We start from the raw sequence: 266,262 nt of genomic DNA, 5'->3' as shown, positions 1-266,262 counted from the left end.
TTTACGCTCGTTGAAGAACATATCAAGACTGTTTCAAGGACAGCTTTTTTCCATCTACGTAACATTGCAAAAATCAGAAACTTTCTGTCCAAAAATGACGCAGAAAAATTAATCCATGCTTTTGTTACTTCTAGGCTGGACTACTGCAATGCTCTACTTTCCGGCTACCCGGATAAAGCACTAAATAAACTTCAGTTAGTGCTAAATACGGCTGCTAGAATCCTGACTAGAACCAAAAATTTGATCATATTACTCCAGTGCTAGCCTCCCTACACTGGCTTCCTGTTAAGGCAAGGGCTGATTTCAAGGTTTTACTGCTAACCTACAAAGCATTATATGGGCTTGCTCCTACCTATCTTTCCGATTTGGTCCTGCCGTACATACCTACACGTACGCTACGGTCACAAGACGCAGGCCTCCTAATTGTCCCTAGAATTTCTAAGCAAACGGCTGGAGGTAGGGCTTTCTCCTATAGAGCTCCATTTTTATGGAATGGTCTGCCTACCAATGTGAGAGACGCAGACTCAGTCTCAACCTTTAAGTCTTTACTGAAGACTTATCTCTTCAGTAGGTCCTATGATTAAGTATAGTCTGGCCCAGGAGTGTGAAGGTGAACGGAAAGGCTGGAGCAACGAACCGCCCTTGCTGTCTCTGCCTTGCCGGTTCCCCTCTTTCCACTGGGATTCTCTGCCTCTAACCCTTTTACAGGGGCTGAGTCACTGGCTTACTGGTGTTCTTCCATGCCGTCCATGGGAGGGGTGCGTCACTTGAGTGGGTTGAGTCACTGACGTGGTCTTCCTGTCTGGGTTGGCGCCCCCCTTGGGTTGTGCCATGGCGGAGATCGTTGTAGGCTATACTCGGCCTTGTCTTAGGACGGTAAGTTGGTGGTTGGAGACATCCCTCTAGTGGTGTGGGGGCTGTGCTTTGGCAAAGTGGGTGGGGTTATATCCTGCCTGTTTGGCCCTGTCCGGGGGTATCATCGGATGGGGCCACAGTGTCTTCTGATCCCTCCTGTCTCAGCCTCCAGTATTTATGCTGCAGTAGTTTATGTGTCGGGGGGGCTAGGGTCAGTCTGTTACATCTGGAGTATTTCTCTTGTCTTATCCGGTGTCCTGTGTGAATTTAAATATGCTCTCTCTAATTCTCTCTTTCTCTCTTTCTGTCTTTCTCTCGGAGGACCTGAGCCCTAGGACCATGCCTCAGGACTACCTGGTATGATGACTCCTTGCTGTCCCCAGTCCACCTGGCCGTGCTGCTGCTCCAGTTTCAACTGTTCTGCCTGCGGCTATGGAACCCTGACCTGTTCACCGGACGTGCTTGTTGCACCCTCGACAACTACTATGATTATTATTATTTGACCATGCTGGTCATTTATGAACATTTTAATATTTTAACATCTTGACCATGTTCTGTTATAATATCCACCCTGCACAGCCAGAAGAGGACTGGCCACCCCTCATAGCCTGGTTCCTCTCTAGGTTTCTTCCTAGGTTTTGGCCTTTCTAGGGAGTTTTTCCTAGGGAGTTTTTCCTAGCCACCGTGCTTCTTTCACATGCTTTGCTTGCTGTTTGGGGTTTTAGGCTGGGTTTCTGTACAGCACTTTGAGATATCAGCTGATGTACGAAGGGCTATATAAAAATAAATTTGATTTGATTTGTTTACACTACGCTGCACTGGGGTCGGAATGCAATCATGGTTACATTAAGACACTGTGGATTCTGCGCTAGATATGGGTCAGAAAACAAACCTCAATGCAGGGTGGGATATGCCACTGTACTCCAAATGTTACCGTTATCGACACTGCTCCATCGAGAAGATGGAAATACTGCTAGTTTTCCCAGAAAACTGCCCTTTTCGTGCTCATGCTAGCTAGCAGTAGCCACAGCAGCCTTTGTTGACACTGTCATTCCAAAATGGCTGAGGTGGCAACTGCTAGCTAGCATGAGGACAAAAAGGGCAGTTTTCCATGGGATAACTAGCAGTACTTCAATCTTCTCGATGGGCGCAGTGTGGATAGGTAAAATTTGGAGTACAAGTGGCATATCCCATCCCTGCATTGAGGTACGTTTTCAGACCTATATCTCGCGCTGGCTCCACAGTGTCTTGATGTAACCATGATTGCTTTCTGATCCCAGTGCAGCTCAGTGTAAACAAGCGTATTGGTAGTGAGCATACATCTATACATCTACATTATTAAAATAAACCAAAGTATTTTTCTGTGGTGGCCTATAGAGGAAAAACTGGTATTATATACACACACACACACACACGCACGCACACACACACACACACACACACACACACACACACACACACACACACACATAATCAACTTTAACTGGTTTGTCTTGATTCATATTTTCAAGCACAGATACACTTCCGTGTGAGAGGAATTTCCCATCCAGATCCAACTTGATCTCCCTGGGACATCTTTATTGGCTTTGTTGATCTATATCATCATGATATAACCAATAACATTTACCATCATCACCACAAACACTGATACAGTGAGGGAAAAAAGTATTTGATCCCCTACTGATTTTGTACGTTTGCCCACTGACAAAGAAATGAGCAGTCTATAATTTTAATGGTAGGTTTATTTGAACAGTGAGAGACAGAATAACAACAAACAAATCCTGAAAAACGCATGTCAAAAATGTTGATTGATTTGCATTTTATTGAGGGAAATAAGTATTTGACCCCCTCTCAATCAGAAAGATTTCTGGCTCCCAGGTGTCTTTTATACAGGTAACGAGCTGAGATTAGGAGCATACTCTTAAAGGGAGTGCTCCTAACTGCAGCTTGTTACCTGTATAAAAGACACCTGTCCACAGAAGCAATCAATCAATCAGATTCCAAACTCTCCACCATGGCCAAGACCAAAGAGCTCTCCAAGGATGTCAGGGACAAGATTGTAGACCTACACAAGGCTGGAATGGGCTACAAGACCATCGCCAAGCAGCTTGGTGAGAAGGTGACAACAGTTGGTGCGATTATTCGCAAATGGAAGAAACACAAAAGAACTGTCAATCTCCCTCGGCCTGGGGCTCCATGCAAGATCTCACCTCGTGGAGTTGCAATGATCATGAGAACGGTGAGGAATCAGCCCAGAACTACACGGGAGGATCTTGTCAATGATCTCAAGGACAACTTCACCGCATCAAAGGGACGATGGACGGGGCCATGTACCATCAAATCTTGCGTGAGAACCTCCTTCCCTCAGCCAGGGCATTGAAAATGGGTCGTGGATGGGTATTCCAGCATGACAATGACCCAAAACACACAGCCAAGGCAACAAAGGAGTGGCTCAAGAAGAAGCACATTAAGGTCCTGGAGTGGCCTAGCCAGTCTCCAGACCTTAATCCCATAGAAAATCTGTGGAGGGAGCTGAAGGTTCGAGTTGCCAAACGTCAGCCTCGAAACCTTAATGACTTGGAGAAGATCTGCAAAGAGGAGTGGGACAAAATCCCTCCTGAGATGTGTGCAAACCTGGTGGCCAACTACAAGAAACGTCTGACCTTGTCACGGGCTGGCTCGGAGAAACAGGAGAGGTAGAGTCAGGCGCAGGAGACAGAGAGTTCTTGACCACACTTCTTTATTCAAGAAAAAACTGGAGGTGGTCGCCAAAAATATATAGGGACGCAGCCCTTAAATTATTCTGCGGTGGTGTACACAATGAAATCAACCACAGGCAGAGGAAAACCAACATACGTTCCTATAGCACATGAACCGGACAGGAAACACAATCACGCACAAACACAGACAATCTACGCTAAACTAAATAACCCCCCCCCTACTAATGACTAACCCAAAACAGGTGCGTGCCTACCTAGACCTAACCAACAGAAAGTGAAACAAAAAGGGATCGATGGTAGCTAGTAGGCCGGCGACGACGACCGCCGAGCTCCGCCCAGCCGAGGAGGGGCGCCACCATCCGTCGGTGTCGTGACAGTACTCCCCCCCTGACGCGCGGCTCCCGCAGCGCGCCGACGCCGGCCTCGAGGACGCCCCGGAGGGCGAGGCGCAGGGCGATCCGGATGGAGGCTGTGGAACTCCCGGATGAGCGCTGGGTCCAGTATGTCCTCCACCGGTACCCAGCACCTCTCCTCCGGACCGTACCCCTCCCAGTCCACGAGGTACTGCAGGCCCCTCGCCCGGCGTCTGGAGTCCAAGATGGACCGGACTGTGTACGCCGGGGGCCCCCCGATGTCCAGGGGGGTCGGAGGGACCTCCCGTACCTCATTTTCCTGCAGCGGACCAGCTACCACCGGCCTGAGGAGAGACACATGAAACGAGGGGTTAATACGATAATAAGAAGGAAGTTGTAATCTGTAACACACCTCGTTTATTCTCCTCAGGACTTTAAATGGCCCCACAAACCGCGGACCCAGCTTCCGGCAGGGCAGGAGGAGGGGCAGGTTCCGGGTCGAGAGCCAGACTCTCTCCCCTGGGGTGAACACGGGGGCCTCGCTGCGGTGCCGGTCAGCGCTCGCTTTTTGTCGCTCCCTGGCTCGTTCCAGGGATTCCTGCACAGCGTCCCAGGTCTCCCTTGAGCGCTGAACCCATTCCTCCACCGCAGGGGCCTCCGTCTGGCTCTGATGCCATGGCCCCAGGACCGGCTGATAACCCAACACACATTGGAATGGTGACATGTTGGTGGAGGAGTGGCGCAAAGAGTTCTGAGCCATTTCGGCCCATGGCACGAACCTTGCCCACTCCCCTGGCCGGTCCTGGCAGTAGGACCGCAGAAACCTGCCCACCTCCTGGTTTACCCTTTCTACCTGCCCATTACTTTCGGGGTGAAACCCCGAGGTCAAACTGACCGAAACCCCAGTCGCTCCATAAACGCCCGCCACACTCGGGACGTGAACTGGGGGCCTCGATCTGAGACGATATCCTCGGGCACCCCGTAGTGCCGGAAGACGTGGGTGAATAAGGCTTCCGCGGTCTGCAGGGCCGTAGGAAGACCGGGTAACGGAAGCAGACGGCAGGACTTAGAGAACCGGTCCACAACGACCAAGATCGTAGTGTTGCCCTGAGACGGCGGGAGATCGGTCAGGAAATCCACCGCCAGGTGGGACCATGGTCGTTGTGGAACCGGGAGGGGCTGTAATTTCCCTCTAGGCAGGTGCCTGGGAGCCTTACTCTGAGCGCACACCGAACAGGAGGAGACATAGTGCCTCACGTCCCTCACCAAGGTGGGCCACCAGTATTTCCCACTAAGGCCACACACTGTCCGCTCAACCCCTGGGTGACCCGAGGAGGGAAGCGTGTGAGCCCACCAAATCAGACGATCGCGAACACCGAGCGGAACGTACTTACGACCCACTGGACACTGCGGAGGAGTAGGCTCCGTCCGTAACGCCCGCTCGATGTCCGCGTCCACCTCCCAGACCACCGGTGCCACCAGGCAGGAGGCTGGAAGTATGGGCGTGGGATCGGTGGACCGTTCCTCGGCGTCATGGAGATGAGACAGTGCGTCGGCCTTAGTGTTCCGGGAACCTGGGATATACGAGATGCTAAACTGAAATCTCGTAAAGAACATCGCCCACCTGGCTTGACGCGGGTTCAGTCTCCTCGCCGCCCGGATGTACTCCAGATTGCGGTGGTCAGTACAGATGAGAAAAGGGTGACGCGCCCCCTCAAGCCAATGTCTCCACACCTTCAGGGCTCTGACCACAGCCAACAGCTCCCTGTCCCCCACATCATAGTTACACTCCGCCGGACTCAACTTCCTAGAGAAGAAGGCGCAGGGGCGGAGCTTGGGGGGGTGCCCGAGCGCTGGGACAGCACGGCTCCTACCCCAGCCTCGGACGCGTCCACCTCCACTATGAAGGGCAAAGAGGGGTCCGGGTGCGCCAGCACCGGAGCGTTGGTGAACAAAACCTTCAGACGACTAAAGGCCCTGTCCGCCTCCGCGGACCACCGCAACCGCACCGGGCCCCCCTTCATCAGTGAGGTAATGGGAGCCGCCACCTGCCCAAAGCCCCGGATAAACCTCCGGTAGTAATTGGCAAATCCCAAAAACCGCTGCACCTCCTTCACCGTGGTGGGAGTCGGCCAATTACGCACGGCTGAGATGCGGTCACATTCCATCACTACCCCTGATGAGGAAATGCGATACCCCAAGAAAGAGACGGCTGGTTTGGAAAACTCACATTTCTCAGCCTTGACGTATAGGTCATGCTCCACCAGTCGCCCAAGCACTTTACGCACCAGAGACACATGCTCGGCGCGTGTAGCGGAGTAGACCAGAATGTCATCGATGTACACCACTACACCCTGACCGAGCAGGTCCCGGAGAATCTCGTCCACAAAGGATTGGAAGACTGCGGGAGCATTCTTTAACCCATACGGCATGACGAGGTACTCATAATGGCCAGATGTGGTACTAAATGCAGTTTTCCACTCGTCCCCTCCTCGGATACGCACCAGATTATATGTACTCCTGAGATCCAATTTCGTGAAGAAGCGCGCCCCGTGAAATGACTCCATCGCCGAGGCGATGAGAGGTAGTGGGTAACTGAAACCCACTGTGATGGCATTTAGACCTCTATAGTCAATGCACGGGCGCAGACCTCCCTCCTTCTTCTTCACAAAAAAGAAGCTTGAGGAGACGGGTGAGTTAGATGGCCGAATGTATCCCTGCCTCAAAGACTCAGTGACGTATGTTTCCATAGCCGCTGTTTCCTCCTGAGACAGGGGATAAACGTGACTACGAGGAAGTGCAGCGCCCACCTGGAGGTTTATCGCACAGTCTCCTCGTCGATGGGGTGGTAATTGGGTCTCCTTCGTTTTACTGAAGGCGATAGCCAAATCGGCATACTCTGAGGGAATGTGCACGGTGGAGACTTGGTCTGGACTCTCCACCGTAGTCGCACCGATGGAAACTCCTATGCACCTGCCCGAGCACTCATTTGACCACCCCTTAAGAGCCCTCTGTCCCCACGAAATCTTAGGGTTGTGAGTGGCTAGCCAGGGAATCCCTAGAACCACTGGAAACGCTGGGGAATCAATGAGGAAAAGACTAATCCGCTCCTCATGACCCCCCCGCATTACCATGACCAGTGGCACAGTGACCTCCCTGATCAGCCCTGACCCTAGCGGTCGACTATCTAGGGCGTGCACGGGGAAGGGTTGGTCCAACTGGACCAGGGGAATCCCTAACTTAGCCGCGACCCCACGGTCCATAAAACTCCCCGCCGCGCTTGAATCGACTAGCGCCTTAAACCGGGAGTGAGGGGAGAAACAAGGAAAAGACACTGACACATACATGTGACGGACAGGGGGCTCTGGGTGAGGCTGGTGCTGACTCACCTGAGGTGTCAAAGGAGCGCTCTGCCTGCCTTCTGGACTCCCAGGTGAGTCTCTCCAGCACCGGTCCACAGTGTGCCCTCTGCGACCACATGAGGTGCAGGAGCGAACTCCCCCTCCGGTCTTCCTGGCTGCTGCCCCCCCTATCTCCATAGGCGTGGGAGCAGGAGGGCTGGAGGGTGGAATGAGCAGGGCCCGGGTCGGACGTCCGCGGGCGGCCAGCAGATTGTCCAGTCGGATGGACAGATCCACCAGTTGGTCCAGTGTGTTGGTCGTGTCCCGACAGGCTAATTCCCGGCGGACGTCCTCCCTCAAACTACAACGGTAGTGATCTATAAGGGCCCTCTCATTCCACCCTGCTCCCGCGGCCAGGGTCCGGAACTCGAGAGCAAAATCCTGCGCGCTCCTCGTCTCCTGCCTCAGGTGAAACAGCCGCTCACCCGCCGCTCTCCCCTCCGGGGGATGATCGAATACTGCCCGAAAGCGGCGGGTGAACTCTGGGTAGTTGTCCCTGGCTGAGTCCGGACTGTCCCACACGGCGTTTGCCCATTCCAGGGCCTTACCCGTGAGACAGGAGACGAGGACGCTGACGCTCTCCTCCCCCGAGGGAGAGGGACGAACGGTCGCCAGGTATAACTCCAACTGGAGTAAGAAGCCCTTACACCCAGCGGCCGTCCCATCGTACTCCCTGGGGGGAGCGAGTTTCACCCCACTGGTACTGGGTGCTGATGGGGGCGCAGGCTGTTGACCTGCCGCGTTCAGGGGGCCGAGAGCGCTTCGGTCCCAGCTCTCCATGCTCGCCAACACCTGATCCATGGCGTTCCCCAGACGGTGGAGCAGGGTGGAGTGTTGGTCAACTCTTTCCTCCATGGACAGGGTTGGCGCTGAAGCTCCTGCTGACTCCATAAAGTTTTTGGTGCGTGATTTCTGTCACGGGCTGGCTCGGAAAAACAGGAGAGGTAGAGTCAGGCGCAGGAGACAGAGAGTTCTTGACCACACTTCTTTATTCAAGAAAAAACTGAGGTGGTCGCCAAAAATATATAGGGACGCAGCCCTTAAATTATTCTGCGGTGGTGTACACAATGAAATCAACCACAGGCAGAGGAAAACCAACATACGTTCCTATAGCACATGAACCGGACAGGAAACACAATCACGCACAAACACAGACAATGTACGCTAAACTAAATAACCCCCCCCCTACTAATGACTAACCCAAAACAGGTGCGTGCCTACCTAGACCTAACCAACAGAAAGTGAAACAAAAAGGGATCGATGGTAGCTAGTAGGCCGGCGACGACGACCGCCGAGCTCCGCCCGGCCGAGGAGGGGCGCCACCATCCATCGGTGTCGTGACAGACCTCTGTGATTGCCAACAAGGGTTTTGCCACCAAGTACTAAGTCATGATTTGCAGAGGGGTCAAATACTTATTTCCCTCATTAAAATGCAAATCAATTTATAACATTTTTGACATGCGTTTTTCTGGATTTTTTTGTTGTTATTCTGCCTCTCACTGTTCAAATAAACCTAACATTAAAATTATAGACTGATCATTTCTTTGTCAGTGGGCAAACGTACAAAATCAGCAGGGGATAAAATACTTTTTTCCCTCACTGTATAGCAAAAACATTTATCATCATCACCACAAACACTGATATAACAATAACATTTATCATCATCACCACAAACACTGATATAACAATAACATTTATCATCATCACCACAAACACTGATATAACAATAACATTTATCATCATCACCACAAACACTGATATAACAATAACATTTATCATCATCACCACAAACACTGATATAACAATAACATTTATCATCATCACCACAAACACTGATATAACAATAACATTTATCATCATCACCACAAACACTGATATAACAATAACATTTATCATCATCACCACAAACACTGATATAACAATAACATTTACCATCATCACCACAAACACTGATATAACAATAACATTTATCATCATCACCACAAACACTGATATAACAATAACATTTACCATCATCACCACAAACACTGATATAACAATAACATTTATCATCATCACCACAAACACTGATATAACAATAACATTTATCATCATCACCACAAACACTGATATAACAATAACATTTATCATCATCACCACAAACACTGATATAACAATAACATTTACCATCATCGTCAATAACATTTACCATCATCACCACAAACACTGATATAACAATAACATTTATCATCATCACCACAAACACTGATATAACAATAACATTTATCGTCATCGTCATTAACATTTACCATGATCACCAATAACATACACACACACCCAGGAACACACACACACACACACACACACTTTATAGCACATAAAACTAGGGGTTCAGGTGTCCGGACACAACAGCCGCTGGGCGTTGTCAATTTAACCATGGATCAGTGTGTTACTGTATTCAAAGGGCAACTGTACACACACACACACACACACACACACACACACACACACACACACACACACACACACACACACACACACACACACACACACACACACACAGACACACACACACACACACACACACACACCTGTAGAGCAATAATATGCCTCAGGCCTTTATAACTAGAGATGATACACACCCTCGTTCTTTCACAACATAATCCTGTTCCCGGTGAAACACAGTAGCTTATTGGTTGACCTGCGTCTCAGGTATCGGTACACCTTCACAGAGACAGACGGAGGAAGGAATCCCAACGCTAACACACCTACCGACCTGACTGACTGACACGGCTAAAACCTTAATCAGGTAAGCTTTGATTTTTACCTTCATTATAAAAGCCTTGCATATAAAAACGAGTTGGAGTGGAGACAGTGTGGAGGTTGACATAATGACTGCTTACAGGTTACATACCCTGTTATTAGACTGAGACTGAAATCAGAGGTTTTTGACTGGGTGTGTAAGTCGTTTTGTTTGTTGTTTGTGTACAGGTGAATGGTGTCGCGTTTAGCTACCAAACAACATGCAGTTATGGAGTAGGGAGATTAAAGTTATTTCATTTTTTATCACAATTTACTTCTATTTTGTTCTTAACAGATCAACCCTCTTGTTTATTGTTTGTTGTGAACAGTTCTTTCTTACTAAATCACTTCATCAGCACAGTCAACCAGAATCACAATGCAGGTCTCTCACCTTTCACATGGTGGTGAAGTCATTTTTTAAATAAAAATAGTTTCGCTAAGTTTTTATGAACATTTTTTAAATATAGTATTTTATTATTGACAGTAAGCCAGCATTTCTATTGTGTTGAGTTGGCATTAAGTATTTTTTATCAAATTGTTTACATCAAATCAAATTTATTTATATAGCCCTTCTTACATCAGCTGATATCTCAAAGTGCTGTACAGAAACCCAGCCTAAAACCCCAAACAGCAAGCAATGCAGGTGTAGAAGCACGGTGGCTAGGAAAAACTCCCTAGAAAGGAAAAAACCTAGGAAGAAACCTAGAGAGGAACCAGGCTATGAGGGGTGGCCAGTGCTCTTCTGGCTGTGCCGGGTGGAGATTATAACAGCACATGGCCAAGATGTTCAAATGTTCATAAATGACCAGCATGGTCAAATAATATTAATCATAGTAGTTGTCGAGGGTGCAACAAGTCAGTAACACAAGAGTAAGTGTCAGTTGGCTTTTTCATAGCCGATCTTTGAGAGTATCTCTACCGCTCCTGCTGTCTCTAGAGAGTTGAAAACAGCAGGTCTGGGACAGGTAGCACGTCCGGTGAACAGGTCAGGGTTCCATAGCCGCAGGCAGAACAGTTGGAACTGGAGCAGCAGCACGGCCAGGTGAACTGGGGACAGCAAGGTGTCATCAAGCCAGGTAGTCCTGAGGCATAGTCCTAGGGCTCAGGTCCTCCGAGAGAGAGAAAGAAAGAAAGAGAAAAAGAGAGAATTAGAGAGAGCATATTTAAATTCCCACAGGACACCGGAAAAGACAAGAGAAATACTCCAGATGTGACAGACTGACCCTAGCAGGTAGGATATAACCCCACCCACTTTGCCAAAACACAGCCTCCACACCACTGGAGGGATATCTCCAACCACCAACATACCATCCCGGGACAAGGTCGAGTATAGCCCACAAAGATCTCCGCCACGGCACAGCCCAAGGGGGGGCGCCAACCCAGACAGGAAGACCACGTCAGTGACTCAACCCACTCAAGTGACGCACCCCTCCCAGGGACGGCATGGAAGAACAGGAGTTAGAGCCCTGTCTATGTTCGTAGATAAGATGAGAGCACCCCTCCAGCTAGGATGGAGTCCGTCACTCCTCAACAGGCCAGGCTTGGTCCTGTTTGTGGGTGAGTCCCAGAAAGAGGGCCAATTATCTACAAATTCTATCTTTTGGGAGGGGCAGAAAACAGTTTTCAACCAGCGATTGAGTTGTGAGACTCTGCTGTAGAGCTCATCACTCCCCCTAACTGGGAGGGGGCCAGAGACATTTGTTCATTTGTTCGTAGATAAGGGAAACAACTCACTGCATATATATGTATATATATGTGTATAACATTTAAAAAAGGGTCCTGAAATGCTCTGGGCTTACATCAGTTTTGTAACAGGTCTGTTACCAGTCAGTAGTATTGTGTTGTTGAGTAGGTCTGTTATTACAGTCTATGTTACCAGTCAGTAGTATTGTGTTGTTGAGTAGGTCTGTTATTACAGTCTTTGTTACTAGTCAGTAGTATTGTGTTGTTGAGTAGGTCTGTTATTACAGTCTATGTTACCAGTCAGTAGTATTGTGTTGTTGAGTAGGTCTGTTATTACAGTCTATGTTACCAGTCAGTAGTATTGTGTTGTTGAGTAGGTCTGTTATTACAGTCTATGTTACCAGTCAGTAGTATTGTGTTGGTGAGTAGGTCTGTTATAACAGTCTATGTTACCAGTCAGTAGTATTGTGTTGTTGAGTAGGTCTGTTATTACGGTCTATGTTACCAGTCAGTAGTATTGTGTTGTTGAGTAGGTCTGTTATTACGGTCTATGTTACCAGTCAGTAGTATTGTGTTGTTGAGTAGGTCTGTTATAACAGTCTATGTTACATCAGCAGTATTGTGTTGGTGAGTAGGTCTGTTTCTCTGGTAACAGGTTACATCCCAGGTGGGAGTTCTATGGTTCTACCTCTGAGAATAGCATGAGGCTCGTTAGTTCGTCAGGTAGAATACTATTGTTTGGTCGGCCCTAAGAACAACCTGTATATCCACATCCGGCACACAACTAATGTAATATCTCTGAGCAGGCACTGATGGTTAAATCCAATACTGTTTACTGACGGTTAAATCCACTACTGTTTACTGATGGTTAAATCCACTACTGTTCACTGATGGTTAAATCCACTACTGTTTACTGATGGTTAAATCCACTACTGTTTACTGATGGTTAAATCCACTACTGTTTACTGATGGTTAAATCCACTACTGTTTACTGATGGTTAAATCCAATACTCTTTACTGATGGTTAAATCCACTACTGTTTACTGATGGTTAAATCCACTACTGTTTACTGATGGTTAAATCCACTACTGTTTACTGATGGTTAAATCCAATACTGTTTACAGATGGTTAAATCAACTACTGTTTACTGATGGTTAAATCCAATACTCTTCACTGATGGTTAAATCCACTATTGTTTACTGATGGTTAAATCCACTACTGTTCACTGATGGTTAAATCCAATACTGTTTACTGATGGTTAAATCCAATACTGTTTACAGATGGTGAAATCAACTACTGTTTACTGATGGTTAAATCCACTACTGTTCACTGATGGTTAAATCCACTACTGTTTACTGATGGTTAAATCCAATACTGTTTACAGATGGTGAAATCAACTACTGTTTACTGATGGTTAAATCCACTACTGTTCACTGATGGTTAAATCCACTACTGTTCACTGATGGTTAAATCCACTACTGTTTACTGATGGTTACATCCACTACTGTTTACTGATGGTTAAATCCACACTGTTCACTGATGGTTAAATCCACTACTGTTTACTGATGGTTAAATCCACTACTGTTCACTGATGGTTAAATCCACTACTGTTTACAGATGGTGAAATCAACTACTGTTTACTGATGGTTAAATCCACTACTGTTTACTGATGGTTAAATCCACTACTGTTCACTGATGGTTAAATCCACTACTGTTTACAGATGGTGAAATCAACTACTGTTTACTGATGGTTAAATACACTACTGTTTACTGATGTTTAAATCCACTACTGTTTACTGATGGTTAAATCCACTACTGTTCACTGATGGTTAAATCCACTACTGTTTACTGATGGTTAAATCCACTACTGTTCACTGATGGTTAAATCCACTACTGTTTACAGATGGTGAAATCAACTACTGTTTACTGATGGTTAAATCCACTACTGTTTACTGATGGTTAAATCCACTACTGTTCACTGATGGTTAAAACCACTACTGTTTACTGATGGTTAAATCCACTACTGTTTACTGATGGTTAAATCCACTACTGTTTACTGATGGTTAAATCCACTACTGTTTACTGATGGTTAAATCCACTACTGTTCACTGATGGTTAAATCCAATACTCTTCACTGATGGTTAAATCCACTATTGTTTACTGATGGTTAAATCCACTACTGTTCACTGATGGTTAAATCCACTACTGTTTACTGATGGTTAAATCCACTACTGTTCACTGATGGTTAAATCCACTACTGTTCACTGATGGTTAAATCCACTACTGTTCACTGTTGGTTAAATCCAATACTGTTTACAGATGGTGAAATCAACTACTGTTTACTGATGGTTAAATCCACTACTGTTTACTGATGGTTAAATCCACTACTGTTCACTGATGGTTAAATCCACTACTGTTCACTGATGGTTAAATCCACTACTGTTTACTGATGGTTAAATCCACTACTGTTTACTGATGGTTAAATCCACACTGTTCACTGATGGTTAAATCCACTACTGTTTACTGATGGTTAAATCCACTACTGTTCACTGATGGTTAAATCCACTACTGTTTACAGATGGTGAAATCAACTACTGTTTACTGATGGTTAAATCCACTACTGTTTACTGATGGTTAAATCCACTACTGTTTACTGATGGTTAAATCCACTACTGTTCACTGATGGTTAAATCCACTACTGTTTACTGATGGTTAAATCCACTACTGTTTACTGATGGTTAAATCCACTACTGTTTACTGATGGTTAAATCCACTACTGTTCACTGATGGTTAAATCCACTACTGTTTACAGATGGTGAAATCAACTACTGTTTACTGATGGTTAAATCCACTACTGTTTACTGATGGTTAAATCCACTACTGTTTACTGATGGTTAAATCCACTACTGTTCACTGATGGTTAAATCCAATACTGTTCACTGATGGTTAAATCCAATACTGTTTACAGATGGTGAAATCAACTACTGTTTACTGATGGTGAAATCAACTACTGTTTACTGATGGTTAAATCCACTACTGTTTACTGATGGTTAAATCCACTACTGTTCACTGATGGTTAAATCCAATACTGTTCACTGATGGTTAAATCCAATACTGTTTACAGATGGTGAAATCAACTACGGTTTACTGATGGTTAAATCCACTACTGTTTACTGATGGTTAAATCCACTACTGTTTACTGATGGTTAAATCCACTACTGTTCACTGATGGTTAAATCCAATACTGTTCACTGATGGTTAAATCCAATACTGTTTACAGATGGTGAAATCAACTACTGTTTACTGATGGTTAAATCCACTACTGTTCACTGATGGTTAAATCCACTACTGTTTACTGATGGTTAAATCCACTACTGTTTACTGATGGTTAAATCCACTACTGTTCACTGATGGTTAAATCCAATACTGTTCACTGATGGTTAAATCCAATACTGTTTACAGATGGTGAAATCAACTACTGTTTACTGATGGTTAAATCCACTACTGTTTACTGATGGTTAAATCCACTACTGTTTACTGATGGTTAAATCCACTACTGTTCACTGATGGTTAAATCCAATACTGTTCACTGATGGTTAAATCCACTACTGTTTACAGATGGTGAAATCAACTACTGTTTACTGATGGTTAAATCCACTACTGTTCACTGATGGTTAAATCCACTACTGTTTACTGATGGTTAAATCCACTACTGTTTACTGATGGTTAAATCCACTACTGTTCACTGATGGTTAAATCCAATACTGTTCACTGATGGTTAAATCCAATACTGTTTACAGATGGTGAAATCAACTACTGTTTACTGATGGTTAAATCCACTACTGTTTACTGATGGTTAAATCCACTACTGTTTACTGATGGTTAAATCCACTACTGTTCACTGATGGTTAAATCCAATATGTTCATGATGGTTAAATCCAACACTGTTTACAGATGGTGAAATCAACTACTGTTTACTGATGGTTAAATCCACTACTGTTCAATGATGGTTAAATCCACTACTGTTTACTGAAACCCCACCTCTTTAAGGATTACCTAGGATAGGATAAAGTAATCCTTCTAACCCCCCCCCCCCTTAAAATATTTAGATGCACTATTGTAAAGTGGTTGTTCCACTGGATATCATAAGGTGAATGCACCATTTTGTAAGTCGCTCTGGATAAGAGCGTCTGCTAAATGACTTAAATGTAAATGTAAATGTAATGGTTAATCCAATACTGTTTACTGATGGTTAAATCCAATACTGTTTACTGATGGTTAAATCCACCATCTCTGATTGAATTTTGTGTACAAGAAACTATATCTTGTAGATTTTTATCCTGAATTGATCAATTTGATCAAAATGAGGAGGAATAGTGTGTTGGAATAGTGTGTTGGCTGATAGTGGTCTTAGTATTGGACTTAGGATTGGTCTTAGTATTGGACTTAGGAGTGGACTTAGGAGTGGTCTTAGGAGAGGACTTAGGAGTGGTCTTAGTAGTGGACCTAGGAGTGTACTTAGGAGTGGACTTAGGAGTGGACTTAGTAGTGAACTTAGGAGTGGACTTAGGAGTGGTCTTAGGAGAGGACTTAGGAGTGGTACTTAGGAGTGGACTTAGGAGTGGACTTAGGAGTGGTCTTAGGAGTGGACTTAGGAGTGGACTTAGGAGTGGTCTTAGGAGTGGACTTAGGAGTGGACTTAGTAGTGAACTTAGGCCAAACACTTCTAGAAGGTGTATTTGATAATGGACAAACACAACTGTATGTTTAAAACCTGTTTGGGATAGGGGGCAGTATTTTCACATCCGGATGAAAAGCATGCCCAAAGTAAACTGCCTGCTACTCAGGCCCAGAAGCTAAGATATGCATATAATTGGTCGATTTAGATAGAAAACACTCTAAAGTTTCTAGAACTGTTAAAATAATGTCTGTGAGTATAATAGAACTTATTTGGTAGGCGAAACCCCGAGGACAAACCTGCCAGGGATTTTGTTGTTGTTGAGTTCACTGTGTTTTCAATAAGTTTTCTATGAGAAACTAGATTTCTGAGGCACCTGGTTGTAGTTCCTATGGCTTCCAATAGATGTCAACAGTCTTTAGAAATTGGTTGATGTTTTTCTTTTGAGTAATGAAGAAGTAGGGCTGTTCAGAATGAGTGTGAAGCCAAGTGGACTCTTTTGTTTGGGGCGCACGACCTGTAGCTCGCTCCACTTTGATTTTATCCTCTATTGAACACAGTTTATTCCGTCTTAAATTTTATCGATTATTTACGTTTAAGGATACCTAAAGTTGGATTAGGAAAGTAATTTGAAATGTTTGGACCAAGTTTACAGGTAACTTATTAGATACTTTGTAGTCATGTTGGGCGGGTTGGAACCAGTGTTTTTCTGAATCAAACGTGCCAAATAAATGGACATTTTGGGGATATAACGAAGGAATTTATCGAACAAAAGGACCATTTGTGATGTTTATGGGACATTTTGGAGTACCAACAGAAGAAGATCTTCAAAGGTAAGGCATGAATTATATCGTTATTTCTGACTTTCGTGTCGCACTTCCCTGGTTGAAAATGATTTGTTATGCATTTGTATGATGAGGCGCTGTCCTCAGATAATCACATGGTTTGCTTTCACCGTAAAGCCTTTTGGAAATCTGACACGGTGGCTGGATTAACAAGAAGTTAAGATTTATTTTGGTGTATTGCACTTGTGATTTTATGAAAGTTAAATATTTCTAATAATATTTTTGAATTTTGCACTCTGCGATTTCACCGGATGTTGTGGAAACGTTCCGCTAGCGGAAACCCCAGCCGTAACAGGTTTTAACTGAAGAGCTGATACAAAGAGACTCTACAGCCAAACAAAGGAACAGATTGAGCAGCATCATACATAGCTGACACGCACATTATACAATAGGTCATAGACCTTACACACAACAGGTGACTCATTAAGTTGTTGTGTGTGTGTGTGTGTGTGTGTGTGTGTGTGTTGCTCCCAGTGAGTGGGAGAGAGCATAGGGGAAGGGGTCAAACTAGAAAAAGTAGATGTGTAACTTCACCTACACAGTTTGTGTCCATCTCTGGCTGGACAGTGGATGTCCTGTGTGCGTGTGTGTCTCTGTGTGTGTGTGTGTCTCTGTGTGTGTGTGTGTCTCTGTGTCTGTGTGTGTGTCTCTGTGTGTGTGTGTCTCTGTGTGTGTGTGTCTCTGTGTGTGTCTCTCTGCGTGCGTGTGTGTGTGTGTGTGTGTGTCTCTGTGTGTGTGTCTCTGTGTGTGTGTCTCTGTGTGTGTGTGTGTGTGTGTGTGTGTGTGTGTGTGTGTCTCTGTGTGTGTGTGTGTGTGTGTGTGTGTGTGTGTGTGTGTGTGTGTGTGTGTGTGTGTGTGTGTGTGTGTGTGTGTGTGTGTGTGTGGCTGGATAAGATGTAGTTATTTTAGCTTGATCTTTCTACCATTGTTTGACAGACAGACCACGTCATGTGATTGATCTGCTGTCGGAAAGACACCATCCTTATCCTTTTGTGTTTTAATCTTTCTGTGTGCGTGTGTGTTCGTGTAGGCGTTAGGTGGAAACTAGCAGCATTCTTCTCAGTGAAGCCCTGCACCTCACTACCCGGCTACCACCTGGTACTCTACCCTTAACCTTAGAGACTATCACTACCTGGCTACCACCTGGTACTCTACCCTTCACCTTAGAGACTATCACTACCTGGCTACCACCTGGTACTCTACCCTTCACCTTAGAGACTATCACTACCTGGCTACCACCTGGTACTCTACCCTGCACCTTAGAGACTATCACTACCCAGCTACCACCTGGTACTCTACCCTGCACCATTGAGACTATCACTACCCAGCTACCACCTGGTACTCTACCCTTCACCTTAGAGACTATCACTACCCAGCTACCACCTGGTACTCTACCCTGCACCTTAGAGACTATCACTACCCAGCTACCACCTGGTACTCTACCCTGCACCTTAGAGACTATCACTAACCAGCTACCACCTGGTACTCTACCCTTCACCTTAGAGACTATCACTACCCAGCTACCACCTGGTACTCTACCCTTCACCTTAGAGACTATCACTACCCGGCTACCACCTGGTACTCTACCCTGCACCTTAGAGACTATCACTACCCAGCTACCACCTGGTACTCTACCCTTCACCTTAGAGACTATCACTACCCAGCTACCACCTGGTACTCTACCCTTCACCTTAGAGACTATCACTACCCGGCTACCACCTGGTACTCTACCCTTCACCTTAGAGCCTACACTACCCAGCTACCACCTGGTACTCTACCCTGCACCTTAGAGACTATCACTACCTGGCTACCACCTGGTACTCTACCCTGCACCTTAGAGACTATCACTACCCAGCTACCACCTGGTACTCTACCCTGCACCTTAGGGACTATCACTACCCAGCTACCACCTGGTACTCTACCCTTCACCTTAGAGCCTACACTACCCGGCTACCACCTGGTACTCTACCCTTCACCTTAGAGACTATCACTACCCAGCTACCACAGGGAACTCTATCATATATAACTACTGCTGTACATACTGTATTCTCGATATAGCTCACACTATATAACTACTTCTGTACATACTGTATTCTGGACATAGGTCATCCTATATAACTACTGCTGTACATACTGTATTCTCGATATAGCTCATCCTATATAACTACTTCTGTACATACTGTATTCTGGACATAGGTCATCCTATATAACTACTGCTGTACATACTGTATTCTCGACATAGCTCATCATATATAACTACTGCTGTACATCTCCTACTTGTATATTGTCCATACTGTCTATGCAGACCACGTATTTATATTCCGGGCTCTGATATGGCTTGTTCTGATCTTTCTTAATTCAAATATTTTTTTTTGCTTTGTTGTGTATTAGTATTGTACTGCTAAATATTTACTGCACTGCTGGAGCTAGAAACACAATCATTTACTGCACTGCTGAAGCTAGAAAACACAATCATTTACTGCACTGCTGAAGCTAGAAACACAATCATTTACTGCACTGTTGGAGCTAGAAACACAATCATTTACTGCACTGCTGGAGCTAGAAACACAATCATTTACTGCACTGCTGGAGCTAGAAACACAATCATTTACTGCACTGCTGGAGCTAGAAACACAGTCATTTACTGCACTGCTGAAGCTAGAAACACAATAATTTACTGCACTGCTGAAGCTAGAAACACAAGCATTTCACTGTTACCTGCTTTAACATCTGATAATAAACATAGACTTGATTTGAGCCTGTTTGTGGTAGATTGCATGTAAAGCAGTGTGGATGATGTTGACCTGACACACCTTGATGCTTCTCCTGACCACACGATGACAATGACATGCCGGTAGCTCTCTAATATAGTCACCGCATATTCCATTCATCACAATCAGCAAGTTATTGGTTGGAAAGAAAATGGGAGAGCTGCCTTGTCCGAACTACACAAGGCCTCTAGCAGCTGGAGTGTGATTATCTCGGGCCCTCCAACTTCTCCATATCTGTCTCCCTGTTTCATCCACTCTGTACCTTTCTGTCCATATCTGTCTCCCTGTTTCATCCACTCTGTATCTTTCTGTCCATATCTGTCTCCCTGTTTCATCCACTCTGTATCTTTCTGTCCATATCTGTTTCCTTCATTCATTCACTCTGTATCTCTCTGTCCATATATGTCTCCCTGTTTCATCCACTCTGTATCTCTCTGTCCATATCTGTCTCCCTGTTTCATCCACTCTGTATCTCTCTGTCCATATCTGTCTCCCTGTTTCATCCACTCTGTATCTCTCTGTCCATATCTGTCTCCCTGTTTCATCCACTCTGTATCTCTCTGTCCATATATGTCTCCCTGTTTCATCCACTCTGTATCTCTCTGTCCATATCTGTCTCCCTGTTTCATCCACTCTGTATCTCTCTGTCCATATATGTCTCCCTGTTTCATCCACTCTGTATCTTTATGTCCATATGTCTCCCTGTTTCATTCACTCTGTATCTCTCTGTCCATATCTGTTTCCTTCATTCATTCACTCTGTATCTCTCTGTCCATATCTGTCTCCCTGTTTCATTCACTCTGTATCTTTCTGTCCATATATGTCTCCCTGTTTCATCCACTCTGTATCTTTATGTCCATATCTGTCTCCCTGTTTCATTCACTCTGTATCTCTCTGTCCATATCTGTCTCCCTGTTTCATCCACTCTGTATCTCTCTGTCCATATCTGTCTCCCTGTTTCATTCACTCTGTATCTTTATGTCCATATATGTCTCCCTGTTTCATTCACTCTGTATCTCTCTGTCCATATCTGACTCCCTGTTTCATTCACTCTGTATCTTTCTGTCCATATCTGTCTCCCTGTTTCATTCACTCTGTATCTCTCTGTCCATATCTGTTTCCTTCATTCATTCACTCTGTATCTTTATGTCCATATATGTCCCCCTGTTTCATCTACTCTGTATCTTTATGTCCATATATGTCTCCCTGTTTCATTCACTCTGTATCTCTCTGTCCATATCTGTCTCCCTGTTTCATCCACTCTGTATCTCTCTGTCCATATCTGTCTCCCTGTTTCATTCACTCTGTATCTTTCTGTCCATATCTGTTTCCTTCATTCATTCACTCTGTATCTTTATGTCCATATATGTCCCCCTGTTTCATCTACTCTGTATCTTTATGTCCATATATGTCTCCCTGTTTCATCCACTCTGTATCTTTTATGTCCATATCTCTCCCTGTTTCATCCACTCTGTATCTTTCTGTCCATATCTGTCTCCCTGTTTCATTCACTCTGTATCTCTCTGTCCATATCTGTCTCCCTGTTTCATTCACTCTGTATCTCTCTGTCCATATCTGTCTCCCTGTTTCATTCACTCTGTATCTCTCTGTCCATATCTGTCTCCTTCATTCATTCACTCTGTATCTCTCTGTCCATATCTGCCTCCCTGGTTCATTCACTCTTGTCTGCATCAGGCTCTGGGGAGAAGTTTCCCCCATGGTACAGATCCAGTATCAGCTTCCCCTCCCCCAATCCTTACCTTAACCATTTGTGGGGAACAATGTTAAACTGACCCAAGATCAGCATCTAGGGACAACGTCACCCTTCTCCCTAAGTTGTGAAAAAGGCCTGCATAACCTGTTATCTTCTGTTCCATGAACTATATCCCCAGAGACCAGTTGACTCTATTATAGTAACCTGTTATAATGATAGTAACCTGTTATTGTCATAGGCGTCGTAAGGATTGGACCAAGGCACAGCGGGTAAAGTGCTCATCTTCTTAATTTATTTAAAGAAAACACTTAAACAAAATAAACAAGCGACGAAAAACAGTTCCATAAGGCTCCCAGGCGATACAGAAAATAACCACCCACAAAACACAAGTGAAACAAACACAACTAAATATGGCCTCCAATTAGAGACAACGACAACCAGCTGCCTCTAATTGGAGGTCATTGCCAAAAACCCAACATAGAAATAGAAAACTAGATTTAAACATAGAAATAGAAAACATAGAACCTAAACCAAAAACACCAAAACACATAAAACAGACACCCCCTGCCACATCCTGACCAAACTACAATGACAAATAACCCCTTTTACTGGTCAGGACGTGGCAGTTATTGTGATAATAACTTGTTATCTTCTGTTCCTAGATCAGTGATATCTGTTTCCAGTTGACTCTATTATAGTAACCTGTTATAATAATAGTAACCTGTTATAGTGATAATAACCTGTTATAGTGATAGTAACCTGTTATAATGATAGTAACCTGTTATAATGATAGTAACCTGTTATAATGATAGTAACCTGTTATAGTGATAGTAACCTGTTATCTTCTGCTCTTAGATCAGTGATATCTGTTTCCAGTTGACTCTACTATAGTAACCTGTTATAATGATAGTAACCTGTTATAATGATAGTAACCTGTTATAGTGATAGTAACCTGTTATCTTCTGCTCCTAGATCAGTGATATCTCTTTCCAGTTGACTCTACTATAGTAACCTGTTATAATGATAGTAACCTGTTATAGTGATAATAACCTGTTATCTTCTGTTCCTAGATCAGTGATATCTGTTTCCAGTTGACCCCATGACAGTCATTGTCTCGTCATCATGAGATCACACCACCTCTTCCTCCTGATCTACCTCACAGCTCTCTGCTGCTACAGGGGTAAGTACAGTAGAGTACATTAGAGTGCAGCATAATACAGTAGACAGTGGAATACAGTAGAGAACAGTAGAGGAAAATAGAACACAGTAGAGTACAGTATATTACAGTACAGTAGAATACAGTAGACAGTAGAATACAGTATTGTAGAATAATACAGTAGAATACAGACAGTAGAATACAATAGAATAAAGTAGACAGCAGAGTACAGTATAATACAGCAGAGTACAGTAAAATACAGTAGACACTAGAGTACAGCAGAGTACAGTAAAATACAGTAGAATACAGTAGACAGTAGAATACAGTAGAGTGTAGTATAATACAGTATAATACAGACAGTAGAATACAGTATAATACAGCAGAGTACAGTATAATACAGTAGACAGTAGACTACAGCAGAGTACAGTAAAATACAGTAGAGTACAGTAGACAGCAGAGTAAAGTATGATACAGCAGAGTACAGTATAATACAGTAGACAGTAGAGTACAGGAGAGTACAGTATAATACAGTATAATACAGTAGACAGTAGAGTATAGAATAGTACAGTATAATACAGTAGAGTACAGTATAATACAGTAGAGTACAGTATAATACCGTAGAGTACAGTATAATACCGTAGAGTACAGTATAATACCGTAGAGTACAGTAGACAGTAGAGTACAGTATATTACAGTATAATACAGTACGGTACAGTAGAATACAGTAGACAGTAGAGTACAGTATAATACAGTAGACAGCAGAGTACAGTATAATGCAGTATAATGTAGTAGACAGTAGAGTACAGTATAGTAGAGTACAGTAGAATACAGTATAGTATAGTTCAGTAGACACTACAGTATAGTAAAGTACTGTATAGTACAGTAGACAGTAAATTATAGTATAGTACAGTAGACAGTACTGTATAGTAGAGTACAGTAGAGTACAGTAGAATACAGTATAGTATAGTTCAGTAGACAGTATAGTATAGTATAGTATAGTATAGTACAGTAAACAGTACAGTAGAGTAGAGAGCAGGTCCACTGTACTCAAGGGCATGGTTAGCTTAACTGCTGCAAGTGTAAGTAAATGACATTTTAATGGATGCTGTTGCTTTTTATTACATAGAAAACCTGGATATTAGTATTGACATTTGTACATGTATTCCCCATGTAGTAGCAGAGAGAGAGAGAGAGAGATTAACAGTACAATTCATTAACAGTACTGTCAAATGAATTGGAATAATTCAAGTTTTTATTCTTTCCCCACAACTAATCACTTTCTTTTCAGTTAAAAGAAATTAAATAAACACATTCAATTATTAAACCAAGAAATGATGTCATTGTCTTCCCACAGGAACATCAGATGCACAACGGTAAGTCATTGTCATCTGAGCCACATTCCAGTCCAGAATGAGGCCTATAACAAAAACAATATCACATTTACATGTCAAACTAAACCCATGTATTACACATGTACATGTATTACACATGTACATGTCAAACTAAACCCATGTATTACACATGTACATGTCAAACTAAACCCATGTATTCCACATTTATACATTTACATGTCAAACTAAACCCATGTATTACACATGTACATGTCAAACTAAACCCATGTATTACACATGTACATGTCAAACTAAACCCATGTATTACACAGTTATACATTTAAATGTCAAACTAAACCCATGTATTACACATGTACATGTCAAACTAAACCCATGTATTACACAGTTATACATTTAAATGTCAAACTAAACCCATGTATTACACATGTACATGTCAAACTAAACCCATGTATTACACATTTACACATTTACATGTCAAACTTAACAATCACATCAGCTAAAGATTCTTTGAGGATTCTTTGGCGTAACTTTAGAACTCTAGAAGGTTCTCTGTGTCCTCATGATTCTTCTTCTATAGTCAGGCAGCTGAAATATGTAAAGAATTTTTCAGATGTTTTCTTTTGTCTCTTAATGCTTCACCTCCCCTGCTGATGGAAACTTAAAGAAATGAGACCTGCCGTACGCAAGAACTGTGTACTCAGGTGAGTGCTAGCATTCAACCTCTCCCTCACCCTCCACCCCCCCCCCTCTCTCTCTGTCTGCCCCACACCTCTCTTTCTCCCTCCCTCCCTCTCTCTCTTTCCCTTTCTCCATCTCTCTCTCTTTCCCTTCTCCATCTGTTTCCCTTCTCCACCCCTCTCTCTCTCTTTCTGTCTGTCCTCCTTCTCTCTCTTTCTGTCTGTCCTCCTTCTCTCTCTTTCTGTCTGTCCCCCCCACCTCTCTCTCTTTCTGTCTGTCCCCCCACCTCTCTCTCTTTCTGTCTGTCCCCCCACCTCTCTCTCTTTCTGTCTGTCCCCCCCACCTCTCTCTCTTTCTGTCTGTCCCCCCCACTCTCTCTCTCTTTCTGTCTGTCCTCCTTCTCTCTCTGTCTGTCCCCCCCACCTCTCTCTCTCTCTCTCTCTCTCTCTCTCTCTACCCCCCACCTCACTCTCTCTCTCTCTCTCTCTCTTTCTCTTCTCCATTTGTCTGTCTGTCTGTCTCTCTCTCTCTCCCTCCACTCCCCCTCTCTCTCTCTCTCTCTCTCCCTCCCTCCCTCCCTCTCTCTTTCCTTCCCTCCACCCCTCTCTCTCTGTCAATCCCCCACCTCTCTATCTCTCCCTTCCTCTCTCTCTTTCCCTCCCTCCATCCCTCTGTCTCTCTCTCATAAAAACATGTCTAACAAGGTAAAAGGTCAGAGTGATTCAGTTGAATCTAAACAGGTTTGACATGTTTGATATTTATGTAAGTCTCAGTAGCTGTACATCGACACGTGTGTCGTTCTTTGAACGTGTAATTTCTCCATTGATACCCATTGTGTGGACAGAGGGTCAAACATCTCTCTCGTGTTAGTCTCTGAGGAAACGATATGTCCCGAATAGGACCCTATTCCCTATTTAGTGCACTACTGGTCAATTTACATAACATGTTTATAAAGTTCAACCAATAGTAATCCAGCATCAGATGAATCAGGTGTGTTAGTGCTGGGCTGGAACAAAAGCCTGCCCTGACATCCTGTGGCCCTCAGGGACGACCAACAATCTAACTGGTGCAGATATAGTAGGATGTAGCAGGAAACTACCAACAATCTAACTGGTGCAGATATAGTAGGATGTAGCAGGAAACTACCAACAATCTAACTGGTGCAGATATAGTAGGATGTAGCAGGAAACTACCAACAATCTAACTGGTGCAGATATAGTAGGATGTAGCAGGAAACTACCAACAATCTAACTGGTGCAGATATAGTAGGATGTAGCAGGAAGTCATGATGTATCTGTTATTGTCCATCCCCAGGCTGGTGATCCTACCTCTAACTTCCTCCAGTGTGTGGGTCTGCCAGCTACAGACACAGGGAGAGACCACCTGCAGAACCTGAAGGACACCATCGATGCTGCCCTGGATGTCTACTCCTTCATGGTAGCTTGATACATCCCCAGACCTGGATTCAAATACTATCTGAAGCGTTTCAAATGTACCGAAGAAATATAGAAAACGTAACATGCAACATTGATTTTACTGCATTACAGTTCACATAAGGAAATAAGTCAATTGAAATAAATGCATTAGGCCCTAATCCATGGATTTCACATGACCTGGCAGGGGTGTAGATATGGTTGGGCCTGGGAGGGCATAGGCCCACCCACTGGGGAGCCAGACCCAGCCAATCAGAATGAGTTTTCTCTAAAACAACGTTAGAATGTGGGTTATGATAGAGAAGTTAACATGCTATTCTCTAGCAACAGTTCTGGTGGGCATTCCTGCAGTCAGCATACCAATTGCACGCTCCCTCATTTACATTTACATTTAAGTCATTTAGCAGACGCTCTTATCCAGAGCGACTTACAAATTGAACGCACCTTATTTGATGGAATGTTGGCACGGATCGAGAACTACAGACCTGATCTGAACATTCCGTCAGAGGAATGTTTTCGGTGCCATTTCTCAGCAACAGACATAATGGAAGTGCCAGATGGGAAGAAGTGCAGAGTGATGTGAAGGCTACAGTGAGGGAAAAAAGTATTTGATCCCCTGCTGATTTTGTACGTTTGCCCACTGACAAAGAAATGATCAGTCTATAATTTGAATAGTAGGTTTATTTGAACAGCGAGAGCTGGGTATCAATGTAACAACAAAAAAATCCAGAAAAACTCATGTCAAAAATGTTATAAAATGATTAGCATTTTTTTTAAATAATGGACGTTTTCAAAAAATAATAACTTAGAAATCCCGATGTGGCCCTCAAGCCAAAATGATTGCCAATCTCTGGTCTAACCCCCTCTCCAGAGATCCAGTCTATCCCAGACCCCAGTGTTAGGACTATAGCTGGGTATCAGTGTAACCCTAACCCATGTCTCCCCCTCTCCAGAGATCCAGTCTATCCCAGACCCCAGTGTTAGGACTAGAGCTGGGTATCAGTGTAACCCTAACCCCTGTCTCCCTCTCTCCAGAGATCCAGTCCATCCCAGACCCCAGTGTTAGGACTAGAGCTGGGTATCAGTGTAACCCTAACCCCTGTCTCCCCCTCTCCAGAGATCCAGTCCATCCCAGACCCCAGTGTTAGGACTAGAGCTGGGTATCAATGTAACCCTAACCCCTGTCTCCCCCTCTCCAGAGATCTAGTCTATCCCAGACCCCAGTGTTAGGACTAGAGCTGGGTATCAGTGTAACCCTAACCCCTGTCTCCCCCTCTCCAGAGATCTAGTCTATCCCAGACCCCAGTGTTAGGACTAGAGCTGGGTATCAGTGTAACCCTAACCCCTGTCTCCCCCTCTTCAGAGATCTAGTCTATCCCAGACCCCAGTGTTAGGACTAGAGCTGGGTATCAGTGTAACCCTAACCCCTGTCTCCCCCTCTCCAGAGATCCAGTCTATCCCAGACCCCAGTGTTAGGACTAGAGCTGGGTATCAGTGTAACCCTAACCCATGTCTCCCCCTCTCCAGAGATCCAGTCTATCCCAGACCCCAGTGTTAGGACTAGAGCTGGGTATCAGTGTGAACCCAGAGGCAGAAGCCTACCAAGATGAGGACCTGATAAAAGTGTGGATGGAGGTGAAGCTGAAACCACTCCTCTCCAGCATCTCCAGAGGGTTCCTAACCTGCCTCAGCAACAAGAACTTCAGCTGCAACACCTACCAGACCATGTACTGACATTACTATATATAATATAATATCACCTACCAGACCATGTACTGACATTACTATATATAATATAATGTCACCTACCAGACCATGTTATAACATTACTATATATAATATAATATCACCTACCAGACCATGTACTGACATTACTATATATAATATAATATCACCTACCAGACCATGTACTGACATTACTATATATGATATAATGTCACCTACCAGACCATGTTATAACATTACTATATATAATATAATATCACCTCCCAGACCATGTTATAACATTACTATATACAATATAATATCACCTACCAGACCATGTACTGACATTACTATATATAATATAATATCACCTACCAGACCATGTTATAACATTACTTTATATAATATAATATCACCTACCAGACCATGTTACAACATTACTATACATAATATAATATCACCTACCAGACCATGTTATAACATTACTATATATAATATAATATCACCTACCAGACCATGTACTGACATTACTATATATAATATAATATCACCTACCAGACCATGTTATAACATTACTATATATAATATAATATCACCTACCAGACCATGTACTACATATATATTGTATAATATCACCTACCAGACCATGTTATAACATTACTATATATAATATAATATCACCTACCAGACCATGTACTGACATTACTATATATGATATAATGTCACCTACCAGACCATGTTATAACATTACTATATATAATATAATATCACCTCCCAGACCATGTTATAACATTACTATATACAATATAATATCACCTACCAGACCATGTACTGACATTACTATATATAATATAATATCACCTACCAGACCATGTTATAACATTACTATATATAATATAATATCACCTACCAGACCATGTACTGACATTACTATATATAATATAATATCACCTACCAGACCATGTTATAACATTACTATATATAATATAATATCACCTACCAGACCATGTTATAACATTACTATATATAATATAATATCACCTACCAGACCATGTACGTATTAACATTACTATATATAATATAATATCACCTACCAGACCATGTTATAATATCACCTACCAGACCATGTTTTAACATTACTATATATAATATAATATCACCTACCAGACCATGTTATAATATCACCTACCAGACCATGTACTGACATTACTATATGTAATATAATTTCACCTACCAGACCATGTACTAACATTACTATATATAATATAATATCACCTACCAGACCATGTACTGACATTACTATATATAATATCACCTACCAGACCATGTTACAACATTACTATATAAAATATAATATCACCTACCAGACCATGTACTGACATTACTATATATAATATAATATCACCTACCAGACCATGTTATAACATTACTATATATAATATAATGTCACCTACCAGACCATGTTATAACATTACTATATACAATATAATATCACCTACCAGACCATGTACTAACATTACTATATATAATATAATATCACCTACCAGACCATGTTATAACATTACTATATATAATATAATATCACCTACCAGACCATGTACTGACATTACTATATATGATATAATGTCACCTACCAGACCATGTTATAACATTACTTTATATAATATAATATCACCTACCAGACCATGTTATAACATTACTATATATAATATAATATCACCTACCAGACCATGTTATAACATTACTATATATAATATAATTTCACCTACCAGACCATGTACTAACATTACTATATATAATATAATATCACCTACCAGACCATGTACTGACATTACTATATATAATATAATATCACCTACCAGACCATGTACTGACATTACTATATATAATATAATATCACCTACCAGACCATGTACTGACATTACTATATATAATATAATATCACCTACCAGACCATGTTATAACATTACTATATATAATATAATATCACCTACCAGACCATGTACTGACATTACTATATTTAATATAATATCACCTACCAGACCATGTACTGACATTACTATATATAATATAATGTCACCTACCAGACCATGTTATAACATTACTATATTTAATATAATATCACCTACCAGACCATGTACTGACATTACTATATATAATATAATATCACCTACCAGACCATGTACTGACATTACTATATATAATATAATATCACCTACCAGACCATGTTATAACATTACTATATATAATATAATGTCACCTACCAGACCATGTTATAACATTACTATATATAATATAATATCACCTACCAGACCATGTATTACAGTAGTGAGGAAACCCTACATGTTGTAGTAGACAACTCAGCCTTTCTCTTCCTTTATCTGATGTCTTCCTAAACTAAAACTATATAATCCTAATCCTTATAAAATCGTTCAATATGTACTATATACTAGTTATAAAGGACTGGACACACGCAGAGGGAATCCCCTCTCTACACAGTCTACTGAGACACCTGCTGCTGACTGCATGTCATGACAATCTCAACATTCTCTATTTCTCTCTCTCTCTCTCCCTGGCTCCCATCCCCCTTCTTTCCTTCCTTCCCTCCATCCCCCTTCTTTCCTTCCTTCCTTCCTTCCTTCCTTCCTTCCTTCCTTCCTTCCTTCCTTCCTTCCTTCCTTCCTTCCTTCCTTCCTTCCTTCCTTCCTTCCTTCCTTCCTTCCTTCCTTCCTTCCTTCCTTCCTTCCTTCCTTCCTCTCCCTCTCTGACTCTCTCAACCTCTCCCTCTATCCATCCTTCTCTCTCTCTCTCTCTCTCTCTCTCTCTCTCTCTCTCTCTCTCTCCCTCTCACTCCATTCTTCTCCATCCCCTATTCTCTCTGTCTCCAGGGTGGAGGAGTTGAGTGATCATTTCTCAGAGATGGATCCGGTCAGACAGAGGTGGATCTATATGTTCTTCATGTACCCTTTCCTGTCTGGGGAGAGAGCAGGTACAACTTAACACCTTTATAACATGACATAACTACCAGTGACACCTCATTCTATGTCTCCTCCCTCCCTCATCATCATACTAAGAGCCCTATGTCTTACAAAGTCTCTCTATGTCTTACAAAGTCTCTCTTTATCCTCTCTCTCTCTCTCTCTCTCTATCCTCTCTCTCTATCCTCCTCTCTATCCTCCACTCTCTCTCTCTCTCTCTCTCTCTGTCTCCGTTCTCCCCTACCCTCCCATCTCTTCTCTCTCTTTAATTTTTTTTAACATGGTTCAATCAAGTAACACTGTTAGCAATCATAGCAATGAAGTAAAACCAAAAAGGAGAATCCAAAAAGACAGCGAACCAAGACCACTGAAACATACTGGTGGTCTCTCTCTGTCTCTCACTGAAACATACTGGTGGTCTCTCTCTGTCTCTCACTGAAACACACTGGTGGTCCCTCTCTTTCTCTCTCTCACTGAAACATACTGATGGTCTCTCTCTCTCTCACTGAAACATACTGGTGGTCTCTCTGTCTCACTGAAACATACTGGTGGTCTCTCTCTCTCTGTCTCTCTCTCTCTCTCTCTCTCTCTCTCTCTCTCACTGAAACATACTGGTGGTCTCTCTCTTTCTCTCACTGAAACATACTGGTGGTCTCTCTCTGTCTCTCACTGAAACATACTGGTGGTCTCTCTCTCTCTGTCTCTCTCTCTCTCTCTCTCTCTCTCACTGAAACATACTGGTGGTCTCTCTCTCTCTCTCTCTCTCTCTCTCTCTCTCTCTCTCTCTCTCACACTGAAACATACTGGTGGTCTCTATCTCTGTCTCTCTCTCACTGAAACATACTGATGGTCTCTCTCTCTCTGTCTCTCTCTCTCACTGAAACATACTGGTGGTCTCTCTGTCTCTCTCTCTGTCTCTCTCTCTCACTGAAGCATACTGGTGGTCTCTCTCTCTCTGTCTCTCTCTCTCTCTCACTGAAACATACTGATGGTCTCTCTCTCTGTCTCCCTCTAACTGAAACATACTGGTGGTCTCTCTCTGTATCTCTCTCACTGAAACATACTGGTTCTCTCTCTCTCTCTCTCTCTCAAACTGAAACATACTGGTTCTCTCTCTCTCTCTCTCTCAAACTGAAACATACTGGTCTCTCTCTCTCTCTCTCTCTCTCAAACTGAAACATACTGGTTCTCTCTCTCTCTCTCTCAAACTGAAACATACTGGTTCTCTCTCTCTCTCTCTCTCTCTCTCTCTCTCTCAAACTGAAACATACTGGTTCTCTCTCTCTCTCTCAAACTGAAACATACTGGTTCTCTCTCTCTCTCTCTCAAACTGAAACATACTGGTTCTCTCTCTCTCTCTCTCAAACTGAAACATACTGGTCTCTCTCTCTCTCTCTCTCTCTCTCTCTCTCTCTCAAACTGAAACATACTGGTTCTCTCTCTCTCTCTCTCTCTCTCTCTCAAACTGAAACATACTGGTTCTCTCTCTCTCTCTCTCTCTCTCTCTCTCTCTCTCTCTCAAACTGAAACATACTGGTTCTCTCTCTCTCTCTCTCTCTCAAACTGAAACATACTGGTTTCTCTCTCTCTCTCTCTCTCAAACTGAAACATACTGGTTCTCTCTCTCTCTCTCTCTCTCAAACTGAAACATACTGGTTCTCTCTCTCTCTCTCTCTCTCTCAAACTGAAACATACTGGTTCTCTCTCTCTCTCTCTCTCTCTCAAACTGAAACATACTGGTTCTCTCTCTCTCTCTCTCTCAAACTGAAACATACTGGTTCTCTCTCTCTCTCTCTCTCAAACTGAAACATACTGGTTCTCTCTCCTCTCTCTCTCTCACTGAAACATACTGGTAGTCTCTCTCTCTCTCTCACTGAAACATACTGGTGGTCTCTCTCTCTCTCTCTCACTGAAACATACTGGTTTTCTCTCTCTCTCTCACTGAAACATACTGGTGGTCTCTCTCTCTCTCTCTAACTGAAACATACTGATGGTCTCTCTCTCTGTCTCTGTCTCTCTCTAACTGAAACATACTGGTGGTCTCTCTCTGTCTCTCTAACTGAAACATACTGGTGGTCTATCTCTGTCTCTCCATAGCTGGAGGTGCTACACCTGTTAACTCTGGAGCAGAAGGCAGAGTTGTTGTTGCATCCGGAGGTGGAGGGACTGGAGAATGGAACCCTGAGTCTGGTGTTCCACACCCTGATGACAGAAGTCCACCCCCCCATGGAGAACTCCACCTGGACCACACCAGGGTACCCCAACCCCATCTACCCCCCATCCTACACCCCAGCATACCCACCCAGACCCACGTCGGACGAACAATACTCACCCCAACCCCCCTCACCCCAGGAGAGCCTTCGAGAGGTAGGCCTTATGTCCCAAATGGCACCTTATTCCCTACATAGGCCTATAGGGCTCTGGTCAACAGTAGTGTTCTACATAGGGAATAGGATGCCATTCTGGTCTACAGTAGTGCACTATATAGGGAATAGGGTGCCATTTGAGATGCAACCCTCCCAGAGTAGAGCATTAATAAACCATAATCAAACAGAAGTGATATGTCAGTAGGTAGAGGAAATGATAATTGTCTGATTCTGTCCAATCCCAGGTGGTGAACGGGTTCATGGGGGTCTTCAGGCCTTTCGGAAGCTTCGTCAGGGAGTTTGTGTCGCTCACGCACAAAGTAACCACACATACACACACACACATACACACACACACATTTTCTATCTAGGATAGAACAGGAACTACTTACAATCTACCTTCTATTGAGGCCCTGTCTTTACCATTCCTCACTGCCTTCTATTGAGGCCCTGTCTTTACCATTCCTCACTGCCTTCTATTGAGGCCCTGTCTTAACATTCCTCACTGCCTACTATTGAGGCCCTGTCTTTACCATTTGAGGCCCTGTCTTTACCATTCCTCACTGCCTTCTATTGAGGCCCTGTCTTTACCATTCCTCACTACCTTCTATTGAGGCCCCGTCTTTACCATTTGAGGCCCTGTCTTTACCATTCCTCACTGCAATCTATTGAGGCCCTGTCTTTACCATTCCTCACTACCTTCTATTGAGGCCCTGACTTTACCATTCCTCACTACCTTCTATTTTATTTTATTTGTATTTCACCTTTATTTAACCAGGTAGGCTAGTTGAGAACAAGCTCTCATTTGCAACTGCGACCTGGCCAAGATAAAGCGTAGCAATTCGACACATACAACAACACAGAGTTACACATGGAATAAACAAAACATACAGTCAATAATACAGTAGAACGAAAGAAAACAAAAAGTCTATATACAGTGAGTGCAAATTAGGTAAGTTAAGGCAACCTGTTGAGGACAGACGTTCCGCTAGCGGAACGCCTCACCAATATCCAATGGTAGCGCGTGGCGCGAAATACGAAAAACCTTAAAAATGCTATAAATTCAATTTCTCAAACATATGACTATTTTACACCATTTGAAAGTTAAGACTCTCGTTAATCCAACCACATTGTCCGATTTCAAAAAGGCTTTACAGCGAAAGCAAAATATTAGATTATGTCAGGAGAGTACCCAGCCAGAAATAATCACACAGCCATTTTCAAAGCAAGCATAAATGTCACAAAAACCAAAACCACAGCTAAATGCAGCACTAACCTTTGATGATCTTCATCAGATGACACTCCTAGGACATTATGTTATACAATACATGCATGTTTTGTTCAATCAAGTTCATATTTATATCAAAAAACAGCTTTTTACATTAGCATGTGATGTTCAGAACTAGCATACCCACCGAAAACTTCCGGTGAATTTACTAAATTACTCAGCATAAACGTTCACAAAATACATAACAATTATTTTAAGAATTATAGATACAGAACTCCTTTATGCAATCGCGGTGTCAGATTTTAAAATAGCTTTTCGGCAAAAGCACATTTTGCAATATTCTGAGTACATAGCTCGGCCATCACGGCTAGCTATTCAGACACTCGCCAACGTCGAGGCTCAGTAAACTCAGAATTACTATTACAAAAATTGGATAACCTTTGCTGTTCTTCGTCAGAATGCACTCCCAGGACTTCTACTTCAACAACAAATGTTGTTTTGGTTCAAAATAATCCATAGTTATATTCAAATAGCTCCGTTTTGTTCGTGCGTTCAGGTCAATATCCGAAGGGTGACGAGCGAGCGCATTTCGTGACAAAGAAATTCAAAATATTCCATTACCGTACTTAGAAGCATGTCAAACGCTGTTTAAAATCAATTTTGATGCTATTTTTCTCGTAAAATAGCGATAATATTCCAACCAGGCAACGTTGTATTCATTCAAAGGCAGAAAGAAAAAAATGGCCACGTCTCGTGCCTGCGCATCTCCTGTCTCTGAGCCACTAGGCTGACCACTCACAAACAGAGCTCCTGAACCTATCCCAGAGACAGCAGACACCCCATTCCACTTTCTGGCGGCTTTAGAGAGCCAATGGAAGCCCTAGAAAATGTCACGTTACAGCAGAGATGCTGTATTTTCGATAGAGATGCAACAGAAGGCCAACAAATTGTCAGACAGGGCACTTCCTGTATGGAATCTTCTCAGGTTTTGGCCTGTCATATGAGTTCTGTTATACTCACAGACACCATTCAAACAGTTTTAGAAACTTTAGAGTGTTTTCTATCCAAATCTACTAATTATATGCATATTCTAGTTTCTGGGCAGGAGTAGTAACCAGATTAAATCGGGTACGTTTTTTATCCGGCCGTGAAAATACTGCCCCCTATCCCAAAGAAGTTTTAAGGCAATAAATAGGCCATGGTGGCGAAGTAATTACAATATAGCAATTAAACACTGGAATGGTAGATGTGCAGAAGATGAATGTGCAAGTAAAGATACTGGGGTGCAAAGGAGCAAGATAAATAAATAAATAAATACAGTATGGGGATGAGGTAGGTAGATAGATGGGCTGTTTACAGATGGGCTATGTACAGGTGCAGTGATCTGTGAGCTGCTCTGACAGCTGGTGCTTAAAGCTAGTGAGTCTCCAGCTTCAGAGATTTTTGCAGTTCGTTCCAGTCATTGGCAGCAGAGAACTGGAAGGAAAGATGACCAAAGGAGGAATTGGCTTTCGGGGTGATCAGTGAGATTTACCTGCTGGAGCGCGTGCTACGAGTGGGTGCTGCTATGGTGACCAGTGAGCTGAGATAAGGCGGGGCTTTACCTAGCAGAGACTTGTAGATAACCTGTAGCCAGTGGGTTTGCCGACGAGTATGAAGCGAGGGCCAACCAACGAGAGCGTACAGGTCGCAATGGTGGGTAGTGTATGGGGCTTTGGTGACAAAACGGATGGCACTGTGATAGACTGCATCCAGTTTGTTGAGTAGAGTGTTGGAGGCTATTTTATAGATGACATCACCGAAGTCGAGGATCGGTAGGATGGTCAGTTTTAGAAGGATGTGTTTGGCAGCATTAGTGAAGGATGCTTTGTTGCGATATAGGAAGCTGATTCTAGATTTAATTTTGGATTGGAGATGCTTAATGTGAGTCTGGAAGAAGAGTTTACAGTCTAACCAGACACCCAGGTATTTGTAGTTGTCCGCGTATTCTAAGTCAGAGCCGTCCAGAGTAGTGATGCTGGACGGGCAAGCAGGTGCGGGCAGTGATCGATTGAATAGCATGCATTTAGATTTACCTGCGTTTAAGAGCAGTTGGAGGCCACGGAAGGAGAGTTGTATGGCATTGAAGCTCGTCTGGAGGTTAGTTAACACAGTGTCCAAAGAGGGGCCAGAAGTATACAGAATGGTGTCGTCTGCGTAGAGGTGGATCAGAGAATCACCAGCAGCAAGAGCACATTCATTGATGTATACAGAGAAGAGTCGGCCCGAGAATTGAACCCTGTGGCACACCCATAGAGATTGACAGAGGTCCGGACAACAGGCCCTCCGATTTGACACACTGAACTCTATCAGAGAAGTAGTTGGTAAACCAGGTGAGGCAATCATTTGAGAAACCAAGGCTGTCGAGTCTGCCAGTAAGAATTTGGTGATTGACAGAGTCGAAAGCCTTGGCCAGGTCGATGAATTCAGCCAGCTGCACAGTAATGTCTCTTATCGATGGCGGTTATGATGTCGTTTAGGACCTTGAGCGTGGCTAAGGTGCACCCATGACCAGCTCTGAAACCAGATTGCATAGCGGCGAAGGTACGGTGGGATTCAAAATGGTCGGTAATCTGTTTGTTAACTTGGCTTTTGAAGACCTTAGACAGACAGGGTAGGATAGATATACGTCTGTAGCAGTTTGGGTCTAGAGTGTCACCCCCTTTGAAGAGGGGGATGACCGCGGCAGCTTTCCAATCTTTGACGATACGAAAGAGAGGTTGAACAGGCTAGTAATAGGGGATGCAAAAATTTTGGCAAATCATTTTAGAAAGAGAGGGTCCAGATTGTCTAGCCTGATTTGTATGGGTCCAGATTTTGCAGCTCTTTCAGAACATCAGCTATCTGGATTTGGGTGAAGGAGAAATGGTGGGGGCTTTGGCGGGTTGCTGTGGAGGGTGCCGGGCAGTTGACCGGGGTAGGGTTAGCCAGGTGTAAAGCATGGCCAGCCGTAGATAAATGCTTATTGAAATTCTCAATTATAGTGGATTTATCGGTGGTAACAGTGTTTCCTAGCCTCAGGGCAGTGGGCAGCTGGGAGGAGGTGCTCTTATTCTCCATGGACTTTACAGTGTCCCAGAACTTTTTTGAGTTAGTACTACAGGATGCAAATTTCTGTTTGAAAAAGCTACCCTTAGCTTTTCTAACTGCCTGTGTATATTTGTTCCTAACTTCCCTGAAAAGTTGCATATCACGGGGGCTATTCGATGCTAATTGTAACATTTGTCGTAGTGGAGAGAAGACCAATACGCAGCGGGAATGTGGATGCTCATCTTTTAATTACTTTAGAATAAAGCATACACAGGAAAACGATAAACATGAACGACTAGAACAGTGTGGCAGGCCAAACAAAGCAGTGCTCACAAACAACTACCCACAACCCCAAAGAAAAACACACAGCTGTTTATAGGACTCCCAATCAGAGGCAACTAGAAACACCTGCCTCCAATTGAGAGTCCAGCAACCTAACCTACACATAACACAAAACCTCTGCCACGTCCTGACCAAAACTAATACAATTACTCCCTCTGCTGGTCAGGACGTGACACTAATGCAGAACGCCACAGGATGTTTTTGTGCTGGTCAAGGGCAGACAGGTCTGGAGTGAACCAAGGACTATATCTATTCCTAGTTCAAATTTTTTTGAGTGGGGCATGCTTATTTAAGATGGTGAGGAAGGCACTTTTAAAGAATAGCCAGGCATCATCTACTGACGGGATGAGGTCAATGTCATTCCAGGATAACCCGGCCAGGTCGATTAGAAAGGCCTGCTCGCAGAAGTGTTTTAGGGAGCGTTTGACAGTGATGAGGCGTGGTCGTTTGGTCGCAGACCCATTACGGATGCAGGCAATGAGGCAGTGATCGCTGAGATCTTGATTGAAAACAGTAGAGGTGTATTTGGAGGGCGAGTTAGTTAGGATGACAGGGTGCCCGTGTTTACGGATTTGGGGTTGTACCTGGTAGGTTCATTGATAATTTGTGTGAGATTGAGGGCATCAAGCTTAGATAGGATGGCCAGGGTGTTAAGCATGTCCCAGTTTAGGTCACCTAGTAGCACGAGCTCAGTAGATAGATGGGGGCAATCAATTCACATATGGTATCGAGGGCACAGCTGGGGGCAGCTATTGAGGTCCTGTCTTTACCATTCCTCACTACCTTCTATTGAGGTCCTGTCTCTCTCTAACCATGTCTGTCACTAACCATGTCTGTCTCTAACCCTGTCTGTCACTAACCCTGTCTGTCTCTAACCCTGTCTGTCTCTAAACCTGTCTCTCTAAACCTGTCTCTCTCTAACCCTGTCTGTCTCACCTGTCTCTCTCTAACCCTCTCTCCAAACCCTGTCTGTCTCTAAACCTGTCTCTCTCTAACCCAGTCTCTAAACCTGTCTGTCTCACCTGTCTCTCTCTAACCCTGTCTCTCACCTGTCTGTCTCTAACCCTGTCTCTAAACCCTGTCTGTCTCTGACCCTGTCTGTCTCTAACCCTGTCTCTCTCTAACCCTGTCTCTCTCTAACCCTGTCAGTCTCACTTGTCTCTCTCTAACCCTGTCTGTCTCTAACCCTGTCTGTCTCTGACCCTGTCTGTCTCACCTGTCTCTCTCTAACCCTGTCTCTCTCTGACCCTGCCTGTCTCTGACCCTGTCTGTCTCACCTGTCTCTCTCTGACCCTACCTGTCTCTGACCCTGTCTGACTCACCTGTCTCTCTCAAACCCTTTCTATCTCTAACCCTGTCTGTCTCAACTGTCTCTCTTGAATCCTGTCTCTAAACCCTGTCGCTCTCCAAACCCTGTCTGTCTCTAAACCCTGTCTGTCTCACCTGTCTGTCTCTAACCCTGTCTGTCTCACCTGTCTCTCTTGAACCCTGTCTCTAAACCCTATCTCTCTCTAACCCTGTCTCTCTCTCTGACCCTGTCTGTCTCACCTGTCTCTCTCAAACCCTTTCTATCTCTACCCTGTCTGTCTCGAACCCTGTCTCTCTCTAAACCCTGTCTCTCTTGAACCCTGTGTCTAAACCCTGTCTCTCTCTAACCCTGTCTGTCTCTAAACCCTGTCTGTCTCTAAACCCTGTCTCACCTGTCTCTCTCTATCCCTGTCTGTCTCTAAACCCTGTCTGTTGCACCTGTCTGTCTCACCTGTCCCTCAGCCCCTCCACAGATAAACCTGTCTCTCTCTCTAACCCCATCTGTCTTCCCCCTCCACAGAAGCCCCTGTCTGAGATCAGGAGCACCACTCTAACTCAGGTTGTGTTGAACTGGACTCTGGCCGAGCTGGCCGGGAACTACAGGTCCCAGGAAGACGAGCCAGAAGACTGGATGGAAGACATATTGGACGTAGAGGACTGGTATGACCATGTAGTGGTGCCTGTTCTCCGCCGTGTCCTGCCCCACGACCAGACGCACATACCTGGCAGCCTCAAGGCCGTTTTCCACAAAGTGTTGTGAGTAAAATGTTCACTAAATATACAGACAAATACAACACTAGAGATAGAAACATATGTAGTCGCAAACATAGAGCCAAAAGACAAGCATAATAGTAGGTACTAAATCTGGCCCTCATATCATCACGGTCACCTAATCATCCCAAGTTTACAATTGGTTCATTCATCCCCCTCCTCTCCCCTGTAACCGTTCCACAGTGTCACGGCTGTTCGAAGGAGCGGACCAAAATGCAGCATGTTCGTAGTTCCACATATTTATTAAACGCGAAACTGAATGCAATACATAAATAACTTGAAAACACAAAAACAACAAACCGTGACGCAGAGAGGAAAACACACTTCTCAAAAGATAATAACCCACAAAACAGGAAGAGAAAAACCCCTACTTAAATATGATCTCTAATCAGAGCCAATGAGGATCAGCTGCCTCCAATTAGAGATCAACCCCAAACAATCCCAACATAGAAATAGAAAAACTAGAACTTAAACATAGAAATAGAAAACATAGAACCAAAAACACCCCCTGTCACGCCCTGCCCTACTCTACTATAGAAAATTACATCTTACTAGGGTCAGAATGTGACAGTACCCCCCCCCCCAAAGGTGCAGACTCTGAATGCAAACAAAAACCCAACAAAACAACCACAAAACACAAAGGGAGAATAGGGTGGGTTGGGTGACTAATGTCTATGGCGGCGGCTCTGGTTCCGGGCGTAGTACCCCCACCGCCCACTGATCCCCCCGCTTCTGTATGTCCGGAGGAACCAGACCATGGATCATCGCCGGAGGCTTCGGACCACCAACCGCCGCTGAAGACTCTGGGCTGCAGATCGCCGCTGAAGGCTCTTGGCTGCAGACCGCCGCTGAAGGCTCTTGGCTGCAGACCGCCGCTTAAGGCTCTGGGTTGCAGACCGCCGTTTAAGGCTCTGGGTTGCAGACCGCCGCTTAAGGCTCTGGGTTGCAGACCGCCGCTTAAGGCTCTGGGTTGCAGACCACCGCTGAGGGCTCTGGGTTGCAGACCACCGCTGAGGGCTCTGGGCTGAGGAGCGTCGCTGGAGGCTCCTGACTGGGGAGCGTCACTGGAGGCTCCGGGCTGAGGAGCGTCGCTGGAGGCTCCGGGCTGAGGAGCGTCGCTGGGGGCTCCGGGCTGAGGAGCGTCGCTGGAGGCTCCGGGCTGAGGAGCGTCGCTGGAGGCTCCGGACTAGGGATGCGCACTGGAGGTCCGATGTGTGGGACTGGCATAGGTGGCGCCAGACTGGTAACACGCACCTCAGGTCGACTGCGGGGAGCAGGCACAGGACATACTGGGCTATGGAGGCGCACTGGAGGGAGAGTGCGAGGAGCAGGAATTGGTCTCACCGGACTGGGGAGACGCACTAAGGACCGAGTGCTCACAGCAGGCACTGGCTGTACCGGGTTATGGCTGCGCACTGGAGGAATAGTGCGAGGAGCAGGATCGGTCTCACCGGACTGGGGAGATGCACTAAGGGCCGAGTGCTCACAGCAGGCACTGGCTGTACCGGGTTATGGATGCGCACTGAAAGGAGAGTGCGAGGAGCAGGCACAGAACGTACTGGACTATGGAGGCGCACTGGAGGGAGAGTGCGAGGAGCAGGCACAGGACGTACTGGGCCGCGGATGCGCACTGGAGGTCTGGAGCGTATGGCTTGCACAACCCGCCCTGGCTGGATGCTCAACTCAGCTCGACAACTGCAGGGTGCGGGCACAGATCGCACCGGCCTGTGAATGCGCCCTGACGACACAGTGCGCATCACCGCACAACACGGTGCCTGCCCCGTCATTTGCTCCTCACAGTAAGCACGGAGAGTTGGCTCAGGTCTCCACCCTGACTCTGCCAAACTTCCCATGTGCCCCCCCAAATGTTTTGGGGGGGAATGCCAATCGTGCTTCCTTCGTTGCCTTGCCTGTTGATCTCGTCGCTGTACTTCCCTCGCTGCTTCCACCTGTTCCCATGGGAGGCGATCCATACCGGCCTGGATTTCCTCCCACGTCTAGGATCCTTTCCCCTCCAGTATGTCCTCCCAAGTCCATTTCTCCTGCTGCTCCATTCCACGCTGCTTGGTCCTTTTATGGTGGGTTATTCTGTCACGGCTGTTCGAAGGAGCAGACCAAAATGCAGCGTGTTCGTAGTTCCACATATTTATTAAACGTGAAACTGAATGCAATACATAAATAACTTGAAAACACGAAAACAACAAACCGTGACACAGAGAGGAAGACACACTACTCAAAAGATAATAACCCACAAAACAGGAAGAGAAAAACCCCTACTTAAATATGATCTCTAATATGAGGCAATGAGGATCAGCTGCCTCCAATTAGAGATCAACCCCAAACAATCCCAACATAGAAATAGAAAAACTAGAACTTAAACATAGAAATAGAAAACAGAACCAAAAACACCCCCTGTCACGCCCTGCCCTACTCTACTATAGAAAATTACATCTTATTAGGGTCAGAACGTGACCCACAGGTTGTTGCTGTAAATGAGAATGTGTTCTCAGTCAACTTACCTCGTAAAATAAGGGTTAATTAAATAACATTTAATTAAGTAAAAAAATACTGTTAAACATGCTGACAGATGTAGTTAGTACCAAGCATAGTACCATACTCCCAGATGTAGTTAGTACCAAACATGTCCAACATAGTTCCATACTCCCAGATGTAGCTAGTACCAAACATGTCCAACATAGTACCACACTCCCAGATGTAGCTAGTAACAAACATAGTTCCATACTCCCAGATGTACCTAGTACCAAACATACTTCCATACTCCCAGATGTAGCTAGTACCAAACATAGGTCCATACTCCCAGATGTACCTAGTACCAAACATACTTCCATACTCCCAGATGTAGCTAGTACCAAACATAGGTCCATACTCCCAGATGTAGCTAGTACCAAACATGTCCAGCATAGTACCATACTCCCAGATGTAGCTAGTACCAAACATGTCCAACATAGTTCCATACTCCCAGATGTAGATAGTACCAAACATGTCAAACATAGTACCATATTCCCAGATGTAACTAGTACCAAACATAGTACCATACTCCCAGATGTAGTTAGTACCAAACATAGTACCATACCTCCAGATGTACCTAGTACCAAGCATAGTTCCATACTCCAAGATGTAGCTAGCACCAAACATAGTACCATACTCCCAGATGTAGCTAGTACCAAACATGTCAAACATAGTACCACACTCCCAGATGTAGCTAGTACCAAACATGTCCAACATAGTACCATACTCCCAGATGTAGTTAGTACCAAACATAGTACCATACTCCCCGATGTAGTTAGTACCAAACATGTCCAACATAGTACCATACTGACAGATGTAGCTAGTACCAGACATAGTACCATACTCCCAGATGTAGTTAGTACTAAACATAGTACCATACTCCCAGATGTAGTTAGTACCAAACATGTCCAACATAGTACCATACTCCCAGATGTAGCTAGTACCAAACATAGTACCATACTCCCAGATTTAGTTAGTACCAAACATGTCCAACATAGTACCATACTCCGAGATGTAGCTACTACCAAACATCGTACCATACTCCCAGATTTAGTTAGTACCATATTCCCAGATGTAGTTAGTACCAAACATAGTACCATACTCCCAGATGTAGCTAGTACCAAACATGTCCAACATAGTACCATACTCCCAGATGTAGCTAGTAAAAAACATAGTACCATACTCCCAGATTTAGTTAGTACCAAACATGTCCAATATAGTACCATACTTCCAGATGTAGCTAGTACCAAACATAGTACCATACTCCCAGATGTAGCTAGTACCAAACATAGTACCATACTCCCAGATGTAGCTAGTACCAAACATGTCAAACATAGTACCATACTCCCAGATGTAGCTAGTACCAAACATGTCATTCATAGTACCATACTCCCAGATGTAGCTAGTACCAAACATGTCCAACATAGTACCATACTCCCAGATGTAGTTAGTACCAAACATAGTACCATACTCCCAGATGTAGCTAGTACCAAACATGTCCAACATAGTACCATACTCCCAGATGTAGCTAGCACCAAACATGTCCAATATAGTACCATACTTCCAGATGTAGCTAGTACCAAACATAGTACCATACTCCCAGATGTAGCTAGTACCAAACATGTCGAACATAGTACCATACTCCCAGATGTAGTTAGTACCAAACATAGTACCATACTCCCAGATGTAGCTAGTACCAAACATAGTTCCATACTCCCAGATGTAGCTAGCACCAAACATGTCCAATATAGTACCATACTTCCAGATGTAGCTAGTACCAAACATAGTACCATACTCCCAGATGTAGCTAGTACCAAACATGTCGAACATAGTACCATACTCCCAGATGTAGTTAGTACCAAACATAGTACCATACTCCCAGATGTAGTTAGTACCAAACATAGTACCATACTCCCAGATGTAGTTAGTACCAAACATAGTACCATACTCCCAGATGTAGTTAGTACCAAACATAGTACCATACTCCCAGATGTAGCTAGTACCAAACTTGTCCAACATAGTACCATACTCCCCGATGTAGCTAGTACCAAACATAGTACCATACTCCCAGATGTAGCTAGTACCAAACATGTCCAACATAGTACCATACTCCCAGATGTAGTTAGTACCAAACATAGTACCATACTCCCAGATGTAGCTAGTACCAAACATGTCCAACATAGTACCATACTCCCAGATGTAGCTAGTACCAAACTTGTCCAACATAGTACCATACTCCCCGATGTAGCTAGTACCAAACATAGTACCATACTCCCAGATGTAGCTAGTACCAAACATAGTACCATAGCTGATGCAAGAAAGTCACTGATCATGATATTTACTGACCGTTACCAACGATCTGTGTTGTGTTCTATGTTAACTGTCTCTACTATGTCTCTGTATCTATCTCTGTCTCCGTAGCTACCTGAACTCAGATATGGACAGCATGGACAATGACACTATGCCCCTTGACGTATGTAGCATCACCCTAGAGGAGAGATCATGTGGGGTGAGTAGCTACAGCCATCTATATCATGACACTATGCCCCTTGACGTATGTAGCATCACCCTAGAGGAGAGGTCATCTATATCATGACACTATGCCCCTTGACGTATGTAGCATCACCCTAGAGGAGAGGTCATCTATATCATGACACTATGCCCCTTGACGTATGTAGCATCACCCTAGAGGAGAGGTCATGTGGGGTGAGTAGCTACAGCCATCTATAGTTCACATCAGTTGCTTTCCAGGCCGCGTTGCATTGCATCTTTTTTTATGTAATTTTTTTATTTAACCTTTATTTAACTAGGCAAATCAGTTAAGAACAAATTCTTATTTACAATGACGGCCTACTTCGGCCAAACCCGGACGACGCTGGGCCAATTGTGCACCGCCCTATTGGACTCCCGACCACGGCGGGATGTGATTTGCTTGCATCAACCTATGGTTGTGTGCCGTGTCATCAACAGAGCAGTTGGACATCGCATGACTATATCATATGATGGGGTTAGCTGATACATTAAACACCTATCCAGGCGTTGTGAGATCTGGCATGGGTCTGAAATGTAATCATTGTAAATAAGAATTTGTTCTTAACTGACTTGCCTAGTTAAATAAAAAGAAAGGAATAAAAATCATGCTGGAACACGGCATGGAGATAGCTGCTATGGAGATAGCTGCTATGGAGATAGCTGTTATATTAGTTCAACGGCCTGTGTTTTATACCGAGGATTCGGTAGACCTCTGACTGATATAGATAGAATTAGAGGAGTACAGAGACACCTACTGGTGACTGCATGTCATGACAACCTCTCAACATCTCGTTCTCGCGTGATCTCTTTCAGTTAAATTCAAAACAACAATTCAATTCAATATACTTTGTTGACGTGGAAAAGTGAAAAACACTTACATTGTCAAAGTGATTTTTTTTTTTTGGACCTGCACTGTTGGAGCTCGGAGTATAAGAATTTCACTGTACCCTGCGATTACATCTGCTACCCTGTCTATGTGACTAATAAACTCATCTAATCATCAATCTAATCTATCAACGATGGTCAAATAAGACATTAATAATGGAATAATAAGGATAACGTTAATAGCGGTAATAATATTAACAGCAATTACAACAAAAATAGTTATGAGAACAATATAATCTTTCCATCTGTCCCTCTCTCTTGCTCTAGTTGACCAATGCTGTGGAGAAAGTGGCGCGCGTCCTGCACTGTGTTGCCCGTAGCAACTTGACGATGTCCGAGGAGACTATTATGCGTCTGGTCGTGGAGCTGACGGGGCGGCTCAACTCATTGGTCCAGAAGTTCTCCACCGCGGTAAGCCTCAACCAATCATTAGGGGACTTATTTGGACATTAGATCATATTTGAGGTCTTAAAAATTTGGACAGAATGTTAAGTGTGGAATTAATTATAACTTAAATGGTCATTTACCATAATATGTACACTATAGAGTTATGCTGCTGATCTCACAAAATGAATTAGACAATGTTTAAGATTTTACCTTCCCCATACAGAACTTCAGTGAGGTGGCGCTCCACTTCCAGGAGGTGTTTGGCCAGGCAGACTCCAAGGCTCTGACCCAGGAGAATCTCAACGACCCAGACTTCATCAGGCTCTGGTTCCAGATCAAACTGAAGCCCCTGCTTCCCTCCGTCCCTCCCAGCCTTCTCTCCTGCCTCAGCACCAAGAACTTCACCTGCCCCGTCTACCAAGCCCTGTGAGTAACACTAAACCTAGCCTAACCTAACACTAATACATCTACCAAGCCTTGTGAGTATGAACACTAAACCTAACCTAACACTAATACATCTACCAAGCCTTGTGAATAACACTAAACCTAACATAACCTAACACTAATACATCTACCAAGCCTTGTGAATAACACTGAACCAACCTAACCTAACCTAACACTAATACATCTACCAAGCCTTGTGAGTAACACTAAATCTAGCCTAACCTAACACTAATACATCTACCAAGCCTTGTGAGTATGAACACTAAACCTAACCTAACACTAATACATCTACCAAGCCTTGTGAGTAACACTAAACCTAACATAACCTAACACTAATACATCTACCAAGCCTTGTGAATAACACTAAACCTAGCCTAACCTAACACTAATACATCTACCAAGCCTTGTGAGTATGAACACTAAACCTAACCTAACACTAATACATCTACCAAGCCTTGTGAGTAACACTAAACCTAACCTAACCTAACACTAATACATCTACCAAGCCTTGTGAATAACACTAAATCTAGCCTAACCTAACACTAATACATCTACCAAGCCTTGTGAGTAACACTGAACCTAACCTAACCTAACACTAATACATCTACCAAGCCTTGTGAGTAACACTGAACCTAACCTAACCTAACCTAACACTAATACATCTACCAAGCCCTGTGAGTAACACTGAACCTAACCTAACCTAACACTAATACATCTACCAAGCCTTGTGAGTAACACTAAACCTAACCTAACCTAACACTAATACATCTACCAAGCCTTGTGAATAACACTAAACCTAGCCTAACCTAACACTAATACATCTACCAAGCCTTGTGAGTATGAACACTAAACCTAACCTAACACTAATACATCTACCAAGCCTTGTGAGTAACACTAAACCTAACCTAACCTAACACTAATACATCTACCAAGCCTTGTGAATAACACTGAACCTAACCTAACCTAACACTAATACATCTACCAAGCCTTGTGAGTAACACTGAACCTAACCTAACCTAACCTAACACTAATACATCTACCAAGCCTTGTGAGTAACACTAAACCTAACCTAACCTAACACTAATACATCTACCAAGCCTTGTGAGTAACACTGAACCTAACCTAACCTAACACTAATACATCTACCAAGCCTTGTGAGTAACACTGAACCTAACCTAACCTAACACTAATACATCTACCAAGCCCTGTGAGTAACACTAAACCTAACCTAACCTAACACTAATACATCTACCAAGCCTTGTGAGTATGAACACTAAACCTAACCTAACACTAATACATCTACCAAGCCTTGTGAGTATGAACACTAAACATAACCTAACACTAATACATATAGCAAGCCCTGTGAGTAACACTAAACCTAACCTAACCTAACACTAATAATAATATATTTATGGTTCCACAGTGTGGGGGAGCTGAGTGAACAAATTAAGCTGATGGACCAGGAGGACGAGCAGATGTATGAAATGCACGGTCACATGATCTACAAACAATTCCTGTTGCCCTTCCTGTTGAATCACAACTCCTCAGGTAAGAGTTCTGATTGATCAGTTCTCCAGGCAAAACCGTTTATTTTTTACTACTCTAATTACGTTGGTAAGCAGTTTATAATAGCAATAATTCACCTCGGGGGTTTGTGGTATATGGCTAATATACTCTTTCCTCTGGTCTAAAAAATATCCCAATGCCCCAGGGCAGTGTTTGGGGACATTGCCCTGTGTAGGGAGCCGTCTTTCGGATGGGATGTTAAAGCGGAGTCCTGACTTTCTGTGGCCACTAAAATATCCCACGGCACTTATTGTAAGAGTAGGGGTATTAACCCCGGTGTCCTGGCTAAATTCCCAATCTGGCTCTCATACCATCATGGCCACCTACTCATCCCCAGCTTCCAATTGGTTCATTCATCCCCCCTTCCTCTCCCCTGTAACTATTCCCCAGGTTGTTGCTGTAAATCTGAATGTGTTCTCAGTCACCTTTACCTGGTAAAATAAGGGTTAGATAAAAAATTAAGTATAAACCCTTTCAGTTTGTTTACCAACACATAGAAGTAATAGAAGAAAAAATGTACTACTTCAAAATGGAGATGGCCTCAATGGCGCTGCCCGTGCGCTCATAGATACAACGTTGCGATCTCTATACAACTCTATGGTGGCAAGCTTCAGACTCTTGTCATGTGATCTTCAGCAGTCGCAGTCCCACTGCATATTGATTATTACTATTAAATGAAAGAGAAATCATTATAACCCGAAAATGGCCTCTGATATACTGATATCCCTTCACTGTTTCAATCCTCAGACCCACAGTGCATCTCTTCAGCCAGTAGCAGTGCAGACTGGCTGATCAAGAACTTTGGTGGATTCTCTGCATTCGCTCCTCTGAGGGATTTCTATGATCTAAATGGTAATTTCTCTGCTGTAAGTATGAGAGTCATGTACGTTTCAATGTCGTTTGACTGCACCACCATGTTTATACTGTATATACACTACCGGTCAGAATTTTGGACACACCTACTCATTCAAGGGTTTTTCTTTATTTTAAAAATGTTCTACATTGTAGAATAATAGTGAAGAAATCAAAACTATGAAATAACACATATGGAATCATGTAGTTACCATGAAAAGTGTTAAACAAATCAAAATATATTTTATATAGCCACCCTTTGCCTTGATGACATGACAGCTTTGCACACTCTTGGCATTCTCTCAACCAGCTTCACCTGGAATGCTTTTCCAACAGTCTTGAAGAAGTTCCCACATAGGCTGAGCACTTGTTGGCTGCTTTTCCTTCACTATGCGGCCCATGATTATACAGTACATAGATATTTTGATTATTATGTATTCAGTGATTATATTGAGTCATCATATCAGCAATTGTTATGTTTCTAACATTTAATAGAGAAACTGAATCTAATGTTTAATAACCTTCTTGTCTCTCTCCTTCCAGTTGTCAGCCCTGGAGGTTCTCTCTCCAAAGCAGACTGCAGAGCTGGTGGTGTTGCCTCTTCCTGGTCTTCCAGGGAAAGCTGTCATCATCAACACAGTGTTTGACTACCTGACTGAGTCACCAAAGGAGAGGAAACTCCCTGACTTCCTGTACCACCTCATAAGGCTGTCTGCGGAGGTAACACAGCTCTACTGGTCAACAATGAGCTAGCCTAACAATGCGACCCAACATTTTGAGGCAGGATACGACAACCTGAAAAACACCTTTTCACCATTATAAATAAACTCTTTCATAATGTTTTGTTTCAGATAACAATGCCCTGCAAATCGTACAAAATCATGTAAGTTAGACTACATGGGAGAACTGAAGCTCTGGCTCTTTGAAACACAAGCAATGTTGAACCTCTGTTCTGTGAAATGCAGTGGTTTATTATGTTAACTTCCTCGTTGTGTCTGTCTCAGCTTTGAGCGTCTGTACCAGGCCGTATCGTCTGTACCTCCAGAGATGGAGCCAGTCGTCTGGGCCAACATAGACAACCTGATGCAGACCGCTCCAGAAGGTCAGTCACACTTATAATCTTTTCATCAAGCCTTCATGTTGTTTATGGTCTAAATAAATCCTCACACATATTTCCCATCATACCCTGTTGTTTACCACATGTGTTTGTTTGTTTGGTCAGGTTGTGGATTGGTTGAACAGGTAAGCAGAAAATATATTGAATACATTGAAATACGTTAGGAAAAGATTAATATTGTAATTTCAAAACATCCCAATTGTAATTTAATAACTGTTTAATTTTCAGTGCCCATCAACACCATTTAATTGTAAGTTTTATTTGCATATATTTACATATCTGTATTTAACAGTGCTATCGGGTAATAAGATACAGATATACTGTACATTTGTCTGAAACAAATAAATTACAAGAAACATACTCATCTCTTTCATCTGTGACCATCAACAGATACCAGAGTCTGTGCTGGAGTCAACAGGTATGGATACATCACATTACATTTATGCTAGGTGCTGTTGTTCTAGTGCTAACGTGCTAATGCTTAGCTAACATTATAGCTAGTCGGCTACTGTACATACTAGGGTTTCATATTTTCCGGTATTTTACAAATGTTCCATCCTGAGAATAAATCACTTTTCTCCCGGGGGACCCAGTATTTCCTGCCAAAACCGGAAGTGTCATTCAAAAGCATTATAAAGCGTATAAATATGTCCGGATTTTTATTAGATCTTTGATCACAATGAAAATATAAACTTGATGCTACCTGAGCCTTATATTTATTAAATGCATTTTATGAGCCCTACATTAACGACATTTAATGAGCCCCAAAAAGTCAAAATGATTGTGCCATTATCCAATATATAGCCTGTATGATATAGACTACTTCAAATTACGCACGACAGAAAAACAGAAAAGCCCATAGATGTAGCTAGCTATATGCTCTGTTGGCTAAATAAATGAAACTTGCTCCAGTAGGCTTTTTGAGTGTGAACTGTATTACTGTACTGTATTGTATTATATGGACTGGAATTACATCGTTCAAACCATGATAAAGCAGAAGGCAACATGCGATTCTGGTGCAAGTTACAAGTATAGACTAGTGAATTTTATTTTAATTTTGAAATATAATCGGGCCTATTTGTATAATCAGTAGGCTGACACATAAACACCTTTTGTAATATTTCCCTTCATGTTATTAGCCTACCTCCTCTTTCTCTCTCTATTGTTGCTTCATTCCTTCCTCACTTTCAACAGTTAAATGAAATAAGTTTTGTTGTCCTTATCGTCATCATTCTAATGACATTCTTGGAATAATATAGGACTAGAATTAGATGCAGAAGGCTTTCACTTCTCTTCACGAAGATTGAATGGTTATGGCTCTGAATTAATCTGCTCTAGCCTACCGCCATTGCGCGTTCCTCTTCTTTCAAACTACCTGTGAGTTCAATTGTCTGCTCAATTTAACGTTCAGCAAACAAGAGGCTTGCGTCCCTCTTAGAATAGTCTATTGGTATAAGAAACGGCAAGAAGACTCCAAGAGTTTTTTAAGGAGAGGCCGGCGAGGCACAGGTGCTTGCGTATTGAGCAAGAGACAGAGGCTATAAATTAGAAGCTTATTATGCATAACTCATCATTAGTTATCTAAATAAGGCTAATACTGCATTATATTTATTACCTGAAAGAGGTAGGGTAGGACATCTATATATTGGGCGATATATCAATCTAGACAGGATGATCTATTTTGGATGCGCGCAATTTGAATGGAGTCGATGGAGAGAGAGAGATACTGCGAGAGAGTGGTTGCGCGTGCACTGATTTAAAGCGAAGATATTCGAGTGATAGGCAGTTTTAAACTCTGCAGCCACAAACCAAAAAAATCTTTACAATTAAAAAACAAGGTGACCCTGAAAGCCAGATAGAGATGGGTAAATTAGATACTTATTCAGTCTTTATATTACTGTAGCATAGGCTGCGCCTCAGCAAATGTAGGCCTACCTGTCACATGAAAAAAAGTTACCATGATGAGATGATAGATCTAGATTGTGAATGCATTGTGAACTGCTGCTCCACCCTGAGACGGGCCGTCTGTCCCCACCCTGAGACGGGCCGTCTGTCCCCACCCAGAGACGGGCCGTCTGTCCCCACCCCGAGACGGGCCGTCTGTCCCCACCCGAGACGGGCCGTCTGTCCCCACCCCGAGACGGGCCGTCTGTCCCCACCCCGAGACGGGCCGTCTGTCCCCACCCCGAGACGGGCCGTCTGTCCCCACCCAGAGACGGGCCGTCTGTCCCCACCCGAGACGGGCCTCTGTGAGACGGGCCGTCTGTCATGTCCCCACCCCCGAGACGGGCCGTCTGTCCCCACCCTGAGCGGGCGGCTGTCCCCACCCTGAGATGGGAGACGGGCCGTCTGTCCCCACCCTGAGATGGACCGTCTGTCCCCACCCTGAGTGTTGATGATTCATCATGCAGAGGCCGTAGAGAAGCCCGATTTAGACATCACATATAATTTAACAGTTCCATTTCACGCCATGCTGTTCATAAACTGTAAATTATTTATTATAATTTACCGGTTTCTCGCAGTTATTTATCCCTGGAAAATGGAGGGGTTTTGTGCGGTAAATCTCTGTAACTGGGTTCCCGCCATTCAACCCTAGTACATACCTCTGCTAATTCTGTCTTTTCAATTCTCCACAGCTATCCACTACAACACCACCTGCACATGGGGAATATGACAGAAGTTCTATGCAATTTCAGCTTGGAACAGTATGCTTGTTCACAGGTAATTAGTTGCTTCTAAAGTAAAAACGAATATTTCATCTTGGACCAATAGATATCATTGTGCTGATCTGGTTTGTTAAGTAATTAATAATGTGAGGAGTATGCCTGTGCATCGGTGAGATTCTTTCACTATGGCCGTGATTCTAATGTATGAGAGACAAAGAGATACTGTAGAGATACCAAGGTAGAGAAAACTTCTACATGTACTCATTCATTGACTCCACAACATCTGTTCTTCTCTCTCAAAGCTGAAAGACTTCACTGCAGAACACCTGGTGTCTCTTCTGAAATGTAAACTGCCTGGCAACTCCTCTCACTCTAAAGAGACCTGGAAGGTTCTCCTCACCAAACTGACCTCTGTCTTAGACCAAGCTCTGGACATGTTCTCCAATATGGTGAGAATATACAGTAGATCAACGTTCCTTAAATGTGTGGGGTGCGTTCAGCAGGACGCAACGTTTTGGAAGGTTCACATAGGAATATGCTATGTAGGAATCACGGCGGTTATATTCATGGTTTTCTATCTGCAACGTTCGAGAGCGTTGTGCAACTGAACGTGGCCCTGTTGTTCTGTTATTGAATGACCGATCTCTTCCTCCCCAGTCCAAACCTGTCATTGGCCCAGCAGTATCCCAGGTGCTAGATGTGATTGGAGAGATCCGGGTCAACAGACTGACTGAGGATCAGCTGAGAGACAGTGATGTCATCAGGAAGTGGTTCTCTGGGCGTCTGAGACTGTTCCTGCCGTCTGCATCAGGAGGGTTTCTGCACTGCCTCAGCACCAAGAACCTCAGCTGTGACACGTATCAACAGATGTATGTATGGTTAAAGGGATACTTTGGGAAACCATTTAACTACTTCTCCAGAGTCAGATGAACTCTTGGATACCATCTTTATGTCTCTGCGTGCAGTTTGAAGGAAGTTGCTGACTACTGCTAAGGCAATTGCTAACTAGCATTAGCGTCAATGACTGGAAGTTTATGCAGATACCTATAGACTTCCAGTCATGGCGGTAACTATAGTTAGCATTGGCTGGCGAAACTACGTCTAACTTCTTTCATACCGGACACAGAGACATAAAAATGGTGCCCACAAGTTCATCTGACTCTGGGGAAGTAGATACAGGGTCTCATTGCCAAAATCCTAAAGTATCCCTTAATAGATTGATATTAATGCATAACATGTAGCCCCTACCTGCAGTCAAATGACCAAATAGCACTCTATTGGACTCATTTGGTGAGAGAAAGAAAAGAATGCAAAAAATGCAGTGTTTTTTCTGTCAAAATGTTTCATTACATTTCAGATTTCTGTGATTAATATAAACTGTAATATTGGGATGAAACATCAAAATGTAAAACATTTCAACTCTATATCTGACATAGTACTTTTTTTAAAAGTCCATAACCGTGTTTGAGGCGAATACTTCTGTTTTAAAGAAGATTTCTTTAAGACCACCAAGAAACACTCTGTGACCCTGACTTAGCCCACTGCAGTAAAGGGTTTAATGTGATTCATATCGAGCTGATAGTATGTTCTCTTTCCTTTCTCACAGACTGAGGGAGTTCAGCAATCAATTTGACCAAATGGACCAGATGAGACAAGGGCTAGTGGTCAAATACTTCATCCAGCCCTTCCTGACCAAAAACTCCTCAGGTTTGGAAGATAGCAACTAGGGTAAAAGCAGCAAACTGTTCCTCAACTTCATTTAATCTTTGGCCTTAACCAATTGGTCTCCTGCCTCCAGACTCTGGCTGTGTGTCCAGCTCTAACAGCAGTGTGGACTGGCTGCAGAAGAACTTGGGGCCATTCTCAGTTCTTGTGTCCCTCAGGGACCTGCTAGAATTCAACACAGACTTCTCTCCTGTACGTCTCATTTTCTGCCGACTACGCCACAATGATTATACATAAATATTTGTCCTCATCAAGTATTGATAACTTTCTTGTCTCCCCTCTTCCAGTTGTCAGCCCTGGAGGTTCTCTCTCCAAAGCAGACAGCAGAGCTGGTGGTGTTGCCTCTTCCTGGTCTTCCAGGGAAAGCTGTCATCATCAACACAGTGTTTGACTACCTGTCTATGTCACCAAAGGAGAGGAAACTCCCTGAGTTCCTGTACTACCTCATCAGGCTCTCTGAAGAGGTAACACTTTGTACATTAGTAAACAAAAGTTCTAACTTATACCTCAACTGATATTGATGCTTTATCTTGTTGTTATATTGATGAAGCCCTTTGATGTCCTTTTCAGATGATGCTACCATGCGATAGCTTTAAGACCATGTAAGTGGATTCAACAGAAGTCTAACAATGAAGAGATCATTTATCTTAATGATCTTGTAAAACCACAAATCACTACTACACTTTGACATATCTGTTGTCTGTGTCTGTCTCAGCTTTGAGCGTCTGTACCAGGCCTTACCGTCTGTACCTCAAGAGATGGAACCAGTCATTCAGGCCATTATAGACAACCTGATGCAGACCGCTCCAGAAGGTCAGTCATCCTTCATTAACCACGCTGACTATTTTAACATGAATACGATTATTAAAATAATATATCAATTGACTTTTTTTCAATGCATTTTCTAACTTTTGATGACAGATTGCTTGCCGATGAATATGAAGGTGAGGCTGAATCTCTTTTTTATTATTATATCTTTCATTGACTACTGCAATGAAGTAATGTAACTATTGTAATTGACTACTGTAATGAAGTAATGTAACTACTGTAATTGACTATTGTAATGAAGTAATGTAACTACTGTAATTGACTACTGTAATGAAGTAATGTAACTACTGTAATTGACCACTGTAATGAAAGGCCCATTATTATTGATACCTTTGTAATATAATACCTCATGTCTTTTTCAGTGTCCAATAACACCAGCGAACGGTAAGTGTTTTCTCTGACAGCAACAACAGATTTGATACCTACTGTACCGTATATATTGCTGCATGAGATTCTAAAACTAAACATGTATTTCTCTTTTTCTGCAGATAGCAGAGTCTGTGAAGGAAATGCCAGGTAACAAGTTTATCACCTGTATCTAAGATCTACCTGGTCTTAATCCATTTAGTAGCCTCTTATGGTTAATGTAAAATGTAAAATGTAAAATGTAAAAAATGTTATCAGTGATATGACCGTTTGTTCTATTTGATACTTCTACAGTGATTCACTACAAAGTTATTTGGCGACATCAAATACAGCGAACGTGCCGTGTAACTTTTCCCTGGAGGAGTATGCCTGTGCATTGGTGAGATATTTCCACTATGGCCGTGATTCTAGTGTATGAGAGACAAAGAGATACTGTAGAGATACCAAGGTAGAGAAAAACCTCTACATGTATTCATTCATTGACTCCATATCATCTGTTCTTCTCTCTCAAAGCTGACAGACTTCACTGCAGAACACCTGGTGTCTCTTCTGAAATGTAAACTGCCTGGCAACTCCTCTCACTCTAAAAAGACCTGGAAGGTTATCCTCACCAAACTGACCTCTGTCTTAGACCAAGCTCTGGACATGTTCTCCAATATGGTGAGAATATAAATCAACTTTCCTTAACTCTGGTGATCAAGGGCAAGGTTGCAGTGTGTTGTTCTTTTTCTGAATGACCAATCACATCTCTTGCTCCCCAGTCCAAACCTGTGATTGGCCCAGCAGTATCCCAGGCACTGGATGTGATTGGAGAGATCCGGGTTAACAGGCTGACTGAGGATCAGCTGAGAGACAGTGATGTCATCAGGAAGTGGTTCTCTGGGCGTCTGAGACTGTTCCTGCCGTTTGCATCAGGAGGGTTTCTGCACTGCCTCAGCACCAAGAACCTCAGCTGTGATACGTATCAACAGATGTATGTTTTATAACCGCCTCGTAACACTAGGTCCTCATAATTTAGGTCCTCATAAGCTATACAACATTTGACAGTGGTATATCAAAGAATATTTTATATACCATGTCGTCTTGAAAATACCCCTCGAGAGGGGACTCTGTTTGTCCCAGCAATTAGTAGCGGATATTGGTGCGTTCAGCTGACTGAGAGGAATCCAATACAATTTCCTGGATATTTCTATTTCAAACACAAGGGAATAAATCATGGGTTGGGGTCATGGGTTAACCCACCGTTAAGGACGTCGCACCCAGAGGGTTAAGCCTGTAGAAACGATGCGTTTTCTCAATGATATTTACTGCCCTAACACATCATACGTTTTAAGATAGTAAAGAAATGGACCATCAAGCATTTTCATTATTTATTTAAGAACATCTAGGGGTATCTGAAACACATGTCAAATAAGTATTTGATGAAACATTAGAAGTGTGCCTTACTGCCATTACCTCAGTGGAAGCACTAAATATCACATATGATATGTCAAAATGGGTAATGCCAAATTTCAGTCAGAAGGAAGTGTGGTTTAAAGTGTTGGAAATGCAGCAGAAATATATTGCAAAGGTCAGGAAAACATCAGGGAAGATCTTTAGGCAATAAATGTGCATGAACTTCTGTGTAGAAGAAGAGGTCATTATTGCTTTCAATTCATTTTCTCCTGTCAATCTGAGCAGATTCAGGCGCAGTCGTCCTCTTCCCTTCTATCGATGTCCTGCTCAAACCGTTCAAACGCTAGAGCGACATTACTAGGAAGATGCTCCCGGTAGAGGTCCCGCGTGGACCTCGTAGCTAGAGGCTTAATGATTTATATTTCCTTTCTCACAGACTGAGGGAGTTCAGCAATCAATTTGACCAAATGGACCAGATGAGACAAGAGCTGGTGGTCAAATACTTCATCCAGCCCTTCCTGACCAAAAACTCCTCAGGTTTGGAAGATAGCAACTAGAGTAAAAGCAGCAATCTGTTCCTCAACTTCATTTAATGTTTGGCCTTAACCAATTGGTCTCCTCCTTCCAGACTCTGGCTGTGTGTCCAACTCTAACAGCAGTGTGGACTGGCTGCAGAAGAACTTGGGGCGGTTTTCAGTCCTGCTGTCCCTCCACGACCTGTTGAAACTCAACACAGACTTCTCTCCGGTACGTCTCACTTTCTGCCGACTACGCCACTTTGTTTATACATACATATATTTTATTAATGACACAATAAATGGGTTGTAAAGCATTGTAGTTAAGTCTGTACATCAGTAATGTTTTCGTACATCAGTTCACCCAGGTTAAAATGTCAATTTTTGATGTTGGAGGAGGCGTTTTGAACATTACAATCTCTCTCTTTCCACCTGTCTCCTTCCAGTTGTCAGCCCTGGAGGTTCTCTCTCCAAAGCAGACTGCAGAGCTGGTGGTGTTGCCTCTTCCTGGTCTTCCAGGGAAAGATGTCATCATCAACACAGTGTTTGACTACCTGTCTAAGTCACCAAAGGAGAGGAGACTCCCTGAGTTCTTGTACCACCTCTCCAGGCTGTCTGTGGTGGTAATGATCCCAAAGATTATTAGTTAACAAACTTGAAATGTTGTCTTTGAGTTAACTGAAAAAAACATTGTAGTCTTGCCTCAATATGGCGATGTTAACATCTATCCTCTCCCCAGACTCCAGTCGGCTGCCCGGTCTACCAGACCATGTAAGTCAAACTTTAGACAATAGGTTGATTAGGCGATCCATGATATGCGGATCTAGTGATTACATAAATCTTCTCTATATTCATGTAAAAAGATTAAAGAGACCAATCTTTTAAAAAGCATTGTCTTTGTATTGGCTTTCCACAGTTTTGTCAGGCTGTACCAAGCCATGTCAGCATTACCTCAAGAGATGGAGCCAATCATCTGGGCCAGTGTTTATGACCTCACAGAATCTGCACCAATGGGTGAGTCAGGTGCACTGTCTTTTTCTCGAATCAGATTCCAGATATAATATGTTTTATTTTTTTACTCAATTTAATCTCTATGTATTTTGTTTTCATGTGAACAGATTGTGCTCTGGTGCCAGTTAACCAACAGGTAAGTCAGTTCATGTCTCATTAAAATGTTTCAAGATTGTTCTTTATGCTTCTTATATTACCCTGAACTTAGAATAGGGGGAATGGACAACCATGTGACTCGTCTAAGAGACTTTCCTTAATGATTATTTTGTGTCTCTTGTTTTCCAGTGTCCAGTGTCATCGCACAATGGTAAATTTAGTTTAGTAAACAACAAATTGATACTGTACCCTACCCCAATCTTTATCCCAGAACTGCACATTTAATCCAATATCAAACGCTCTGTATTCTTTTTTTTTAAATCTCTCTCAGCAACAAGAGTCTGTGCAAGTGTTGACAGGTACAGTAAGACGTTATTCAGACCAGACTAGGGTTGCAAAATTCTTGTAACTGTCCCAAAATTCATATATATATATATATTCTATTCCTGGTTGGAAACTTTCAAGAATAAGGAGGAAATAATCAAGTTATCTGGAATCTTCCAAAACTGGGCATTTTGGGAAACTCCCCAGAAGTTTGCAAACCTAGTCCATCCAAGTGATTGAAACAAACTGATCCTGATTGTGAGAGTTGGTTGTGAGTTTGACACTGATACTTCTGTCTTACCTGTGTTATAGTTCATCTCTACAACAGCTCTTGGACTCTGGGATCTCAACGGGACGTCTATGTGACTTCAGCATCAAACAATACGCCTGCTCACAGGTATGGGTTTAAATGTCTTCAGACAATCATGTTTGTTACTTATAGATTACTGGGTTTGTGCTTATAGCCTACGGCTTTCTGTATTTACGAGTCACAGAAAAAAACTCAACTTAACATTTCAATTAATTATAATCATTCACTGGTGGTTAATGTTAAGTACAATGGAAAGTGGCTTGTTTGGTCAAGCAGTTACAGCCGCTGACCACGGCCCCCATGTGTCATGTATGTCAGAGTCGGCGTGGATTCTAATCTGACCCACTGCCCTTTGACTCATCCCCTCCCCCATCTCCCCTGTCTTTCAAAAACGATTCTACCTCTTCATTAAAGCAAAAAACATAGGAAAAGAGTGGGACTGCAACTGCCGCACTGCTTAAAAATGTACCAAAAATGTGCAACTGAAGTAGTAATAGTGGCTAAAATACTTCTCTTTCCTTCAGCTGAAAGACCTCACAGCTGAGAACCTGGTCACACTGCTGAAATGTAAACTATCAGAGAACAACACATACTCCAAAGAGACCTGGAAGCTGTTCTTCACTAAAGCTTCTGCAGTTCTGGATCAGGCTCTTGTACTTCTCTCCAACCAGGTACGTCTGTTTCTGAAAAAATTGTGGCTAGCCAAAGAGTTTCCAAATAGAGTTGGAAACGTTTAGGTAAGGATGTGGTGTGTGGGGTCAGAGAAATAATTGAATTACAGAATTTGTTTACATGAACACATTCATTTTCCATTTTAAATGAGTATCTGCAGCTGATGGGATGACTTCTCTAAGCTGAGTGACCGTATGGTGTGTACACCTGAGAGAGCCGTAGGGCAGACTGAGCATCTACCATCCCACTATCAGATTAGGGGTGGTGGCAATTTATGCTTTTTGGCTCACACTTTTTATCTGGCATCACCCACTGATTAACTCTGGGGCGGCAGGTAGCCTAGTTGTTAAAGCGTTGGGCCAGTAACCAAAAGGTTGCTGAATCAAATCCTCGAGCTGACAAGGTAAAAATCTGTCGTTCTGCCCCTGAACAAGACTTTTAACCCATTGTTCCCCGGTAGGCTGTCATGGTAAATAAGAAATTGTTCTTAATTGACTTGCCTAGTTAAATAACGGTTACATTTAAAATTGTACCAAATACACTGACTGTTTAAAGCAAAACTACCAACACTATTATGGTGAACCTGAAGAATATAAATCAAATCTGAATGATTGAAACCCCCAATCCGGTAGGCTACACAACTCAAGTAAAACACAGTTGTCTACAATGGATTTGGTCACAATGACCCAGCAAATTACATTTGTTGACACTCAACCAGTAAAGCCTATGATTGGACATGGCAAAAGCCATTTTACAAACATCTGAATTCTGAAAGTCCCGTGTAGATGTATCTGTTAGAACAGGGATAGTTGGATAGGCTTCTGAACTGAAGGAGAGTACGCAGTTCAGTCACAACAGATAAGAGGTATTTTCAGAATAAAGCAATATGAATAAAACACATTAGTGAACCAGTGATTTGTAACTTTCTAATCGGTTTTCTGACCGATGCATGTATAATTTGGATCGGTTTGGGCTCCCGCGGACCGATACACTAGTATCGTAAACATTTGAACAGGGAACCGACAGTGCACCGTTATGGGTGAATCGTTACATCTCTATTAGCCATAGAATAAAGTATGCTAAATCCAAGATTAACCAACGCCTTTTAATATAGGAGTAGCATACAAAGACTCCATCTTGGAAATTCTAACCAATCACATCTCTTCCTCCCCAGTCCAAGCCTGTGATTGGCCCAGCAGTATCCCAGGCGCTGGATGTGATTGGAGAGATCCGGGTCAACAGACTGACTGAGGATCAGCTGAGAGACAGTGACGTCATCAGGAAGTGGTTCTCTGGGCGTCTGAGACTGTTCCTGCCGTCTGCATCAGGAGGGTTTCTGCACTGCCTCAGCACCAAGAACCTCAGCTGTGACTCTTACCAAGCTGTGTAAGTGGTTACTATTTGGGTTTAGGACCTTTCTTAGTGTGTCAGGTTGTCATAAAGTAGCCATTGGTTCCTCACAAAGTTAGATCCTTGTAACATAGGTATTAGGTCCTCGTAATGTAGGTATTAGGTCCTCATAAGGTAGGTATTAGGTCCTCATAATGTAGGTATTAGGTCCTCATAATGTAGGTATTAGGTCCTCATAATGTAGGTATTAGGTCCTCATAATGTAGGTATTAGGTCCTCATAATGTTATGTCCCTTAAATGTTAGTGTGTGTATAAGTTATAAGGAACTTATACACATTACTCACGTATCACTTTCAGGGTGAAGGAGTTTGGAGCCCAGTTTGATCACATGACCCTAGAGCAGCAGCAGCTGGTTCTGAAGGAGCTGGTCGTCCCCTTCCTGTCTCGATCCACAACAGGTAATCATCAGCTGATTGGATGTTTGTTTTTGATCAGCTGTCACAACGTTTTTTTCATGAGTTTGTTTATTTTCTTTTTATTTAACTAGGCAAGTCAGTGAAGAACAAATTGTTATTTACAATGATGGGCTACCAAAAGGCAAAAGGACTCCTGCAGGGATGGGGGCCTGAGATTAAAAATAACAAATAAATACAATATAAATATAGGACAAAACACTCATCACAACAACAGAGACAACACAGTGGGTCTTGCGACGGGTATACAATGATGACCAGTTTACAGAGGAGTATAGAGTGCAGTGCTGTGTCCTATAAGGAGCATAGTTGGCAAATCTGATGGCCGAATGGTAAAGAACATCTAGCCGCTCAAGTGCACCCTTACCTAACGATCTATAAATTATGTCTCCGTAATCTAGCATGGGTAGGATGGTCATCTGAATCAGGGTTAGTTTGGCAGCTGGGGTGAAAGAGGAGCGATTACAATAGAGTAAACCAGATTTAACTTTAGCCTGCAGCTTTGATATGCGCTGAGAGAAGGACAGTGCACCGTCTAGCCATACTCCCAAGTACTTGTATGAGGTGACTACGTCAAGCTCTAAACCCTCAGAGGTAGTAATAACACCTTTGGGAAGAGGGGCATTCTTCTTGCCAAACCACATGACCTTTGTTTTGGAGGTGTTCAGAACAAGGTTAAGGGTAGAGAAAGCTTGTTGGACACTAAGAAAGTTTTGTTCTAGAGCATTTAACACAAAATCTTGGGAGGGGCCAGCTGAGTATAAGACTGTATCATCTGTATATAAATGGATGAGAGAGCTTCCTACTGCCTGAGCTAAGTAGTTGATGTAAATTGAGAAGAGCGTGGGGCCTAGGATCGAGCCTTGGGGTACTCCCTTGGTAACAGGCAGTGACTGAGACAGCAGATGTTCTGACTTTATACACTGCACTCTTTGAGAGAGGTAGTTAGCAAACCAGGCCAAAGACCCCCTCAGAGACACCAATACTCCTTAGCCGGCCCACAAGAATGGAATGGTCTACCGTATCAAAAGCTTTTGCCTAGTCAATAAAAATAGCAGCACAATATTGTTTACAATCAAGGGCATTGGTGACATCATTGAGGACCTTTAAGGTTGCAGTGACACTTCCATAACCTGAGCGAAAACCAGATTGCATACCAGAGAGAATACTATAGACATCAAGAAAGTCAGTCAGTTGATTATTGACAAGTTTTTCCAACACTTTTGATAAACAAGGGAAAATAGAAATAGGCCTATAACAGTTAGAATCAGCTTGATCTCCCCCTTTAAATAAAGGATGAACTGTAGCTGCCTTCCAAGCAATGGGAACCTCCCCAGAAAGGAGAGATAAGCATGGCGATGATAGGGGCAGCAACCTTAAAGAAAAAAGGGTCTAAACCATCTGACCCAGATGTTTTTTGGGGTCAAGTTTAAGGATCTCCTTTAGCACCTCGGACTCAGTCTTTGGCCTGGTTTGCCTGTAGAGAGAAACTTTGTAGCCGGGCAGGGGAAAAAGATGGAGAAGCATCGGGGATAGTCACATTAGAAGGGGTGGGAGATGAGGAACTTTTGGATGGGCAAGGAGGCATGGCTGAGTCAAATATGAATCCTGACTTAATTAAGAGGTGATTAAAGAACTCAACCATTTGCTTCTTGTCAGTAACAACCACATCAACATTAAGGGACATGGGCAGCTGTGATGAGGAGGGTTTATTCTCCAGGTCTTTAACCTTTTTCCAGAACTTCTTGGGGGTTAGACCCACAGAGAGAGAACTGCTCCTTAAAGTAACTAACTTTGGCCTTCCGGATAGCCTGAGTGCACTTATTTCTCATTTGCCTGAACGAGAGCCAGTCAGCCTGAGTATGCGTGTGCTTAGCCTTTCGCCAAATGCAATTCTTGAGGTGGAGTAACTCTGCAAGATCACGGTCGAACCAGGGGCTGAACCCGTTTTTAATTATAATTTTCTGTATGGTGACGTGTTTGTTAACAATACCACTGGAAATATAAAAAAAGAAGGTCCAAGCCTCTTCGACAGAGGGGATCAAGCTAATTCTATATATTTTTTTTCACCTTTATTTAACCAGGTAAGCTAGTTGAGAACAAGTTCTCATTTACAACTGCAACCTGGCCAAAATAAAGCAAAGCAGTGCGACAGAAACAACAACACAGAGTTACACATGGAATAAACAAGCGTACAGTCAATAACCCAATTGAAAAAAAGAAAGAAAGTCTATATACAGTGTTTGCAAATGGCATGAGGAGGTATGGCAATAAATAGGCCATAGTAGCAAAGTAATTACAATTTAGCAGATTAACACCGGAGTGATAGATGAGCAGATGATGGTGTATAAGTAGTGATACTGGTGTGCAAAAGAGCAGCAAGGTAAATACAAACAATATGGGGATGAGGTAGGTAGATTGGGTGGGCTATTTACAGATGGACTATGTACAGCTGCAGCGATCGGTTAGCTGCTCAGATAGCTGATGTTTGAAGTTAGTGAGGGAAATGTATACCATTTTACAGAGGCCAGTTCATGAAGGAAGGCTTGCTCATTAAAGTTTTTTAGCAAGCGTCTATGACAAATCAGGATAGGTCGTTTCACTGAGCAGCCATTACGAACAGGCTGTAAAACAGTGATCACTAAGGTCATTGCAGAAGACACCAGACTGTTACCTAGCAGGATTATTTGTGAGGATAACATCGAGGAGAGTAGCCTTTTTTGGGTGTTTGGAGTCATACCTTGTGGGATTGGTAATAATCTGAGAAATATTTAGGGAGTCCCATTGCTTTAGGACTTTAGGTCACCTAGCAGGACAAATTCAGACTTAGTGTAAGGGGCCAGGAGAGAGCTGAGGGCAGGTAGGGTACAGGCCGACGCTGATGGAGGACGATAGCACCCAGCAACAGTCAACAAATTGCTATTTGAAAGTTTAATTTTTAAACCAGCAAATCAAATTGTTTGGGGACAGACTTGATGGAGACGACCGAGCAGTGAAGTTGATCCTTGGTAAAGATTGCCACTCCCCCACCTTTGGAAGATCTGTCTTGCCGAAAAAGGTTACAACCAGAAAGGTTAACATCAGTATTCAAAACACTCTTCCTTAACCACGTCTCAGTAATGACCAACACATCTGGATTGGAGCTGTGAACCCACACATTCAATTGATGCATTGTAGGTAATAAGCTTCTAGTGTTAACGTGCAGAAAACCCAGGCTTTTACGACAGCAGAAATCAGTGAAGCAGATATCAGAGCACAAGTCAGAATTGGGCCTAGCAACAGTAGATGGGTGTACATGCACATTTCCAGATATCATCAACAGTAATACAATCAAGGCACGGCATATGACAGGGAGAACTCTGCAGTGCTGATTTATGACATCTGAATGTGCATCAGATTGCAACAAGATCATATTGTACAGCAATTTCATCAGGTAACATGAATACAAAGCCGGCGAGAGCTGGTTAGAATAGGCTGGGAGGCCAAAAGTCTGTGTAACCAATAGAGAGTCAGAGTCCTGAGTGTGGGAGCAAACATAGTCTGTCCCACAGTTGGGTAAAGAAAGTTTGTAGACAACTAAGTATGCAGGAGTCCTGAGGCAAATAGCAAAATGCACAAGAAAAAAACTAAATATATAACGACTTGGGGCTTGCCTTTGTTCAGAGTCACTCGCCCCAACAGTGCGTGTGTGATGGAGGCTAGTGAAAGCTCGGGAGAGAGGGGGGAGTGTGGTGGGGGTACCTGTACCAGACAGGGGGAGACAGGCCAGGGCAGACGGTGAACAGATCGCCAGGTGGAATCCAAGCAGCAGTGCAGCAGGCAACGGGAGTAGGTGTAACACCCACTTGGGAGAAGCTTTTATTTCTGGAGGCAGATTTCTTGAGGAAAATGCCAGTGAATGGTATTTGAACAGCAAGAGGGGGCTTCAGAGGATGCTTCAAAGATTCTTGCCACTTGTTGGGCCCAAAGACCTCGACACCTTTTACTTTCAGTTCCAGGTTGGAATGGTGTCCTCAGGTCTCTGCAGTTTTTTTTGCTAGAGCACCCTCTGCATAGCTTGGAAAAATGAAACCAGTATGTTGCTCTCTCTCGGGAACTAGAGTGAGGCATCCAGATAGGAGGTTAGCTAGCGCCGTTAGCATCATTAGCATTAGCTAGTAGCGCCAGCATGTTAGCTATCATAGTATCTATCCAGCAACAATATTGAGGTTAAAAACGAAATAAACTATGTTAAGTCATGCTGACTTCGTAAGATAGGTCAAATCAGACTGAAATAATTAACAGATGGAACGTACATTTCTGTGACTAACTTGCTAACTTTAGCTTGCTAGCTCAGTGACCGGTGATGCCCATCTTCCTGTTTATAGTTAATGATATATAAAAACATTCTACAATGTACCTGCACATTTGGATAGGTTTAGACCAGTTGAATGCTTCTGTTTTGATGTTTATGTCTGTATGTTAATAACCCTCTTCCCTCTAGACTCTGGCTGTGTGTCCAGCTCTAACAGCAGTGTGGACTGGCTGCAAAAGAACTTGGGACCATTTTCAGTTCCGGTGTCCCTCAGGGATCTGCTGAAACTCAACACAGACTTCTCTCCTGTATGTCTCACTTTCTGCCGACTACGCCATCACAATTATGCATAGATATTTGTCCTTATAATATATAAAACGGGTGTTTTGATGCCCTTCATGTAAATAAATTCTAGAAACCTGAGTCTATATCAGAAACATGTATGTTTTTTGACTCATCTGATAGGTAAATTGTATTTTTGGTTTGTTAGGTTTGATAACCTTCTTGTCTCCTCCCTTCCAGTTGTCATCCCTGGAGGTTCTCTCTCCAAAGCAGACTGCAGAGCTGTTGGTGTTGCCTCTTCCTGGTCTTCCAGGGAAAGCTGTCATCATCAACACAGTGTTTGACTACCTGACTGAGTCACCAAAGGAGAGGAGACTCCCTGAGTTCCTGCAACAACTTGTCAGCCTGACCAAACAGGTACATCTCTCTTCTGTCCTTGTCTACAAAAATACATTCTTACAGATAATCATTTATACAAACCAAATACTAACCTTAACCTTTTTCTGCCTTTAGGAAAATATCCCTTGTGCCTCCTACAAGATCATGTAAGTAGTACGGTACCTATAGATAGGGTGTCCATCCACTCTGCTCAGAGTGGGTGAAAATGTGCTTCGGTGATTAAATTTCTCTTCCTTATGTTACAAAATACATTTTACCAAGACGAATATGATTATTTATATTCTGAATCGTTCAGTGGGGTCTTTCTATAAGGTATAATTAACATTATATCCAAAAAGTCAAATTTTGTAACCTAATACAGTGTCTTCAGAAAGTATTCACACCCCTTGACTTTTTCCACATTTTGTTGTGTTACAAAGGGGAATTTAAAATAGATTTCATTGTCATTTTTTTTGTCAACGATCTGCACAAAATACTCTGTAATGTCAAAGTTGATGAAAAATTCCAACATTTGTCAAAAAAAATTATGAAAAATAGAACACTCATATACAGTATCTTGATTAGATAAGTATTATAGTTATATATCGTATTCAACCCCTCTGAGCCAATACATGTCAGATCACCTTTTGTAGCGATTACAGCTCTGAGTCTTTCTGGGTAGGTCTCTAAGAGCTTTTCACACCTGGATTGAGCAACATTTGCCCATTATTCTTTAAAAAAAAATTCAAGCTCTGTCAAATTGTTTGTTGATCATTGCTAGACAACCATTTTCAGGTGTTGCCTTAGATTTGCAAGCAGATTTAATTGAAGAAAAAAAAACTAACTCGGCCACAAGGGAACATTTACTCTCTTCTTGGTAAGGAACTCCAGTGTAGATTTGGCCTTGTGTTTTAGGTTATTGTCCAGCTGAAAGGTCGATATCTATCTTTCCTCAATATTGTTTTATATTGAACCACTGGAATTGTGATACAGTGAATTATAAGTGAAATAATCTGTCTGTAAACAATTGTTGGAAAAATGACTTGTGTCATGCACAAAGTAGATGTCCTAACCAACTTGCCGAAACTATAGTTTTAACAAGACATTTGTGGAGGGGTTGAAAAACCAGTTTTAATGACTCCAACCTAAGTGTATGTAAACTTCCCACTTCAACTGTATGTGAGGTTTTGACCATTGTTTTTGTTAAAGGCGTATCTCCACAATCATTTTACCCATTGGTCAAAAGATGCGTTTTTGTTTTGATTGGACTCCCTACCATAGATGTTTCTAATGACAACTGCATCTCTTCCACGTGAGGACATCCCACGAGACATCCCATGAATGACCAATTTTGTGCCAGAAATGTCACCCTATTCCCTACACAGTGCATTACTTTTAACCAGGGTCAATAGGGCTCTGGTCAAAACGAATGCACTATGTAGGGAATAGGGTGCCATTTGGGATATACTCATGTAAAATAGAACTTAAAAATGCTCCTGTTGTTGTTGTGTTTATTTAGTTTCACCAGACTGGACGAGGCCGTACCCACTGTTACCATGGAGATAGAGTCAGCCCTCACCTCCAGCAAGACGGCTTTACTACAGACCGTCCAATCAGGTGAGAGACGGGTTTTAATAAACAACACTGGATTCGATTGGCTGAGTCTATTTCCTGTGTAGTGCAATACTTTTGAACAGGACCCTTAGGGAGCACCATATTGGTTCCATAGTATTTTGGCCCGTTTATTATTTTTTATTTTTTTCATGTTAAACATGTTACGAAGAATCACCATTACTGCCTGAAATCTTGCCAGTTTTATTTTCCCCTCACAGGTTGCGTTGTATACAGTGGAGAGGTGAGTATCTGTTTGTTTGAGTTCTGTCTTACAGGCTGATGTGACTGTATGATTTATCTGGATACTGCATAGCAGATTGGAACTCATTACATCTCATCTTTCCCTCAGTGCAATGTCACCCCAGTTAATGGTACGAGATATCTGATTGATTTTGTTTTTTGTGATATATTAATTCACCAAACATTGATTATTATATTATTGAATTGATTTCATAGTGATCAATAATTCCTTGCATTCCATTGACTATTATTCAGAAAGAACTAATTGTTCGTTACGTATTGTTTACAGAGACAAATGTTTGTGCTGGCGTCGACAGGTGAGTTATTCAAAGATCCTTTCTGTTAGCTTCAGTTTTTTTGTGGGTTTTTTTACGTTTCAAAAAAAACATCTGTTCATTTGCGTTAATTGGTGACATGGTCTCAAACCGTTTCTAGTGCTGCTTTCACGTCTCTTCTTTCCATCATATTTCCAACAACCATCTGAATATCTGTTGTTGATTCCTTCAGCACTGCTCTACAGGGTCACCTAGACAACGGGCAGATCAGCGGAGTCCTCTGTGATTTCAGCGTCGATGTTTACGCTTGTGGCTCGGTACGAAGGATTCTTCACAACTGTCACGTTTCTGTTCAATTTTTGTTGTTTTTCTAGTAGAACAACCACAGAAGTGACCCAGATGTTCTTGTGTTTTGATTGGTCTGACCTTTTTGTTGTTGGTTTCTTGTTTCTTTGCTCTCTACTGTAAAGCGTCTCTGGGTCCTTGAAAAGCGCTATATAAATCTCATGTATTATTATTATTCTATATTATTAGATGATATGATTTGTACATGTTTTTTCTCTTTCTGTCCCTTCTTTACCCTCCAGCTGTCTGTGTTGACATCAGATAACTTGGTGAGCCTGTTGAAGTGTAAGCTGTCTGGTAACACCAGCCACTCAGCACAGATCTGGAAACTGTTCTTCTCTAAGGTCTCAGTGGTTCTGGACTCAGCCCTGGATCTCTTCTCCAACACCGTGAGATAAAACTCTTACCTATTCATATCACTCTTATACTGTACATATAAACTTACTGACTAATTATTACTGTATGTAGTTCCCCTCTTATACTGTACATATAAACGTACTGACTAATTATTACTGTATGTAGTTCCCCTCTTATACTGTACATATAAACTTACTGACTAATTATTACTGTATGTAGTTCCCCTCTTATACTGTACATATAAACATACTGACTAATTATTACTGTATGTAGTTCCCCTCTTATACTGTACATATAAACATACTGACTAATTATTACAGTATGAAGGTCCCCTCTTTTGATCTGGCTTTTATTTGGTTTTATTTTCGAAAAAGAAAAGGAGACATTATTTTCATACTACCAGTAGATCTGCCAAGGTCCCAAATATTATTGTGAACGCCGACATTCAGTCATTTCCTGATTATGAAATTGTTTTTTTAACCATGTTCTCCAGACACTAGACCCCAGCTCTCCAGCAGTGTCCCAGGCCCTGGATGCTATAAGAGAGGTAAGGCTGGACAGCTTCAGCCTGGCTAGTCTCGGAGATCAGAAAATCATCAACCTCTGGTTCAACACCAGACTCCGTCCCTTCCTACCTGCCGTCTCCACTGACTTCCTGTCCTGCCTCAGCACCAAGAACTTCAGCTGCTCCGCCTACCAGACCATGTACGTATTAACATTACTATATATAATATAATATCACCTACCAGACCATGTACGTATTAACATTACTATATATAATATAATATCACCTACCAGACCATGTACGTATTAACATTACTATATATAATATAATATCACCTACCAGACCATGTACGTATTAACATTACTATATATAATATAATATCACCTACCAGACCATGTACGTATTAACATTACTATATATAATATAATATCACCTACCAGACCATGTACGTATTAACATTACTATATATAATATAATATCACCTACCAGACCATGTACGTATTAACATTACTATATATAATATAATATCACCTACCAGACCATGTACGTATTAACATTACTATATATAATATAATATCACCTACCAGACCATGTACGTATTAACATTACTATATATAATATAATATCACCTACCAGACCATGTACGTATTAACATTACTATATATAATATAATATCACCTACCAGGTGATGAAAGGCCCTTTATCTACTTGCCCAGAGTCAGATTAACTCGTGGATACCCTTTTTATGTCTCTGCATACAGTATGAAGGAAGTTAAGAGGTAGTTTCGCGAGCCTAACTAGCATTAGCGGAATGAATGGAAGTTTATGGAAAGTTCCAGTCATTATGCTAACACATGTTAGCAATTGCGCTAGCGATAGTTAGCAACTTGCTTCAAACTCCACGCAGAGACATAAAAATGTTATCCAAGAGTTAATCTGACTCCAAGACATGCAAACCTTTCACCATTATAATAACAAGGGAGGTTAGCATTTTGAGGGGGTATGATATTTGTGTGTCTGTAACTTTCTCTCTCATCACTATTCACAATTTTTTCAGGACTATTCATAATTATGGTAGCATCCACATGAATGTAGGCATGTTTAGAAACATATTATATTCTTATTTACAATAAAAGAGACTCCAAAATAGCACTACATTATTTACCATTCATTTCTATTGGGCACAAAATAATCTGAAACGCAACCAAAACAAACAGCAGATGTATCCAACAAGTTTGTAGAGTGATAAACTTTATGTAATCATTGCGTACTAGGAATATGGGACCAAATACTTAACTTTTTACTGCTCTAACACACATATAAGTGAATTTGTCCCAATACTTTTGGAGGGACTATGTACAAAAAAATAGTAATTTCTGAACGGTTCACCCGGTATAGATACAAACATCCTCAAATTTAAGCCAGATGGTCTGCACTTTAAAAAATTCCAAATCCTGTTCTGCTGCATCAAATGTTACACTGCAACAACTCTTCATTGTGGAGGTGATTGAGTTGTGTCCGAGATGGCTTTGTAGCGATAACCTCTAACCCCTTTGTCTTTTCCCTCAGCGTTCAGATCCTGAGCAGCCACCACTCAGCCATGGACCAGTCCAGACAGATATCAGTCTACACTACCTTCATAGAGGTCTTTCTCTCCAGGAACAACACAGCAGGTACTGACCAATAGGAACTGAGTCTCACCAGGTACTGACCAATAGGAACTATGCCTCAGCAAGATACTGACCAATAGGAAATTAGCCTCAGCAGGTAGTGACCAATAGGAACTGAGCCATAGCAAGTACTAACCAATATGAACTGAGCCTCAGCAGGTACTGACCAGTAGGAACTGAGCCACAGCTGGTACTAACCAATAAGAACTGAGCCTCATCAGGTACTGACCAATAGGAACTGAGCCTCAGCAGGAACTGACCATTAGGAACTGAGCCACAGCTGGTACTAACCAATAAGAACTGAGCCTCATCAGGTACTGACCAATAGGAACTGAGCCTCAGCAGGTACTGACCAGTAGGAACTGAGCCTCAGTGGGTACTGACCAATAAGAACTGAGCCTCATCAGTTACTGACCAATAGGAACTGAGCCTCATCAGTTACTGACCAATAGGAACTGAGCCTCAGCAGGTACTGACCAATAGGAACTGAGCCTCAGCAGGTACTGACCAGTAGGAACTAAGCCTCAGCGGGTACTGACCAATAAGAACTGAGCCTCATCAGTTACTGACCAATAGGAACTGAGCCTCAGCAGGTACTGACCAATAGAGTGCTGAGCCTGAAGGCCAGAGGGCGCATTACTTTTTCTATAGGCCCTTTTCCAAAGTAATGCCTTGTAGGGAATAGGGGGGCATTTCAGACACAGCCATTGTCAGTCAAACTGCTGTGTAAATAACACAAACACACTTCTGAAAGTGTTATCTGGAGAGTTACTATGGGATCTTCAATAGACTGGCACTGAAACACCAGCAGGGACTTTTCTCTGACTGTGTTCTCTGACTGTGTTCTCTGACTGTGTTCTCTGACTGTGTTCTCTAAATGTATTCTCTCTAATTGTGTTGTCTAAATGTGTTGTCTGTGTGTTCCCAGACCCCAGCTGTAGCTCTGACACCCTGAACAGTGAAGACTGGCTGCTGAAGAACTTCAGAGGATTCTCTGCCTTCGCCTCCTTCAAGGACATGCAGAGACTACTGACCACCTTCTCTGTGGTAACTGTCTGTTGTCCTGTTGTCCTGTGGTAATAGTCTGTAATAATGTCTGTTGTGTTTGTACTGCAGATGGAACCGTTACACCAGCTAACAGTGATAGTGTCTGTAATAATGTTTGTCTGTAGTTATAATGTGAGTTGTGTCTGTACTGCAGATGGAACCGTTACACCAGCTAACAGTGATAGTGTCTGTAATAATGTTTTGTCTGTAGTTATAATGTGAGTTGTGTCTGTACTGCAGATGGAACCGTTACACCAGCTAACAGTGATAGTGTCTGTAATAATGTTTTGTCTGTAGTTATAATGTGAGTTGTGTCTGTGCTGCAGATGGAGGCCCTGCCCCAGCTAACAGTGATAGTGTCTGTAATAATGTTTTGTCTGTAGTTATAATGTGAGTTGTGTCTGTGCTGCAGATGGAGGCCCTGCCCCAGCTAACAGTGAGACAGTTAGCAGAGGTGTCCTCTAGTCCAGACCAGCTCAGCTCTGCTGCAGACGTCACCATGCTGATGAACTACGTACCCAACATCCTCTTCACTGACTTCTTCAATGACTTCTCTCTAGCCATCACCGTGAGACAAGCTCGTCTGTCTGTCTGTCTGTCTGTCTGTCTGTCTGTCTGTCTGTCTGTCTGTCTGTCTGTCTGTCTGTCTGTCTGTCTGTCTGTCTGTCTGTCTGTCTGTCTGTCTGTCTGTCTGTCTGTCTGTCTGTCTGTCTGTCTGTCTGTCTGTCTGTCTGTCTGTCTGTCTGTCTGTCTGTCTGTCTGTCTGTCTGTCTGTCTGTCTGGTTTCCATCACCATGAGACAAGATATTACATGGTTGCGTTCTATATGACACCCTATTCCCTATATAGTCCCATACAACACCCTATTCCCCATATAGTCCCATACAACACCCTATTCCCTATATAGTCCCTATTCCCTATATAGTCCCATACAACACCCTATTCCCTATATAGTCCCATACAACACCCTATTCCCTATATAGTCCCATACAACACCCTATTCCCTATATAGTCCCATACAACACCCTATTCCCTATATAGTCCCTATTCCCTATATAGTCCCATACAACACCCTATTCCCTATATAGTCCCATACAACACCCTATTCCCTATATAGTCCCATACAACACCCTATTCCCTATATAGTCCCATACAACACCCTATTCCCTATATAGTCCCATACAACACCCTATTCCCTATATAGCCCCATACAACACCCTATTCCCTATATAGTCCCATACAACACCCTATTCCCTATATAGTCCCATACAACACCCTATTCCCTATATAGTCCCATACAACACCCTATTCCCTATATAGTCCCATACAACACCCTATTCCCTATATAGTCCCATACAACACCCTATTCCCTATATAGTCCCATACAACACCCTATTCCCTATATAGTCCCATACAACACCCTATTCCCTATACAGTCCTATATTACACTCTATTCTCTATATAGTTCTATATGACACCCTGTTATATTTTTTGCACAAATATGGAATAGGGGTGCCATTATATCATTATTCAATATGGAATAGGGGTGCCATTATATCATTATTCAATATGGAATAGGGGTGCCATTATATCATTATGAAGATGGACTATTATTCAACTGTCTTCCATTATCTGTTCTCTCTCTCTGTTACCTATCCTCTTCCTCTCTTACCTTTCCTGTCCCTTCCTCTCTCCTTTCATCTCTCCCTCCCTCCCTCTCTATCCACCACTCTCCCCTCCATCTCTCCACCCCACTCCCCTCCATCTCTCCCCTCTCTCTCTCTCCACCCCTCTCCCCTCTCTCTCCACTCCACTCCCCTGCATCTCTCCCTCCCTCTCTCCATCCCTTTCCTCTCCCTCTCTCCACCCCTCTCCCCTCCCTATCCCCCCTCCATCCCTCTCTCTATCCCATAGGGTCAAGAGTCTAAGTTCCCAGTGGCGGTGCGTTCAGCCATGCTCCAGCAGGTGTTTGAACGCGGGAACCTATCAGACCGCTCTGTTAGCGACCAGGAAGTACTCACCTGGCTTCAGAGCAGGCTCCGCCCACTGCTGATCAACCTGTCCCCGCTCCACGTCGCCCCCCTCTTCAGTGTGGTCGCACAGAGGAACTGCAACATCGGACAGCAGCTGTAAGAGACGGACTGATCTTTAGGCTTCGTCCCAAATTGCAACCTATTCCTTATAAGCTACGGTCACAAGTAGTGCACTATATAGGGAATAGGGTGCCATTAGGGATGTGTCTTAGGGTAAAGTAGTGCACCATATAGGGAATAGGGTGCCATTAGGGATGTATCTTAGGGTAAAGTAGTGCACCATATAGGAAATAGGGAGTCATTTGGGATGTACCCTGAGTCAGTAGTGATGTTGATGTGCAGGGTGTATCTATCTTAAATCTTGCTCTGTATCACGTGAGACTGTAGAAGCATGTTTTCCTGTATCTTTGACTGATCTCAAAGTGCTCAGGGTGGCGGGGGGGGGGGTTGCAGAACCTGGGGTCTTTCTGTAACGCTCCCAGACAGTCACATGTCCTCTACTCCCCACCATGTCTGTCCTTCCTACTGTTCTCCCACCATGCCTCTCTCCCCCTCTGTTTCCAACTGTCTGAATAAAGAGTTAAATGTACAAGATCTATGTTAGATGATAGTGTCAGGTGGGGGTCATCTCAGCAGAAGAGCAGAGGCGGGACTGTAGAAGCATGTTTTCCTGTATCTTTGACTGATCTCAAAGTGCTCTGGGTGGCGGGGCAGAATATTTTGATGACGGGTATGTTTAATTTCTGACATGTTTGTCTCTCTAAGGGTGGAGGTGCTGAATGCCACCCTCCCTACACTTCAGGACAACACACAGAGAAACATCTACGATCAAATCACCCTCTCCCTCCAAGGTACTGACTGACATCCACAACACATCCACTGGAAATAGAAATACTGCAGCATACTATGAAACTGTAAATACTACAGCACACTATGAAACTGTAAATACTGCAGCACACTATGAAACTATAAATACTGGAGCATACTATGAAACTATAAATACTGGAGCATACTATGAAACTATAAATACTGGAGCATACTATGAAACTATAAATACCGGAGCATACTATGAAACTGTAAATACCACAGCATACTATGAAACTATAAATACTACAGCATACTATGAAACTATAAATACTGGAGCATACTATGAAACTATAAATACTACAGCATACTATGAAACTGTAAATACTGCAGCACACTATGAAACTATAAATACTACAGCATACTATGAAACTATAAATACTGCAGCATAACATGAAACTATAAATACTACAACATACTATGAAACTATAAATACTGGAGCATACTATGAAACTATAAATACTACAGCATACTATGAAACTATAAATACTGCAGCATACTATGAAACTATAAATACTACAGCATACTATGAAACTGTAAATACTGCAGCACACTATGAAACTATAAATACTACAGCATACTATGAAACTATAAATACTGCAGCATACTATAAAACTCTAAATACTGCAGCATACTATGAAACTATAAATACTACAGCATACTATGAAACTATAAATACTACAGCATACTATGAAACTATAAATACTACAGCATACTATGAAACTATAAATACTGGAGCATTCTATGAAACTATAAATACTGGAGCATACTATGAAACTATAAATACTGGAGTGTAACCGATGTGAAATGGCTAGTTAGTTAGCGGTGGTGCGCTCTAATAGCGTTTCAATCGGTGACGTCACTCGCTCTGAGACTCGAAGTAGGGTTTCCCCTTGCGTTGCAAGGGCCGCGGCTTTTGTGGCGCGATGGGTAACGATGCTTCGTGTGGTGTCAGTTGTTGATGTGTGCAAGGGTCCCTGGTTCGAGCCCGGGTTGGGGCGAAGAGAGGGACGGAACCTACACTGTTACAGGAGCATACTTTGAAACTATAAATACTGGAGCATACTATGAAACTATAAATACTGCAGCATACTATGAAACTATAAATACTACAGCATACTGTGAAACTATAAATACTGGAGCATACTATGAAACTATAAATACTGGAGCATACTATGCAACTATAAATACTGGAGCATACTATGAAACTGTAAATACTACAGCATACTATGAAACTATAAATACTACAGCATACTATGAAACTATAAATACTGGAGGATACTATGAAACTATAAATACTGGAGCATACTATGAAACTATAAATACTGGAGCATACTTTGAAACTATAAATACTGGAGCATACTTTGAAACTATAAATACTGGAGCATACTATGAAACTATAAATACTGCAGCATACTATGAAACTATAAATACTACAGCATACTATGAAACTATAAATACTACAGCATACTATGAAACTATAAATACTGGAGCATACTATGCAACTATAAATACTGGAGCATACTATGAAACTATAAATACTACAGCATACTATGAAACTATAAATACTGGCACATACTATGAAACTATAAATACTGGAGCATACTATGCAACTATAAATACTGGAGCATACTATGCAACTATAAATACTGGAGCATACTATGAAACTATAAATACCGGAGCATACTATGAAACTGTAAATACCGGAGCATACTATGAAACTATAAATACTACAGCATACTATGAAACTATAAATACTGGAGCATACTATGAAACTTGTCTTGCTGTAACACCAAGCTTAACACTTGGTTTTTCATATTTTTATATCGTGATACTCATTACTCAAACAACTTATGATCGTATTTGTTGTTAGTTTGTCATATTGAGTTTTGACCACAGAATTTCCTGTTAAGGATATTTGAATGACAGTCCTGTCCCTGCCCCCCTCCCAGGCTCCTCCCCACTCCGTTGCTATGGCGCAAACTACAACCACAGTTTCTATGGTTACCTGGAGAGTTCCTTCCTGAGTTTCGGCTTCCCCAACCTGACCACCTTCCTCTCCCTCATACCCCATAGCCAGATGGAACAGGTGAGGTGTGTGTGTGTGTGTGTGTGTGTGTGTGTGTGTGTGTGTGTGTGTGTGTGTGTGTGTGTGTGTGTGTGTGTGTGTGTGTGTGTGTGTGTGTGTGTCACAGGAGGTTGGTGGCACCTTAATTGGGGAGGACGGGTTCATGGTAATGGCTGGAGCAGAATTGGTAGAATGGTCTCAAATACATTAAACACATGGTTTCCAAGGTTTCCATGTGTTAGATTCCATTCCATTTGCTCCGTTCCAGACATTATCAAGAGCCGTCCTCCCCTCAGCAGCCTCCACTGGTGTGTGTGTTTGAGACAAGGCTTTAAGAGGACATAGATAAGGATGATGATGATGAAGGTGTGTGTGTGTTTCCTCACCTCTCTCTCTCTCTCTCTCTCTCTCTCTCTCTCTAGCTGGTGAATTCTCTGCCTGTCTCTGACCTGGGTCGTTTCCTGCGCCGCCCCAACGTTGTCGACGACGACACAAAGCTCTGCCAACTCTACAGCAACTACACCAAGACCCCACTGTTCCTGGGGACTGTACGTACACACACACACACACACACACACACACACACACACACACACACACACAACTACTGTGTTACCCGTGTGAAACACCCACTACACACCACTTGTCTCCTATGCCATCCATTCACCAGAAAGGCAGAATCCAAGAGGAATCTGCCACTAGAACACACCCACGTTTCCTCTAAACTTTATTCATATCTAAGCAACTGGCCTGTGCCCCCCAGGAGAGTATCCCTGAGTCAGTGAGGCGTCCCACACTGCCGTGTGTCTGGCCCCAGGCTCTCAGCAGCAGTCAGAGGTCAGAGGTCAACGCCTGGTTTGACCTGAGGCTGAAGAACTACCTGCCCTTCCTCACCAGGAGCCTGGTGACCTCCGCCGCTGTCAAGACCGCCCCTTGTCTGGCCTTCCAGAAACTGTAAGGGATTTTCCCAAAAATATATTTAGTACATATGTGTCCAATTTTATTGAAAGGGATAGACAGAAACCAGCTGAACGTCAGACAGAAGACTGGTGGGACCGGAATTCAGTCCCGTGCAGGCTGCAGGCAGGGATTTGCAGATGTGCAGAGGGCCGCGGCTTCCACCTGTTACGACGTCTTACTGCGACTTGTTACCACGGGAACAGCCACTAACAAGGGCTTAGTGTTGGTGGAACTCTTGTAGAAGAGTTTCTTACTGGCCGTGTTACACATTCTGTCTTTTTATACCGTCTTGTCTCAATGTTCTATATTGTGTTTTGCCATATTTTTCCACAATGTCTATGTTTGACTTGATCTGTTGTAATGAATGTGATGTTGTTGTTTTTGTTGTTGGGTTTTTTTAGCATCTCAATTCTGGGGAGTTATAACTACAGCGCTGCAGACTTTGTGGAGAGAGATGTGTACAGGGAGACCATCAAGACGTATCTCACCTCAGGTCAGCCATTTTGTGCCACAGGCCTGCCAGTTTCCATCAGAGCCATAGATATGTCTATGGAGTTTATGTAACTGTCCTCCATGTTGGCTCTAAATGTTCCATGATTAAATCAAATCAAATCTTATTAATCACATGTGCTGAATACAACAGGTGTAGACCTTACAGTGAAATGCTTACTTACAAGCGCCTAACCAATAATGCAGTTTAAAAAATACGAATAAGAATAAGAAATTAAAGGAACAAGTAATTAAAGAGCAGAAGTGAAATAACAATAGCTAGACTATATACAGGGGGGTAACGGTACAGAGTCAATGTGCGGGGGCACCGGTGTCGAGGTAATATGTACATGTAGGATGAGGTATTAAAGTTACTATGCAAAGATAATAACAGAGTCGCAGCGGCGTAAAAAAGGGGGGCATTGCAAATATTCTGGGTAGGTATTTGATTAGCTGTTCAGGAGTCTAATGTCTTGGGGGTAGAAGCTGTTTAGAAGCCTCTTGGACCTAGACTAGAGCTATGACTAGGGTGGCTGGAGTCTTTGACAATTTTTAGGGCCTTCCTTTGACACCGCCTGGTATAGAGGTCCTGGATGGCAGGAAGCTCGGCCCTAATGATGTATGTAATGATAATGTAGCAGCTTTAATTCTCACTATGATGTCATTGTTTGGGGAACTTTATATTGGTAATACTGAGAGAATGATACAGCTTTTCAATCACCTGTCATAACATTGCTTTACCAATTGTCTGTGACGGCAACATGCTTTGTTATGCTGTCTCCAGCGTCGGCTCCTAAGTGTTACAATGCCAGTGATCCAGAGCTCAACTCAACTGCCTGGTTTGCTGAGAACATCGGACTCTTCATCACTTATCTTACTTTGGAAGACCTCAACACCTTTGGATCAGCACAGGTACTGCACTGTGGTGTATAGACACGCACACACACACACACACACACACACACACACACACACACACACACACACACACACACACACACACACACACACAGACAGCTTCTACTTGAGCATCATTGAAAAGGATGAATTTCCAATGATCAAATTGCTAATTGAGTTTACTTCCTGAATTGACTGCTTTCAATTCAAACTGGCACGAACCTGGAATGCATGGCTTGTTATTAATCCCTGTGTGTGTTGTCTCCCCTTCCTCCGCCTCCCCCTTTTCCTCCTCCTCTTCTTCCCCTTCCTGCACCTCCTCCTCCTCATCTTCCTCCTCCTCTTCTTCCCCCTCCTCCACCTCCTCATCCTCCTCCTCTTCTTCCTCCCCCTCCTCCTCCCCCTCCCCCTCCTCCTGCTCTTCCTCCTCATCTTCTTCCTCTTCCTCCTCCTCCTCCTCCCCCTCCTCCTCTTCCTCCTCCCAGGTGTTGCAGGTGTTCACAGTGAACCTGGTGAACATAGGTCTACTGAACTACACTAGCCTGCCCCAGAACCTCACTGACTACTACACATCACTGGTCTACCTACAGGACAGCAACTTCAACCCTCTGTTGTGAGTCTTTTCTCTCTCTCTCTCTCTCTCTCTCTCTCTCTCTCTCTCTCTCCTGTCTCTCTCTCTCTCTCCTGTCTCTCTCTTTCTCTCTCTCCTGTCTCTCTCTCTCCTGTCTGTATGTGAGTCTCTGTCTGTCTCTCTGAGTCTCTCTCTCTCTGTTTCTCACCTGTCTGTCTGTCTGTCTGTCTGTCTGTCTGTCTGTCTGTCTGTCTGTCTGTCTGTCTGTCTGTCTGTCTGTCTGTCTGTCTGTCTGTCTGTCTGTCTGTCTGTCTGTCTGTCTGTCTGTCTGTCTGTCTGTCTGTCTGTCTGTCTGTCTGTCTTTCTCTCAATTCAATTCAAGGGGCTTTATTGTCATGGGAAACATGTGTTAACATTGCCAAAGCAAGTGAGGTAGATAATATACAAAGTGAAATAAACAATCAAAATTAACAGTAAACATTACACTCACAGAAGTTCCAAAAGAACAAAGACATTTCAAATGTCATATTATGTATATATACAGTGTTGTATCGATGTACAAATGGTTAAAGTACAAAAGGGAAAATAAATAAGCATAAATATGGGTTGTATTTACAATGGTGTTTGTTCTTCACTGGTTGCCCTTTTCTTGTGACAACAGGTCACACATCTTGCTGCTGTGATGGCACACTGTGGTATTTCTCTCTCTCTCGCTCTCTCCTGTCTCTGTCTCTCCTGTCTCTCTGTCTCTCTCCTGTCTGTCTGTCTGCCTGGGTCTGTCTCTGTCTATCTGCCTGGGTCTGTCTGTGAGTGTGTCTGTCTGTCTTGCTCACACACTCACACACTCACTCACTCATTCACACACTCACTCTATTTCTCTCTCTTTTTCTCTCTTTCTCTTTCTCTCTCTCTCTATTTCATTCTCTCTCTCTCTCTCTCTCTCCCTGAAACAAACTTGTTAAAAAAACATATGTCAACCCTACAATCCTACATAATATTACCTATTCTCTTTCTCCACCCCCCTCTCTCTCTCTCTCTCTCTCTCTCTCTCTCTTTCTCTCTCGCTCCAGTCTTCCTCTGTTGTTTCGATGTGTGGCCCCAGGGCCGGCCTTCAGGCAGCTGGACGCTGAGCAGAGCATGATCCTTCTACACAACCTGACTACACTGTGTACAAACCTGGACCCACAGGTAACACACAGACAGACAGACAGACAGACAGACAGACAGACAGACAGACAGACAGACAGACAGACAGACAGACAGACAGACAGACAGACAGACAGACAGACAGACAGACAGACAGACAGACAGACAGACAGACAGACAGACAGACAGACAGACAGACACACAGACACACAGACACACAGAAACGCACACACACACACACACACAGAAACGCACACACACACACCCACACAGAAACGCACACACACACACCCACACAGAAACGCACATACACACACCCACACAGAAACGCACATACACACACCCACACATACACACACACAGAGACATAGACAAACACACACACACACACCCACACACACAGACAGACACACAGAGACATAGACAAACACACACACACACACCCACACATACAGACAGACACACAGAGACATAGACAAACACACACACACACACCCACACATACACACAAATTCAGACACACAGACAAACACAGACAAACACAAATTCAGACAGACAGACAGACAGACAGACAGACAGACAGACAGACAGACAGACAGACAGACAGACAGACAGACAGACAGACAGACAGACAGACAGACAGACAGACAGACAGACAGACAGACAGACAGACAGACAGACAGACAGACAGACAGACACAGTAACAAACTGTACAGTAACCCTCACTGTGTGTTCTCTGTAGGTGTCTGCAGCTCTAGCAGCTAACATGGGAGATAACATAAACAGTAACACCATCGCTGCCCTCGGCAGAGAGAGTACAGGTTTGTCTGAGGGTCAGATCACCATGGCACCCGCCAGCGTTCTGTGGGCTTCCTTCAGCATTCTGAGCACTGTGATTGGCTGGAACCAGGGCCAGGCCATGGCCATCATCCAATCACTGATGCTGTCAGGAACCGTGCAGGTAACCTAGTTGGTGGTGGTTGTTGTTTTCCCAAAACGTATTTTAAAAAGTCACAAAGATAAAAAGATAAAGCCACAGGCTCTCAGATAAACACTTTCTTCACCCGTTTGTCTTTGAATCTTCTCTTTCTCACTTTCCTGTCGGTTTCTGGTTTTCACTCATACTGCCTCTCAGACGTCAGACTCAGGAGACCCGTAGGTAAACTAGCTTGTGGTAGTTAATCACCTAGTACTGGTTGTTGTTGTGGTAGTTTGTTAATCACCTAGTACTGGTTGTTGTTGTTGGTAGTTAGTTAATCACCTAGTACTGGTTGTTGTTGTTGGTAGTTAGTTTATCACCTAGTACTGGTTGTTGTTGTGGTAGTTAGTTAATCACCTAGTACTGGTTGTTGTTGTTGGTAGTTAGTTTATCACCTAGTACTGGTTGTTGTTGTGGTAGTTAGTTAATCACCTAGTACTGGTTGTTGTTGTTGGTAGTTAGTTAATCACCTAGTACTGGTTGTTGTTGTTGGTAGTTAGTTAATCACCTAGTACTGGTTGTTGTTGTGGTAGTTAGTTAATCACCTAGTACTGGTTGTTGGTAGTTAGTTAATCACCTAGTACTGGTTGTTGTTGTTGGTAGTTAGTTTATCACCTAGTACTGGTTGTTGTTGTGGTAGTTAGTTAATCACCTAGAACTGGTTGTTGTTGTTGGTAGTTAGTTAATCACCTAGTACTGGTTGTTGTTGTGGTAGTTAGTTAATCACCTAGTACTGGTTGTTGTTGTTGGTAGTTAGTTAATCACCTAGTACTGGTTGTTGGTAGTTAGTTAATCACCTAGTACTGGTTGTTGTTGTGGTAGTTAGTTAATCACCTAGTACTGGTTGTTGTTGTTGGTAGTTAGTTTATCACCTAGTACTGGTTGTTGGTAGTTAGTTTATCACCTAGTACTGGTTGTTGTTGTTGGTAGTTAGTTTATCACCTAGTACTGGTTGTTGGTAGTTAGTTTATCACCTAGTACTGGTTGTTGTTGTTGGTAGTTAGTTTATCACCTAGTACTGGTTGTTGTTGTGGTAGTTAGTTAATCACCTAGTACTGGTTGTTGTTGTGGTAGTTAGTTAATCACCTAGTACTGGTTGTTGTTGTGGTAGTTAGTTAATCAGCTAGTACTGGTTGTTGGTAGTTAGTTAATCACCTAGTACTGGTTGTTGGTAGTTAGTTAATCACCTAGTACTGGTTGTTGTTGTTGGTAGTTAGTTTATCACCTAGTACTGGTTGTTGTTGTGGTAGTTAGTTAATCACCTAGTACTGGTTGTTGTTGTTGGTAGTTAGTTTATCACCTAGTACTGGTTGTTGTTGTTGGTAGTTAGTTTATCACCTAGTACTGGTTGTTGTTGTGGTAGTTAGTTAATCACCTAGTACTGGTTGTTGTTGTTGGTAGTTAGTTTATCACCTAGTACTGGTTGTTGGAAGTTAGTTAATCACCTAGTACTGGTTGTTGTTGTGGTAGTTAGTTAATCAGCTAGTACTGGTTGTTGGTAGTTAGTTAATCACCTAGTACTGGTTGTTGGTAGTTAGTTAATCACCTAGTACTGGTTGTTGGTAGTTAGTTAATCACCTAGTACTGGTTGTTGTTGTTGGTAGTTAGTTTATCACCTAGTACTGGTTGTTGTTGTTGGTAGTTAGTTTATCACCTAGTACTGGTTGTTGTTGTTGGTAGTTAGTTAATCACCTAGTACTGGTTGTTGTTGTGGTAGTTAGTTAATCACCTAGTACTGGTTGTTGTTGTTGGTAGTTAGTTTATCACCTAGTACTGGTTGTTGTTGGTAGTTAGTTAATCACCTAGTACTGGTTGTTGTTGTTGGTAGTTAGTTTATCACCTAGTACTGGTTGTTGTTGTTGGTAGTTAGTTTATCACCTAGTACTGGTTGTTGTTGTTGGTAGTTAGTTTATCACCTAGTACTGGTTGTTGTTGTTGGTAGTTAGTTTATCACCTAGTACTGGTTGTTGTTGTTGGTAGTTAGTTAATCACCTAGTACTGGTTGTTGTTGTGGTAGTTAGTTAATCACCTAGTACTGGTTGTTGTTGTTGGTAGTTAGTTTATCACCTAGTACTGGTTGTTGTGGTAGTTAGTTAATCACCTAGTACTGGTTGTTGTTGTTGGTAGTTAGTTTATCACCTAGTACTGGTTGTTGTTGTTGGTAGTTAGTTTATCACCTAGTACTGGTTGTTGTTGTTGGTAGTTAGTTAATCACCTAGTACTGGTTGTTATTGTTGGTAGTTAGTTTATCACCTAGTACTGGTTGTTGTTGCTGGTAGTTAGTTAATCACCTAGTACTGCTTGTTGTTGTTGGTAGTTAGTTAATCACCTAGTACTGGTTGTTGGTAGTTAGTTAATCACCTAGTACTGGTTGTTGTTGTGGTAGTTAGTTAATCACCTAGTACTGGTTGTTGTTGTTGGTAGTTAGTTAATCACCTAGTACTGGTTGTTGTTGTTGGTAGTTAGTTAATCACCTAGTACTGGTTGTTGTTGTGGTAGTTAGTTAATCACCTAGTACTGGTTGTTGTTGTTGGTAGTTAGTTTATCACCTAGTACTGGTTGTTGTGGTAGTTAGTTAATCACCTAGTACTGGTTGTTGTTGTTGGTAGTTAGTTTATCACCTAGTACTGGTTGTTGTTGTTGGTAGTTAGTTAATCACCTAGTACTGGTTGTTGTTGCTGTTAGTTAGTTAATCACCTAGTACTGGTTGTTGTTGTTGGTAGTTAGTTAATCAGCTAGTACTGGTTGTTGTTGCTGGTAGTTAGTTAATCACCTAGTACTGGTTGTTGTTGCTGGTACCGCCACAGCAGGTTGTGCTATATTTTGATAATATCATAAAATTTGTACTTTAATCATTATTCTGTAGTCATTCACCATTTACTTCCTTTTTATCAGATTACATTTCCTTCCTTCCTTTGTTTCATATACTAATCCGTGTTGTCGTTTTCATCTCTTCTTCCTGTCAGATCAACAACGCATCCACCTTGACAGCGCTGGGTTCCCTGGTGACCGGTGTTCCCTCGGCAACCTTAGGCAGCATCAGCGGAACGGAACTCCTCTACGCGTCCCAGAATCCCACATTCATAACATACATGCAGACCGCCCCGACGATCTTAATCCAGACTTTCGTCACTCAGGTACCATGTCGCAGTTAAAGTCTTCCTCACTTAACCTTTTGGTTCCTACTATGAGAACTGTTGAGTATTTCCAGTTAATTCTATAGCAGTGATAAACATTTCTTAGCTGAATGCTTGTAATATGGATGATAAAAGGATGGATGTTTGACTGACCGACCGACAAACTGATTGATTAATATGATGTCTATTTTCCCCATGCAGTTGACTGATTGATTCATATGGTGTCTATTCTCCCCATGCAGTTGACTGATTGATTAATATGGTGTCTATTCTCCCCATGCAGTTGACTGATTGATTAATATGGTGTCTATTCTCCCCATACAGTTGACTGATTGATTAATATGGTGTCTATTCTCCCCATGCAGTTGACTGATTGATTAATATGGTGTCTATTCTCCCCATACAGTTGACTGATTGATTAATATGGTGTCTATTATCCCCATACAGTTGACTGATTGATTAATATGGTGTCTATTCTCCCCATGCAGTTGACTGATTGATTAATATGGTGTCTATTCTCCCCATACAGTTGACTGATTGATTAATATGGTGTCTATTCTCCCCATACAGTTGACTGATTGATTAATATGGTGTCTATTCTCCCCATACAGTTGACTGATTGATTAATATGGTGTCTATTCTCCCCATATAGTTGACTGATTGATTAATATGGTGTCTATTCTCCCCATACAGTTGACTGATTGATTGATTAATATGGTGTCTATTCTCCCCATACAGTTGATCACAGTGAACCCTAACCCAGACAGTATTCTCCAGAACGTCCCAGACAGCATGGCTACTGAGATACCCAGGTCCCTGCTGCAGGGCTTCTCTCAGAGCAGTGTAGAGAAACTTAACCAGAAGACATGGAGACACGAACAGGTGACGGGGAGCACACACACACACACTGACACACCAAGAAAACACACACACACACACTGACACACCAAGAAAACACACACACACACACACACACTGACACACCCAGAAAACACACACACACACACACACTGACACACCCAGAAAACACACACACACACAAACACTGACACACCCAGAAAACACACACACACTGACACACCCAGAAAACACACACACACACACACACACTGACACACCCAGAAAACACACACACACACACACACACACTCTGAAACACCCAGAAAACACACACACACACACTGACACACCCAGAAAACACACACACACATACACACACTGACACACCAATAAAACACACACGCACACACACACTGACACACCCAGAAAACACACACACACACACACTGACACACCCAGAAAACACACACACACACACTGACACACCCAGAAAACACACACACACACACACACTGACACACCCAGAAAACACACACACACACACACTGACACACCCAGAAAACACACACACACACACACACTGACACACCCAGAAAACACACACACACACACACACACTGACACACCCAGAAAACACACACACACACACACACACTGACACACCCAGAAAACACACACACACACACACTGACGCACCCAGAAAACACACACACACACACTGACACACCCAGAAAACACACACACACACACACTGACACACCCAGAAAACACACACACACACACAGACACACCCAGAAAACACACACACACACACACACACACACACATACACCCAGAAAACACACACACACACACACACACACACACACACACACACACACACACACACACACACACACACTGACACACACACTGTGACACACACACACACACACACACACACACACACACACACACACACACACACACACACACACTGTGAACACACACACACACACACTGTGAACACACACACACACACTGTGAACACACACACAAAAACACACACACACACACACTGTGAACACACACACACACACACACACACACACACACTGTGAACACACACACACACACACACACACACACACACACACACACACTGTGAACACACACACACTGTGAACACACACACTGTGAACACACACACACTGTGAACACACACACACACACACACTGTGAACACACAGACACACACTGTGAACACACAGACACACTGTGAACACACACAGAAAACACACACACACTGTGAACACACAGACAGTGAACACACACACACAGTGAACACACACACACACAGTGAACACACACACATTGTGAACACACACAGAAAACACACACACAGTGAACACACAGACAGTGAACACGAACGGTGAACACACAGTGAATTTAAGAAACTATAATACTGTTCTTTTATTTTCAGGCTGTGTTGTTCTTTGATACAGTGGCTCTAGGAATTGACAACTCCGACAAGTGAGTCTGGAAACATCTGCACATTGTGCTGTACAGTATATATATACAGTGCATTCGGAAAGTATTCAGACCCCTTCACTTTTTCCAAATGTTGTTACGTTACAGCCTTATTCTAAAATGGATTAAATTGTTTTTTTCCCTCATCAATCTACACACAATACCCCATAATGACATCACAATACCCCATAATGACATCACAATACTCCATAATGACATCAGAATACCCCATAATGACATCAGAATACCCCATAATGACAAAGCAAAAACAGGTTTTTAGACATTTTTGCACATTTAAAAAAAAATAAAAAAATGAAATAGGACATTTACATTAGTATTCAGACCCTTTACTCAGTACTTTGTTGAAGCACCTTTGGCAGCGATTACAGCCTCGAGTCTTCTTGGGTATGACCCTACAATCTTGGCACACCTGCATTTGGGGAGTTTCTACCATTCTTCTCTGCAGATCCACTCAAGATCTGTCAGGTTGGATGGGGAGCATCGCTGCACAGCTATTTTCAGATCTCTCCAGAGATGTTAGAGAAGTCCATACTCTGGCTGGGCCACTCAAGGACATTCAGAGACTTGTCCCGAAGCCACTCCTGCGTTGTCTTGGCTGTGTGCTTAGGGTCGTTGTCCTATTGGAAGGTGAACCTTCGCCCCAATCTGGAGGTCCTGAGTGCTCTGGAGCAGGTTTTCATCAAGGAGCTTGAAAATAAAGGAGAGCCGCACACTCTAGGAGCTCAGATGCAAAAATGTAATATCCAACGTTTCGACAGATAAGCAGACCATCAGGGTATGATGAAGGAGCTTTCATCAAGGAGCTGTCTGTAGTTTGCTCCATCCATCTTTCCCTCGATCCTGACTAGTCTCCCAGTCGCTGCCGCTGAAAAACATCCCCACAGCATGATGCTGCCAGCACCATGCTTCACCATAGGGATGGTGCCAGGTTTCCTCCAGACATGACGCTTGGTATTTAGGCCAAAGAGTTCAATCTTGGTTTTATCAGACTAAAGAATCTTGTTTCTCATGGTCTGAGAGTCCTTTAGGTACCTTTTGGCAAACTCCAAGTAGGCTGTCATGTGCCTTTTACTGAGGAGTGGGTTCCGTCTGGCCTACTCTGCCATAAAGGCCTGATTGGTGGAGTGCTGCAGAAATGGTTTTCCTTCTGGAAGGTTCTCCCATCTCTGGAGCTCTGTCAGAGTGACCATCGGCTTCTTGGTCACCTCCCTGACCAAGGCCATTCTCCCCCAATTGCTCAGTTTGGCCGGGCGGCCAGCTCTTGGAAGAGTCTTGGTGGTTCAAAACTTCTTCCATATAAAAATAATGGAGGCCACTGGGTTCTTGGGGACCCACAATGCTGCAGAAATGTTTTGGTACCCTTCCCCACATCTGTGCCTCGACACAATCCTATCTCGGAGCTCTATGAACAATTCCTTTGATCTCATGGCTTGGTTTTTGCTCTGACATGCACTGTCAACTGGAACTTTATATAGACAGGTGTGTGCCTTTCCAAATCATGTCCAATCAATTGCATTTACCACAGGTGGACTCCAATCAAGTTGTAGAAACATCTCAAGGATGATCAATGGAAACAGGATGCACCTGAGCTCAATTTACAGTCTCATAGCAAAGGGTCTGAATACTTATGTAAATAAGGTATTTCTATTTTTTATTTGTAATACATTTGCAAAAATGTCTAAAAACAGATTTCGCTTTGTCATTATGGGGTATTGTGTCTAGATTAAAAAATATATTTATTATGTAATCCATTTTAGAATAAGGCTGTAACATAACAAAATGTGGAAAAAGTCAAGGGGTCTGAATACTTTCAGAATGCACTGTAAAACCAGGAAGTGTCATGTGGGCGTGTTGATTGGGTGTTTCTCTCAGTTTAATGGTTATTTATTTTTAATTATTGTGTGTGTCTCTGCGCCTTTGTGTGTATGCGTGCGTGTGTGCTTGTGTGTGTGTATATGTGTGTGTCCCCAGTATGTCATCCAGCGTGCTCCAGGGCTTCACCTGCACCAGAGTGGCCAGTATGACCACAACCAAGATCAAGAACCTGGTCAAGGCCTGCAGGAGGAAGGGCAACAACAGGGTCGCACTGAGAGAGACTCAGGTCAGATACCAGCTGTTGTTGTTTTCGTTGTTGTTGTTGTTGTTGTTGTCGTACTCAAAGAGACTCAGGTCAGCCTCTCATCACCAAGCTTAATACCAGCTGTTGATGTCGTTGTTGTCGTACTCAAAGAGCAACAGGTCAGCCACTCACACCAAGCTTAATACCAGCTGTTGTTGTTGTTGTTGTAGTCAAATAGACTCAGGTCAGCCTCTCATCACCAAGCTTAATACCAGCTGTTGATGTCGTTGTTGTCGTACTCAAAGAGCAACAGGTCAGCCACTCACACCAAGCTTAATACCAGCTGTTGTTGTTGTTGTCGTACTCAAAGAGACTCAGGTCAGCCTCTCACACCAACCTTAATACCAGCTGTTGTTGTTGTTGTCGTACTCAAAGAGCAACAGGTCAGCCTCTCACACCAAGCTTAATACCAGCTGTTGTTGTTGTTGTCGTACTCAAAGAGCAACAGGTCAGCCTCTCACACCAAGCTTAATACCAGCTGTTGTTGTTGTTGTCGTACTCAAAGAGACTCAGGTCAGCCTCTCACACCAACCTTAATACCAGCTGTTGTTGTTGTTGTCGTACTCAAAGAGACTCAGGTCAGCCTCTCACACCAAGCTTAATACCAGCTGTTGTTGTTGTTGTCGTACTCAAAGAGCAACAGGTCAGCCTCTCACACCAAGCTTAATACCAGCTGTTGTTGTTGTTGTTGTCGTACTCAAAGAGACTCAGGTCAGCCTCTCACACCAACCTTAATACCAGCTGTTGTTGTTGTTGTCGTACTCAAAGAGACTCAGGTCAGCCTCTCACACCAAGCTTAATACCAGCTGTTGTTGTTGTTGTCGTACTCAAAGAGCAACAGGTCAGCCTCTCACACCAAGCATAATACCAGCTGTTGTTGTTGTTGTCGTACTCAAAGAGACTCAGGTCAGCCTCTCACACCAACCTTAATACCAGCTGTTGTTGTTGTTGTCGTACTCAAAGAGACTCAGGTCAGCCTCTCACACCAACCTTAATACCAGCTGTTGTTGTTGTTGTCGTACTCAAAGAGACTCAGGTCAGCCTCTCACACCAAGCTTAATACCAGCTGTTGTTGTTGTTGTCGTACTCAAAGAGCAACAGGTCAGCCTCTCACACCAAGCTTAATACCAGCTGTTGTTGTTGTTGTCGTACTCAAAGAGACTCAGGTCAGCCTCTCACACCAACCTTAATACCAGCTGTTGTTGTTGTTGTCGTACTCAAAGAGCAACAGGTCAGCCTCTCACACCAAGCATAATACCAGCTGTTGTTGTTGTTGTCGTACTCAAAGAGACTCAGGTCAGCCACTCACACCAAGCTTAATACCAGCTGTTGTTGTTGTTGCTGAGGTCGGTATTGTTGGATTCCAACAGTTGTTTGAGAAGTCAGCATGCAAGGGATTATTCATTTGATAAATAATCATAATAATAATATGATTATATGTTTGTGTGACCCACAGTTGACCTGCATGTACAACTACATCAAGGAAGGGTCAGATGTCACCAGCTACAACCTATACCCTCCTGACATGCTGCTTTACTACGCGTGAGTACCGCATGTCATACATTCAATCAACCAACCAATCAATCAACCATCAACCAACCAATAAACAATTACCCAATCAACCAATCAACAATCAACCAATCAACCAATAAATAAATTAACCAATCAACCAATCAACAATCAACCAATCAACCAATCAACCAATAAACACATCAACCAATCAACTAATCAACTAATCAACCAATCAACTAATCAATAAATTAATCAAAGCAAATACTGTTGGACAGTCCATCTCTCTCTCTCTGTTTACTGATGAATACAACTGGTTATTTAAGTTACTGAGTTTAAAACTGGTTGATTAAGTTACTGATTAATAAAACTGGCTATTTAACTTACTGATGAATTAAACTGGCTATTTAAGTTACTGATGAATTAAACTGGTCATTTAAGTTACTGAGTTTAAAACTGGTTGATTTAAGTTATTGATTAATAAAACTGGCTATTTAAGTTACTGATGAATTAAACTGTCTATTTAAGTTACTGATGAATTAAACTGGTTATTTAAGTTACTGAGTTTAAAACTGGTTGATTAAGTTACTGATGAATAAAACTGGTTAATTAAGTTACTGTTGAATACAACTGGTTAATAAAGTTACTGTTGAATACAACTGGTTAATTAAGTTACTGATGAATGAAACGGGTTAATGAAGTTACTGCTGAATAAAGCCAGATGTATTTGTTTATTTATATTGTATGAATATAAATGTGTTATATTGTATTTGATGTCTGCAGCTACAGTAAGGTATCTCAGGACACCTGTAAGGACTACTTCAGGGAGCTGGGAGACGCAGACTTCTCCGTGTTCTCCAACGCTCTCAGCTTCAAACGCACAGCCCTGGTTAATAATGCCAAGACCTGCCTGGTGAGTCACAACACTGTCACACATCATGGATGTGGTCCAAATGACACCCCTATTCCCTTAATAGTGCACTACTTTTGACCGGGCCCATCGGTCTCTGTTCTCAGTAGTACACAATAAAGTTACGTCCTCCATCCATTACTTTCTGCAAGGCAGTAAAGGCAGATTGAAGCTCTGGAATGAACCTGGTTAACCCTGGGGGGCAATAGCAACAGTAGCATCTGAAAGAGTCTGGTTAACCCTGGGGGGCAATAGCAACAGTGTCATCTGAAAGAGTCTGGTTAACCCTGGGGGCAATAGCAACAGTAGCATCTGAAAGAGTCTGGTTAACCCTGGGGGGCAATAGCAACAGTAGCATCTGAAAGAGTCTGGTTAACCCTGGGGGCAATAGCAACAGTAGCATCTGAAAGAGTCTGGTTAACCCTGGGGGGCAATAGCAACAGTGTCATCTGAAAGAGTCTGGTTAACCCTGGGGGCAATAGCAACAGTAGCATCTGAAAGAGTCTGGTTAACCCTGGGGGGCAATAGCAACAGTGTCATCTGAAAGAGTCTGCTTAACCCTGGGGGCAATAGCAACAGTAGCATCTGAAAGAGTCTGGTTAACCCTGGGGGCAATAGCAACAGTGTCATCTGCATACAGGTGTGTGTAAAAAAAAAAAATGCAGAGACCTATATTGTTTATATAAACAGTCAAAAAGTACAGGACCTAAGATCGACCCCTGTAGGACACTTTTGGTAATATCAAGGAAACCTGATTTAACACCATCAGACAATACACAGTGTCCTGTCTGTCAGGTAAAAATAAAAAATGGCCAATCACATGATGCTTGACGACTTAAGACAATCAGTAACGAGTGGTCAACTGTCTCGAAGGCCTCCCATAGGTCAATAAACAGGACAGAACTGTGCTTCTCCTTGTCCATACCTTTTACCACATCATTTAACATCAAGGTTGCAGCAGAGATGGTGCTATGACCCTGCTAGCAACCATCTCGTATTCTGGGAAGGATCTAAGCTGACAGTTGATTAATGATTCCCTAAATGGTTGCTAGGCAAGACAGTTGAGAGATGGCCGATAATTACTGAGGTCAGAGGGCTCCCCACCCTTTTTTAATCTTTATTTTAACTAGGCAAGTCAGTTAAGAACAACTTCTTATTTACAATGACGGCCTACCGGGGAAGCAGTGGTTTAACTGCCTTGTTCAGGGGCAGAACGACAGATTTTTTTTATCTTATCAACTCGGGGATTCGATCCAGCAACCTTTTGGTTACTGGTCCAACGCGCTAACCACTAGCCTACCTGCCACCCCATATTGTTTGAAGGGGGCCAAGCTTCTCCGCCATAGATAGAAAAGAGATGAGAACAACTCTAGAGCTAACTGAGGTTCAGAGACACAGCAGATGGAGATATGTTCCTCCCCAGGCTCAGTCTTCTCTATTAGCCTGTTGTCCTTTTAGGTAGAGAGAACTTTCTCCTGTTTCTAGAATATACAACCATGCTCACACATGATTACTGAGTATTGTTTTAAATGTATTTGAATTTAGGTCCAGCTTTAAATGACGTTCAGCTTATAATGGCATCATAAAGCCTTCATAATGCCTTCATAGGCACTACATAAATGTGTTACAAAGCATCTATAACCATATGTCATGCTTTATAAAGGGTTCAGAAATGTGGCATAACTGTGTGACATAATTGCCAATGTCAAATGTGACATAACCCACTATGTAGAAATATTATATAAACATGGGCTTTATGAAGGCTTTATGAAGCTTTATGGCAATATAGAATGACAATATATAAATGACAATATATAAATGACAATATATAAATGACAATATACAAATGACAATATAGAATGACAATATAGAATGGCAGTATAGAATGACAATATAGAATGACAATATATAAATGACAATATACAATGGCAGTATAGAATGACAATATAGAATGACAATACAGAACGACAATATAGAACGACAATATAGAACGGCAATATAGAATGACAATATAGAATGACAATATAGAATGGCAATATAGAATGGCAATATAGAATGACATTATAGAATGGCAATATATAAATTACAATATATAAATTACAATATACAATGACAATATATAAATGACAATATAGAATGACAATATATAATGGCAATAAAGAATGACAATATATAATGGCAATATAGAATGACAATATAGAATGACAATATAGAAATGCTCATGATATGAACTTACATTTGATGCGATCTGATTGGAAGTCGTGAAGTCAGTGCTGTGTTGTGTCCATCTGTCCCTGCAGGGTATCATCGGCACGGTTCTGAGCAGTGACAACCTGCAGGTCCTAGGTAACATGGTGTGTGTTCTGGACGGTTCCTACATCCAGAACTCTGACCAGCTCATCCTGCAGAAACTACAGAACTGTAATGACCTCACCGACGAACAGGTGGCTGCCATAGAAACGCTGTTGACATCTGGGAAAACACAGTACGGGTAAGTCAACATGGAAATAAACAAACGCATCTGATTGGCTAGGCTGAAACTAACTGACTGACTGACTGGGCTGAAACAGTATCTGAAGTTAGGATTGGGCCCTGAAATGTAAACATTATATGTCAGATACACTGATGTGCGTGTGTACATGTTTCCTGTCAACAGTATAGTTGAGTCTGTACTGTATGATTGAGTTTCCTGTCAACAGTATAATTGAGTCTGTACTGTGAGTTTCCTGTCAACAGTATAATTGAGTCTGTACTGTGAGTTTCCTGTCAACAGTATAGTTGAGTCTGTACTGTGAGTTTCCTGTCAACAGTATAGTTGAGTCTGTACTGTGAGTTTCCTGTCAACAGTATAGTTGAGTCTGTACTGTGAGTTTCCTGTCAACAGTATAATTGAGTCTGTACTGTGAGTTTCCTGTCAACAGTATAGTTGAGTCTGTACTGTGAGTTTCCTGTCAACAGTATAGTTGAGTCTGTACTGTGAGTTTCCTGTCAACAGTATAGTTGAGTCTGTACTGTGAGTTTCCTGTCAACAGTATAATTGAGTCTGTACTGTGTTTCTCCAGACTCCCAGCTACCTGGAACAGAGAGACCCTGGACAACCTGGGCATTCTACCTCTCTACCTGACATCCTCCTTCTACAGGAACTTCTCTAAGGTCACAAACACTACACCTGGCTGTGTGTGTGTGTGTGTGTGTGTGTGTGTGTGTGTGTGTGTGTGTGTGTGTGTGTGTGTGTGTGTGTGTGTGTGTGTGTGTGTGTGTGTGTGTGTGTGTGTGTGTGTGTGTGTGTTTACAGGCTGTGTTCTGTTGTTCTCCAGAAAGTAAAGGGCCAGTTCCTACAGTCATTCCTGAAGGTGTTGAGAAAGAATGGAACGTCCAGACAGAAGAAGAGGAGGATGAAGACGGCTATCAGACAGTCCATCATCGACCAATCACAGTCCAAACGCTTCATAGGTGTGTCCACCCTGCGCTAATATACCCTGTCTGTCTGTCTGTCTGTCTGTAGTGAGTGAATAACAGTACTCTCCTCCCTGTCCTAGTGAGTGAATGCACAGTGGGAAATATCACTCAGGTGACGATCAGTGAGAGTACGTTCCCCTTCAACTACGAGACCGTGACCAAGTTCAACTGCTGCCTGACGGCCAAGACAGTTGTTGACAACCTGGACGCCATCACCGCCAAGGTGGACGACCAGGAATACCTTGAAGTGGTCCTGGCGAGACTCAGAGAGGTACTGTACGCTTTCAGACAAAGAATCAGAATCAACTTTATTCACCAAGTACATTAACACAGTCACAATGTTACCTGGTGATATGGTGCTATTGGTGATAGACAACACAGTCACAATGTTACCTGGTGATATGGTGCTATTGGTGATAGACAACACAGTCAGAATGTTACCTGGTGATATGGTGCTATTGGTGATAGACAACACAGTCAGAATGTTACCTGGTGATATGGTGCTATTGGTGATAGACAACACAGTCACAATGTTACCTGGTGATATGGTGCTATTGGTGATAGACAACACAGTCACAATGTTACCTGGTGATATGGTGCTATTGGTGATAGACAACACAGTCACAATGTTACCTGGTGATATGGTGCTATTGGTGATAGACAACACAGTCAGAATGTTACCTGGTGAAATGGTGCTATTGGTGATAGACAACACAGTCACAATGTTACCTGGTGATATGGTGCTATTGGTGATAGACAACACAGTCACAATGTTACCTGGTGATATGGTGCTGCTAGTTATAGATAACACAGTCAGAATGTTACCTGGTGATATGGTGCTGATGGTTATAGACAACACAGTCAGAATGTTACCTGGTGATATGGTGCTATTGGTGATAGACAACACAGTCAGAATGTTACTTAGTGATATGGTGCTATTGGTGATAGACAACACAGTCAGAATGTTACCTGGTGATATGGTGCTGATGGTTATAGACAACACAGTCAGAATGTTACCTGGTGATATGGTGCTATTGGTGATAGACAACACAGTCAGAATGTTACCTGGTGATATGGTGCTGCTAGTTATAGACAACACAGTCAGAATGTTACCTGGTGATATGGTGCTGCTACTTATAGACAACACAGTCACAGTGTTACCTGGTGATATGGTGCTATTGGTGATAGACAACACAGTCAGAATGTTACCTGGTGATATGGTGCTGCTAGTTATAGACAACACAGTCAGAATGTTACCTGGTGATATGGTGCTGCTACTTATAGACAACACAGTCACAGTGTTACCTGGTGATATGGTGCTATTGGTGATAGACAACACAGTCAGAATGTTACCTGGTGATATGGTGCTGCTAGTTATAGACAACACAGTCACAATGTTACCTGGTGATATGGTGCTGCTAGTTATAGACAACACAGTCAGAATGTTACCTGGTGATATTTACATTTACATTTTAGTCATTTAGCAGACGCTCTTATCCAGAGCGACTTACAGTAGTGAATGCATACATTTCATTTCATGCAGATTTATTTTTTTCTTTTTTTCTTTTTTTTCTACTGGCCCCCCGTGGAAATCGAACCCACAACCCTGGCGTTGCACACACCATGCTGGGGTTGCAAACACCATGCTCTACCAACTGAGCCACAGGGAAGGTTGTAGGCATCCCTACTGTGAAGCATGGTGGTGGCAGCATCCTGCTGTGGGGATGTTTTTCAGCGGCAGGGACTGGGAGACTAGTCAGGATTGAGGGAAAGATGAACGGAGAAAAGTACAGAGAGATCATTGATGAAAACCTGCCCCAGGACCTCAGACTGGGGCGAAGGTTCACATTCCAACAGTTCAACGATCTTAAGAACAAAGCCAAGACTACGCAGGAGTGGCTTCGGGACAAGTCTCTGAATGTCCTTGAGTGGCCCAGCCAGAACCTGAACTTGAACCTGATCGAACATCTCTGGAGAGCCTGACAGAGCTTGAGAGGATCTGTAGAGAAGAATGGGAGAAATTCCCCAAATACAGGTGTGCCAAGCTTGTTGCGTCAGACTCAAGGCTATAATCGCTACCAAAGGTGCTTCAACAAAGTACTGAGTGAAGGGTCTGAATACTTATATAAATGTGATATTTCAGTAGTTTCACGGACTACTCAAAGCAAATTTACAACTTTTATTATTCAAAAACATAAAATACCGTGAAATAGCTTATATTTTTTTGTAAATATTGTGATATGATATTTTGGCCATATCGCCCTACCCTGCTGGCATGTCTTATGGAACCGTGTTCGAGCTGAATGTTATTTGATTATGCAGACAATCTGGAATTTATCACAGTAATATTTCTCATAACTAGAAGATAAGCAGTTCATCTCTTGTCAACCCTCAACCAAGAAAGACTGGTATGCATGTTGTTGTTCTTAGTTCTGTATGTGCAGTTAAGGGCAAGGGATGCTGCTCAGTTTTGTGCCAGATGCAGTTTTGGTAGGTATTTTGTTGCTGCACGTGACCATATTAGCGGACAGTTATCAAGATGGGATGAGACCAGAGCCTGAACAACTAGTACAGTTGATTTTTGTGTCAAAACGCAGAACATCTTTTTATAAAAGACATACCCCTCTCCATCTTCACAACAACTTTGTCAATATGACATGCCCATGATAATGGATCATCCAATGTTATATCTAGGAGTTTAGCTTACTCAACTTCCTTAATGGTCACAGTTTATGTACAACTCCAGTTGAGATTGAGTTTTTTTTTTATGTTTTGAAACAAATACAATGCTTTTAGATTTAGATGTATTTAAGACCAGTTTATTATGAATCACCCATTCCAATACTGACTGCAACTCCTTATTTAGAATTTTAGTGAGCTCACTGGCTTTGGGTGCTGACCTGTAGAATGTGGAATCATCCGCATGCATAGTCATTCTAGCTTTGTCTGAGACCAGAGGCAAATTATTTGTAAAAAATAGAAAATAATAACGGCCCAAGGCAACTGCCCTGAGGGATACCGCACTGTACAGTGCCCTCCACCAATACTGGCACGCCTGGCAAACATGAGCAAAACAGGCTGCAAAACAATATATGTATTGTTTATCCTCTTGGTCATTCAACTTTTAATTAAAGTAAAATCATTCAAAGAAGAAATACATTCTTAACATAAAACAAGTATTTTTCTAACATATGTGTGCCACAATTATTGGTACCCCTTCGTTCAATACTGTGTGCATCCTCCCTTTGCCAAGATAACAGCTCTTGAGTCTTCTCCTATAATGTGTAATGAGGTTGGAGAACACATGGCAAGGGAATGGGAGACCATTCCTCCATACAGAATCTCTCCAGATCCTTCAGATTCCGAGGTCCACGCTTGTGGACTCTCCTCTTCGGCTCATCTCACAGGTTTTCTATGAGGTTTAGGCCAGGGGACTGGGATGGACATGGCAAAACCTTGATTCTGTGGTCAGTGAACCATTTTTGTGTTGATTTTGAGGTGTGTTTTGGATCATTGTCCTGCTGGAAGATCCAACCAAGGCCCAGTTTAAGGTTCCCTGCAGAGGCAGTCAGGTTTTGATGTAATATCTGCTGGTACTTGATGGAGTCCATGATACTATGTATCCTTACAAGTTGTCCAGGGCCTTTGGAAGAAAAACAGCCCCACAGCATCAAAGATCCACCACCATATTTCACAGTGGGGATGAGGTACTTTTCTGCATGGATATCTTTCTGTCTACGCCAAACCAACCTCTGGTGTTTGTTTCAAAAAAGCTCTATTTTGGTCTCATCTGACCATAGAACCTGGTCCCATTGAAAGTTCCAGTAACGTTTGGCAAACTGTAGGTGCTTGAGATTGTTGTTTGATGACAGCAATGGCTTTTTTATGGCAACGCTCCCAAACAACTTGTGGTTACGTAGGTGGCGTCTGATTGTAGTTTTGGAGACTTTCTGACCCCAAGACCCAACTAACGTCTGCAATTCTCCAGCTGTGATCCTTGGAGATTTTTTGGCCACTAACCATCCTCCTCACTGTGCGTGGGGTCAATATAGACACACGTCCTCTTCCAGGCTGATTGTTAACATCTCCAGTTGCTTTAAACTTCTTAATTATTGCCCTGATAGTGGAAATGGACATTTTCAATCATTGAGCTATTTCTCACAGCAATTTCCTGATTTGTGCAGCTCAACAACCTTTTGTCGCACATCGTTACTGTATTCTCGGGTCTTTCCCATAGTGATGGATGACTCTGGGAACTTGGCCTGTATGTCACCTCGTATGTATACCCCAGTGAAACAGGAAGTCATGGCTTACCACTTAAGTATTCCTAATCACTCAGGTGAACTTAAAACTTAAAATATGCATGGGAATATACTTCAGTTAGATTTTACTTATAAGAATTTCTAGGGGTGCCAATAATTGTGGCACACATGTTTTGAAGAAAAATATTTCTTTCATTTACTTCACATTTATCTTTTTTAATAATTTTACTTCAATTAAAGGTTAGATTTTTTTTGAATATTTTGAATGAAAGACCAAGAGGATAAACAGCAAAGACACTCTTATTACAGCCCATTTTGCTCATATTTACCAAGGGCGCCAACACAAGTGGAGGGCACTCTACATATCTGACGTTAGAGAAGCTTCCATTGAAGAACACTCTCTAGGTTCTATTGGATAAGTAACTCTTCAATCATGTGATGGCAGGTGATGTAAAGCCATAGCAAGTTGTTTTTTTTCAATAACAATTTATAATCAATAACATCAAAGGCTGACAACACAGTCAGAATGTTACCTGGTGATATGGTGCTGCTAGTTATAGACAACACAGTCAGAATGTTACCTGGTGATATGGTGCTGCTAGTTATAGACAACACAGTCAGAATGTTACCTGGTGATATGGTGCTGCTAGTTATAGACAACACAGTCAGAATGTTACCTGGTGATATGGTGCTGCTAGTTATAGACAACACAGTCAGAATGTTACCTGGTGATATGGTGCTGCTAGTTATAGACAACACAGTCAGAACGTTACCTGGTGATATGGTGCTGATGGTTATAGACAACACAGTCAGAATGTTACCTGGTGATATGGTGCTGCTAGTTATAGACAACACAGTCACAATGTTACCTGGTGATATGGTGCTATTGGTGATAGACAACACAGTCACAATGTTACCTGGTGATATGGTGCTATTGGTGATAGACAACACAGTCCGAATGTTACCTGGTGATATGGTGCTATTGGTGATAGACAACACAGTCACAATGTTACCTGGTGATATGGTGCTATTGGTGATAGACAACACAGTCACAATGTTACCTGGTGATATGGTGCTATTGGTGATAGACAACACAGTCACAATGTTACCTGGTGATATGGTGCTGCTAGTTATAGATAACACAGTCAGAATGTTACCTGGTGATATGGTGCTGATGGTTATAGACAACACAGTCAGAATGTTACCTGGTGATATGGTGCTATTGGTGATAGACAACACAGTCAGAATGTTACCTGGTGATATGGTGCTATTGGTGATAGACAACACAGTCAGAATGTTACCTGGTGATATGGTGCTATTGGTGATAGACAACACAGTCAGAATGTTACTTAGTGATATGGTGCTGATGGTTATAGACAACACAGTCAGAATGTTACCTGGTGATATGGTGCTGATGGTTATAGACAACACAGTCAGAATGTTACCTGGTGATATTGTGCTATTGGTGATAGACAACACAGTCAGAATGTTACCTGGTGATATGGTGCTATTGGTGATAGACAACACAGTCAGAATGTTACCTGGTGATATGGTGCTGCTAGTTATAGACAACACAGTCAGAATGTTACCTGGTGATATGGTGCTGCTACTTATAGACAACACAGTCACAGTGTTACCTGGTGATATGGTGCTATTGGTGATAGACAACACAGTCAGAATGTTACCTGGTGATATGGTGCTATTGGTGATAGACAACACATTCACAATGTTACCTGGTGATATGGTGCTGCTAGTTATAGATAACACAGTCAGAATGTTACCTGGTGATATGGTGCTGATGGTTATAGACAACACAGTCAGAATGTTACCTGGTGATATGGTGCTATTGGTGATAGACAACACAGTCACAATGTTACCTGGTGATATGGTGCTATTGGTGATAGACAACACAGTCAGAATGTTACCTGGTGATATGGTGCTATTGGTGATAGACAACACAGTCAGAATGTTACTTAGTGATATGGTGCAGATGGTTATAGACAACACAGTCAGAATGTTACCTGGTGATATGGTGCTGATGGTTATAGACAACACAGTCAGAATGTTACCTGGTGATATCGTGCTATTGGTGATAGACAACACAGTCAGAATGTTACCTGGTGATATGGTGCTATTGGTGATAGACAACACAGTCAGAATGTTACCTGGTGATATGGTGCTGCTAGTTATAGACAACACAGTCAGAATGTTACCTGGTGATATGGTGCTGCTACTTATAGACAACACAGTCACAGTGTTACCTGGTGATATGGTGCTATTGGTGATAGACAACACAGTCAGAATGTTACCTGGTGATATGGTGCTGCTAGTTATAGACAACACAGTCACAATGTTACCTGGTGATATGGTGCTGCTAGTTATAGACAACACAGTCAGAATGTTACCTGGTGATATGGTGCTGCTAGTTATAGACAACACAGTCAGAATGTTACCTGGTGATATGGTGCTGCTAGTTATAGACAACACAGTCAGAATGTTACCTGGTGATATGGTGCTGCTAGTTATAGACAACACAGTCAGAATGTTACCTGGTGATATGGTGCTGCTAGTTATAGACAACACAGTCAGAATGTTACCTGGTCATATGGTGCTGCTAGTTATAGACAACACAGTCAGAACGTTACCTGGTGATATGGTGCTGATGGTTATAGACAACACAGTCAGAATGTTACCTGGTGATATGGTGCTGCTAGTTATAGACAACACAGTCAGAATGTTACCTGGTGATATGGTGCTGCTAGTTATAGACAACACAGTCAGAACGTTACCTGGTGATATGGTGCTGCTAGTTATAGACAACACAGTCACAATGTTACCTGGTGATATGGTGCAGCTAGTTATAGACAACACAGTCAGAATGTTACCTGGTGATATGGTGCTGCTAGTTATAGACAACATAGTCAGAATGTTACCTGGTGATATGGTGCTGCTAGTTATAGACAACACAGTCACAATGTTACCTGGTGATATGGTGCTGCTACTTATAGACAACACAGTCAGAATGTTACCTGGTGATATGGTGCTGCTAGTTATAGACAACATAGTCAGAATGTTACCTGGTGATATGGTGCTGCTAGTTATAGACAACAGTCAGAATGTTACCTGGTGATATGGTGCTGCTAGTTATAGACAACACAGTCACAATGTTACCTGGTGATATGGTGCTATTGGTGATAGACAACACAGTCCGAATGTTACCTGGTGATATGGTGCTATTGGTGATAGACAACACAGTCACAATGTTACCTGGTGATATGGTGCTATTGGTGATAGACAACACAGTCACAATGTTACCTGGTGATATGGTGCTATTGGTGATAGACAACACAGTCACAATGTTACCTGGTGATATGGTGCTGCTAGTTATAGATAACACAGTCAGAATGTTACCTGGTGATATGGTGCTGATGGTTATAGACAACACAGTCAGAATGTTACCTGGTGATATGGTGCTATTGGTGATAGACAACACAGTCAGAATGTTACCTGGTGATATGGTGCTATTGGTGATAGACAACACAGTCAGAATGTTACCTGGTGATATGGTGCTATTGGTGATAGACAACACAGTCAGAATGTTACTTAGTGATATGGTGCTGATGGTTATAGACAACACAGTCAGAATGTTACCTGGTGATATGGTGCTGATGGTTATAGACAACACAGTCAGAATGTTACCTGGTGATATTGTGCTATTGGTGATAGACAACACAGTCAGAATGTTACCTGGTGATATGGTGCTATTGGTGATAGACAACACAGTCAGAATGTTACCTGGTGATATGGTGCTGCTAGTTATAGACAACACAGTCAGAATGTTACCTGGTGATATGGTGCTGCTACTTATAGACAACACAGTCACAGTGTTACCTGGTGATATGGTGCTATTGGTGATAGACAACACAGTCAGAATGTTACCTGGTGATATGGTGCTATTGGTGATAGACAACACATTCACAATGTTACCTGGTGATATGGTGCTGCTAGTTATAGATAACACAGTCAGAATGTTACCTGGTGATATGGTGCTGATGGTTATAGACAACACAGTCAGAATGTTACCTGGTGATATGGTGCTATTGGTGATAGACAACACAGTCACAATGTTACCTGGTGATATGGTGCTATTGGTGATAGACAACACAGTCAGAATGTTACCTGGTGATATGGTGCTATTGGTGATAGACAACACAGTCAGAATGTTACTTAGTGATATGGTGCAGATGGTTATAGACAACACAGTCAGAATGTTACCTGGTGATATGGTGCTGATGGTTATAGACAACACAGTCAGAATGTTACCTGGTGATATGGTGCTGATGGTTATAGACAACACAGTCAGAATGTTACCTGGTGATATCGTGCTATTGGTGATAGACAACACAGTCAGAATGTTACCTGGTGATATGGTGCTGCTAGTTATAGACAACACAGTCAGAATGTTACCTGGTGATATGGTGCTGCTACTTATAGACAACACAGTCACAGTGTTACCTGGTGATATGGTGCTATTGGTGATAGACAACACAGTCAGAATGTTACCTGGTGATATGGTGCTGCTAGTTATAGACAACACAGTCACAATGTTACCTGGTGATATGGTGCTGCTAGTTATAGACAACACAGTCAGAATGTTACCTGGTGATATGGTGCTGCTAGTTATAGACAACACAGTCAGAATGTTACCTGGTGATATGGTGCTGCTAGTTATAGACAACACAGTCAGAATGTTACCTGGTGATATGGTGCTGCTAGTTATAGACAACACAGTCAGAATGTTACCTGGTGATATGGTGCTGCTAGTTATAGACAACACAGTCAGAATGTTACCTGGTCATATGGTGCTGCTAGTTATAGACAACACAGTCAGAACGTTACCTGGTGATATGGTGCTGATGGTTATAGACAACACAGTCAGAATGTTACCTGGTGATATGGTGCTGCTAGTTATAGACAACACAGTCAGAATGTTACCTGGTGATATGGTGCTGCTAGTTATAGACAACACAGTCAGAACGTTACCTGGTGATATGGTGCTGCTAGTTATAGACAACACAGTCACAATGTTACCTGGTGATATGGTGCTGCTAGTTATAGACAACACAGTCAGAATGTTACCTGGTGATATGGTGCTGCTAGTTATAGACAACATAGTCAGAATGTTACCTGGTGATATGGTGCTGCTAGTTATAGACAACACAGTCACAATGTTACCTGGTGATATGGTGCTGCTACTTATAGACAACACAGTCAGAATGTTACCTGGTGATATGGTGCTGCTAGTTATAGACAACATAGTCAGAATGTTACCTGGTGATATGGTGCTGCTAGTTATAGACAACAGTCAGAATGTTACCTGGTGATATGGTGCTGCTAGTTATAGACAACACAGTCACAATGTTACCTGGTGATATGGTGCTATTGGTGATAGACAACACAGTCAGAATGTTACCTGGTGATATGGTGCTGCTAGTTATAGACAACACAGTCAGAATGTTACCTGGTGATATGGTGCTGCTAGTTATAGACAACACAGTCAGAAAGTTACCTGGTGATATGGTGCTGCTAGTTATAGACAACACAGTCAGAATGTTACCTGGTGATATGGTGCTGCTAGTTATAGACAACACAGTCAGAACGTTACATGGTGATATGGTGCTGATGGTTATAGACAACACAGTCAGAATGTTACCTGGTGATATGGTGCTGATGGTTATAGACAACACAGTCAGAATGTTATCTGGTGATATGGTGCTGCTAGTTATAGACAACACAGTCAGAATGTTACCTGATGATATGGTGCTGCTAGTTATAGACAACACAGTCAGAATGTTACCTGGTGATATGGTGCTGCTAGTTATAGACAACACAGTCAGAAAGTTACCTGGTGATATGGTGCTGATGGTTATAGACAACATTTAGAGACAGAATACAGGCAGGGGAGTTTACACAAAGTTAACTTACCTTATATACAAATAGGTAGGTTGAACATAGAGCCGTATAACGTATGAGGCGATAACTGGTTTTACTGACGTATGTTTTGTAGTATCGCTTGATTCACATGTACGGTACACACACATCTGACCTGATGTAAATAGATTATCATTACATCTGACCTGATATAAATACATTATCATTACATCTGATCTGATATAAATACATTATCATTACATCTGACCTGATATAAATACATTATCATTACATCTGACCTGATATAAATACATTATCATTACATCTGACCTGATATAAATACATGATCATTACATCTGACCTGATATAAATACATGATCATTTCATCTGACCTGATATAAATACATTTATCATTACATCTGACCTGATATAAATACATGATCATTACATCTGACCTGATATAAATACATGATCATTACATCTGACCTGATATAAATACATTATCATTACATCTGACCTGGTATAAATACATTATCATTACATCTGACCTGGTATAAATACATTTATCATTACATCTGACCTGGTATAAATACATTTATCATTACATCTGACCTGATATAAATACATTTATCATTTCATCTGACCTGGTATAAATACATTTATCATTACATCTGACCTGGTATAAATACATTTATCATTACATCTGACCTGATATAAATACATTTATCATTTCATCTGACCTGATATAAATACATTATCATTACATCTGACCTGATATAAATACATGATCATTACATCTGACCTGATATAAATACATGATCATTACATCTGACCTGATATAAATACATATATCATTACATCTGACCTGGTATAAATACATTTATCATTACATCTGACCTGGTATAAATACATTTATCATTACATCTGACCTGATATAAATACATTTATCATTTCATCTGACCTGATATAAATACATTATCATTACATCTGACCTGATATAAATACATGATCATTACATCTGACCTGATATAAATACATGATCATTACATCTGACCTGATATAAATACATGATCATTACATCTGACCTGATATAAATACATGATCATTACATCTGACCTGATATAAATACATGATCATTACATCTGACCTGATATAAATTCATGATCATTACATCTGACCTGATATAAATACATGATCATTACATCTGACCTGATATAAATACATTTATCATTTCATTTGACCTGATATAAATACATTATCATTACATCTGACCTGATATAAATACATTATCATTACATCTGACCTGATATAAATAAATGTATCATTACATCTGACCTGGTATAAATACATGTATCATTACATCTGACCTGGTATAAATACATTTATCATTTCATCTGACCTGATATAAATACATTATCATTACATCTGACCTGATATAAATACATGATCATTACATCTGACCTGATATAAATACATGATCATTACATCTGACCTGATATAAATACATGATCATTACATCTGACCTGATATAAATACATTTATCATTACATCTGATTAACAGAGAGAATGTACAGATAGTATGACATGGGTGTTATGAAGCTCTATCCTCCTGTTGATTATGTGACTGTACTTCCTGTTTCCTGTGTCCCGCCCATCAGTTCTACTCCGCAAACTCCACCATCCCAGAAGCAAAGGTGCAGGTTCTTGGGCCGGCTTCGTGCGTTGCCACGAATGCTGACATCACCATGTGGAATATCACCAAGATCGACACACTGTCAGCTCTGATGGACTCCTCCTATGGAAACTGGGATGCTGCCATGGTAACCAGATGTATCTGTCTGTCTGTCTGGCTGTCTGTCTGTCTGTCTGGCTGGCTGTCAAATGATTAACCAATCAATCAGTCTGCCATTTACCAATCTATTCATGTCCCCCCTATAGGTGCAGGCCATCATCAGTAAGTACCTGAGGAACTCAGGAAATACTCTGGGCAGTGCAGAGCTCAACTCCATCGGTGGACCCAACCTGTGTTCACTAGACATCAGCCTCCTGAAGACCATTACACAGAGTAGCCTGAGGTAAGACAGAGAGGTGGACCCAACCTGTGTTCACTAGACATCAGCCTCCTGAAGACCATTACACAGAGTAGCCTGAGGTAAGACAGAGAGGTGGACCCAACCTGTGTTCACTAGACATCAGCCTCCTGAAGACCATTACACAGAGTAGCCTGAGGTAAGACAGAGAGGTGGACCCAACCTGTGTCCACTAGACACCAGCCTCCTGAAGACCATTACACAGAGTAGCCTGAGGTAAGACAGAGAGGAGGACCCAACCTGTGTCCACTAGACATCAGCCTCCTGAAGACCATTACACAGTAATGTAATAGTAATAACTGTTACCCTTATTACTAAGATGGGTAACACAGCTAACATTTTCCATAGGAAAACATGTAACACTTAGCCGCTATGCTAACACTAGCTTGCCAGCATCCTGAAGACCGTTACTACAGAGGAGAGCCTAAAGTAAGAGACAGAGGCTCCTCCCCTCCCCCGTTACCGTGGAAACACCACAGAGACTTTGTTTAGAACAGTCCGGGGGGGAGGGAGATGACAGCTGCATTTCAGTTCTATTGGATCATTTTTAAAGCCTTTTTATAGGAGGAGCCGCTGGTTTCAATTTGTTTTCAATGGCGGAATTTTTCAAATTGAAACTAATGACCTATTTTGTGGTTTGATTCTTTACTGAAATGTGACAGGCTGTTACAGTCTGGGCTGTTTTAGGAGATGGCTTGAGATGAATTGAGGTGCTTTTATTCAACCTTCAACTGTTTCTACTGGTCTGCCCACTTACCTATAGTGTGTTGACGTGTGTCTTATCCTGATCTACAGTATGAGGAACAATAAGACGGTTGTGTTGACGTGTGTTATCTGTTTAACCGTGTTGCAGTAAGGCCAATGCCCTGACGGTGACCAACTGCAACATAACGAAGAAGAGAACGCTGTTCATCATTGCTGAAGGAGCCTTCCAGAGCCGTAGTACTGTCTCTGCTACCTCCTACCAGCTAACACAGCCATACATAGGTACCTCTACCTCCTACCAGCTAACACAGCCATACATAGGTACCTCTACCTCCTACCAGCTAACACAGCCATACATAGGTACCTCTACCTCCTACCAGCGAACACAGCCATACATAGGTACATAACATACATACAGTTGAAGTCGGAAGTTTACATACACTTAGGTTGGAGTCATTAAAACTCGTTTTTCAACCACTCCTGTTACGTTCGTCGTAGTAAATGGACCAAGGCGCAGCGGGTCGAGTGCTCATCTTAACTTTATTTGTGAACACTTATTAAACAAAACAAGAAACGAACAAACTAACAGTCTTGCAGGCTAAATACAGCAGTGCTAAGAACAACCTCCCACAATACCCATAACAAACATACTCCTAAATATAGGACCTTCAATCAGAGGCAACGATAACCAGCTGCCTCCAATTGAAGGCCCCAATCCCAATTACCTAAACATAGATCTAAATACCCTAGAACAGACATAGAACTATACAACATAGAACTAAACCAAAAACCCCGGCATACATAAATCAAACGCCCCTCTACATAAACACACACTCAAAACCATATAAAACAAATACCCCCTGCCACGTCCTGACCAAACTATAATAACAAATAACCCCTTTACTGGTCAGGACATGACAACTCCACACATTTCTTGATGGCAAACTATAGTTATGGCAAGTCGGTTAGGGCATCTACATTTTTCCAACAATTGTTTAGACAGATTATTTCACTTATAATTCACTGTATCACAATTCCAGTGGGTCAGAAGTTTACATACACTAAGTTGACTGTGCCTTTAAACAGCATGGAAAATTCCAGAAAATTATGTCATGGCTATAGAAGCTTCTGATAGGCTAATTGACATCATTTGAGTCAATTGGAGGTGTACCTGTGGATGTATTTCAAGGCATACCTTCAAACTCAGTGCCTCTTTGCTTGACATCATGGGAAAATCAAAAGAAATCAGCCAAGACCTCAGAAAAAAAATTGTAGACCTCCACAAGTCTGGTTCATCCTTGGGAGCAATTTCCAAATGCCTGAAGGTACCACGTTCATCTGTACAAACAATAGTACGCAAGTATAAACGCCATGGGACCTCGCAGCCGTCATACCGCTCAGGAAGGACACGCGTTCTGTCTCCTAGAGGTGAATGTGCTTTGGTGCGAAAAATTCAAATCAATCCCAGAACAACAGCAAAGGACCTTGTGAAGATGCTGGAGGAAACAGGTACAAAAGTATCTATATCCACAGTAAAACGAGTCCTATATCAACATAACCTGAAAGGCCGCTCAAAAACCACCATAAAAAAGCCAGACTACGGTTTGCAACTGCATATGGGGGAAAATATCATACTTTTTGGAGAAATGTCCTCTGGTCTGATGAAACAAAAATAGAACTGTTTGGCCATAATGACCATCATTATGTTTGGAGGAAAAAGGGGGAGGCTTGCAAGCCGAAGAACACCAACCCAACCATTGAAGCACGGCGGTGGCAGCTTCATGTTGTGGTGGTGATTTGCTGCAGGAGAGACTGGTGCACTTCACAAAATAGATGGCATCATGAGGCGGGAAAATTATGTGGATAAATTGAAGCAACATCTCAAGACATTAGTCAGGAAGTTAAAGCTTGCTCGCAAATGGGTCTTCCAAATGGACAATGACTCCAAGCATACTTCCAAAGTTGTGGCAAAATGGCTTAAGGACAACAAAGTCAAGGTATTGGAGTGGCCATCACAAAGCCCTGACCTCAACCCTATAGAAGATTTGTGGGCAGAACTGAAAAAGCATGTGCGATCAAGGAGGCCTACAAACCTGACTCGGTTACACCAGTTCTGTCAGGAGGAATGGGCCAAAATTCACCCAACTTATTGTGGGAAGCTTGTGGAAGGCTACCTGAAGCGTTTGACCCAAGTTAAACAATTTCAAGGCAATGCTACCAAATACTAATTGAGTGTATGTAAACTTCTGACCCACTGGCAATGTGATGAAAGAAATAAAAGCTGAAATAAATAATTCTCTCTACTATTATTCTGACATTTCACATTCTTAAAAAAAAGTGGTGATCCTAACTGACCTAAGACAGGGAATTTTTACTAGGATTACATGTTAGGAATTGTGAAAAACTGAGTTTAAATGTATTTGGTTAAGGTCTATGTAAACCTCCATCTTCAACTGTACATACATGCATTCCTCTACTACCCTACTAGCTAACACTGCCATACATACATACATACATACATACATACATACATACATACATACATACATACATACATACATACATACATACATACATACATACATACATACCTCTACTATCCCACCAACTAACACAGCCATAATTAAGTACGGCTCTGTCTCTCTTTCTCTGATTCCCTCCATCCATATCGCTGTCTTTCCCTTTCTTCTGTCTGACCACTAGGTGGTGCTGACTCAGACTACTCTCTGTCTGTCCACTAGGTGGTGCTGACTCAGCCTACTCTCTGTCTGTCCACTAGGTGGTGCTGACTCAGCCTACTCTCTGTCTGTCCACTAGGTGGTGCTGACTCAGCCTACTCTCTGTCTGTCCACTAGGTGGTGCTGACTCAGCCTACTCTCTGTCTGTCCACTAGGTGGTGCTGACTCAGCCTACTCTCTGTCTGTCCACTAGGTGGTGCTGACTCAGCCTACTCTCTGTCTGTCCACTAGGTGGTGCTGACTCAGCCTACTCTCTGTCTGTCCACTAGGTGGTGCTGACTCGGCCTACTCTGTCTGTCCACTAGGTGGTGCTGACTCAGCCTACTCTCTGTCTGTCCACTAGGTGGTGCTGACTCAGCCTACGTTCAGCGTCTGTCCACCTCTAACATCAATATGGACATGGACACTTTCATCAGCCTGGACCCTACTGTTATACAGGTGTGTATGTGTGTGTTTCTACATCTGTCTGTCTGTCTGTTTGTGTGTGTGTGTCTGTGTGCATTTCTACATCTGTGTGTCTGTCTATCTGTCTGTCTGTTTGTGTGTGTCTTTGTGCGTTTCTACATCTGTGTGTGTGTGTGTGTGTGTGTGTGTGTGTGTGTGTGTGTGTGTGTGTGTGTGTGTGTGTGTGTGTGTGTGTGTGTGTGTGTGTGTGTGTGTGTGTGTGTGTGTTTCTACAACTGTATCTAGTTATCCCCCTAACCCCTCCTCCATCAGACTCTGGGTGTGAGCCAGGTCAAAGGTCTGCTGGGTTCTAACCTGCCAGAGCTGAAGAGCTATGAGAACCAGAGCGTGGTCCAGACCTGGATCAGCACCCGTTTCCAGGCCGACCTGGACTCCCTGGGGCTGGATCTTAAGGGGGGCAAGGCTGACCCCACCACGGTTGGTGTGGGGACCATCATACTTCCTAGTACCAGTGCAGGGGTAGCTGGAGGAGCTGGGCCAGTCACCACCGTGGCTGGAGGAGCTGGGCCAGTCACCACCGTGGCTGGAGGAGCTGGGCCAGTCACCACCGTAGCTGGAGGAGCTGGGTCAGTCACCACCGTAGCTGGAGGAGCTGGGCCAGTCACCACCGTAGCTGGAGGAGCTGGGCCAGTCACCACCGTGGCTGGAGGAGCTGGGTCAGTCACCACTGTGGCTGGAGGAGCTGGGCCAGTCACCACTGTGGCTGGAGGAGCTGGGCCAGTCACCACTGTGGCTGGAGGAGCTGGGCCAGTCACCACTGTGGCTGGAGGAGCTGGGCCAGTCACCACTGTGGCTGGAGGAGCTGGGCCAGTCACCACTGTGGCTGGAGGAGCTGGGTCAGTCACCACCGTAGCTGGAGGAGCTGGGTCAGTCACCACCGTAGCTGGAGGAGCTGGGTCAGTCACCACCGTAGCTGGAGGAGCTGGGTCAGTCACCACCGTAGCTGGAGGAGCTGCTACTACAGGTAAAACATGACCGTTCCTTTTTATCTATGAAAGATCAGCCGGTTCTCTTTCATTTCTCTGTGATAGTTTGATTATTAATCGTTTATAATGCGCTGTATATGATTAGAGGTTCGGTGAACAAAGTTATAATGTATTGTTTCAATCAATCAATCAAATTTATTTATGAAGCCCTTCTTACATCAGCTGATATCTCAAAGTGCTGTACAGAAACCCAGCCTAAAACCCCAAACAGCAAGCAATGCAGGTGTAGAAGCACGGTGGCTAGGAAAAACTCCCTAGAAAGGCCAGAACCTAGGAAGAAACCTACAGAGGAACCAGGCTATGAGGGGTGGCCAGTCCTCTTCTGGCTGTGCCGGGTGGAGATTATAACAGAACATGGCCAAGATGTTAAAATGTTCATAGATGACCAGCAGGGTCAAATAATAATAATCACAGTGGTTGTCGAGGGTGCAACAAGTCAGCACCTCAGGAGTAAATGTCCGTTGGCTTTTCATAGCCGATCATTCAGAGTTCGAGACAGCAGGTGCGGTAGAGAGAGAGAGTCCAAAACAGCACGTCCGGTGAACAGGTCAGGGTTCCATAGCCACAGGCAGAACAGTTGAAACTGGAGCAGCAGCACGGCCAGGTGGACTGGGGACAGCAAGGAGTCCTCAGGCCAGGTAGTCCTGAGGCATGGTCCTAGGGCTTAGGTCCTCCGAGAGAGAGATGTTTATGATTAGAGGTTCAGTGAACAGAGTTATAATGTATGTTTCTGTGTTTCTGTGTAGCAAGCGGCGGAGCGATCAACAGACCAACGTTCGGCCTCCACCTTCTCCTCACCACTCTGGCCATCGCTGTCCTGTACATTCTACACTGATTTCAGAGTGAGAGAGTTAACTGACTCCATAGCATCAAGTCGCATTCGGCTCAGACAGGGAAAAACATAATGTAAAGTTCTCAAACAGGAAACAAAAATATATACATTTAGAGTCAGGTAGTGCCTTAGATATTGTAAATATCACTGAATAAAAGGATATATTGGATCTATCAAAAGACTGTAAAACAATCTAGCACTTTAGTCACGTCAATGTTTCTGCTTTGACAAGGTCTTCACACCATTTTATTTAAGTGTATTCACTTTGTATGTTGTATGTGCTGTCTTGGTTGGAATGAACTATTTTCTGTCTTGGTGGCTGGAATGAAGTCTGTTCTGTCTTGGTTGCTGGAACGTTGTTTAAAGAAGTATTTTTATGGCTCTATTCAGTCTGTATATAGCTGAAATGTAAAGGTCATTTCCTATTAAGCCAACATCTGCAGCATTTACCGTGAATGCAGTCTACGCTACGGGAACATTGCCTTTAAATTTCAATCATGCTGTAACGCTGAACTTCCACGATGTGGATTGAATAGAGCCCTTTGTCTTTGCCTTCCGGTGAAAATATGAAGGTATTTCATTAGATGACAAAGAAGTATTGTGTTGGTGATGTCGTCTTTCTGGGAGAGCCATTGAGAGCCATCAGGGTTAGTATCTCCATACAGTACGCCAACACTTATCTACCGAGCCAAAACGCTGTTCATGTCATGACAACCAATTCCTCTAGTGTAGAATGATTCTGTCATTAGAATGTCACTGTGCTTCTGTTCATGTCAGCTCAAACTGCTGTCTGTCTTCTCAATGCTGCCATTTGATGATACTAAATAGCAGTTGAACGTATGATTTAATTAATAAAAATATATATTATTGCACAATCCCCCCCCAAAAAATTATATTTTATTCATAAAGAAATAAACAGCCTATGAACTAACAACAAAATATTTCAGTGGTTGTGAAATTATTGTAATTTTCAGGGCTCAGTTTATTCCTAACAAACCAGTACAGTACTCAATCAGAAAGACTCACAGTGCTGCATGAGACAATTATAGTAATATAACTTACAGATCATACAACAACCATCAAACCGTGAATATTCACATTCTATGTTTTCTATGGCACAAATATTTTACCGTTGCCAAGGCAGCGGTTAACTGCATAGCAAGGGACAGGGCAGGATGGGATGGAACACTGTCAATGACAACATTCTGTGACAGTTAAATTGTTATATTGAATTAAACTAATTTGTTTTTCAAACACAAAAACTGCTGTGCAGTTCTACTGGGTGGAAGCTGAGAGAAACAGATTGTTTTGGAAGAACAACAACTTGTCTCAGAAGACAAGACACAATGTTGTAGCTAGCTTCCCAAAAGACACGGGAGACTCCTGCAGGTTATGCGCTTATAAACCCCCAGGATGGTCTTGCAGGAGGGACACGTGTGCTTGGCGTCTTTGAGCCTGTCGAAACAGAAAGGGATGAGACAGCAACCCAGAACAAACCTGAGGAGAAGGAGAAGAAACAACAATGGTCAAACATTGTATGGAGATGCATCTTAAGGCCTAAAAGGGATTTCTCTTAATCACAATCAACTTTTACCAGTTAAATGTAGACACAAATAAAATACATTTTGTATAAAAATGTTTCCAAATATCTCATTAAATACAGTATATGCATATATACACAAATGCATTTCAACCTGGACACTGGATGAAGTCAGCCTGAATATTTTGGTGTCATTTTGTTAAGACCCTCCAGGACCGGACTTGACCAGAGCAGATTGTGGACAAATACTGTTTTCATCTTTCTATCTGTAAAATACTAAAGTCATAGGTAAAATGCATTTTTGGTGCATTTTTCCAAAGAAAATGTTATCTAGAATCAATGATTCCCTCTGGGCAAGTCTGGAGAATACATCTAAGCATAACCTCACAACATGTGGTGAACGTAGATGATTCTGAAGCTGAGAGAAATTAGTTGGTTTGTTGGAAGAGTCTGACTTTCAGGAAATGGCAGTTAAAAGACAAGTACGCTGAAATTAGACTACCAAAGCCTAATTAGACCCAGTCACAATCTCATCAAAGTAAGTTACGAAATATAGTCCAGTTTGTAACATTCTTTATGAAATGGGCTTTTAAATTATGTGTAATTTAATGTAGTGAGCTTTGACATTTTTGGCGGTAGTATGATAAACAAATACATACATTTTCATCAAGTTTGACATTTGTATGTTTATTTGGTGAAAATACTAATATTAATGGATCAAAATACCAACAAATCTGAGAATTGATAGATGGATGCAAGTCATTTCAGCCTGTGGTGCCTGACCATAACCCGCTGACTAACAGTAGGATAGGCTTTCACCACACACACACACACACACACACACACACACTTGTACGTACCCACAGAAGAAGAGTCCTCCACAGAAGAGCTAGGTGAGGACACCAGAGAAGAAGTCAACCTTAGTGACCATGGTCTGGTGACAGTTAGGACAGATCATCTGGACAGGACTGTCCCCAAATGCACCGATGGCCACTGGGGGAGGGGGGAGTAGACAAAGTATTAGTTCATTCTCTAATGCATTCATTTGTTAATTCATTCATTCCTACAGTACCTCACAGCATGGCTTCATTCATCTATCAATTCATTCACTCATTCATTCATTCATTCATTCATTATTTACTTTCTTCCAACTCTCTGTCCACTGAAAACACATGGCTGTTTAACTTCCTTTATAGTTAACAAGAGTTTCACTCAACCCAAAGTACAGTAGGACATACCAACAGGCACCTGGACGTTGGCCATCCTCCCTGAGAGGAAAAAGAGTTGGGTGCTAACAAAGAATACACAGAAAGACATACAATATCCTAATGGAACACTCAACAAATGCTGATAGCCATAGAGAAAACATTCAAACTACAAATAAAAGTCTTATTTTTGATAAGCTTAAATTTTTCATCATTACTTTTCCAATAACAGAGTTTCTTATAAAGTACTTACAGATCCGCTGTAAGGGAGAGTCTTACTGCTCTGCTGGTCCAAAAGGAGTCTGTTACTCAGACTTTTCTTCTACTCAGTAAAACAGGAGGGTGAACAGAGTCAGTAGCTGGACCCGCCCATCCTACCAAACAGCCTATAGTGCTAACTACTGTCCTGTCTTTGGCATCATTAGACTGAAGACTCATTTGTAGTTTATCAAATCAATTCTCTGTAATTATTATTACGTGATTAACTAATCAGGTAGATGTAATTAACTAGGAAGTCGGGGCACCAAGGAAAATATTCAGATTACAAATTTTCCTAATATAACTTTCAGATATTTTAATATCTGATCAATTAGTCTTCTAATTAATGAATTATTCTTTACCTCACGTTAGTCTCATTCCAAACGTAGTAAATTGTTGGTTATCTGCACGTACCCAGTCTTCACTATGAATCATCCATACATCAATTGTCTTAAATCATTTATTTACTAATTAAATAAATCACAGAAATGCATAAACAAACAGTAGATATAGTTACAAGGAAATGATAGCGGATGTGCCCTAGTGGGCTAAACCAGCATGGCGGCTTGGTGGACAAAAGGGAAGTGGGTGTCGACTGAGATCAGACACCACAAAGTTGGTAATTATAACAATTGAAATGCAAATCCTTTGCACATGAACGCTCACTCATTCGGGAATAATTGCATTCAATATATGTATATATATATATATATATATATATATATATATATATATATATATATATTTACGCTCAGTGTGTCGTCCTGATCTCTGTTGGAAAGTTTGTTTCTGTTGGAGAGTTTGTCCGCCCTCTCTCTCTGCCGTGGTTAGAATGGATAGTTCAGAGTAACATTCAGCAATGTCGTTATAGAGTAGATGTTTCGGCGGTTGTCGGTCTTCGCGTTCAACGATACCGAATTCCTAGCTGCAGACTAGTAATTAGTATCAAAGATTTGTTCTTATTCTGTCGGTTTGATAGTCTAAGAGTTTAACCACGTGGTAGGGTTAAGAATTCAGCAAGATAAATGCATGGTCTCTACTCAAACCTTAGCCCTCTGTGATGAGGTACTGGTCTCTACTCAAACCTTAGCCCTCTGTGATGAGGTACTGGTCTCTACTCAAACCTTAGCCCTCTGTGATGAGGTACTGGTCTCTACTCAAACCTTAGCCCTCTGTGATGAGGTACTGGTCTCTACTCAAACCTTAGCCCTCTGTGATGAGGTACTGGTCTCTACTCAAACCTTAGCCCTCTGTGATGAGGTACTGGTCTCTACTCAAACCTTAGCCCTCTGTGATGAGGTACTGGTCTCTACTCAAACCTTAGCCCTCTGTGATGAGGTACTGGTCTCTACTCAAACCTTAGCCCTCTGTGATGAGGTACTGGTCTCTACTCAAACCTTAGCCCTCTCGTAATTGAGGTAAGCTTGGTCTGAAGATAGAAAACCCAAGGTGGGGTTATATTCGGAGCAGCAGAAAGGGACGGTCCCATGACGCCAGCTCAATGTCTGCACTCATGGGCGGGCCTCTGATTTAGTTAAACTCCAAAGGGAATTGGAGTTTCCTTCATTAAAGAGTCTAAAATCACATTACATAATTTCAGAAAGTGTTTCATCTTTACTCATTCATTTTATACAATAATTAGATGAAAGCCTCACAACTGAGACTCTTGTATAAACAGGATTATGGTAATGTGGCTGTATTGTCTCTCATGAGTTTCACAAAATTGTACCAAACGGACCAGTTCATAGCTGGCTACGTCACCGACCTTTTAAACATTCTCCAGAACATGAATATTGTTCGGTTCTCAAGTTCTGAGAGGTGGAAGAAATTCCTTTGTTCTCTCTGTGAAAACTCACTCTCTCTTATACTCTGGCCAGGAATTTATGACCTGCCTAACAGAGCCTGGTGTAGGGAGTATAGAGAGAGGGGGGATGGTGCTCGCTGTACCCAAAGAGGGCAACGTCATGACACTACTGCACCCTGCCCTTGTCTCCCACCAAACCGCCTATACTGCTAACTACTGTACCCTGCCCTTGTCTCCCACCAAACCGCCTATACTGCTAACTACTGTACCCTGCCCTTGTCTGTGTCTTGCACTAACTGTTAAGACTCTTCACATTGGCTGCTTCTACTATACAGAAACCCAGCCTAAAACCATAAACAGAAAGCAATGCAGATGTAGAAGCACGGTGGATAGGAAAAACTCCCTAGAAAGGCAGGAACCTAGGAAATTGGATAGTATTTTTTGTATTTTTTATCCACTTTAGAATAAGGCTGTAACTTAACAAAATGTGGAAAAAGTCGATGGGTCTGAATACTTTCCAAATGCACTACATATCTACCTCAATGACCTCATACCCCTGCACATGGACGCAGTACTGGTACCCTGTCTATATAGCCAAGATATTACCTCGTATCCCTGCACATTGACTCGGTACTGGTACCCTGTGTATATAGCCAAGTTATTACCTCGTACCCCTGCACATTGACTCGGTACTGGTACCCTGTCTATATAGCCAAGTTATTACCTCGTACCCCTGCACATTGACTCAGTACTGGTACCCCGTCTATATAGCCAAGTTATTACCTCGTATCCCTGCACAACCACTCAGTACCCTGTCTATATAGCCAAGTTATTACCTCATACCCCTGCACATTGACTCAGTACTGGTACCCTGTCTATATAGCCAAGTTATTACCTCGTACCCCTACACATTGACTCAGTACTGGTACTCCGTCTATATAGCCAAGTTATTACCTCGTACCCCTGCACATTGACTCAGTACTGGTACCCTGTCTATATAGCCAAGTTATTACCTCGTACCCCTACACATTGACTCAGTACTGTTACCCTGTCTATATAGCCAAGTTATTACCTCGTACCCCTGCACATTGACTCAGTACTGTTACCCCGTCTATATAGCCAAGTTATTACCTCGTACCCCTGCACATTGACTCAGTACTGTTACCCCGTCTATATAGCCAAGTTATTACCTCGTACCCCTACACATTGACTCAGTACTGTTACCCCGTCTATATAGCCAAGTTATTACCTCGTACCCCTGCACATTGACTCAGTACTGGTACCCCGTCTATATAGCCAAGTTATTACCTCGTACCCCTACACATTGACTCAGTACTGTTACCCTGTCTATATAGCCAAGTTATTACCTCGTACCCCTGCACATTGACTCAGTACTGTTACCCCGTCTATATAGCCAAGTTATTACCTCGTACCCCTGCACATTGACTCAGTACTGGTACCCCGTCTATATAGCCAAGTTATCGTTACTCAGTGTGTATATAGCCAAGTTATCGTTACCCGGTGTGTATAGAGCCAAGTTATCGTTACTCGGTGTGTATATAGCCAAGTTATAGTTACTCATTGTGTATATAGCCAAGTTATCGTTACTCAGTGTGTATAGAGCCAAGTTATCGTTACTCATTGTGTACATAGCCAAGTTATCGTTACTCAGTGTGTACAGAGCCAAGTTATCGTTACTCAGTGTGTATAGAGCCAAGTTATCGTTACTCAGTGTGTATAGAGCCAAGTTATCGTTACTCAGTGTGTATATAGCCAAGTTATCGTTACTCAGTGTGTATATAGCCAAGTTATCGTTACTCAGTGTGTATATAGCCAAGTTATCGTTACTCAGTGTGTATAGAGCCAAGTTATCGTTACTCAGTGTGTATAGAGCCAAGTTATCGTTACTCAGTGTGTATAGAGCCAAGTTATCGTTACTCAGTGTGTATAGAGCCAAGTTATCGTTACTCAGTGTGTATAGAGCCAAGTTATCGTTACTCAGTGTGTATAGAGCCAAGTTATCGTTACTCAGTGTGTATAGAGCCAAGTTATCGTTACTCAGTGTGTATATATTATTAGTGATATTCTTCTTCCATTATTTCTCTATGTTGGTTCTCTCTGCATTGTTGGGAAGGGCCTGTAAGCATTTCACTGTTAATCTACACCTGTTGTTTAAGAAGCATGTGACAAATAACATTAGATTTGATCTAAAATAACACCCTATTCCCTCTATAGTCCACTACTTTAGACCAGAGCCTTATGGCACCATATTCCCTCTATAGTCCACTACTTTAGACCAGAGCCTTATGGCACCATATTCCCTCTATAGTCCACTACTTTAGACCAGAGCCTTATGGCACCCTATTCCCTCTATAGTCCACTACTATAGACCAGAGCCTTATGGCACCCTATTCCCTCTATAGTCCACTACTATAGACCACAGCCTTAATGCACCCTATTCCCTCTATAGTCCACTACTATAGACCAGGTCCCTTAGGATGCCATTTCAGACGCAGCCTGTCTGTCCCATCCACCAGCTGAGAATCATCCCACCTCACAATCAGCCAGGTATGTCTGTCCCTACCACCACCCACCAGCTTAGAATCATTCCACCTCACAATCAGCCAGGTATGTCTGTCCCTACCACCACCCACCAGCTTAGAATCATTCCACCTCACAATCAGCCAGGTATGTCTGTCCCATCCACCACCCACCAGCTGAGAATCACCATACCTCACAATCAGCCAGGTATGTCTGTCCCATCCACCACCCACCAGCTGAGAATCACCACACCTCACAATCAGCCAGGTATGTGTGGATCAGCCCGTAGTGTCCATGCATCATTGGAATAGTTACTGCTTCAGTATGGATGGAGTTGAAGGGGACAAACAGCAGCCTATTCCTTATTTTGTCGTTTTTCCACTTTGATTGAACAACGGGCTGAAAAGGGGAGCAGTGAACCGTTGGATGTTTATCTCAGTGTTACAGATGACGAGAGAGAATAGCTAACGGAGTGAAGAACTGAAACCAGGCCGTCTTCTCTGAGATGAGCTGAAATGAGGAGCACGTGTTCTCAGGGTGCAGGACTAGGTTACGCTGATAACGCTCAGGCCCACCCAACACACACACACACACACACACGCGCCAGGTCATTAGAATCTGGCCACCTCTCAGGAAGTCATGTGCCCAATCATCTAATGAAACAGTATCCTTCCTCAGCATATTTTATGCGCCAATGATTGTACGTATGTACGTATGCATGTATGTAGTGTCACTGGCAAACTGATTTTAGACATGTGGCGCCCTCTACTGTCCATATTGACAAGGTTCTACTCAGATACAAGGGATTCTTTAAGCAGACAATATGCAGTAAAATCATTTACATACTGAAGAAGGTTGGAGCGAAGTAAGAAGGTGCTCAACCAATGTCAGATGAGATGCAACCAGCAATCCTATTGGCTGTCGAGATGCAACCAGCAATCCTATTGGCCGTCGGGTGAAGGCCAATGCATCTCCATTCTAACTGTGAGAGTCGTAAGAAAACGAATAGTTCACAACGCGGTTGATTAAATTAAAACATTTTAATTAGTACAAATCTGTGCAATATTTCACATGTAAAACAGCTGCATCTTCTTTATACCTGAATTAACGTTACATAGAAAGACGTATTTCTAGCGATTCTTGTAAAAATAGATGAATTTAACAAAAGAAACAAAAAAAAGACACATTCTCTATGGAGAATCACTTGGTGCTCCCTGGAAAATAAAAAACGACCAAAAACCAAGGAGAAGGCTTCAGAAGACAGCTACTCACTACTAAACTCACCTGGGGTTATGCCCCAAATGGAACCCTATTAGCTAGACTAGCACTACATAGGGAATAGGGTGCCATTTGGGACATATTTCTAGTGTTCATCGGCCCATTGGGCTTATTCCATTTCTTTTAGTTCCATGTCAGCGACTGCCCATTTGACATGTATTTGTGTCCCTCTGCGACGGGGCCTGGTCGCTTCTCTCTGACCTCACTGGGTAGAACCTTCTCCCAGACCACTAGCCCTTATGGATTCTAGAGTTCGCATTATGATTGGACATTCTAGAGTGTTCCACACATTCTAAGTCCGGAGCTTAGAGACGTCATCAACAACACATTTTACAGCTATTTTGTTCCTCTGCACTCTCTGTAGTATCATCTCCTTTCTTTCCCTTCCCGTCTCCCTCCCCCCCCCCCTCTCTCTGTCTGGTCCCCAAGGACATCCTATGGTACATGGTTCTAAAGCTGCTGTTCCCTCCTTCCACTAGGAGAGCATTATGAGGCTGTGATTGGTCTCCCTCCTCCTCTACTCCCGCCACCTGTCAGGGCCCCGTAGTACCTCTTTCTTCTTGGAGGGTGTCAAGAGGCTGTGATTCATCAGCTCTGTTTCCTCTCTACCAGCATTACTTGGCATGACATACCCCCCTTCTCCGTCAAGAGGCCATATAACTCCTCTACTGTCTCCTCCTCGTCGCTCTCCTCCCCCCTCTCGGTCTCCCTGGCTCTCAGGGCTCCCAGTAAGACCCTCAGCAGTGTATTCTCCTCCCCCGTCAAGAGGCCATATAACTCCTCTCGTCCCCTGTCTCCTCTTCGCTCTCCTCCTCCTCCCCCCTCCCCGTCTCCCTGGCTCTCAGGGCTCCCAGTAAGACCCTCAGCAGTGTATTCTCCTAGTCTCTAGCGTCCGTCTCCTCTCGCCTCTCCTCCCTCCTCCTCCTGACGACTCTTCTCCTTGTGCTGCTCCACTAGGCTCAGCCTCTCACGCTGCAGCTCGCCATTCTGGGCCTGCAGCAGTGCATTGTGGGTCTCCAGGGCCACGGCGTTGAAGGATAACCGCCGGTTGTCTCGCCATAGCTGGGCCAGTTGGTTGGAGAGGCGCTGGCGTGCACGATGTAATGTCTGGACTTCTCCTTGGAGAGCGCGGAACTCCGCCTTGAGGAGAACGTGAGGGTTAGGGTCGGATCCGTCTGCTTTCATTGGCTGGTGGGCGGAGTCGGAGTGCTTCAGGATGAAGCGTAATAGGGTGGGGAGAGTGATGGGCGTGTCCTCCGGGAACTTGACGGACAGGTGTTTCCTAAGAGACGAAGAGAATCAGGAAGTAACATAAGACTAGTTAGTCTAACTAAATGAGGCATGAGAGGCTGTGGAATATCTTTCCATATTAGTGAATCATAGCCAACAGGTCTGGTTCAGTACAAAGAGAACAGTGTATTCAACAACAGTCTGAGCAGGTCATGTACATACAGGTATGTGTTCTGTCTTACCTGTGTCTGGGGAACAGGAGGACAGAGGGGAAGTGATCCACCATGAACTCCCACGGCAGGTCGTTACGCGCCACGTTCACCCTACACACATGACGTCACATCCTGTTACTACAGGAAGTTTAACTGTAAACAGTTGAATATCAATGGAATGTAAAAAAAAAAACGAAATAAAACAGAAGTTAAATCAACAACCCAACACGAGTTGTTTCACAAAATAGAAAACTCACCCAGCCTGCCAGCCAGCCAGTCAACCAGCCAGCCAACCAGCCAGCCAACCAGCCAGCCAGTCAACCAGCCAGTCAACCAGCCAGCCAACCAGCCAGCCAGCCAGCCAGTCAACCAGCCAGCCAGCCAGCCAGCCAGTCAACCAGCCAGTCAACCAGCCAGCCAGTCAACCAGTCAACCAGCCAGCCAGTCAACCAGCCAGCCAGTCAACCAGCCAGTCAACCAGCCAGCCAGCCAGCCAGTCAACCAGCCAGCCAGTCAACCAGCCAGCCAGTCAACCAGCCAGCCTGCCAGCCAGCCAGCCTGCCAGCCAGCCAGTCAACCAGCCAGCCAGTCAACCAGCCAGCCAGTCAACCAGCCAGTCACCCAAGCTGCCAGTCACCCAAGCTGCCAGTCACCCAAGCTGCCAGTCACCCAAGCTGCCAGTCACCCAAGCTGCCAGTCAGTCAACCAGCCAGTCACCCAAGCTGCCAGTCAGTCAACCCTACCTGGCGATGGTGACGGTGCTGTTTCCATGGAACATTCTAGCCAGCTGGATGATAACGTGGTTTAGAACAGAGCAGTAGCCACACCACTGACTGTAGTAGAACAACACCACATCCTGGAGAACACAACATGTCAAATAGTCGTCATTTATCACATTCATGAAGAAAAGCCTTTACCACAGCCGTTTTATAGCCATAACCCCTGTCCATTCTAGAAACCAGTCTGAACTGAACAGCTAGAACATAACCCCTGTCCATTCTAGAAACCAGTCTGAACTGAACAGCTAGAACATAACCCCTGTCCATTCTAGAAACCAGTCTGAACTGAACAGCTAGAACATAACCCCTGTCCATTCTAGAAACCAGTCTGAACTGAACAGCTAGAACATAACCCCTGTCCATTCTAGAAACCAGTCTGAACTGAACAGCTAGAACATAACCCCTGTCCATTCTAGAAACCAGTCTGAACTGAACAGCTAGAACATAACCCCTGTCCATTCTAGAAACCAGTCTGAACTGAACAGCTAGAACATAACCCCTGTCCATTCTAGAAACCAGTCTAAACTGAACAGCTAGAACATAACCCCTGTCCATTCTAGAAACCAGTCTGAACTGAACAGCTAGAACATAACCCCTGTCCATTCTAGAAACCAGTCTAAACTGAACAGCTAGAACATAACCCCTGTCCATTCTAGAAACCAGTCTGAACTGAACAGCTAGAACATAACCCCTGTCCATTCTAGAAACCAGTCTAAACTGAACAGCTAGAACTAAGACATGTCTTTAAAGGTCTGTCAAATCAAACCACAGTTATTATGATGTTACACCAGTGTGAGGTGGGGCCCACCCACCCTCTCCCTCTCCTCCTCCCTCCCTGCTCCTCCCTCTCCCCCCCTGCTCCTCATTTTTCTCTCTCCTTTCTCCTCCTCTCTCTCCTGCTCCTCCTCGCTCCTCTCCCTCTCCCCTATCCCCTCCTGCTCCTCATTTTTCTCTCTCCTTTCTCCTCATTTTTCTCTCTCCTTTCTCCTCCTCTCTCTCCTGCTCCTCCTCTCTCTCCTGCTCCTCCTCTCACCTCCCTCTCTCCTCCCTCTCCCTCTCCCTGGCTGCCTCCTCTCTCTCACCCACCCTGTGAGGATCCATGACAGTACTAAGGAAAGAGGAGGTGGTCAGCTCTGAGATGAGGGGTCTCTTCTGGGGCCTCTCCTCCTCCTCCTCTCTCCTCCCCACTAGGCGTCTCTGCAGTGGGCTGTGGGGGGTGCTAAAGTTCCTGATGAACAACTCTGGAGGGGCAAGAAGACACACATATGTAAAGCTGGCTACTTTCCCCTAGACCAGACCTGGGTTCAAATACTATTAGAAATCTTTCAAATACTTTGCTTTAGCCTGCCTGGAGTGCCAGATGGGTGGGGTTTGCTGTTTCAGGACTTTTCTATTGGTCCATTAATCCAGGCAAGCTCAATCAAGCACAGCTGCAGAATGTTAAATGATTTCAAATGGCATTTAAACCCAGGTCTGTTTCCAACTAGATAGTGACTCTGTAACAGTAGCTAGTTGACCCAGTAACTCCCCAGTCTTACCCAGAGACTCTGTAACAGTAGCTAGTTGACCCAGTAACTCCCCAGTCTTACCCAGAGACTCTGTAACAGTAGCTAGTTGACCCAGTAACTCCCCAGTCTTACCCAGAGACTCTGTAACAGTAGCTAGTTGACCCAGTAACTCCCCAGTCTTACCCAGAGACTCTGTAACAGTAGCGGTTCCTCTGTGGTCCAGAACGTAGTGCACCTCATCCTTCAGGTTCACGATGGTCGCAAACGACCGTGCACCATCACCGGTCCCGTTGCCTAGCAACCTTCCTAACTCCCCCAGGCCACCGCCACCCATCTCGTTGTTGCCTAGCGCCCCGAGACGCACCGCCAGCGGCCAGTGGAGGGCGGAGTCCAGGATGTAGAACCTGAGCGTCTTATTTGTCCGACACCTCAGCCCTTTAAACACGCCTGCTTCCTGGTCCTGAGAGGACGGGGAGGAGTCCTGGGAGGAGGATGGTGAGGGAGGGGGTGTCCCTAACCCCTCGCTGTCTAGCCCTAGCCCCTGCTGTGGGGGCAGGGAAACCCCTAGCTGTCCCAGAGTTCTACAACAGGCACTATAGCGACCTGACGACGGGCTGTAGCTACTCAGGATGTTACTACAGGCAACCGTCGTTGCCGTCGCCGTCACAGCAACAGGTAGGCAGCATCGTCTGAGGTAGGACTGGAGCACGGCAGCACCACCTGATGTCTGGGAGGGGAAGGTGCAGTGGGGAGAGCGACCCGGATTGGACTGGTTGAGACAAAGCTCACACACCCTGGAGGTGGAGCCTGGGAGGGGGTGTGGCCTGGGCAGAACCACTGAGAGGCAGCAGAGAGGGGGGGACAGGGGCTGGGAGGGTCCACTGTAGTAGTAGTGGTCAGAGGGGTGGTGGTGGTGAGGGGAGTCGCTACAGGAATGGTAGCGAACCGCGACGTCTGCAATCTAGAAGGGGGTGGGGCGAAGAGTTCAATTAATGTGGCTATAAACACGGAGAGATTTAGAAATTCTCTTCTTCAGAGATCTACAGCCATCTAACTACATTCATCTAGATAGAACAATTCACAATGATGTTCCTGAGTCATGTTTTTTTCTTCATCACATCAAAATATTAAATGTTGTAATAAAATGTATTATTTTTTTATTGTAGTTGTAGTAGTGGTTGTTGTGTAAGGGTCGTCGTTGTCGTGGTGACTCACCTGCGTCAGCAGCAGGTCGGGGCCGGGCCCCAGGGGATTGTGGGGCAAGAAGAGCAGGAGGGCAGGGCCTTTGGTCAGTTCCTGCTCCAGGAGGCGGGACTTAGCGCCAGTCGGCGCCAGCCATTGGAGGACGGTCTCGCGGTGCTCAAAGACCCAGGAACAGATGCCTTCAGAGGTGAAGTTACGCTCCCAACTAGGGAAAATCTGAGGGGGGAGGGAGGAGGCGGGGGAGAGAGGGGACGGGAGGAGACGGGGGACAGGGAGACAGAAAGGAAGAGCTAAACCTCCATAGGAACAAATGACAGTTTATCCCTGAACATTTGACCCGACCAGGAGAAAGTCACTGTATCGCATTAGAGGAAACCAAGACTACTCTCAGGGCCGGCCTGCTGGTGGTCACTAGCAGAAGTGACTTTTCCCAGCAGATTAGGATAATTAACGTGGCAGGTTAGTAGAATTAGGTTAAGGTTAGGAAAAGGTTTAGGGTTAGCTCAAATGTCCCCCGACGCGACTCGAACATATCTATCTACAACCAGGTCTGCCCTGAGAACAGTCTTGGTTTCCACTAATGCAATGCTGCGAGAAACTCTGGGCCCCATCACCACTGAGCAGTGAGTAATTGAAGTGTCGGTAGACAGGGGTGTGTGTGTGGGTGTTGACTGACCAATGAGGAGTTGAAGTGTCGGTAGACAGGGGTGTGTGTGGGTGTTGACTGACCAATGAGGAGTTGAAGTGTCGGTAGACAGGGGTGTGTGTGTGGGTGTTGACTGACCAATGAGGAGTTGAAGTGTCGGTAGACAGGGGTGTGTGTGTGGGTGTTGACTGACCAATGAGGAGTTGAAGTGTCGGTAGACAGGGGTGTGTGTGGGTGTTGACTGACCAATGAGGAGTTGAAGTGTCGGTGCAGGTAGACAGTCTGGTCATCTCTGACAGAGATGGACTCTGCCACCTGTCTACTGGTCACCACCCCGAAACGCACCGCACCACGGAAGTCTGCAGCGGGGAAGAGCAAAGCACTTTCATTCATCCTTTATTAACGCAGGTTTGCCACTTATCAATTCTATAGTCACAGAACTAGAATGAGTAGAACAGGCCTTGCTATGGGCAGAGCTTCCAAGTCTTGTCTATTCATTCTATTTCAATGGCTATGACATTCTACTCCAGCAGCAAAGCCCAGCAAGTTGCAGTTATCAAAGAGACACTGGATTAGAGCATTTACATTTATCCATCTCCCATCAAGGAGAGGAAATCCAGAAATGTAATAACTGTAAAGTATTGGGACAACATGGATGTTAATGTTTAGCTTACCTCTCTTCAGGGCTTTAGGGAGTTAGCCAGTTAGCATGTAGCGGTTAGCTTACCTCTCTTCAAGGCCTGCAGAGCTGAGGAGAGGTATGTGATGTAGCCGGGAGGCTGAGGAGAAGAGCTGAACTGGAAATAACCCACTACCCCTGGCTGGGAGGCAGGAGAGGAGAACAGACAACAGACATGAAACACGTGACTTGGGTTGCAAAAATCCAGTAACTTCCTCAAAATTCAAAGGTTTTCCAGAAACCTTGGTTAGAGGATTTTGGATTTCCTGTTTATTCCCTCCTGATTCTGTGAATCCTCCAAACAGGATATCTGTTCAACCTGGGCATTATGGGAAAGGTACTGTGACATCACAGGTCACAGAACAGTAGAAGCAGTCAGCCATGTCAGAAAGACTCACTTTTATCTAGGTCATATCTACAGGCTAAACCCTGCTAGCAAAACAAACCAGGCTCTCTGTTGTGAGAGACAGAGGCACGACAGAAAGGATTCAACAGGAAACTGGCTAAGCAGCTCCTCAACACCATAACACCCTCCACCATACCGTACACTGCACCTGACCCACAGGTACACCACACCTAGCGGGCCACTCCCAAATGGCACCCGTTTCCCTATATAGTGTCCTACTGTTAACCATGGCCCTGTAGCACACGATAAAGGGAACCGGGTTCCATTTGAGATAGTGTCGCTCATTGTTACATAGAACTCTGTCTTTCTCTCTAACAACAGAACATAAGACCCAAAGCATAACACTCATTTCCTCTGATCTGTTTCTCAGCTCTACCTTCATTCTTATTCCCTTTAGCATCAACCCCTCCTCCCTCACCCCCCCCCATACCTCATGAAAAGACAGGAAGTCTTGTAGTGTGGCTCGTGATGGTAGGTATGTCAGTGGGGTGATGACTCTCAGGATGAACCTCTCTACATAGGAAGCCATGAACGGACCTTTGTATTCTATAGGGCCAAACCTCCAGAGACAAACAGGGGAGAGACAGATACAACAGGTCCTATGTACCAGGCATGTCAGAGTAGGAGAACCCATTTAGAACCAGACAGGGGAGAGACAGATACAACAGGTCCTATGTACCAGGCATGTCAGAGTAGGAGAACCCATTTAGAACCAGACAGGGGAGAGACAGATACAACAGGTCCTATGTACCAGGCATGTCAGAGTAGGAGAACCCATTTAGAACCAGACAGGGGAGAGACAGATACAACAGGTCCTATGTACCAGGCATGTCAGAGTAGGAGAACCCATTTAGAACCAGACAGGGGAGAGACAGATACAACAGGTCCTATGTACCAGGCATGTCAGAGTAGGAGAACCCATTTAGAGTCAGCCTTTAGATCAGAATGAAGATTACATGGACAGAGAGGGAATAATACCTCATCAAGGACACAACATAATATTATCACAATGACAGTAACACCCAAACAAGACACAAAATGAATACACTCTCCCTCGAGACACAAAATGAATAAACTATCTCCTTTACCTCCAGTGGAACAGATAGATGACAGGGTATAGATATAAAACAACTAGACTCTCCCCTTTACCTCTTGTAGAACAGGGTATAGATATAGAGCATCTAGACTCTCCCCTTTACCTCTTGTAGAACAGGTGGATGACAGGGTATAGATATAGAGCATCTAGACTCTCCCCTTTACCTCTTGTAGAACAGGTGGATGACAGGGTATAGATATAGAGCATCTAGACTCTCCCCTTTACCTCTTGTAGAACAGGTGGATGACAGGGTATTGGTAGAAGCTCTTCTGTTTCCTGCATTTCCCCTGGCTCCACCAACAGTTCACTGCCACAAACTGCACCTGTACAAACAGTGCAGACAGCAGAGACAGAATGAGACCACAGCACACCACCTGCACAGACAAGGAGTCACATTTATAAACAGCTTCACAATTTAATACAGTAACTCTGAGGTGTATCGAGTTGTGCTGTCTACAGTAGAAACAGACTGGCACCCAGACTATATAGCACCATATTGTAGCTGTGCAATAGACCAGGGGTGTATTCATTAGTCGAAAACCGTTGCAAATACATTTGGTCTGTTGCAAAACATTTTGCATTTGGTCTGTTGCAAAACATTTTGCAACAGAAACCGCGTCCTCCAAATGAAAAACATTTTGCAATGAAAACAAGTTTCTATACAACAAATTCAAGTAGGTCCCACCCTGTTTGCTTCCTGAGCAGTAAACGGTTTCCATTGCAAAAGGTTTTGCAACAGGCCAAACGTTTTGCAAAGGTCTGTGACTAATGAATACAACCCTGTTCTGAAATGTACTGTTCTGAACCATCCCTCAGCACTATAAGCCAGTCCACAATGTGCAGTTCCCTGCCTGTCTGGCCAGCCTCCGGGTGACCTCTTGGCGAGTGGCGATGGAGTGTGAGCGTGTGTTCCTGCGTGTATGTGTGCACGTTCCTGCGTGTGTGTGTTCTTGCGTGTGTATGTGTTCCTGCATGTGCGCGTTCCTGCGTGTGTGTGCGTGTGTTCCTGCGTGTGTGTGTGTGTGTGTGTGTGTACCTGTTTGACTAGCCTCCGTGCAACCTCCTGAACCTCGTGGCGAGCGGCGATGGAGTGAGCACACCAGGGAGCGTAGAAGAAGATGACAGACACCTCTGCCGCGCCCCTCAGCCTCTCTACCTGCTCCAGCTGACCCAGGTACAGGTCCACTACAGGGGCCTCGGCAGAGAAGAACCTCACCGGGGGACGCGCTGACGCAACCACATTCTTAGCCCGGCTAGGAGGGAGAAGAGGGATGGAAGGGGGTGGGTGTCCGAGAGAGGGAGAGAAAGACGCTAGGAAGAGACAGGAAGGACTTCTATACAAGTTGCTTATCACTTGTCTCGTCTTGAAATAAGTTGTGTGTAACAACATACATTGAGTCTTCTCTAGGCTTTCCTCATTCTAACATGTCAGTCCATCCATAACTGCTCAGTCTAAATGACAATTTAAATATTTAAATCTCCTAGGACCATAAGTGCTATGGACTCGGGGCTGCCACGGGAGAAACAATATTTAAATCTCCTAGGACCATAAGTATGTCTGACAGCCTGAAGACAGAATCTCTGACAACTGCTAGAAGTACAGGACGACACGGCAGACAGTCAGTCTCTGATGACAAGCAGCAGGACATGAGACAGGCGACTGGCAGACAGTCAGTCTCTGATGACAAGCAGTAGGACAATTAGGAGTACAACACATTTCTAATGCCTGGATTGAGGTACGTTTTCCGAGCCATATCTCGCACCGACTCCGTGGTGTGTTAATCTACACAGGAATGCTGTTCGACCCTAGTGCAGTTGTAATCAATCGGGTCAGATCTGATGGCTAACCATAACGTTAGCTATTGGAACACAGGCTGAAGTTGTAACGTTAACCAGCAGTTGGCTAGACAGATAACTAGATCAGGGGGTTTTACCTCTCCTCGGGGACCCCCAGTTGTTCCATGTATTTGATCTATTCTAGAGTTATCACACCTGATTCAACTTGTCAACGAATCATCAAGCCGTTGTGAATCAGGTGAGCTTGTTCAGGGCCACAACAAACCTGTGAAATGCCTGGGGGTTTGTCACTGAAAACCACGTATACCTGCCGGTAGATTACCAACCATCAGAATGATGATACCTACCTGCAGGTAAATGTAACGGCCAGTAGTAGCAGGACGCTCAGCAGTATCGCCCCGCAGACAAGCACTGGTCTCCGGGCCATCAGACTAGACACCTGCCTAAGAGACTGCCGCAGCCACCGAAGCATTACAGGGAACTACCCGGCTAGCCCTCCCATCGGATCTACACGCCCTGGCGGTACAAGGCCATTCAGCTAGTGGGCGGGGAGGTTGTATGAAGACTTGGCGATGCGCGGTAGGGTTATTGTAGGTTCCGTATGTTGCACATTTATCGTGTTTTAGGCAGAGTTTAGTTCAAACACGAACAAGCCAACCTTCCTTCCCCACGTAGACTTAGCTACTTCCGCAATGACGCTACTTCACGTCAAGGGAGCGTCGGGAAGTAATCGGTCAAATCTGAAAAGTAGAATCGTTCGAATTTGTGAAATTTGTCAAATAGGCAATCAGAACAAAAGTGTCTTAAAGTATGAATTTACTCCATTGCTTATAGTTCTGAATAGATACGTATTGCATCGTAAAAGTAAGGGGTTGTTGTTTTGTAAGGTTTCGTGTTATGAATTGCTTCGTTATTGTCAGATTGTCTCTCAAACTGCAAAACCGCAGCTGTCATATCTGTGGTATTACTGTCAAAGACCGCTAGGTCGGGTTCGTTCTCCACGGCAATGCTTGCTGGGTGTTCGGCATTGCAGCCGACTTTAAAGGCGAGACTGACTAATACAAATAATCTTGCATAATAAATACTCAATATTATTTGTAGATCAGTTAGTTGGTCACAATTGACCCCATCACGGTTTTGATGCAGTCATTTAAAAAAAAAAACGTTTATTTAAGTAGGCAGCGGGATAACTGCCTAGTCAGCTCGGGGATTCGATCCAACAATCTTTCGATAACTGGCCCAACGGTCTAACCACTAGGCTACCTGTCACCCCAAGTCCAACACGGCCAAAGTGTCCATGACCAAGAAAGGTGTATTCAATCACAGGTATCGCCTCCTGGGTGGATGCTGCCCTTAACCCCTGTCCTAAAATCGAAGTACATTCATTCTAACCTTAAACGGGTCGGGGGACTGGCCTAAGATCAGTTTCCGGGGCAACCAATTTCTTTTTAATCGCCTATGGCAGGAGTTCCCAAACCTTTTTGGCCCACGACCCCATTTTGATATCTGAAAATTCTCGCGAGCACAACCATGTTAAAAAACACATGTAATTAACAGCCAATGTTTCGTTTTTTATTTGGGGCTATGGCAGTCAATTGAAAAACATTCTAACAATATTTCTGATTGTCTTCTTAACTCACCACCACACACTTTAATGTGGGGCTATGACAGTCAATTGCAAATTAGTCTGACATAAATGTATACCACCACTAATGAGATGGGTGTGCTTGATGCATGTCGCCTCGAAGCTTCTCAAAGTCAGGATCAACCTGGATCGATATTGTGTTTTAATGCAGAGGATAGCACTGAATCCAGCTTCACACATATGAGCTGGCAAAGGGTAGCCTATCATACGTTTTATGGTGCTTTCAAGACAACTGGGAACTCGGAAAAATACGAGGTCAAATCATGACGTCAGTGATCTTCAGGTCGAAAAAGTCGGAGCTCGGAGCCCTAGAAAGATGTTGGAATTCCGAGTTGGATGACCGTTAAACGATTTTCCCGTCGGAGTTCGTTTCTTTCCGAGTTCTCAGTTGTCTTGAATGCACTGAAGTCAGAGATTTCCGAGTTCACAGTTGTTTTGAACGCGTCATTAATGCTCAGAGGGAGAGGGCAGGGTATTGGTTATGGTTTGATGTACATAGTTTACAATCGAAGTTACCTGCTGCAGTACATCGCCGAGTTCTGTGCTCAGCCCTTTTTCAAGCCTGTTGCTCTCAATGTATCATACAATGCGTCCATACGGCAGAGGGAGACACCCTGATAACTAGAGTGCAGAGGCCTGCCCGCTGTCCCACCATAGATGTAGCACCATCTGTGCAAATGCCCACGATTCGATCCCATATGGAAACTGTTTTTCTTCAATTCATGCTCGGGAATCGTGAAACATAACAATATGTCATCGAAAATAGCATCCCCTGACATGTATAGCGAACAAAAGCATGGGCATCTAGGTCCTCACAGCTAACGGCCATTTGGACAGCATAAACTGGGGAGTTTTTGATTCGTTCAGTCAGAACATAAATACTTCGTTTAGTAATGTTATCTAACAAAGGTATTGGTGTGAGTTTCTGTGACTCTGCCTCGCCACAAATTGTTTTCGCCATATCAGTTGCGACCGGTAATATCAAAGTCAATATAAAATATCAATAGTGTTGTGGTTTCACAGCGTAGTGGGCCTAGCCATTCACTGTGGGAACGATTAAAGTGCAACGGTCAAGTGCGGCCTTTGGCCTTTTCGCGTGATCTAAGGGCGCTCTTTGATTTAATTTGATCTTTTAGATTTGAAAAATGTTCATTTGGATTTTTAAGGTTGATCACATTACAATGATTTTGAAATACAAATACAATATTATAATTAAAAAGAAAGGAGTACCAAGGCACTCTTCATATAATTGATTAAAATGCCTTTATTAGTATGGCATGTTCAATAGAAACAATGTTTTTTTTTAATCCGACGCGTTTCGGCTGCATGGCCTTCGTCAGGGAGTACAAATAAATAATACAATGTTCTCTTTTTAACAGCTTTTCCAATTAGCCCTAGTGTGAAGAGGGAGTGGTTAAAATTGATTGGACACACCTAGTAAGCAATACTATACACACTTTAAAGTGAAATACTGTAGCTATGATATCAGGGGGAGGAAGAAATCAAGACTATCCAACCACACAGAGCAGGACCAGAACAAGGCTGTGATCAACATTTCTGGAGAACCCCTTTCTGATAATTGCGTAAGGGTATTGTCTAAAGGACTGTCCTTTGCCCCCACATACTCAACTAATGAATTTAATACAAAGATTGACCTATTTAGTTTCTACAGGAATCTACATTGGTACAAGCAAAACATCTCTCCAACTACAGACGCCAGTGTCTCAGGTCAGGCAGTTTCTGTGCCCTCAAAAACACCTTTTAAGCCCAAGTCCACCTTTTGTCCCATCGTCCAGAATGCCACACTAAATACATTTGCCAAGAAGGTGAATTTTGATGTGGAGAATCTGTTTAAGGGTAAAATTGACTCCAACCAAACACGACGTAACCTTTCTAAGACAGAGAGGGATGCAGTTGAATCATTGTCCAAAAATGAACGGGTTGTGGTTAAAAAAGCAGACAAAGGTGGCGCTACAGTAGTGTGGAGTAAAGACAAATATGTGACAGAAGCCTACCGTCAATTAGACAATGATGAATTCTACCAATCTCTTACCTTCAACCCTACAGAGGACCTAAAAATTGAATTGAAAGGGATCCTCACAGAAGCTAAGGAGAATGGCTACATTTCAGACAATGAGTTCGAATTTCTTTTCAATGGCAGTCCGCGTATGGCTTCTTTTCACCTTCTTCCAAAAGTCCACAAAAATCTTGAATATCCCCCAGGCAGGCCAGTCATTAGTGGTAATGAAAGTCTGACAGAACCCATCTAAGTACATTGATTACTTTATTAAGCGTTTTCTGACGTCACTCCCAGCCTATCTTCAAGATACCACAGATGTGTTGAACAAAATTAAGGAATTCAACAATATAGGTACAGCTTCCTTTTTAGTCACCATGGATGTGGAGTCTCTATACACCACCATTGAACATGAACAAGGTTTGGCAGCTATGGACCATTTCTTGAGTACCCGACTTGAGACTGAGATGCCTCCTACAGAATTCATTGTCTCACTGACTGAATGGACTTAATCATAACATCTTTATCTTTCAGGACCGTATTTTTAAACAGGTCAAAGGATGTGCCATGGGAGCTTGCTACAGCCCTTCCTACGCTGGTTTGTACTTGGGTAAATGGGAAAATGACTTCATTTTGGATCCTTCTAATAACCATTTCTTTGACCGGATTATATGGTGGGGACGCTATATTGATGATGTTTGCCTTTTTTGGTCCGGCTCAGAAGATGAACTTATTTCCTTCCACCAATACCTTAACAGCATTAACCCTAACATCAAACTAACTATGGAGTACAGCAAGGATAACATTCATTTTTTGGACCTCGACATCAGTAAAAATGATAAAGGTTGTTTGCACACATCAATCTTTAGGAAGCCTACAGATGGGAATACCATTCTGAGGGCAGACAGCTTTCACCCCCAAAGGCTCAAAGAGAATATTCCATATGGCCAATTCCAAAGAGTCCGCAGAATTTGCGATCAGGAAACAGACTATAGTGTCAAATCTGCTGAATTGGAGAATCGCTTCTTGAATCGGGGCTACAGCGTCCAGGTCCTGAAAGATGCAGGTATAAGGGCTGGATTACTTGACAGAGAGAACTTGTTGCGAAGGGGAGTGCGTCGTGAAGCATCAGAGAGAGTATTTTGTTACAAAATACAGCACTGAAGCAGAGAACATTAAAAGAATCATTAGAAATAATTGGGGAATCATCCAAAGTGATACGCTACTACGCCAAGTCTTTCCTGAGCCACCAGTCATAAGCTTTAAGAGATGTCCTACCCTAAAGCACAAATTAGTCCACAGCTATCTTCCGGGTGACTCTCAAAAAACTTGGCTTGGCCACAAACCCAAGGGCTCTTTTAAATGTAACCAGTGCAACCATTGCAGAAATATTGCACAGAAAAAGTATTTTGTTGATACAGCTTCCAAAATGGAGTATTACGTCAAGCATTTCATTAACTGCAAAACCACTCATGTCATCTATAGATTGGAGTGTTGGACGGACAAAGAGACGCCTTCAAGATCGCCTAGCGGAACACAAATACGCCATACGGGTAGGCAATGAAGACTACCCCATGGCAAGGCACTACACGTCCTTACACCATGGCAACCCTGCCTCCCTACAAGCTATGGGTATTGATCATATCCCGGCCTCTATTAGAAAAGGGGACCGTCTTAAACAGTTAAACCAAAGGGAAAGTTTGGGGATTTACAAACTACAGGCCACTAAATACCTGGGTTTAAATGAAGATATGGATTTCTCACCCTTCCTGTAGGGTTGTGATGGGTCCATTTGCTGTCATCTAGTGGACATTTTGTCAATTGCCCTCAGCTATGTTTAGACTCTTGTTGTTCATGTTTTGCTGTGTTCTAGTGTACTATGGAATGTATTGCTTTCTTATTCTTGACACTTCTCCCAGACATATTTAAGGTTAGAACTACCCTTCTAAGTGTTCTGATACTTCTAGCTTGGAGTTAAATTTTTATGATAACATAGCTACAGTATTTCACTTTAAAGTGTGTATAGTATTGCTTACTAGGTGTGTCCAATCAATTTTAACCACTCCCTCTTCAAATTAGGGCTAATTGGAAAAGATGTTAAAAAGAGAACATTGTATTATTTCTTTGTACGAAGGCCATGCAGCCGAAACGCGTCGGATTTTTAAAAACATTGTTTCTATTGAACATGCCATACTAATAAAGGCATTTTAATCAATTATATGAAGAGTGCCTTGGTCCTCCTTTCTTTTTGAAGACCAATTCACCCCTTTTACCAAAGAGCACCTTCTGTCTACCAACATTTACTTTTGTGTACCTCAGTAGCGCTTCCCTTCCTCCTCTTTCTTCAATATTGTATGCTATTTATTGTACATACTGTATATAGCTTTTTTCTTCCGGATTTTGTCAATTCTCCCGCACAGTGGCGATTTCATGATGTAAATCTTAGTGGGGCAAACAAAAGAAATGTGGGATGCATGCCAGCAGAGCCACTACACAACACTAAACAATACCTTAATTGCACTATAACGGTGACAAACGGTGCCCTCAAACTGTTAAGGTCTACATAAAGCTGTCCCAACGCCTCACCTTGTGAAGGTGGCGCAGCGGTCCTTTGTGGGCAAATTTTGTCATCAAAGTCTGGCGTTCTCTGTATTTATGGTGGGAACTCGAAAAACAAAACACACTGCCACTCCATTCGTTCGTGGTTGCTTTGCAATGCTTGCAGTTAGCCACTGATTCCTTCCAAACGATTCATTGTTGAATTTGCTATTTCCAGCTTGTTGTGTAATCTTTATGTTCAATGGCCGATAATTTCTCTTCATTATTTCTCTTAATATGACAAGGATTAAAAAGGATTTGCCAGTAGATTGTCGACTGTCATGATGACTGCTAACTAATATTTTGAAAGTAAGATGTTGACATGATCAGTCCAATCAAAGCTACCATACATATAACGTGATTTGTCATTCATTAAAAAAAGGACAAAAAATGGGATCAAAACTGAATGATGGTCGCCACTGCTCCCGCAACCCCATTTTCATATCAGGCGACCGCACATGGAGTCGCGACCCCTAGTTTGGGAAACGCGGTCCTAAACTGACGCGTTCTAGAACAGTAGACCATTACTAGGCGCGTGGTTTGCATGGAGATGTCTGCTTTATACTTCGCTTTGCTGCTGTTATCGGGTAAGTGTTCTGTTCTCTTTCACAAAAGTAGTTTTACACAATTGTATCTAAACAGCAGCATTGATGTCAAATTGTATTGCGTGGTTATTTTCAGAAAAGCAAAAAAGCTGTGCGTAAATTGGAGTAGGTGCACATATGCCCAAAGTGGTGAAGGCTATAGGCTGTCAATAAAAGGGATTTTCATCCTTTTCGACACAAAACAGTTTTATATATGTATTTGTCATACAGGTGAATCCCACAGTGGTGTTCCTGCATTGTACAGCAGACTGTTGTCTGGTCTATATAGGACAGCCTACAGAGCAGAGGAAAGTTGACGTGTGCGTGTTAGAATCCTACAGCAATATGAGAACATTTCTCCAAAAACAATTTAGTTTGTTGTACACTGTAGCCTGTGTGTGTTTTGTCTCTCTGCAAGTATACACACACTCACAGCGGTTATAGTTAATACATCAACCGTTTATTTAACAATACCTATTACAATCTAAATTTAGAGCATGTTATCGACGGGATAACCAGATCTTATGAAGGGACTGAGTTAGCGACAACACCGACCGTCACCTCACCGTTACCAGAGCGGTGGCGGCGGCGGGACAAGCGCGGCTTGTTGGACTTGGCGGGCGTCGTTAAATGCAGCACTGGGAGGTCGGCGGTGGCTTACATCATGTATGGATGTTACTGCGGGCTGGGAGGCCAGGGATGGCCCCGAGACAAGGCTGACTGGTGAGTACCATCACACACACACACAGCTACTACTGGACAAGGACTGGTTGGCCCTGGTCCAAAGTCTCCTAGGTCTCAGCACTTAGCCCTGGTGTAAATACAGCTGTGGCTTGGCACAAACCCGGTTGGCACCAACTCTGATTTCTAAATCCATCCACAGACCATGAATATCTACAAACAGTAATTTCATGCTGTAATGTGGTGTCTGTCTGCCAGGGCCGGTTACATGAACATCCACAAACAGTCATTTCATCCTGTAATGTGGTGTCTGTCTGCCAGGGCCGGTTACATGAACATCCACAAACAGTCATTTCATCCTGTAATGTGGTGTCTGTCTGCCAGGGCCGGTTCCAGGCATAAGCAACATAAGTGGTGGCTTTTGGCCCCACCCAAAAAATACATATATTTGTATTTTATTTTAGGAACTCAGTCGGTGTCTCAACTTCCTGTTGAGAGTTAGAATAGGTGTACAGTTTGAGATTTTGTGGTACAGCAGAAGTTTTTCTATTGTTTTGTCAGTCACTGACAGACACTCAATAGCCGATGTCAGCTAACAAATTTCAGATTGGTAAATTAGTCTAACCAGTAATCTAAACTTGTAGGAATCATGGCCAAATACCGGCTGGGCATTCAGGGCACGTGCCCAGGGGGCCTAACCTCCAGTGGGCCCCAATTCATTTTGTTAGTCACACTCACAGATATCATTAAAGGTGCAATATGTAGAAATCGCTCAGCCATTTTCTGGTTGCTAAAATTCTAATAGTTTGCCTAATAGTTTACCAAATCTCGGGTTAGGACCCCCAAAAGGCTAGATCCGGCCCTGCTGTCTCCTATCCCATGGCCAACAGCTAGTTTCTCAGACCCTCGATTTTGAGCTTGGAAAAATATGCTGAATTCTGCTTTGTTGATGAGCTACTACATAGACAAGAGGAAAAATATGGACTGAATTCTGCTTTGTTGATGAGCTACTACATAGTCCGAGGCTGAAGAGAACACAACCCAAAGCCATTGTCCTCACATAATGGATTGTATAGCAGACTGGATTTACATAATTTCTCAAAGTGCTTTATACATTGTACCAGAGTTAACTCCCATCAACAACATGATTTTGTTGTTTTCTGTCCACAAGGTGCTGTCACAAGCATGACTGTTGCTATGGGAAGGCTGAGGATCTGGGTTGTCAGACCAAGACAGACAAGTACCAGTGGACCTGTGAGAACAAGATGTCAAACTGCGGTATGAACTACACATCCCATAATGCAGCACTGTATTTCTGTACTCCTAAGCACTCTCTGGGATAGTGGTTCATCATTATGCCTAACCTTAAATGAAAAGCTAAAAGCACATTTATGATATAGCCAATATTGACTTTGTGGTTGTGGTAACAACTGTGGATACAAGCTGTATTTCCAGGTCTGAAGCCAAGGGGCAATTTTCCACCGATAATGTGAAAAAGTACAGTTCTATTGTATTCTATTTTAGTCCTATTGCATTCTAAGAGTTCTAAATTCCACCCTGTCTGTTCTGTCCGGTGGTTCTAGAGTCTCTCAAGGACAGGTGTGACAAGATTCTGTGCAGGTGTGACCGGGAGGCGGCCAGGTGTCTGAGGAGAGCTCCCTTCATCCCTAAATACTCTGTCTGGCCTGACTTCATGTGTGGATACGAACAGCCCACCTGTCCCCGTCACTGATGCTGTTACAGTGTGTGTGTGTGAGAGAGAGACTAGTGTTTTCTCAGGTTTGTCCTGGCTAGTGGTGTGTGTATAATAAAGACCTACAGTGCTTGACTGTACCCACTGCCCATGTGATTCATGGGTCTGATTAACAGTGTGATTGTATCACCATGACAGACCTGGTGGGGGTGTACCAGTAAGTCCATGACTGAGGACTCAAACAGCAGCTCTATAAACAGGTTGTAGTCTGACATTTTCAATGTACAAAGAAAACAGTAAGGACATTATTCTAATGGCATGTGTGTGTTAGAATCCCACAGCAAGATGACGGCATTGCTCCAAAACAAAGCCATCAGATTGTTGGCATGTGCATGTTAGAATCTAATGGCGTGATTTCATCTGTAGGCCTAAAAGAAAAATACATTCTCTCATTTCATCTGTAGGACAAATCTTTGGAACAAACACAAAGTTTCATCACAAAAAAAAAGAAAAGCATTTTATTAATTTGTTTGCTAAGTCTTCATTTTTTGGAGAAACCAGAACAACCCAGGTAATGCAGCAGAGGGAATCACAGTCAAATCAAATTTTGTTTGTCACATACACATATTTAGCAGATGTTATTGCAGGTGTAGCAAAATGCTTGTGCACCCTAACCCTGGTAACTTGTCAGAGGGAATCAGTGCACCAGAAGTAGTACTACCAGTTTCATTTAAAGGGACATTCCACCGCTGTTCAACCTCTCCAGTATACAACTTAGTTTGTCCCGAATGGCATCCCTTATATTTAACCAGGCAAGTCAGTTAAACACATTCTTATTTACAATGACGGCCTAGGAACAGTGGGTTAACTGCCTTGTTCAGGGGCAGAACGACAGATTTTCACCTTGTCAGCTCGGGGATTCGATCTAGCAACCTTTCGGGTTACTGGCCCAACACTAACCACTAGGCTACCTGCCACCCCTATATAGACCACTACTTGTGGAATTCCTCTAAATGAAAAAATAAATCAGAATAACATTTTTAAAAGAAAGATATTTAATAATTCAATCTACGCAATTAGAAACAACCAACCGCAGGACAGGTGGGACAGAATACCGCAAAAAATGAACCCATTCATGGACAATTAAACAAAATGACAATTTAAAACAACATTTTAACATTTTGTCACATACAAACATAAAACATCCTTCAGGCCATTGGTTACATGAGAGGGACCAATGAAGCGATAGCCCTTTTATGTTAAACAATGGAGTCCCACCTGTCCTAGTGTTCATCCCAAATGGCACCCTATTGCCTATGTAGTGCACTATTTTTGACCAAAGCCCTATGGCTTACCCTCTAGGCCTTGGTCAAAAGTAGTACACTACATAGGGAAGAGGTTGCCATTTGGGACGAACTCTCAAACAGGTGATTTCCTTAAATTGAAAATGACAACAGTTGGATATCGCCATGTTTAAACTCTTTCTGAATGCAGGAAGTAGAAATTGTTATTATTTACTATTACCATCTGAAACTCAAGTGCGTAACTCTTTTTTTTTTTAAAGTAACTCCTTGTAAATAAAAAAGGCATATGTGTTGCCTTCCAACAAGACAAGCTGAGCTAGCTCCACATCACCATGGAAACAGAATGAAGTGGCACCCTATTCCCTATGTAGTGCACTACTTTTGACCAGACGTTCTGGTCAATATAGTGCACACTGCACTATATAGGGAATAGGACAGGGTGCCATTCGGAACGCAGACAGAATAAAACTAACAAGAACCTGGGCCCGTATTCACTAAGGTTCTCAGAGTTAGAGTGCTGATCTAGGATCAGTTTTGAGATCAATCAATATGATTATGGATCATCATTTAGATTATAATGAATGCGATTTTATGGACGGGGAGGGAATCTGATTCTAGAACATCATTTAGATCATAATGAATGAGATTATATGGACGGGGAGGGAATCTGATTCTAGATCAGTACTCCAACTCTGACACGCTGTGTGAATAGGGCAGGGCTCTCCAACCCTGTTCCTGGAGAGCTACCATCCTGTAGGTTTGATCTCCAACCCTGTTCCTGGAGAGCTACCATCCTGTAGGTTTTATCTCCAACCCTGTTCCTGGAGAGCTACCATCCTGTAGGTTTTATCTCCAACCCTGTTCCTGGAGAGCTACCATCCTGTAGGTTTTATCTCCAACCATTTTCCTGGAGAGCTACCATCCTGTAGGTTTTATCTCCAACCATTTTCCTGGAGAGCTACCATCCTGTAGGTTTTATCTCCAACCCTGTTCCTGGAGAGCTACCATCCTGTAGGTTTTATCTCCAACCCTGTTCCTGGAGAGCTACCATCCTGTAGGTTTTATCTCCAACCATTTTCCTGGAGAGCTACCATCCTGTAGGTTTTATCTCCAACCATTTTCCTGGAGAGCTACCATCCTGTAGGTTTTATCTCCAACCCTGTTCCTGGAGAGCTACCATCCTGTAGGTTTTATTTCCAACCCTGTTCCTGGAGAGCTACCATCCTGTAGGTTTTATCTCCAACCATTTTCCTGGAGAGCTACCATCCTGTAGGTTTTATCTCCAACCCTGTTCCTGGAGAGCTACCATCCTGTAGGTTTTATTTCCAACCCTGTTCCTGGAGAGCTACCATCCTGTAGGTTTTATCTCCAACCATTTTCCTGGAGAGCTACCATCCTGTAGGTTTTTATCTCCAACCCTGTTCCTGGAGAGCTACTGTCCTGTAGGTTCATGCCAACCCTAATCTAGCACACCTGATTCTAGTAATTCTGGTTGATAAGATGAATCAGGTTAGTTGCAACTGGGGTTGGAGTGAAAACCTACTGGATAGTAGCTTTCCAGGAACAGGGTTATTACAGTTATTACCACTGACCACCATAACAGAATCATATCAATCCTCTCTACAGTTATTACCACTGACCACCATAACAGAATCATATCCAGCCTCTCTACAGTTATTACCACTGACCACCATAACAGAATCATATCAATCCTCTCTACAGTTATTACCACTGACCACCATAACAGAATCATATCAATCCCCTCTACAGTTATTACCACTGACCCCCATAACAGAATCATATCAATCCTCTCTACAGTTACCACTGACCACCATAACAGAATCATATCAATCCTCTCTACAGTTATTACCACTGACCACCATAACAGAATCATATCCAGCCTCTCTACAGTTATTACCACTGACCACCATAACAGAATCATATCCATCCCCTCTACAGTTATTACCACTGACCACCATAACAGAATCATATCAAGCCTCTCTACAGTTATTACCACTGACCACCATAACAGAATCATATCAAGCCTCTCTACAGTTATTACCACTGACCACCATAACAGAATCATATCAATCCTCTCTACAGTTATTACCACTGACCACCATAACAGAATCATATCAATCCTCTCTACAGTTATTACCACTGACCACCATAACAGAATCATATCCAGCCTCTCTACAGTTATTACCACTGACCACCATAACAGAATCATATCCAGCCTCTCTACAGTTATTACCACTGACCACCATAACAGAATCATATCAATCCTCTCTACAGTTATTACCACTGACCCCCATAACAGAATCATATCAATCCTCTCTACAGTTATTACCACTGACCCCCATAACAGAATCATATCCAGCCTCTCTACAGTTATTACCACTGACCCCCATAACAGAATCATATCCAGCCTCTCTACAGTTATTACCACTGACCCCCATAACAGAATCATATCAATCCCCTCTACAGTTATTACCACTGACCACCATAACAGAATCATATCAATCCCCTCTACAGTTATTACCACTGACCACCATAACAGAATCATATCAATCCTCTCTACAGTTATTACCACTGACCACCATAACAGAATCATATCAATCCTCTCTACAGTTATTACTACTGACCACCATAACAGAATCATATCAATCCCCTCTACAGTTATTACCACTGACCACCATAACAGAATCATATCCAGCCTCTCTACAGTTATTACTACTGACCACCATAACAGAATCATATCAATCCTCTCTACAGTTATTACTACTGACCACCATAACAGAATCATATCAATCCCCTCTACAGTTATTACTACTGACCACCATAACAGAATCATATCAATCCCCTCTACAGTTATTACTACTGACCACCATAACAGACAAACACACAACCTCTTACCTTCAATATGAATTACCCTCATTATATATATTTATAAACTAGGTGATTCGAGCGCTGAATGCTTATTGGCTGACAGCCGTGGTATATCAGACCGTATACCACAGTATGACACAATTACATTGGTAACCAGTTTATAATACCATTAAGGCTCCTCGGGGGTCTGTGGTATTTTTTTATTTAACCTTTGTTTAATTAGGCAAGTCAGTTAAGAACAAATTCTTATTTACAATGACGGCCTAGGAACAGTGGGTTAACTGCCTTGTTCAGGGGCAGAACGACAGATTTCTTACCTTGTCAGCTCGGGGATTCGATCTAGCAACCTTTCGGTTACTGGCCCAACACTAACCACTAGGCTACTCCGCGATGCGTCGTGCCTAAGAACAGCCCTTAGCCGTGGTATATTGGCTATATACCACACCCCCTCGTGCCTAAGAACAGCCCTTAGCCGTGGTATATTGGCCATATACCACACCCCCTCTGGCCTTATTGCTTAAATATACCATTTTAATTAAGACATTAGGAGAAACCATCCAATATTATATAGAACTTGGTCTGAGTCCCCAATGGTAACCCATTCCCTATATAGTGCACTGCTGTTGACCAGAGCCCTATGGGGCTTCCTACGGACCCTGGTCAAAAGTAGTGCACTATATAGGGAATAGTGAGCCTTTTGAGACGCAGACACATTAAGACATTGGGTTGTCTGGCTCACAGATGGCTGCCTGTTGCTATGATACTGTGGGCTACGCTGGCATCCATCCTGTTGCTATGATACTGTGGGCTACGCTGGCATCCATCCTGTTGCTATGATACTGTGGGCTACGCTGGCATCCATCCTGTTGCTATGATACTGTGGGCTACGCTGGCATCCATCCTGTTGCTATGATACTGTGGGCTACGCTGGCATCAAACCTGTTGCTATGATACTGTGGGCTACGCTGGCATCCATCCTGTTGCTATGATACTGTGGGCTACGCTGGCATCCATCCTGTTGCTATGATACTGTGGGCTAAGCTGGCATCAAACCTGTTGCTATGATACTGTGGGCTACGCTGGCATCCTATTCCCTTTACAGTGGGCCCCATAGGGAGCCTTTTGGGAGGCAGGCCATAATATCTCCTCATTTATGGCACTTGGCACCCTATTCCCTACATTGTGCACTACTTTTGACCAGAGTCCCTATGGAGTAGTGCACTATAAAGGGAATAGGGAGCCATTAAAAAGACACATCCTGTGTTTAAACGGTACCTCCTCACTCACGGCTCTTGCGTACCTGTTCCCTATATAGTGCACTACCCATAGGGGCACTGGTCAAAAGTAGTGCACTACGGAGGGAACAGGTCAGTCCTTCACGGCCCTTGTGTGTCAGGATGCATTAGCTGCTGCACCACCAGGTCTATGTTGATGATGGGGTTGAAATACAGAGCCCAGTAGAACAGACAGTTACACACAAACTGAGGGATCACCGGCCAGAACAGGGCGAAGGCAAAACCCTGGGAGGACATCCTCCACAAGTGACCCCACATCTTCTGAGGGAGACTCCTGGAGGGGAGAGGAGACTTTGGTTCATTACATTAAACAACAAACTATGCAGAGATGGTGGAGAGAGAGAGGGGTAGTGAGGGATGAGATGAGGGGGAGAAAGAGGGGTAGTGAGGGATGAGTAAGGGGGAGAAAGAGGGGTAGTGAGGGATGAGTAAGGGGGAGAGAGGTAGTGAGGGATAAGAAGAAGAAAGAGGAGAGAGGGGACGTGAGGGATGAGATGAGGGGGAGAGAGAGGGGTAGTGAGGGATGAGATGGAGAGAGAGAGGGGTAGTGAGGGATGAAATGAGGGGGAGAAAGAGGGGTAGTGAGGGATGAGATGAGGGGGAGAAAGAGGGGTAGTGAGGGATGAGATGAGGGGGAGAAAGAGGGGTAGTGAGGGATGAGATGAGGGGGAGAAAGAGGGGTAGTGAGGGATGAGATGAGGGGGAGAGAGAGGGGTAGTGAGGGATGAGATGAGGGGGAGAAAGAGGGGTAGTGAGGGATGAGATGAGGGGGAAGAGAGAGGGGTAGTGAGGGATGAGATGAGGGGGGAGAGAGAGGGGTAGTGAGGGATGAGATGAGGGGGAGGGAGAGGGGTAGTGAGGGATGAGGAGAGGGGGGAGAGAGAGGGGTAGTGAGGGATGAGATGAGGGGGGAGAGAGGTAGTGAGGGATGAGAAAGGGGGAGAGAGGTAGTGAGGGATGAGATAAGGGGGAGAGAGGTAGTGAGGGATGAGAAGAAGAAAGAGGAGAGAGAGGATGTGAGGGATGAGATGAGGAGGGAGAGAGGGGTAGTGAGGGATGAGATGGAGAGAGAGGGGTAGTGAGGGATGAGATGGAGAGAGAGGAAGGGATGAGTGTGAGAGAGGGACAGAGAGGGGTGGATAATTCAGGGTAAAGGGTGAGAGAGGGAGAAAGTTGGTGTGACAGGGATAGAGAGAAACACACACGGTACCTGATCTCAGCTCGGTTATAGAACCTCCACAGAACACAGCCCTCCAGGACAGACAGTAGCATGGCGTTGACGATGATGAACCGTGACGTCCAGTAGTGAACCGACAGCCAATCCCAGGCAAACTCAGCGATCAGCTGGTACGGAAGGAGGAGGTACTTAACTAGGAACTCCGCCCACTGGCGCCAGCTGGGGTGCGCCTGGGGGGGGGGGGAGATATACTAATATCGTCAGTATGACAAGACAACATCTACAGTAGCCTACGTCTTGTTGTCTATGACCACTCATACTGAAGACATGTACAGTAGCCTACGTCTTGTTGTCTATGACCAGCCATACTGACAACATGTACAGTAGCCTACGTCTAGTTGTCTATGACCAGCCATACTGACAACATGTACAGTAGCCTAGGTCTAGTTGTCTATGACCAGCCATACTGACAACATGTACAGTAGCCTAGGTCTAGTTGTCTATGACCAGCCATACTGACAACATGTACAGTAGCCTACGTCTAGTTGTCTATGACCAGCCATACTGACAACATGTACAGTAGCCTACGTCTAGTTGTCTATGACCAGCCATACTGACAACATGTACAGTGGCCTACGTCTAGTTGTCTATGACCAGCCATACTGACATCTACAGTAGCCTACGTCTAGTTGTCTATGACCAGCCATACTGACAACATGTACAGTAGACTACGTCTAGTTGTCTATGACCAGCCATACTGACAACATGTACAGTAGCCTACGTCTAGTTGTCTATGACCAGCCATACTGACAACATCTACAGTAGCCTACGTCTTGTCTATGACCAGCCATACTGACAGCATCTACAGTAGCCTACGTCTAGTTGTCTATGACCAGCCATACTGACAACATGTACAGTAGCCTACATCTAGTTGTCTATGACCAGCCATACTGACAACATCTACAGTAGCCTACGTCTTGTCTATGACCAGCCATACTGACAGCATCTACAGTAGCCTACGTCTAGTTGTCTATGACCAGCCATACTGACAACATGTACAGTAGCCTAGGTCTAGTTGTCTATGACCAGCCATACTGACAACATGTACAGTAGCCTACGTCTTGTTGTCTATGACCAGCCATACTGACAACATGTACAGTAGCCTACGTCTAGTTGTCTATGACCAGCCATACTGACAGCATCTACAGTAGCCTACGTCTAGTTGTCTATGACCAGCCATACTGACAACATGTACAGTAGCCTACGTCTAGTTGTCTATGACCAGCCATACTGACAACATGTACAGTAGACTACGTCTAGTTGTCTATGACCAGCCATGCTGACGTCTAGTTGTCTATGACCAGCCATACTGACAACATGTACAGTAGCCTACATCTAGTTGTCTATGACCAGCCATACTGACAACATCTACAGTAGACTACGTCTAGTTGTCTATGACCAGCCATGCTGACAGCATGTACAGTAGCCTACGTCTAGTTGTCTATGACCAGCCATACTGACAACATGTACAGTAGCCTAGGTCTAGTTGTCTATGACCAGCCATACTGACAACATGTACAGTAGACTACGTCTAGTTGTCTATGACCAGCCATACTGACAACATGTACAGTAGCCTACGTCTAGTTGTCTATGACCAGCCATACTGACAACCTGTACAGTAGCCTACATCTAGTTGTCTATGACCAGCCATACTGACAACATGTACAGTAGCCTACGTCTAGTTGTCTATGACCAGCCATACTGACAGCATCTACAGTAGACTACGTCTAGTTGTCTATGACCAGCCATACTGACAACATGTACAGTAGCCTACGTCTAGTTGTCTATGACCAGCCATACTGACAACATGTACAGTAGCCTACGTCTAGTTGTCTATGACCAGCCATACTGACAACATGTACAGTAGCCTACGTCTAGTTGTCTATGACTGGAGTTGTACCGACACGCCTACCTTTATCAAATAAATACAATCAACATGAGAGTTGAGCCGTCCAATGGTACCTGGTGGTTGAGGGGGAGGCTGTCCTCCATTGGCTCGCTGGTGCGTGAGAGGGCGGGGCAGCAGGTGTGCAGGAAGGGGAGGAAGGTTTCGGAGTAGTCGAAGAGGTAGAGGTAGAGGATGGTGAGGCGAGGAGAACTCTTCAAAGCATAGAGCAGGAACAGAGATTTACCTGCATTCACAGCCTGGTGGGGGGGTAGAGGGTGGGGGGGTAGAGAGACGGTGGGAGAGAGGTGGGGGGTAGAGAGACGGTGAGAGAGAGGTGGGGGGTAGAGAGACGGTGGGAGAGAGGAGAGGGGGTAGACAGAGGGAGACAGGAGAGGGGTAGACAGGAGAGGGGTAGACAGAGGGAGACAGGAGAGAGGTAGAGAGGAGAGGGGTAGACAGAGGGAGACAGGAGAGAGGTAGACAGAGGGAGACAGGAGAGGGGTAGACAGAGGGAGACAGCAGAGGGGTAGACAGGAGAGGGGTAGACAGAGGGAGACAGGAGAGAGGTAGACAGGAGAGAGGTAGACAGAGGGAGACAGGAGAGAGGGAGACAGGAGAGAGGTAGACAGAGGGAGACAGGAGAGGGGTAGACAGAGGGAGACAGGAGAGAGGTAGAGAGGAGAGGGGTAGACAGAGGGAGACAGGAGAGAGGTAGACAGAGGGAGACAGGAGAGGGGTAGACAGAGGGAGACAGCAGAGGGGTAGACAGGAGAGGGGTAGACAGAGGGAGACAGGAGAGAGGTAGACAGAGGGAGACAGGAGAGAGGTAGACAGGAGAGAGGTAGACAGAGGGAGACAGGAGAGAGGGAGACAGGAGAGAGGTAGACAGAGGGAGACAGGAGAGAGGTAGACAGAGGGAGACAGGAGAGGGGTAGACAGAGGGAGACAGCAGAGGGGTAGACAGAGGGAGACAGCAGAGGGGTAGACAGAGGGAGACAGCAGTGGGGTAGACAGAGGGAGACAGCAGTGGGGTAGACAGAGGGAGACAGCAGTGGGGTAGACAGAGGGAGACAGCAGTGGGGTAGACAGAGGGAGACAGCAGTGGGGTAGACAGAGGGAGACAGCAGTGGGGTAGACAGAGGGAGACAGCAGTGGGGTAGACAGAGGGAGACAGCAGTGGGGTAGACAGAGGGAGACAGCAGTGGGGTAGACAGAGGGAGACAGCAGTGGGGTAGACAGAGGGAGACAGCAGAGGGGTAGACAGAGGGAGACAGCAGAGGGGTAGACAGAGGGAGACAGCAGAGGGGTAGACAGAGGGAGACAGCAGAGGGGTAGACAGAGGGAGACAGCAGAGGGGTAGACAGAGGGAGACAGCAGAGGGGTAGACAGAGGGAGACAGGAGAGGGGTAGACAGAGGGAGACAGGAGAGGGGTAGACAGAGGGAGACAGGAGAGGGGTAGACAGAGGGAGACAGCAGAGGGGTAGACAGAGGGAGACAGGAGAGGGGTAGACAGAGGGAGACAGGAGAGGGGTAGACAGAGGGAGACAGGAGAGGGGTAGACAGAGGGAGACAGGAGAGGGGTAGACAGAGGGAGACAGGAGAGGGGTAGACAGAGGGAGACAGGAGAGAGGTAGACAGGAGAGAGGGAGACAGAGGGAGACAGGAGAGAGGTAGACAGAGGGAGACAGCAGAGGGGTAGACAGAGGGAGACAGCAGAGGGGTAGACAGAGGGAGACAGCAGAGGGGTAGACAGAGGGAGACAGGAGAGAGGTAGACAGAGGGAGACAGGAGAGAGGTAGACAGAGGGAGACAGGAGAGGGGTAGACAGAGGGAGACAGGAGAGGGGTAGACAGAGGGAGACAGGAGAGGGGTAGACAGAGGGAGACAGGAGAGGGGTAGACAGAGGGAGACAGGAGAGGGGTAGACAGAGGGAGACAGGAGAGGGGTAGACAGGGAGAGAGACAGTTCAAACCATCATTAAACCCTAAATGACTTATCATCAAATGATGCACACAGCATATCTTAATGGGCTTACTTCAACCAGAGCATATAAAGTATTTATTAAGTGTGCGTCAATAGCACCCTATAACCTATGTAGTCCTGTGGTCCAAAGTAGTGCACTATATAGGGAATACGGTGCCCTTCAGGATGCAGCCTATGTTTCTGTTAGCAGAAATACAGTATATCTAATTGCTAATGACATAGGATTGACAGTACATCACATTAGCATTAAAACAGCATAGGTTATGACATGTTAAGTTATGACATGTTAAGTTATGACATGTTAAGTTATGACATGTTAAGCGATAATCAACGTGGGGCTGTGTGTTCTACAGAAAAGAAGAAACGATGTGAAAGGTGTGTTCCACAACGAGCTAGCAGACAGAGATGAGTAATATACCAGAGAACCCATAGAGCCCCGAGTTCATTATCCCTTTAATACCATGGCTAGAATTTAACCTCTAGGGGCTAGGGGGCAGTATTTTCACGGCCGGATGAAAAAAGTACCCAATTTAAACAGGTTACTACTCTGGCCCAGAAAATAGAATATGCATATTATTAGTAGATTTGAATAGAAAACACTCTGAAGTTTCTAAAACTGTTTGAATGGTGTCTGTGAGTATAACAGAACTCATATGGCAGGCAAAAAACCTGAGAACATTTTTATCAGGAACTGGGAGAATTTAGAAATGTAGTTTTTGTTTTGAATCCCTTGAAAAACTACAGTGACATAGGATTTACGTTACACCTAACTCTTCCATTGGCTGTCAACAATCTTTATGAACTGGTTTCAACCGTCAGCTGTTACCGGGCAGATCATTTTGGCTCAGTCAATCATTGGCCAGTCTGAGGAGAGGTGTCTTATGATGCGTGTGCACGTGACGTCATCGTTTTTATATTTTTCTTCTGGGATGAATAGCTATTGCCCGCTTGTAAAATTATCGCAATTTTACGTAAAAAAATACCCTAAAGGATTGATCGTAAACATCGTTTGACGTGTTTCTACAAACGGTAATGGAACTTTGAACATTTCGTCTATGGATTTGCGTCCAAACCACATGGCATTGTAAAGTGTTCTGGATGGGTCAACAAAACTGACGTATTTGGACATAAATGATGGACTTTGCAGAACAAATGAACATTTCTTGGGGAAGTGGGTGCCCATCCGAGTGCATTCCGCCGAAGATCAGCAAAGGTAACTAAATATTTCGAACATATTGTAGGCTAACTGTATAGCTTAGCATTGAAGGCTAAGTTCTGTACTCAGAATATTGAACAATCTGCTTTTTCCGTAACATTATTTTTAAATCTGACAAAGTGGTTGCATAAAGGAGTAGATTATCTCTAATTCTTTAAATAATTGTTATAAATTTTTTCAACGTTTATGAGTTCTTCCGTAAATTAAATGTGCCTATTCACCGGATGTTATGGGGAGAAAACATTTTCTGAACGTCACGCGCCAATGTAAAAATTGGGTTTTTGGATATAAATATAAACTTGATCGAACAAAAAATGCATGTATTGTCTAACATGATGTCCTAGGAGTGTCATCTGATGAAGATTGTCAAAGGTTAGTGCTTAATTTTAGCTGTATATCTGTTTTTGTGATGGCTATCGTGCTTGGAAAATTGCTTTTTTTTTTGGCTGAGGTGCTATGCTAAAATAATCTAATGTTTTTCTTTCACCATAAAGCCTTTTTGAAATCGGACAATGTGATTGGATTAACGAGTAGAGTATCTTTAAAATGCCATATAATAATTGAATTTTAATTTTGAGATTATTTTGTTTTGAATATTGCGCCGTGCTATCTCACTGGTTGTTGTCCAACCAATCCCGTTATCGGGATTGTATCCTCAAGAATTAACACATTTTCAGGGAGAAATGTGTTCAACATCCACTGAAGTAGCTAGCAAGTTTACTAGATAGCTACAGTAGTTGCTGTGGCGACCAAACAGACAGACTTGCTAGTTCAGCTAACCAAACCACTATTATGAAAATCTAATTCAACAATACCAAATACTGTTTTAAATTCGACTTTTGCTATCAAAAGCAGCTTTAACAAAACATGTAAATCTACAGTCATTGAGTTCTACCATGCAAATATATTGTGCGTTATAGGGAAATAATGCACGCTCTAGAATGCCCTTCAAGCCAATCAGAAAGGAGTATTCAACAATGCCATGGTATAATTAAGCAATAAGACCCGAGGGGGTGTGGTATATGGCCAATATACCACGGCTAAGGGCTGTTCTTATGCATGATGCAACGCGGAGTGCCTGGATACAGCCCTTACCCGTGGTACATAGGCCATATACCACAAACCCCCGAGGTGCCTTATTGCTATTATAAACTGGTTACTAACGTAATTAGAGAAGTAAAAATAAATGTTTTGTCATACCCGTGGTATTCGGTCTGATATAACACGGCTGTCAGCCAATCAGCATTCAGAGCTCGACCCAGGCAGTTTCTAAGTTGATATAATATGTAGTATTTCTGGTTTCTGTCACCTTGTACTCCCAGAGGTTCTGAGGTGGCTTGACCCCCAGTTCCTTGATCCTCTCCAGCTCAGCCAGCACCGCTCTCCTGTGGGCCTGGTTGTCTATGTTATAGGGAGCTCTGGTCAGCTCCTCATCACCGAGCATCAACAATAACCTGAGAGATATATCAGAAAACCATGAAATAACCATGACATAACCATGTTACTATGTTATTAACTCATCACTACCGAACAACAACAATAATCTGACCATGAAAAAAAGAGAGTGAGCGAGGAGACAGAGAGAGACAGAGAGACACAGAGAGACACAGAGAGACACAGAGAGACACAGAGAGACACAGAGAGAGACAGAGAGAGACAGAGAGAGACAGAGAGACAGAGAGGGACCGAGAGAGACAGAGAGAGACAGAGAGAGACAGAGAGGGACCGAGAGACCGAGAGACCGAGACAGAGGTCCAGGGCCCCAGGCGTTCCAACCAGAACAGAACCGTACTACAAACATACCCCAAACTGTTAAACATTCCTCACCGTCCGTTAACGTTCTCCTGTAGGAAGGGTTCTTTATAGAGAGAGGTCCAAGCCCCAACGTGTTCCAACCAGAACAGAACTTCCTCCGGCGTCCATTTTGACACAGGTTTACTGACCAAGAGGTCATGGACCCCATCTCCACTGGACCAGTGGTACACCAGAAACATCACCTGGTAGGAGAGAAGTGAGACAGGTATGAGTGAGGTAGACAGTATGAGAAAGGTGAGACGGGTAGGAGGGATAGGTAAGAGAGAGGAGAGACAGGTAGGAGAGAGGAGAGACGGTAGGAGAGAGGAGAGACAGGTAGGAGAGAGGAGAGATGGTAGGAGAGAGGAGAGACAGGTAGGAGACACGGGTAGTAGATTGGGTAGGAGAGAAGAGACAGGTAGGAAAGAGGGGTAAGAGAGGAGTACGAGACGGGTAGATGAGAGGAGAAGTAGGAGAAACAGGTAGGAAAGATAGGAGAGGAGAGACAGGTAGGAGTAAGGAGAGATGGTAGGAGAGAGGAGAGACGGGTATGAGAGAGATGAGAGAGGAGAGACGGGTAGGAGAGAGGAGAGACGGGTAGAAGGGAGGAGAGACGGGTAGGAGGGAGGGGTAGGAGAGACGGGTAGGGGTGGAGGAGAGACGGGTAGGAGGGAGGGGTAGGAGAGACGGGTAGGGGGAGAGGAGAGACGGGTAGGAGGGACATGAGAGGAGAGACAGGTAGGAGTGAGGGGAGACGGGTAGGAGATGGGGAGAGACAGAGGAGTGAGGAGAGACGGAGAGGAGAGAGGAGAGACGGTAGGAGAGAGGAGAGGTAACAGACAGGTGTGAGAGAGGTGAGACGGGCATAGAATAGGACTAGAGATACATTAGGAGACAGACAGGCGAGACAGAAAGTTAATTCCCACTAGTTTCGCACATATTAACATGAAGCATTGAGACTGTCATTCAAATAAACACAGCCAGACAGACAGCCAGCCAGCCAGCCACGCGGAAAGATACACAAAGACGTTGCTCTCTAACTGCCACATGGACAGAACAAATAGACAAAACCACACACACTGTGACCCTTCAACACACCCCCCCCAACCCACCCCTACCCCCCACACCCTCACTACACACTTTGACCCTTTCTGTCACACGTAGAGAAAAGTAAGCTGACACACACACTACAAGCATTCCTGTCCCACACACACACAGATTTGCAATTGTCCCTTATGTGCTCGTTATGTATACACGCTGACTCCTTCCCGTTGACCTCTCCCCAGGTCCCCCTCGCTGACCTCTCCCCAGGTCCCCCTCGCTGACTCCTTCCCGTTGACCTCTCCCCAGGTCCCCCTCGCTGACTCCTTCCTGTTGACCTCTCCCCAGGTCCCCCTCGCTGACTCCTTCCTGTTGACCTCTCCCCAGGTCCTCCTCGCTGACTCCTTCCTGTTGACCTCTCCCCAGGTCCCCCTCGCTGACTCCTTCCTGTTGACCTCTCCCCAGGTCCCCCTCGCTGACCTCTCCCCAGGTCCCCCTCGCTGACTCCTTCCCGTTGACCTCTCCCCAGGTCCCCCTCGCTGACCTCTCCCCAGGTCCCCCTCGCTGACTCCTTCCTGTTGACCTCTCCCCAGGTCCCCCTCGCTGACTCCTTCCCGTTGACCTCTCCCCAGGTCCCCCTCGCTGACCTCTCCCCAGGTCCCCCTCGCTGACTCCTTCCCGTTGACCTCTCCCCAGGTCCCCCTCGCTGACTCCTTCCCGTTGACCTCTCCCCAGGTCCCCCTCGCTGACCTCTCCCCAGGTCCTCCTCGCTGACTCCTTCCTGTTGACCTCTCCCCAGGTCCCCTCGCTGACTCCTTCCTGTTGACCTCTCCCCAGGTCCCCCTCGCTGACTCCTTCCCGTTGACCTCTCCCCAGGTCCCCCTCGCTGACCTCTCCCCAGGTCCCCCTCGCTGACTCCTTCCCGTTGACCTCTCCCCAGGTCCCCCTCGCTGACCTCTCCCCAGGTCCCCCTCGCTGACTCCTTCCCGTTGACCTCTCCCCAGGTCCCCCTCGCTGACCTCTCCCCAGGTCCCCCTCGCTGACTCCTTCCTGTTGACCTCTCCCCAGGTCCCCCTCGCTGACTCCTTCCCGTTGACCTCTCCCCAGGTCCCCCTCGCTGACCTCTCCCCAGGTCCCCCTCGCTGACTCCTTCCCGTTGACCTCTCCCCAGGTCCCCCTCGCTGACCTCTCCCCAGGTCCCCCTCGCTGACTCCTTCCCGTTGACCTCTCCCCAGGTCCCCCTCGCTGACCTCTCCCCAGGTCCCCCTCGCTGACTCCTTCCCGTTGACCTCCCCAGGTCCCCCTCGCTGACTCCTTCCCGTTGACCTCTCCCCAGGTCCCCCTCGCTGACCTCTCCCCAGGTCCCCCTCGCTGACTCCTTCCCGTTGACCTCCCCAGGTCCCCCTCGCTGACTCCTTCCCGTTGACCTCTCCCCAGGTCCCCCTCGCTGACCTCTCCCCAGGTCCCCCTCGCTGACTCCTTCCCGTTGACCTCCCCAGGTCCTCCTCGCTGACTCCTTCCCGTTGACCTCTCCCCAGGTCCCCCTCGCTGACCTCTCCCCAGGTCCCCCTCGCTGACTCCTTCCCGTTGACCACTCCCCAGGTCCCCCTCGCTGACTCCTTCCCGTTGACCTCTCCCCAGGTCCCCCTCGCTGACTCCTTCCTGTTGACCTCTCCCCAGGTCCTCCTCGCTGACTCCTTCCTGTTGACCTCTCCCCAGGTCCCCCTCGCTGACTCCTTCCTGTTGACCTCTCCCCAGGTCCCCCTCGCTGACTCCTTCCTGTTGACCTCTCCCCAGGTCACGCTCGGAAAAAAGGCTTCTAACCACAAGGCTCTTTTCCTAGTTAAAATCAAACCCACTCTCTCTCTCTTACCGCGACACAGGTGAGTGCAGTGAGGACTCCAGAGAAGAACCCTCCTGCTCCTCTACCAGGACTGGTCTTGGGGATTCCTCTGGCTGCCTGATCACCATACCTACAGACAGGTTACACACAGACAGACAGGTTAGACAGGCTACAGACATGTTACAGACCGGTAACAGACAGGTTACAGGAAGACTGGTTACAGAGGGGGCCTAGGTATGAGCAACATGTTTATACAGCTGGGGTTCCATGCTATTAAGCATCTCAGAGTAGGAGTGCTGATCTAGGATCAGGCCCCCCCGTCCATGTAATAGTATTCATTGTGATCTAAAAGCCAAAAGTGATCCCAGATCAACACTCCTACTCAGACACTGGATCCATACAGATGCCGTTGATTTGATATGAGCTTTATAATCCACTCGATGACCAGCAGTATGTGGACACCTGCTCATCCAACATCTCATTCTAAAATCATGGCCATTAATATGGAATTGGTCCCCCCCTTTTTTGCTGCTATAACAGCCTCCACCTCTTTTGGGAAGGCTTTCCACTAGATGTTGGAACGTTGCTGCGGAGACTTGCTTCCATTCAGCCACAAGAGCATTAGTGAGGTCGGGCACTGATGTTGGGAAATTAGGCCTGGTTCCAATTCATCCCAAAGGTCTTCGATGGTGTTGAGTCAAGTTCTTCCACACTGATCTCGACAAACCATTTCTGTATGGACCTCGCTTTGTGCATGGGGGCATTGTCATGCTGAAACAGGAAAGAGCCTTCCCCAAACTGTTGCCACAAAGTTGGAAGCACAGAATCCTCTAGAATGTCATTGTATGCTGTAGCATTGAGATTTCGCTTCGCTGGAACTAAGGGGCCTAGCCTGAACCATGAAAAACAGACCATTATTCCTCCACCAAACTTTACAGTTGGCACTATGCTTTGGGGTATGTAGTGTTAACCTGGCATCTGCCAAACCCAGATTCATCTGTGGGACTGCCAGATGGTGAAGCGTGATTCATCAATCCAGAGAACGCGTTTCCACTCTTCCAATGGCAGCGAGCTTTATACCACTCCAGCCGACGCTTGGCATTACGCATGGTGACCTTAGGCTTGTGTGCGGCTGCTTGGCCATGGAAACCCATATCATGAAGCTCGTGTTGACGTTGCTTCCAGAGGCATTTTGTAACTCTGTAGTGAGTGTTGCAACCGAGGATGATTTTTATGTGCTTCAGCACTCGGCGGTCCTGTTCTGTGAGCTTGTGTGGCCTTCCACTTCACGTCTGAAAAGGTGGCACGACGGTGCCACGTTTAAAGTCAGAGCTCTTCATTAAGGCCATTCTACTTAGAATGTTTTTCTATGGAGATTGCAAGGCTCTATGCTCAATTTTATACACTTGTCAGCAACGGTGTGGCTGAAATAGCCGAATCCACTAATTTGAAGGGGTGTCCACATACTCCTGCAGATACAGTGCATTCAGAAAGTATTCAGACCCCTTCCCTTTTTCCACATTACGTTACAGCCTTATTCTAAAAAGGATTAAATAAAATATTTTCCTCATCAATCTACACACAATACCCCATAATGACAAAGCTAAAATAGGTTTAGAAATTTTTGCAAATTTATAAAATAAAAAATAAAAAACTGAAATACCTTATTTACATTAGTATTCAGACCCTTTGCTATGAGACTCAAAATTGAGCTCAGGTGCATCCTGTTTCCATTGATCATCCTTGAGATGTTTCTACAACTTGATTGGAGTCCACCTGTGGTAAAATCAATTGATTGGACATGATTTGGAAAGACACACACCTGTCTATATAAGGTCCCACAGTTGACAGTGCATGTCAGAGCAAAAACCATGCCATGAGGTCGAAGGAATTGTCCGTATTGCCCCGAGACAGAATTGCGTCGAGGCACAGATTTCGGGAAGGGTACCAAAACATTTCTGTAGCATTGAAGGTCCCTAAGAACACAGTGGCCTCCATCATTCTTAAATGAAGGACGTTTGGAACCACCAAGACTCTTCCTAGAGCTGGCCGCCTGGCCAAATTGAGCAGTCGGGGGAAGGGCCTTGGTCAGGGAGGTGACCAAGAACCTGATGGTCACTCTGACAGAGCTCCAGAGTTCCTCTGTGGAGATGGGAGAACCTTCCAGAAGGACAACCATCTCTGCAGTGCTCCACCAATCAGGCCTTTATGGTAGAGTGGCCTGACGGAAGCCACTCTTCAGTAAAAGGCACATAACAGCCCACTTGGAGTTTTCCCAAATGGCACCTAAAGACTCTCAGACCTGATGAAACATGATTCTTTGGTCTGATGAAACCAAGATTAAACTCTTTGGCCTAAATGCCAAGCATCATGTCTGGAGAAAACCTGGCACCATCCCTATGGTGAAGCATGGTGGTGGCAGCATAATGCTGTTTTTCAGTGGCAGGGAGACTAGTCAGGATCGAGGCAAAGATGAACGGATCAAAGTACAGAGAGATCCTTGATGAAATCCTGAGCAGGTTGTCAGACTGGGCCGAAGGTTCACCTTCCAAACGGACAACGACCCTAAGCGCAAAGCCAAGACAACGCAGGAGTGGCTTTGGGACAAGTCTCTGAATGTCCTTGAGTGGCCCAGCCAGAGCCCGGACTTGAACCCGATCGAACATCTCTGGAGCAGCAATGCTCCCCATCCAACCTGACAGAGCTTGAAAGGATCTGCAGAGAAGAATGGGAGAAACTCCCCAAATACAGGTGTGCCAAGCTTGTAGCGTCATACACGTGAAGACTCGATGCTGTAATCGCTGCCAAAGGTGCTTCAACAATGTACTGAATAAAGGCTTTGAAAACTTACGTAAATGTGATTGTTTTTTATTAATAATTTAACGAGAAAAAAAAACAACAATTTAATCAATTTTAGATTAAGGCTGTAACCTAACAAAATTTGGAAAAAGTCAAGGAGTCTGAATACTTTCCGAAGGCACTGTATGTATATGTACAGTACCAGTCAAAAGTTTGGACACACCTACTCATTCAAGGGTTTTTCTTTATTTTTACTATTTTCTACATTGTAGAATAATAGTGAAGACATCAAAACTATGAAATAACACATATGGAATCATGTAGTAACCAAAAAAGTGTTTCACAAATCAAAATATATTTTATATTTGAGATTCTTCAAAGTAGCCACCCCTTGCCCCGAAGACAGCCCTGCACACTCTTGGCATTCTCTCAACAAACCTCATGAGGTAGTCACCTGGAATGCATTTTAATTAACAGGTGTGCCTTGTTAAAAGTTAATTTGTGGAATTTCTTTCCTTCTTAATGTGTTTGAGCCAATCAGTTGTGTTGTGACAAGGTAGGGGTGTTATACAGACAAACCATCTCAATTGGGTTTAGGTCGGGTGATTATGGAGGCCAGGTCATGTGATGCAGCACTCCTTCACCCTACTTCTTGGTAAAATAGCCCTTACACAGCCTGTGTTGGGTCATTGTCCTGTTGAAAAGCAAGTGATGTGCAAACCAGATGGGATGGCGTATCGCTGCAGAATGCTTTGGTAGCCATGCTGGTGTGCCTTGAATTCTAAATAAATCACTGACAGTGTCAACAGCAAAGCACCATCACACCACCACCTCCGTGCTTCACGGTGGGAACCAAACATGCAGAGATCATCCCTTCACCTACTCTGTGTTTCAAAGACACGGCGGTTGGAACCAAAAATCTCACATTTGGACTCCAGACCAAAAGGACAGATTTCCACCGGTCTAATGTCCATTGCTTGTGTTTCTTGGCCCAAGCATGTCTCTTCTTATTGGTGTCCTTTAGTAGTGGTCTCTTTGCAGCAATTCGACCATGAAGGCCTGATTCACACAGTCTCCTCTGAACAGTTGATGTTGAGATGTGTTTATTACTTGAACTATGAAGCATTTATTTGGGCTGCAATCTGATGTGCAGTTAATTGCCGTTTTCTGAGGCTGGTAACTCTCAAACTTATCCTCTGCAGCAGAGGTAACTCTGGGTCTTCCTTTCCTATGGCGGTCCTCATGAGAGCCAGTTTCATCATAGCGCTTGATGGTTTTTGCGACTGCACTTGAAGAAACTTTCAAAGTTTTTAAAATGTTTCGCATTGACTGACCTTCATGTCTTAAAGTAATGATGGACTGTCGTTTCTCTTTGCTTATTTGAGCTGTTGTTGCCATAATATGGACTTGGTCTTTTACCAAATAGGGCTATCTTCTGTATACCAACCCTACCTTGTCACAACACAAATGATTGGCTCAAACGCATTAAGGAAAGAAATAACACAAATTAACTTTTAACAAGGCACACCTGTTAATTGAAATGCATTCCAGGTGACTACCTCATGAAGCTGGTTGAGAGAATGCCAAGAGTGTGCAAAGCTGTCAACAAGGCAAAGGGTGGCTACTTTGAACAATCTCAAATAGGCCAGCCGGCTCTGAGTGTGTTAGTACGGTACCTCTGAAAGGCCAGCAGGCTCTGGGAGACCTTGGGGTTCCCCTGGATCTCTGCTCTCCTCCTACCCACCACCTCTGAGAACAACCGCTCTACTGCATCTCTGAGAGGGGGAGGGGGCGGGTAGAAAGGATGGAGGGGGTGGAGGGAGAAGGAGGGAGGGGGGTAGAGGAGGGAGAGAGGAGGGGATGAGAGAGAGAAGGGAAGGGTGGAGAGAGGAGGGAGAGAGAGGGGTAGAGGATGGAGAGAGGAGGGGATGAGAGAGGGAGGAGTATAAGGTAAGAAAGAAAGTTGATATGAAAACCAATAGAACAGAAGAGAAAATCAGGTTAACGGGATGAAGAAGTCTAAAATAAATTGTCCGTGTTTACATGGATGGATTTTGGCAAGGCTACCTTGGAGCTAGGTAAGACATGCCTCATTATTTGAAGTTAAACATATTTTTTTTAAATCGTGGCCATCAAAACAGTTTAACACGCATTTACAATTGTTATTTGTTGCGCACTGACTAACTAGGATCTGTATACTGTCTGCGTGTGGTAAATAAGATACACGACGACTAAAGAAAATACACACGCAAAAATGTAATTCCTGTAGCCAATCGACCGATAAGCATGCCAGGTTGAATGTATTAACATTAACAGGTATTACTCAGTGTACTGCAGGTCAGTTCCCCCTACCTCAGCAGGAGTAGTGTACTACAGGTTAAGTTCCCCCTACCTCAGCAGGAGTAGTGTACTACAGGTCAGTTCCCCCTACCTCAGCAGGAGTAGTGTACTACAGGTCAGTTCCCCTACCTCAGCAGGAGTAGCGTACTACAGGTCAGTTCCCCTACCTCAGCAGGAGTAGTGTACTACAGGTCAGTTCCCCCTACCTCAGCAGGAGTAGCGTACTACAGGTCAGTTCCCCTACCTCAGCAGGAGTAGCGTACTACAGGTTAAGTTCCCCTACCTCAGCAGGAGTAGTGTACTGCAGGTCAAGTTCCCCCTACCTCAGCAGGAGTAGTGTACTACAGGTCAGTTCCCCTACCTCAGCAGGAGTAGCGTACTACAGGTTAAGTTCCCCTACCTCAGCAGGAGTAGTGTACTGCAGGTCAAGTTCCCCCTACCTCAGCAGGAGTAGTGTACTACAGGTCAGTTCCCCTACCTCAGCAGGAGTAGTGTACTACAGGTCAAGTTCCCCTACCACAGCAGGAGTAGTGTACTACAGGTCAGTTCCCCTACCTCAGCAGGAGTAGTGTACTACATGTCAGTTCCCCTACCTCAGCAGGAGTAGTGTACTACAGGTCAGTTCCCCTACCTCAGCAGGAGTAGTGTACTACATGTCAGTTCCCCTACCTCAGCAGGAGTAGTGTACTACAGGTCAGTTCCCCTACCTCAGCAGGAGTAGTGTACTACAGGTCAGTTCCCCTACCTCAGCAGGAGTAGTGTACTACAGGTCAGTTCCCCTACCTCAGCAGGAGTAGTGTACTACAGGTTAAGTTCCCCTACCTCAGCAGGAGTAGTGTACTACAGGTTAAGTTCCCCTACCTCAGTAGGAGTAGTGTACTACAGGTCAGATCCCCTACTTCAGCAGGAGTACTGTACTACAGGTTAAGTTTCGCTACCTCAGCAGGAGTAGTGTACTACAGGTTAAGTTCCCCTACCTCAGCAGGAGTAGTGTACTACAGGTCAGTTCCCCTACCTCAGCAGGAGTAGTGTACTACAGGTCAGTTCCCCTACCTCAGCAGGAGTAGTGTACTACAGGTCAGTTCCCCTACCTCAGCAGGAGTAGTGTACTACAGGTCAGTTCCCCTACCTCAGCAGGAGTAGTGTACTACAGGTCAAGTTCCCCTACCTCAGCAGGAGTAGTGTACTACAGGTTAAGTTCCCCTACCTAAGCAGGAGTAGTGTACTACAGGTCAGTTCCCCTACCTCAGCAGGAGTAGTGTACTACAGGTCAGTTCCCCTACCTCAGCAGGAGTAGTGTACTACAGGTCAAGTTCCCCTACCTCAGCAGGAGTAGTGTACTACAGGTTAAGTTTCCCTACCTCAGCAGGAGTAGTGTACTACAGGTCAGTTCCCCCTACCACAGCAGGAGTAGTGTACTACAGGTCAGTTCCCCTACCTCAGCAGGAGTAGTGTACTACAGGTCAGTTCCCCTACCTCAACAGGAGTAGTGTACTACAGGTCAGTTCCCCTACCTCAGCAGGAGTAGTGTACTACAGGTCAAGTTCCCCTACCTCCAGGGCCTAAAATGTACTTTTTGGTCTATCAGCCACTGTGACAGTTAGATTAAAAAAATATATATATACCAGCCACTCACAATTTTTACCAGCCAAAATATTTTTTTCGCCATAATTTCATCAAAAAACACACTTTTTTTTTTAACACAAATAACAGATGACCATGCTTTGTAATGTTTCTAAAACAAGAAATGTATTAGTAAGAAGAAATGTGATATATTTCTCAATTTCATTATTTTGTGACCTCAGTCTTTTAATCAAAATAGCAGAGACAAAATGTTCAGCTGCCCCTTTAAGGGCGGGAGGTTACTGTGGTAACGGGGCCACTGGAGTCTTGTCGTGTGTGTGTGAGATTTGGGATCTGACTGGGGCGTCTCATTGGCTATCAGTTGAAGCAGCACTCAAACTAACGTTGAAAAACAACCGCACAATGTAAATAGCCAAGAAACACCAGGACAAAGTCTCACTTTGTAGACTTGAGTAAATTAGACTAACTTTTGTCCAAGAAAATGAATCCATTAGCACTTCCCTCATTGCACAGCTCCCCTGCCAGGCGGTATTACTGTGTGTGGTGGGATCTAGGAACCCTATTTCTTCCTAATTAACAGCCATGAAACTAAACAGCAGAAACACCTTGAAAACAGGTACCTACCACTATCTAAACCTACCAGTACCTAAACCTACCTGCATTTGGCAGGTGGTGGGTGTTGTTAATTGTATGCCCTGCCTACCTCAGTAGGATGTTGACTTTGGCGAAGCCCTCCCACTTCTCTCTGACCTCTGATATCTTAGCTCGACCTATACATTTCACCATACAGAGAGGGTAGTAGTTATGGAGGGGGGGGACAAATTGATAGTTACATATCGGGGTATTATTTTTGACCATATATGGTATTGGATATCATAAGGTGAATGCACCAATTTGTAAGTCGCTCTGGATAAGAGCGTCCGCTAAATGACGTAAATGTAAATGTAAATGTATTGTTTTGACAGTATCGCAGTATTATTTCTGCGCTAGTTGGCTGTACCTGAACCAAAACTCCAGTATTTTTCCTTCATATCTGCTTCTCCATCTTCTTAAATAGTGAGCCAATTTGTTTTCAGCACTTTTATTTCCATGACTGATCAAAACTCGTTCACCATACTTAGGTGTCGATACGATATGAATTGCGATTGTCACAATTCTATATAGAATACATATGGTATCGGCACCTAAGTATGGTGATAATATGGTGAGGTCTCTGGCAGTTCCCAGCTCTAGAGAGTCGTACCAGTACGTTAAGTTCACGTACTCTAGTACCTTACCTCAGCAGGATGTTGACTTTGGGGAAGCCCTCCCACTTCTCCCTGCACTCAGGACACTCAGTCTTCCTACTAGACTCCCACCAGAGAGCCAGGCAGTGGCGGCAGAAGCTGTGACCACAGTTCAGCGTTGTCGGGTTGACCAGGACGTCGTAGCAACAGTGGCACCCAAACTGGTCCTCGCTGATGAAGGGGCTGGCAGAGGGCCGGGGGTACGGAGAGGGAGGGGGGTCAGAGGTCACAGGAGGGGTTAGGGGGGAGGAGAGATCGGAGAGAGGGTTGGGGACGGGGGCAGCAGCAGCACCCCCCTCCATCTGCTGGATCATCTGGGGTCTGGAGGAGAGAGAGAACCAAAGAATAAGTGAGAGGGGGACAGAGGAGAGAGAGAGAGAGAGCACACGCGAGAGAGAAAGAGAAGTGTGAGAGAAAGAGAAGTGTGAGAGAAAGAGCGCGACAAGAGAAAGAGCGCGACAGAGAGAGAAAGAGCGCGACAGAGAGAGAAAGAGCGCGACAGAGAGAGAAAGAGCGCGACAGAGAGAGAAAGAGCGCGACAGAGAGAGAAAGAGCGCGACAGAGAGAGAAAGAGAGAGCAAGAAACAGAATATGGGTTGTAAAAAAAAACTTTCCCTACTTGCACATCGTTACAACACTGTATATATACATAATATGATATTTGAAATGTCTTTATTATATTGGAACTTCTGTGAGTTTAATGTTTACTGTTATTGTTTATTATCTACTTCATTTGCTTTGACAATGTTAACATATGTTTCCCATGCCAATAAAGCCCTTGAATGGAATGAGAGCGAGAGAGAAGAAAAATAAAGAGCGAGCACAAGAGACAGAAAGAAAAACACAAACAGAGAGACAGAGACAGAAAGAGAAAGGCAGAGAGAGACAGAAAGAGAAAGGCAGAGAGAGACAGAAAGAGAAAGGGGGAGAGAGAGAGAGACAAACAGAAAGACAAAACTATTAACTGTGTGAGACCCCAAATGGCACCTTATTACCGCAAATCAAAGTGTATTGGTCCTTTACACAGATTTTCAATGTTATCGCAGGTGCAACAAAATGCATACCTTTCTAGCGCCAACAGTACAGTAATATTGAACATTACACACAATCCAAAAGGAGGGGGAAAAAAAACAAGAAATATCATAGCGACTACTTTTGACCAGAGCTCAGGGCCCATAGCATAAGCACTCCTCCATTGCCCTATGGGTCATTGTCAAAATTTGTACACTCACTATACTAGGGAATAGGTTGCCATTTGGGACGAAATATTTCCAAATATTACAGAATAACTGGCGTTGAGTTCTGACAATGTATTTCATAGCTAATAACAGGAACCCACTTTTATAGCTTTCTTAATTGAGTAGTAACTGACGTTTTGACAGACATGCAGTTTGGCTAGCTAAATGACAGTTGGTAAACAGGAAGCAACTCAAATGCACATAACATTACACGAACACTGCAACAAATGCGTAATTGTCAACTCCGCAGATCAACTTATACTGACGGGAAACCTGTTCCTAGGAAAGAGGGGTTCTTACAGGTTCTCATATATGGCTAGCCATTCAATAAAAACAATTATTATTTTAGTTAGCTGATTCTTGACCAAATCACTATGTACCGTTAGCTGCTAACTAGTTAGCTAGTCAGTGGCAAACCCCAATTGTGCTAACGTTAGCTACCGTTAGGTATAAAACAGCATTTGTCATCTTTAGTTTCCTACCTCAGGAATAACGGCCGTTGCAACCAAGCTGGAAAATCACATCACCGCCGAATAGATGCTTTTCCAAAGTTAGTTTTGATTACGCTAGCTAGCTAATAAGACAAGTCGACATTTTCCGAGCAGTCATATGGGTAGCTAAACAGCTAGCTAGCTTCTCATTTCACTTCTTTCTTGCCAGGGGTATATTCATTACGCGGAAGCAAACAGAACCAACAGGGAGGGACCTATATTTATTTATTTTCGTTGCCAAATGTTTCCCGTTTGGAGTGAAAGGTTTCCGTTGCTAAACGTTTTGCAACAGACGAGACCTTTTAAAGTGGAATCCGCGTAATGAATACACCCACACAGACTCGCTAGGGAAATGATGCGTTCAAAACAACTGGGAACTCGGAAAAATACGTATTTATATATCGTCGTTAGTGATCTTCAGGTCAGAAAGTCGGTGCTCTAGAAAGAGCCCCGAGTTCTCGAGTTGCAATTCCGAGTTGGATAATTTTTCATTTATTTTCCGAGTTCCCCGTTGTTTTGAACACACTGATGTTGGAGCTTTCTGAGTTCCTATTTGCGAGTTTCCAGTTGTAATGAACGCGGCAACACTCACACTCTGGTCACGCGAGCCGCGCCGTGACGAACTCATGAGCTAAAAACAAATCCGTGTTCTCGCTCCTCATTGGTTGCGCTCCGTGTACTTTTACTTTACCGTAATTGGTGGTGTGGCTTTTATTTTGAAAAGTCAAAAATAACGTGCTAATGCTCTTCCAGTTCAAAGTTCGATTGTTTTGTCCTTTCGTAGAATCTGTTTCCTGTTTATTATGTTCATGGAAAGTCGTCTATCACACCACGTATGTAGTAATTATCATAGTACATGTCTACGATTGCAGCGTGAGTGACGTAAGGCGGAAGCTGAAATAATCAAATGGTTAATGTCAGCTAAACTGTCAAACTGTGTTCTAGAGATATCAACCTCTTCCCCGAGCATACTGGCTACCCAGAGCAAACTGGCTACATACGGCTCTAAAAAAAGAGCGATCAGTGAACTAACTCTGTATATTGTGTTACATTGACCCTAAACCCACAGTCACCATGGATACTCTCTACACTTATAGATTACTACCACCCACATATACCAACACGAAGGACCCTGAATACAGTTATAGACTAGTGAAGCTGGAACTGGTAGACTGCTGGCAAACCCCAGACCTGAACATCATCATCAAACAAGAAGAGGAGGAGGAAGAGGATAGCTTTCTACAAGTTAAAGAAGAAGAGGAGGAAGAGGATATCTCTCTGCAAGTTAAAGAAGAAGAAGAAGAAGAGGAGGAGGAAGAGGATATCTCTCTACATGTTAAAGAAGAAGAGGAGGAAGAGGATATCTCTCTACAAGTTAAAGAAGAAGAGGAAGATCATGCTTTCATGGTCAAAGTAGAGGAGGAAGAGAAGGACAAAGCTCTTGTAGTTAAAGAAGAAGAAGAAGAAGAGGAGGGTGGTTTTGCGGTCAAAAAAGAAGAAGAGGAAGAAGCTATAGGGGGTTTTCTTTTTTCTGGTATGTACAGATAATGGGTACGTCCCAAAATGGCACCCTATTCCCTGTAGAGCCCGACAGGCCTTGGTCAAAAGTAGTGCCCTATAAAGGGAATAAGGTGCCAATTGGGACGCAGACCAATATTGAGTGTGCTAGTATGAACCTTAGCATGGTACTGTTTCTTCAGATTTAACCCAGCACTCTTTATTTCCTTGACGCAGACGGAAACTGCAACCAGTGGCCTGTCAGTGGGAAGAGTCCCTCCGTATCAGAAGAACCTCAACAACAACCACAACAAAAACAGACACAACCAAAGAAACAGCAAAAACAGACCCAGCAACCCCACCACTCCCCTCTGTACTGCTCCGACTGTGGGATGAGTTTTGTCAGCCCTGGGATACTGAACGCGCACCGCAGAATCCACCAGCCCAGAATAATCCACACCACCACCACCGGTGAGCCGTCTCACTACTGCCATGACTGCGGCAAGACCTTCGACACCGCCCGCTACCTCAACAAGCACCGCTTGGTTCACACAGCAGAGAGGACGCACCACTGCTCCCAGTGTGACCGGAGCTTCCTGAGACTCCAGCACCTCAAAGAACACCAGAGAACCCACAGCGGAGAGAAGCCTCACTACTGCTCCGTGTGTGGGAAGGGCTTCACCAAGGTCCGACTGCTCCGGACACACCAACGGCTGCATGCCGTGGAGGGGGCTGACGTGGTCGGGGATGGGACAGGGATGAAGGAGGATAGCGGGGTGGTGATGTCAGCGATGGGGCGGAAGAGAGCTCTGAGAGTTCTGGCCGGAGTGGACTACTACTACTGCTCTGAGTGTGGGAAGAGCTTCTCCAGTGCGGCCTATCTTAAGGTGTGTAAAATAGATATCACTCTCACACTACGTCTGATCCCATTACCACCTGTATTGACAAGCCTATACAGTGGGCCGGCCTTTCCGTTGTTTTTTTCAAGTAGACTTTATTTAGCCCAGCACCAACGTTTGTTAAGGATGTGCGTATTGACCACAAACGTTTCTACAGATATCAAATCAAAATGTATTTGTCACATACACATGGTTAGCAGATGTTAATGCGAGTGTAGCGAAATGCTTGTGCTTCTAGTTCCAACCATGCAGTAATATCTAACAAGTAATCTAACCTAACAATCACGCTGACATGCAGTTACCAGATTTGGCCCAGTAGCTGTCTCTCCCATTGAAATAGAATGAATAGAACGGACGTCCCCGTTCAAGTCAATAATGTCATAATGGGTGGATGGCGGTTTAGTTTGCCAGGGTTGGCGGTTCCTAGCCCGTTCCATTCATTCCATTTCTATGGTGTCGCCAAATAACCATGTACAATAGAAAACCTATTGTACATGAAACGTTCAGATAGAAATAGTCTATCTAGAACAAATATGCCTCTCTGACATGTAGCATAAGGAATCACGTCGGCTCTATTTATGGCATTTCTATTCCGCAAAGTTCAACAACTTTTCGGCTACTGAACGTGGCCCTGTTGTTTCAATTTTGATGAACGATGCGTTTCTAAACACAGAGATCCTGTAAAATGAAGTTCTAATATGTAATTCTTTGTTTCTGTCTCAGGTGCATCAGAAGGCTCACACAGGAGACAAACCATACCAGTGTGCTCACTGTAAGAAGTCATTCGGCACGTCATGGGGTTTAAAGGTTCACCGGCAGAATCGCTCTGGGGAGAAGCCCCACCAGTGCGCCGACTGTGGGAAGAGGTTCTCGGACCTGCGCAGCCACAAGGCCCACCAGAGCACCCACACTGGAGAGAAACCATACACATGCCCTGTCTGTGGAAAAGGCTTTGCCTGGCACAAGAGCCTACAGAAACACCAGGCCACACACAGCAGCAGTGGTGGTGGAATCATAGAAGTACATATAGAATAATGTATGATATCCTGGAGGGTTTCGCTCCAACCTCAATCTAGCACCTGATTCTAATATCCTGGAGGGTTTCCTCCAACCCCAATCTAGCAGGTTAGTTACAACTACGGGACAGGAGGGTAGCTCTCCAGGAACAGGGTTGGGTTACAGGAGGGTAGCTCTCCAGGAACAGGGTTGGGTTACAGGAGGGTAGCTCTCCAGGAACAGGGTTGGGTTATAGGAGGGTAGCTCTCCAGGAACAGGGTTGGGTTATAGGAGGGTAGCTCTCCAGGTGAATCATGTCACATCACCTGGATTTTAACCTTTTATTTTAAGCCTTTTCCAGAAATGAGAATTAGACTAAAAATGAAAGCAATCACCTCAGTGTGGTGCTGGAGGATGGGGCTGGACCAGCTGACATAAAAAGAAAAGGGGACAGTTTGATTAAAAGCTTTAAATCAAAGTAAAAATCCAGGTCAAAACACAGGGCCCTAATGATCTTAACACAACGGATGGTCATGCTCTCTCTTGGGTGAGGGAATGCTGTTGTATCAGAAGGACTGTTTTAATTACATCAAAATGTCACATAAGTATGTGACTTGTAATTAAATATTTTAGATGTTTATATTCATACACAAATGTAGTTTGTAAGCCTACTTTTTGTTCTCTCAAAGTGTTCTCTGGATGGATTGTGCAACACGTGATGGCTATCTTTTGTTTCCCACAGCAAATGTGCTCACTAGAACATGAAGTGTATGGAGCAGTGTTTGGTTTGGATCTGAAATGAATGGATGATGAAAATAGACATGGTCAGTTGTTGCACTCCGATCTGATTTCTGTCTTTATTTTGTAGCTGATCTCAAAGCACATGCTGAGGTCTGGTAGCATAACAGTTTTCCACATATTCACGTCTTCATATCCGCTTTGAAGCCTTTCAAAAGGAGATCTGGCATTGGAACTGGAGGGTGAGCAAAACCACTCTATTGAGCAGTGGAGGCTGGTGGGAGGATCTATAGGAGGACGGGCTTGTTGTAATGGCTGGAAAGGATTGAAATGGAACGGAGCCAAATGTGGTTTACATATGTTTATTGTTTGATATTGTTCCATTTCAGACATTACAATGACCCCGGCTTCCTATAGCTCCTCCCACCAGCCGCCACTGATAGAGGTGTGTAACCCCCCTCCAAAACATGGCTGTACTTACTAGGCACACTACTTTAACAGATAAAGTGATGTACATGTCTTGTTTAATTTCAAGACTGTTATCTTCATTGACTGGCTGTATTGATGAATTATATTGACTGATATGGTTTAACGGTAACCTTTACACAAACATGAAAGCCAACAGATGTGTCCAAGAGAAACAATTCACATCATAAACTAGTTTTCCATCCAATAGGCGACAGATTTCCATGTTAATATTCTAGAATTAGCATAAATAAAATATGCGCATATTCCCACCAGTGGTGTTTCCACCAAACTGAATCCCACTTAAGTTTTCAGGTACCGAATACATTTTTTTCAATGTGTTTCCGTTGCATTTTCAACTCTACGGATAGTTTTGTCACAAAAACTGTTGCGTTTAAAAGCAAATGTGCCTAGTCTAGTTTTGGCACATGTGCTCTAGCTAGCAGCTCACAGATATATGATGGGTATTATATCAATATTTGCACATAAAACGCGTTTCCAGCGCCATTTCTCACATAAATTAGTTTACCGACACAAAAAGATCCCACCATGTCGACGAACAAATGATCTGTCGGCATTTATAAAATTGTATCAAAAACTTCACAGCTGTCACTCATTTTTTGGTTTATACAGTATGACTTCACGCACATAAAAACTGTAATGGAAACGTAGTAAAATGTGTCTTTCATGTCATGTCAGTTTCTAAACAACCTAAAAAATGTCTCAAAACATTTCATCAAAACGATCATTCTATCGGCATCTTAAAAGAACATTGACCTTGTGTCTGTTCAGTGCAACGACAGAACATTCTAACAGACATGTTGACATCACCACTGTGACGTCATCACGGAACGAGTAGAGAGCTAGCAAAGTAATGTGATATCTTTTTTTTAACAATTGGTCTCTCTTTCCAATGATGTGGCACCGATGGCATCACTGAGGATGATAAATATATATTTTTTTGGAGGGGATTTCCGAGTGGCACAGCGGTCTAAGGCACTGCATTTCAGTGCAAGAGGCGTCACTACAGTCCCTGGTTTGAATCCAGGCTGTATCACATCCGGCCGTGATTGGGAGTCCCATAGTGCGGCGCACAATTGGCCCAGCGTCGTCCAGGTTTGACCGGGGTAGGCCTTCATTATAAATAAGAATTTGTTCTAAACTGACTTGCCTATACAACGCCCTATACAACTTCAACCTAAAACCATTTACATAGTCAATAAGGTTCCAAGGTGGTTCCTCAGGCAAACAACCATCCTGCAGCACTGCTAAAGGCCCACGCACCCTATGACCAAACACTAAGTCATTTGGGCTAAACCCTGTGCTTTCCTGCACTACTTCACGAGTGACGTAGAGTAGAGCTCGTCCTCTATGTTATTGATCAAGACATCGTTACATCATCATGGCGTGACGTAGAGTAGAGCTTGTCCTCTATGTTAGTGATCAAGACATCGTTACATCATCATGGCGTGGCGTAGAGTAGAGCTTGTCCTCGTCCTCTATGTTATTGATCAAGACATCGTTACATCATCATGGCGTGACGTAGAGTAGAGCTCGTCCTCTATGTTATTGATCAAGACATCGTTACATCATCATGGCGTGACGTAGAGTAGAGCTTGTCCTCGTCCTCTATGTTATTGATCAAGACATCGTTACATCATCATGGCGTGACGTAGAGTAGAGCTCGTCCTCTATGTTATTGATCAAGACATCGTTACATCATCATGGCGTGGCGTAGAGTAGAGCTCGTCCTCTATGTTATTGATCAAGACATCGTTACATCATCATGGCGTGACGTAGAGTAGAGCTCGTCCTCTATGTTATTGATCAAGACATCGTTACATCATCATGGCGTGGCGTAGAGTAGAGCTCGTCCTCTATGTTATTGATCAAGACATCGTTACATCATCATGGCGTGACGTAGAGTAGAGCTTGTCCTCGATGTTATTGATCAAGACATCGTTACATCATCATGGCGTGACGTAGAGTAGAGCTCGTCCTCTATGTTATTGATCAAGACATCGTTACATCATCATGGCGTGGCGTAGAGTAGAGCTCGTCCTCTATGTTATTGATCAAGACATCGTTACATCATCATGGCGTGACGTAGAGTAGAGCTCGTCCTCTATGTTATTGATCAAGACATCGTTACATCATCATGGCGTAGAGTAGAGCTCGTCCTCTATGTTATTGATCAAGACATCGTTACATCATCATGGCGTGGCGTAGAGTAGAGCTCGTCCTCTATGTTATTGATCAAGACATCGTTACATCATCATGGCGTGACGTAGAGTAGAGCTCGTCCTCTATGTTATTGATCAAGACATCGTTACATCATCATGGCGTGACGTAGAGTAGAGCTTGTCCTCGTCCTCTATGTTATTGAGTCCGCTACGTGTGGTGCTGTGGTCCGGGTTGAACTTCATATGTTCCTTCAGCTGCTTCAGCTGATAGTAACTCTTCCCACAGTCATAGCAGTAGAAGGGCTTTTCTCCTGTGTGAATCCTCTGGTGTACCTTTAACTCTGAGGACGTGATGAAACGCTTGTCACAGTCTAAGCAGGGGTAAGGCCTCTCTCCTGTGTGAGTCCGCAGGTGCACCTTCAAAGTAAAAATACAAAATATAAATTGTATTAATTAATAAGAATTTCAGTATATAGTAAATAGCAAGTATTATGTTGTGTAGCTGAAATAAAATCCACAACTAAATAGTTATATTTGACCTTTAAGGTCCCCTGAGCACGGAAGGTCTTCTCGCAGTAGGAGCAGGCGTAAGGCTTCTCGTCAGAGTGTATTCTCTGGTGGAGCTTGAGGTTGGACAGCTGTTTGAATGCCTTGCCGCAGTAGGAACAGCTGTGAGGCTTGTCCTGGCTGTGGATCTTCTCATGGACCCTGGAACAACAGGTAATGCAAGAACACTGGTTAAGTAGTAGTAGTTCTAGTTCACTGGAATATCCCACAATGGGAAATTGGTTCGTGACAGTTAAAAAAATAAAAAATAAATAAAAAGACATGACAACATTGAATCATAACAACAGCAAATACAGTTTAATGAAATAAATTACTACATAACGGATGTCGTAATAAAACAAACAGATGACTTAATAATACCTTTTCCCCAGATAAAAACGTAATAACTTATTACAATGTCCGGTGTTTATTACGTTATCAGGTGAGTAACACATGGGCCCATACTCATAAAGCATCTCAAAGTAGGAGTGCTGATCTAGGATCAGGTCCCCTTGTACATGTGGTGTTGTTCAGATCAGATCCAATAGGAGTGATGATCTAGGATCAGGTCCCCTTGTACATGTGATTTTGTTCAGATCAGATCCAATAGGAGTGATGCGCTAGGATCAGATCCCTCGGTCCAGTCATTATAATCTAAAAGACAAAACAGATCCTGAATCAGCACTCCTACTCAGACGATTTATGAATATAGGCCCTGAGTTACCTGAGCTCGCTGGAGGAAGGGAACTTCATGGGGCAGCTGCTGCAGTGGTACGGCTTCTCTCCTGTATGGATACGCTGGTGCTTCTTCAGATGGCCAGACTCTACAAATGTCTTCCCACAGAAGGAGCAGGAGAACGGTCTCTCTCCGGTGTGCCTGCGCTCGTGGGATTTCAGGTTCCCCGTTTGGGCGAAGCCCTTAAAATCAAATCAAATTTAAAGTGCATTTAAAATCACAACACACTTTTGCCAGAGTCTGGAGTATTTACACTGAGTGTACAAAATATTAGGAACGCCTTGCTAATATTGAGTTGCCCTTAGAACAGCCTCACTTCGTTGGGGACGTGGCCTCTACAAGGTGTCGAAAGAATCCCACAGGGATGCTGGCCCATGTTGACTCCAATGCTTCCCACAGTTGCGTCAAGTTGGTTGGTGGACCATTCGTAATACACACAGGAAATTGTTGAGCGTGAAAAACACAGCAGCGTTGCGGTATCTTGACACACTCAAACCGGTGCACCTGACACCAACACTTACGACCATACGCCGTTCAAAGGCACTTAAATATTTTGTCTCAAGGCTTAACAATCCTTCTTTAACCTGTCTCCTCCCCCTTCATCTACACTGATTGAAGTGGATTTAACAAGTGACATCAATAAGGGATCATAGCTTTCACCTGGTCAGTCTATGTCGGCCTTGTCTCAGGATGGTAAGTTGGTGGTTGAAGATATCCCTCTAGTGGTGTGGGGGCTGTTCTTTGGCAAAGTGGGTGGGGTTATATCCTTCCTGTTTGGCCCTGTCCGGGGGTATCGTCAGATGGGGCCACAGTGTCTCCTGACCCCTCCTGTCTCAGCCTCCAGTATTTATGCTGCAGTAGTTTATGTGTCGGGGGGCTAGGGCCAGTCTGCTATATCTGGAGTATTTCTCCTGTCTTATCCGGTGTCCTGGGTGAATTTAAGTATGCTCTCTCTAATTCTCTCTTTGTCTCTCTCGGAGGACCTGAGCCCTAGGACCATGCCTCAGGACTACCTGACATGATGACTCCTTGCTGTCCCCAGTCCACCTGGCCATGCTGCTGCTCCAGTTTCAACTGTTCTGCCTGCGGCTATGGAACCCTGACCTGTTCACCGGACGTGCTACCTGTCCCAGACCTGCTGTTTTCAACTCTCTAGAGACAGCAGGAGCGGTAGAGATACTCTCAATGATCGGCTATGAAAAGCCAACTGACATTTACTCTTGAGGTGCTGACTTGTTGCACCCTCGACAACTGTGATTATTATTATTTGACCATGCTGGTCATTTATGAACATTTGAACATCTTGGCCATGTTCTGTTATAATCTCCACCCAGCACAGCCAGAAGAGGACTGGCCACCCCTCATTGCCTGGTTCCTCTCTAGGTTTCTTCCTAGGTTTTGGCCTTTCTAGGGAGTTTTTCCTAGCCACCGTGCTTCTACACCTGCATTGCTTGCTGTTTGGGGTTTTGGCCGGGTTTCTGTACAGCACTTTGAGGTATCAGCTGATGTAAGAAGGGCTATATAAATACATTTGATTTCATGGAAAGAGCAGGTGTTCATAATGTTTTGTACACTCAGAGTATACACCTGGCGACATGGGTAGAAATGCTATCTCTCTCTGTATCTGTCTCCCCTATACATTCCGACTATCACTGTCCATAAAATCAATAAAAGTAAAAGCAAAGAATCAGTAAAAGAGATTTAAATAAAATAACCAACCTTTCCACACACCTCACAGACGTAAGGTCTCTCTCCTGTGTGTGTTCTCTGGTGGGTCTTTAAAGCAGCCAATATGGTGAAGCTCTTGTCACAGTCTGGACAGGGGAAGGGTCTCTCTCCTGTATGGGCGAGGACACAAAACACACAATGTATTGAACTTGAATGTCTAAAAAGGCACACTAGAATGACCTTAAACAATTCAACCAAAAAAGTAGGCAAAACTTGTGGCAAAAATATTTATTGACCAGATTGGTTTAGAACCCAACTCTGATTTTTCACTTGATTGAACTTTGAAAATAAATTTAGGCTGAATACTTTCGAAAGGAACCAAAGTAAAAGAAACCTGTGTGTGTAAGTGTGTGTCTCTTCAGCTCGGCTGGTGAGCAGAACCTCTTGGTGCAGGCCGGTACGGAGCAGGGGTACGGTCTCAGTCGGGTGTGGATGATCTGGTGTTTGTCTAAGCTAACAGTGGTGGATAAACGCTTCCCACACCTAGAGCAGGGGAACGGCCTCTGATGACCGCCTTTGGTCTTGTTGGGCTTAGTCCCTGGGTTTGCTGAGTTCTGGGGGCTCCTCTCCTCTCCGGATGCAGGGTCCTTGTCCGATGCCCCTCCACTGGCAGGGCCAGACCTGGGGTTGTTGTTATGGCGGGGGTTGTTCTTGTCAGGGGTGGCTCTAGGGCCATTGTCAGGGCTGGAGTCGTCAGAACTGTGGCTGGTAATGTCAGAAGTGGGGCTTGGGTTGTTATCTGAGGGAACAGAGAAATCTCAGGTCAGATAAGAGGGTTAGTAACTCCATGGTAGCTCCTCTGTGATGCTGTACTCACTAGGCTGTATAGGATATACTATGGCTCCTCTGTGATGCTGTACTCACTAGGCTGTATAGGATATACTATGGCTCCTCTGTGATGCTGTACTCACTAGGCTGTATAGGATATACTATACATTCTTCCTCTTCCTCCTTCTTGACGTTGAAGAACCCTGAAGGAAACACACAAAATCTAATTCACGGCAAGTTGTAAATAAACAAATCACAACAGAGAGAGAAGGCAAGAGCACCTGTACTTGGGTGAGCCACACCCCATATCTCTTCCTCCTCTTCTTCTGTTTTCACATGGGCAAAACTCAGGTACTTTGTTAAGGGTGTTGTTAGGGGCCCACAGTCCTCCTGCTTCACCACCCCCAGGGTCTGCGTTACTTGATCCCCATGTATACATTTGGGCCCAGGGGATCCTGGGAGTTTGGTCTCCTGAGAGAGAAGAAAACTGAAGTGGATTTGGCACTACGATTATTTCCAGATAAAGCATTTTTTGGGTTACATGTAACTAAAGAAAGTAATATGGTCCACAGAAAAACTCCATTCTTTGGTAGGTACCCAACATATTTTAACATGATTAAGTTTGAAAAATGTGTGAATGGCAAGTTGAATGGCTGTTTCCTGGGCTTAGAGGAGAATCGCAATATTCAACTGACTCCTTCGTAAACCCAGATTCTGGTTTATTCTACATCATGCCTGTACATGCATCTATACATTTACATTGATGGAACCAACATGATCGCTGCATTGACCATTCTAGCTATTTCACTTCACTTATGTGACGTGAACTAGAATGGTGAACGTATCGATTAGACTGCTGCCACCAGGCTAGGAAACTGCTGCTTTGTTCACAACTGGCCGCTGAGCTGAGTACCGCCCTGTATTAGGTCTGTTTGAGGGTCTATACGTGAAAAAAAATTAACATACGCCCACCTTCGAAACATTATACACGTTATATCTGAGTTTATTGTTATCTACTCACCACCACGTCCATTGTATATAGTAGTGCTCTTTAAAAAAGCTCAGAAAATGAAACAAACTGCTTGTTGTTTTCTTCCCGCTTCCGCCTCAGTGTCGTCAGACGTGATAGACGAGAGTAATCAACTACCGCTTGTGATTTAGCTAGTATCTTTTACTTCTGTCTTTTTACTGTTAAGCTAGCAAGTTTATAGTTAGCCGATGGTAGCTTCTTATCTTCCCATTTTTGCATTTGCTAATACAACTATTCAGCTATGAACTTCGCTTTTGTCTTACGTTCATCGGCCACAGGACGTCGTTGAACGGCGACTTTTGGAGAGCACCGTAATATTAGCTACTGGGCAACATCGTAAGCCTAACAGGTTAACAGGTTTAGTTAACAGGTTTAGCTACCGTTAGCCATGGCCCTGTCCTGTGTGACATGACAACTTTCTCGACCTGCTGATGATCCGTGTGTCATCTCAGTGATCCTGTGATATTCCTGCCCGGTGGACCATCTTAACAACACAGCATGGATGAGGTAAGAGGAAACTTGTGGGTGGAGGAACCGCTTTCTTTCAAGATATGAGTGTAAAGATTTCATGTAGCTAGCTTGCTAGCTTGTCGCCGATGCCTACTAGTATCTGCTGTCAGTTGAATTGTTGGTGTAATAACAATGTAGTTTTTAACTAATCACGTGTCTAGCGTTAACTGTTGTTTCGCAATATGAAAGAAAGCAGCAACAACTTCTTGATTTGAGGAATCTTTACTTTAGTATCCGTCAGGAGACAATACAGCACAGCAGTGTAGCGATGTTCCTAACTCAGGGTCCAGCGGAGTAGACTGAACTAAGTGCTGAATTTGTTTCAATTGTTTACCTGTAAGGATGTAGCCTAGCCTGTGCTGTTTTCTGCTTCAGGAGTCTGCAGACCAAGCGCCCAGCCTGTCTCCTCTTCGCCACAACGCTGGAGCTGACTGTAACCATGGTGACCAGAGCTCACTGTTCAGCCAGCAGAAGATGGTGTTGGAAAACCACGATTATCTCCATCACAGTGAAACACTGGCCTCAAAGGTTTCAGCGGAAGAGAGAGGAGTGTGGTGTGAGTCTGATGTCCCTGTAGGACAACAGAACAACCTCTACAACACAACATCATCCACTAACAAGTCTTTCCCCTGCTCTGTGTGTGGACGACTCTTCACTACAAAACAGTCCCGGGACCGACACGTGAAGACCCACACGGGAGAGAAGCCGTTCCACTGCACCGTGTGTGGGAAGAGCTTCTCTCAGCAGTCCTCCTTTAGGATACACCAGAGGAGCCACACGGGGGAGAAGCCCTACCGCTGCCTTGAACCTGACTGTGGGAAGAGCTTCTACCAATCAGGAGCCTTGTTGAGACACGGAAGGGGTCACGCTGAGAGGTCGACCAGACTAAGAGCTGCTGGAGATGTGCTGCTTGTCCAGCAGGACGATACTAGTAACAAGGTGGGGGAGAACTAGGGCTGTGTCTCAATTGGCCCCCTACTCCTTATATAGTGTACTACTATTGACCAGGCACCAGGGGCCATCCCTATTCCCTAAATAGTGCACTACTTTTGACAGGAGCTGGCGATAATCAGTTACTCAGCCCTATGGGCCCTGGTCAAAGGTAGTGTACTATTTAGGGAATAGGGATTGGTCCTGGTGCCTGGTAAAAAAGTAGTGCAGAATGTAGGGAATAGGGTGTTATTTGATACGTGACCCGTGACAACTAGCTGTACAATAACTTTTCAACTGGTATGTTTTAACCGTTTTTAACTTTTCATTGTTGCTTCATTTTAGAATTCTAAACTTCAGGCTGTAGTGGATGTGCTGCCAGAGCAAGAGGATGTCCTTCTGGCTGAAGGTACTGATGGGTGGTTTATGAACACATGTTGCTACTGTGCAAACAAACGAACACACATCTTCAATTGCAAATCATGTTCAAGTGAGTTGCTGGCCCTTTGAGGACCACAATATACAGTGAGTGTACAAAACATTAAGAACACCAGCTCTTTCCATGACACATATAATCCCAGCCCCCGTCCCCACAGGAGGCCTTTTGCCTTTTGGTAGTCCGTCATTCTAAATAAGAACTTGTTTTTAACTGACATGCCTAGTTAAATAAAGGTTAAATAAAATGTAAAAAATAAACATAGACTGACCAGGTGAAAGCTATGATCACTTATTGATGTCACCTGTTAAATCCACTTCAATCAGTATAGATGAAGGGGAGGAGACAGGTTAAAGAAGGATTTTCAAGCCTTGAGACAATTGATACATGGATTGTATATTTGTGCCATTCAGAGGGTGAATGGGCAAATATATTTAAGTGCCTTTGAACAGGGTATGGTAGTAGGAGCCAGACGCACCGGTTTGTGTCAAGAACTGCGATGCTGCTGGGTTTTTCAAGCTCAACAATTTCCTATGTGTATCAAGAATGGTCCACCACCCAAAGGACATTCAGCCAACTTGACGTAACTGTGGGAAGCATTGGAGTCAACATGGGCCAGCAGTACTGTGGAACACTTTCGAAACCTTGTGGAGTCCATGCCCCGACGAACTGAGGCTGTTCTGAGAGCAAAAGGGGAGGTGCAACTTAATATTAGGAAGGTGTTTCTAATGTTTTGTATAATCAGTGTAAATATGCCTCCAGACTTTGTTTTGTTTCATTGTGTTTTTATCCTGAATAATGTTTAATGTACACGACCGTTCAAAAGTTTGGGGTCACTTAGAAATGTCCTTGTTTTTTTTAAAGAAAAGCACTTTTTTTGTTGTTGGTCCATTTAAAATAGCATCAGATTGATCAGAAATACAGTGTAGACAATGTTAATGTTGTAAATGACTATGTTTGCACTGCAGATTTTTTATGGAATATCTACATAGGCGTACAGAGGCCCGTTATCAGCAACCATCACTCCTGTGTTCCAATGGCACGTTGTGTTAGCTAATCCAAGTTTATCATTTTAAAAGGCTAATTGATCATTAGAAAACCCTTTTGCAATTATGTTAGTACAGCTGAAAACTGTTGTCTGATTAAAGAAGCAATAAAACTGGTGTTCTTTAGACTAGTTGAGTATCTGGAGCATCAGCATTTGTGGGTTCGATTACAGGCTCAAAATGGCCAGAAACAAAGCATTTTCTTCTGAAACTCATCAGTCTATTCTTGTTCTGAGAAATGAAGGCTTTTCCATGCGAGAAATTGCCAAGAAACTGAAGATCTTGTACAACGCTGTGTACTACTCCCGTCACAGAACAGCGCAAACTGGCTCTAACCAGAATAGAAAGAGGAGTGGGAGGCCCCGGTGCACAACTGAGCAAGAGGACAAGTACATTAGAGTGTCTAGTTTGGAGAAACAGACGCCTCACAAGTCCTCAACTGGCAGCTTCATTAAATAGTACCCCCAAAACACCAGTCTCAACGTCAGCAGTGAAGAAGCGACTCCGGGATGCTGGCCTTCTAGGCAGAGTTGCAAAGAAAAAGCCATATCTCAGACTGGCCAATTAAAAAGAAAAGATTAAGATGGGCAAAATAATACAGACACTGGACAGAGGAACTCTTTTGCCATCGAAGCTGAGCATTTACCCACTGAAGTCGGTTTCGACTCCGAACTGCAGTCAGGTCAAGACCCTGGTGAGGACAACGAGCACACAAATGAGCTTCCCTGAGACGGTTTCTGACAGTTTATGCAGAAATTCTTTGGTTGTGCAAAACCCACAGTTTCATCAGCTGTCCAGGTAGCTGGTGAAGAAGCCAGATGTGGAGGCCCTGGGCTGGCGTGGTTACACGTGGTCTGCGGTTGTAAGGCCGGTTGGACGTACTGCCAAATTCTCAAAAATGTTACATTAAATTCTCTGGCAACAGATCTGGTGGACATTCCTGCAGTCAGCATGCCAATTTCACACTCCTTCAAAACTTGAGACATCTGTGGCATTGTGTTGTGTGACAAAACTGCACATTTGAGTGGCCTTTTGTCCCCAGCACAAGGTACACCTGTGTAATGATCATGCTGTTTAATCAGCTTCTTGATATGTCACACCTATCAGGTGGATGGATTATCTTGGCAAAGGAGAAATGCTCACTAACAGGATGTAAACACATTTGTGCACAAAATGTTAGAGAAATAAGCTTTTTATGGGAAAAGTTGGGACCAAAACTTTACATGTTGCATTTATATTTTTGTTTAGTGTATTTGAAGTAATTCCAAATACTTTATCTGGGATTAATTGGGCTTGTCTTGCGCAATGGAACCAATAAGAGTAGCCTCAAAAACCGCAAACCCCGCCCATCTGGTACTCCTGGCATGCTAGAGCAAACGCTAACAGTATCTGAAAGATTTCAGATAGTATTTGAACCCAGGTCTGGTGACCACTGGTCTAATCCAGAGACATGTATTTAGAGCGTTGGACCAACTTTGTCCTGCTCCTCCTCCCAGCTCTGTAAACACATGGTTCTGATCTAACCAATGAAATAATGAAATGTATTTATAAAGCCCTTTTTACATCAGCCAATGTCAAGTGTTATATAGAAACCCAGCCTAAAACCCCAAACAGCAAGCAATGCAGATGTAGAAGCACGGTGGCTAGGAAAAACTCCCTAGAAAGGCCAGAACCTAGAGAGGAACCTAGAGAGGAACCAAATAGCAGTCAGATTAAAAAAGACCACGTAATACAAACATTTCTCACACACTTGCCAAGGTTTACATTGTACATTTGAAACCAGTTGAAGAATGCAATATGGGAAAGTTTTTAAAGTAAGCTGTCGTCAAGTGAAGTATGAGATTCTGGGCCTTGTCAGGCCCGCTGCAGTTTTCCGGGTTTTTATAACTGAGATTGTAGCAGTTTATAGTTTTGAGGAGAGACCCAGTAACTGGACTGTGATCTTGAGATCCCTGACACTGAGAAACACAAACAAAACAACATTGTTTTTCCTATGAGGGGTGGCCAGTCCTCTTCTGGCTGTGCCGGGTGGAGATTATAACAGAACATGGCCAAGATGTTCATAGATGACCAGCAGGGTCAAAAAATAATAATAATCACAGTGGTTGTCGAGGGTGCAACAGGTCAGCACCTCAGGAGTAAATGTCAGTTGGCTTTTCATAGCTGAGCATTCAGAGTTAAAGATAGCAGGTGCGGTAGAGAGAGAGAGTTGAAAACAGCAGGTCCGGGACAAGGTACCACATCCGGTGAGCAGGTCAGGGTTCCATAGCCGCAGGCAGAACAGTTGAAACTGGAGCAGCAGCATGATAAGGTGGACTGGGGACAGCAAGGAGTCATCAGGCCAAGTAGTCCTGAGGCATGGTCCCAGGGCTCAGGTCCTCCGGGAGGGGAGGGAGAGAGAGAGAGAGAATTAGAGGGAGCATACTTAAATTCACACAGGACACCGGATATAAAAATGATAAATACTCCAGACATAAGACTGACCCTAGCCCCCAACACAAACTATTGCAGCATAAACCTATCTCATTCCCACAGGAGACAGTCCTGCTCCTCCTCCCAGCTCCGTCCCCTCTACACCGGGAGGACTACCTGTCCGACACCGGCAGAACCACAACAACACGTCCCACACCAACACCTGTCAGAAGTGCGGAGAGCAGTTCTCTACCTTCTACAAGCTGCGTGTCCACCTGACCACCCACAGGGGAGAGAAGCCCTTCTCCTGTCCAGACTGTGGTCAACGCTTCTCAGCCCGGGGGTACATGGAGTCACACCAGAGGGTAGGTTGAGTTGATTTGAGTGCGTCCCAAATGGGACCCTATTACCAGTTGGGATGAATCCCCTATTTCTTTATTTAAATTGTTGTTCAGTTTAAAAACATTTTTAAAAGTACAAAGAAATCCTAGAGGACAATGAAAGTGTTAAATCTGAAATCTGTAAAGGTGGGAAACAGTGCCACTGTTCACCTAGGCGCTAATGTTGTTGATGGTCCAGCAGCGCACCAAAAATATGGTGTTCTAGCGTGCGTGCAATGATGTCAGAGGGAAAAGTAAAGTGTTCATTGTTTTCAGTAACGTCTTTATTATTGTAATATTCCAAACAGCAGTTTCACCAAATACGGATTCCAGGTTTGACTAAAGGATCACTTTTAAGTTAAACAATATATTTTTGGTATTTTCATTCATTAGCCAATGGTACTACAACCCCCCCTGCATGTCAGAAGTCAAGTTTTCAAGATAGAGCACTTTTTGTCCAAAGCAAAAACTCTGATTGTTTATCAAAAAAACATTCCTTTTAAATACACTTATTTTCAATGTGGTCCTGGGTGTAGGTACACATCAAGGAGAGACCACACCCATGCCCTGACTGTGGTAAGAGGTTCCTCTCCCTGGGAGACCTGAAGAGACACCAGCAGAGCTTCTCCGAGGAGAGACCGTACAGCTGCTCCGAGTGCAGGAAGAGTTTCACCCAGCCGGGGTTCCTAAGAGCACACCAGAGGACACACACCGGGGTAAAAGGTTACCGCTGCCCCTACTGTCACAAGGACTTCTTCACTGCATCCAGTCTGAGGAGACACAAAAAGCAGGCGCATGCGGAAGAGACCGTCACGCTGCCCCCTAGTGGTGGACTCCAGCTGTCACATGCTGGAGAGAGCCTGGGTCAAGCTGAAGCTGGTGTACCAGGACTTAAGGTCATAGTGAAGGAGGAGGAGGATCCTGCTTTTGGTGAGTACATGTTCTGTCACAAGTCATAGTTACGCCTTATTGTGTCAGACCGGTTTAGTTACACACCAATTACTAATAAAACGAAGTAAGGAGGGCATCTCCTATAAAATATAAATCATTAAAGCTAGAGTCCTTAATTAAGACAATAACAAGCGGGGACCCCACCTCTGTTTTGGTAAAAAGCTGAGGTACGGGCCTGGAGAAATGTAACTACTCTCAAATGCATAGACCGAGCTATGAATGCAAGGACTGACCATCTATGATATCAAAACGTATAGTTTTAAGTCTACACAGTGTTTGATAAAAACATTGCAGCAAAACTATTTTATATTTTGGGTTCTGATGTGGTACGACAGTTGAACTAAACTCATTAAATATTTATAAGTCATATTCTACAAGAATCAATGGGTATATATCATTAAAGGAACGTTCCACAGCTTGCCTCCACAACAAGTTGTTACAGGCAAACCTCTCCGGCCACGTTGCAAAAATAAGTGCACACATACAGTACATGTCATTCAATCATTTCACCCACACCACTCGCGCACATGAACTAGCGTCTGTGTAGCCAAGCGCTAAAATAGAACTTGGTTCTATTTGAGTTGCTCCACACACTGCATGACCCCTCCTTATTGTATATCGGGAAGATACAAACCCAAGTCCCCTCCTTATTGGATTCCGGGAAGATACAAACCCAAGTCCCCTCCTTATTGGATTCCGGGAAGATACAAACCCAAGTCCCCTCCTTATTGGATACCGGGAAGATACAAACCCAAGTCCCCTCCTTATTTGTATTTATTTTTTGGAACCAGGAGAATAATGGCGTCGGAGGGTAGGACTGCCATCTTATCGGCTCTCAACCAATCATGCTTATTTTGTTAGTTTTTTTCGCGTTGTTTGTAACTTGTTTTGTACATAATGTTGCTGCCACCATCTCTTATGACCGAAAAGAGCTTCTGGACATCAGAACTGGGATTATTCATCTCAAATTGGACGAGGAGTTCTTCTTCAATGAGTCGGACGCGAGGGATATACTGCAGACACCCGACCAGGCCCAGATCCCTGTGATTTGCTGGAGAAGGAAACAGAGATTTTAAGGCAAAAGATCAGGGTGCCTTGCGAGGATCAGGCGACGAATGGCTAATATGCCCTTGCTTTCTGTTCTGCTAGCTAACGTTCAGTTTCACTGAGTCGTGGCTGAACGAAGACGTTAAGAACATACAGCTGGCGAGTTATACACTATCGGCAAGACAACAGTAGCCTCTGGTAAAACACGGGGCGGGGGCCTATGCATTTATGTAAACAACAGCTGGTGCAGTGAGTGAATATAAACCCTTGGTCTTACCCCATTCTACTTTAGTATTACATTAACCTCTTTTGCAAGAGGGCAGTATTTTCACTTCCGGATGAAAAGCGTGCCCAAAGTAAACTGCCTGTTACTCAGGCCCAGAAGCTATAATATGCATATAATTAGTAGATTTGGATAGAAAACACTCTAAATTTCCCAAAACTGTTAAAATAATGTCTGTGAGTATAACAGAACTCATATGGCAGGCAAAAACCTGAGAAAAATCCAACCAGGAAGTGACCATCAGGAGATAGATATTCCTCATCAACCTGGATAAAGCCTCTATAGTGTACTGACCATCAGGAGATAGATATTCCTCATCAACCTGGATAAAGCCTCTGTACTGACCATCAGGAGATAGATATTCCTCATCAACCTGGATGAAACCTCTGTAGTGACCATCAGGAGATAGATATTCCTCATCAACCTGGATAAAGCCTCTATAGTGTACTGACCATCAGGAGATAGATATTCCTCATCAACCTGGATAAAGCCTCTGTACTGACCATCAGGAGATAGATATTCCTCATCAACCTGGATAAAGCCTCTATAGTGTACTGACCATCAGGAGATAGATATTCCTCATCAACCTGGATAAAGCCTCTGTACTGACCATCAGGAGATAGATATTCCTCATCAACCTGGATGAAACCTCTGTAGTGACCATCAGGAGATAGATATTCCTCATCAACCTGGATAAAGCCTCTGTAGTGGCCATCAGGAGAAATATATATTCCTCATCAACCTGGATGAAGCCTCTATAGTGTACTGACCATCAGGAGAATGCGCCCAACCACCATGGCAGGTGAAACCACTCTTGTTTTTCCCCAAGTCTTTCTCCTTGAAGTATCCACTCCAGGAAGAAACAGTAGGCTGTGGTAGGCAGGCGGTATTTTCTGAAAGGGGGAAAAAATAAATAAAAGACGAATCAGATTTGTTGTTAGGATGGTGTGTTCTCTAACATTAGTAAACCCAGCTGATAGATGGAGCCGATACCAAGGTAACGTGATCTAAGTCTACCTATGGTAATCGGGAGATTACCATAGCACGCTTGTAGCCTATTGAATGCTATACGAGACTAGTAAATACAGCTATTTTTCGATATTATTGTGGGAGCACACCCAGCAGCCAAATATGGCAATTTTCAAGTCAGTGTTAGCCTAGCAGGTAACGTTACCAGCTAGGCTATGTCAATGCTACCACTTCTCTACGTTACCAGCTAGGCTATGTCAATGCTACCACTTTTCTCTATGTTACCAGCTAGGCTATGTCAATGCGCTAGCTCTAGATGTAAAGAAACTAGGCAGATCTCTAAATTAAGTAACGATATCAGAACTAACGATTCACAACAGCGCTAACGTTATATGTCAGTTTTTCAATATAAAAAGATTAGCTGGCGCAAAACACTTACTCTGCTGTTATGTCTTCTTGGCCCCGCTGGTTTAGGATGTCTTCTCCAGTTGATCTTCAGGATTACAGCCTCAAGGCTGTTTAACTAGGAACGTACACATGTTCCCTGTATTCGAGTGGGCGAGGCAAGTAGAGATTGGTCAACCTCGCTCCTCCCTGATTAGCCCCAAATATGCCACTGATGGTAAAATCCGGACCCAAAAAAAGAATACCTAGCTTTTGATCTACAGTCCTACAGGTTCATAACGTGATCTGGACAACAATGTTGAGGTCAAAAAAGTTCCTTTTTTAATTTTAAGTCCAAAAATGGATGTAGCAACTGCAGATTGTAGCTTTTTTTTGTATTACTCATTACCCTTTGACCTTCAGTTCTCATGTTAAGTTCGTTAGTTATGGTTTAGTATATTTAACCCAAACTATTGTCCTCATCCACACAGGAGACAGTTCTAACAACCACCACTCTGAGACTACTGAGGAGAGTCTCCCTGCAGCCGTAGAGCATAAACAACAACAACAACAACATAAACAGCATCACAGCTGTCATAGAAGAGCCCACCCCTGCCCTGTGTGTGGAAAGGAGTTTCCCATTGCCTACAAGCTTCAAGTCCATATGAGAATCCACACTGGAGAGAAGCCTTACTCCTGCCTTGTGTGTGGGAAGAGCTTCGCCCAGAAGGGGAGCCTGACGCTCCACCAGATCGTCCACACTGGAGAGAAACCTTACTCCTGCCCCGACTGTGGGAACACCTTCTCCCAGATGATCAGGTGTGTTGTTGTTATCAGTGTAGACCAGTGCCGTATTAATTAGTGCACACATAGATTCTAGTGCACACCATAGCAAAAATGTTTTGCAAAGGAAAACAAAAACAAGCGCTTCTTATTGAACAACTACAGGTCATCCCTTCTCTGTTACGGCCGTGTGCATCCTTTTGGTTCCTAGTGAATACGACCCGTGTCCGTCCTTTTTAAGTATATATATGTATTTAGTTTGGCATATGCCATTTGCATGCTCATGGAGTTCATTGGTTTGTTTTGACTGGCTGCTATCTGGGTGTAATAAAACTTGAACTACATATAACTAACTTATAACTGATCAGCCTGAAGAGACACCAACTGTTGCACACGGGAGAGAGACCGTACCGCTGCTCCGAGTGTGGGAGAAGCTACACCCAGCAGAGAAACCTGAGGTGTAAACTATGCTTTTTATTTATCAATTATAAGGTTTACAGGGTCATTTCAAGTAGTCAAGTGTTTTTTGTGGTTTTTTAAATCTATTTTTATCTTATCTTAGGGCCCACCAGCTGAAGCACACTGCAGAGAGACTTCACTGCTGCTCTGTGTGTGGGAAGCGCTTCTTCACACCCTCAGGACTCAGGGATCACCAGAGGTTAGTATGGACTTGAATCGATGACTTCACTATTATTTTTTGTCATCTCTTTTATTTGATGTTCCTTTATTAATCACTTTTATTGCCTTCTGTTGTTTTTTTTATCTCCTATATTTCATTGTTAAGTGTTGTGATTTTAAATGCACTTTAAATAAAGTTTGATTTGATTTAGGTCTCACACAGGAGAGAAACCATTCCCCTGCTCTGTGTGTGGGAAGAGCTTCTCACGGCCTGGTCTCCTGAGAGAACACCAGCAGACTCACACAGGAGACGGTGGACAGGTGGAGCGAGACCGCAGCAAGGTGGGAGACAATTATAGCCACGTCCCAAATCGCAATAGCCTGGGCCTTGGGAATAGGGTTCCATTTAAATTATGACTGTCAGTGCTTCAAGTGTTTCAAGAGGAGACGTCAATATTCTGTCATCTAGGGAACCTTCATAGGTAGTTAGGGTCAAAAGCTTTGTTATTCCTATCTTGTTTTTTTTTAAATATTTAATACAATTTCCATTCTAGGACCCTGGTGACCGATCGAGCCCCAAACCCAAAGAGTCCCTGGGTGAAATTCTGGGACTGAAAATTATAGTTGAAGAACTGGAGAAAGAAGAGGAGGGGAAGGAGGCGAGAGAAGAAGAGGATGAGGAAGTTGGTGGTTTGATAAATTCCGACGGAGAGGAAGTTGGTCACGTTTCTCTTTCTAGTAAGAGGCAGAATGATGACGATTTTGATTGAGCTCTTCATTGTTGAAGAATGCATCCCAAAAATGGCACCCAATTCCCTACATAGCACTACTTTTGACCAGAGCCCTTTAGGGAATAGGGTGCTATTTGGGACGCAGCCTCTGTGTTTGTTAGTCGGTCAGCTAGTGTTAGCATAACGGCTAAGTATTTGTTTAACCTGCTCTACACTTTTACCCATAGGGCTCTATGTCGGGAATAGGATGTCATTTGGCAGATCCATTGTTTAACCTCTTCATTTTTCCACACAGGAAAAAGCCCTGTCCCAGTCTTTGTTAGCGGTGAGATTCCCTCTACATCAGCAGAACCTGAACAACACCAACAAATCCAGGAGAAACGATACAGAACCAAGAAGCCTCACCTCTGCTCGGTGTGTGGAAAGGAGTTCCCTAAACCATCGAAGCTAGTTGCACATCTCCGTACACACAGTGGAGAGAAACCCTTCCGCTGCTCCGTGTGCGGTAGAGGTTTCTCCACAGGGGGTATCACCCTACAGAGACACCTTCTGACGCACACAGGGGAGAAACCGTATCACTGCTCTGTCTGTGGGAAGAGGTTCATCCAACGAGGGAATCTGTTAAAACACCAGAAGGTACACACTGGAGAAAAACCTTACTCCTGCTCCGTGTGTGGACGGAGTTTCCCTCGATTTGAGCGTCTGAAGGACCACCAGCGGACACATACAGGAGAGAAACCTCAATCTTGCGATGTCTGTGGGATGAGGTTCTCCTACGCGTCCTCCCTCAAGGTCTTTTAGACATTATTACCACACTTCCCTACATTGTTTTTTATCACTGAAATTTAATTTTATTTGTCACATGCTTTGTAAACAACAGGTGTAGACTATATACACAATGAGTAACGATAACTTGGCTATATAGACAATGAGTAACGATAACTTGGCCAGTACCGAGTCCATGTGCAGGGTTACGAGGTAATTGAGGTAGATATGTACATATAACTAGGAATAAAGTGACAGATAATTAAGAGTAACAAACTATTTGTTAATCTTATGGCTTGGGGGTAGAAGCTGTTCATGGTCCTGTTGGTTCCGGACTTGGTGCGTAGGTACCGCTTGCCGTGCATTAGCACAGAGAGCAGTCTATGACTTGAGTCTTTGACAATGTTTAGGGCTTTCCGCCTGGTATAGAGGTCCTGGATGGCTGGGAGCATGTAGCCAGTGAAGTACTGGGCCGTACGCGCTACCCTCTGTGGTGCCTTGCAGTCAGATGCCAAGCAGTTGCCATACCAGGCAGTGATGCAACCAGTCAGGATACTCTCAATGGTGCAGCTGTAAAACTTTTTGAGGATCTGAGGACCCATTCCAAATCTTCTCAGCCTCCTGAGGGGGAAGCGTTGTCGTGTCCTCTTCACGAATGTGTTCTGTGTTTGGACCATGATAGAGCCTTAGTGATGTGGACACCGAGGAACTTGAAGCTCTCAACCTGCTCCACTCCAGCCCCATCGATTGTGAATGGGGGAGTGCTCAGCCCTCCGTTTCCTGTAGTCTACTGTCAGCCTTTGTCATGCTGACATTGAGGGAGAGGTTGTTGTCCTGGCAGCACACTGCCAGGTCTCTGACCTCCTCCCTATAGGCTGCCTCATTGTCGTCGGTGATCAGGCCTACCACCGTCGTGTTGTCAGCAAACTTAATGATGGTGTTGGAGTCGTGCACGGCCAAGCAGTCGTGGGTGAACAGGGAATACAGGAGGGGACTGAGCACACACCCCCTGAGGGGCCCCCGTGTTGAGGGTCAGCGTGGCAGATGTGTTGTTGCCTACCCTCATCACCTGGGGCCGGCCCTTCAGGAAGTCCAGGATCCAGTTGCAGAAGGTGTTCAATCCTAGGGTCCATTGCTTAGTGATGAGTTTGGAGGGCACTATGGTGTTGAGCTGTAGTCAATCAACAGCATTCTTACATAGGTGTTCCTCTTGTTCAGATGGGAAAAGACAGTGTGGTGTGCAATAGAGATTGCATCATCTGTGGATCTGTTGGGGCGATAATGCGAATTGGAGTGGGTCCAGGGTGTCTGGGATGATGATGGTGTTGATGTGAGCCATGACCAGCCTTTCAAAGCATTTCATGACTACAGAAGTGTGTTACGGGCGATAGTCATTTAGACAGGTTACCTTGGCCTTCTTGGGCACAAGGACTATGGTGGTCTGCTTGAAACATGTAGATATTACAGACTGGCTCAGGGAGAGATTGAAAATGTAAGTGAAGACATTTGCCAGCTGGTCAGCGCATGCTCTGAGTATGCATCCTGGTAATCTGTCTGAATGTTAACCTATTTAATGGTCTTACTCACATCGGCTACAGAGAGTGTGATCACAGAGTCGTCCGGAACAGTCGGTGCTCTCATGCAAGGCTCACTGTTGCTTGCCTTGAAGTGAGCATAGAAAGCATTTAGCTCGTCTGGTAGGCTCGCATCACTGGGCAGATCTCGGCTAGGTTTCCCTTTGTAATCTGTGATAGTTTGCAAGCCCTGCCACATCCGACGTGTGTCAGAGCCAATGTATGAGGATTCGATCCTGTATTGATGCTTTGCCTTTTTGATGGTTCATCGGAGGGCATAGCAAAATTTCTTATAAGCTTCCGGATTAGAGTCCCACTCCTTGAAAGCGACAGCTCTAGCCTTTAGCTCAGTGCAGATGTTGCCTGTAATCCATGGCTTCTGGTTGGGATATCTACGTACCGTCACTGTGGGGACGATGTCGTCGATGCACTTATTAATGAAGCCGTTGACTGATGTGGTAAACTCCTCAATGCCACCGGATGAATCCCTGAACATATTCCAGTGAAACAGTCCTGTAGCTTAGCATCCGCTTCATCGGACCACTTCTGTATTGAGCGAGTCACTGGTACTTCCTGTTTGAGTTTTTGCTCGTAAGCAGGAATCAGGAGGATAGAGTTATGGTCAGATTTGCCAAATGGAGGGCAAGGGAGATATTTGTATGAGTTTCTGTGTGTGGAGTAAAGATGGTAGAAATGAGGTAAAACAGATTTTAGTTTCATTTAAAATCACCGGCCACTAGGAGTGCCACCTCTGGATGAGCGTTTACATTTTCTTGTTTATGGTCCTATATTGGTAAATAGTGTGGTCTACAGCTTATCATGAGGTATTCTAACTCAGGCGAGCAGAACCTTAATTTTAGAGATCAAGCAACCAGCTGTTGTTAAGAGACACACACCTCCCCCTTTGAGCTTACCTGACGCTGCCGTTCTGTCCTGCCGATGCATAGAAAAACCAGCTAGATGTATATAATCCATATCTTTTGTTCAGCCACGACTCCGAGAAACAGGATATTCCAGTTCTTCAGGTCCCGTTGATATGATAGTCCAAAATGGAGCTCATCCAGTTTGTTCTCCAGTGATTTCACGTTCGCCAATAGAACGGAGGGTAGAGGCGGATTATGTCAACCGACATAGTTCACTAGTTATCTCCACATTCCCTTTTCCCTACACTTTTTCTATCCCTTTAATGATGTAAAGTGAGTTGTGACCCGTCTAATATGCGTTTTAATTCAATTCTGTCTTGACAGGTCCATCGCAGGATGCACACCGGGGAGAGACCTTACCAGTGCTCTGTCTGTGGGGAGAGCTTCAACTCAACAGCAAACCTGAGGAAACACAGACAGTCCCACACTGGAGATAATGGGTCTGCTAACATGAAGAGGGGTCGGCTCCTGAGGTCGTCCCACACTGGAGAGGGGTCTGCTGCTGTTACTGTGAAGAGGGGTCGGCTCCTGAGGTCGTCCCACACTGGAGAGGGGTCTGCTGCTGTTACTGGAGGATGTCAGACCGCTGGTGGGGATGCTCAGGTAAATCGTCAGACTATACCTGTGGGCTATCCAAACCAGATGGGGGAATAGGACGTCACTAACAGGATTAATTTATTGATTGTGATTGATTTTTGGCTTCAACATTTGTACAGTTTAAAAGTACAAAGAAATGCCAGAGGATAAAGCATTTTATAAACTGGGTGGTTCGAGCCCTGAATGCTGATTGGCTGACAGCAGTGGTATATCAGACCGTATACCACGGGTATGACAAAACATATTTTTTGTCTCTAATTACGTTGGTAACCAGTTTATAATAGCAATAAGGCACCTTGGAGGTTTGTGGTATATGGCCAATATACCGCGGCTATACCCCCTCGTGCCTTATTGCTTAAAAATACACGTATTTCATCAGAGTAGGATGGAATATTTTATTTTAACTAAACAGTCTCTTAACTCAGCGTACTGTGTGACTCCTCTGCCATTTAGGGAACCGTCGTAAAAGATAAAAGCTCTCTGGGTCCTGACCAAGGCCACGGTGAAGGCTGCAGTCAAACATCTACCTTATATATCGATAGTAAAGAAGAGGAGGAGGAGGAAGTTGGTGGTTTGATAAATTCCGAAGGAGAAGAAGTTAATTGGGATTACCTCAGTAAGTAAAAGATTATTGGTGACAAAAAAACAAACAGAATTAGAGAAAAACAATGGCACCAGATGGTTGTTGATGTATAGGCTGAATCCTACATAGTGAACCAGATGGTTGTTGATGTATAGGCTGAATCCTACATAGTGAACCAGATGAATCCTTCATAGTGAACCAGGTGGTTGTTGATGTATAGGCTGAATCCTACATAGTGAACCAGATGAATCCTTCATAGTGAACCAGGTGGTTGTTGATGTATAGGCTGAATCCTACATAGTGAACCAGATGAATCCTTCATAGTGAACCAGGTGGTTGTTGATGTATTGGCTGAATCCTACATAGTGAACTAGATGGTTGTTGATGTATAGGCTGAATCCTACATAGTGAACCAGATGGGGATGTATAGGCTGAATCCTACATAGTGAACCAGGTGGTTGTTGATGTATAGGCTGAATCCTACATAGTGAACCAGAGGGGAGTATAGGTGAATCCTACATAGTGAACCAGGTGGTTGTTGATGTATAGGCTGAATCCTACATAGTGAACCAGATGGTTGTTGATGTATAGGCTGAATCCTACATAGTGAACCAGATGGTTGTTGATGTATAGGCTGAATCCTACATAGTGAACCAGATGGTTGTTGATGTATTGGCTGAATCCTACATAGTGAACCAGATGGTTGTTGATGTATAGGCTGAATCATCAGGTCTTGGATCTTCAGCATTGCAGGGCCGGAAGTCAGTTTCTGAAAAGTTTGAGAACCAAGTTGAAGATGAAGATGAAGAAGATGGTTATGATGTGGAAGAAGAGGAAATTGGTGGTCTGATTAATTCAGACGGAGAAGAAATTGGTTGGGATCGTCATCGTATCAGTAAGTGATAGAACGTTGACAGTTAGAATTTTGATGGTTCACTCATTATCTAACCCCATACTGTTTCATCAACACAGGACAGAGTGTCAGCCGTCCTTCTGACAGCGAGGAGAGTCCCTCTGCATCAGGAGAACCTGAACAACACCAGGAGAATCACAACAACACAAAGACCAAGTCTCACCACTGCTTTAGATGTGGGAAAGACTTTGCCAACATCTCTAACCTACGGCGACACCAGAAGAGACACTCAGGTTGTTGTCTCCACTGAGTGCCTATTAAATGATGAGTTCTAATATGGAATTCCACATGACATTCTTTGATTCTTTTTCATTGATATGTTGTTGTGAACCATTTGGAATTCACTTTGAGGTTGTGTTCCAAATGGCACCCTATTCCCTTTGCAGTGTGCTACTTTTGACCAGAGCCCTATGGGCCCTAGTGCACCACCAAGGGAATAGGGTGCCAATTGGGACACAACCCAAATACTGTAAATCTGACTTGACAGGAGAGAGTTCCGAACACAGATCCGACAGCGAAGCCAGGAAGTCCCACTGCTGCCCAGAATGTGGAAGAGACTGTAAGAAGCTATCAGCTCTACAAAAACACATGAAGATCCACACAGGAGAGAAGCCGTACCCTTGCTCCGTGTGTGGGAAACAGTTCCGTGAAAAAACAGCCCTCCGCGACCACCAGAAAGTGCACACGAGAGAAAAACCTTACCCTTGCCCCGACTGTGGGAAGAGGTTCGCTCACTCAGGAGCTATGAAGAGACACCTGCTGACGCACACCGGAGAAAAACCTTACTCCTGCTCTGTGTGTGGGAGGAGCTACACCCAGATAGGGCGACTGCGAGAACACGAGCGAACACACAGGTTGGTTCTATGTTAAGTTTAGATGTTCTGCTGTTTAGTCTTTGCTGGCTCCTTTTTAGTCTGCCTATCTTGTAGTATTAGTCATACACATATTTGGGGGCTAAATAGGTTTAGGGTTAGGGTTAGGGTTAGGGTTAGGGTTAGTAGCCCTTTTTTGAAAAAACGTTTCTACCGCTGTTGCTGATGCACATCAGATCTGGGCCACAAAACTTCTCAGAGTAGGAGTGCTGATCTAGGATCTGTCCATATAATCTTATTCATTATGATCTAAAAGGCTCAACTGATCCGAGATCAGTACTCCTACTCTGAGAGGTGTTGTGAATATGGGCCCAGCTCGTTTGTCAAATAATTGGGCAAAAGATCAGAATTTGGCTGCCTGTGTAAACGTAACCTTTGTCATTTCTGTGTGTAATAAAAAGTGGTCTACACATAAAATGCATTTTTTATTATTATTATTATTATTATTACAGCGAGGAGAAACACGACTGTTCCGTCTGTTGGAGGAGCTTCTCCAAAGCTACGGCCCTCGTCGCTCACTTCAGGTAAAGCACTTTGGGACAACAACTGATGTTAAAAGGGCTTTATTAAATACAATTGTGATACACTGATTCATTCATGAATTGATGTTTTGATTGATTCAGGACCCACACTGGAGAGAGACCCTACAGCTGTGAGGAGTGTGGGAAGAGCTACGTTCGAACCCAGAACCTCCGAGCCCATCAGAGGAAAAGTCACAGCAGCTCACTACCAAACCCTGGGACTGGGACAGGGGAAAACCTGGCTGCAGGGGTGAAGAGTGAAGAGGATTCTATTAGTATCAGTGATGAAGAGGAGAAGGAGTTGATGCTAGCAGGGTGGAGGAAAACGAGGACAAGCCTTTCACATTAGGATAGATTCCTCTTTGTGCTGACCATCTCTAGACACTGAATGAATAGAATGGACCAAAACAAGGACTAGCCAACCACATAGGATTTTCTGCATCCAAAATGGTACCCTATTCCCTAAATACCAGGCCCTGATCAAAACTAGTGCACTACATAGGAAATATGGTGTCATTTGGGATGCAGATAGGCTTTGTGGTGATGATCTGCAGACAAAGAACCAATAGAATGGACTGTAGTTCTGAATTCCACCAGAGGAGGGCAGCAAAGTCGGAGACGAAAATGATTAGTGTTGAGAAATTGAGTTTGATCTAAAACATACACTACATGATGTGGACACCTGCTCATCTAACATCTCATTCCAAAATCATTGGCATTAATATGGAGTTGGTCCCAACTTTGCTGCAATAACACTCTTCTGGGAAGGCTTTCCACTAGATGTTGGAACATTGCTGCAGGGACTTGCTTCCATTCGGCCACAAGAGCATTAGTGAGGTCGGGCATTGATGTTGGGCGATTAGGCCTGGTTCCAATTCATCCCAAAGGTGTTCGATGGGGTTGAGGTCAGGGCTCTGTGCAGGCCAGTCAAGTTCTTCCACACTGATCTCAACAAACCATTTCTGTATGGACCTCACTTTGTGCACGGGGGCATTGTCATGCTGAAACAGGAAAAGGCCTTCCCCAAACTGTTGCCACAAAGTTGGAAGCACAGAATCGTCTAGAATGTCATTGTATGCTGTAGCGTTAAGATTTCCCTTCACTGGAACTAAGGGGCCTAGCCCAAACTATAAAAAACAGCCCCAGACCATTATTCCTTCTCCACCAAACTTTACAGTTGGCACTACAGTATGCATTGGGGCAGGTACCGTTCTCCTGGCATCTGCCCAACCTAGATTCATCCGTCGGACTGCCAGATGATGAAGCGTGATTCATCACTCCAGAGAACGCATTTCCACTGCTCCAGAGTTCAATGGTGGCGAACTTTACACCACTCCGCCTGACGCTTGGTATTGAGCATGGTGATCTTAGGCTTGTGTGCGGCTGCTCGGCCATGGAAACCCATTTCATGAAGCTCCCGACAAACATTTGTGCTGACGTTGCTTCCAGAGGCGATTTGGAACTCGGTAGTGAGTGTTGCAACCGAGGACAGACGATTTATACACACATCAGCACTCTGCAGTCTTGTTCTGTGAGCTTGTGTGGCCTACCACTTTGCGGCTGAACCGTCTTTGCTCCAAGAAGTTTCCACTTCACAATAACAGCACATACAGTTAGTTGACGGTGCCACATTGAAAGTCACTGAGCTCATCAGTAAGGCCATTTTATTATTTTGTCTATGGAGACTGCATGGCTGTGTGCTCGATTTTAAACACCTGTCAGCAACGGATGTGACTTAAATAGCCGGATCCACTAATTTGAAGGGGTGTCCACATACTTTCGTGTGTATAGAAAGGTTGTCTTTTCTTTTTTTAACTGCATTGTTGATTAAGGGCTTGTAAGTAAGCATTTCACTGTAAAGTCTACACCTGTTGTATTCGGCGCATGTGACTAATACAATTTGATAGTTACGAAAATGATGCACGCAAGTCGATGGGGCAGAAGTCCATGTGTTGTTATGATTCTGAACGTCATATAGCAAGCAACAATGACAAGAAGCTGCCATAGTTTAATTTTGTTCTCGATGCCATGTCTTGTTTTGACTGGTGTCTCATCTACGCTAATATGGCTCAAATTCACTAGCTAGCTAACCAACAACTGTAACGATGTATTTGAGCGATTTGAACAAGTGCTCATTGTGCAAATGTATTGGTTTTCAATAAACATTTTGAGAATAAAAATATAGTTTACATATAGTCAACAATATAAGCCTGTTTTTCCCCAAAGTTGCGTCCTCATTGGTAGTTGCTTAATAACCAACCCATCTACTGACCAGGAACATTCCGTTGAACTGACTGAAGAGATTCTGTAATTATTCTGTTCTTTTTTGTATACATCTCAATCATTTAAATATGTTAAATTCCTTCACATTTTATCATATTTGTATTTGTCAAAGTTCTGGTGGTGCCAAGAAATAAACCCAGTGCGTTGTAGCCAACACATGCAATACCACTCACTGACGTCTATGCGCAATTAATGTCAGGATTGAATAAATACCCATTAAAAACCTGCTCCTTTCCCTAGAATAACGAATCAATGATATTTTAATTAATGTCACTAGGGTCTATGGCAGTTTACCAGGCAGTTGCCCCTCTCCCTCCTTTTACTGCCTTTCTCCTCCAATACGTGGCGGTAGAGCGCCAGAAGCTGCTCACTGGCCGAAGAAGAATATCCCGGAAGTAGGTGGATGCAGGCGCTAGTTAGCCAGCTACTTCACTTCAAAATACTGATAAAATATGTCCATATGCCATTTCTGATACGGTTGTGATTGGCATAGACATTCTGTCAAAAAATATTATGTAACTCTAACGAGCTAGACGCGAGGAGGCACAAAACAACTTTGGTAACTTCGCTTGTTTAGCTAACAAGTTAGCTGTCAAATAGTTTCACAACTGACCCGACCCCGTTCTGAGGTGACAGTTGGTTTCAGTGGAAATTTCTCCAAACCCCAAAGTCTACTGAAGAACTGTTGGGTCGATTCACGATGGATGAGGTGAGAAAGCGCACATCCAGTAACAAACGTTCGCAAAGGTAGCTAGCTAGCGCCATGGTTTGTTGTCATAACAAATGTTAGTGGCTAGTTATCGTAGAATAAAAGGCAAGCGGTCAGTTGATTCCTGGGTTATTGCTCCATCTAATGATCGTTATATTCCACTACAGTAGGTCATGGTAGTAAATGCAATCTTTAGCGATCTGTCAGATTCATATTATAGGCCGCAGATTTATCCCTGTCTAAAGACCACGTGACCTGGCCAGGAACACTCTGGGCCTTGTGGAGCGTTTCCTGATCAGATCGTATTGGCCTGTTCCAAGTGACACCCGATTGCCTATATAGTGCACTGCTTTTGACCAGGGTCCATAGGACTGAAGTATTATACTATATAGCCATTTGGGAAGGATACATTGTCAGGGTAAAACTCATGATCGTAGTAGTATAATAATACTAGTTAACATCAGACATCCCTCTGTTCCATCATTGTATCTGTGGCAGATAGCCTAGCGGTTACAAGCATTGGGACAGTCACTAGTTTGAATTGTATTTATTTTATTTAACTAGGCAAGTCAGTTAAGAACAAATTCTTATTTACAATGACAGCCTACACCGGCCAAACCCAGACGACGCTGGGCCAGTTGTGCGTCGCCCTATGGGACTCCCAATCACAGCTGGTTGTGATACAGCCTGGATTCGAACCAGGGTGTCTGTAGTGACGCCTCTAGCACTGAGATACAGTGCTTTAGACCGCTGCGCCACTCGGGAGCCACTTGGAATCCCCTAGCCGACTTGGTGAATCTGTTGATGTGCCCTCGAGCAAGGCACTTAACCCTAACTGCTCCTGTAAATGGGTCTGGATTAGAGTGTCTGTTAAATGACTAAAATGTAATTTAAACATTTATTGTAGGACGGTGATGGCAGATCCAGCCTGTCTAACTCCTGTCCCACTCGACCTAAACCCACACAGTCACCAGTTCCTGTCAGGAACCAGAGAACACTGCAGGGTCCCAAGCTGCTAAAAGTTGACTGGGATTCTCTTTTTAGTAAGTTGGAATAGTTCGGAATGTTTTGAATTTGAATTTTTGGGACAGAATAGTCATCCAACAGAAAATTACTTATCGTTGAATGATTTACGTTCATCTAACTCAGTGTTTTTCAATCCTGGTCCTGGGGACCCAAAGGGGTGCACGTTTGAGTTTTTTCCCTACCACTCACACACTTTCAACTCATCATCAACCCTTGATTTGAATCAGGTGTTTTAGTGCTAGGGCAAAAAAACTCAAATGTGCACCCATTTGGGTCCCTGGGACCAGGATTGAGAAACACTGATATAACCCAGATATGTTGAATTCATGTATTTCCACCAATAAAACTAAAGTTCTAACGCATTAGTGCTATCATTCACACAGGAGAGATACAACCTCCATCAGGAGCAGCTAAACAACACCAGGAGAATCAGCAGAAACCAAAGACATTTCACGCCTGTCCAGTGTGTGGAAGACACTGCCAAAAGTTATCCATACTGCAGATCCACATGAGAATCCACACAGGAGAGAAGCCGTACCCCTGCCCCGACTGTGGCAAAAAGTTCGCTCACCTGGGAGCCATGAGACGACACCACCTCACACACACGGGAGAGAAGCCTTACTCCTGCTCTGTGTGTGGGAAGAGTTTCACCCAATCGGGACATCTGAAAGAGCACCAACAGTCTCACTCCGGAGAGAAGCACCACTGTCTGATCTGTCTGAAACAGTATATCAGAGCAGAAGATCTGAAGATTCACCACAGAGTTCACACGGGAGAAAGGCCCTACCGCTGTGCAGAATGTGGCAAGAGCTACATCAGATCAAAGAATCTCCGGGCTCACAAGCTGACTCACCAGAGGACAGGAGGTGGTGGTAAAAGTGACAGGGAGAGGGAGATGGCAGCTACTATCCAGGGTGAGTTGGAAGATCATTTATTAATAATAAACAATGCATAAAGGACTGGGGGTGTCCCGAACAGAGTGAGCCTAGACCTGGACTAAGAAGAGCTTTTAATGGAGAATCTCTTTTGAGAATGCTTGTTAGTCCAGGACTAGGCCCATTCTGTGTCTGGGAAACTGTCTCCAGGAGGTTTTCCTGACCACATGGCCTGACCTGATGATGATTAGTTCTACATTTAGACAAAAGATGCCTGTACATCAATAGCTGTGTCATAAATGAGCAAACAGATGCTTTGTCTTTCTCTCTGCCTGCCAGTGAACGTGAAGGAGGAGGAAGAAGAGGAAGAGGTTGGTGGTTTCATCAATGCTGAAGGAGAGGAAGTTGGCTGGAGTTTCCCTGATCTCAGTAAGTAGAGGCAGAATGGTGACACAATCAGTTGTATCGGTTGTGTGTTCCAATTGACACCCTATTCCCTTTATAGTGCACTTCTTTTGACCAGAGCCCTGTGGGGAATAGGGTGCCATTTTGGACACAACCTAGACCTAGATCACTTGTTGGCTTATTTACCCACCCAATTATTTAACTCACAAATTATCTCCACAGGATCTGTAATACCAACCTATCTCCACAGGAGAGGGTCCTGTCCATGGCTCTGGTAGTCTCATTATAACCCATAATACCAACCTATCTCTACAGGAGAGAGTCCTGTCCATGGCTCTGGTAGTCTCATTATAACCCATAATACCAACCTATCTCTACAGGAGAGAGTCCTGTCCATGGCTCTGGTAGTCTCATTATAACCCATAATACCAACCTATCTCTACAGGAGAAGGTCCTGTCCATGGCTCTGGTAGTCTCATTATAACCCATAATACCAACCTATCTCTACAGGAGAGAGTCCTGTCCATGGCTCTGGTAGTCTCATTATAACCCATAATACCAACCTATCTCTACAGGAGAGAGTCCTGTCCATGGCTCTGGTAGTCTCATTATAACCCATAATACCAACCTATCTCTACAGGAGAGAGTCCTGTCCATGGCTCTGGTAGTCTCATTATAACCCATAATACCAACCTATCTCTACAGGAGAGAGTCCTGTCCATGGCTCTGGTAGTCTCATTATAACCCATAATACCAACCTATCTCTACAGGAGAGAGTCCTGTCCATGGCTCTGGTAGTCTCATTATAACCCATAATACCAACCTATCTCTACAGGAGAAGGTCCTGTCCATGGCTCTGGTAGTCTCATTATAACCCATAATACCAACCTATCTCTACAGGAGAGAGTCCTGTCCATGGCTCTGGTAGTCTCATTATAACCCATAATACCAACCTATCTCTACAGGAGAGAGTCCTGTCCATGGCTCTGGTAGTCTCATTATAACCCATAATACCAACCTATCTCCACAGGAGAGGGTCCTGTCCATGGCTCTGGTAGTCTCATTATAACCCATAATACCAACCAGTGGAAGTTGACATTGTGTTTCCAAATGCTATCACCAAGAGGTCATGAAACTGAAAGATATCAGTTTGTCTCTGTGGATGGTTTGTCTTCTGAATTGTAAGTTTCGGTGTTCCTCAAAGTTCCATTTTAGGACCACTATTGAAAACTTTGAGGAACACCGAAACTTACAATTCAGAAGACAAACCATCCACAGAGACAAACTGATATATTTTACAACAGATAAGATCTAAACCAGGCAAGAACATGTCCGTGCAGACCAATTAGGGTTTCCAATCTCTCCAAAAGAATGTGGTGATCGATGGTGTCAAAAGCGGCACTAAGGTCTAGGAGCACGAGGACAGATGCAGAGCCTTGGTCTGACGCCATTAAAAGGTAATTTACCACCTTCACGAGTGCAGTCTCAGTGCTATGATGGTGTCAAAACCAGACTGAAGCGTTTCATATACATTATTTGTGTTCGGGAAGGCAGTTCAACAATTTTGAGAGGAATGGGAGATTCGATATAGGCCAATATTTTTATTTATTTTCTGGGTCAAGATTTGTCTTTTTCAGGAGAGTCTTTATTACTGCCACTTTTAGTGAGTTTGGTACACATCTGGAGGATAGGGAGCCGTTTATTATGTTCAACATAGCAGGGACAAGTACAGCAAGTAGCTCTTTCAGTAGTTTAGTTGGAATAGGGTCTAGTAGGCAGCTGGAAGGTTTAGAGCCAATGCCTTTTTTCAGGAACATTTGCGAGAGGTATACAGGATTAAAAACTCTAGTGTCTCCTTTGATCCGAGGTCCTGGCAGTTCTGTTCAGACTCAGGACAACTGAGTTTTGGAGAAATACGCAGATTCAAAGAGGAGTCTGTAATTTGCTTTCTAATGATCATGATCTTTTCGTCAAAGAAGTTCCTGAAATGATCACTGCTGAAGTGAAGGCCATCCTCTCTTGGTGAATGCTGCTTTTTAGTTAGCTTTGCAACAGTATCAAACATACACTTTGGATTGTCTTTATTCTTCTCAATCAGGTTGGAAAAGTAGACTGATCGAGCAGCTAATCGAGGGCTCTTCGATACTGCACGGTACTGTCTTTCCAAGCTAGTCAGAAGACTTCCAGTTTGGTGGAGCGCCATTTCCTTTCCAATTTTCTGGAAGCTTGCTTCAGGTCTCGGGTATTTTCTGTATACCAGGGAGTTAATTTCTTGTGACAATTGTTTTTTGTTTTTAGAGGTGTGACTGCCATCTAGGGTAGATACCCAATTAGGGGTTTAATTGATTTTTGTACTCTGATGTCCTTGGGTAGGTGGAGGGAGTCTGGAAGGGCATCTAGGAATCTTTGGGTTGTCCGAGAATTTATAGCACAGCTTTTGATAATCCTTGTTTGGGGTCTGAGCAGATTATTTGTTGCCATTACAAACATAATAAAATGGTGTTCTGATAGTCCAGGATTATATTCCACAATATTTATTCCACGGGATGAAACTAGATCTAGAGTATGACTGTGTCAATGCGTAGGTCCAGAGACATGCTGGATATTATGTCGATGATGGCTCCGAAAGCCTTTTGGAATGAGAATGTGGACTTCTCCATGTGAATATTGAAGTCACCAAAAATGTGAATATTGAAGTCACCAAAAATGTGAACATTATCTGCCATGACTACAAGGTCCGATAGGAATTCAGGGAACTCAGTGAGGAACGCTGTATATGGCCCAGGAGGCCTGTAAACAGTAGCTATAAAAAGTGCTTGGGTGGGCTGCATAGATTTCATGACTAGAAGCTCAAAAGACGAAACTGCTTTAAAAAAATATATATATATACACTGCTCAAAAAAATAAAGGGAACACTAAAATAACACATCCTAGATCTGAATGAAAGAAATAATCTTATTAAATACTTTTTTCTTTGCATAGTTGAATGTGCTGACAACAAAATCACACAAAAATAATCAATGGAAATCCAATTTATCAACCCATGGAGGTCTGGATTTGGAGTCACACTCAAAATTAAAGTGGAAAACCACACTACAGGCTGATCCAACTTTGATGTAATGTCCTTAAAACAAGTCAAAATGAGGCTCAGTAGTGTGTGTGGCCTCCACGTGCCTGTATGACCTCCCTACAACGCCTGGGCATGCTCCTGATGAGGTGGCGGATGGTCTCCTGAGGGATCTCCTCCCAGACCTGGACTAAAGCATCCGCCAACTCCTGGACAGTCTGTGGTGAAACGTGGCGTTGGTGGATGGAGCGAGACATGATGTCCCAGATGTGCTCAATTGGATTCAGGTCTGGGGAACGGGCAGGCCAGTCCATAGCATCAATGCCTTCCTCTTGCAGGAACTGCTGACACACTCCAGCCACATGAGGTCTAGCATTGTCTTGCATTAGGAGGAACCCAGGGCCAACCGCACCAGCATATGGTCTCACAAGGGGTCTGAGGATCTCATCTCGGTACCTAAAGGCAGTCAGGCTACCTCTGGCGAGCACATGGAGGGCTGTGCGGCCCCCCAAAGAAATGCCACCCTACACCATGACTGACCCACCGCCAAACCGGTCATGCTGGAGGATGTTGCAGGCAGCAGAACGTTCTCCACGGCGTCTCCAGACTCTGTCACGTCTGTCACGTGCTCAGTGTGAACCTGCTTTCATCTGTGAAGAGCACAGGGCGCCAGTGGCGAATTTGCCAATCTTGGTGTTCTCTGGCAAATGCCAAACGTCCTGCACGGTGTTGGGCTGTAAGCACAACCCCCAACTGTGGACGTCGGGCCCTCATACCACCCTCATGGAGTCTGTTTCTGACCGTTTGAGCAGACACATGCACATTTGTGGCCTGCTGGAGGTCATTTTGCAGGGCTCTGGCAGTGCTCCTCCTGCTCCTCCTTGCACAAAGGCGGAGGTAGCAGTCCTGCTGCTGGGTTGTTGCCCTCCTACGGCCTCCTCCACGTCTCCTGATGTACTGGCCTGTCTCCTGGTAGCGCCTCCATGCTCTGGACACTACGCTGACAGACACAGCAAACCTTCATGCCACAGCTCGCATTGATGTGCCATCCTGGATGAGCTGCACTACCTGAGCCACTTGTGTGGGTTGTAGACTCCGTCTCATGCTACCACTAGAGTGAAAGCACCGCCAGCATTCAAAACTGACCAAAACATCAGCCAGGATGCATAGGAACTGAGAAGTGGTCTGTGGTCACCACCTGCAGAACCACTCCTTTATTGGGGGTGTCTTGCTAATTGCCTATAATTTCCACTTGTTGTCTATTCCATTTGCACAACAGCATGTGAAATGTATTGTCAATCAGTGTTGCTTCCTAAGTGGACAGTTTGATTTCACAGAAGTGTGATTGACTTGGAGTTACATTGTGTTGTTTAAGTGTTCCCTTTATTTTTTTGAGCAGTATATATAAATTGAAATTTGCTGTCAAATGTTAGCAACACCGAGCGTAACCTGGAGAAGAGGCCTCATTTAACACAGTAAATTCATCAGGCTTAAGCCATGTTTCAGTCAGGCCAATCACATCAAGATTATGATCAGTGATTAGTTCATTGACTATAACTGCCTTGGAAGTGAGGGATCTAACATTAAGTAACCCCATTTTGAGTTGTGAGGTATCACAATCTCTTTCAATAATGACAGGAATGGAGGAGGTCTTTATTCCAGTGAGATTGCTAAAGCGAACACCGCCATGTTTAGATTTTCCGGACCTAGATTGAGGCACAGACACGGTCTCAATGGGGATAGCTGAGCTGACTACACTGACTGTGCTAGTAGCAGACTCCACTAAGCTGGCAGGCTGACTAACAGCCTGCTGCCTGGCCTGCACCCTATTTCATTGTGGAGCTAGAGGAGTTAGAGCCCTGTCTATGTTCGTAGATAAGATGAGAGCACCCCTCCAGCTAGGATGGAGTCCGTCACTCCTCAGCAGGCCAGGCTTGGTCCTGTTTGTGGGTGAGGGTCAGTTATCTACAAATTCTATCTTTTAGTAGAGGCAGAAAACAGTTTTCAACCAGCGATTGAGTTGTGAGACTCTGCTGTAGAGCTCATCACTCCCCCTAACTGGGAGGGGGCCAGAGACAATTACTCGATACCGACACATCTTTCTAGCGATTTACACACTGAAGCTATGTTGCGCTTGGTGACCTCTGACTGTTTCATCCTAACATCGTTGGTGCCGACGTGGACAACAATATCTCTATACTCTCTACACTCGCCAGTTTTAGCTTTAGCCAGCACCGTCTTTAGATTAGCCTTAACGTCGGTAGCCCTGCCCCCTGGTAAACAGTGTATGATAGCTGGATGATTCGTTTTAAGTCTAATACTGCAGGCAATGACTAGGGTTTTCAATTTGTCAGAGCTAATGGTGGGAGCCTTCGGCGTCTCAGACCCCGTAACGGGAGGAGGAGAGACCAGAGAAGGCTCAGCCTCTGACGCCGACCCGTTGCTTAATGGGAGGAATCGGTTGAATGAGCGACACCGGTTGAGCATGCCAACAGCATTTCCTTCAAAAAGTAATGGGAAAGTTGTCCGGCTGCGGGGACCGTGTGAGGGGATTTATACTACTATCTGTACTTACTGCTGGCACAGACGCTGTTTCATCCTTTCCTACACTGAAATGACCCTTGCCTAACGGCTCCGTCTGAAGCTGGACTTGCAACACGGCTATCCTCGCCATAAGGCGGTTGTTCTCCTGTATATTATGAGTACAGCGACTGTAATTAGAAGGCTTAATGTTAATGTTACTACTTAGCTTCGGCTGGTGGAGGTCCTGACGAACCACGTCCAGATAAAGCATCCGGGGTCAAAAAGTTGAATGAAAAAAAATAAAAAATAGAACGAGGACAAAACTAAGACGTTGGCAAATTTGTTAAATGCAAAGTTTTAATTAAATGGTTAATGAAAGTAAAATAAAATGAAAAGTTTAGCAGGTAGCTGAAAAGCAACAAAATGGTTATCTATAACCCATAATACCAACCTATCTCTACAGGAGAGAGTCCTGTCCATGGCTCTGGTAGTCTCATTATAACCCATAATACCAACCTATCTCTACAGGAGAGAGTCCTGTCCATGGCTCTGGTAGTCTCATTATAACCCATAATACCAACCTATCTCTACAGGAGAGAGTCCTGTCCATGGCTCTGGTAGTCTCATTATAACCCATAATACCAACCTATCTCTACAGGAGAGAGTCCTGTCCATGGCTCTGGTAGTCTCATTATAACCCATAATACCAACCTATCTCTACAGGAGAGAGTCCTGTCCATGGCTCTGGTAGTCTCATTATAACCCATAATACCAACCTATCTCCACAGGAGAGGGTCCTGTCCATGGCTCTGGTAGTCTCATTATAACCCATAATACCAACCTATCTCTACAGGAGAGGGTCCTGTCCATGGCTCTGGTAGTCTCATTATAACCCATAATACCAACCTATCTCTACAGGAGAGAGTCCTGTCCATGGCTCTGGTAGTCTCATTATAACCCATAATACCAACCTATCTCTACAGGAGAGAGTCCTGTCCATGGCTCTGGTAGTCTCATTATAACCCATAATACCAACCTATCTCTACAGGAGAGAGTCCTGTCCATGGCTCTGGTAGTCTCATTATAACCCATAATACCAACCTATCTCTACAGGAGAGAGTCCTGTCCATGGCTCTGGTAGTCTCATTATAACCCATAATACCAACCTATCTCTACAGGAGAGAGTCCTGTCCATGGCTCTGGTAGTCTCATTATAACCCATAATACCAACCTATCTCTACAGGAGAGGGTCCTGTCCATGGCTCTGGTAGTGAAGAAAGTCCTCCTACATCAGACATCAACAAGGTGAGAGAAAAAATGACCAACATTTTATGAGATTAAATGTATTTATTAGAAATACTACACAGGGAACCTAATGTAATAGTTTTCAGGTCTTGAAAAGATTGAACAGAAATCTTGTATTGTGTTTAAATAGAGTTCTAACATGGTTATTGATGTTATGTTTTCATTGTAGGATCCTGGTGACCAATCCAGCACCAAAGCTATAGAGTCCCAGGGTCCTGATCCAAGACATGAGGAGGACATCACTCCAACACCTGGGATGAACATTCATATTGAAGAAGAGGAGGAAGTGAAAGAGGAGGATGAAGTTGGTGGTTTCATCAATTCTGAAGGAGAAGTATTTGACTGGGATTCTGTTCAACATAGTAAGTGGAGGCAGAACACTGACTGTTCTTTAGTTGACTGGGATTCTGTTCAACATAGTAAGTGGAGGCAGAACACTGACTGTTCTTTAGTTGACTGGGATTCTGTTCAACATAGTAAGTGGAGGCAGAATGCTGACTGTTCTTTAGTTGACTGGGATTCTGTTCAACATAGTAAGTGGAGGCAGAACACTGACTGTTCTTTAGTTGACTGGGATTCTGTTCAACATAGTAAGTGGAGGCAGAACACTGACTGTTCTTTAGTTGACTGGGATTCTGTTCAACATAGTAAGTGGAGGCAGAACACTGACTGTTCTTTAGTTGACTGGGATTCTGTTCAACATAGTAAGTGGAGGCAGAACACTGACTGTTCTTTAGTTGACTGGGATTCTGTTCAACATAGTAAGTGGAGGCAGAACACTGACTGTTCTTTAGTTGACTGGGATTCTGTTCAACATAGTAAGTGGAGGCAGAATGCTGACTGTTCTTTAGTTGACTGGGATTCTGTTCAACATAGTAAGTGGAGGCAGAACGCTGACTGTTCTTTAGTTGACTGGGATTCTGTTCAACATAGTAAGTGGAGGCAGAATGCTGACTGTTCTTTAGTTGACTGGGATTCTGTTCAACATAGTAAGTGGAGGCAGAACACTGACTGTTCTTTAGTTGACTGGGATTCTGTTCAACATAGTAAGTGGAGGCAGAACACTGACTGTTCTTTAGTTGACTGGGATTCTGTTCAACATAGTAAGTGGAGGCAGAACACTGACTGTTCTTTAGTTGACTGGGATTCTGTTCAACATAGTAAGTGGAGGCAGAACACTGACTGTTCTTTAGTTGACTGGGATTCTGTTCAACATAGTAAGTGGAGGCAGAATGCTGACTGTTCTTTAGTTGACTGGGATTCTGTTCAACATAGTAAGTGGAGGCAGAACACTGACTGTTCTTTAGTTGACTGGGATTCTGTTCAACATAGTAAGTGGAGGCAGAACACTGACTGTTCTTTAGTTGACTGGGATTCTGTTCAACATAGTAAGTGGAGGCAGAACACTGACTGTTCTTTAGTTGACTGGGATTCTGTTCACCCTATCTCCTATGAAGTGCACTACTTGTTGACCAGGGTCCTGGACAAAGTGGATGCACTTGATAGAGAATAAGGTACCATTTGGGATACGGACTGTGAATGAAAGTCGACTTGCTTACCTCGATACCTAACCCACTGTTATTCACACAGGAGAGAGCCCTAACTGTGGCTTAGACAGCAAAGCGAGTCCCGCTACATCAGAACATCCTGAACACCAGGAGAGTCCCAAACCTAAGACGTCCCACTGCTGCTCAGTGTGTGGCAGAGAGTGCTACAAGCTTTCGGTACTACAGATCCACATGAGAATCCATACGGGAGAGAAGCCGTACCCCTGCCCCAACTGTGGCAAGAAGTTCGCTCACCTGGGAGCCATGAGACGACACCTACTCACACACACGGGAGAGAAGCCTTACTCCTGCCCTGTGTGTGGGAAGAGTTTCACCCAATCAGGACATCTGAGGGAGCACCAGCAGTCTCACAGTGGAGAGAAGCCTCACCTGTGTCTGGTCTGTGGGAGAGGGTTCTCTAGAGCGTCAGACCTCAGGATACACCACAGAGTTCACACAGGGGAGAGGCCGTACAGCTGCGACTACTGTGGGAAGAGATACGGCCGCTGTCAGAAGCTACGGGCTCACCAGCGAACGCACCACAGTGACAGGACCCACGCTGATACTGGAGAGGAGACGGAGTGAATAACCAGGAGGCTTTGAACGTAAGACATGATAAGCTTAGTATTCCTATAGGTGATGTTAGCTGGCTGGACACATTGATCACCATCAGACAGGAGAACAATAGACTCCATTGGAACAGACATAGTTCTAAATTCCACCTAAACGATTCACAGAATTCTGATGCAGGACACAGGCTGCGGGGGAGGGGACAGACGCTGGGTGAAGATTCCCACAAGTTCCCCTGCCTGAATCCTAACCTTAACCATTAGTGGGGGAGATGCAAACCTGACCAGCGTCTCGGGGCAACTTCACCCTGCTCCGTTGGGGGAAAGAATGGGGAGGCTTTATCAGTAAGTGTTGACAGTAGAACTATGGGTGTTTTGTTAGTAGGGTGGACAAACACAACTATTCAACTTATGATGAAGAACGATAGGCTCGGTTAGAACAATTACAATGGATATGGTTATAAATTCCACTTGAAGGAAGCACCCAGTTCTGATCGAGACATGAAACAACCAGTACTGTCTTTAGTTTGTTGAACTTGAACCAGAGAAAGGGAACCCAAAATGGCCTCTAGACGGTGGTCTAAATTGGAATCGTGGAATGCTTGTTCTCTGTCCACCCCATCCTGTGTGAGGAACCCAGTTCAAATGATTGTTTAAAAAAAAATGTTAATATAATAATTCTGTTCTTTATTGGATGACATCCAAATGATCCAAATGATGTTCAGTCGCAGGACATTTGATGACAGAGAGCGAGCTATGGCTCCGTCCATGATTTCATTCAGTTCATTACGCCGCTATAAGAGAGTAAACAAAGGTGTGTCATGGTGATTGAATAAAGAGGTTACAAAAACCTGCCTCTTAACCTTTTATCTATTAAAAAAACAGTTTCTGTATTCGGTGCCATTTTATGCAAACTCTTTTCACACTACTGAGCCAAGCTGATGGAGATCAAGAATAAGGTTTTATCTGCTGTGCCTGAAGATGGCTTTGGTAAACCTGGGCTTTATATGGCGTGCAGAAAACATAACAGGGCTGTATTGAAGCGTTTACTATGATTACAGCAGGGGAACTGTCAGTATACTCAGTTGAACTGTTGGCGATAATAGTCGCCCTCCAGTGGGTGGAGGACGTACAACCTGTTAGAATTATAGTATGCTCAGATTCTCTGTCTGTCTTGAATAGTTTATCATCCGGTAAATCTGATAGGAGTGACCTACTATTGGAGGTATTAATGTTATTATGGAGAATTGAGAGAATGGGTGTAGTATTCTCTCAATACTATATGCCGCAACTCCCCAACGGGCTCAGGAGAGGCGAAGGTCGCCAAGCTGCGCTTCTTAACACCCGCTCGTTTAACCCGCAAGCCAGCTGCACCAATGTGTCAGAGGAAACATCGTTAACTTATGACCGAAGTCAGCCTACAGGCGCCCCACCCGCCACAAGGAGTCTCTAGAGCGCGATGAACCAAGTAAAGCACCCCCCCGGCCAAGCCCTCCCCTAACCTGGATGATACTGGGCCAATTGTGCGCCGCCCTATGGGACTCCCGGTCACGGCAGGTTGTGACTGGGTCAAACCCCAGGCTGTAGTGACACCGCAACACTGCGATGCAGTGCCTTAGACTGCTGTGCCACTTGGGAGGCCAGTAGTGGTATTCTGCTGGGCCCCAGCACATCCGGCTGTGGAAGGGAATGTAATTGTAGACCAGTTAGCCAAAAGAGCTTTGAAATAAGATATAATTGATATTAATGTTCCACTGGGTAGAGATGAGGCCAAATGTAAGATCAGAGCCATTTTGATAGATGTGTGGCAGAAGAGATGGGACTGAGCCCGAGGGCCGGCATTTATATGCCCTCTACAGAAAGGTCAGTGGACCAAGGTTCAAAGGTCAGATTAGGAAGGAAGAGGTGGTGATTGCGCTTAGGACATTGTACATTGAACTCATCATTACTCATCATTCACATCAGCATGTGAATGGTTTGTGTCTGGAGTGTACGGTCGATGAAACGGTGGAGCATGTGTTGTTATATTGTCTTAAGTATGTTGAACAGAGGGAAAGATTGAAGTGTAGGGTCATTGAGGTTGGACGGGGATTTGGGGGATGGGGAGGGTCTATTAGAAGTTAGTAGGGCTATTTTTGTATTTTCTCAGAAGTACTGAGGTAGGAGGATTTAGAAGTTAGTAGGGCTCTTTTTTATTTTCTCAGAAGCACTGAGGTAGGAGGATTTAGAAGTTAGTAGGGCTCTTTTTTATTTTCTCAGAAGTACTGAGGTAGGAGGATTTAGAAGTTAGTAGGGCTCTTTTTTATTTTCTCAGAAGCACTGAGGTAGGAGGATTTAGAAGTTAGTAGGGCTCTTTTTTATTTTCTCAGAAGCACTGAGGTAGGAGGATTTAGAAAAGTTGTAAACCGTGATTGATCCTCCAGCAGCACAGTAGGTGGCGGCACCTTTAACGTTGGTTTGAGGACCGAGTGGTGCAGCGGTCTAAGGCACTGCATCTCAGTGCAAGAGGCATCACTACAGTCCCTGATTGGGAGTCCCATAGGGCAGCGCACAATTGGCCCAGTGTCGTCCGGGTTTGGCCGGGGTAGGCCATCATTGTAAATAAGAATTTGTTCTTAACCACTCAGACCTTGGTTGCAGCTCAGGGTCCTTCATCTGATATGTTAATTCTTAATCTAACTGCACTGTCCGATTTACAGTAGCTATTACAGCGACAACATGCCATGTGATTGTTTGAGTATGGCGCCCCACATCAAAATATTTTTTACACCGGCACAGGTTTCATACATTCACAAATAAGCATTAACCTCTATGGGCTAGGTGGGACGCTTGCGTCCCACCTACTCAACAGCCAGTGTAATCCCGTGGCGCGATATTCAAATACCTTAGAAATGTAAAACCTTCAATTTTTCAAACATATGACTATTTTACACCATTTTAAAGATAAGACTCTCGTTAATCTAACCACACTGTCCGATTTCAAAAAGGCTTTACAACGAAAGCAAAACATTAGATTATGTCAGCAGAGTACCCAGCCAGAAATAATCAGACACCAATTTTTCAAGCTAGCATATAATGTCACATAAACCCAAACCACAGCTAAATGTAGCACTAACCTTTCATGATCTTCATCAGATGACAACCCTAGGACATTATGTTATACAATACATGCCTGTTTTGTTCAATTAAGTTCATATTTATATCAAAAACCAGCTTTTTACATTAGCATGTGACTAGCATGTGACTAGCATTCCGACCGAACACTGCCGGTGAATTTAGTAAATTACTCACGATAAACGTTCACAAAAAGGATAACAATTATTTTAAGAATTATAGATACAGAACTCCTCTATGCACTCGATATGTCCGATTTTAAAATAGCTTTTCGGTGAAAGCACATTTTGCAAGATTCTCAGTAGATAGCCCGGCATCACAGGGCTAGCTATTTAGACACCCAGCAAGTTTAGCACTCATCAAAGTCAGATTTACTATAAGAAAAATGTTATTACCTTTGCTGTCTTCGTCAGAATGCACTCCCAGGACTTCTACTTCAATAAAAAATGTTGGTTTGGTCCAAAATAATCCATCGTTATATCCAAACAGCAGCGTTTTGTTCGTGCGTTCAAGACACTATCCGAAAGGGTAAATAAGGGTGACGAGCATGGCGCAATTCGTGACAAAAGATTTCTAAATATTCCATTACCGTACTTCGAAGCATGTCAACCGCTGTTTAAAATCAATTTTTATGCCATTTTTCTCATAAAAAAGCGATAATATTCCAACCAGGAATCTGCGTTTAGGTAAAGAGACAAAAGAAAAGAAAGCATTCGGTCGACTCGGGCACGCGCCTAAACACATAGTACTCTGAGCGGCCACTTGCCAAAAGCGATAAAGTGTTTCAGCCAGAGCCTGCCTCGATATCCTTCAGCTTTTTCCCGGGCTCTGAGAGCCTATGGGAGCCGTAGGAAGTGTCACGTTATTGCAAAGATCCTCAGTCTTCAATAAAAAGAGCCAAGATAAAACACACCTTGTCAGACAGGCCACTTCCTGCATGGAATCTTCTCAGGTTTTGGCCTGCCATTTGAGTTCTGTTATACTCACAGACACCATTCAAACAGTTTTAGAAACTTTAGGGTGTTTTCTATCCAAAGCCAATAATTATATGCATATTCTAGTTACTGGGCAGGAGTAGTAACCAGATTAAATCGGGTACGTTTTTATTCCGGCTGTGTCAATACTGCCCCCTAGCCCTAACAGGTTAACTGACTTGCCTAGTTAAATAAAGTTTAAATAAAAAAATAAACACAGTTGTGGCCAAAAGTTTTGAGAATGACACAAGTATTAATTTCCATGAAGTTTACTGCTTCCGTGTCTTTAGATATTTTTGCCAGATGTTACTATGGAAAACTGAAGTATAATTACAAGCATTTCATGAATGTCAAAGGCTTTTCTTGACAATTACATGAATTTGATGATGCAAAGAGTCAATATTTGCAGTGTTGACCCTTCTTTTTCAAGACCTCTGCAATCCGCCTTGGCATGCTGTCAATTAACTTCTGGGCCACATCCTGACTGATGGCAGCCCGAGCCACTTAGTTATCACTTTTGCCTTATGGCAAGGTGCTCCATCATGCTGGAAATGGCATTGTGGACGGTTCTACTCTGGACGGTTCTGACTTAGAATATGTGGACAACTACAAATACCTAGGTGTCTGGTTAGACTGTAAACTCTCCTTCCAGACTCACATCAAATATCTCCAATCCAAAGTTAAATCTAGAATTGGCTTCCTGTTTCGCAACAAAGCATCCTTCACTCATGCTGCCAAACATACCCTCGTAAAACTGACCATCCTACCGATCCTCGACTTCGGCTATGTCATTTACAAAATAGCCTCCAATACCCTACTCAATAAATTGGACGCAGTCTATCACAGTGCCATCCGTTTTGTCACCAAAGCCCCATATACTACCCACCACTGCGACCTGTACGCTCTCGTTGGCTGGCCCTCGCTTCATACTCGTCGCCAAACCCACTGGCTCCAGGTCATCTACAAGACCCTGCTAGGTAAAGTCCCCCCTTATCTCAGCTCGCTGGTCACCATAGCAGCACCCACCTGTAGCACGCGCTCCAGCAGGTATATCTCACTGGTCACCCCCAAAGCCAATTCCTCCTTCAGCCGCCTCTCCTTCCAGTTCTCTGCTGTCAATGACAGGAACAAACTACAAAAATCTCTGAAACTGGAAACACTTATCTCCCTCACTAGCTTTAAGCACCAGCTGTCAGAGCAGCTCACAGATTACTGCACCTGTACATAGCCCATCTATAATTAAGCCCAAACAACTACCTCTTCCCCTACTGTATTTATTTATTTATTTTGCTCCTTTGCACCCCATTATTTCTATTTCTACTTTGCACTTTCTTCCACTGCAAATCTACCATTCCAGTGTTTAACTTGCTATATTGTATGTACTTCGCCATCATGGCCTTTTTTTGCCTTTACCTCCCTTATCTCACCTCATTTGCTCACATTGTATATAGACTTATTTTTCTACTGTATTATTGACTGTATGTTTGCTTTACTCCATGTGTAACTCTGTGTTGTTGTATGTGTCAAACTGCTTTGCTTTATCTCGGCCAGGTCGCAGTTGTAAATGAGAACTTGTTCTCAACTTGCCTACCTGGTTAAATAAAGGTGAAATAAAATGTAAAAAAATAATTGTTCATCACCAAACTGTTCCTGGATGGTTGGGAGAAGTTGCTCTCGGAGGATGTGTTGGTACCACTCTTTATTCATGACTGTGTTCTTAGGCAAAATTGTGAGTGAGCCCAGTCCCTTGGATGAGAAGCAACCCCACACATGAATGGTCTCAGGATGCTTTACTGTTGGCATGACACAGGACTGATGGTAGCGCTCACCTTGTCTTCTCCAGACAAGCTTTTTTTCCGGATGCCCCGAACAATCGGAAAGAGGATTCATCAGAGAAAATGACTTTACCCCAGTCCTCAGCAGTCCAATCCCTGAACCTTTTGCAGAATATCAGTCTGTCCCTGATGTTTTTCCAGGAGAGAAGTGGCTTCTTTGCTGCCCTTGACACCAGGCCATCCTCAAAAAGTCTTTGCCTCACTGTGCGTGCAGATGAACTCACACCTGCCTGCTGCCATTCCTGAGCAAGCTCTGTACTGGTGGTGCCCTGATCCCACAGCTGAATCAACTTTAGGAGATGGTCCTGGCGCTTGCTGGACTTTTTGGGTGCCCTGAAGCCTTCTGCATTAATGCAGTGGAAATGTTTGCTGTGGATTCAGTTCATTTGCATGGCAAGAGGGACTTTGCAATTAATTGCAATTCCTCTTATCACTCTTCATAACATAACAACAGTATATGCAAATTGCCATCATACAAACTGAGGCAGCAGACTTTGTGAAAATTAATATTTGTGTCATTCTCAAAACTTTCGGCCACAACTGTATATATAATAGAACAAGATTCCTGCAGGTTGTAAGCGCCTTGTATTGCCTGCCTTCTCACTCCTGTACACAAGGTGGCGCTATTGCACCAGGTAGTTTAGTCATGCAGAAGAATCATACCCGGAAGTACGGTGATGCAGCAACGCAGACAGTCGGCTTATTTCCCTCTCTTCAAAACAGGCTAGCTAGTTACTGTTAAAATGGCAACATATAGGATGTCTGCATGTATTGCCTTCGTTTACATGGCTGGTTAGGTTTCAAATCGTTTCACGACCAGTAAATTGTTCAACTGACGTGAGTGACCTCGAGCTGAAGTGAACGTAAAAGAACAACAATCAATAACATGTCGGCAGAATTCACTCCTCCCGGTTCTGACCGACCCACAATGGACTGCAGTCGCAACTTTGACACAATGCCACTGGGTTTTGCCTTAGGATTAACTGGACAGGGAGGGTCTGAGGTCAGTATTCTTACTGCTAGATGCTTTGTGAAATACAGGCCCTGATTCCCTGATCAAAGTATTGGACACTCATATAGTCTACCACAACAAAACACTCGTATAGTCTACAACAACAAAACGCTCGTATAGTCTACCACAACAAAATGCTCGTATAGTCTACCACAGCAAAACGCTCGTATAGTCTACCACAGCAAAACACTCGTATAGTCTACCACAGCAAAACACAGATTATGGTCTACCACAACAAAACGCTCATATAGTCTACCACAACAAAACGCTTGTATAGTCTACCACAACAAAACGCTCATATAGTCTACCACAACAAAACGCTCGTATAGTCTACCACAACAAAACACAGATTATGGGCTACCACAACGAAACGCTCGTATAGTCTACCACAACAAAACGCTCGTATAGTCTACCACAACAAAACACAGATTATGGGCTACCACAACAAAACGCTCGTATAGTCTACCACAGCAAAACGCTCATATAGTCTACCACAACAAAACGCTCATATAGTCTACCACAACAAAACACAGATTATGGGCTACCACAACAAAACGCTCGTATAGTCTAGCACAACAAAACGCTCGTATAGTCTAGCACAACAAAACTCGCATATAGTCTACCACAACAAAACGCTCGTATAGTCTACCACAACAAAACACTCATATAGTCTACCACAACAAAACACAGATTATGGGCTACCACAACAAAACGCTCATATTGTCAACCACAGCAAAACGCTCGTATTGTCAACCACAGCAAAACGCTCGTATAGTCTACCACAGCAAAACGCTCATATTGTCAACCACAGCAAAACGCTCGTATTGTCAACCACAGCAAAACGCTCGTATTGTCTACCACAGCAAAACGCTCGTATTGTCTACCACAGCAAAACACTTATATAGTCTACCACAACAAAACACAGATTATGGGCTACCACAACAAAACGCTCGTATAGTCTACCACAACAAAACGCTCGTATAGTCTACCACAACAAAACACAGATTATGGGCTACCACAACAAAACACTCATATAGTCTACCACAACAAAACACAGATTATGGGCTACCACAACAAAACGCTCGTATAGTCTACCACAACAAAACGCTCATATAGTCTACCACAACAAAACGCTCATATAGTCTACCACAACAAAACGCTCATATAGTCTACCACAACAAACGCTCATATAGTCTACCACAACAAAACGCTCGTATAGTCTACCACAACAAAACACTTGTATAGTCTACCACAACAAAACACAGATTATGGGCTACCACAACAAAACGCTCGTATAGTCTACCACAACAAAACACAGATTATGGTCTACCACAACAAAACGCTCGTATAGTCTACCACAACAAAGCACTTATAGTCTACCACAACAAAACGCTCATATAGTCTACCACAACAAAACGCTCATATAGTCTACCACAACAAAACGCTCGTATAGTCTACCACAACAAAACACAGATTATGGGCTACCACAACGAAACGCTCGTATAGTCTACCACAACAAAACGCTCGTATAGTCTACCACAACAAAACACAGATTATGGGCTACCACAACAAAACGCTCGTATAGTCTACCACAGCAAAACGCTCATATAGTCTACCACAACAAAACGCTCATATAGTCTACCACAACAAAACACAGATTATGGGCTACCACAACAAAACGCTCGTATAGTCTAGCACAACAAAACGCTCGTATAGTCTAGCACAACAAAACTCGCATATAGTCTACCACAACAAAACGCTCGTATAGTCTACCACAACAAAACACTCGTATAGTCTACCACAACAAAACACAGATTATGGGCTACCACAACAAAACGCTCATATTGTCAACCACAGCAAAACGCTCGTATTGTCAACCACAGCAAAACGCTCGTATAGTCTACCACAGCAAAACGCTCATATTGTCAACCACAGCAAAACGCTCGTATTGTCAACCACAGCAAAACGCTCGTATTGTCTACCACAGCAAAACGCTCGTATTGTCTACCACAGCAAAACGCTCGTATTGTCTACCACAGCAAAACACTTATATAGTCTACCACAACAAAACACAGATTATGGGCTACCACAACAAAACGCTCGTATAGTCTACCACAACAAAACGCTCGTATAGTCTACCACAACAAAACACAGATTATGGGCTACCACAACAAAACACTCATATAGTCTACCACAACAAAACACAGATTATGGGCTACCACAACAAAACGCTCGTATAGTCTACCACAACAAAACGCTCATATAGTCTACCACAACAAAACGCGCATATAGTCTACCACAACAAAACGCTCGTATAGTCTACCACAACAAAACGCTCGTATAGTCTACCACAACAAAACGCGCATATAGTCTACCACAACAAAACGCGCATATAGTCTATCACAGCAAAACGCTCGTATAGTCTACCACAGCAAAACGCTCGTATTGTCTACCACAGCAAAACGCTCGTATTGTCTACCACAACAAAACGCTCGTATAGTCTACCACAACGAAACGCAGATTATGGGCTACCACAACAAAACGCTCGTATAGTCTACCACAACAAAACGCTCGTATAGTCTACCACAGCAAAACACAGATTATGGTCTACCACAACAAAACGCTCGTATAGTCTACCACAACAAAACGCTTGTATAGTCTACCACAACAAAACACTCGTATAGTCTACCACAACAAAACGCTCGTATAGTCTACCACAGCAAAACACAGATTATGGTCTACCACAACAAAACGCTCGTATAGTCTACCACAACAAAACGCTTGTATAGTCTACCACAACAAAACACTCGTATTGTCTACCACAACAAAACGCTCATATAGTCTACCACAACAAAACACAGATTATAGGCTACCACAACAAAACGCTCGTATAGTCTACCACAACAAAACACAGATTATAGGCTACCACAACAAAACGCTCGTATAGTCTACCACAGCAAAACACAGATTATAGTCTACCACAGCAAAACGCTCGTATAGTCTACCACAACAAAATGCAGATTATGGGCTACCACAACAAAACGCTTGTATAGTCTACCACAACAAAACACTCATATGGGCTACCGTAACAACACTCATACAGTCTACCACAACAAAACAAATGTTCCCCTCTCCAGAACTAGTCAAGGCTGACTTCTGCCCTTCATCCTCTTTTAGGATGATGTTAACAACCAGCCCAGCCTGTCCCCATCCCACAGCCCCCCTGCATCAGGAGAACCTGATCAAGAGAACCAAACAGAACCAACCAAAACCTTTTCTCACTGTTGTCTGGATTGTGGGAAAGAGTTTTCCCGCCCATGTGACCTGGTGAGTTTGATGGGTTTTATTTGCCAGTTTAAAAAATGACATATACACACAGTACATGAAACGTGACGGGATAACACAAAACAAGTCAACTTATTTCCATTGTGTTCCATAAGGTGAGACACCAGAGAGTACACACAGGGGAGAAGCCCTACCCCTGTCCTGACTGTGGCAAGAGGTTCGCCCACTCAGGAGGCCTCCGAGAACATGAGAGGATACACTCCGGAGAGAAGCCTCACTCCTGCTCTGTGTGTGGGAAGAGCTTCACCCAGAAGGGAAGTCTTAGAGTTCACCTACGGACACACACGGGGGAGAGACCTTATTCTTGCTCCGTCTGTGGCAAGAGCTACACCCAAAATGAATTTTTGAAAGTGCACCAGCGAACACACACGGGAGAAAGGCCCTACTCCTGTTCTGTGTGTGGCAAGGGCTTTGCTCAGATAGGAAACTTGAAGAAACACCAGCGGATTCACACCGGGGAGAAGCCTTATCAGTGCCTGGAGTGTGGCGCCAGTTTCACCCAGAAGGACAGCCTGAAGATGCACCAGAGGTCATTTATTTCATTCTTGTTTTCATTTGATCTCCTTTTTGTTTTACTGTAAAGTCTGTTTCAAGTTTAAATGCACTTTGAATCAAGTATGATTTGATTTAGGTCTCATACGGGAGAGAAACCCTGCGTCTGCCCCTCGTGCGGGAAGGGTTTCCGTGACAACGGGCACCTGAAAGTCCACTTGAGAGTGCATACAGGTGAGGTTGATTTAACGATCGAAGGATATCAGTGTCTCAACTCTGAGTTGTCCACAATGTGGTTCTTTAATAAAACTTGAAACTTTATGCAGCAATTGACAGCATACATTACAGATTTGTCGTATGTACGGGATACACATGGTATACACCGTCCAATGAAATACTGACTTGCAGGTTCCTTCTCAACAATTCAACAACAATAAGAAATAATAAAACATAATAATACGAACATAAAGTAAATGGCTCATTATTATGGAGTGACACTGTCTGTCTGTCCCACCCACCCGTCTGTCCATCCATCCATCTATCAGGTGAGAAGCCATACTCCTGCCCTGACTGTGGGAGACGGTTCAGCCAGGCGGACGTCCTGAAGAGACACCAGATGGTGCATACAGGGGAGAAGCCGTACTTCTGTGCCCTGTGTGGCAGGAGGTTCGCCCAGCCTGCCACTCTGAAGTACCACCTCCGGACCCACGCAAGAGAGAACCAGACAGGAGGTGAGTTCAACAACACTTCCCTTTACAGCCAACATGTTGCCAGAGTAACACATTTCAGGAATGATTTGAATGAACATTCCAGAATGTTACGGCGAAGCTGCCAATAGCTCATTTTTCTATGTATTCAAACTGCAAATGCTAATCTTACTACATGTAATAGAAAGCCTGCATAGCAACATGTATTATTTGTAGTGGCAGTTTAGACAGGAAACAGATACTCATGTTTACCTCACACTGCCTTCTCAGACTGTCAGCCACTTCACTGCCTTCTCAGACTGTCAGCCACTTCACTGCCTTCTCAGACTGTCAGCCACTTCACTGCCTTCTCAGACTGCCAGCCACTTCACTGCCTTCTCAGACTGTCAGCCACTTCACTGCCTTCTCAGACTGTCAGCCACTTCACTGCCTTCTCAGACTGCCAGCCACTTCACTGCCTTCTCAGACTGTCAACCACTTCACTGCCTTCTCAGACTGTCAGCCACTTCACTGCCTTCTCAGACTGTCAGCCACTTCACTGCCTTCTCATACTGTCAACCACTTCACTGCCTTCTCATACTGTCAACCACTTCACTGCCTTCTCAGACTGTCGGCCACTTCACTGCCTTCTCAGACTGTCGGCCACTTCACTGCCTTCTCAGACTGTCGGCCACTTCACTGCCTTCTCAGACTGTCGGCCACTTCACTGCCTTCTCAGACTGTCGGCCACTTCACTGCCTTCTCAGACTGTCGGCCACTTCACTGCCTTCTCAGACTGTCGGCCACTTCACTGCCTTCTCAGACTGTCGGCCACTTCACTGCCTTCTCAGACTGTCAGCCACTTCACTGCCTTCTCAGACTGTCAGCCACTTCACTGCCTTCTCAGACTGTCAGCCACTTCACTGCCTTCTCAGACTGCCAGCCACTTCACTGCCTTCTCAGACTGTCAACCACTTCACTGCCTTCTCAGACTGTCGGCCACTTCACTGCCTTCTCAGACTGTCGGCCACTTCACTGCCTTCTCATACTGTCAACCACTTCACTGCCTTCTCATACTGTCAACCACTTCACTGCCTTCTCAGACTGTCGGCCACTTCACTGCCTTCTCAGACTGTCGGCCACTTCACTGCCTTCTCAGACTGTCGGCCACTTCACTGCCTTCTCAGACTGTCGGCCACTTCACTGCCTTCTCAGACTGTCAGCCACTTCACTGCCTTCTCAGACTGTCGGCCACTTCACTGCCTTCTCAGACTGTCGGCCACTTCACTGCCTTCTCAGACTGTCGGCCACTTCACTGCCTTCTCAGACTGTCGGCCACTTCACTGCCTTCTCAGACTGTCGGCCACTTCACTGCCTTCTCAGGGCTGTCGGCCACTTCACTGCCTTCTCAGGGCTGTCGGCCACTTCACTGCCTTCTCAGGGCTGTCGGCCACTTCACTGCCTTCTCAGGGCTGTCGGCCACTTCACTGCCTTCTCAGACTGTCGGCCACTTCACTGCCGACACAAAACAAACAGAATGCTGTTGCTAGCATTCTAACGTTCACAAACCATTTCCCCAGGGTCTCAATGCTGCCCAGTGTGTGGACAGGACCTCCCTACAGAGCAGGCTCTGAGAAAACACCTACAGACACACATGGGGGAGGACCTCGGTCACAATGGGGGACAGGAAGACGGGGAGGATGAAGTTGGTGGTCTGATCAATTCTGATGGAGAGGACGTCGGCTGGGACCCTTCTCATCTTAGTAAGTGGAGGCAGGTTATTCGTCCCTAATGGCTCCCTGTTCCCTATGTAGTGCACTACTTTACCCTAAGATACATCCCTAATGGCACCCTATTCCCTACATAATGCACTACTTTACCCTAATATACATCCCTAATGGCACCCTATTCCCTACATAGTGCACTACTTTAGACCATCCATCCTTCCATCAAATGATGAACAGGAGAGAGTCCTGTCCATGGCTCTGGTAGTCTCATTATAACCCATAATACCAACCTATCTCTACAGGAGAGAGTCCTGTCCATGGCTCTGGTAGTCTCATTATAACCCATAATACCAACCTATCTCTACAGGAGAGAGTCCTGTCCATGGCTCTGGTAGTCTCATTATAACCCATAATACCAACCTATCTCTACAGGAGAGAGTCCTGTCCATGGCTCTGGTAGTCTCATTATAACCCATAATACCAACCTATCTCTACAGGAGAGGGTCCTGTCCATGGCTCTGGTAGTCTCATTATAACCCATAATACCAACCTATCTCTACAGGAGAGGGTCCTGTCCATGGCTCTGGTAGTCTCATTATAACCCATAATACCAACCTATCTCTACAGGAGAGAGTCCTGTCCATGGCTCTGGTAGTCTCATTATAACCCATAATACCAACCTATCTCTACAGGAGAGAGTCCTGTCCATGGCTCTGGTAGTCTCATTATAACCCATAATACCAACCTATCTCTACAGGAGAGAGTCCTGTCCATGGCTCTGGTAGTCTCATTATAACCCATAATACCAACCTATCTCTACAGGAGAGAGTCCTGTCCATGGCTCTGGTAGTCTCATTATAACCCATAATACCAACCTATCTCTACAGGAGAGAGTCCTGTCCATGGCTCTGGTAGTCTCATTATAACCCATAATACCAACCTATCTCTACAGGAGAGAGTCCTGTCCATGGCTCTGGTAGTCTCATTATAACCCATAATACCAACCTATCTCTACAGGAGAGAGTCCTGTCCATGGCTCTGGTAGTCTCATTATAACCCATAATACCAACCTATCTCTACAGGAGAGAGTCCTGTCCATGGCTCTGGTAGTCTCATTATAACCCATAATACCAACCTATCTCTACAGGAGAGAGTCCTGTCCATGGCTCTGGTAGTCTCATTATAACCCATAATACCAACCTATCTCTACAGGAGAGAGTCCTGTCCATGGCTCTGGTAGTCTCATTATAACCCATAATACCAACCTATCTCTACAGGAGAGAGTCCTGTCCATGGCTCTGGTAGTCTCATTATAACCCATAATACCAACCTATCTCTACAGGAGAGAGTCCTGTCCATGGCTCTGGTAGTCTCATTATAACCCATAATACCAACCTATCTCTACAGGAGAGAGTCCTGTCCATGGCTCTGGTAGTCTCATTATAACCCATAATACCAACCTATCTCTACAGGAGAGAGTCCTGTCCATGGCTCTGGTAGTCTCATTATAACCCATAATACCAACCTATCTCTACAGGAGAGAGTCCTGTCCATGGCTCTGGTAGTCTCATTATAAACCATAATACCAACCTATCTCTACAGGAGAGAGTCCTGTCCATGGCTCTGGTAGTCTCATTATAACCCATAATACCAACCTATCTCTACAGGAGAGAGTCCTGTCCATGGCTCTGGTAGTCTCATTATAACCCATAATACCAACCTATCTCTACAGGAGAGAGTCCTGTCCATGGCTCTGGTAGTCTCATTATAACCCATAATACCAACCTATCTCTACAGGAGAGAGTCCTGTCCATGGCTCTGGTAGTCTCATTATAACCCATAATACCAACCTATCTCTACAGGAGAGAGTCCTGTCCATGGCTCTGGTAGTCTCATTATAACCCATAATACCAACCTATCTCTACAGGAGAGGGTCCTGTCCATGGCTCTGGTAGTCTCATTATAACCCATAATACCAACCTATCTCTACAGGAGAGAGTCCTGTCCATGGCTCTGGTAGTCTCATTATAACCCATAATACCAACCTATCTCTACAGGAGAGAGTCCTGTCCATGGCTCTGGTAGTCTCATTATAACCCATAATACCAACCTATCTCTACAGGAGAGAGTCCTGTCCATGGCTCTGGTAGTCTCATTATAACCCATAATACCAACCTATCTCTACAGGAGAGAGTCCTGTCCATGGCTCTGGTAGTCTCATTATAACCCATAATACCAACCTATCTCTACAGGAGAGAGTCCTGTCCATGGCTCTGGTAGTCTCATTATAACCCATAATACCAACCTATCTCTACAGGAGAGAGTCCTGTCCATGGCTCTGGTAGTGAAGAAAGTCCTCCTACATCAGACATCAACAAGGTGGGAGAAAATGAGCTTTATACATTTTACTGTAAACTAATGTCATCTATTTCAGGGGCCAAATGTATCAAGCATCTCAGAGTTGGAGTGCTGATCTAAGATCAGTTTTGCATTTTAGATTATAAATAATGGACAAGGGGGGACCTGATCCTAGATCATCACTCCTATTGGATCTGATCTGAACAACATCACATGTTCAAGGGGACCTGATCCTAGATCATCACTCCTATTCTGAGATGTTTTATTAACACAGACCCTGATCTTCAGAGGAAATATTACTTCCTTTATTATTGATCACTGTTTTCATTCTAGAATCCAGGTGACCAATCCAGATCCAAACCCAGGTCACCTGACGACAGAGAGGCCTTCAGTCAGACACTGGGTCCTGACGACAGAGAGACCTTCAGTCAGACACTGGGTCCTGACGACAGAGAGACCTTCAGTCAGACACTGGGTCCTGACGACAGAGAGACCTTCAGTCAGACACTGGGTCCTGACGACAGAGAGACCTTCAGTCAGACACTGGGTCCTGACGACAGAGAGACCTTCAGTCAGACACTGGGTCCTGACGACAGAGAGACCTTCAGTCAGACACTGGGTCCTGACGACAGAGAGACCTTCAGTCAGACACTGGGTCCTGACGACAGAGAGACCTTCAGTCAGACACTGGGTCCTGACGACAGAGAGACCTTCAGTCAGACACTGGGTCCTGACGACAGAGAGGCCTTCAGTCAGACACTGGGTCCTGACGACAGAGAGACCTTCAGTCAGACACTGGGTCCTGACGACAGAGAGACCTTCAGTCAGACACTGGGTCCTGACGACAGAGAGACCTTCAGTCAGACACTGGGTCCTGACGACAGAGAGACCTTCAGTCAGACACTGGGGATGAACATTAAAATAGTGGAGGAGGAGGAGCTGGAGGACTTGAGTAAAACTGTTGGGGTGATGGTTAAAGAAGAAGAGGAAGAGGTGGATCTGGAGGACCTGAGTCAAACTGTTGGGGTGACGGTTAAAGAAGAAGAGGACGAGGAAGTCAGCAGATTCATTCAGTCCCCAGTAGAAGAAGTGGACTGGGAGGCAGTTGAACTTAGTAAGTAGAGGGAGGGAGGCTGTTGAACTTAGTAAGCGAGGGAGGGAGGGAGGCTGTTGAACTTAAAGAAACATGAAGTAATGAGGACTTACTATCTCTGTGCCCCAAATGCCATCCTATCCCCTACTTTAGACCAGAGCTCTATGGGGAATAGGGTGCCATCCTATCCCCTACTTTAGACCATAGTTCTATGGGGAATAGGGTGCCATCCTATCCCCTACTTTAGACCAGAGTTCAATAGGGAATAGGGTGCCATCCTATCCCCTACTTTAGACCAGAGCTCTATGGGGAATGGGGTGCCATCCTATCCCCTACTTTAGACCAGAGTTCAATAGGGAATAGGGTACCATCCTGTCCCCTACTTTAGACCAGAGCTCTATGGGGAATAGGGTACCATCCTATCCCCTACTTTAGACCAGAGTTCAATAGGGAATAGGGTACCATCCTGTCCCCTACTTTAGACCAGAGCTCTATGGGGAATAGGTGATCCTACTACTTAGACCAGAGCTCTATGGGGAATAGGGTGCCATCCTACTCCCTACTTTAGACCAGAGTTCTATGGGGAATAGGGTACCATCCTATCCCCTACTTTAGACCAGAGCTCAATGGGGAATAGGGTACCATCCTAATCCCTACTTTAGACCAGAGCTCTATGGGGAATAGGGTACCATCCTGTCCCCTACTTTAGACCAGAGCTCTATGGGGAATAGGGTACCATCCTATCCCCTACTTTAGACCAGAGTTCAATAGGGAATAGGGTGCCATCCTGTCCCCTACTTTAGACCAGAGCTCTATGGGGAATAGGGTGCCATCCTATCCCCTACTTTAGACCAGAGTTCTATGGGGAATAGGGTGCCATCCTACTCCCTACTTTAGACCAGAGTTCTATGGGGAATAGGGTACCATCCTATCCCCTACTTTAGACCAGAGCTCAATGGGGAATAGGGTACCATCCTAATCCCTACTTTAGACCAGAGCTCTATGGGGAATAGGGTACCATCCTGTCCCCTACTTTAGACCAGAGTTCTATGGGGAATAGGGTGCCATCCTATCCCCTACTTTAGACCAGAGTTCAATAGGGAATAGGGTGCCATCCTATCCCCTACTTTAGACCAGAGTTCTATGGGGAATAGGGTGCCATCCTATCCCCTACTTTAGACCATAGTTCTATGGGGAATAGGGTGCCATCCTATCCCCTACTTTAGACCAGAGTTCAATAGGGAATAGGGTGCCATCCTATCCCCTACTTTAGACCAGAGCTCTATGGGGAATGGGGTGCCATCCTATCCCCTACTTTAGACCAGAGTTCTATGGGGAATAGGGTACCATCCTGTCCCCTACTTTAGACCAGAGCTCTATGGGGAATAGGGTACCATCCTATCCCCTACTTTAGACCAGAGTTCAATAGGGAATAGGGTACCATCCTGTCCCCTACTTTAGACCAGAGCTCTATGGGGAATAGGGTGCCATCCTATCCCCTACTTTAGACCAGAGTTCTATGGGGAATAGGGTGCCATCCTACTCCCTACTTTAGACCAGAGTTCTATGGGGAATAGGGTACCATCCTATCCCCTACTTTAGACCAGAGCTCAATGGGGAATAGGGTGCCATCCTATCCCCTACTTTAGACCAGAGCTCTATGGGGAAAAGGGTACCATCCTATCCCCTACTTTAGACCAGAGCTCAATGGGGAATAGGGTACCATCCTGTCCCCTACTTTAGACCAGAGCTCTATGGGGAATAGGGTACCATCCAATCCCCTACTTTAGACCAGAGTTCTATGGGGAATAGGGTACCATCCTGTCCTCTACTTTAGACCAGAGTTCAATAGGGAATAGGGTACCATCCAATCCCCTACTTTAGACCAGAGTTCTATGGGGAATAGGGTACCATCCTGTCCTCTACTTTAGACCAGAGCTCAATGGGGAATAGGGTACCATCCTGTCCCCTACTTTAGACCAGAGCTCAATGGGGAATAGGGTGCCATTTGGGTAACATCTCAAATCTTAGGTTGCGTCCCAAAGGGCAGTGTATGTCCCATATTGTGTACTATATGTAACCTGAACTTACTATTCCCATAGGAGAGAGTCCTAACCAGTGCTCAGTCGGTGAGGAGAGACCTCCCCAGCAGGAGAATCACACAGCTAAAGACCATCAGCACACAGAGAACACAATCCTCACTCCTGCTCTGACTCTATTTCAAGGACCTGATCAAAGCTATTGATGATTAAATAATTAGGTTCATTAGCTACTGTATCCTATTGCAGATATTTAATAATTGTGTTTAATTTAATAAATCATGGTTGCAACAACCTGCCAATCATTATGAACTGGGTGGTTTGAGCCTTGAATGCTGATTGGCCTGGTATATCATATAGTATACCACGGGTATTTTTAATTTAACTAGGCGAGTCACTGCCTTGTTCAGGGGCAGAACTACAGATTTTTACCTTGTCAGCTCGGGGATTCGATCTTGCAACCTTTCGGTTACTGGTCCAACGCTCTAAACACTAGGATACCTGCAGTATGACAAAACATACTGCATTAATTACGTTGGAAACCAGTTTATAATAGCTATAAGGCACCTCGGAGGTTGTGGTATATGGCCAATATACCACAGCTAATGACTGTATCCAGGCACTCCGGCGTTGCGCCGTGCATAAGAACAGAATTTAGCCGTGGTAAATTTGCCATATACCACACCCCTTCGGACCTTATTGCTTAAATAGACCATTCAATCTGTTAATTTAGCCTATGTTGACCAGATGTCCCCGATTTTGGTGGCCAGTACCCGGATATAGCCGTCCCAGAAAATGTCCCTGATTAGGCTTCAGAAAGAAAAACAACAACTTTGAAGTTAAATTGAGGCTGATATTTCCATTAAAAAAGGATGGCTATCCTATCCCTGTCCCAAGCTCGTTTGCTCCCACAGCTTTGCCACGGGCCTTTTATGACAACGTTTGATCAGTGATACATTAACCTCCACATGAACAGCCATGTCCAGATTTTGGTGACAGATTTTCAAGAGAATATTCAAAAATCTTCATAAAAGCAAATATGCCATTTCAGAGTTTCCTTTAGGAAAAGTAGGCGCCGGACGTCACGACAGGGAACGTAACGGACATCCATATGCATTCAGATCCAACCTGGCGCAGCCAGCGCCATCAATAAACGAGGGATGTTGGCCAAAGGAGCCACATTTACATGTTCTTAAAAACAGCCTATAACAAATTACAGAAACACTATTCCTTGTGTTTTGATGTGTAGCATAGGCAAAACTGTGTATATATATATATATATATATATATAAGGCTACTTTCCTAAAACATGAATTGTCCTCCTGTCGAGGTGACTAGTACGGGCCGCAGGGGCGGAAATCCCGGGGGGGACACGACCCCCCCATCCTGGGAAAAATATGATTTGTCCCCCCCAATATATCACTGAAACATAACTATGTAATTTAAATAATATTAATAATACGCAATGAAAGCAATTGTGCTGATTATAGACACTTAATAGCGCGTTTTTAAGTTTCAAAAGATTGCAACCCCCCCCACCCTTTGCCTCACAATGGTTTGATCCACTACCAGTTCCTTAGTTTGCTAGGTAACAGAGAAGGCATATCTACTGTCTGAAAGGCACTCAATGCACGTAACTGACGTGAGGTTAATCCAGTCAATCGCGCACACACACTAGCTGAATATGCAGAGCTAGCGCGCAAATATTAACTATTAAGCTAGCTAGTACCTATTCCATTTATGTGGCGTCGTCAAAGATGGAATCAGCATGCAGATGATGTAAGTTAGTGCTTCAAAGTCCCTGTGATAAGGTTAGCGATAAACTGAAATCCAAACTGAACAGAACTACACTCTCTTCTACCATAGTCTTAAATATATTTAATGGTCTCGTTGCAAAAGCTAAATTGTCGCAAGTGAACTTTTATTTATTTATTTTATTTCACCTTTATTTAACCCAGGTAGCAAAGATTATAGCAAACACCACTGAAACTGAATTGGTGCTCGCTAGCTTTGCAAATTTAGCTATTGTTGGAAGCCAGCCAATAAGAAACAAACTATTATAATTACAAAAGGTTGCAGCATATGTTGTGTAAATGGTGAACTCATACAGCTGTCAACTCTTGTCATTTTAATCCGTTTCACATTTGCTAGCTACCTTTTAGATCGAAGCCCAAATAGAATGATTGAAGATGATAGAAGCCCATCTCCTACTGTAAATAACCTACACACTGTGTGTGTAGCCAGCCAGCCAGCCAGCCAGGTAGAAAAATGGCAGAAAAATAAAAGACGGACATCAGAGTATTTTTCAATACACCAAAACGCATAGTAAGAACCCTAGTAGCCTAATATCTCAAAGACTAGTTGATAAAATGTTCAGAAGAAAGAAATGAAATTCTAATGGAAATGTTTCACAATGATGTCATTAGGCAGAGCAGGCAACAGATGGCACACAGACAGCAGAGTTGGGGACAGATATGCAGGGACAGACTGGCAGAGACAGGGAGTCTCAGGTAAGTTTGTTGAGTCTTTGTTTGGCAACATTATGAAAGGTTCTCAATTTTTTTGACTTGTAAAATAGGAACATAATTGGAAAATGCCATGAATACCCCCACTCTCAACTGGTGACTGAACTAAGATTTGTTAAAGGCAATGGTATTGCTGTTGTGATTAGTTGTGTAGTTTTGGGTACCGGTAGATAGGAGTACGGCAAACACCTTATTTCTTTGGTTCCTCAATATACATTTACCATATTACAATGTAGGCTATGTGTTACAGCACTACTTTTGGTGCCCCCCACAGGAATTGCTCTTGAGAAAATTTAATGTAATTGTCCCCTCCAAAGTTGATATCAGATTTTCGCCCCTGACGGGCCGCCTCCCAGACGTCCTACTGGTTTCACTCTCGAGCGGGTGGTCTTTGCCTGTGGATCTTCTCTTGACCAGACTATGGAAGGCCGCGGTATGAGCCTCTTTCCTGGTGAGGGGGCCTCCCTGTCTTCCTACCCGAGTTAGCAATGGAGCCCTGGGCTTCACTTTATCAACCCGGGTCACCCCTCTTGGTACATCTCTGCTTTCCACAGAGGTTAGTTCACTCCTTCCTACTGTTAACACTTTACCGGGTAGTTTGTGACACGGTATACTACCCGTCAGCGGGGGCTATTTCTGTGTACAACACCAACGAGTAATCCAATATTTATTTATAGTGCGCTCGGCGCTATTTTAGCGTGTCCAGGTTCTTACTGCGTGTTATCTCGTATTTCACGCAGGATACGTTCAAACGTGGGGTTATACTAGGTTATTTGTATGCGCGCGGCATAGTCTCAGACACTCCTGCTAGCGTTTCTAGTTGACCCGACAACACTCTCACGGGTGAGTCACACTCGCTAAATACCTCAAAAGTCTTCTAACTTCTAACATATCAGTCAGCTCCTTCTAACATATCAGTCAGCTCCTTCTAACACATCAGTCAGCTCCTTCTAATACATCAGTCAGCTCCTTCTAACACATCAGTCAGCTCCTTCTAATACATCAGTCAGCTCCTTCTAACACATCAGTCAGCTCCTTCTAACACATCAGTCAGCTCCTTCTAACACATCAGTCAGCTCCTTCTAACACATCAGTCAGCTCCTTCTAACACATCAGTCAGCTCCTTCTAATACATCAGTCAGCTCCTTCTAACACATCAGTCAGCTCCTTCTAACACATCAGTCAGCTCCTTCTAATACATCAGTCAGCTCCTTCTAACACATCAGTCAGCTCCTTCTAACACATCAGTCAGCTCCTTTTAACACATCAGTCAGCTCCTTCTAACACATCAGTCAGCTCCTTCTAACACATCAGTCAGCTCCTTCTAATACATCAGTCAGCTCCTTCTAACACATCAGTCAGCTCCTTCTAATACATCAGTCAGCTCCTTCTAATACATCAGTCAGCTCCTTCTAACACATCAGTCAGCTCCTTCTAATACATCAGTCAGCTCCTTCTAATACATCAGTCAGCTCCTTCTAATACATCAGTCAGCTCCTTCTAATACATCAGTCAGCTCCTTCTAACACATCAGTCAGCTCCTTCTAACACATCAGTCAGCTCCTTCTAACACATCAGTCAGCTCCTTCTAATACATCAGTCAGCTCCTTCTAATACATCAGTCAGCTCCTTCTAACACATCAGTCAGCTCCTTCTAATACATCAGTCAGCTCCTTCTAACACATCAGTCAGCTCCTTCTAATACATCAGTCAGCTCCTTCTAATACATCAGTCAGCTCCTTCTAACACATCAGTCAGCTCCTTCTAACACATCAGTCAGCTCCTTCTAATACATCAGTCAGCTCCTTCTAACACATCAGTCAGCTCCTTCTAACACATCAGTCAGCTCCTAAAACATCAGTCAGCTCCTTCTAATACATCAGTCAGCTCCTTCTAACACATCAGTCAGCTCCTTTTAACACATCAGTCAGCTCCTTCTAACACATCAGTCAGCTCCTTCTAACACATCAGTCAGCTCCTTCTAACACATCAGTCAGCTCCTTCTAATACATCAGTCAGCTCCTTCTAACACATCAGTCAGCTCCTTCTAACACATCAGTCAGCTCCTTCTAATACATCAGTCAGCTCCTTCTAATACATCAGTCAGCTCCTTCTAATACATCAGTCAGCTCCTTTTAACAGATCAGTCAGCTCCTTCTAATACATCAGTCAGCTCCTTCTAACACATCAGTCAGCTCCTTCTAATACATCAGTCAGCTCCTTCTAATACATCAGTCAGCTCCTTCTAATACATCAGTCAGCTCCTTCTAATACATCAGTCAGCTCCTTTTAACAGATCAGTCAGCTCCTTCTAATACATCAGTCAGCTCCTTCTAATACATCAGTCAGCTCCTAATACATCAGTCAGCTCCTTCTAATACATCAGTCAGCTCCTTCTAACACATCAGTCAGCTCCTTCTAATACATCAGTCAGCTCCTAATACATCAGTCAGCTCCTTCTAATACATCAGGCAGCTCCTAACACATCAGTCAGCTCCTTCTAATACATCAGTCAGCTCCTTCTAATACATCAGTCAGCTCCTTCTAATACATCAGTCAGCTCCTTCTAATACATCAGTCAGCTCCTTCTAATACATCAGTCAGCTCCTTTTAACAGATCAGTCAGCTCCTTCTAATACATCAGTCAGCTCCTTCTAATACATCAGTCAGCTCCTTCTAACAGATCAGTCAGCTCCTTCTAATACATCAGTCAGCTCCTTCTAACACATCAGTCAGCTCCTTCTAATACATCAGTCAGCTCCTTCTAACACATCAGTCAGCTCCTTCTAACACATCAGTCAGCTCCTTCTAACACATCAGTCAGCTCCTTCTAACACATCAGTCAGCTCCTTCTAATACATCAGTCAGCTCCTTCTAATACATCAGTCAGCTCCTTCTAACACATCAGTCAGCTCCTTCTAATACATCAGTCAGCTCCTTCTAACAGATCAGTCAGCTCCTTCTAATACATCAGTCAGCTCCTTCTAATACATCAGTCAGCTCCTTCTAATACATCAGTCAGCTCCTTCTAATACATCAGTCAGCTCCTTCTAATACATCAGTCAGCTCCTTCTAACACATCAGTCAGCTCCTGATCTGTCTTCCCCAGAATCTCCGCTCCTCTCCCTATCTTTTACATTGGTTTTATACTCCTTAATTCCCCAAGCCCATGCCTCCAAATGTCTTCCAAGAATGATGGAGGCCACTGTGTTCTTGTCTACGAACAACTCCTTCGACCTCATAGCTTGGTTTTTGCTCTGACATTCACTGTCAACTGTGGGACCTTATATAGACAGGTGTGTGTCTTTCCAAATCATGTCCAATCAATTGATTTTACCACAGGTGGACAGCAGTCAAGTTGTAGATGCATCTCAAGGATGATCAATGGAAACAGGATGCACCTGAGCTCAATTTCAACTCTCATAGCAAAGGGTCTGAATACTAACTAAATAAGATATTTATGTTTTGAAAAAATATTTGGGAAAAAAACTGTTTTGCTTTGTCATAATGGGTTATTGTGTGTAGTTTGAGTCATTTTTATTTATTTAATACATTTTTGAATAAGGCTGTAATGTAACAAAATGTGAAAAAAGGGAAGGGGTCTGAATACTTTCCAAATGCACTGTATACAAAGGAGGAGAAGGTCTAACCCCAGAGAGAGAGATATGCTGGTGGCTACGACATCGACATGCATTTCTTTATGTCAGATGGCTTCCGTCTGCTCTCCAGAGGGTGGTGAGGTCTGCCCAACGCATCACCGGGGCCAAACTACCCGCCCTCCAGGACACCTACAGCACCCGATGTCACAGGAAGGCCAAAAAGATCATCAAGGACAACAACCATCCAAGCCACTGCCTGTTCACCCCGCTTTAATCCAGAAGGCGAGGTCAGTACAGGTGCATCAAAGCTAGGACCGAGAGACTAAAAAACAGCTTCTATCTCAAGACCATCAGACTGTTAAACAGCCATCACTAGCATCTTAGAGGCTGCTGCCCTATATATATAGACTTGAAATCACTGGCCACTTTAATAATTGGATCACTAGTCACTTTAATAATGTTTACATATTTTGCATTACTCATCTCATATGTACATACTGTTTTCTTTCCTATTCTACTGTATCTTCTTAGTCTATGCCACTCTGACATTACTCATCTCATATGTATATACTGTATTCCGACTATTCCCAAACTGGGGTGTGCGCAATGCCGTCGGGGTTACGCCAAATAAAAATGAAATGAAACCTTCACTCTTGTGCAGACATTTAGAAACGCAACATGCCAATTTGAAAAATAAGCCACGGTAGTTTTTTGAGAATTAAGACAACTTTCGAGTAGTAAGACATGTATAAAAGCAACAGATACCATTAATAAGAAGGGTCTCGAAGCGTCTTATATGGTGAGCTACCGAGTGGCTAGGACAGACAAGCCACATACTATTGTAGAGGATTTAATTCTTCCTGCTGCTGGGACAATGCTGGGGGAAAAGGCCAAAGAAACTATACAGACAATGGCTCCATCAAACAACACTATTTCATGACGCATCAGTGACATGGCAGATGTTTTGAAACAATTACTGCTTCGCATATAAGCCAGTGAATTATATGCGTTACAGCTGGATGAGTCAACAGACGTGGCGGGCCTGGCACAGCTCCTGGTATATGTCTGTTATGTTTATGGGGGGTCAATTAAGGAAGACATCCTCTTCTGCAAACCACTGGAAACCAGAACAACAGGACAGCTTTGTGACATTAAATGGACTTTGGTGGTAAAGATGTTTTGGTATTGTACTGATGGAGCAAAAGCCATGACAGGGAGATATAGTGGAGTGGTAATGAGCGTGCAAGCAGTTGCTCCCGACGCCACTTGGGTACACTGCAGCATCCACCGTGAGGCTCTTGCTGCCAAGGGAATGTCTGACAGCTTGAAATATGTTTTGGACACTACAGTGAAAATGGTTAACTTTGTTAAATTAAGGCCCCTGAACTGTCGTTTATTTTCGGCATTATGCAATGATACGGGCAGCGACCATTTAATGCTTTTACAACATACAGAAGTGCGCTGGTTATTAAGGGCCAAAGTATTGACACGTTTTTTTTTAAATTGAGAGACGAGCTTAAAGTTGTCTTTACTGACCATAATTTTCACTTGTCTGACCGCTTGCATGATGAGGAGTTTCTCACACGACTGGCCTATCTGGGTGATGTTTTTTCTCGCCTGAATGATCTGAATCTAGGATTACAGGGACTCTCCGCAACTATATTCAATGTGCGGGACAAAATTGAGGCAATGATTAAGAAGTTGGAGCTCTTCTCTGTCTGCATTAACAAGGACAACACACAGGTCTTTCCATCATTGTATGATTTTTTGTGTGAAAACTCAAGCTTACAGACAATGTCGAATGTGATTTAGCGAAGCACCTGAGTGAGTTGGGTGCGCAATTACACAGGTACTTTCCTGAAACGGATGACACAAACAAATGGATTCGTTATCCCTTTCATGCCCTGCCTCCAGTCCACTTACCGATATCTGAACAAGAGAGTCTCATCGAAATTGCAACAAGCGATTCTGTGAAAATGTAATTTAATCAGAAGCCACCGGCAGATTTCTGGATAGGGCTGTGCTCAGAGTATCCTGCCTTGGCAAATCGTGCTGTCAAGACAATGATGCCCTTTGCGACCACGTACCTATGTGAGAGTGGATTCTCGGTACACACTAGCATGAAAACAAAATACAGGCACAGTCTGTGTGTGGGAAATGATTTAAGACTGAGACTCTCTCCAATACAACCCAACATTGCAGAGTTATGTGCATCCTTTGAAGAACACCCTTCTCATTAACCTGTGGTGAGCTATTCTCAATTTTTGATGAACAAATAATGTTTTATATGTAAGATGGTTAAATAAAGAGCTAGATTATTGATTATTATATTATTATTTGTGCTCTGGTCCAATAAGAGCTCTTTGTCACTTCCCACGAGCCGGGTTGTGACAAAAACTCACACTCATTCTTATGTTTAATAAATGTATTGTATAGTGTGTGTTTGGCAGGCTTACAATGATGGCAAAAAACAACATTTGAGAGTGCGCTGACCCTGGTGCAAGAGGGGGTACAGCTGGAGGTTGAATGTTTGAAGGGGTACTGGACTATAACAAGTTTGGGAAGCACTGCTGTATTCTATACAGATGTAGATGTACAGAAGGAGTGTAATTTGATCATTTGTATAAAGATAAGCATTATATATTGTTAGATTACAGGAGTAACTCTGGTAGGTTTGAAACAGTCTTCCTCACCTCAAGTTCAACTGTCGGAGTCAGTTGGAGCACCAGGGCCACACTGCCTTCATATCATAGGCCTGCAGTAGCTAAAGCTTAATAACAGCCACACCAAACCTTCCCAAACATTTCTTACCTTCATTAGGGTAATATCAGAAGTAAGTCAAGACGTTGTTTAAAGGGAAAATATGAGCAGAAGAGCGAATGTAACCAGGAGGAAAACTCACTACTCTCCCCACAGCAACAACAACAAAAAAAGATTTGACAACCCTCACTTATTTTGGACCACCCCTTCCCCCGCAGGAAATTTCAATCTGTCTTTTACTGCGCCCAACTGAACTATAGTATAAATCCATTACACTTTGTGATATAAAATGGGAAAAGGGGAAATGAGGAAAAATAAAATCATATTTTGAATTACCCTTCCAACTAACTCTACACTAATTAAAAACCCACTACCCCATTCCACTACTTTGACCCTATCAATCAATCAATGAATCAAATGTATTTATGAAGCCCTTTTTACATCAGCCGATGTCACAAAGTGCTGTACAGAAACCCAGCCTAAAACCCCAAACAGCAAGCAATGCAGGTGTAGAAGCACAGACCCGATCTGCTCCTGCACCAACTCTTCTGAAGTCAAATCTCGTATACCCAAATTCTACCACAACAATTATTTTCTGTGATTTACGTTCCATTTCTGCAGTTCAGTTGATAACCATTGCTAAGAAGCCAATCTTACTGAAGCATATATCACTCGTTAGCCTTTCCCTCTGTGCTGGTACAGATCTACTACCCACTGGGATCCTCTCAGGAACCCTTGACCCAATTATTTATATATAATATATTTTTTAACCTTTATTTAACTAGGCCAGTCAGTTAACAACAAATTCTTACTTACAATGACGATGTCCTACCCATCTTCCTCTACTTTCTTCACTGCCTCAGCATACAGCTTCTGCACTACTCTGACTCTTGCCACCTCAACCTGCCTCTCTCACACCAGACAATTCCAATCCCCAGCAACATGGGCACCCCTACAGTTGGCATACACTTTATCCACCAAAACAACACAATCCTCTGTCCAATGCCTTTTATTTTTAACCTTTAATTAACTAGGCAAGTCAGATAAGAACAAATTGTTATTTACAATGACGGCCTACCCCGGCCAAACCCAGACGACGCTGGGCCAAGTGTGCGCCGCCCTATGGGACTCCCAATCACGGCCTGGATTACTGGGTTCGTTTTTGGAATTATCGGACAGTGAAACTAAAATAGATTGGTAGCTAGCTGATTTATTTATTTCCCAAATAATTTGGTGCTAGCTTAACCAGACGGCTGTAGTAAGTAAGTAAAGTAGAGCATTTGTGTGACGTCACGTGCTCAAGAAAGCTCAACCAATCACCCAATGGGTTATTTACGACTCATGAATATTCATGAAATAATTGTATTTTTATTTTAAACAATAAAGTCTTGTTAACTTTCAAACCCACCCCAGTGCCTGGACCCACTCCAGTGCCTTGACCCACCCCAGTGCCTGGATCCACCCCAGTGCCTGGACCCACCCCTGTGGCTGGACCCACCCCAGTGCCTGGACCCACCCCAGTGCCTGGACCCACCCCAGTGCCTGGACCCACCCTAGTGCCTGGACCCACCCCAGTGCCTGGACCCACCCTAGTGCCTGGACCCACCCCAGTGCCTGGACCCACCCCAGTGCCTGGACCCACCCCAGTGCCTGGACTTTGATTTTTTTTATGCCACTTAGCACCCATTTGTGGTTATAATTTTTCCTTTTTCTTTTCAAACATGAAGGAAAATCACACAGCTAAAAACGTCACCATCACCTCACAGAGAACACCTCACAGAGAACACCTCACAGAGAACACCGCACAGAGAACACCTCACAGAGAACACCTCACAGAGAACACCTCACAGAGAACACCGCACAGAGAACACCTCACAGAGAACACCTCACAGAGAACACCTCACAGAGAACACCTCACAGAGAACACCTCACAGAGAACACCTCACAGAGAACACCACACAGAGAACACCTCACAGAGAACACCACACAGAGAACACCTCAGAGAACACCGCACAGAGAACACCTCACAGAGAACACCACACAGAGAACACCTCACAGAGAACACCACACAGAGAACACCTCACAGAGAACACCTCACAGAGAACACCTCAGAGAACACCTCAGAGAACACCGCACAGAGAACACCGCACAGAGAACACCGCACAGAGAACACCTCACAGAGAACACTTCACAGAGAACACCTCACAGAGAACACCTCAGAGAACACCTCAGAGAACACCGCACAGAGAACACCTCACAGAGAACACCTCACAGAGAACACCACACAGAGAACACCTCACAGAGAACACCACACAGAGAACACCTCACAGAGAACACCTCAGAGAACACCTCAGAGAACACCGCACAGAGAACACCGCACAGAGAACACCGCACAGAGAACACTTCACAGAGAACACTTCACAGAGAACACTTCACAGAGAACACCTCAGAGAACACCTCACAGAGAACACCTCACAGAGAACACTTCACAGAGAACACTTCACAGAGAACACTTCACAGAGAACACTTCACAGAGAACACCTCACAGAGAACACCTCACAGAGAACACCTCACAGAGAACACCTCACAGAGAACACTTCACAGAGAACACCTCACAGAGAACACCAGACAGATATGTTTTTACATGTATTTATATTTTCAATATATTTTCATTTATTTCTTAATTTATTTAATATTTTAAAAAACAGTTATGTATTATATTTTTTCTTATTGAATTAATTTAATACATTTTTTTGGTAACCTTTACTTAATTAGGCAAGTCAGTTAAGAACAAATTCTTATTTACAATGACGGCCTACACCGGCTAAACCCAGACGATGCTGGGTTCCTTGGGCTCCTGAGTGGCGCAGTGGTCTAAGGCACTGCATCTCAGTGCAAGAGGCATCACTACAGTCTCTGGTTCAAATCCAGGCTGTATCACATCTGGCTGTGATTGGGAGTCCCATAGGGCGGCGCACAATTGGCCCAGCGTCGTCTGGGTTTGGCCGGGGTAGGCCGTCATTGTAAATAAGAATTTGTTCTTAACTGACTTGCCTAGTTAAATAACGGTTCAATTTGAAAAATATATATATAAATAAATTGTGCGCCGCCCTATGGGAGTCCCAGTAACGGCCAGATGTGATATAGCCAGGGACTGTAGTGACTCCTCTTGCACTGAGATGCAGTGCCTTAGACCGCTGTGCCACTCGGGAGCCCAAACACAATCCTCACTCCTGCTCTGACTCTATTTGAAGGACCTGATCAAAGCCATTGATTATTAAATAATTAGGTTCATGATATCATTAGTTACTGTACGCTATTGCAGATATTTATGTTTAATTCATTGACACAACACAGCACATTATCTTTACTTTATTGAAGCTACCTGATGGTGCTAAGAAACCTGATGACTGGCAGCAGTAGCATACCTACATCATGTGAAGACAGTCAGTGTGATCTTCCGCACAAGGTATTTGATTGAATAAATAATCATTGCAACAACTTGCTTCTCTACTCTATCAATTCAACAAACCGTTCAGTACCTACTTGGAAATTCACCAGTTTTACGTCCTGTCTGTCTTCACACTCCAGTACAGTAGGTGGCGGTAATGCGCATTTCAATTGGTTTGCAAACATTACAAAAAAAAATACAACCCTAAATTAGAATCAAAAAGGTGAAGAACAAAATAGGAAGTAGTTGACGAGAAGCTAGCTAGCATGGTTAATATTTAGCTAGCTGCTTCACTTCAGAATACTGTACTAACTAATTAACAATATGTTTAACGGAGTGAAGCTGTCTTGCCATTGACTACATTTTTGTTGGTACGTAGGTAGGACAATATGAGCGGAGAGAGGGAAACGTTGTTGGATGGAATCGAACAGAGTTTGTGGAATTTAACCGAGAACAATTTACGTTACCTGTGTGAACGTTGTGGAATAGCTGGCCAAGATGGCTCCGACGTTAAAGGGAAGAATTATCGCTCGTTGCGTCGTAAAATAGAAGAATATTGTGAAAGTGATGATTTAATGAAATTAGAGGACCAGGGAATGTCTTGGTTACTCCAACTGCAAAACGACATCAAAACAATACAGCAAGATGCTAGCCCCAGCCAGTCAGCGCAAGTGGACACACTGGACGGCACCGAACCAAGCAGAACCAAGAACGAGGGGGGCGCTGAGAGGTTGACAGACCCAGCTCCAGAGAGACACATACCACCAGAACGGAGGGAGAAAGTGAGTGACGTGAGTATTAAATCCCAGTCACAGAGACTTCACAGTTACTTGCCAGATAATTATAGTAGATCGGAAACAGATACAGATTAGCTCAGCTTCAGCAGCCTAGAATCGCAGGCTATTTAGCCCGATCTAGGATCAGTTTAGCCTTTTCGGATCATAACAAATGAATTATGTAGATAGGGGGGTGGGACCTGATCCTAGATCAGCACCCACACTCTGAGACGCTTTATTAATATATAGGCCCAGATCCTTATCACTTTGTTAAGACTACACTGACACACTCTCTATTTTGTATCGTAGGACTCAGAAGACCCATCTAGACAGTCCCCAGCCAGTTCTTCGGAGCCCCAGCGCTCGGCGTCATCACCGGGTCCTGACAGGAACCATGGTGACCAGAGGTCAAAACTGGGTAGTCTGCGGATAGTTCTACAAAAAGTTGTCGTCGTCAAGGAGGAGGAAGATGACTGGGATTGTTGTGTTACAGGTAAGTGATTAGATGTGTTAAGATGAGATGTACTTTAATGTCCATTAACTTAGAGCACTTTGTGTTAGTTGTTGTGTTAGTGCTGGATTGAACGAAAGACTGCACAGTCTGTAGGTAATTAAGCAAGCCTAGGTGCAGGAGCCTATCTCTTGTTTCTGTAACGGAAGGCAGCTTGATGTACAAGCCTTGGGACAGAATGTACAAGTACACCCACTGGACAGGAGACTATTTCCCCCAGGGCCAAATGAAGAATAACAACATGAGCTGGACTCACTTGCCTCTGTTCCTTATTCTCTCCCGTCTCTGTCCCACAGGTAAGAGTCCCAACCAACCATCTGCCAGTGAATATAGTCCCTCTTCATCGGAAGAACCAGAACATTCCGAATCTGAAGATCCTGAACATTCCGAATACGAAGATCCTGAACATTCCGAATCTAGAAGATCCTGAACATTCCGAAGCAGAAGAACCTGAACAACGACGAGTGAAACGCAAAACTAAGACTCACAGCTGCCTAGCGTGTGGGAGGAAGTTTGTCTCCTTGTACACACTAAGGAGACACCAGAACAGGACACACACAGGAGAGGAGACAGACAACAGGACACACACAGGAGAGGAGACAGACAACAGGACACACACAGGAGAGGAGACGGAGAAGAGTAAAGGACAGAGTCCCGCTTCAGGAGAACCTGAACAACAGAAGAGGAAATGGGGAGTCAGGAAGACCCACTCCTGCCCCGAGTGTGGGAGACACTGCCCATCCTTATCAGCACTGAAGGTCCACCAGAGAATTCACACTGGAGAGAAGCCTTACCTCTGCTCTGAGTGTGGGAAAGGCTTCACTTATCAAAGTAGCTTGAGATTACACCAGAAGAAAGACTCAGCTGACAAGGTGACCTGCTGCTGTGGACAAGAGTTCTCCTCAAAGTGCGTTCTGGAGGTTCACTTGAAGACAGACACTGGAGCCAAGCCTTACACCTGCTGTGTGTGTGGCAAGGGGTTCGGTAAAAAAGAACGGCTAAAGGAACACCAGCGATCCCACACAGGAGAGATGCCTTACTCTTGCTCTTTCTGTGGCAAGGGTTACTACCACAAACCGGCTTGGAAAGCCCACGAGCGAACACACACCGAGGAGAAGCCCCTGTGCTCTGTGTGTGGACGGACCTTCTCTAATAAGACTACATTAAAAGTCCACCAACGAACACACACAGGAGAGAAGCCTTTCCTCTGCTCTGAGTGTGGCAAGGGCTTCCTCAGTAAAGCATACCTGACGACCCACCAGCGATTCAACTGTTCTGGGGGAGAGGAACGACGGCGAGCAAAGAGATTTCACAAGTGTCCGGACTGTGGGAAGGAGTTCACACAAGCAAACAAACTGGAGAGACACATGAGAACACACACAGGAGAGAGGCCTTACCAGTGCTCTGTGTGTGGGATGACGTTCAACCAGAAAGGGAATCTCAAAACGCATTTTAAAGTGCACACAGGTGAGTGTCCTCTACCATTAATACATCCTGATGGACTACTAGCAAGCTGTCAGTGATCAAAACCATGTTGTTTTAAAAACAATAATCTCATCCACACCTTAACAATAACATTGTTGCATGTTGCATTGGTTGAGTCCCGAATGGCACTCTATTCATCTATAGTGCACTACTTTTGACCAGGGCCCATATGGGCCCACTGAGTGTCCGTGTGTCTGTCTATACAGGAGGGGATCCCAGTTTAGTGGCTGACATGGAGACTCCCTCTGAACAACCTCGGGACAACAGACGTAAAGCTGGGAGACCACAACGCTGCCTCCATCAGCATGACGAGGAGGGAACCCAAAACCTACCGGCACCACAAACCCACCACCTCCCGGCACCACAGAAGGAGGAAACCCACCACCTCCCGGCACCACAGAGGGAGGGAACCCACCACCTCCCGGCACCGCAGAGGGAGGGAACCCACCACCTCCCGGCACCGCAGAGGGAGGGAAACCACCACCTCCCGGCACCGCAGAGGGAGGGAACCCACCACCTCCCGGCACCGCAGAGGGAGGGAACCCACCACCACCTCCCGGCACCACAGAAGGATGGAACAAACCACCACCTCCCGGCACCACAGAGGGAGGAAACGTCCCACCACCTCCTGGCACCACAGAAACCCACCATGTCCCCCAGGGGAGAAAAACACTATCTCTGCCCTGAATGTGGCAAGACTTACACCCGGGAATACGACCTCCGGGTCCACCTCAGAACGCACACAGGAGAGAGACCGTACCAGTGTGATGAATGCGGAAAGACCTTTGTTCGGAAACAAGGGCTCCGTCAACACCGGCGGTCACATGCTCCCAAGCCCATGGGACCGACCCGTCAGTTAGGCCGGCCCGTCAGCATGGGCTCCAGTAGCAGAAGACCTAACCAATCACCCAGGATGGGAAGCTCTAAGCAGCAGTTGTCCAGGGTTGATAAACCCATGCCTCCGTTCTCTAGTGTAGAGAGGCCCATGCCGTTCCATACAGTGGAGAGACCCATGCCTTTACATCGAGTGGAAAGACCGATGCCGTTACCAGACATGGAGAGAGAACACTGGCAGTACTGGCACCTTTAAACTCCATGGCTATGTCTGCATCCTATTCCTTATATAATGCACTACTTTTGACCAGGGCTCATGGGGTTCTGGACAAATGTAGTGCACTATAAATGGAATAGGGTGCCATTTTGGACACACAATGTCTCCCATGACTAAACAGAACTGTTCTTCTTGCTTCCGTGTGTGTGTGTGTGTGTGTGTGTGTGTGTGTGTGTGTGTGTGTGTTGTTGTTGCTTCCTCATTTATGATCAGTATAATAATTGTTACCACTGTGCAAGATAATCTTGCCAACTGTAGTTATAGTAATGTACATATTTTTAATCAACAAAAATTAAGCGATTGCATTTTTGTCCATTCTAGTGTTTAAAAAAGAAATAAAAAATATCTTATTTTACTTATTGAAGCTGTAATGATACAAAACAAATCCACAGTGACGTACATGTCATAATGCCAGTATCAAACGTTGGCCTTTTTGTATATGCCTTAGAACATTTTGATTTCATTGACAGTATAAGCAGAGATGGCTAAGTTGTAAGATATGTCATCTGTTGTCTTTAGACTTCAGCCCGGATGGTGGTGATGTGTGTGTGTTGCTTCCTCGTCTGTGATCAGTACAATAAAGTCTGCTGTATTGTGTAAGATAAGCATTCCGACTATAGTTGTCATCCTGTGCATATTTTAATCAACAAAAATTAAGTGTTTGCATTTTAGCCCTTGTGTTTTTTATATCTTATGTTACTTATTGAAGCTGTCATGAGACTAAGAAATCCACAGTGACTTGCATGTCATAATACCATGGACCAATAAATTAACATTGGGAGGGGGGAAAAACGTATTTCTCTCTTTATTACCTTGATCTATAAAAACATTTGACTTCAGAAACGGTCAGAGAACTACGTTGCAAGAGACTTGTCCTCTATTGTCTTTGTTCTCCAGATCGCATAGGGGCGCTAAAGCACAAACAAAAGACAACCTCATACCAGAAGTAAAAAGCCAAACGGAGTTCGACAGTTTACCGAACTTCACTTATAACATCTCATCGTTCAAAACACTTTTGCAGAAAAATGTAATGAAAGGAAGACCGCAGCTTTTGATTAAATAGCCTCGGGCGTTGGTATTTCCCAGCCTCCATCCAACGAGACTCGAGGTTACGACCAACAACATTGCCAGTCATCATTGTACATTTGAAACTAAATGAGCTTTGTAATTAGTTAGCTCGGGGATTCATTGCATATGCTATGGACGAGGTAAGACTCTGAATGTGTGCTAGCCACATCTCTTTTCTGCAGTCTGCACGGCGGTTGCGATACCAAATGTTGTGGCTAGCTAGCAAATCAAGTTGCTCAGTATTCTATAGAGTACAGTGAATGGTAGCAACATCAGTAACGTTACTAGCTAACTGTGTCGTAGCTCGCTGATATGATGTAGTTTTCTAGTAAGGTAACGTAGCTAGTTAACTGGCCAGCTAGCTAGATGAATGACAATACAATCAACAGTAGCTGGTGTGTTTTGGTTTGCATTGATTGATATCAAATCAAATGTTATTGGTCATATACACATATTTAAAATATTCTATTGCGGGTGTAGCGAAATGCTTGTGTTCCTGGCTCCAACAGTGCATTAGTCTCTAAAACTCTAAAAGTAAATTAATGGAATTAAGAAATATATAAATATTAGGACGAGCAATGTCGGAGTGGCATAGACTAAAATACAGTAGAATAGAAAACAGTATGTACATATGAGTAAAGCAGTATGTAAACATTTTTAAAGTAACTAGTGTTCCATTATTAAAGTGACCAGTGATTCCATGTCTATGTACATTGGGCAGCAGCCTGTAAGGTGCAGGGTTGAGTAACCAGGTGGAAGTTATCTAGTGATGGCTATTTAACAGTCTGATGGCCTTGAGATAGAAGCTGTTTTTCAGCCTACCTGTCCAACTTTGATGCACCTGTACTGATTTCGCCTTCTGGATGATATGGGGGTGAACAGGCTGTGGCTCGGGTGGTTGATGTCCTTGATGATATTTTTGGCCTTCCTGTGACATCGGGTGTTGTAGGTGACCTGGAGAGCAGGCAGTGTGACCCTGGTGATGTGTTGGGCAGACCGCACCACCCTCTGGAGAGCCCTGCGGTTGCGGGCGGTGCAGTTTCGGTACCAGGCGGTGATACAGCTCGACAGGATGCTCTCAATTGTGCATCTGTAAAAGTTTGTGAGGGTCTTCGGGGCCAAGACACATTTCTTCAGCCTCCTGAGGTTGAAGAGGCGCTGTTGTGCCTTCTTCACCACGCTGTCTGTGTGGGTGGACCATTTCAGATCGTCAGGGATGTGTACGCCGAGGAACTTGAAGCTTTCCACCTTCTCCACTGATAGTTCCTAAACCAGTTATACTTAGCTGGAAAGGTTTATTTCAAAGAGAAGTTGTCTTTTTCCATAACAAGCAAACAAAAATTGCCTTGCTATTTAGGATGGTGTCATATTGCTAAATCTACATATTAATAGTGTAACTAGCTAGTGTGCTGTTAAAACTGCACTGTCACTCTTCATCATATAGGATTCTGAAGACCCGTCCAGCCCGTCTCCATCCTGCTCCACTGAACCCCAACCCATGGTGTCCCCGGGTCCTGACAACAACCATGGTGACCAGGAGGACAGTAACCATGGTGATCAGAAAGACACACCGCAGGGTCAGGAGAGGGTTACTGTGAGTCTGGACATCAACAGTGAAACACCAACATTTAATATCGTAGTCAAAGAAGAAGAAGACTGGGAACTTGATAATACAGGTGGGTAGCTGGAGCCAGGCTCACTTGAGATGGGTCCCAAAGGGTATGCTATTCCCTTTATATATAGTGCACTACTGTAGACCAGAATGGCACCCTATTCCCTATATAGTGCACTACTGTAGACCAGAATGGCACCCTATTCCCTATATAGTGCACTACTGTAGACCAGAATGGAACCCTATTCCCTATATAGTGCACTACTGTTGACCAGAATGGCATGGTATTCCCTATCTAGTCCACTACTTTTGACCAGAACCCTATGGCTATGGTCAAAATTAGTGCACTTTATAGGGTGCCATTTGGGGAGCTTTCTTGGATAGCTTTGCCATAAATTCTATAACAGGAGAAGCACAGGAGATGTTGTAAAATAAGGGAGAGACCCTCTACATCAGGAGAACCTGAGTCTGACTCAGTCTCACTGACTATATCTGTCCTGTCTCATCCCCACAGGAGAGAGTCCCAGCCATCACTCTGCAGCCGGGGAGAGACCCTCTACATCAGGAGAACCTGAGTCTGGCTCAGTCTCACTGACTATATCTGTCCTGTCTCATCCCCACAGGAGAGAGTCCCAGCCATCACTCTGCAGCCGGGGAGAGACCCTCTACATCAGGAGAACCTGAGTCTGGCTCAGTCTCACTGACTATATCTGTCCTGTCTCATCCCCACAGGAGAGAGTCCCAGCCATCACTCTGCAGCCGGGGAGAGACCCTCTACATCAGGAGAACCTGAACAACACCAGATAAAACGCAGAACGAGGAAGAAAAAGACCCACCCATGCCCAGATTGTGGGAAACACTGCCAGACATTATCGGCACTACAAATACACATGAGAACCCACACAGGAGAGAAGCCTTACGCTTGCTTTGTGTGTGAGAAAACGTTCATTATTAGACAAGCTTTGAAAACACACCAGCGAACACACACAGGAGAGAAGCCTTATACCTGCTCTGAGTGTGGGAAGGGCTTCGCTCATCAATGTAGTTTGAGATACCACCAAAAGAGGAATTCTGAACAGATTAAAACAGACCCAAATGAGAAGATAACCTGCTGCTGTGGACAAGAGTTCTCCTCAAAGTGCGTTCTGGAGGTTCACTTGAAGACAGACACTGGAGCCAAGCCTTACACCTGCTGTGTGTGTGGCAAGAGGTTCAATAAAGAATCATTAAAAGAACACCAGCGATCCCACACAGGAGAGATGCCTTACTCTTGCTCTTTCTGTGGCAAGGGTTACTACCACAAACCGGCTTGGAAAGCCCACGAGCGAACACACACTGAGGAGAAGCCCCTGTGCTCTGTGTGTGGACGGACCTGCTCTAGTAAGTATACGTTAAAAGTCCACCAGCGAACACACACAGGAGAGATGCCTTTCCTCTGCTCTGAGTGTGGCAAGGGCTTCATCAGTAAAGGACTCCTGATGACCCACGAGCGATTCAACTGTTCTGGGGGAGAGGAACGACGGCGAGCAAAGAGATTTCACAAGTGTCCAGACTGTGGGAAGGAGTTCACACAAGCAAACAAACTGGAGAGACACATGAGAACACACACAGGAGAGAGGCCTTACCAGTGCTCTGTGTGTGGGATGACGTTCAACCAGAAAGGGAATCTCAAAACGCATTTTAAAGTGCACACAGGTGAGTGTCCTCTACCATTAATACCTCCTGATGGACTACTAGCAAGCTGTCAGTGATCAAAACCATGTTGTTTTAAAAACAATCTCATCCACACCTTAACAATAACATTGTTGCATTGTGTCTGTCTCTCCTTTCTCTCTGTCTGTTTGTCATGCAGGCAGGGATCCCAGTTTCCTGCCTGACATGGACATGAGGACGACTTCTTCAGAAGCAGTGAAACAACTTCCGGACAACAGACATAATGTTGGGAAACCACAACGATGCCTGAATCAGATTGGCAAGGAGGGAACCCACAACCTTCCGGCACCACAAACCCACAACCTACCGGCACCACAAACCCACAACCATCCGGCACCACAAACCCACCACCTCCCGGCACCGCAAACCCACCACCTCCCGGCACCACAGAGGGAGGGAAGCCACCACCTCCCGGCACCGCAGAGGGAGGGAAGCCACCACCTCCCGGCACCGCAGAGGGAGGGAAGCCACCACCTCCCGGCACCGCAGAGGGAGGGAAGCCACCACCTCCCGGCACCGCAGAGGGAGGGAAGCCACCACCTCCCGGCACCGCAGAGGGAGGGAAGCCACCACCTCCCGGCACCGCAGAGGGAGGGAAGCCACCACCTCCCGGCACCGCAGAGGGAGGGAAGCCACCACCTCCCGGCACCGCAGAGGGAAGGAAGCCACTACCTCCCGGCACCGCAGAGGGAAGGAAGCCACCACCTTCCGGCACCACAGAAACCCACCATGTCCCCCAGGGGAGAAAAACACTATCTCTGCCCTGAATGTGGCAAGACTTACACCAGGGAATACGACCTCCGGGTCCACCTCAGAACGCACACAGGAGAGAGACCGTACAAGTGCTATGACTGCGGGAAGGCCTACGTCCGGAAAAACAATCTCCAACAACACCGGCGGTCACATGCTCCCAAGCCCATGGGACCGACCCGCCATTTAGGCAGACCACCCAGGGTGGGCTCTAGTAGTGGAAGGTCCAACCAATCACCCAGGGTAGGAAGAGCTAAGCAAAAAATACATACATCAATGTAAATATGAGAGACTCATGCCCTTACCGCAGATGGAGAGAGGACACTGGCAGTACTGGCACCTTTAAACATGGGGCTGAGTCCATATCTTCATCCCAAATGGCACCCTATTCCCTATATAGTGCACTACTTTTGACCAGGGCCCATATGGGAACCTTGAGGGCTCTGCTGAAATGTAGTGCATTATATAGGGAATAGGGTGCTATTTTGGACACCCACCATGCCTCTTATGACTACAGAATCGTTCTTCTTTCTGGTGTGTGCGCGCGTCTGTATGCGCGCACGTATTTGTGTGTGTTGTAGAGGTCGGCCGATTAATCGGAATGGCCGATTAATTAGGGACGATTTCAAGTTTTCATAACAATCGGAAATCGGTATTTTTGGATGCCGATTTGGCAGATTTTTTTATTTTTTTAATTTTTTTAGACCTTTTATTTAACTAGGCAAGTCAGTTAAGAACACATTCTTATTTTCAGTGACGGCCTAGGAACGGTGGGTTAACTGCCTTGTTCAGGGGCAAAACGACAGATTTTTACCTTGTCAAATTGGGGATTCAATCTTGCAACCTTACGGTTAACTAGTCCAACGCTCTAACCACCTGCTTTACATTGCGCGAAGCAGTAAGAAGCCAAGGTAAGTTGCTAGCTAGCATTAAACTTATCTTATAAAAAACAATCAATCAATCATAATCACTAGTTAACTACACATGGTTGATGATATTACTAGTTTATCTAGCCTGTCCTGCGTTGCATATAATCGCTTAGGTACACGTTGCTTCAACGTGTACCTAACCATAAACATCAATGCCTTTCTTAAAATCAATACACAGAAGTATATATTTTTAAACCTGCATATTTAGCTAAAAGAAATCCAGGTTAGCAGGCAATATTAACCAGGTGAAATTGTGTCATTTTGCGTTCATTGCACACAGTCAGGGTATATGCAACAGTTTGGGCCGCCTGGCTCGTTGCAAACTAATTTGCCAGAATTTTACGTAATTATGACATAACATTGAAGGTTGTGCAATGTAACAGCAATATTTAGACATAGGGATGCCACCCATTAGATAAAATACGGAATGGTTCCATATTTCACTGACAGGAAAAACGTTTTGTTTTCGAGATGATAGTTTCCGGATTCGACCATATTAATGACCTAAGGCTCATATTTCTGTGTGTTATTATGTTATAATTAAGTCTATGATTTGATAGAGCAGTCAGACTGAGCGATGGTAGGCAGCAGCAGGCTCGTAAGAATTCATTCAAACAGCCCTTCGCAATGCATTGCGCTGTTTATGACTTCAAGCCTATCAACTCCCAAGATGAGGCTGGTGTAACCGATGTGAAATGGCTAGCTAGTTAGCCGGGTGCGCGCTAATAGCGTTTCAAACGTCACTCGCTCTGAGACTTGGAGTAGTTGTTTCCCTTGCTCTACATGGGTAACGCTGCTTCGAGGGTGGCTGTTGTCGATGTGTTCCTGGTTTGAGCCCAGGTAGGAGCGAGGAGAGGGACGGAAGCTATACTGTTACACTGGCAATACTAAAGTGCCTATAAGAACATCCAATAGTCAAAGGTATATGAAATACAAATCTTATAGAGAGAAATAGTCCTATAATTTCTTTAACTACAACCTAAAACTTCTTACCTGGGAATATTGAAGACTCATGTTAAAAGGAACCACCAGCTTTCATATGTTCTCATGTACTGAGCAAGGAACTTAAACGTTAGCTTTTTTACATGGCACATATTGCACTTTTACTTTCTTCTCCAACACTTTGTTTTTGCATTATTTAAACCAAATTGAACATGATTCATTATTTATTTGAGGCTAAATTGATTTTGTTGATGTATTATATTAAGTTAAAATAAGTGTTCATTCAGTATTGTTGTAATTGTCATTATTACAAATAAATACACGTTTTTTTTAAATCGGCCGATTAATCGGTATCGGCCTTTTTTGGTCCGCCAATAATCGGTATCGGCGTTGAAAAATCATAATCGGTCGACCTCTAGTGTGTTGTGATCAGTATAATACAGTCCACTGTGTTGTATAAGATAATCATACTATGTTATCCGATGCATTTTATTTCTTGTTTATTTTATCTTATTTTACTTATTGAAGCTATCATGATACTAAGCAATTACATGCATTTCATATAACGCCATGGTCCAATAAATGAACATTTGGGCAAAAACGTTTCTCTCCTTTTTTTTGTTATTTATTTTTTTATTTTGTATTTAAAAAAAATATATATTTTTTTTTATTAATTTTTTTTTTATTAACAGTAACATGCAAAACATAACATAACAGCCAGAGGGAATCCAAAGAAATTAGAGAAAAATTAAATAAAACTATTCCACATTATATCAAACCAAATACAGACATATATCGAATACATTTTTTTGACATTTTGTTTTGTATACATTTTAAAGACTCTAAGTACTGTTCCAAATCAGATTTAAAAAAAATAGGAAAAGGGGCTTTTTTTTTCATAAATTTTGATTTGTGTATGAAACATTTTCCTAATAAAATAAAGAGATTTATGACATACTCACGTTCAATTGAGGAATCAGTGTAGTAAAATAATGTCAAACTTAGTAATTTCAATGGTTGTAAGCAATTTGAGGCCAATATATAGTTTTACGTCAGTCCAGAACACTTCACTATATAAACAATTACAGAATAAGTGTAAAATAGATTCAGTTTCTAGTTCACAAAAACTGCATTCACTGGTAACGTCAAATATATATTTAGAAATCAAGCTATTACACGGATAGAATCTATGGATTATCTTAAAGGAGATCTCCTTTACTATATTGGTCACCATAAATCTGTGTGGAGTGAGCCAAGCACGGCGCCAGTTTACATCAAACGATGAAGCCCAACAAAATATCGCAGAGGGAATAGACTTCCTGTAGAAAATATCCCTTATTAAACGATTGTTGAATTTCGTATCTAGTAGACCAATGCCATTCAACTGAATATTGCTTACAATCGGAGATATTCCAAAATATGCATTATTCTGAAGTAAAGTTTTTATCCCACTAGGTATAGCTTTAATAACAGTGTCATATTCCTTGCTTGAAACCTCAAAGTTGTATATTTCCATAAATTCTCTCCGTGTAAATAGATTCCCACTGTTATTAACTAATTGGCTGACAAGAACAATGTTTTTCGAGAACCATTTATGGTTAAATAACATCTTATTTCTATGTAATATCGACCCATTGTTCCATATAAAACATTCATGAGGTGAAAAGTTGTGTTTATACAACAAAGCCCAGCACATTAAAGCCTGCTTGTGAAAAACCGCCAGTTTCACAGGAAGTTTACCCACAATATATGGACATTGTAGTAAAAAATTAAGCCCTCCGAACTTCTGAAAAACAAAATGAGGTATAATATTCCAGAAACGGAGGACTTTTTATGTACCTTTTAATCCAGTTGACCTTTGATATCTGATTGAAGAGAGTGAAATCTAAGACATTTAGACCGCCATCACAAACCCTGTTGGTGATAACATCACTTTTTATCTTATGTGGCTTGTTTTTCCATATGAAGTTGTACAAAAGCCTAAGGTACAGCAAGTGGATTTGGGAATGTCAATAGATGAAAAAAGATAGGATGCACGAGATAGCCCCTCAGCTTTGGATAAAAGCACCCTTCCTTGAAGACTTAAATCCCTCCCTAACCATGAGGATAATTGTTTTGTTGTTGACAGATTCAGTTACAGGGTTCAAATTAAGATCATTCACAGCCTTAAGATTTTTGGTGATCTTTACACCGAGGTAGGTTACAGTATCTTTTTCAGAGATGTTACAATATGCTGGATTGACAGCTCCTTTCAAAACAAACAACTCACATTTGGAAAGATTTAAAGTCAAGCCTGAGATTTTGGAGAACTGCTTCACGATATCCAATGCTAATCTAGCTTCAGATACATTTTTCAAAAAAAGTGAGGTGTTATCCGCCAGTTGGGATATCTTGATCTTTCTGGACTGGAATGTAATGCCTTCAAATGGACTTTTATGAACTAATGAGCATAACATTTGAGATACTAACAAAAATAAAAAAGGTGAAATTGGACAACCTTGTCGTATTCCTTTGTAAATGTTAAACCTCGAGGATGTTCCATGACAGAGTTTGATACAGCTATTGCCACCATTATACAGAGTTCTAATAGCTGTTTTTCTCTCCTTTATTACCGTTATCCAGGGCACGACACACTAACGTCACAGATGCGCGACTCTTTCGGCGGCAGGAAGAAAGCCATCGCGATCTGCCCCCATTCAACATGGCCTATATTTACGTTTTTATTACTTCTAAACAAAATAACTTTTTGAGGTTCTTATAGGCTTACAATGATGTTTTGATTATTGCTTGAACAGTCGCTAAGATTATATTTGGTTGTGAACTTTGCAAAATAACTATTTTGGATATAGCAGTTGTTAGCTAGAATGCTAACGCTCATTGATTATAGCCTGTTGCAAAAGCTAGCCAAGGAGCCATTTTACTGGTTGAAGTTGAAGTGTTTAAGTATAATGCAGTTGATTTGTGATGACACAAACATTATATTAAGCAGGACATTCATACGAGCCTTAAAATCCAAGTATAATCCAATGGTAGTGTGAAATGCACTCATAAGCAACATGTAAATAGAGGCTTTTTTTGCTGGCATTCTATAAGAACTCCCCCTTGTTCTTCCACCAACTTGCGCACATCGCCCTCGTGCGGCAATGTTTGCAAACAGAAAGGGGTCTATAAAACGTTTGATTTCCGAAGCGGTCAGATAGCTACAGGTAACTGACAGAATAAAGGAAACTGGTTTCAGCCAGGGCTCTCCAACCTTGTTCCTGGAGAGCAACCCTCCTATATGTTTCTCTCCAACTCCAGTTGTAACTAACCAGATTCAGCTCATCAATCAGCTAATTATTAGAATCAGCTCATCAACCAGCTAATTATTAGAATCAGGTGCGCTACATGAAGGTTGTAGCAAAAACCTACAGGATGGAACAGTGTTGGAGAGGCCTGGTGTAAACCTACAGGACAGAACAGTGTTGGAGAGCCCTGGTTTATACCTACAGGACGGTAGCTCCCCAGGAACAGTGTTGGAGAGCCCTGGTTTAAACCTACAAGACCGTAGCTCCCCAGGAACAGTGTTGGAGATCCCTGGATTAAACCTACAGGACCGTAGCTCCCCAGGAACAGTGTTGGAGAGTCCTGGTGTAAACCTACAGGACCGTAGCTCCCCAGGAACAGTGTTGGAGAGTCCTGGTGTAAACCTACAGGACCGTAGCTCCCCAGGAACAGTGTTGGAGAGTCCTGGTGTAAACCTACAGGACCGTAGCTCCCCAGGAACAGTGTTGGAGAGTCCTGGTGTAAACCTACAGGACCGTAGCTCCCCAGGAACAGTGTTGGAGTGCCCTGGTTTAAACCTACAGGACGGTAGCTCCACAGGAACAGTGTTGGAGAGTCCTGGTTTAAACCTACAGGATGGTAGCTCCCCAGGAACAGGGTTGGAGATCCCTGGATTAAACCTACAGGATGGTAGCTCCCTAGGAACAGTGTTGGAGAGTCCTGGTGTAAACCTACAGGACCGTAGCTCCCCAGGAACAGTGTTGGAGAGTCCTGGTGTAAACCTACAAGACCGTAGCTCCCCAGGAACAGTGTTGGAGAGTCCTGGTGTAAACCTACAGGATGGTAGCTCCCCAGGAACAGGGTTGGAGAGCCCTGGTTATAACCTACAGGATGGTAGCTCCCCAGGAACAGGGTTGGAGAGCCCTGGTTTAGGGTGATCACTCAAATTGGCTGTAATGAGGGACGAGTGTTTGCAGGTATTTGTTTTTTTCCTTTCAATTAAGATAGAGATCCTTACTAATGAGTGACCTTTTATTCGCCAATCAAGTACAAGGGTGGAGCGAAAACCTGCAGACACCCGGCCCTCCGCAGAATGAGTTTGCACGTGCTCTAAGGCAGCGTTTCCCAAAACCATGCCAGGAAAATGCATCCTACACCATAACATAATTTGTATCCCTCATTTACTCAAGAGTTTCACTCTAACACTCAGACATATTTTACATGTGTTTAGTGAGTCTGCCAGATCAGAGGCAGTAGGAATGACCAGGGATGTTATCTTGATACATGTGTGTATTGAAACATATTCCTGTCTTGCTAGCATTCGAAATGTAATGAGTAGTTTTGGGTGTCAGGGAAAATGTATGGAGTAAAAAGTACATTATTTGGAGTAAAAGGTGGTCAAAAATGTAAAGTATAGATACCCCCCAAAACTACTTGTGTAGTACTTCAAAGTATTTTGACTTAAGTACGTTGCACCACTGCAAGAGATCTGTAATCTATTGCCTTTAACTTCCAGACCGCATGTCGGCGCTAATGCACATTCAAAAGACAATCTAAACCGGAAGTAGGAAGCCAAGGAGAGTTTGACAGTTTATTTACCAGTTTATTTAAATGTACATTGTAACGTTAGCATAGCTATTTGTAAAAAGAATACAGTAACTTTAGATTAAATATTCTCAGGTGTTGGTATTTCCCAGCCTACACCCAACGAGACGCGAGGTTACGACCAACAACATTGGCAGTCATCATAAGTTAAAACTAAACTAGATGTATATCTAATTTATCAGTTAGCTAGCTAGCTCAGGGATTGAGTTACAATGGAAGAGGTAGTCATCTGAACGTGTGCTAGCCACATCGCTTTTCTGCTCTGCAAACTGCTCGTTTGTTGCTATACCAAATGGTGCGGCTAGCTTGCAAGTCAAGTTGCTCAGTATTTTGTAGAGTACAATGCATGCTAGCAACAGCAGTACTAGCTAGCTACGTTGTTGTTGCTTGATGATGTGATTTTGTTTTGTAGTAGGTATGTAACGTCAGCTAACATAAGCTAACTGACCAGCGCTAGCTAGCCAGGTGAATGAAAATCCAATGAAAATTAGCTGCTGTAATTTTGTTTGCATTGATTGATCGCTTTTAAACCAGGTATATTTAGTTGGAACGGTCTCATTACTGAGAAATTGTCATTTCTATAACAAGCAGAGACATTGCCTTGCTGTTAAGTATGGTGTCATATTGCTGAGTCCATCTTTCATAATGAAGCTTGTTGTGAAAACTGCGCTGTCACTCTTCATCATAGGACTCTGAAGACCCGTCCAGTTCGTCTTCATCCTGCACCACTGAACCCCAACCCACTGTGTCCGGTGACCAGGAGGACAGTATCCATGGTGATCAGAAAGACACACCGCAGGGTCAGGAGAGGGTTACTGTGAGTCTGGACATCAACAGTGAAACACCAACATTTAATATCGTAGTCAAAGAAGAAGAAGACTGGGAACTAGATAATACAGGTGGGTAGCTGGAGCCAGGCTCACTTGAGATGGGTCCCAAAGGGCACCCTATGGTCCATGAGGCTCTAATCAAAAGTGGTGCACAATATAGGGAATAGGGTGGCATGATTTGGGACTCAGTCTTGTGTGTTGCCATAAATCTGAGAATGGGAGTAGCACGGGAGGTGGTGTAAAACAATGGAGAAACCCAGTAGGTATGTACAATATACTTAGACTCAGTCCCAGCCATCACTCTGCAGCCGGGGAGAGACCCTCTACATCAGGAGAACCTGAGTCTGACTCAGTCTCACTGACTATATCTGTCCTGTCTCATCCCCACAGGAGAGAGTCCCAGCCATCACTCTGCAGCCGGGGAGAGACCCTCTACATCAGGAGAACCTGAACAACACCAGATAAAACGCAGAACGAGGCAGAAAAAGACCCACCCATGCCCAGATTGTGGGAAACACTGCCAGACATTATCGGCACTACAAATACACATGAGAACCCACACAGGAGAGAAGCCTTATACCTGCTCTGAGTGTGGGAGAGGCTTCACTCATCAATGTAGTTTGAGATACCACCACCAGAAGAAACATTCTGAACAGATTAAAACAGACCCGGATGACAAGATTGGCTGCTGTTGTGGACAAGAGTTCTCTTCAAAGAATGTTCTGGAGGTTCACTTGAAGACAAACACTGGAGACAAGCCTTACACCTGCTGTGTGTGTGAGAAGACCTTTACTCATAAAGCATTACTGAAAGTACACCAGCGATCCCACACAGGAGAGAAGCCTTTCTCTTGCGCTCTGTGTGAGAAGAGTTTTACTCAAAAAGGAAATTTGACAACGCACGAGAAGTCGCACGCTGGAGAGAAACATCCTTGCTCAGTCTGTGGAAAGAGTTTCACTCAGAAAGGCTATCTGAAGATTCATCAGCGGCTTCACTGTTCTGAAGGGGAGTTGAGTCCCTCTGCATCAAGAGAACTTGAACACCGACAGAGGAGAGCTAAGGAGACTCACAGATGCCCAGACTGTGGGAAGGAGTTCCCTCAAACATATTACCTGGACAGACACATGAGAACACACACAGGAGAAAAGCCTTACCAGTGCTCTGTGTGTGGGATGAGTTTCACGCAGAAAGGAAATTTAAAAACGCATCAGAAAGTGCACACAGGTGAGAACACTTTATGCTGTCATTGATTTATTATTATTGATTAATCATGATTGATGACGACAGCCTACACTCCTAACAGCTTAACATTTAGCACGTTGCATGTAAAACATTAATGGAAGTGGTAGGACCCTGGTTTGCAAGCTACAAATAGTGTGTGGGCTACAGAGTGAGAAAAAAAAAAATGAAATGGCATTAAATGACATTAAAACAACTAGGAAATAAGGTATCTGAAACAGCTCAGATTTGCACACTGTTTCTATCCCACAGGAGATTATCCCAGCTCCTGGTCCACTGGTGAGGGGAGTCCCTGTACATCGGGAGAAGCTGAACAACACCAGGAGAACCACACGACCGTCACATCTCACGGCTGCCTAGTGTGTGGCGAGGAATACACTAACCTCCCAGAACTACACAAACACATGAGATCTCACTCGGGAGAAAAGCGTCTCATCTGCCCTGTGTGTGGCAAGACTTACCCCAGAGAATTTGACCTCAAAGTCCACCTCAGAACACATACAGGAGAGAAACCCCACGAGTGCATCGAATGCGGCAAGAGCTTTGTCCGTAAACAAGGGCTCCGGCAGCACCAGCGGACACATGATGCCAAGCCCATCGGACCGACCCGCCAGTTAGGCAGGCCAAAGCAGTTGGCCACCATGGACAGGCCAAAGCAGTTAACCAGGGCTCAGATGTCCAAGAAAGTGCCTAAGATGGAGAGTGATACAGAGATGCAGGACTGCCAATACTATGACAATTAACCACGACTTTGTCTCTTAGTAGGTAGAGTTCTTCTTCTCGCTGAAGCTGTGTCTGTGTTGTCGCCATCTCTGATCAGTAAGATAATCATGCTAACTCTCACTCATCTCATCAATCAACATATGATCAACAAAAAGGGGGGGGGAGGTGTCTTTTTTGTTAATTTTTCATCAATGCTGTGATGGTGCTAAGAAATCAACCGTGACTTGTAGCCCACTTGTGAAATGTTCCTCACTGAGAATAACCACGTCATGATTAATAAAGTAGCATTCTGGTTATGACTCCTGTTGTCTTTCCCTCCAGCTCAGATGGTGGCAGTAATGTCCAGGCAGGAGAGGACCTAAAGGACACAAGGAAGTAGTAATCTAGCTAGCTAAGCTAACGTTGGATAAGCGGTTGTTTACGTTCTCACTTCACTGACTGACGTAACTTTTCTTTGAGCTGAACGCAACAGGGAAAGAACAACATTTTGTTCTTCGTAGCAAAGCCAGCAACGGTGGATTAACGCAGGCACAGCGTCATTCTCGAGATAATTTCGAGTCCATTCACAATGCATGAGGTTAGCTAACGTCAGCCAGGTAGCTAACTAGTTGGCGCCATAGAGATCCTATTAAAATATCCTATTAAATTACAAGACGGGCTATGCCATAAACCCTCAAAGTCCCATAGTGGAGCCAAAATGGCAGCCATCTTGGTCAGGGAGAAATACAAAACCAGTCTAATTGATATGAACGGCAGTAGGTGATGCATTTCTTGCTTTTACTGATGCAGGAAAATAAAAGTAAGGCATGTGATGTATCATAAATTACATTCAATCTAAAATATTGGTCATATAATTATAAATACCTGTTATACAGGTTTTATACAAATGTTCTGTATAAATAGTCTCTAAAATAAATGCAAACAGACCATAAATTACTCCGATTTCTTTTCTTGGAAAGCTGTGACTGCTATTATATCATACAAAATTAGTACTTGTTGCATTTACAAGTTGTCTAGTTAATTTAAACAATTGATGTAATCATTCCTGTAAAACTGCCTGGCTAGCGAGCTAACACATACAGTGCAGATAAATTCTTCACATTAGGTGAGATTCTACATGTTATTCTGGGTGTAACTCACAGAGATCCTATTCAATTAGATTAGGTGAGATTCTACAAGTTATTCTGGGTGTAACTCACAGAGATCCTATTCAATTAGATTAGGTGAGATTCTACATGTTATTCTGGGTGTAAGAACCTGTGACGGAAACCATGACTGCTAAACTGTAAGTCAGGGTTGGGGTCAATTTAAATTGAAGGTAGTCAATTCAGGAAGTGATTTGAATGGAAAATGGAAAAACGTTTTATTTTTCAATTTATTGAGAAGTCATTGAAAATAGATGCTTTTTCTTTCAATTATTGAATTGGAATGTCAGTTTACTTCCTGATTTGATTGACTTAAACTCAAATTGACCCCAACCCAGGTTTAAGTGGTTTTGAGTGACTGAAAGTCTGGTTTATCACACTTAGTTTAGCACAGCTCAACATTAGTAATGTTACATCATGGAACACTTCACATCAAAGAAACAACTGTACTGGTACCCCCTGTATACAGCCTCGCTATTGTTATTTTACTGCTGCTCTTTAATTATTTGTTACTTTTATTTATTTTTTTGTGGTATTTTTTCTTAAAACTGCATTGTTGGTTAAGGGCTGTAGTACCTGTAGTATTTGGCGCATGTGACAAATAACATTTGATTTGACACTGGCAGCACTACCATCTCTACCCTCTTTCAGAAGTGTGCACTTGGTCACGACCCCTCATGCATTTAAAGCCATTGGATTGGTGCAAGCATGGCTAGAGGGAGTTTCCACCATATTCCTTTTACATCAATCCACTCCTTTAAATACATGAGGGGGAGTGTACGAGTGCACAAGGGTAGAGAATCCGAATGTAACCACTGGCCTTTGACTGAGTACTCGTAAACTCACACAGAGTGTTACTTTCCTGCAGAAGAGCTTCCTGGTTTGTACCCTGTTGAGGAGAATCCCTCTACAATAAGATTACCTGGCCACCACCAAGGGGCGGTAAAGAGATCTCACCACTGTTCAACGTGTGGAAAATAACTGCTCATATAAACTAAGGTTAGTGAAGCCTCACTGTTGCTCTGTGTGTGGGAGGGGATTCACACGGAAAGGAAATCTGAAAACGCACAAAGGTTAGAAGAAGCCTTACCCCAACCCTGGACAATGGAAAGACTTGACATCTTACATTTTATGTAAAAATAATAATAATCTCACGCTGATTGAAGTTATTCTGAGGCAGACTATGAAATTTGTCAGTTTGATGTAAAAAGCAAACTTGATCTCAGCTTCAACCTCTTCCATGCAGGACTGAATCCCAGGTTGTAGTCTGCTGGTGAGGAGAGTCCCTCTACATCAGGAGAACCTGAACAGCACCAGGAGTACAACACAGCTAGGAAGACTCACCTACCAGCTCCACAGATAGACATGAGAACTCATTAAGGAGAGAACCAGTCTCACCAATGCTCTGTGGGAAGCAATTCACTGAGAAAAGGACAATTAGAAGACCACTAGTTAGTGCATATTAAAGAGAAGCCTTACCTCTTCCCTGACTGTGGGAAGAGATTTGTCAGTGGAAGCTACATTCAAATGGGCTTAGAAGTCACGAGAGAACTCACACTAGAGAAAGACCCTACAGCTGCCCTGTGTGTAGAAAGAGTTTCAAGCAACAAAATCAAGTACCAAAGCATTTATAGACACACTGCCCCATCTGTGGAAAAACGTATGGTTCAGAAGATTCTCTCAAAGACCACTTAAGAGTTTACACAGGAGAGAGACCTTACCTTTGTGCTGAATGTTATTCACCTTTATTTAACCAGGTAGGCCAGTTGAGAACAAGTTCTCATTTACAACTGTGACCTGGCCACTTAAATAATGTTTACATACTGTTTTACCCACTTTGTATGTATATTCTAGCCAAGGCTAATGCTATATTACTACTGCTATACACAGCTTTTCTATTAATATACTGTCTATACACACCTCAACATATATACATTGACATTCCAGACCCGGACATTGCTCGTTCTCATATTTCTTAATTTCCACATTTTTATTTTGGGTGTTTTGTGTTTTGTAGTGTTTGGTATTACTGCACGAGCTAGAAACATAAGCATTTCACTGCACCTGCGAAAACATCTGCAGAATATGTGCACGCGACCAATACAATTTGATTTGATTTGATTTACTAAGGCGCACCAAGAAGACGACATCAACCAAACACGGAAGTAGTAATGCAGCTAGCTGATGTTAACTAATCAGTTTATTTATCGCACTTCAAAGTATTGTAGCTAGTTCCATACAGCTAATATCACCAGATATAATTTATTATACGGTTATGGTAACGTTAAGTATTATTCACTGGCTGGACTAGTTCACGTATGGAACTATGAAACGCGGGATTTCCACCTCTGCCAGTTAAGGAGCTACAATACTAGCCAGTTGTAGCAGCGCGCTATCGTTAGCTAACATTTCTCCCTCACAGCACAGCAAGAGACTGGAATAACTCTGGCACAACAACATATTCTTTGAGATATTTGAAGCCCATTCACAATGCATGAGGTGAGAAGACAACCTCTAACTTATTAGTTTGCTAACGTTAACTAGCTAGCTAAATTAGCTAACGCGTTAGCTATGCAACTTCACTTGTCAGAGTTGAATAAGTCGATAAGTTGTCAGGACGGTTAGCTAGTTATCTCAAAATAATACGTTATCAACCCTAACTAGGCTAGTTGTTAGGACTGTGACAAAGCTTAATATTCATTCTTGATACATTTTGTGATGTGCTCTCTCACCTTGGCTTTTTTATAGTTTGATGAACACCAACAGTCAAAATGGCGGGGTCCAGACTGTAACCATGGTGACCAGCAGAGCAGCAAGCGACTCCAGGGTCCCGAGATGGTCCAAAGTTTTGACATTGTATTCAAAGAGGAGCCAGAAGATGATCATGAACCTTGGGGTCAGAGTAATACTGGTGAGTGTGCAATGCCTTTCAATAGTTGTCCCATGTAGCTGGACACAGAGAGAATAACCTGACGAAGACCAAGGTTTACGTCCCAAATGACAACCCTTTAGTGCAATACATTGATGCTATATAGGGAAC

At 43.9% G+C, this 266,262-nt stretch overlaps 14 protein-coding genes and 2 long non-coding RNA genes across 32 annotated transcripts in view; 11 read left to right on the top strand and 5 right to left on the bottom strand.

Moving 5' to 3' along the window:
• The first annotated feature begins 31,016 nt into the window (after positions 1 to 31,016).
• LOC106585215 (uncharacterized) lies at positions 31,017 to 115,699 on the top strand. Of its 6 annotated transcripts, none has more exons than XM_045710815.1 (81): positions 31,017 to 31,113; positions 33,200 to 33,469; positions 33,714 to 33,788; positions 39,936 to 40,171; positions 45,137 to 45,224; positions 46,400 to 46,543; positions 46,743 to 46,945; positions 48,387 to 48,511; positions 49,277 to 49,395; positions 49,925 to 50,101; positions 50,233 to 50,264; positions 50,386 to 50,483; positions 50,604 to 50,623; positions 50,727 to 50,748; positions 50,889 to 50,916; positions 53,135 to 53,219; positions 53,467 to 53,613; positions 53,822 to 54,033; positions 54,771 to 54,871; positions 54,963 to 55,081; positions 55,177 to 55,353; positions 55,460 to 55,491; positions 55,605 to 55,702; positions 55,811 to 55,833; positions 56,080 to 56,101; positions 56,206 to 56,233; positions 56,378 to 56,462; positions 56,597 to 56,743; positions 56,845 to 57,056; positions 57,915 to 58,015; positions 58,107 to 58,225; positions 58,440 to 58,616; positions 58,733 to 58,764; positions 58,910 to 59,007; positions 59,112 to 59,140; positions 59,290 to 59,311; positions 59,432 to 59,459; positions 59,737 to 59,821; positions 60,259 to 60,405; positions 61,581 to 61,792; positions 62,115 to 62,215; positions 66,714 to 66,832; positions 67,047 to 67,223; positions 67,320 to 67,351; positions 68,704 to 68,801; positions 69,017 to 69,039; positions 69,148 to 69,169; positions 69,328 to 69,355; positions 69,546 to 69,630; positions 69,901 to 70,047; positions 70,509 to 70,720; positions 72,090 to 72,193; positions 73,119 to 73,237; positions 73,650 to 73,805; positions 75,152 to 75,366; positions 76,036 to 76,121; positions 78,087 to 78,223; positions 78,625 to 78,750; positions 78,966 to 79,156; positions 79,564 to 79,655; positions 80,436 to 80,563; positions 81,034 to 81,161; positions 82,190 to 82,307; positions 83,008 to 83,226; positions 86,211 to 86,381; positions 87,120 to 87,263; positions 88,684 to 88,733; positions 90,723 to 90,852; positions 92,327 to 92,412; positions 93,163 to 93,292; positions 95,590 to 95,780; positions 96,352 to 96,442; positions 96,607 to 96,742; positions 96,829 to 97,019; positions 108,600 to 108,761; positions 108,880 to 109,016; positions 109,885 to 110,018; positions 112,818 to 112,912; positions 113,192 to 113,468; positions 113,889 to 113,903; positions 114,672 to 115,699. In XM_045710815.1, the coding sequence occupies exons 2-81, from the start codon at positions 33,308 to 33,310 to the stop codon at positions 114,758 to 114,760; spliced, it is 9,159 nt and encodes a 3,052-aa protein (XP_045566771.1). In that variant the 5' UTR covers positions 31,017 to 31,113; positions 33,200 to 33,307; the 3' UTR covers positions 114,761 to 115,699. The 6 variants fall into 6 exon arrangements, with proteins under 6 accessions (XP_045566771.1, XP_045566766.1, XP_045566760.1 ...); XM_045710810.1 differs by having other exon boundaries at positions 113,192 to 113,588; XM_045710804.1 differs by having other exon boundaries at positions 113,192 to 113,903.
• Positions 115,700 to 115,721: 22 nt separating this feature from the next.
• LOC106585236 (uncharacterized) lies at positions 115,722 to 117,858 on the bottom strand. The gene is made up of 4 exons (XR_001323926.2): positions 117,756 to 117,858; positions 117,536 to 117,565; positions 117,158 to 117,290; positions 115,722 to 116,254 (listed from the first exon to the last, which is right to left on the bottom strand). It is a non-coding gene; the product is annotated as an uncharacterized lncRNA (long non-coding RNA).
• Positions 117,859 to 124,268: 6,410 nt separating this feature from the next.
• txndc11 (thioredoxin domain containing 11) lies at positions 124,269 to 133,639 on the bottom strand. Its single transcript, XM_045713299.1, has 12 exons — positions 133,287 to 133,639; positions 132,179 to 132,395; positions 131,368 to 131,465; positions 130,477 to 130,606; positions 129,689 to 129,782; positions 129,208 to 129,320; positions 128,328 to 128,531; positions 127,296 to 128,073; positions 126,691 to 126,845; positions 125,569 to 125,681; positions 124,856 to 124,936; positions 124,269 to 124,665 (listed from the first exon to the last, which is right to left on the bottom strand). The coding sequence occupies exons 1-12, from the start codon at positions 133,409 to 133,411 to the stop codon at positions 124,269 to 124,271; spliced, it is 2,505 nt and encodes an 834-aa protein (XP_045569255.1). The 5' UTR covers positions 133,412 to 133,639.
• A 6,057-nt stretch (positions 133,640 to 139,696) lies between these two features.
• On the top strand, positions 139,697 to 142,297 carry LOC106593742 (phospholipase A2). Its single transcript, XM_014185120.2, has 4 exons — positions 139,697 to 139,786; positions 140,278 to 140,506; positions 141,636 to 141,742; positions 142,048 to 142,297. The coding sequence occupies exons 1-4, from the start codon at positions 139,744 to 139,746 to the stop codon at positions 142,194 to 142,196; spliced, it is 528 nt and encodes a 175-aa protein (XP_014040595.1). The 5' UTR covers positions 139,697 to 139,743; the 3' UTR covers positions 142,197 to 142,297.
• A 2,498-nt stretch (positions 142,298 to 144,795) lies between these two features.
• Positions 144,796 to 146,692, bottom strand: LOC123731543 (uncharacterized). Its single transcript, XM_045710798.1, has 2 exons — positions 146,350 to 146,692; positions 144,796 to 146,301 (listed from the first exon to the last, which is right to left on the bottom strand). The coding sequence occupies exons 1-2, from the start codon at positions 146,397 to 146,399 to the stop codon at positions 144,972 to 144,974; spliced, it is 1,380 nt and encodes a 459-aa protein (XP_045566754.1). The 5' UTR covers positions 146,400 to 146,692; the 3' UTR covers positions 144,796 to 144,971.
• Positions 146,693 to 147,295: 603 nt separating this feature from the next.
• On the bottom strand, positions 147,296 to 168,727 carry LOC106594449 (bifunctional apoptosis regulator). 2 transcript variants are annotated; one of them, XM_045710783.1, is made up of 9 exons: positions 168,378 to 168,727; positions 166,649 to 166,978; positions 163,124 to 163,222; positions 158,679 to 158,778; positions 155,798 to 155,967; positions 155,280 to 155,424; positions 150,845 to 151,027; positions 148,856 to 149,073; positions 147,296 to 147,919 (listed from the first exon to the last, which is right to left on the bottom strand). In XM_045710783.1, exons 2-9 carry the CDS (start codon positions 166,969 to 166,971, stop codon positions 147,727 to 147,729), a joined length of 1,431 nt encoding a protein of 476 aa, XP_045566739.1. In that variant the 5' UTR covers positions 166,972 to 166,978; positions 168,378 to 168,727; the 3' UTR covers positions 147,296 to 147,726. The 2 variants fall into 2 exon arrangements, with proteins under 2 accessions (XP_045566739.1, XP_045566744.1); XM_045710788.1 differs by having other exon boundaries at positions 148,856 to 149,052; positions 168,378 to 168,723.
• A 424-nt stretch (positions 168,728 to 169,151) lies between these two features.
• Positions 169,152 to 172,621, top strand: LOC106594439 (zinc finger protein 79). The gene is made up of 3 exons (XM_014185816.2): positions 169,152 to 169,920; positions 170,121 to 170,770; positions 171,506 to 172,621. Exons 1-3 carry the CDS (start codon positions 169,461 to 169,463, stop codon positions 171,815 to 171,817), a joined length of 1,422 nt encoding a protein of 473 aa, XP_014041291.1. The 5' UTR covers positions 169,152 to 169,460; the 3' UTR covers positions 171,818 to 172,621.
• A 241-nt stretch (positions 172,622 to 172,862) lies between these two features.
• Positions 172,863 to 180,181, bottom strand: LOC106594426 (zinc finger protein OZF). Of its 2 annotated transcripts, none has more exons than XM_014185793.2 (8): positions 179,964 to 180,181; positions 179,224 to 179,413; positions 179,086 to 179,145; positions 178,509 to 178,913; positions 178,166 to 178,284; positions 176,435 to 176,628; positions 175,704 to 175,872; positions 172,863 to 175,581 (listed from the first exon to the last, which is right to left on the bottom strand). In XM_014185793.2, the coding sequence occupies exons 1-8, from the start codon at positions 179,973 to 179,975 to the stop codon at positions 175,300 to 175,302; spliced, it is 1,431 nt and encodes a 476-aa protein (XP_014041268.2). In that variant the 5' UTR covers positions 179,976 to 180,181; the 3' UTR covers positions 172,863 to 175,299. The 2 variants fall into 2 exon arrangements, with proteins under 2 accessions (XP_014041268.2, XP_045566751.1); XM_045710795.1 differs by having other exon boundaries at positions 178,178 to 178,284.
• LOC106594126 (zinc finger protein 585A) lies at positions 180,175 to 199,064 on the top strand. 4 transcript variants are annotated; one of them, XM_045710703.1, is made up of 19 exons: positions 180,175 to 180,479; positions 180,858 to 181,038; positions 181,149 to 181,421; positions 181,758 to 181,821; positions 185,430 to 185,671; positions 186,223 to 186,616; positions 189,812 to 190,139; positions 190,472 to 190,561; positions 190,666 to 190,761; positions 190,934 to 191,063; positions 191,276 to 191,459; positions 191,748 to 192,244; positions 195,039 to 195,317; positions 195,765 to 195,927; positions 196,640 to 196,789; positions 196,867 to 197,040; positions 197,295 to 197,661; positions 198,132 to 198,203; positions 198,303 to 199,063. In XM_045710703.1, the coding sequence occupies exons 1-19, from the start codon at positions 180,475 to 180,477 to the stop codon at positions 198,547 to 198,549; spliced, it is 3,936 nt and encodes a 1,311-aa protein (XP_045566659.1). In that variant the 5' UTR covers positions 180,175 to 180,474; the 3' UTR covers positions 198,550 to 199,063. The 4 variants fall into 4 exon arrangements, with proteins under 4 accessions (XP_045566659.1, XP_045566655.1, XP_045566653.1 ...); XM_045710699.1 differs by having other exon boundaries at positions 180,858 to 181,421; positions 195,039 to 195,187; positions 195,248 to 195,317; XM_045710697.1 differs by having other exon boundaries at positions 180,858 to 181,421.
• Positions 199,065 to 200,845: 1,781 nt separating this feature from the next.
• On the top strand, positions 200,846 to 212,597 carry LOC106594136 (zinc finger protein 391). The gene is made up of 7 exons (XM_045710748.1): positions 200,846 to 201,192; positions 202,100 to 202,235; positions 202,602 to 203,132; positions 203,433 to 203,522; positions 210,332 to 210,393; positions 210,563 to 210,755; positions 211,984 to 212,597. Exons 1-7 carry the CDS (start codon positions 201,184 to 201,186, stop codon positions 212,523 to 212,525), a joined length of 1,563 nt encoding a protein of 520 aa, XP_045566704.1. The 5' UTR covers positions 200,846 to 201,183; the 3' UTR covers positions 212,526 to 212,597.
• A 6,492-nt stretch (positions 212,598 to 219,089) lies between these two features.
• LOC106594045 (zinc finger protein 668) lies at positions 219,090 to 231,500 on the top strand. The gene is made up of 9 exons (XM_045710716.1): positions 219,090 to 219,435; positions 222,622 to 222,771; positions 222,885 to 223,318; positions 223,421 to 223,515; positions 223,827 to 224,012; positions 225,548 to 225,730; positions 228,012 to 228,073; positions 228,386 to 229,166; positions 231,248 to 231,500. The coding sequence occupies exons 1-9, from the start codon at positions 219,319 to 219,321 to the stop codon at positions 231,388 to 231,390; spliced, it is 2,151 nt and encodes a 716-aa protein (XP_045566672.1). The 5' UTR covers positions 219,090 to 219,318; the 3' UTR covers positions 231,391 to 231,500.
• Positions 231,501 to 233,638: 2,138 nt separating this feature from the next.
• LOC106594119 (uncharacterized) lies at positions 233,639 to 237,518 on the top strand. Its single transcript, XR_001326039.2, has 3 exons — positions 233,639 to 233,694; positions 234,027 to 234,265; positions 237,417 to 237,518. It is a non-coding gene; the product is annotated as an uncharacterized lncRNA (long non-coding RNA).
• A 6,224-nt stretch (positions 237,519 to 243,742) lies between these two features.
• LOC106594097 (zinc finger protein 658B-like) lies at positions 243,743 to 248,017 on the top strand. Of its 2 annotated transcripts, none has more exons than XM_014185474.2 (4): positions 243,743 to 244,301; positions 244,605 to 244,788; positions 245,103 to 246,273; positions 246,498 to 248,017. In XM_014185474.2, the coding sequence occupies exons 2-4, from the start codon at positions 244,765 to 244,767 to the stop codon at positions 247,379 to 247,381; spliced, it is 2,079 nt and encodes a 692-aa protein (XP_014040949.2). In that variant the 5' UTR covers positions 243,743 to 244,301; positions 244,605 to 244,764; the 3' UTR covers positions 247,382 to 248,017. The 2 variants fall into 2 exon arrangements, with proteins under 2 accessions (XP_014040949.2, XP_014040946.2); XM_014185471.2 differs by having other exon boundaries at positions 243,743 to 244,310.
• Positions 248,018 to 248,313: 296 nt separating this feature from the next.
• Positions 248,314 to 253,363, top strand: LOC106594105 (zinc finger protein 2). Of its 4 annotated transcripts, XM_045710726.1 has the most exons (5): positions 248,324 to 248,610; positions 249,420 to 249,763; positions 249,915 to 250,146; positions 250,815 to 251,777; positions 251,935 to 253,363. In XM_045710726.1, the coding sequence occupies exons 3-5, from the start codon at positions 249,969 to 249,971 to the stop codon at positions 252,825 to 252,827; spliced, it is 2,034 nt and encodes a 677-aa protein (XP_045566682.1). In that variant the 5' UTR covers positions 248,324 to 248,610; positions 249,420 to 249,763; positions 249,915 to 249,968; the 3' UTR covers positions 252,828 to 253,363. The 4 variants fall into 4 exon arrangements, with proteins under 4 accessions (XP_045566691.1, XP_045566682.1, XP_045566675.1 ...); XM_045710719.1 differs by having other exon boundaries at positions 249,420 to 250,146; XM_014185478.2 differs by lacking the exon at positions 249,420 to 249,763 and having other exon boundaries at positions 248,336 to 248,610.
• A 5,869-nt stretch (positions 253,364 to 259,232) lies between these two features.
• Positions 259,233 to 262,376, top strand: LOC106594089 (zinc finger protein 182). Of its 2 annotated transcripts, none has more exons than XM_045710757.1 (4): positions 259,233 to 259,506; positions 259,974 to 260,184; positions 260,506 to 261,339; positions 261,607 to 262,376. In XM_045710757.1, the coding sequence occupies exons 1-4, from the start codon at positions 259,498 to 259,500 to the stop codon at positions 262,095 to 262,097; spliced, it is 1,545 nt and encodes a 514-aa protein (XP_045566713.1). In that variant the 5' UTR covers positions 259,233 to 259,497; the 3' UTR covers positions 262,098 to 262,376. The 2 variants fall into 2 exon arrangements, with proteins under 2 accessions (XP_045566713.1, XP_045566723.1); XM_045710767.1 differs by having other exon boundaries at positions 259,236 to 259,580.
• A 2,988-nt stretch (positions 262,377 to 265,364) lies between these two features.
• LOC106594054 (gastrula zinc finger protein XlCGF57.1) overlaps positions 265,365 to 266,262 on the top strand; it is a 7,727-nt gene continuing 6,829 nt past the window's right edge. For both annotated transcript variants that reach the window (XM_045710687.1, XM_045710682.1), the window contains exons 1-2: positions 265,365 to 265,721; positions 265,971 to 266,133. In XM_045710687.1, the coding sequence (XP_045566643.1) occupies positions 265,713 to 265,721; positions 265,971 to 266,133 (172 nt within the window). In that variant the 5' untranslated portion in view covers positions 265,365 to 265,712. The remainder of the gene's footprint in view (positions 265,722 to 265,970; positions 266,134 to 266,262) is intronic.

The sequence above is a fragment of the Salmo salar genome, chromosome ssa02 (genome assembly GCF_905237065.1).
Source record: "Salmo salar chromosome ssa02, Ssal_v3.1, whole genome shotgun sequence".
NCBI classification, from domain to species: domain Eukaryota; kingdom Metazoa; phylum Chordata; class Actinopteri; order Salmoniformes; family Salmonidae; genus Salmo; species Salmo salar.
Note: the sequence above shows the minus strand (reverse complement) of the source record. Positions and strands in the feature narration are given on the sequence as shown.

Coding starts and splice junctions, on each gene's coding strand:
- LOC106585215 (XM_045710804.1), top strand. CDS start 33,308: ATGACAGAAGTCCACCCCCCCATGGAGAACTCCACCTGGACCACACCA. Junction 33,470..33,713: donor CCCAGGAGAGCCTTCGAGAG/GTAGGCCTTATG, acceptor GTCCAATCCCAG/GTGGTGAACGGGTTCATGGG. Junction 69,040..69,147: donor GCGTTGTATACAGTGGAGAG/GTGAGTATCTGT, acceptor TCTTTCCCTCAG/TGCAATGTCACCCCAGTTAA.
- txndc11 (XM_045713299.1), bottom strand. CDS start 133,411: ATGCTTCGGTGGCTGCGGCAGTCTCTTAGGCAGGTGTCTAGTCTGATG. Junction 125,682..126,690: donor CTGTCATGGATCCTCACAGG/GTGGGTGAGAGA, acceptor TGTGTTCTCCAG/GATGTGGTGTTGTTCTACTA. Junction 124,666..124,855: donor CTCCTGTTCCCCAGACACAG/GTAAGACAGAAC, acceptor TTCGTCTCTTAG/GAAACACCTGTCCGTCAAGT.
- LOC106593742 (XM_014185120.2), top strand. CDS start 139,744: ATGGAGATGTCTGCTTTATACTTCGCTTTGCTGCTGTTATCGG. Junction 139,787..140,277: donor CGCTTTGCTGCTGTTATCGG/GTAAGTGTTCTG, acceptor ATCTAAATTTAG/AGCATGTTATCGACGGGATA. Junction 141,743..142,047: donor GAACAAGATGTCAAACTGCG/GTATGAACTACA, acceptor CGGTGGTTCTAG/AGTCTCTCAAGGACAGGTGT.
- LOC123731543 (XM_045710798.1), bottom strand. CDS start 146,399: ATGAGGGTAATTCATATTGAAGGTAAGAGGTTGTGTGTTTGTCTGTTA. Junction 146,302..146,349: donor TTGTGTGTTTGTCTGTTATG/GTGGTCAGTAGT, acceptor GATTCTGTTATG/GTGGTCAGTAGTAATAACTG.
- LOC106594449 (XM_045710783.1), bottom strand. CDS start 166,971: ATGATCCAGCAGATGGAGGGGGGTGCTGCTGCTGCCCCCGTCCCCAAC. Junction 155,968..158,678: donor CTGCACTCACCTGTGTCGCG/GTAAGAGAGAGA, acceptor CTCTCCTACCAG/GTGATGTTTCTGGTGTACCA. Junction 151,028..155,279: donor AGAACCTCTGGGAGTACAAG/GTGACAGAAACC, acceptor CCCCCCCACCAG/GCTGTGAATGCAGGTAAATC.
- LOC106594439 (XM_014185816.2), top strand. CDS start 169,461: ATGGATACTCTCTACACTTATAGATTACTACCACCCACATATACCAAC. Junction 169,921..170,120: donor AGGGGGTTTTCTTTTTTCTG/GTATGTACAGAT, acceptor TCCTTGACGCAG/ACGGAAACTGCAACCAGTGG. Junction 170,771..171,505: donor CCAGTGCGGCCTATCTTAAG/GTGTGTAAAATA, acceptor TTTCTGTCTCAG/GTGCATCAGAAGGCTCACAC.
- LOC106594426 (XM_014185793.2), bottom strand. Junction 179,146..179,223: donor TGTGGCTCACCCAAGTACAG/GTGCTCTTGCCT, acceptor TGTTTCCTTCAG/GGTTCTTCAACGTCAAGAAG. Junction 175,873..176,434: donor CCTTCCTCCAGCGAGCTCAG/GTAACTCAGGGC, acceptor CTGTTGTTCCAG/GGTCCATGAGAAGATCCACA.
- LOC106594126 (XM_045710697.1), top strand. Junction 181,822..185,429: donor GGATGTCCTTCTGGCTGAAG/GTACTGATGGGT, acceptor TCATTCCCACAG/GAGACAGTCCTGCTCCTCCT. Junction 185,672..186,222: donor ACATGGAGTCACACCAGAGG/GTAGGTTGAGTT, acceptor TCCTGGGTGTAG/GTACACATCAAGGAGAGACC.
- LOC106594136 (XM_045710748.1), top strand. Junction 202,236..202,601: donor TGACTGGGATTCTCTTTTTA/GTAAGTTGGAAT, acceptor TCATTCACACAG/GAGAGATACAACCTCCATCA. Junction 210,756..211,983: donor CTGGGATTCTGTTCAACATA/GTAAGTGGAGGC, acceptor TTATTCACACAG/GAGAGAGCCCTAACTGTGGC.
- LOC106594045 (XM_045710716.1), top strand. CDS start 219,319: ATGTCGGCAGAATTCACTCCTCCCGGTTCTGACCGACCCACAATGGAC. Junction 219,436..222,621: donor CTGGACAGGGAGGGTCTGAG/GTCAGTATTCTT, acceptor ATCCTCTTTTAG/GATGATGTTAACAACCAGCC. Junction 224,013..225,547: donor AAGAGAGAACCAGACAGGAG/GTGAGTTCAACA, acceptor CCATTTCCCCAG/GGTCTCAATGCTGCCCAGTG.
- LOC106594097 (XM_014185474.2), top strand. CDS start 244,765: ATGACTGGGATTGTTGTGTTACAG. Junction 244,789..245,102: donor CTGGGATTGTTGTGTTACAG/GTAAGTGATTAG, acceptor TCTGTCCCACAG/GTAAGAGTCCCAACCAACCA. Junction 246,274..246,497: donor GCATTTTAAAGTGCACACAG/GTGAGTGTCCTC, acceptor CTGTCTATACAG/GAGGGGATCCCAGTTTAGTG.
- LOC106594105 (XM_014185478.2), top strand. Junction 250,147..250,814: donor CTGGGAACTTGATAATACAG/GTGGGTAGCTGG, acceptor TCATCCCCACAG/GAGAGAGTCCCAGCCATCAC. Junction 251,778..251,934: donor GCATTTTAAAGTGCACACAG/GTGAGTGTCCTC, acceptor TTTGTCATGCAG/GCAGGGATCCCAGTTTCCTG.
- LOC106594089 (XM_045710757.1), top strand. Junction 260,185..260,505: donor CTGGGAACTAGATAATACAG/GTGGGTAGCTGG, acceptor TCATCCCCACAG/GAGAGAGTCCCAGCCATCAC. Junction 261,340..261,606: donor GCATCAGAAAGTGCACACAG/GTGAGAACACTT, acceptor TCTATCCCACAG/GAGATTATCCCAGCTCCTGG.